The sequence below is a fragment of the Lithobates pipiens genome, unplaced genomic scaffold (assembly GCF_037356315.1).
Source record: "Lithobates pipiens isolate NorthernLeopardFrog02 unplaced genomic scaffold, aLitPip1_a1.2 Scaffold_28, whole genome shotgun sequence".
Classification (NCBI taxonomy): domain Eukaryota; kingdom Metazoa; phylum Chordata; class Amphibia; order Anura; family Ranidae; genus Lithobates; species Lithobates pipiens.
In genome coordinates, this window is record NW_027507789.1 from 155,496,932 (window position 1) to 155,785,289 (window position 288,358).

Consider the following 288,358-nt stretch of genomic DNA (forward strand, 5'->3'; position numbering starts at 1 on the left):
GCATTAAGGTGAGTTGAATGATTTCATTTCATATTACAATGTAATAATAGAAATAATGCGCTTCAATCATCCTGACACCATAACAATCATGGCGCCGGGATGATTGAAGCGCTAACACCAGGTATTTGGAGTATCTTTAGCTGCTGATGGTCAAACTCTGGAAAACACATATTGCTATTGTGGTGTAGGATCGGGGGGCTGCTGTCCCCCCCCTTTCCCTCTCCACCTCGCATTCATCTCAGATGCTAACCACACCCCTTTGAGCCACGCCCCGTGTAAGACACGCCCACTATTTTACACAAACCACGCCCATATTTTGCCGTGGCGGGCGCAGTGCGCCGCATTTTCACCTTTTCCTATGCCACACCTATACCGCATGCCCCGCCCCCTAATTATAACACAACTCCGTCTACTGCCAAAAAAGTGTCCCGAATTTTTTTTTTACAATGTTGGCAACCATGTATATGCAGTGGTTGGGTGGGAATCGGTTTAAAGAATTTAACATTTTTAATGTTTCACTTTAAAATCGCTGCGCCCGACCAGTTTTCATTTTTTGGTTTGGTACATGTTGTTCAGGGCAGTGTCCAGCCCGTGCCATTCATTACCAAACCATTGCCTAAAAAAATTGGCTTTACTAATTTCTAACATTCATCTCTTTTTGACTTCAGTTGGGTTTAGAGTCCCTAAAGTTCGCCCTAATTCTATCCTCTATGTCAGGAATCTTCAAACTACAGCTCTCCAGCTGTTGCGGAACTACACATCCCATGAGGCATTGCAAAGCTCTGACATTCACAGACATGACTAGGCATGATGGGAATTGTAGTTCCTGGACAACTGGAGGGCCGTAGTTTGAAGACCCCTGCTCTATGTAGTGGAGACACAACAACCACAATCTGTTTCACCTCTAGTGACCAAACTACACAGGCGGAGCAAGATTATCCAGATTTTGATTGGCTAGCAGAATGCGTGACTTCCCGCCCCCTTCTTCCTTCTTTTTTAGTTTATCCTGTCACGCCCACACAGCCTTCCGCCAATCAGCTGCTATAACCACATAAATCCTTGTGTTTATGTTACCAGAATTTACTGCAAAATGCTATGGCCAGCAGAGCATTGTAAATCTGGAGGCTTGGCGACTCTAAGCTCTATCCCTCTCCGCTAATTTCCGCAGCTTCGCAGTTTGCTCATCCCAATTCACACCCCTCGCATATGACGTTAAAGAGACCGATTTTGATTGGTTAAAAGTCCTGCCCATCAGAGCATCAGACAGCATCGTTTGCGTGGATTGGTTCAGTAGCACGTCCGTCTTCTTGTATCCTTTTGCTTATTGGTCGGTAGTCACGTCACTCCGCTGAGGGCAGAGGCTGAGTGGTCGGGTCCGGTAAGGCTGGTCTCGTCGAGTTTCGGTAACGGGCCCGTTAGGAATCAATGTCGTCGTAAGCGGGCAGGTGAGTTCTACAGCTTCCGGTACCGGCGGGGGGAGGGTTAACGGGCTGGAGAAGTTGGTGTGGAGCGGAGTTAGGGCGGGGCGGACTTTGGGTGCTTCCGGTGGGGGTGGGCGGGACCGATGTAAACAGGATGTTCCAGGTATTGACACTCCAAGGAGAGCAGGGGCTGCCTGGGACCAAGAGCTGACACTCCACCTGGGGGGCAGCAGGTAACCCCCGCCCCCGAGGGGGGGAGCTCAGGGTATGGAAACTCACTGACCACCTGTGTGGGTGAGGGGAGTCTCCCCCATGGATTGTATATCCCAGAACTTTACACTTCATAGTAATCTTATGTTTTCACATTGACAGGCCCTCCATTTTTATTTTTTGACTGCCCACTGTACATATACTGTGGTAGGATGGTTGCTCTGCGCCAGATCACCCACCTAGTACATGGCCTGACACTTCCGGCTCGGGGGCGCACCACCCAGCAGTCCGCTCCCCCTGTAATCGCACACAGCAGGAGCCCAGCGGCAGGAACCGCAGACTCTGTGTCCACCGATTAGACCGTCAGCAGGCAGAAACAAGTAAAGGGATTCAGCTGGCAACTCTGTAGTCCATATAGTGATTTTTTTTTTTAACCCCTTTGCGCCAATCCTCCGCATTTATGTGGCCTCGGCTTTCGGGGGTTATACCGGGATGATGCCTGCAGCTGCAAGCATCATCCCGGTACTCCTTTTTTTTTTTTTAGAGCGGGTGATTGGCTTTCCAGGGATAACAAATGATGCGGCTAAAAGCTGCTTGATTGTTATCCCGGAAGAGCGGGAGGGGACATCCCTCCGCCCCCCCCCCCCCCCCCCTCCCGCCACTCTGACCGGGCCTCCCGTCCCACCAGGAGACCCGATCCGGCACTTCCGGGATCTAGCCGCAGACTGGAACGAAGCCGTAAATGGCTTCGTTCCAGTCTCCTGAATGTGTACACAGAAGTGATGTTTTACTCAGCTACCAATGGCACCGGATTTAAAAAAATATATATACAGTATTCAGAATCGCCGTTTTTGGCGATCTGAATACTTTGAAGTGCAAAGGAGGGTTTGAAGGTCTTTTAAACCCCCAATCCCTCCATAAAGAGTACCTGTCACTATGAGCTCCACGTGCAGAGCCTGCCAGGAAGTCGGTGCTGCGCTAATCACAGGCAGCGAGACATTGCCCCGATCTCTGCAGCCGCGCATCGGGGCAATGTCTCACTGCCTGTGATTAGTGCAGTGCTGACTTCCTGGCAGGCTCCTCATGTGAACACGCCGGAGCTCTTGCCTACCGATCACCACCTATTACTGTCACAAGGGATGTTTACATTCCTTGTGACAGCAATAAAAGTGATCAATTTTTTTATAATTAAAAAAAAAAACAATTTAATAATATACAAATCAGAATTTTTTCTTTAAAGCGCCCCCGCGACAAAACGCATACGGAAGTCGCGCCCGCATATGTAAACAGTGTTCATATCACAAATGTGAGGTATTGCCGTGATCGTTGGAGTGAGAGCAATAATTCTAACACTAGACCTTCTCTGTAACTCTAATCTGGTAACCGTAAAAAAAAAAATTTAAACGTCAACTATGGAGATTTTTAGGTACCGTAGTTTGTCGCCATTCCACGAGTGCGTGCAATTATAAAGCATGACATGTTTGGTATCTATTTACTCGGCATAACATCATCTTTCACATTATACAAAAAAAATTGGACTACCTTTTACTGTTTCTTTCTTTTTTTTTTTTATTCATGAAAGTGTCCCTTTTCCCAAAAAGTTGTGTTTAAGACACCGCTGCACAAATACCATGTGACATAAAATATTGCAACAATCCCCAATTTATTCTGTAGATTCTCTGCTAAAAAAATATATATAATGTTTGGTGGCTCTAAGTAATTTTCTAGCAAAAAATAAGGTTTTTAACTTGTAAACATCAAATAGGCTTAGTCATGAAAGGGTTAATAGTTTGTTACAAAAAATGACAAGCAAAACAGCTGATGCGCTTTGGCAACCGCGCAAAGCCTCCTACACATAATCAGATTTTCAAAGGACCGTTCATCATTTTTTTTTTTTTGTGCCATGCTAGTCTCATGTCGAAAGTGAAGAGCTAACTCACAATACGAAACTTTTCGTATGACAGAATACAACTTCAGAAGTGACATAATGGGGATTATTTACTAAAGGAAACTCCACTTGGAAGTAAAGTCGCTGTAGATCCGAGGGGGACATGCAAGGAAAATAAAAAAAAAAATAGCATTTTAGCCTGCACATGATTGGATGATAAAATCAGCAGAGCTTGCCCTAATTTATGATCTACCCCTTAGATTTAGAGCCACTGCACTTCCAAGTGCCTTTCGTAAATAAAACCCAATATGTTAAATAGTTTTGTATGTATTTCGTTTCTGAGCATGCGTAGTCTTGCTCTTATGATTTTTTTTTTTTTTTTGGACAAAAACTGTACTAATGAAACGAAAATCGGACATTGTGTTCACATCCGACAAAAATTTTATAGTCTGCACATCCAGCATTTGTCAGACGAAAAAGCAAAATCGGCTGTCGAAAGCACCGTATTAACGGTAATAAGGAAGGATCGCTATGGCATATGAAAGGAAGGATCACTATGGTACATGGAAGGATCGCTATGGCATACGGAAGGCAGGAAGGAAGATTGCTATGGTACACGGCAGGAAGGCAGGATCACTATGGCACATGGAAGGAGGGATCACTATGGCACATGGAAGGAAGTATCCCTATTGCACATGGAGGGCAGGAACCGCACTCCTCCATAGTAAGGATACACTGAGAAGGGGGAAAGCGGATATCTTGTTACACCCGCCAGTGTTTTGCATTCTACACTTATTTTTAACAGTGAACTGAGGCTATATAGTGAAATGCAGTTCTTAGAACTCCAACTGGTTAGATGTTGAATTCTAAAAGCATCTCACAGGTTTGCTAATCTGACAGAAGTTCGCTGCTTTTAAAATTCAACATCTAAACATTCAGACGGAGTTCTAAGTACTGTATTTCACTACATAACCTCAGTTTACTGTTTAAAAATAAATGTAAAATGCAAAACTCCTATGGGTGTAATATGTCCACTTTTCCCCCTTCTTAGTGTATCCTTACTATGGAGGAGTGCAGGATGTAGCAAGATGGCGGCGACTAAACGTCGCTTTACACATTCTGATGGGCTGCCAAATCTGATGAAACGCAGGAAAAGGACAAAAGACATATATTACATGACATGTTTCAAAATATATACAAACGCAGTGAAGTACTATACATGATCATCCTACAGTACACACACATAGTCATTGACAAAAAACATTACTTATGATCAATAATAGAAGACAAAAATCTGTTGCTGGTGCATGTAGCCCATGTGTTATGCTGCGTACACACGACCGGACTTTCTGGCAGATTAAGTCCGACGATCTTTCTGAACGAACGGACTTGGCCACACACAATCGCACCAAAGTAAGATGGATTCGACCATGATGACATACAACCGGACTAGAATAAGGAAGTTTATAGCCAGTAGCCAATAGCTGCCCTAGTGTCGCTTTTCATCCATCGGACTAGCATACAGACAAACTGATTTTTCGACCGGACTCAAGTCCGTCGGAAAAATTTGAAACGTTCTAAATCTAAAGTCCATCTGATTTTTGGACAGCAAAGGTCAGATGAAGCCCACACATGATTGAATTGTCTGCCGGATTTGTTCCGTCGGTCCTTTGCTGTCAAAGTCCGTCCATGTGTACACAGCATAAGGGTCCATATGGCCTCATAGTAGACCACTTTGTTTTAGATGGAAGAGCCCAAAGACCTAAAAAAAAGAAAAAACAGGTTTCAACAAAGGTCAAAAATAATGGGTAGTGAAGACTAAAAATGTAAGTAAGCAGGCAGACCGGCAATCTGCAAACAGTAAACAAGGCGGGTCAACGCTCTGTCAGTAGGGAAGGTGGTGATCCTGTGTCTCCAATGCAGGAACACCGATCCATGCCTTCCCCTGTTAAAAGCACTGACTAGGCACACAGTTAACCCTTTGATCACTCCAGATGTTAACCCCTTCCCAGCCAGTGTCATTAGTACAGTGACCGTGCATATTTTTAGCACTGATCACTTTATTTGTGTCGGTGTCCAATTTTGTCTGCCGTAATATCGCAGTCCCAGTATAAGTCACTGATCGCTGCCATTGGTAGTATAAAAAAATATATATATCTCCCATATTTTGTAGATGCTATAACTTTTGCGCAAAGCAATCAATATACACTTATTGGCATCATGAATGCTGCTGCCAGATTATTACACCTCACTAACCGATCTGTGACTGCTGCTCCTCTTCCAGTCCCTTCACTGGCTTTCCCTACCTCTCCGTATACAATTGAAAATACTAACCACAACATCGCCCCCAGCTACATCACCAACCTCATCTGCAGATATCACCCAAATCGTCCCCTCCGCTCCTCCCATGACCTCCTGGTCTCTAGCTCCCTTGATATTTCCTCCCATGCTCACCTCCCAGGACTTCTCCAGAGCTTCTCCCATCCTCTGGAACTCCCTGCCCTGGTATGCCCGGTCAGCTCTTACCCTATTCGCCTTTAGGTGATCCTTGAAAACAAACTAAGACCCCCTTTCACACAGGCTTTCCAATCATGTCCACCTGTCAGTTTTTCAGGCGGACCTAATCGGATGCTCCATTCATCCCTATGGGGCAGCGGATGTCAGCGGTGACATGTCCGCTGACACCTACCGCTATCCCACCTGCTCCTGTCTGCCGAATCCAGACGGATAGTGGTCCTATTTTCCCTCCGTCTGGAGGATCAGATAGGATGAAAATGGATATGCGTTTTCATCTGATCTCCTCATAAAGGAGAGAGGGGCTCTGACCAGTCCATCTCAGCACAGTGAGCGGAGATAGACCTGTCATCTGCCTGCTCAGCGGGGATCAGCGGATCAATCCCCCGCTAGTTTGTAAGCTCCATGAGCAGGGCCCTCCTATTCCTTATGTATAGTAAATTGTACTGTCAATTGTAAACTGTTGACTAGAGGTCGACCGATCTATCGGCCGGCCGATATTTGGCATTTTTTAATTGGCATCAGCCGATTACATGTTCAGCATGACTTGCAAAAGACTTCTGTAATAGAAGTCAATATAAGTTGCCTGAAGACATCAGTGAAGGACTTTCCTCCTCTCTGGGCAGCCAAGAAAAGATCAAAGTGATACAATGTTTCTTCTTCAATGGGCTGAACTCCCTTCAGTTCTCAGTTTAACCATTTAAAGACTAAATCTCTTCTGACACTTGTTGCTTACAAGTAAAAATCCAGTATTTTCTGCTAGAAAATCACTCAGAAGCCCCAAAAATTATATATATTTTTTTAGCAGAGACCCTAGGAAATAAAATAGCGGTTGTTGCAATATTTTATGTGACGCGGTATTTGCGCAGAGGTCTTTCAAACGCAAGTTAGCCCTTTTTTTTCGTCCAAAAGTTTTGAGTACCTGTTTTTGTGTATTTAATAAATAGTTTTTTTTTTTTTTTAATCTAAATTATACATACAAGTGAACTGATTGGAGGTTTGTTTTGTTTAATAAATGTGTAAGAAATTTTCTGCATCACTTATTAAGGCTGCTTTCACACTGGATCGGGCAGGCATTGACGGTAAAACGCTGCAAGTTTTAGCAGCAATTTACCGTCATTTTAGCCCCGCTATTCGGCTGCTAGTGGGGCAGTGAAGCACTGCTGCAAAATCACATTGCATGTGCTTCAGCAGTGGTAACCATTCATTTCAATGGGCAGGAGTGGTGGAGGAGCGGTTTACACGCTTCAAAGATGCTGCTTGCAGGATTTTTTTTTTTTTTTTAACGTCCTGCCAGTGCATCTCCTCATTGTGAAAGCACTCTGGCTTCCACACAGACTGCAGGGGAGCCGCTTTGAAGGCAATTTACAGGCGCCCGATTTTAGCCCAAAATCGCCTGAAAAACGCCCCAGTGTGAAAGGTGTCCAACTTAGATTTTATGAGATGAAGGGGGGGGGGAAGGAAAGAAATAAATAAATAAAAAATTGGCCTAACATATCGGCCCAAAAAAATCGGCATCATATATCGGCCATCGGCCGCCACGATTTCTAAATATCGGTATCGGCCAGAGAAAAACCCATATCGGTCGACCTCTACTGTTGACGCTATATAAATCCTCTATAATATTTTTCTTTACCAAAAATTTGTAGCAGAATACATATTGGCCTAAATTGATAAAGAAATTAGATTTTTGGATGTGTTTTATAGCAGAAAGTAAAAAATATATTGTTTATTTTTTTTAATTGTCGGTCTTTCTTTATTAGCGCAAAAAAAACACAGAGCTGATCAAGTACCACCAAAAGAAAGCTTTATTTGTGGAAGAGAAAGGACAAAAATGTATTTCTCTTATTCACCAACCGACACAGCTCCTCTCTTAGCCATTGGGTTGTTATGCCCACCTTTTTAGGAGAATACTAAGCATTACTTGTTATGTAACACACAGAACTTTCCAGTTCCGCCCAGGGGGTGGTCCCTCAGGTAACAACCCTCCAGCCTGCCATGTAGTCATCAGTTGTATTTTGCTTAGTGAAGGAGAAGGGCCTAGGAACCCTGACGGGCCCATCGGTCCGTGTTTTATTTATTTATTTTTTTCTGCAGAAGCTTGGCTTTTTATGCAAGATGAATGATCCTGTGATCTGCTATCAACAGCCGGCTGGGTGACAGGCTGGATACCCTTATCCTTGTAGTCTCCCCAGCCTGGCCATCGTGTGCAGGTCGCAGCTCCGCGCTAGGCCAGCCACGACGAAACCTCAGCTCCAGAGGTGGTCGGTGAGCTTTTATGCTCCGGGGCACACATATGACCAAGCTACCAATGTCTGCGTCGCAGTGTGCCGGGCCAGCAGCCACCCTGTACTGTATGAGAGTTCTGTAATGGAATGTCTCTGAGCTCTTTAGGACTGATAAATACAGCTCTCCCTGCCTTGGTGGGGCTGAGCAGCTGGGCATTCCCTGGGAGGTTGATTCGGGGGTCCCTCACCTCCCTCTCTTCTCTCACTTTCCCTTTCTCCCCTCCCTGCAGCATCCCCCCCCAGAGCGGTGTGTGTGTGTGTCTGTGCAGGGGCTCTCCGGGGGGTTTTAACCTGGGGGGGTAGGGGTGCAACGGATCATCCGTGATCTGAACGGGTCAACCCGCTCAGATCGGCACATGCCGTGATCCGCGGTCTCTGCCTTAGGAAAGGTCGCGGCTTCGGCCTAGCTCCGAAGCGGCGGCCATCTTTCTACACCCAGGCCAGCGATCACTTGTAAACAAACCGGCGTCATGTCATGACGCTGGTTCCTCTCTCCCCTCTCTGTACTAACCTGTACAGTGGAGGGGGGAGATCCTGAGATGGAAGCAGCCATCCCTCCATACCCTGCAGTACTACCCAGCAATACCCTGCCAATACTCTAGCAATACCCCAATACTCTAGCAATACCTTGCCAATACTCTGCGATACCCTGCCTGCCAATACTCTGTGATACCCTGCCGTGCCCAGCCATACTCAGCTATGCTCAGCCATACCCAGCCATACTCAGCCAATATTACAGTGGGGACTATATGGTGGTGGAATTTTCACAGGTTTTTGCAAATTAAATTATTATTTGCTGATCTGAAAAATGATTCGATCCGTGACTCTGATCCAAGGAACGACCCAATCCGTGAGTTTTTTTGATCTGTTGCACCCCTTGGGGGGGGGGGGGGTGTCCTGGGTCCTGTTTTTTTCATGTCCTTGGAGGTGCCTGTGAGGCTGTGCTTGTGTCCTGTGCAGCGCTGTGTTCACTGCCTTTGTCTTTTTTTTTTTTTTTTTTTCTCCCTGTACCTCATGGTTCTTGCATTCTGCGGCCATCTTAGTTGTGGGTATGGGAAGGCATACTCTCCTGGGCTTCAGCGGCCATTTTCCCTGTGATTGTTCCTATACTGGACGTCGGCAGCCATTTTCTAGAAGCCTGAACACATTTTTCAGTGTTCTCTATTGGCAGCATGTGCTCTGGCAGGCCATTTTCCCTGTGTTTTATGTCCTCATGCTGGATGCTGGGCGGCCATTTTCTTTGAGCCTGAGCACACTTCAGAGCGGTTTCAACGCCATTAGCAGCTGCTTCCACCGACACAGAGCTGTTTCCTCTGCATTTGGGATCCAACAGAGACTACAGGCACTACCTGCTGGATAGCGCAGAACCCCTCAGGGTGGTGAGTCCTGCGGGAAAGAGCCCCCTCAGCCTGCAGCAGTAAGGAGGGTGGGACTGGTGTTTCTTTCCCCAAAATCCAGGCAATTGCAACCGGGTCGCCTGCGGACTGCGCCGTGCCCTTGGACACCTTGTCGGTGTTCCTCAATTTGTTTGTTGCCAAGATGGAGGCGGTGCGTGGGCGCAGTGGTGCTAAACCTGCTCTGTCGTGTCAGATGACGCTGACCAGGACTGTTCGGAAAAAGGATGGTGATTCCCCATCCGGGTCCGTGCGCGACAAAACGCTTGTTGGAGCACTTATCACAGCTGTGTGTGATACCCTGAAGATTCAGGAGTCAGCAAATTCCTCCGCTGAGGTAGCGGTCCCTTTTGGGTCCCGTAAGCCAGCCCATTCACCTAAGGTGTTCCCGTATCTGACTTATTTTGACAAGTTCTTTCCCAAGGAATGGGGTCAACCGCAATGGACCTTTTCGGTCCCCAAATCCATGGCGGTGCGATACCCCTTTGAGGAGAGCCCCCAGTATCCAGGTTAAACAAAGTAACCACGATCCCGGTAGAGGGGACTCCTGCATTTAAGGATCCCACGGACAGGAAGGCCGAAGCAGTGGTTCGTTCCTTGTTTACGGTTCTGGGGTCAGCTGTGCGACCAATACTTGCATCTGCACTTGTGTCGCAGACACTGAGTGGGCAAAATTGTTGCACCGTGAATTGGGAGAGCAACAGGCTTCTCCTGTCTGCGTGGAACTAGCAGACCAACTAGTGCAAGGCCTTAAGTACGTTTGTGACGAGGCCCTGGATACCCTTCCTCTGCTATCTAGGGCTTCAGTGTCAGAAGTGGTGCTGAGGCTCCTGATTTGGTTGAAACGCTGGTCTGCTGACCAGGCATCTAAAAAAAAAAAGCCCTGACGGATCTTCCCTTCCTTGGCGACCGGCTCTTTGAAGCCTCTTTGGATGACATTATTAAAAATGCCACAGGTGGTAAGAGTACGCTACTCCCACAGGCCAGGAAGGCTAAGGAGCCACGCTGTAGGCAAGGGCCCTCCTTTTTCTGCTCACAAACTGCTTTGTCGTCCACCCGGAGCTTCGGCAAAACACCCCCAACCCAACAGGACGACCATGGAAGGACAAAAACGTCCCTGGAACCACAGGCCTAACAAGCCTGCGAACAAAAGTGCTACCGCATGAAGGTTTGTCCCCACCCATGTCTCAGGTGGGGGGTCGCCTTCGGGAGTTTGCAGCCCGGTGGTCCTCTTGACTATCCGACCAATGGGTCTGTGATCTGGTTTCCTCAGGCTACAAGATTGAGTTTCTCTCTTGGCCACCAAACAGATTCTTCCCCTCCAGCATACCTGTATCCCCAGCTCGCCGGGAGGCCCTCTTGGGGGCAGTAGGGGATCTGTTGAATCGCGGGGTGGTTGTACCGGTTCCGGAATCAGAACGTTTCCATGGATTCTACTCAAATCTGTTTGTAGTTCCCAAGAAGGAAGGGGTATGTCCAATCTTGGACCTAAAAGCCCTCAATCACTTTGTGAAAGTGCAGAGGTTCAGAATGGAATCAGTTCGCTCAGTAGTCGCTGCACTCCATCAAGGGGACTCCCTGGCCTCCTTGGACATCCAGGATGCATACCTGCACATACCCATATGCCTCTGGCATCAAAAGTTTCTGAGATTTGCAGCCGGGGAAGCCCACTATCAGTTTGTGGCTCTCCCTTTTGGTCTGGCATCAGCCCCCCGAGTCTTTACCAAGGTATTGGCTCCCGTTTTGGCATTGCTGCGGCAACGTGGGATTACGATCGTGGGATACCTAGACGATCTCCTGAGAGCATCTTCTGCCGACTTAACGTTTGGAGTACCTTGGCTTGCTGCTGGACTCCAGGGAAGCGAGAGTTTTTCTCCCTTCAGACAAGCTGCAGACTCTTAGAACCACGGTAAAACTGCTGATGAACCACAAGTGGTCATTGCTTCGCTTCTGCATGTGAGTCCTGGGACTCATGGTGGCCTCCTTCAAGGCAATACCGTATGCCCAGGTCCACACCAGAGTTCTGCAGAAGGCGATTTTAACAAAGTTGGACAAATCTCAGTTGTCCCTGGATCGGGAGATCCAGGGGAGCCAGTTAGTCAGAGATTCCCTGATCTGGTGGCTGAGGTCCCTGGTGCTTCAGTCTAGGAAGTCGTTCCTACCTCTGAGATGGACAGTGATCACTACGGATGCCAGCCTATCCAGCTGGGGTAGAATGATGGGGGTTCAGTCGGCTCAGGGCCTCTGGTCGACGGAAGAATCCAAGTTGCCGATCAATCTGCTCGAGCTCAGAGCGATCAGGCTATGCCTCTCCACATGGTCGATGAGACTACAAGGGCATCCAATCAGAATCCAGTCAGACAACGCCACTGCAGTGGCATACGTCAATCGCCAAGGAGGAACAAGAAGCTCAGCCGCCGCATGGGAGGTCGCTCACATACTTCGGTGGGTAGAGCGACATATACTGGCCCTGTCGGCCATTTACATCCCGGGAGTGGAGAACTGGCAGGTGGACTATCTGAGTTGCCAGATGCTGAACCAAGGAGAATGGGCGTTGCATCTGGAGATATTCAGGCTGCTGTGTCTGCGTGGGGCACATCAGACTAGGATCTTCTGGCCTCCCTTCTCAATCGGAAGGTGACAAGATTCATGTCCAGGACAAGAGATCCGTGGGCAAATGCGTCAGATGCACTGGTAGCTCCTTGGGGTCAGTATCAGCTGATTTATGCCTTTCCTCCACTGAAACTGTTACCATGTCTGCTTCGCAGAGTGGAAGTCGCGGGGATCCCAGTAATTCTGTTCGCCCCAGATTGGTCCCAGCGTCCCTGATACGCAGACCTAGTGCGTCTGGTGGCAGACTCTCCCTGGCAACTGCCGTTACGAGAGGACCTGCTGTCTCAGGGTCCAATTCTCCATCCTGCTTTACCATCGCTGGCTTTAACGGCATGGCTATTGGGAGCCAGGTGTTGAGGAACAGGGGTCTGTCGGACTCAGTGATTCCCACTATGTTGAGGGCATAGAAATCTTCTTCCAGGAAGATCTATCATCTTACCTGGAAGGCCTATGTCTCCATGTGTGAGCAGAAAGGATGGTATCCATGTTCCTTTGCTGTTTCTTTAGCAAGGAGTAGACCAGAAGTTGGCGTTAAGCACCATTTAACCACTTGTGGACCGCCTCACGGGGATGTACGTCCTTTTTTTGAAGAGTGATATCTCGGTAACGGCAGCAGCTGCTGCCACAACCGAGATATCCATCTCTTCAGGCGGCGGTCGGCTGTACGATAACGGTGGTCTCCACGGCGGATTCGCCGCGAGATCACCGCTATCGGCGGCGGGAGAGGTGCCACCCCCCCCTCCCGCCGCCCTCCCGCACCTTCCGTCGCTTACCGGAGCCGTCGGTAGCGGCGGAGGCGATCGGGTCCTCTTCCTAGCTGGGCATAGAGACAAGTGAGGCTAAGATGGCCCCCACTCGTCTCTATACCATAGGAGGGCGGAAGCGACGTCAAAACGTCACTTCCGCCCATACCTCTTAAAGGTATATTTTTTTTTTTTTTAAATGTCAGATTTTCTTTTTTTCTTTTTTTTTGCATTTTAGCCCAAATATGAGATCTGAGGACTTTTTGACCCCAGATCTCATATTTAAGAGGACCTGTCATGCTTTTTTCTATTACAAGGGATGTTTACATTCCTTGTAATAGAAATAAAAGTGATCCATTTTTTTTTTTTAAAACAGTGTAAAAATAAATAAAATCAATTAAAATAAATAAGAAATTTTTTTTTATTTTTTTAAAAACACCCCGTCACGACGAGCTTGCGCACAGAAGCGGGCGCATACGTGAGTAGCGCCCGCATATGAAAACGGTGGTCAAACCACACATGTGAGGTATCGCCGCGATCGGTAGAGCGAGAGCAATAATTCTAGCCCTAGACCTCCTCTGTAACGCAAAAAATGCAACCTGTGGAATTTTTTAAATGTCGCTTATGGAGATTTTTGAGGCTAAAAGTTTGACGCCATTCCACGAGCGGGCGCAATTTTGAAGCGTGACATGTTTGGTATCAATTTACTTGGCATACCATTATCTTTCACAATATAAAAAAAATTGGGCTAATTTTACTGTTGTCTTATTTTTTTATTCAAAAAAGTGCATTTTTAAAAAAAAAAGTGCGCTTGTAAGACCACTGCGCAAATACGGTGTAAAAAAAAGTATTTCAATGACCGCCATTTTATTCTCTAGGGTGTTAGGAAAAAAAACAATATAAAATGTTTGGGAGTTCTAAGTAATTTTCTAGCAAAAAAAACAGTTTTAAACATGAAAACACCAAGTCTGAAAAAGAGGCCTGGTCCTTAAGTGGTTAAGGGACAAATATCAGCCTTGGCTGTCTTTTTTTTTTTTTTTTTTTTATTTTTTTTTTTTTTTTCCAATGACCCATGGCATCTCACTCACTGGTGAGTACTTTTTGTCTAAGCGGTGCATCCACCGTTACCTCTGTGGGATCTGAACCTGGTGTTATCAGCGCTTCAAAAACCGCCGTTTGAAAATATCAGAGAGATCCCTTTGACTCTTTCCCAGAAAGTGGTCTTACTAGTGGCCATTACATTGGCCAGGAGGGTTTCAGAACTGGCAGCCTTGTCCTGCAAGTTGCCCTACCTGGTTATCCACAAGGATAAGGTGGTGTTGCGTCCCCAACCGTCCTTCCTGCCGAAGGTGGTTTTGGCATTTCACATCAATGAGGACATTGTGTTACCATCTGTGTCCTAAGCCAACACATCCTAAGGAAATGGCCCTTCACGCTCTGGACGTGGTTCGGGCTCTGAAGGTGTATTTGTCTGCCATGGCTCCCTTTCGGAAGTCAGACTCGCCGGTTTGTTACGGTGGCTGGTCCAAATAAAGGTATGGCGGTCTCGTCGGCCACCATTTCTAGGTGGATTACACAGACTGTAGTGTGAAAGGGGTCTAAGCCCTTGCACACATGATCGGATAATCTATCGGAATGCGTCTTATCGGACCGTGTCGGCAGATAATCCGACTGTGTGTGGTATGCATCGGACTGATTCCGTCCGAATCTCCGTCCGACCCAATTTTCCAACATGTTGGAAATATTTCCCGACCAACTGGGCCAGATGGACCTAATCCGATCATGTGTAGAGCATTTTCATCGGGCCAAGTGCCACGCATGCTCAGATCAAATTCCTACATCAAAGCTATTGGCTACTAGCCTGAATGTAGTCCCATCGTAACGAAATTACGTCATCACGTTCTGAAAGATCGGATTTTTCGCCAACTTGGCCCGACCGTGTGTATGCAACAGTTTCGGACACAATCCGTCGGACTAAATCCGACTGGCAAAATCTGACGGATTTGGTTGGCAAAATCTCCGACCGTGTGTACGTGGGCTAAGGCTCCTGCTGACTGTCAATGTAAGCTGTGTGATCATACCTCATATGGGCAGTCCGTTACTGAATGACAGGAAGCATCAATGAACTACCTAGAGTGCTCATTGAGTTCATTTGAGAACTACAAGTCGTCAGCGGCAATGGATAATGGTAGTTGTAGTTCTCCCATTCAAAGAACTCGGTGCAGGAACTGCTTTTGGGAAACAGTGCGCCACCGCAAAGTCAGCGTCACACCGATTTGGATGGTGGCGTTGCTGGTGATTTGACATGTCATAATGTCCCGATATGAACGTGGGCTTATCCATTTTAAAGTGTTCTGGAATGTAAACAGAGCTGTGCATGCACTCTAACCCAGAGTCCATAGACTACCCAGGAGCATATCATCAGTAAGGCACAATCGCCCTCTCACAGGATGCGGGTTGATAAGCAGGACGTTTCTTGAAGAAGATAAGAGCTGCACTGCACTCATACAGACTTTGAAAAATGAAAGTTTAAAGTTCAACTTCGGGAAAAGAAGCTGTTTTTGATCTGTAAAAATAAATCCCCTGTATTAATGTGTCCCACTTTGGGGATGCTGCCGAGTTATGTAAAGCTTAGTTTAATTCATCCCATCACTTGTGTAAGCTTCAAACCCCTAGCATCGAGACTTGCAGTTCCGTGTCTTATACAGTGATGATAGCAGGTAGCTTACTCTTCACCTCATCCATTCAGAAAGTAATTCTGTGAGAGGATGATCGTGCCACCCATCCATCCATCTCCTCCATATACCTGATCAAAATCAGCCTTGGGAGGGGGGGGGGCATTTTTCGGGTCTATCTGTGGCGCTAGTCCCCGCAGGCAGAAATGGCATCAGTTAGGGGTACTCGGGTGAATATAATTTGCTTCACCGGATAAGAAAAATAATCACAGAGAGAAATGGGTTAGAGAGGAGTGGGATGGAGGAGTCTATGGGTTGGTCCTGTGCTTTGGCAGCGTGTTTATGTATAGTTGAGTATATAACTTTGCAGATTGCTTGTGCCTGGAGATGCTTCTAATGTAGGGTGGATTACATTAAATTTCGAATTTGTAGTTAGTGGTTTTCAGGAAGTTTTATAGCAGGAAAACAAGACCAGTTGGCAAAGCAGCTAACTTTAAAGTGGATGTAAACCCACTCTCATCCTTTCTAAACTACTGCAATATTGGTTATCTAGAAGGATATACATGCCTCCTGCATGTATACTTATCTGTCAAATGTCTCCCCTCCATCTGCTATGAGACCCAAAAAAACTGCAGATTTTGTGGGTGGATCTGTTTTCCAGGGCTCAGTGGGTGGAGTTTTGATGTCAGTACACTCCCCGCCCACCTCTACACTCCCCTTATCAACATGCATTTTCTCCTGGGTATTTCTTACACTGAACTTCTGCTATGATCTCTAACATCCAGTCAAAACCCAAAAAAGTCCCCACATCATGCTGAGGTGTGGATCAGCCAATCCTCGCAGAGCTGCTGAAGAAAGGAGTGGGAATTAAAAAATAATGCATGTCTCTTAGGCCCCTTTAACACTGGGGTGGGAGCGGCGTCGGCGGTAAAGCAGTGCTATTTTTAATACCGCTTTACCGTTGTTTTAGCGGTGGTATTCGGCCACTAGCGGGGTGGGTTTAACCCCCGCTAGTGGCCGAAAAAGGGTTAAAACCGCCTGCAAAACGGCGCTTTGCCGGCGGTATAGCCACGCTGCCCCATTGATTTCAATGGGTAGGCACGGTGAATACACCACTCCAAAGATGCTGCTAGCAGGACTTTTTTTTTACCGTCCTGGTAGCGTACCGTTCCAGCGTGAAAGCAGGCGGTTTTTTTTGTTTTTTTTTCAGGCGCTATTTTTAGCACTGTAGCACCTGAAAACCGCCTCAGTGTGAAAGGGGCCTTAGGCTAGTGCACAAGATATGTAAATCGCCTGTCGCTAACAGCAAGGGGGAGGATTTGACAAAGTTTTTCTCTGTTTGTCAAGATTTATCTCACTGAACAATAAAAGAGGATTGCTCAGAGCTGCATTAACTCTTTGTGGCAAGACTGGGCTCAAATGATAGGAAATCTTATACTGTACAATACATTATGACATAAAAAAAAAAATTCGGATTTATATCCACTTTAACCATAACTAGAGGTCGACCGATAGATCGGCCGATATTTGGCATTTTTTAATTAATCGGCATTGGCCGATTGTGCTGATAAAAAGGCCGATTATATGTTCAGCGCGACTTACAAAAGACTTAGAAGTCAAAGTCGGTGTAAGTTGCCTGGGAGCCGGTTCACACAGGGGCGACTCATCAGGCGACTTAGCCGCCTGACAAGTCGCGTCCCGTTCTGTGCAATGGAACATTTCTAATCGGAGCGACTCAAGTCGCTCCGACTTAGAAAAAGGTTCCTGTACGACTTTTGGGGCAACTTGTATTGACTTCTATACAGAAGTCATTTTGCAAGCCGCTGCTAAAGTCGGATCCCGGTCGCCTGAGGCAGTCGCGCTGCAAGTTGTGCCGCCTCAGTGTGAACCAGGTCTGAAGACAGTGAAGCGACTTTCCTCCTCTCTGGGCAGTCTGCCAAGAAAAGAGCAAAGAGATACAATGTTTCTTCTTCAATGGATTGAACCCCCTTGAGTTCTTAGTTTAACCATTTAAAGCGGTTCTACACCTTTAAAAAAAATATTAAACGCCAGCAGCTACAAATATTGCAGCTGCTGACTTTTAATAAATTCACACTTACCTGTCCCAGGGTCCAGCGATGTCGGTGGCAGATGACGAGCGATTGCTTGTCTCTCTGCTGCCCCCACCGCCATCCTCTGTCAGGGAATCTGGAAGTGAAGCATTACGGCTTCACTGCCCGGTTCCCTACTGCGAATGCGCGAGTCGCGCTGCGCGTCTCTGCTGGTCCCCGCTGTGTCCTGTGAACTGTGTGTTTCCCAGAACACAATGGGGGGGGGGGGGGCATCTGCGGCGGTCTGTCCCGGAAGTGGGTGCAGATACCTGGATTATCCAGGTAACTGCACCCCCCCTCCCCCCTGAAAGGTGCCAATTGTGGCACCAGAGGGGGGGAGGGATCACATGAGCGGAACTTCCACTTTAGGGTGGAGAACCGCTTTAAAGACTAAATCTTTTCTGACACTTTTTGCTAGAAAATCACTTAGAAGCCCCAAAAATTATATATATATTTTTTAGCAGGGACCCTAGGGAATAAAATAGCGGTTGTTGCAATATTTTATGTGACGCGGTATTTGCGCAGAGGTCTTTCAAACGCAATTTTTTTGGAAAAAATACACCGATTTAAAAAAAAAAAAAAACTAAAACAGTAAAGTTAGCCCTTTTTTGAGTACCTGTTTTTGTGTATTTAATAGTTCTTTCTTTTTTTTTTTGTTTATCTAAATTATACATACAAGTGAAGTGATTGGAGGTTTGTTTTGTTTAATAAATGTTTAAATGTAAAAAAAATGTCTGTATCACTTATTACTGAAGGCTGCTTTCACACTGGAGCAGGCAGGCGTTGGCGGTAAAACGCTGCTAGTTTTAGCGGCGCTTTACCGTTATTTTAGCGGTGCTATTCGGCTGCTAGCGGGGCACTTATAACCTAGCTAGTGGCCGAGGAAGGGGTTAAATGCGCTTGTGAAGCGCTGCTGCCAAATCGCATTGCATGTGCTTCAGCAGTGGTGCCCATTCATTTCAATGGGCAGGAGTGGTGGAGGAGCGGTTTACACGCTCCAAAGATGCTTGCAGGATTTAATTTTTTTAACGTCCTGCCAGCGCATCTCCTCATTGTGAAAGCACTCGGGCTTTCACACAGACTGCAGGGGAGCCATTTTGAAGGCAATTTACAGGTGCTATTTTTAGCCCAAAAGCGTCTGAAAAACGCCCCAGTGGGAAAGGTGTCTGTTCGATTTTATGAGATGAAAGGGGGGAAAAAAAGGGGGGGGGGAAAAAATCGTCCCAAAAAAATCAGCATCATATATCGCCCATCGGCCGAAACGATTTCTAAATATCGGCATCGGCCAGAGAAAAACCCATATCGGTTGACCTCTAACCATAACTCCTAGACCAGGGGTCTCCAAACTTTATAAACAAAAGGCCAGTTTACTGTCCTGCAGGCTTTAGGGGGGGCCATATTACAGCTATTGGGAGTAAAAATGCCCTGGCACCAGTGGAAGACAATAACGCCCCATCATTGGTTTAACTGCTTTCTGCCTGCACTAGAGCTGAAAAACTGCTACAGCGCAGCCTTAGTTTGCGGGAAGGGCATTCATGGACGTTCCTGTGATCACGCAGCCTGCACGGTGCACACCACACTCTGTGATCACTGAGTCCTATGGACTTCGCCTGTTTACAGATCGAGGTAAAGGGCCAATCACAGGATGTAAACACAAGCCGTATGTACATTAATCACCCCGATGGCTATTTTTTTTTTTTTCTCAACACAGGTGGAGTTGCGCTTTAAATGTTTACTTGTGGGGAAAAAAAGTCATCCTTTTCATTTCAGCACAAAGTAGCAAGTTGGATTTCATTGGTTGCTTTGGTCAGCTGATGTGTTTGTACAACAATTAAAAAAAAAAAATCTCTGGAATCTAACTTTTTTTTTTCTTCCCCTTAATTGGACTTGCATAGATTCAGTATGTAAGATGACCTTGTGAAGAAGATAATGAGATGAGCTTGCAGAAAGACTGTATTTACTCACCCCTCTCTTGAGAATACAGCAAAGGTAAATATTCAGAGAAAATCTTAACATATATATTTTTATTTTCTAAATACATGTCATTTCGAGTATTACAAAGCTGTATGTCATCTTTGTTTTATTTAGTAAAAGAGCCAGTTCACATTAGATGTGGTCCCAAATTTTCTGCAAATCCGCACCACATCTAAATCGCAACCTGTTCATGCAAACTGATTGCGGAGTGTATGTTATCAACACCTCACAATCAGTTTGCAAAACACAGCACAATTTACAGAATTGGATTGCATGGGTGTGAACACCCATGCTGCGATCCAATTGCGGTGTGGACAGAAAAAAATGGCCCCGCACGAGTTTGGTCTGAATGTGATGCAAATTCAGCCACACAGTTTGTATGGCTGCATTTGCATTGCGTAGACAGGTCTGATTTCAGCCCGAATGTTTGCCTGATTTCCGACCTGAAACGGACCAGAAGACGCACTGGACGCCTGTGCAAATCGCACCGGAGCCACTCCGGAGATGTGTGAACTGGCTCCATAGAGAGCTGGTCACAAGCTGCTGACATGCAGAGAAACCGTCTTCCAATTCTCAATAATGTGAATCCAGCCTAAATGTTTGTTTGCAACAGCACTACATCTATAGACAAACCTATCACTTTTAAGTAGACTGATCCTCTAACTGGCAATATGCATGCTGTTTTAGTGCAGTTGTGTAATCTGCCCAAACGTGGACTCCTTATGAGATTAGTGTTGCTAGCACTTTGAGGTTCTTGCTGCCGCTCCCTATATTTTATAGACCACAATAAAGAGATTAGCCTCTCCTGAACCTACTAATAAATTAAGTCTTGCTTGAGGCTATATTGGTATGGGCGAATTGAGCCGGTGTGAATGACAGTAGCAGGAAACTGATTCCTGCTGCTATTTTTGCCATGTGTGAGTGGCTAGCTGTGGCCGCTGAGCACGTACGCATTACTGACAGGTCGTCAGAGAGCGGTGATTGCTGCTGGGTGTACACAAAGTGTGGAAGTGAAAATTGATTTTTAAGTACTCCTTCGCCATATGTGCTCATTGATGGACACAGCACCTACCCCCTAGGATTGCGTTTTTTTGGTCTATAGTGCTTTATGCAGTAGTCTATACTGTGCAGCCTATAGCAGATACAGTGCCTTGCGAAAGTATTTGGCCCCCTTGAACTTTTCAACCTTTTGCCACATTTCAGGCTTCAAACATAAAGATATAAAATTTTAATTTTTAGTGAAGAATCACCAACAAGTGGGACACAATTGTGAAGTGGAACGAAATCTATTGGATAATTTAAACTTTTTTAGCAAATAAAAAACTGAAAAGTGGTGCGTGCAAAATTATTCGGCCCCTTTACTTTCAGTGCAGCAAACTCACTCCAGAAGTTCAGCGAGGATCTCTGAATGATCCAATGTTGTCCTAAATGACTGATGGTGATAAATAGAATCCACCTGTGTGTAATCGAGTCTCTGTATAAATGCACCTGCTCTGTGATAGTCTCAGGGTTCTGTTGAAAGCGCAGAGAGCATCATGAAGACCAAGGAACACACCAGGCAGGTCTGTAATACTGTCGTGGAGACGTTTAAAGCCGGATTTGGATACAAAAAGATTTCCCAAGCTTTAAACATCCCAAGGAGCACTGTGCAAGCGATCATTTTGAAATGGAAGGAGTATCAGACCACTGCAAATCTACCAAGGCCTGGCCGTCCCTCTAAACTTTCAGCTCAGACAAGGAGAAGACTGATCAGAGATGCAGCCAAGAGGCCCATGATCACTCTGGATGAACTGCAGCTGAGGTGGGAGAGTCTGTCCATAGGACAACAATCAGTCGTACACTGCACAAATCTGGCCTTTATGGAAGAGTGGCAAGAAGAAAGCCATTTCTCAAAGATATCCATAAAAAGTCTCATCTAAAGTTTGCCACAAGCCACCTGGGAGACACCCTAAACATGTGGAAGAAGGAGCTCTGGTCAGATGAAACCAAAATCGAACTTTTTGCCCACAATGCAAAACGATATGTTTGGCGTAAAAGCAACACAGCTCATCACTCTCAACACACCATCCCCACTGTCAAACATGGTGGTGGCAGCATCATGGTTTGGGCCTGCTTTTCTTCAGCAGGGACAGGGAAGATGGTTAAAATTGAGGGGAAGATGGATGCAGCCAAATACAGGACCATTCTGGATGAAAACCTGTTGGAGTCTGCAAAAGACCTGAAACTGGGATGGAGATTTATCTTCCAACAAGACAATGATCCCAAACATACAGCAAAATCTACAAAGGAATGGTTCACAAATAAACGTATCCAGGTGTTAGAATGGCCAAGTCAAAGTCCAGACCTGAATCCAATCGAGAATCTGTGGAAAGAGCTGAAAACTGCTGTTCACAAACGCTCTCCATCCAACCTCACTGAGCTCAAGCTGTTTTGCAAGGAAGAATGGGCAAGAATTTCAGTCTTTCGATGTGCAAAACTGATAGAGACATACCCCAAGCGACTTGCAGCTGTAATCACAGCAAAAGGTGGCTCTACAAAGTATTAACGCAAAGGGGCCGAATAATTTTGCACGCCCCACTTTTCATTTTTTTCTTAGTTAAAAAAGTTTCAAAAATCCAATAGATTTCGTTCCACTTCACAATTGTGTCCCACTTGTTGGTGATTCTTCACAAAAAATAAAAATGTTATATCTTTATGTTTGAAGCCTGAAATGTGGCAAAAGGTTGAAAAGTTCAAGGGGGCCGAATACTTTCGCAAGGCACTGTATGGGGTTTGGCCGTCTCTAGGGGGTTCTTTTGTTTTTGTACTTGGTGTTCTACTCCTGGAAGTAGCAATCTAACCCTACAGTCAAGATTAGGTACCAGGCTGTGTCCTTCAGTGAACACATGGGAAGGAATTTTATGGGGAGTACAAAAAAAAATACTTATTTTTTTTAAAAACCCATCTACTGCAGACACCTTGGTTCCTCTCAAATGCAGAAAGCCTGATGTGTGTCAATAACAGTACTAAGACATTTCTCACTGAACAAGTTGCAGGATGGATATACCCTGTGAGCAATGGGGAAGCTCAGTCCAATAGATTTGCATTGCATAAAAACTTGATTTGGATAAAGTGGGGGAGGGTTAGAACTGCCAGGATTGTATTTCTATGTTCTGTTTGAATTATTATTCATTTTTTCTTTTTTTGTCAGATTTTGTTTGATTTCCCTTCCTGTGACAAATTTTGTTACCTAGACAGGAAGTTAAGAGAATTATGCCATGTGATAACTGCAGTACAATGATGATAAAGCATGTAAACTTTCTTTGCTATACTAAAAAATGTTTTTTTTTTTTTTCCTGCAACCTGTGTCACCAGTAAGGTTTTCTCCCACTTCCATGCTCTGTCTGACACTCCTCACATATACAGAAACTAAGGCAAGATCTGCCAAATGGGTTAATGATGCAGATTTTGGTATCGCTGTGTTTACATGCTTGAAAAATGGAAAAGTTTATTTTTAAACTGATCCTTTTTTATGTGTTTTGAGATATATATATATATATATATATATATATATATATATATATATATATATATATATATATATATATATTTTAGTCTCAATTATAATACCCTCATAAAGACAGTAATTTTTAAATTTTGCTTTCAGGTCAGCATGACGGCAACCGCTGCAGTAAGTCCCAGTGAATACCTACAACCAGCTGCCTCGACTTCCCAGGTTTGTTGATTCTGTAGAAGTGTTGGTCATACAGTGGAAATCAATAGTTTTCTCAGCATATATTGTAAACAGGATTTATTCTGCTGTTTCAAAAACCTATTTGCCTGCTTGATTTTAAAATTTGAGGAATGTATTTAATAAATTAGATTGATGTCTGCTTCAACCAACACTGAGAGTCTTAAGCCTCATACACACAATAGGACTTTGTACAAACTTTCCCTTGGATTTTTGTACAAAGGGCGTCGGCCCTGAACTTGTATTGCATACACACAGCAGGACTTTTTCAGTCAACTTTCACCAAATCACGTGTTTTTCTGCTCTTTACCGCCACCTTTGGTCAACTTCTGTATTGTTGTCTGATCTTTTGCATTGGTTCTGAGCATGCCTGTTTGTACTTTGTACAAAAGTCCTATGGTTTTCTGTACACACGATCAGACTTTGCTCCATCGGACTTTTGTTGCCAGAAAGTTTGTCTGTTCGCAGAGCCAACAAAAGTCAGATGAAAACCAAAAAAGTTTGTCCGATGGAGCGTGTACACGGTCGGATGTTGCTCCAAAACAGCTAATTTGCATGTTTGTTGTCAAAAAGTCTGATCTTGTGTAAGGGCCTTTAAAATGACACTTAAACTGAAAATGCTCACACCAACAGTCATTGGTTCTGGGGTTAGGAGAACCTCTTTGTGCACCTCTGTTGTGGTTGTGATCACAATATTAGCAGGTATATTGTGGGGTACTGGTCACCTCAGTGGTTGAGCTTTCCAGCAGTGGTGATGTTCTGATGTTGACAGTGACATTTACGGTGAAAGGGTTAACGCACATATGCAATACTTGCATGTTTTTCTATGGTTTCTCCCTAAACTGTTATTCAAAATCAGTTGGCCGATGATGGGGGGGGGGGGGGGGCGGCACACCACACCACTGGAACGTAGGACAGGTGAGTGGCTGTTTATTCAAAGTCGGCAGCTACAGTTTTTGTTGCTGCTGACCTTTTCATTTTCACTTAAGCTTGATTCACACCTATGCAGGTAGCAGTTTGCATATTCCAGTTGCATTTTGCAAAACACGTTTTTGATCCATTTGAAATCTATTGAAACAAAAACCCAAAAGAAAAGTCCCCAGCCCTTTCCATAAAATGCACAGATGGATAAATGGACTGTAGTGATTCTGCAAGACTGAAAATTCACTATAAAAATGCATAGGTGTGAACCTGGCCTTAAGAGACACGAGCTCCTCTTTAATTAAATAAGCCGAAGTTAGAAGCTGATTGGTTACCATGCACAGCTGCACCACATTTTCCAGTTCTAGTAAATAAACCCCCTTGTATTTTTAGCTTTGATATCCCAAGCAAGTGGTGTCAGCACTGCCTATTTAATTTCTGCCATATTGCAAAGAACAAAGACCTCTCCTCATCTCCATCTATGCAATTCATGCATATTTCTCCATATTTTATACCGTTAACCAGGCTGCAATTAAGAAGAAGAAAAAAAAGCTGTAGTGTGCTGATAAAAAAAAAAAAAAAAAATGAATAAGCTATTGCACTGACTAGAACCCCCGCTGTCTTTAGCAGGGCACATATAAGGGGGCCAGGATAGGGGTAGGGAACTCCAGTTCCTCTCAGATTAGGTCTAGAGAATCCTAATGCACATATTAAAATATTAAAAACAAAAGCCAGAGAGTGCCTCTATCTAGGTGTAGTTATTAAAAAGAATATAAAAAAAAAACACTCACTAGTTAAGTGTGTGAAAAAAAAAAATATATATATATATATATATATATATATATCTATCTCTGGTGCCACTTTCTTCTTTGGCATGACCACATAATGTATATTTAGCTCCTAAGCATGTGATGCCAACCCTGCCTACTCGCTTTATGATGGATTAAAGAACACAGACCTGTTCATCTCCATAACCTCTCCTTGTGCACAGGCAGAGAGCATATGAAGTTGTCAGCTCACAATATTTTTGGGCATATTCAGGCTTCATGTACACGGGACATTTCGCAGAATTTACATGCTGCGTTTACCGGTGCTTTGCCGTGTTTGTGTTTTTAGAAGCGTTTTTTATTTTTAAAGGTTTTTTTGGGGGGTTTCTTTTTTTCAAAATAGCCAAAAATGAATAACTCCTGTAAACGAAATGCAACTAAATGTGAGTTACCACATTTAGCCATGTTTAGAAGTGTTTAGCCCTTGAAATGCCTCTAAACGCAGCTTCTGAACCCATTTTTTATTTATTTTTATTTTTTTGCATTCCAAAAAAGCCTCTAAACTCAACAGCCTAGAAACAACTGTAAATGACCCTGTGTACATGTACTGATAAGATAACATAGAGGAGAGTTCAGGAGCAGTTGGAAAAATGCCCAACTGCTCCTAAACATCAGTTTTAGTAGCAGGCAGTGAACATGAAGCCTAACCGTGCTTTCTTGCACTTTTAAACAGAGATCAGAAAACTCTTTCAATGGAATTTGTAACTAAAACTATACTATTTTTCTTCCTTTCAGGATACACAGCCTTCTCCCTTGGCTCTCCTTGCAGCCACGTGCAGTAAGATTGGACCCCCTGCAGTTGAATCGGCTGAGACTCCTCCTGTACAATCACGACCAGCCCGAAAAAGACTCATACCTATAAAGCCTGCACCATTGCCAGTGAGTCCAGGGAAAACTGCCATAGGCATTCTGTCTGCTAAAGGAAATGTCATCCAGATTCCACAGCTCAGCTCTACTAATGGACAGCTCTTCTTCACCATCCAGAACCCTGTGAGCAAAACTGGCCGTTACCAAAATGTGCAAACCACCAACCAGGGAATTCCACAGAATATGGGAACTCAGTTCCAGATTGTCAGTTCCACTGATGGTGGGGCAACTCTTCAGCTTGCTCCTGTTTCCAACTCCACCAAGCACGTACCCATAAAACCTGCTCCTCCACAAAAGCCCAACAACATAATGAAAGTGACTGGAACTTCTGGCAACAGCCTGACCCTGGCATTGCCTCTTAATAGTCTACAAGACTGTTCCAATGAAGCAAGCTCTCAGCTTCTCCCAAGCAAACAGTGCAAAAAGGCACGCAAGAAACCATTTCAAACAGCACCAACACCTAGCTCCCCGTCCCAGGAGCAGGTAGAGACTGTTGTGATAGAGACAACAGCAGACAACATCCTGCAAGCAGGTAGCAACTTGGTGATTGTCCAGAGCCCAGGCACAGGGCAGCCGACCGTACTTCAACTGGTACAGCCCAAGACGGACAATCAGATGGTGCAAATACCCCAACAGGCACTGAGGGTGGTTCAAGCAGCATCGGCCACTCTGCCAGCCGTGCCACAAAAAGCAGTACAAAATGTCCATAATACCGAGGTTGTACCCACACAGGTACTATTACATACAAATGATAGCATACTGTATTGAGATTTTGTTCCCCCCAACCCCCCCCCCAATTGCTTGTTCTTGGGACAGAAAAGTATATACTGACCTTTTTGGCAAGTAGTCAGGTGTCCTTTTTTTGCTCTCTTGTCAACCATTTTCTTGCTTGAAAAATATAATTGCTTAATCTGATCCTTTTTCTGTTACAAGTTGAGGCCTCTTAACCCCTAAGAATCATGCAATTTTTTGAATTACGATTTCTAGTTGTAGGAATTGCTGAATAATTTAGCTTGGTTCTCTGCAGATTGGAAGAGTTCAGGAATTTTTTTGGGGGTTTTCATTGACTGCTTTATGCACATATGCTGTGGAGTTATATCCAGCTTGTTTTGCCTTTTTTGTGTTTTGAGTGCTTTTAGCAGTGCATCTGACAACTGGATGCTTTTCGTATGATAGGATTGTGAGAAATGCTCTGCAAACTATTTGTTTTGTGAGGATGGTCTTTGTGTTATGCTGCGTACACACAACCGGACTTTTCGACGGACTAGGTCCGACGGTCTTCCAGACGGACTTTCGGCAGAACGTAATGAACGTACTTGGCCACACACAAGCACACCAAAGTCCGACGGATTCAAACGTGATGACGTACGACCGGATTAGAATAAGGAAGTTCATAGCCAGTAGCCAATAGCTGCCCTAGCATCGGTTTTCATCCGTCGGACTAGCATACAAACAGATTTTTCGACTGGACTTGAGTCCTTCAGAAAGATTTGAAACCTGTTTTAAATCTAAAGTCCGTCCTGATTTTTAGACAGCAAAGGTCTGATGAAGCCCACACACCATCTAAATTGTCCGGCGGAATCGAACCTAGCCCGTCAAAGTCCAGTCGTGTGTGTGCGACATAAGACAAGTGCTTCTATATCTTTCACTTTATTTGTGGCAGTGGCAACATTAGTATTAAACTTCTGTGAGCCCCGTACTTGTTGTTTATAAAAATTAGAACTTAAAGTGGAGTTCCTCTCAAAAGTAGAAGCTCCGCTTATCTGCTTCCTCCAAACATCCCCCCCGGTACTCGCTCCCACAAGCTCCGCGGTGACCTACGTCATTTATGGCCACTCCGGAACCCACTGCCCCCCTCTGGAAACCAACCCTCCCACCCCCGCTGCCTTCTGGGAGACTCGCACATGTCCCAGAAGCGATCAGGACCATTCAGAAAGTGCAGTGCGACTCACGCATGCCCAGTAGGAAACAGGCTGTGAAGCCGCAAGGATTCACTTCCTGTTTAAATAGAAGAAAAGAGGGTGCACTGGCCTAGTACATTGGCCAACAGATTTATAAAAAAAAAAAAAAATGGAATAAAACTATAAAGATGTCTACTCACAAGCAGAAATAAAAACACGCTTGTCGGGCCACATGTGGGGCTGTTTCGCATTGGTATCTGGAATTGCCAAAGTTGACGCGTTTTGAAGGACTGTCTGTTGGATAATGCACTAGGCCAGTGTGCCCCCTTTTCTTCTATTCTCACAGTATTGTTAGGATGTCCTAGAGGGCAGCAAGGCACCCATGAGAACATCCACGATTTGACCAGGCACCTGTGACTATATGGTCAGCTCACTTTAGCGCAGGAGTGTTTGTGGTTTTTCTTTTTTCCTGTTTCCTTTAGTAAGGATGATGGCGCCTGCACCCAGAGCCAATAGACGGGTTGGCTACTGGTGCCGATGTCGCAGGATTCCTGGACAGGTAAGTGTCCTTATATTAAAAAGTCAGCAGCTACAGAGCTACAGTATTTGTAGCTGCTGACAATGAATTCATTTTATTTTATTTTTTTTAATACGGGCTGGAACACTGCTTTTAAAAGTGTAGACTAGTCCGTCGGATTTTGTCCGAAACTGTTGCATACACACGGTCGGACAAAGTTGTCGGAAAATCCGACGTGATGACGTTATTTCGTTACGATGGGACTACGTTCACGCTAGTAGCCAATAGCTTTGGTGTAGGAATTTGATCTGAGCATGCGTGCCACTTTGTCCGATCGGAATTCTCTACACATGATGGGAGTATGTCCGATCGGAGCATTTTGTCTGAAAATTTTACCAACAAGTTGGAAAACTTGGTCCGTCGGATACTCCGACGGAAACAGTCCGATGTTAGACCACACACAGTCGGAATATCCGACAAAACAGTCCGATCGGACACATTCCGTCGGAATCTCCAACCGTGTGGACAAGGGCTTAGAGGACTCTGCTGCTGGACAATGTAGGAAGTATCAATTGCAGCGACTGGGACACCAAGAAGGGACCCTTTTCTGCAGTGAAGTAGATTTGAGACGCCTTGGGGGAGATTTACTAAAACTGGAGCACTCAGAATCTGGTGCAGCTGTGCATGGGAGCCAGTAAGCTTCTAATGCCCCGTACACACGATCCTAAAATCGTACGGAAAATACCGCTTTCGAAGCGATCGTACGATAATCGGATCGTTAGTAGAGAGCTTTCGAGAGCCGATTAGGACAGTTCATCCGATATTATTCTATCGGACATGCACGGAATTTTTTTTCGTATGATGCCAGATCGTACGATTTTAGTTTAATCAGTACAGCTATCGTTCTAAAATGCAATACAAATGCATTACAACACATGACATCACTTCCGAATTTTTTTTTTCTGTCGTGCGGGAATTTTCGTGACTTTAGTAAACTCATCAGATTCGATCTGAGATTAGCATGCAATAAAAACCGGACGATCATTCGTCCGATAATCTCATCGTGTGTATGGGGCATTACTTCAGCTTGTTCAATTAAGCTGTGACAATGCAACCTGGCAGCTGATTGGTTTCTATGCAGAACTGCACCTAATTTTGCACTCTGCGGTTTTAGTAAATCTCCCCCAGTGTCACATGACCACAGATCGAGGAATGTCATTTTTTTTTTTTTTTTAAACCAACTCTGTTATTAGTTGGGTCCCAAAAGGTGTTGCCTGAAGTTCAGCTTTAGATAACCCATAAACCAACCAGTAAGGTTAACATTCTCAAGATGTATAGTATGTAGGAACATTTCCTGCCTTTACAGAAAATAGGTGAAAGTGACAGATTCATATAAATGTTTTTGTATTTATCCAATACATTCCCTAAACACTACTGTACTTAGAAGTCAGTATGGTTTGAATCATGTTTGCATCTTCTGGCTTATTTCATGGGGCTCAAAGGAGAGACATTAACTGACCTAGTTATTGACTATGGTACATGCTCCATTCTCCAAGCAGGGTTCCGGGGGGGGGGGGGGGGGGGGGGCGCGGCGCGCATCTTGTAACAGCTGGTTTGCAGGAGCCAAAAAAATGCTTTATTTGCCCTTAAACTGAGAATACATGAAGCAACATTTTTTCAGCTAGCAGCCAACACTGGGTGGCTGCTAGCTTGCAGACTAGGCAGGGTTCCTAGTGTTGCTCTGTTTGTTTTAATCCTGTGATGATCAGATACAATTATGCCCTGTACACACGGTCGGACTTTCCGACGGAAAATGTGCGATCCGATCGTGTGTGGGCTCCATCTGCTTTCTTTCTTTCTTCCCTTAAAAGCCTCATGTCCTACAAAGAAATGCATTGTAAAACCTAAAATGATGGTAGGTCACGTATACCTAAGTTAACCAATGCATACTCCTGCCATTAAATAGGCTTCAGTGACCTCTGATCCTGAAATCATAAAGGGAGCTTGTGCTGAGATAAATAGAGGTCTGCCATTGCAAGCTTCCTTCTGACTAATTGCCTGGCTTCAAATGGATGTAAGTCTAAATGAATCTAGTGACAGCACTATATAAAGTGTACCTGGAGTAAGGATTTAAGCTTGGTATTGCTCACAGGCCTGTTCCCATTTCACAGTAATCACCCTGTGTCCAGCAACTCCATGACAGTTCTCCCCTTTTCTGGAGGATTGACATTGTGTGTGTGTGTGTGTGTGTGTAGAAGACGCATACAGAAGCATCCCTGTCATAATTTGTAAAAAGGGTGTGTGTCCATTCCCTGCTGTGATCGCTCTCCTTATATCACTCAGTCTGCGGATGAACTGAGTGGTGAATGTCAGCTAGAATCTGTGGGTGTGATGTCACAGCCCTGCCTACAGGCTCCTGAAAGATGGGAAGCACTCGAAAGCAATCGGTGAGGAAACTGGAATTACAGTAAACCCTCATAATGTTTTATTCCTTTTTAATAGCCCAGTGGCAATAATTGGCTTCCTTGTATGACTGTTTACCACTTTCAATATTGGAAGCCACAGACCCAAAAACAAGTGTGCATGAAATGAAAGACATTTTGGACTTTTTTTTTTGGCAAATATCAATCACATGATTACTTGTTTTGCAACGAAGTGCAGTTATAACATGATTTATAATTTTTTTTTTTTAAATCACGGAATGGAGAGAAGACGTTCTACAACCCACAATACAATTTATGTGCAGTACTGTGCTACTGTCCATGATGGAGGTTCTGGGTGGGGAGGTATAAAAGCCCTTAACTTACCACAATAATGTTCTGCAGTAAACTGTGCCTGTAGCTCTAGTGTAATAGTTCAGGGTAACAGGTACTGGGCTACCAATCAGTTGCTGTCCCCGGCAAACTGATTAGGTAATGGTGTTAATATGGTTCTATTGACTTTGCATCCTGCTCCTAAATGAGATCAAACTGAAATGTTAAAGTGGTTCCTAAGGTAGAAGGTGTTTATTTATTTATTTTTAAATATTCATGCATTCTCTACATTAAGATAAAAAAACATTCTGTGGTGTGGTGCAGCGCCCCAATACTTACCTGAGCCCTATCTCGATCCAGCCTCAGCTGTCTGGGACTCTCCCTCCTGACTGGCTGAGATACAGCAGTGGGTACCATTAGCTCCCGCTGCTGTCATTAACCACTGCAATACAGGGCACTTTCGCCCCCTTCCTTCCCAGCCCAATTTTCAGCTTTCATCGCTCTCGCACTTTCGATGACAATTTCGCGGTCATGCTACACTGTACCCAAATGAAATTTTTAACATTTTGTTCGCACAAATAGAGCTTTATTTTGGTGGTATTTATTCACGACTCTGTTTTTTATTTTTTGCGATATAAGCGCAAAAAAAGCGAACATTTTGAAAAAAAAAACTATATTTTCTATTTTAAAAGAAATCCAATAAAATCTAATTTTGTCATACATTTAAGCCAAAATGTAATCTGCTACATGGTTTTTGGTAAAAAAAAATTCCGTTAAGTGTATAATGATTGGTTTGTGTAATCACAGACATATGTACGCAGGTGATCACGTACATATGTGTGCAGATAATCATTGGAACATGTGATTTTAGTGGGACATATGTGGGGGACATGTCTTTTTATTATTTGGGGACATGTGTGGTGACATGTGTGTTTACACTGTGTTTTGACACTAGACTGGTGATCAGTGAGTAAAAAGCTGTAAAAACAGCTCATACTCACTGATCATCAGCCGGCTGCAGCGATCTGCTCTCCTCTCCTCAGCGATGACTTCCGTGTGAGGAGAGCCGATTGCCTAGCAACCGGCTGTTTGTTTACATCACATGACGGCCGTGATTGGACACGGCCATCATGTGATCAGGAGGGCCAATCACAGAGCCCTCCTGCCGATCCGAGATGTGCAGTGTCTGCGTGACACGAGCACATCGGGATCGCGCCGCTGCGCGAGCGATTCCCCTCCTTCTGAAGGACGTTCCTGAATGTCCAGTCAGAAGGAGGCAGCTCCCACCTGGCCGTATATGTACATTGGCCGGGTGGGAAGTGGTTAGATTTAAAAAAAACAAAAAAAAACAAATGGCTTTTAGAACCACTTTAATTGCTTATTTAGGTGTAGGAGAACAAAAAGATTTACTTCCCCCAGCTAGACCCGTCCCCGCTGCTTCTTCTCCCCCAAAGACCAATAGCCATTGCACATGACACTGAGGGACAGGTCACCGCTGCAGCATAAGAAGAGAATTGATCTCTCTTTAAGCTTTGAGCTAAGAGAGCCAAGTGCTGATGTCATCCACTAGGTGAAGCGTCATGCATCCTCCATGTCTTTTGTTTTGTCTTTTTCTTATTTTCCTTTATTCCCCCTCCTGCTTTTCCTAATCCTTGCAGATTTTTTACGATCTGGCCTTGTTGCACTGTCAGTCTGCACTTGGTCACCTCTGGCACCTGTGACTCTCATCAGCCTCAGCTGCTTGAGTTTGATTACATAAAGCCTTGGCTCCCTGTGATGGAGCACTCAGAATCTGGTGCAGCTGTGCATGGTAGTCAGCTTCTAACTTCAGCTTGTTCAGTTTAGCTTTGCCAATAAAACCTGGAAGCTGAATTCTATGCAGAGTTGCACCAGATTTTGCACGCTTATGTTTTAGTAAATCTCTTACTTTGGGCCTAGTTGTTCCCTGCTATGCAGTGAAGCTTGCCTTTTCAGAGATGCACAGAGGAAAGTCCTACTGCTGTGTTCGACCTCAGCTCCATATTGTTAATGGGGTTTATCGGTATTCCATGAAGGGACCTGTTGGGCTTAGTTCTCTGCTATGCAGTGAAGCATGCCCTTTTTCAGAGTTCCTGGGGCTCCTATTACCATCTCGTATTCAGAACTTTCACAGCCTTCTTCTAAAGACTGTTTAAAAAGTCTTAAACCTCCTATTGATGCAGTGCATTCTACCCTGAAACTAGGGGATACGCCTGTTACATAGTAGGCGAGGTTGCAAAAAAGACACAAGTTTATCAAGTCCAACCTATGTGTAATTTTATGTCAGTACCAGGCATTTGGGTCTTATAAAACTGGGACTTCCAAGGCCTACACATTACATTCTGTTTGTAATACCTTCTTTTTACAATGCCTGGAAAAAGCCTGTGGAATCGTGGCTCCCTCCTGACAATATCAAAGAGTTTTTGAGAACGTATTAAGTGGTCTCTGCCCACTGGTGACGCTGCAGTCATCTGCAATAATGAATGAATCACCAAATGGGCTGATGATTTGCTTACCTTTTTAGCCACTTCTGGACCAGATCACGGCGATATACATCGGCATTTTGAAGAGGGATATCATTGCTATGGTAGCAGTTAGCTACCATAACCCCGGTATCCTCTTCTTCAGTGATATAAAAATGTGAATCCAAGCGCTGATACGCTAGAGAATATCAATGCAAAATTGTGTATACATATAAAAAATAGAAAAAAAAACAAATGATCACGCTGCAACCATGTAGTGGTGTTCTGAAACTATCTCTCTCTCTAGATAGATAGATAGATAGATCTATCTCGGGTAATAGTGCGCTGCAATCAACTTTCTATTTATATCAAGTGCAATGTAGAGGTGCTAAGGTGCAGTAAACATATAAAGAGCTTAAAGTGGTTGTAAACCCTTACAACACACTTTGACCTACAGGTAAGCCTAGATTAAGGCTTACCTGTAGGTCCAAGAAATATCTCCTAAACCTATACGGTTTAGGAGATATTTGCCCAAAGACAGACACCGCACATGCGGCACGCAGGCGCACTGAGTGCGGCAATTTTCAACGACCGAGCTGCAGCGCGTGTCGGCTCCCGTGCGCATGCGCGGGAGTGGCGTCATCGCGGCTTCGCCGAATGAGCAGCGCGGAGCTGAGAGATCCCACCGAGAAGATGGATGCGCCGGACTACAGGGGACAGCGGTGACTTCGTACAATGATCACTGAGCAATGATTGCCTGTCTTTGTTTGTTTTGTATGAACTGGATGTAAATTGGAGGAAATCTGGAATTAAAAGGAGAATCTTAGGGAGAGGCGAGCATGAGTGCCTGAAGAGTTTTATGATTAATTTATGATTCCATATGCAAGTGCTTATATGGACTTTTATTTAATGAATGGATTGTGCCATTAACGCTATATTCTCTTATGCGTCTTTGTCTGTGAATGTGCATGAAGTGACATTTGCACATTCATAGTTATTAATTTATTTTCTTCATTGTTTCTTCACTTATTGTTGTTCTTCAGTGAGCGGCCCAGTTTCAGATAAAAGTGGTCTTTGCAGCGGAATCGCCGCAAGATCACTTTTATCAGCGGCAGGAGAGGCTCCCTCCCACCGCTCTCCGGCGCTTACAGGAGTCGTTGGTAGTGGCGGAGGCGATCGGGTCCTCTCCCTGGCTTGGCATGGAGACGGTGAGCAGAAGATGTCTCCATACCATTGCAGTGTGGAAGCGATGTCAAAACATCACTTCTGCCCATAGCTCTTAAAGCAACTTATTTTTTTTTTTTTTTATTGCATTTTAGTGTAAATGAGATCTGAGGTCTTTATGACCCCAGATCTCATATGTAAGAGGTCCTGTCGTAATTTTTTTTTTTTTTTTTTTTTTTTTTTAATTTTTTTTTTTTTTTACAATTTGTTTACATTCCTTTGTAATAGGAATAAATGTGACACACTATGTATTTTTTTATTTTTAAAGAACCGTGTAACAATAAAAAATATAAAAGGCTAAATAAATAAGGGGAAAAAAAAATGTGAACGCGCCTTGTCTCGCTGAACTCGTGTGCAGAAGCATACGTGAGTAGAGCCTGCTTATGAAAACGGTGTTCAAACAACACGTGAGGTTTTGCTGCGATCGTTAGAGAGAGCAATAATTCTAGCCGTAGACCTCTAACTCAAAACATGCAACCTGTAGAATTTTTTTTTTTTATTTTTTTTTTTTTTTTTTTTAAACTTCGCCTATAGAGATTTTTGTGAAGCGTGACATGTTGGGTATCAATTTACTTGGCATAACAATATCTTTCACAATATAAATAAAACTTGAGCTAACTTTTACTGATGTCTTATTTTTTTAATTAAAAAAAAGTGTATTTTTTTATTTATTTATTTTTTCCATAAAAAGGGCACTTTAAAGTGCCCGTTCACACTACCGCGACTTGTCAGGCGACTTAGCCGCCTGAAAAGTCGCGCTCCGTTCTGTACTATGGAACCGTTCTAATAGGAGCGACTCAAGTCGCTCCGACTTAGAAAAAGGTTCCTGTACTATTTTTTGGGGCGACTTCAGGCGACTTGCATTGACTTCTCTACAGAAGTCATTTTGCAAATCGCCGCTGAAGTCGTGTGCAGGTCGCGTCTGTGAGTCGCGCTGCAAGTCGCGTCGCCACCTGTGTGAACGGGCACTAAGACTGCTGCACAAATACAGTGTGACAAAAATATTGTAACAACCGCCATTTTATTCTCTAGGCTGTTGGAACCCCCCAAACATTATAATTTTATATATATATATATATATATATATATATATATGTCCATTTTCTAGCAAAAACTGTATTTAACTTGTAAACCACCAAATCTCAGAGGGTGTTCAAAGATTTCCCTCTCAGTTGGACTTCATTCTGCCAGTTTTGAATTGCTATATGTGATATAGTTGTTCACCTGTTCTTGGCGGTGACTCCATTTTGCATCCATGTTATGTCAGTCTCAAGGTCAAACTCTCATACCCTGGAGCTTTTAGAGCAAATGTCTAATGCATTGCTTTACAGTTGCTGTCTACAACTAGACTTAAGTCTCCTGTGGGCTTTTTGTCTGATCACTCCAAAGAACACTTTGGGTTTTTGCCTGGCACACTAATTATAAACATTTAATTCACACGGCCCTTTAGGAGTAGACACCTCTTTTAGTTCTTTGCTTTGACAAGATCATTTGACACCACTGGTGGTTAAGTGTACACCTACCTACATGCAGAAGGTCTGTAGAGGAGCAGGACCCCCTACTTATCTGCTGCCTATAGCAGTACTTCCTAGACAATCCTGGTCTCATCGCCCACCGAAGAGGCAGATCCAGAAGTAAAAAAAATCGTCTGTCTTATCTGTTCATAGCTATGCTTGAAGACTTACCCCCACTTTTCTAAGTAGCTGGCTTGCTGTTTGACTGAATCATTTATTGACTTGTATCTTAGCACTTTGTTACACTGAACCTTTTCCTTGTAGCTCCACTTTACAATTTTTGATCTAGGTTTATAGGTTACTCCCTTTTCTGGATTTTTTCACAAATTGTTCCAAGTACCTGGGATCTATGATTATCACCCAACCTGGTAGAAATCTATCTGAGTGCATATTTCACACAATCCTTCACTCCTTTCTGCAGTGGAGTTATTTTCCATTAAAGAGATAGTAAAAAACCCTGCAACTCAACTCCATGAAAGCCTGTGTCAATGTACAGACAGGCTTTTTTTTCCAGAGTTTAGGAGCTGTTATGGCAGCTTCAACTTCTCTTTCCTGAGCATGGAAGAATTGTGTTCAGGATAGGAACAATTTCAATTTTTTATTAATTTTTTTGCCATGTTTTCCGATGGTCAAAGTAGGCTGTGTGTACATGAAACCTAACTGATTCTTCCCATTTCCCACTTAAAGCAATCTTTATGATCCTGAATCTCCTCTCCATATAGTTCCTTCTTGTGCCATTTTTCTGTGCCTTGCAACTCTCGAAATATGTTGGACAATTTGCAACTGAAGGCTATTTATCCATCTACATCCCTCCTGGATTTTGGTCAAAGTGGGGGCTATCAATTAATTTATCCTGGGAGCATTCTCCCACTGAATACATCCCATCACACTCTGTGCCTAGCCTGAAAAAACATTTTCATATCTTTTGCGTATGATGATCCCAACCTAAACAGGGATCTTCTTGTAAGTGTACTCCTTCCTCCTCTTAACCACTTGAGACCCGCGCTATAGCCGAATGACGGCTACAGCGCGGATCTCCTTTTCCGGGACTACGTCTGTTGACGTCGTCCCGTGCACGAGCGGCCTGCGCGCCCTGTGATCGGCGAGTCTTTGAGACTCGCCTGATCACCGATCCGAGCAAGGGGTCGATCCCGACCCCTTATCAGGTGATCAGCTGTCAGCCAATGACAGCTGATCATGTGATACAACGGAGCCGGTAATCGGCTATTATTCCTCCTCGCGCTGACAGCGCGAGGAGAAAAAAAAAGAGCCGATCACCGGCGGCCGTGATCGGGACATCAGTCCCGATCACGGCCAGCCCTGCCAGTGCCCACCTGCCCCCTGCTTTGCCACATGAATAAAAAATGTGTCCCCCCCCCCCCTGTCAGTGCCACCCAGCAGTGCCCACAGTGCCACCCAGCAGTGCCCACAATCTGCCTCAACATAGGTGCTGCACCCCAGTGCCACATATCCGTGCCCAGCAGTGCCACCTATCAGTGCCCATCAGTCCCATCTATCAGTGGTACCTATCAGTGCCCCTTAGTGCCACCCATCCGTGCCGCCTTATCTGTGCCCATCAGTGCCGCCTTATCTGTGCCCATCAGTGCCGCCTTATCTGTGCCCATCAGTGCCGCCTTATCTGTGCCCATCAGTGCCGCCTTATCTGTGTCCATCGGTGCCGCCTTATCTGTGCCTATTAGTGCCGCCTTAACTATGCCTATCGGTGCCCACCAGTGCAGCCTATCAGTGCCGCCTCATCAGCGCACTTCAATGAAGGAGAAAAATGACCTGTTTGCAAAATTTTATAACAAACTATTAAACATGATATTTTTTTTTTTTTGTTTGTTTAGCAAAAAAATAAAACCCCCAGCTGTAATTAAATACCACCAAAAGAAAGCTCTATTTGTGGGAAAAAAATGATAAAAATTTCATTTGGGTACAGTGTTGTATGATCGTGCAATTGTCATTCAAAGTGCATCAGCGCTGAAAGCTGAAAATTGGTCTGGGCAGGAGGGGGGTTTAAGTGCCCAGTAAGTAAGTGGTTAAGGAAGCATCCATTACTAATAAAATCTGTATCTCTCTGGAATTTCCACAGACAGATAATTATTTTTTTCTGGCTGTTCATCCTTTCCCTGCTTGGGATATTCTAAGTCTAGGGACCTGCATGGGGTCTGGTTCCTAAAAGATGGTTCCTTTTGGTATTTTTCCCACTTATTCAAGTGCTTGTAGGTGTATTCCTGACCTTTGCTCCTCTACGATGGATTTGGCCCCATACTGATTCTTGGAATAGTTTTACAGTATTTAATGCCTAGTCATTGTGTTAGTTATTTATCACCTCCCCCTAGCCTTCTACAGGATCAGTGTTACTAGCTGATTTTGATCAGAGGGTGCTAGTTATCCATTATCTCTTTTAGAGATTACTTTTTTTCTTACATGGCTTTCTTTTTAAAGTGTAATTCCACCCAAAAATTGTACTTTCGCTTTTAGGATCCCCCCCCCCCCCCCCCCGTGTCACAGTTGGTTCCTTTCAGGGAGGAGGGGGAATACACATCGCTTGTTTATATTCCTGTGTGCATATAAAGGCACATTACAATGAATGGGCTGTATTTTAGCTCGGTGAAAGAAAAAAAAAAAGCTGTACTGAGCCTTTTCAAGCTGCAGTGTGCAAGAGGCCTTAAAGGGGTTTTACAGGTTCGTGTTTTTAAATCATAAACATGTTATACTTTCCTCCTCTGTGCAAGGGTTTTGTACAGAGAACGGCCCGATCCGCCTTCTAGGGTCCCTCAACGGCGCTCCTGGCTGCTCCTCTTCTCGAGAGCCCCCACGGAGAGCTGCATTCCATAGGGGGCATTTGTGCGTGTGCGGCCCCGGCTCCCGTTTCACTGGATTTAATTGACAGCAGTGGGAGCCCTTGGCTCCCGCTGCTGTTAATCTATCCAATGAGGACCTGAGACAGTGTCTGGAGTTGCTGTGCGTCGATGGAACAATCAGGTTCAGGTAAGTAAAAGGGGGGCTGCGGCACTACAGAAGGTTTTTCCCCTAATGCATAGAATGCACTAAGGTGAAAAACCTTGATGGTTTACAACCCCTTTAACTGTGTGCCTAACCAGTGTTTTTACTATATTGTGTTGAGGTGCTTTTACTAGGGGAAGTGATGAAATATATTCCCTGCTTTTGCAGGAACACGGGATCAGTGCCTTCCCTCCTGTCAAAACGGCAATCTGCCTTGTTTTACATAGGCATACTGCCGTTCTGCCTGATGATCGCCGGGTGCCAACGGGAACAGTAAGTCTGCGGTACCAGCTGATCGGTCGCATCTGGAAGAGTCAGCTCACTTGTATGTACGTGATCTGAAGCAGAGGTGCCGCTCTGTAGAAGTAAAACTGCTATATGGCGGAACTTAAGTGATTTAAAAAAAATAAAAAACCCTTTTAGAATCACGTTAATTTTCTCCACTTTTTCATATCTTTTTGAGAGGGTCCTACGTGTTTGTTTTTTTTTTTTTTTTTTGCCCTTTTGTCTTTATCTTGTATATTTCTTGGGTGCCCCCTAGTTTTTGTATTACATTTTTATTACCTCTTCTTCTTTTTTAACAGATATACTTCCGCACATCTACAGGAGAACTACAACCATTGCTAACTCAAGATGTTCCCCCTATGCCTCAGCCCAGAGCTTCAGGGGGGACCAGTACCCTTGCAACACAATCTGGCATACCTGGCAAGAAGAACATCCATCGCAAAGAACGGTCTTTACCCAAACTAGCTCCAGCAGGGAGCGTCATTAATCTGAATACAGCACAGCTGGCAGCCACTGCCCAGGCAATACAAACTATTAGCATCAATGGAGTCTCGATGCAAGGGGTGCCTGTTACCATCACCAATGCTTCAGGTGTATATCCCAGTATGATTATGTAACATCATATAAGAGTTGTACAGTTAGGCAAATAAAGCTAAATTTAAGATTCATTTAATTTGCTTTTCTTCTTTTTTTTTGTTACATAAACCAACCCACTCCTGTGTTTATGTGTCTACTTAGGGCAACCGCAGCTCAGTGTCCAGAATGTATCCAGTAATAACGTGGCCATCAGTGGTCTCAGCCCTACCCAGATACAGCTGCAAATGGAACAGGCCTTGTCTGGGGAAATTCAGCCGGGAGTGAAGAGGAGGAGGGTTGCCTGTACATGTCCGAACTGCAAGGACGGGGAGAAGGGGTGAGAGTGAGCAGGATACAGGGCTGATAAAGTGCTGGGTCTGGGTGGGGGAGGGGTTGGTGAAACAGGGCAGATGTTTTTGGGCTGAGGAGAGACACTGTCACTCTCAGCAGGTGGGGACCTCCTGGCAGGAAGAGGCACGTATGTCACATTCCTGAGTGCGGCAGAACGTTTCGCAAGACATCACTCTTGAGGGCCCATGTCCGTCTACACACAGGGGAGCGGCCATTTGTGTGCAACTGGGGATTCTGTACAAAGAGGTTCACCCGCAGCGACGAGCTGCAGAGGCACGCACGCACGCACACAGGTGTGTGACACATGAACGCACAAAATGCACATGTAAGACAAACTGGCCCACAGGTATGACATGTATTGATTTATTTTTTACTCTGCTGTCCCTGTACAGGTGACAAGCGATTCGAATGTCCTCATTGTCAGAAGAGGTTTACTCGCAGCGACCACGTCAGCAAGCACTTCAAGACACACCTTGTGCCAAAGAAGCTGTGAGGCTTAGTGGAAAACGCACCCTAACTATGTAGGACCCTGAACACCATGCTATTGTGCTCCAGCTGGGAACCCCATCGAGAAATGCGGGGGGCCACAGTATAGTAGCATTGTTTCTTCTGTGGAATACTAGCCTGAAATTCCTGGTAGTAACCAGTACAATTCTATAGCATCCTATGTATTGCTGAAGTGTGCTAGAGTGTTTGACAGTTATATGGAGTTTCCTGCTGAGAACAAAGTGTGGCCATGTGACTATAAAGGCACTTTCTACCTGGTAAAATGTAAGGGTAATGTATTTACCAGCACATCATATGCTGATGAGCTTGAAGGGAGAAGGGTGTGTTTCCCGACACCAGTCTGTTGGCTGGACCAGAACATTCCCACTTTTATACTACCCCACCCCCCTGCAGGAAGGTGCCTTATTACCTCCCCTCTTCCGGTAACCCTGAGCATAAAAGCTTAATTATACTTCCGCTAATATGCTTTTTACACTGTTTTGGGGGTGCGGCTGTGCTGCACGCACAGCCGCTGTGCCAGTTCAGGACTTTTACCCCCCCCCCCCCCCCCCCCCCCCGTAGACTTGTTCCTACTGGGCATCTGCACCAGAAGAGTTCTTGTTCCTTTCTCTCTGTACAGTGTGCACTACACATGTTGTATTTACAATGTTAGCTTTCACAAGGCTTTTAATTTAAATAAAAAAGAAAGGCAATTTACCATTTGTGTCGTGGGATGAAAAGGTGTTTTTTTTTTTCTTTACTAAAATTTAAAGGGTAACTCCACTTTCGTGGCAACAAAAAACAAATAAAATGAATATATAATATAGCATATACAGTTGCAACACAAGTCACATTGTAATTGAATGTTCTTAACAAATTCAGCCCCAGAAGATTTTACCCCCTTCCTGATCAGAGCACTTTTTGCGATACGGCACTGTGTCGCTTTAACTGACAATTGCGCGGTCGGCGATGTTGCACCAAAACAAAATTGACATCCTTTTTTTCCCACAAATAGAGCTTTCTTTTGGTGGTATTTGATGACCTCTGCGTTTTTTATTTTTTGCACTATAAACAAAAAAATTGATAATTTTGGTAAAAACGCAATATTTTGTACTTTTTGCTATAATATCCCCATTTTATTTATTTTTTTAAAAAGCAATTTTTTTTCTCAGTTTAGGCCGATATGTATTCTTCATATTTTTGGTAATAAAAATTGCAATAAGTGTATATTGGTTTGCGCAAAAGTTATTGCGTCTACAAAATAGGGGATAGTTTTATGGTATTTTTATTATTATTATTTTTACTAGTAATGGTGGCGATCTGCGATTTTTTTTTTTTTTTTTTTTTTTTTTTATCGTGACAGCGACATTATGGCGGACACATCGGCCAATTTTGACACATTTTTTGGGACCATTGGCATTTATACAGCGATCGGTGCAATAAAAATGCATTGATTACTGCAAAAATGATACTGGCAGTGAAGGGGGTAACACTAGGGGGCAATCAAGGGGTTAATTATGTTCCCTAGTGTGTCTTCTAACTGAAGGGGGGGATAGGAGTTGCTAGGGTAAGAGATAGATCGGTGTTCATACTTTGTACTTTGTATGAACACCTCCACTGATGCTTTATCATCGAGGCTTATTTCCACAACAACCCAAAAATTTCAAAATACAATTTTCATTGGGGCAAAGTGAGGTGAAATCTTCTGAACAGGGGCACAGACAGCAAAACAAACATTCCAGGGGTACTAACCCTTCCCTATGCTATCTAAAAAGCTTAAACATTGTTTTTTTTGGCTGGGGCTACACTTAAAAAAATTTACCTGTCCCAACTTACAAACAAATTCAACTTCAGAACAAACCTACAGACCCTATCTTGTTTGTAACCCGGGGACTGCCTGTGCTTGGTTTTAAAATCGCAGTTGTACTAGGACGCTGGCTTACAACAAACACCCGGCGTCCTAGTACAACAGCGTGTTGATGTCAACATGTACCCTCCTCCCAGATGTGTTTCGTCATAAGTGACGTCGTCTATGGGTAACGGCCAGTGTATTGACTCACCACCTTATAACAGAGCCAGACCTCATTCCGAGTGTTTGGCAGCCAACACCATATTGACTATGGGCAGCCCTTCCATAAACCAGGAAAGATGGCCCAAGGCAAGATTAGAAATAAACCTTAAAAATATATAAGTAAATAGGTGCATACGGACTATACAGCGGTGCCATTGTGAAAAGGCTGATACAGTCATCTACCCTGTGATAGTCGTTCCTAAGATCATCCGTGCAAGTAAAGGCCTTGGCTGGGCTATAGCCATATGCCCATTTTGCTTGCTATGTGGTAAGCAAGTCTTTCTTAAGGTGACGGTGCACTTTTTTTATGTGAATCAGTGGTGCCATTGAGGAAGGGATTTATCTTACCACTCCAAACATGGATATGTATTGTGTTGATATTCAATCAAGGTTTCTCTTATAATAATTGGGACTATTCATAGCATGGCTTCTCGTATGTTTTAAACTTCATATGATTTTAAGCACTTGCCGACCAGCACTTTAACTTTTACTGCTGGCCGGCAGCTCTGTTTTTCCCCTGTAAAATACCTATACGTCACAGGGGAATTTCCAGGTTCACAGGTGCATGTGTGCCCCCTCAGCTGCTCGTGCTGTGATTTTGTCAGGCTCACAGCCAATGACTTTGGCTGTGAACCTGCTGATGGCTGTGGCCAACCACAGCACAGAGAGAAGTGTGTATAAACACAACACAGATCTGGCTGGTTCTTTCTCCCTGATCTAACTTACCGTTTAGAGCTGAGATCAGAGAGAAAAGCCAGTCATTCTGTGAGTAAAACCAACACATATACACTTGTTAGGCACACAGTTAACCCCTAGATTGCCCTCCTGATCACCCCAGTGTCATTAGTACAGTGACAGTGTTCAGTATTATCACTGTGTTGGTGTGACTATTAACATCAGATATTGGCAGAGTCAGTTAGTGTCCCTCCCAGCCAGTGTCAGCACCAGTCCCTGATTGCCCACTACACTATTACAGGCACACTAAAAATGTGATAGACAGTTAAAGTCAGAGCTGCTTAAAAGCTGCATAATTCCCATTATTTTCTTTTACCATAGTTTGTAGATGCTATAACTTTCACACAAACCAATAATTGTTTTACCAAATGTACCGGTATACATTTTGGCTTAAATTCATGAAGAAATTCGATTTTATTGGATGTTTTATAAAAAGTTGAAAAAAAAATTCTCCCAAATTTCTGGTCTTTTATTGTTTTATATAATAAAGAACCCAGTGGTGATCAAATACCACCAAAAGAAAGCTCTCCTTGTGGGAAAAGATAAAAAATGTATTTGAGTACAGTGTTGCACGACGAGCAATTGGCAGTTAAACAACACGAAATAGGTGCTGTACTGCTCCAAAATATATAGTAAAGTGCTCCACTCTACTTAATTCATAATGTGCTCTGTGACCTTGTGCCAATATGTAACTACTCACACAAATTCATATAAAGGGGATCATATATAAAAACAAATCACATAATTGCGCATATATAAAAGTGCTCCATGCTTGTGAATAAATCCATTTAAATTCAATAAAGTCTATAAATGTGTAAAGTTCATAAGCTTCAAAAATCATACAATTCAGTACTTTGTGTAGAACACTTCAATTTAAATGGGCAAGTCTCCTCTGTAATATTCCATCAGTACTCCATCATACGAGCCGCTCCTGGTGACGTCAGTGTGACGAAACCCATTGGGAGGGGATGCTGGCGTCCTTTCCGTTAGTATGGTTGCAGATTGTGGAACGCAGATTGTTTGCTAAATAGTAAATGTGCATGTAGCTCGTGTAATGCAAGCAATCTTATTGTGAGCAGCATTTTGTATGTTTTTAAATACATTTTAATAAATTTAATTACGCTATGGAATGTTGCCTGGCTTATATTTCCCTATACGTGCATGTATGATGGAATATTACAGAGGAGACTTGCCCATTGAAATAAGTGTGGGGACAGTTAAAGGAGAAACTGTTGCTCTTATACCAAGCGCGGATATTATATTGGTCTGGTGAGTGTGGAAACAAAGGAGGAGGGCAAGGACTGTTGTACACGAAGCACGAAATGTTATGAATTTTGAAGCACTGAGCACTTTTGAAGCATATGGACTTTCTTACATTTATAGACCTTATTGAATATAAATTGATTTATTCACAAGCACTTGGCACTTTTACATATGCATTTATGTGATTTTTTTTATATATATATATATATATATATATATGACCTCCTTTATATGAATTCATGTAAATAGTTACACATACCTCCCAACTGCCCAAGATTCACTGGGACTGTCCTGCTATTTGATCTAAGTGCCGGTGTTCCAGTGAATCAAGGCTTTGCCTCTGAGTGGAGCCAAGTGCTGGAGCTACTTGGCTCCAGTGGCTTGCCCTCAAGCATGCAGTACCGCAGGCACCAGTAACATCTGCCCTGTGCCTTATGCAGCGTGACTTCGGCTCTCTCCACGGACTGCCAATGTCGTGTGGAGAGAGCCGAAGTGTGAGCACCAGAAGGGAGGGGTTCAATGTGTGGCGTGTGCTCACTGTAAGGCCTTCGGTGATCTTCACAGCAACGCCAACCTCTGTCGGCTTGGACTGCCAATGTCGTGTGGAGAGAGCCGAAGTGTGAGCACCAGAAGGGAGGGGTTCAATGACGCTGCCGGTCAGTGTACAGGTGAGGAGCATAGCACTATGTGGGCTGTGATGCAGACCTGAGGGGGGAAGTCGGGAGACTCATGTAATGCCTAGATCAATATATTGTGACCCCACTACATTCCTGATACCCCCTACACTGTGGTCTCTATACATCCCTGATACCTCTAGCACTATAGCCACTGAAGCTACCCCAATGCTTTGCTTCCCCTAGACACCCCAGACCCCTCCTCAGTATTCTTCCCCCCCCCAGCACCATTATTCCATCCATGTAGTACCCCCTTTTCCACTGGAGCTACAGTGCATGTTAACATTTGGCTCTGTACCCACCTCCAGCCCTGGACTCACCTATACCAATCAAGCAGGCAGGAGGAAGGAGCATCCCTCTGGGCATTCCAAGCCCTTCCGTGCAAACAGTGCTGGACAGCTGGGCTCACCATGACACCATCCACAATGGCACTTCTGTAGGTGGGCTGTCAGTGCTGCCGACTCAGCAGCTGCCACTTATGCCGCGTACACACGAGCGGACTTTTCAACATCCAAAGTCCGAAGGACTGAGTCCGTCAGACTATCCGATCGTGTGTGGGCTGCAACGGACTTTTGACTCGCCAAAGTCCGAAGGACTTTAGAATATGGAACATGCTTCAAATTTTTCCGAAGGAACTCCGCCGGACCCGGTCCCCTTAGAAAAATCCGCTCGTGTGTGTGCTAGTCTGACGGACTAAAACCGACGCTAGGGCAGCTATTGGCTACTGGCTATGAACTTCCTTATTCGAGCCGAGTCGTACGTCATCACGTTCGAATCCGTCGGAGTTTAGTGTGATCGTGTGTGGCCAAGTCCGCTCAGCCGAAAAGTCTGTCAGAACTCCGTCGGAATTCCAGCAGAACTCCGACGGAACTCCTTCGGAAGTCTGTCGGACATAAGTCCTCTCGTGTGTATGGGGCTTTAGGGTTGCTACCTCATCCCTTTAAACTCAAACACTTATTAATTACACAGATTCTGTGGCTGATTAAGTTGGTAATTAAACTCATCTGGTGCCTTATCTGCATTAAATTAGCCTCTGAACCTGTGTAATTCATATGTGTTCAGCTTTAAAGGGATGAGGTGGCAACCGTACTTCTACTCCAGCTCCTACGCCACAGCCTTCGAGTTCCGAGTATTAAAGCTGCATGGGGGCGGGGTCAGCGCATCACTCCGGCCCTGCCCCTCCCTGCTGGCTGTGAAAAAATAGGTATCATTCTGCACAGCACAGCCCTGCCTGCCCCCCCTGTGTATCCATCACTGTCAGTGCCATCATGGGGCCCCCAATTTCCAGGCAGCGTGTGCTCAAGGATCACCTGCTTTGGGGAAAGTGCTGGGGCCCCTGGGCAGTGCCCACTCATTAAGACAGCCCTGTACCTGGCCTGCTGCAAGAATTTACAACGGCTGTGCTCTCCCTCTCCTGTCATTCCAGCGATCCTCCATATGACAGATGACAACGGATCCATAGATTGGACTGTACACTGTATTAGTGCCCCCTGTGTCCTTCAAGAGCTGGTCATCTTCCAGCAGCAGGAAATGTGGATGGGGGGGGGGGGGAGTGGTAATCATACAGTGTACAATTTGATCTATGGATCCAACCAGTGTCATGTGCTGAATGGAGGAACTCTGGTATGACATGGGGGGGCAGGGGGGCTATTTGCACAGGGAAGGTTAATTTGAGAAGGGGGTATTCTTGCTAAGTGGAGGAATGGGGGGGATATTTGGTTAAGAGGAAGAATGAGGAGAATTTGACCCCCTGTACCCTTCCCTACTGAAACCTGTCCTCCGTCATGCTGACCCCTGTACCCTGTCCTGCTGAACTCTGCCCTGCTGACCCCTGTACCCTGCCCTACTGATTCCTGTCCTCTGTCCTGCTGACCCCTGTACCCTGCCCTACTGACTCCTGTCATCCGTCCTGCTGATCCCTGTACCCTGCCCTACTGACTCCTGTCCTCCATCCTGCTGAGCTCTGTACAATTCCCTACTGACTCCTGTCCTCCGTCATGCTGACCCCTGTAGCCTTCCCAACTGACCCCTGTACCCTGCCCTACTGACCCCTGTCCTCTGTCCTGCTGACCCCTGTACACTGCCCTACTGTCTCCTGTCCTCTGTCCTGCTTCCCCTGTGACCTATCCTACTGATTCCCATCCTCTGTCCTGCTGCCCCTGTACACTGCCCTACTGTCTCCTGTCCTCTGTCCTGCTTCCCCTGTGACCTATCCTACTGATTCCCATCCTCTGTCCTGCTGCCCCTTTACCCTGCCCTACTGACTCCTGTCCTCCGTCCTGCTGAGCTCTGTACAATTCCCTACTGACTCCTGTCCCCCGTCATGCTGACCCCTGTAGCCTTCCCAACTGACTCCTGTCCTCTGTCCTGCTGACCCCTGTACCCTGTCCTGCTGTACTCTTCCCTACTGACTCCTGTCTTTCGTCCTGTTGACCCCTGCACCCTTCCCTACTGACTCTTGTCCTGCTGAGCCCTGTACCCTTCCCTACTGACTCCTGTCCTCCGTCCTGCTGAGCTATGTACCCTCTCCTACTGATTCCTGTCCTCCGTCCTGCTGAGCTCCGTACCCTTCCCTACTGACTCCTGTCCTCCGCCCTGCTGATCTCTGTACCCTTACCTACTGACTGCTGTCCTCCATCCTGCTGACCCTTGTACCCTTCCTTACTGACTCCTGTCCTCCATCCTGCTGACCCCTGTAGCCTTCCCTACTGACTCCCGTCCTCCGTCCTGCTGACACCTGTACCCTCCCCTAAAGACTCCTCTCCTCCATCCTGCTGACCCCTGTAGCCTTCCCTACTGACTCCTGTCCTCTGTCCTGCTTCCCCTGTGACCTATCCTTCTGATTCCCATCGTCTGTCCTGCTGCCCCTGTACCCTGCCCTACTGACTCCTGTCCTCCGTCATGCTGAGCCCTGTAGCCTTCCCAACTGACTCCTGTCCTCTGTCCTGCTGACCCCTGTAGCCTTACACACTGACTCCTGTCCTCTGTCCTGCTGACCCCTGTACCCTGTCCTGCTGAACTCTGCCCTGCTGACCCCTGTACCCGGCCCTGCTGATTCCTGTCATCCGTCCTGCTGACCCCTGTACCCTGCCCTACTGACTCCTGTCCTCTGTCCTGCTGACCCCTGCCCTACTGACTCCTGTCCTCCGTCCTGCTGACCCCTGTACCCTGCCCTACTGACTCCTGTCCTTCATCCTGTTGACCCCTGCACCCTTCCCTACTGACTCCTGTCCTCTGTCCTGCTGAGCCCTGTACCCTTCCCTACTGACTCCTGTCCTCTGTCCTGCTGAGCCCTGTACCTTTCCCTACTGACTCCTGTCCTCCGTCCTGCTGAGCTCTGTACCCTCTCCTACTGACTCCTGTCCTCCATCCTGCTGAGCTCTGTACCCTTCCCTACTGACACCTGTCCTCCACCCTGCTCACTATCCCCAATTACCGTAGACACCGCAAAAAACATCATTAATAAACTGCGTGACAGTACCTCACCTATTGACATCATTCCCACAAAACTACTGAAAGAATGCTCCAACATTGTGGCTCCAACCATAACCCACCTCATAAACAGATCATTCCATGAAGGGATTGTTCCCAGCATCCTCAAACAAGGCATCGTCAAACCTCTACTCAAGAAACCAAACCTGGACCCTCAGGATCCAAACAACCGTAGGCCAATTACAAGCCTCAACACCATTTCTAAGATCATGGAGAAAGCTGTAGTACATCAGCTACAACTTCACCTGGATACTCACAAACTCCTGGACCGGCTGCAATCAGGCTTCCGCCCGGGTCATGGAACAGAAACAGCTCTCCTCAAGATTTGGGATGACGCCCTCGAAGCAGCAGATGACGGAGTGCCGTGTCTCCTCGTACTGCTAGACCTAAGTGCAGCGTTTGATACAGTAGATCACAATACTCTACTCGTCCACTTCACAGAAGTAGCCGGAGTCCAAGACATAGATCTCCAATGGTTCGCGTCCTTCCTAGGAAATCGGTCACAGACAGTGAAACTAGGAAAATTCCTCTCTGAAACTCGAGCAGTCACCTGCAGAGTCCCTCAAGGCTCTCCTTTGTCACCCGTTCTCTTCAACATTTACATTCGCCCACTCCTTCAAATCATCAGATGCTCAGATCTCTGCTTCCACTCTTACGCTGACGACGCGCAACTTTATTTCCGGATCAATGGAAAAAAGATCACCAACAACAACTTGAAAACTGCCTCAAATCAATAGAGGACTGGATGACCACTAACTCCCTCCAGCTGAACGAATCAAAGACAGAGCTTCTTATCTTACATCCAAATCATAAGCCCGCAACCAAAACCTCCTGGTCTCCACCAACCGTCTTTGGGCAGACTATCTCCCCAAAGACCAAAGCGAAGAGTCTCGGGGTTATTTTAGATGCACAAATGTCAATGGATGCGCAAATAGGATCTGTAGTCAGTGGATCTCACCATCTGCTGTGCATGCTTCGCAGACTCATCCCTTTTATCCCGAAGAATGACAAAGCAGTGGTAGATGGAACAATCATTAATTCACGACTGGACTACGCAAATTCGCTTTACATAGGATTACCACAATATCAACTTGCGCGATTACAACTGATCCAAAACATGGCGGCAAGGCTGATAACAGGAAAAAACCCTGGGAATCCATCTCTCCTTCGCTGAGGAGCTTACATTGGCTAACCGTAAAAAATCGGATCACGTTCAAGACCCTTTGCTTCACCCACAAATGCGTGCATAGAGAAGCTCCGCAATACCTAATGGAGAAAATAAATCATTACACACCAAACCGCAGTCTTCGATCAGCCAACAAAAACCTCCTCCTTGTGCCCAAAGCCCGGTATAAATCCAAGGGGGATCGGAGATTCGCTGTCCAAGGGCCTCGGTTTTGGAATGCTCTACCAATCAACATCCGCCTGGAAGAAAATCATCTGGCTTTTAGGAAAAAACTCAAGACCTTCCTCTTTTAGCAGATGATCAAAGCTCGCCACAGCGCCTAGTATTTCATTCATTCATTCATTCATGCTGAGCTCTGTACCCTTCCCTACTGACTCCTGTCCTCCATCCTGCTGACCCTTGTACCCTTCCTCACTGACACCTGTCCTCCATCCTGCTGACCCCTGTAGCCTTCCCTACTGACTCCTGTCCTCCGTCCTGCTGACACCTGTACCCTTCCCTAAAGACTCCTATCCTCCATCCTGCTGACCCCTGTAGCCTTCCCTACTGACTCCTGTCTTCTTTCCTGCTGACCCCTGTACCCTGTCCTGCTGAACCCTGCCCTGCTGACCCCTGTACCCTGTCCTGCTGACCCCTGTCTTCTGTCCTGCTGACCCTTTTACCCTGCCCTACTAACCCCTGTCCTTTGTCCTACTTACACCTGTCCTGCTGACCCCTGTACCCTGACCTACTGTCTCCTGTCCTCTGTCCTGCTGTCCCTGTGCCCTATCCTACTGATTCCCATCCTCTACCCTGCCCTACCGATTCCTGTCAACTGTCCTGCTGAACCCTGTACCCTGTCCTACTGACTCCTGTCCTCTGTCCTGCAGACCCCTGTACTCTGCCCTACTGACCCATGTTCTCTGTCCTATTGACCCCTGCACTCTTCCCTACTGACTCATGTCCTTCGTCCTGCTGAGCCCTGTACCCTTCTCTACTGACTCCTGTCCTCCATTCCTGCTGACCCCTGTAGCCTTCCCTACTGACTCCTGTCCTCTGTCCTGCAGATCCTGTAGCCTTCCCTACTGACTCATGTCCTGCTGACCCCTGTAGCCTTTACTACTGACTCCTGTCCTCCACCCTTCTGACCCCTGTAGCCTGCCCTACTGACTCCTGTCCTCCATCCAGCTGACGCCTGTAGCCTTTCCTACTGACTCCTGTCCTCCATCCTGCTGACCCCTGTAGCCTTTTCTACTGACTCATGTCCTCCATTCTGTTGACCCCTGTAGCCTTCCCTACTGACTCCTGTCCTCCATCCTGCTGACCCTGTAGCCTTCCCTACTGACTCCTGTCCTGCTGACCCCTTGTAGTCTTCCCTACTGACTCCTGTCCTCCGTCCTGCTGACCCCTGTAGCCTGCCTTACTGACTCATGTCCTCCGTTCTGCTGACCCCTGTAGCCTTCCCTACTGACTCCTGTCCTCTGTCCTGCTGACCCTGTAGCCTTCTCTACTGACTTCTGTCCTGCTGACCCCTGTAGCCTTCCCTACTGACTCCTGTCCTCTGTTCCTGCTGACCCCTGTAGCCTTCCCTACTGACTCCTGTCCTCTGTTCCTGCTGACCTCTGTGGCCTTCCCTAGTGACTCCTGTCCTCTGTGCTGCTGATCCCTGTAGCCTTCCCTACTTACTCCTGTCCTCCGTCCTGCTGACCCATGTAGCCTTCCCTACTGACTCCTGTTCTCCGTCCTGCTGATCCTGTAGCCTTCTCTACTGACTCGTGTTCTGCTGACCCCTGTAGCCTTTACTACCGACTCCTGTCCTCTGCCCTGCTGACCCCTGTAGCCTGCCCTACTAACTCCTGTCTTCCATCCTGCTGACGCCTGTAGCCTTTCCTACTGACTCCTGTCCTGCTGACCCCTGTAGCCTTCCCTACTGACTCCTGTCCTCTGTTCCTGCTGACCCCTGTAGCCTTCCTTACTATCATATAAATGTACTCACTGAGGCCAAGATGCTGAGAGCAATCGCTGTTGCAACTCAGCGCAGACCACCCCTGAAGGTGACACAGAGGGTGGTTGCACCAAGAGGCACAAGCTACCAGTAGGACAGTCACTTGCTAGTAGATCAGCAGGTAGCTTGAGCAGAGTTGAAAGGTGATGTCGCGTGGGAAGGTCCAGAAGCAATGGTAGCAAGTCCGTAAGGCAAAGGCAGAATCCAGGAGGCAGGCCAGGGGTCAAACACAGTCCAGATCAGAAGACAACAAGTACCAGGAACGCTGAGACAGAAGGGTAATCCAAAGACAAGCCTGGGTTCGAAAACAGGAGATAGCAGGTAAGTCCAGATGCAGGCTGAGAGTCAAACACGTTCAGAAAGCGGGAGTCCAAGGTCAAGCCAAAGGTCGGGTCAGGAGAAGATCAGCGAGGTCGATGAGGCAATCTGGGTCACAACGGGTAATACAGATCACAAGAGCAGACGTGGGAATCACAGGAAGCTGAAGACGAACCAGCAGTGTGTTTGCATGACCTCACTTCCTTTATAGGTCAGCGAGGGGTCACACCCTGTGTGTGTGTGTGCTCATGTGCTTTAGCACATTCCTATTGTGCACAACTGTGCGCCAGAGCACTTTACCCGTGCGCATCTTATGACAGTGCCCCCCCCCCCCCCCCCCCCGCCTCCGGACGCCCAAGCTAGCCATCAATTCCGGATGTTGCTGATGGAATGTCTTCATTAATCTGGGAGGATGAAGATTCTTGGATGGTTCCCAGGAGTTATCGTCTGAAGGATACCCCTTCCATTTTACCAGGTATTGTATTTGCCTACCGACTTTCCTGCATCCTAGTAAAGCTTCCACTTCAAATTCATCTTCTCCATTGATCTTGATGGGTGGAGGAGGAGGCACTTCTCTTCCAGGAAAAGGACTAGGGACCAATGGCTTCAAAAGGGAGGCATAGAAAACAGGGTGTATCCTGTACAATCCAGGGAGAGCTAGTTCAAAGGCTACAGGATTTATTACTCTCTTGATTTTGAATGGCCCTATGAATCTGGGACCCAGCTTGTGTGTGGGACAAGGAAGTTTAAGATTAGCGGCAGATAGCCAGACTTCCTCGCCAATTTTAAAGGTAGGGTTCTCCTTCCTTCCCCTATCATGGTATTTCTTGTAATCATCCTGGGCCTTCTGTATGGTCTCCTGGATCCTTTGGAAATTAGATTGGATGGTGGTTATCCGATCTTGGACCGCAGGAACAGTAGATTCTGGGATGGAGTTGGGGAGGAAAGAAGGGTGAAACCCACAGTCGATCCAAAAGGGATTCTGGTTGGTAGTTGTATGAATTGAATTGTTGGCGAATTCTGCATATGGCAACAGGGCTGACCAATCATTTTAAGATCCTGAACAAAAGCAGCGAAGATACTGCTCAAGGGTTTGTTTTGTCCATTCAGTTTGCCCGTTACTTTGGGCATGATATGCCGATGACAAACAGCTCTTGATATCCAGTGTCTTGCAGAGTTCTCTCCAGAATCTAGTGGTGAACTGAGGACCTCTATCTGACATGATACTGCTGGGAACCCCATGGAGCCTGACAACATCCTTAATAAAGCAGTTTCCAGAGCATAGGGGGTACCGACCATAGGTAGGAAATGGGCCATCTTTGAAAGACGGTCGACTATTACCAGGATTGTGGTGAATCCTTCCGAGGGTGGTAGCTCCACAATAAAATCCATTGACACATCTGCCCAAGGCCGGTCAGGAATGGGCAAAGGCCTTAACAGGCCCCAGGGCTTGGTTTTGGCACCCTTGTTACGCTGGCACAGTACACAAGAGGCAATGCAAGTCTGGCAGTCCTGTCTCCAACCTGGCCACCAGAAGGAACGAGAGATCAGTTCCGATGTTTTCTGTGTCCCAAAGTGGCCGGCCAATTTGTGATCATGGCAAGTCCTTAGAACTTGAGTCCTAATCTCAAGGGGAACAAAGACCTTGTTTCAGGCCCAAAACAGATTTTCACGTTTTTCCAAGGTAGATAGGACTGGGTCATTGCAATGGACTGAAGCCGTTTTGATGGCCGTAATTAAGTCAGGCTGTGGGAGTAGAAGGAAGTTTTGAGGCGATAAGATTGTACTAGGCTCCGTTACCTGGGAGGAAACTGAGGGAACATGCGCAAGAGCGCATCCGCTTTGTTGTTCTTGGATCCAGGCGGTATGAGACATGGAACTGAAATCTTGAAAAGAATAGCGCCCAACGGGCTTGACGGGGTCTTAAGCGCTTGGCAGTCCACTGATAGTCAAGATTCTTGTGATCTGTGAATATTGTGATGGGATGAGTGGCTCCTTCCAAGAGGTATCTCCACTCCTCCAGAGCGAACTTGATGGCCAATAGTTCTCGGTCGCCTACGTCATAATTCCTCTCCGGTGGGCTCAGCTTCCGAGATGCGAAAGCCACTGGGTGTAACAAAGCTTTAGGCCCTTGTCATTGTGAGAGGATGGCTCCTGTGGCTGTCTCGGAGGCATCTACTTCCAGTACAAAGGGTAGTACTGGATCGGAATGCCGCAAAATAGGAACTGAGGTGAACAAAGTCTTTAGTTTGGTAAAGGCTTCTTGGGCTTCTTGAGACCACTAAAATCGGATGTGTTGGCGGGTTAGCTGAGTAATGGGGGCGACTATTGAAGAGAACCCGGCGATGAATCTGCAATAGAAATTAGAGAAGCCTATAAACCTTTGCACGGCTTTCTTATCCCTTGGAGCAGGCCATTCCAAGATTGCCTTGATCTTTTGGGGGTCCATGGAGATGCCTTCGGTAGAAATGACGAATCCTAAGAATTGAACGGTAGTTATTTCAAATTCACATTTCTCCGCCTTAAGGTACAGCCGATGTTGTCGGAGGATGGTGAGGACTTTTTCCGCAGGTGGACCCTGTGGAGTTCAAGAGAAGCAGAGAAAATAAGGATATCATCCAAATATACCACTATAAAATGATGATCTCTGAAGATATTTATTAAATGCTGAAAGAGGGCCCGGGGCATTGCACAGGCCAAAAGGCATAACAAGATATTCATAGTGGCTAAATCTCGATCTGAAGGCTGTCTTCCATTTACCCCCAGCACGGATTCTAATGAGATTGTAGGCCCCCCGCAAGTCCAATTTGGAAAATATTTTGGCAGATCGGAAGCGCTGGAATAACTCGGGGATGAGTGGAAGTGGATAGCGATTTTTGGTTGTGACTTTATTAAGTTGAAAGAAGAAAAAAGAGAAAAAGATCGCGCTACAGAGTGGTGTATACAAGTCAAAATAATGCTGCAGTTCTAATATATACCAAAAAATATATGTAAGTAAAAAGAAAACAAAGAGAACCGCGCACTCCCTAAAGTTTAGAATAGGGTGACTGGTCCCTCCAATCGAGAGACAAAACTTAAAAAACACACTGGTGAACAAATGTAATATCCCCTAGTGCAGGGGCCAATATGTAATCGTAAAAACACTATGTATACTGAACTTAATAAACAACAAAAGTTCTATTAAATATACAAAATATACATTTACATAAAAAAGCAAAATTGCAAAGATCATATGTGTGAACAAGTGACCTAAGTGGAAATAATACTCTATAGTGAAATACAAAACGTGAAACAAAATTGGTCAGCAAATAATCATAAATTATAGTCCATAAATAAAACTAAAAAGGAACACCACGTGTATCAAATAGCCTCAGAATTCTGGTTGCCGCTCCAACTTATGGGAAATGCTATAGTGCACCACCACCAAAGGGATAAGATGGCTTCTTACCAGATATCCTGGTAAATCACGCTTTGACAAATCCAACCGAACACCATGGGTGTCTGATTTCCCAACTTTATTGATGCTCGGATGTCCTGGTAGATCACACTTTAACAGATCGAACCGAACCACGTGGCACCAAGTGCCAGTTCAGAGGTATTCCAATGGATTGATGGAAGGTTGACCTTCACACACAGGAGAAAAGGGCGGGCGGCTCATGTCTCGGCCACTCCTTTCTGGATTCGGCATCTGGGCTCCTCATCACTTGATGTGGTGAAGTGATGAGGAGCCCAGATGCCGAATCCAGAAAGGAGTGGCCGAGACATGAGCCGCCCGCCCTTTTCTCCTGTGTGTGAAGGTCAACCTTCCATCAATCCATTGGAATACCTCTGAACTGGCACTTGGTGCCACGTGGTTCGGTTCGATCTGTTAAAGTGTGATCTACCAGGACATCAATAAAGTTGGGAAATCAGACACCCATGGTCAGAGGCGGCTCTAGGCTTTGTGAGGCCTTAGGCAAAACTTAGACATGAGGCCCCACTGATGCCCTTGAACTATGCTGCAGGCCTTCCCAGGTTGAGATGCTTGTGTGGTGGATGGGAAAAGTGACGTGCGTGGACGCAACATCACTCCTCATTGGCTGGCAGGCAGAACATCAGAAATCTTAGGTTACAAGAGAGGTGAGTGTAACAGGGCTCTTAACGTTGCCTGCACACAGTGGCATTAATATGTCCTGTCACCTCTAAAATAAAGTGCTGCAGATCAGATATTTGGCGCACTTAAGTGAGACAGCAGTGTTAAGGTCCCCTGTCAATCAAAACTAGGGTAATGTGTGTTGCACTACCCCTGAAGGAGCAGCTTGGTCATTTTGGGTTCCCTGTTCTGCGCCTCAACTCCAAGAACACCCTCAGCCCCTCTGACACACCTGGTTGATTGAATCACTACAAACACACATAGCATATAGTACCTTTCACCTTACTGTAGGATATAGACAATAAACAATTACACACGTGCTTAGTGGTAGACACTATTTGTCTAGAATTAGGAACTTGCATAAATGACAAAAAGCAGAGTAGAACTGCCCTCAGGTAATAAAGGTAAACAAATATATCTATAAAAGCAGCTCTATATCAATAGCAGAAAAATCAATACGAGAATAGGTAAATCAATATTTAGCAACACAACTGTAACCTAAATGTGTCTAAAGGAATAGCAGTTTCCTAGTGGTTTTCGAGTGCACTCAAAAAAATGAGCCTGCACAGGGCCGCTGCAAGGATTTCTGTTTACTTATCCCTGGTCCAAGAAGTGATATCATACAGGGGAGGGCTGGCAGCCTGTCCAGTCAAGTGGCCCATTGAACCACTGAATCTTCTCATCCATGCCCACCTGGTTTTTCAATACAGCCTCATCAGTGCCCATCAAGGCAGCCTCACCAGTGTCCATAAATGCAGGCTCACCAGAGTGGTAGATTCCTCTGCCCTGCTCAAGAGCTTGAGCGTGGACTACAACTCCTGGAATAAAACAGCGGCCGGCTGGGCCGTGGGCCCAACTTCCTACAGAAGAAAAAAAAGCAGCGGGCAGCGGCTGCCAGTTGTTTTTAACATAGGTTAGAGTGGCCTAGGGGGCAATTGTAACTCTTCCCCCCCCGGCCCAGCCCCTGACATCATACATGACACTTCCCAGTCTGTGTACAGGAGGGTGGCTGAGTGGACGAAGGTCTGCTGAGCTACCGCTGCCCTTCCCAGTGCCACCCAGCATGACAGCACCGAGCCCACAAGTGGGACAGTGGTGCTCGGTAAACGTGATGAAGAGGGTTGCACATCGTGGCAATGGTGGAAGTGATAGGTGGCTTCATAGCTACTTGTAACACTTCCACATGAAAGGTGACAGTCAGCTTTACTAAAGTACACACACTCCCAGCTCCTATAGGGGCTGGGAGTCTGTAAAAAAAAAAACACATTCAGCACTGTAAAAATCAGAATCCCCAGCAAGTAGCTGGGGATTAGGATTTTACTGCCCCCCTATCCTGGCGCCCTGAGGTGGCCGCTTAAGCTGCCATATGGTAGTGCCGGCCATAGCCCTGGGGCCATTACAGTTATAGGGCAGTCTTTAGGCTCGGTTCACACCAGTGTGCTGTGCAACCTCACATGTGATTTGCACCACACTACAGTGCAAATCACATGTGAAGTCTGTGCTATGCGATTTCTGCCATACAGATAGTATGGCTGAATTTGCATCGCATTTGGACCCAGGTAATGCAGGACCCTTTTTTGGTCCGCACCAGAATCGGATCGCATGGGTGTTCACACCCATGCGATCCGATTCATGTCTGAATTTACAGTTTGTACAGCAATATGTGAACTGACCTGGGGGTGTCATTAACTTTGTATTGACACTCCTAGCTTTTTGTATAAGGCAGTGTGAACTGCCTGCGAGTCAGGTGCGTTGTGGGAACCCGCAGTGGATTTGCAGGGTTTTCGCATTGCACCAATGTGAACCAAGCCTAAGTGCACACTGCAGCGATGTGGGAACCCTGCAAATCCACTGCGGGTTCCCGCATCGCATGTCTCCCGGTGGCAGTTCACACTGCCCTATGCGAACTGCTGGGAGTATCAGTTAAAAGTTAATGACACCCCCAGATCAGTTCGCATATCACAGTGCAAACTGCAAATTCGGACAGGAATTGGATCGTATGGGTGTGAACACCCATGCGTTCCTATTCTGCTGCAGACCAAAAAATGGTCCTGTGTGAGTTTGGTCCGAATGCAATGTGAATTCAGCCATACTATCTGTATGGCTGAAATCGCATCGCACAGAGATTGCATGTGAGTTTAGCTGCAGTGTGGTACAAATCACATCTGATGTTGAAAATTGCTGCATGGTGAACCAGCACTAAGTCTTAAATCTTCATCTCTAATTGCTGGTGCACATTGCAGCTGTGAATAGGGCCTGCGGGCCAAAAAATAACAGGGTGGGCAGTTTCTATGGATGGCAGTAGATTATGGCCGACCGGCCTTCTTACCAGACCCAGGGATACAGCAACAATGGTTCCTCCGATCAGAAATGAGCTCATTCTGGGTTGCCTGTGACGACTCTGCTGGATAGTGCCCAGATCTGTATTCTTGAAATAACTGCATGGCTTTCTTCAGAAGGGATGGTGCTGACTGTGCAGCTTTCTCCCTGGTGGTGCAGTGCAGTGGTGATGGAGTCCTGGGTGCACTTCCCCAAAGGCTCTCCGGGGTTCCTGGCTCTCTCTCCCTCCTCTTCAGCTGGGCATGCTGGGGGCTGCAGTTTATCCCCTTAGTACTGCATGTCCAGCCCTCGGGACTACATTTCCCACAATCCTCCTCTCTGCTTCATTTTAGTATTTATTTGTCCAATAAGAAGGAGGAGGGAAGAAAAAACTAGTACAGTGTTGAGAGGAGGAGAGGGGGGGGAGAGAAGAGCCCGCAGCAACTTCTCTCTCTACACAGACAAGATCGCTCCGATCTTCTGCTGCTCTGCTCTCTCCTCTGACAGGAGGAAAGAGGGGAATGGGCAGGGAGCACAGAGAGAGAGACATCCAGTCTTTTAGCGGCGGCTCGAGCAGGGGGCATGAAGCAGGTCTCCTTCTCGGACCCGCTCCTGTCATTTGCCGGCGGCGGCCGGTGGGGAGAGCAAGCGGAATGGGGATCCGTGGCACCCGCTTACACATATCAGGCAAATTCGGCGATTGTGGGGCCCCTGTGATCGCGAGGCCTAAGGCGATCGCCTAATTTGCCTAATTGGAGAGCCGCCTCTGCCCATGGTGTTCGGTTGGATTTGTCAAAGCGTGATTTACCAGGATATCTGGTAAGAAGCCATCTTATCCCTTTGGTGGTGGTGCACTATAGCATTTCCCATAAGTTGGAGCGGCAACCAGAATTCTGAGGCTATTTGATACACGTGGTGTTCCTTTTTAGTTTTATTTATGGACTATAATTTATGATTATTTGCTCACCAATTTTGTTTCACGTTTTGTATTTCACTATAGAGTATTATTTCCACTTAGGTCACTTGTTCACACATATGATCTTTGCAATTTTGCTTTTTTATGTAAATGTATATTTTGTATATTTAATAGAACTTTTGTTGTTTATTAAGTTCAGTATACATAGTGTTTTTACGATCACATATTGGCCCCTGCACTAGGGGATATTACATTTGTTCACCTGTGTGTTTTTTAAGTTTTGTCTCTCGATTGGAGGGACCAGTCACCCTATTCTAAACTTTAGGGAGTGCGCGGTTCTCTTTGTTTTCTTTTTACTGACTTTATTAAGTTCCCTGTAGTCAACACATGGCCTAAGGGATCTGTCCTTTTTTGCCCTGCTGGCGAAGAAGATGGGCGAATGAACCCCTTTTCAAGATTTTCGTTAATGTAGGCTTTGAGAGCCTTTAGTTCAGTCTTGGATAAGGGGAATATTCGTCCAAAAGGGATCTCAGAGCCGGGTAACTGTTCAATGGGGCAGTCATATGGTCGGTGTGGTGGTAGACGGTCAGCCTTCTTTTTATCGAAGACGTCCTTAAACCCAGAATAGGCCTGAGGAATGTGCTGAAGGTGATTAGTGGCGGGGGCCACGGTCATACAAGGAGCTGGAACGGAATCAAAACAGTGCTGAATACAATAGGCACTTCCTTCTTGTTCCAACTGATCTGGGGATTGTGAGCCTGGGAAGTCCCTGGGAAGCCTGGGAAGTCCCAGGATGATAGGGAACATGGGAAATTATATTAGGTCAAAGTGCAGGAGTTCTCTATGGCCGGAGTCTGTAATAGTAAGTAGGGGTAGTGTCTCCTGTGTTACTGGACCTGAGTGTGGCAGAGATCCATCTGCTAAATGGACTAGAAGGTGTGTTCCTTTATTCTGGCATGGAATGAGTAGTTGCTGTGCAAGGGAGATGTCCAGAAAGCAACTACATGCCCCCGAGTCAATCATGGCTGGGAGTGGGATCTTCTCTTCCGCCAGCTGTAGGGAAACAGAGAGAGTCACATAAGTTTGAGTAGGACCAATACTCTGGTAGTTCATTATACACCGTGGGGGCAACTTACAGGGTCTCACGGGGCAGCTGTGAATGAAATGTCCAAGCCTCCCACAGTATAAGCACAGATTGGCTTGGCGTCTCCGTTGTCACTATTCTGGGGTGAGACAAGGACGGACCAAACCCAGCTGCATGGGCTCCCCCTCCGAAGCCGAGGGACCTGAAGGGACCGGGATGGGCGGATACGGGACAGTGGCCTTAGGAAGCATCCAACTAGGCCGAGGGGACTGGAGGCGTTCGGAGCGCCGCTCGCGCATCCGCCATTCCAGTTTTGTGGCCAGCTGGATTAATTCCTCCAGGGAGGCAGGAGTCTCTACTCAGGCCAACTCGTCCTTTAGGTTCTCGGAGAGCCCCAACCGGTATTGATAACGCAGGGCCGCCTCGTTCCAGCCGGTGTCAGCTGACCACTTGCGAAACTCAACGGTGTAATCCTCCACCGGTCTCCTCCCCTGTGAGAGGGCATGCAGGGTAGCCTCTGCCGTGGCAGTACGCTGAGGGTCGTCATATAATTGTCCTCAAAGAAGGTGTCCATGGAGTTTAACAAGGGACTTCTCTGTTCCATAAGGCTATGGGCCCAGGCCTGGGGTTCCTCAGCCAAAAGAGAAATAATAAACCCGACCTTGACGATCTCCGAAGAAAAGGTCCTGGATTGCAAGGCCAAGTACAAGGAACATGCATTTTTAAAGGCTCTGAATTTCTTTCGCCTGAAAACCGCTCAGGCGTGGGTACTCGTGGTTCGGGTACCGATATCATCGTAGTGGGTGGAGGCTGGACTTGAGGTGTGGAGGCACCACTGGCGGAGGCCTGTGTAGGATTTGGGGGTGCCGGAGCTGTGGCTAGTTGCTGAAGCCTGCTGTCGATATGTGCATAGCCATCCTGTAGTTTCTGTACTGCTTCTGTGAGTGCCGAGACTTGCTGGCACAGGACTTCTAATGGAGAACCCACTCTGTTGGCCTCTGTCATAGCTGGTTCGTACTATCATATAAATGTACTCACCGAGGCCAAGATGCCGAGAGCGTTCGCTGTTGCGACTCGGCGCAAACCACCCCTGAAGGTGGCACAGAGGGTGGTTGCACCAAGAGGCACAAGCTACCAGTAGGACAGTCACTTGCTAGTAGATCAGCAGGTAGCTTGAGCAGAGCTGAAAGGTGATGTCCTGTGGGAAGGTTCAGAAGCAATGGTAGCAAGTCCGTAAGGCAAAGGCAGAATCCAGGAGGCAGGCCAGGGGTCAAACACAGTCCAGATCAGAAGACAATTACCAGGAACGCTGAGACAGAAGGGTAATCCAAAGACAAGCCAGGGGTTGAAAACAGGATATAGCAGGTAAGTCCAGATGCAGGCTGAGGCTCAAACACGTTCAGAAAACGGGAGTCCACGGTCAAGCCAGAGGTCGGGTCAGGAGAAGATCAGCGAGGTTGATGAGGCAATCCGGGTCACAACGGATAATACAGATCACAAGAGCAGACGTGGGAATCACCAGAAGCTGAAGACGAACCAGCAGTGTGTTTGGATGACCTCACTTCCTTTATAGGTCAGCGAGAGGTCACACCCTGTGTGTGTGTGTGCTCGTGTGCTTTAGCACATTCCTATTGCGCACAATTGTGCGCCAGAGTGCTTTACCCGTGCGCATCTTATGACACTTACTGACTCCTGTCCTCTGTTCCTGCTGACCCCTGTAGCCTGCCCTACTGACTCCAGTCCTCTGTGCTGTTGACTCCTGTCCTCTGCCTTTGTGACCCTTCTTTCCTGCCATACTGACCCTTGGGCCCTGCCCTGCAGGCTTGTATCCATTGAGTTTACAAAAGTATGAACTGGGCAGATAGTCATAATGTAGGCCTCATCTAAGTGGACTAGTAATGAACAAAAATGTTCAATCAGAATTTCCTAAATTGTGCTTCTGTGTACCACCAATGTGGTTAGGTATTTAATTGATCGATCATATGACATTACCTAGTGATGAAACTTAAATGCATCATGGTATAAAAAGCACTTTTACCTTTAATAATAATATTTTCAGGCATAGGTTTCAGGTATAGTAGGTAACATATCTCACGTCAGAGTCAGTTTTATGTATTTGGTTCTAGCAAGAAATATTAGGGTGACCATAAACCGGAAAATTGTATACACACCTTTCCGTACATTTCCTTTCCTGACGCATCTTCATGGCAGCATACACTCTGGGTTGTGACTCTGCCTCCACAACCTGATAGGACCACATAGGTATAAGAGACGGCCCCGCCCCAGTATTCTCTGTATATATGAATCGCCTCCAATGGGTGGGTCGTTGTATGCTGCCATGAAGATGCAACAAGAAAGGAAAATTACGGAAAGGTGAGTATACAATTTTCTGGTTTCCTGTTGCATCATGGCAGCATACACTCTGGGGAGTAACTTGCAGACTGGGTGGGAATGCAAGAGAAAAACAAATTTATTAACAAGGAATGGAAGAGTTGGCTTGTATAACGGACTTTACGAAATCCACTGTTGATAGGCCTGTGAAATCCATCTTATAATGAGATATGAAGGTGTTTCTGGAGGACCAGGTGGCTGCTCTACATATGATCTCTGCCGAGACCCTACAATAGGCTGCCCATGAAGTTGCGACTGCCCTGGTAGAATGCACCTTCAAGCCCTCAGGAATTTGTAGAGTACTCAACGAATAGGCCTTTTTGATGGTCTTCACCAGCTATGAAGCGATGGTGTGAGCCGAAGCCGCCTGGCCTTTTTTGAAGCCGTACGGAATAATTAAGAGATTTTTCCGTTCTCCTGATAGGCTTGGTTGCCAAAAGGTATTTCAGGATGTTGCCCTTGACATCCAGAGGATTGGCTGACAAGGGTTACCTGACAAGGGCTGGAAGGCTGATCTCTTGGTTAAAGTGAAAAGAGGAGGATACTTTAGGGATAAAGCGGTCTGAAGGCCTTAGTACTATTGTGTCTGGATAGATGACCAGGTATGGTTCTTTAGCCAGCAAAGCTTGCATCTCCGAAACCCTCTTTGCTGATGTTATAGTAATTAAGAATGAGAATTTTAGTGTCAGGTCCCAGAGGGAGATGTTCTCGAGTGGAAAAAAAGGTTCTTTAGACAAGGCCTCCAAGACGACTGAGAGGTCCCAAATCTCTGGCACTTTGAATTTGCTGGTGTTGCAGCTAGATCTATGTCTGATGGGCCCCAGGTCTGAGATATGAGAGTGAAGTCTTGTGCACTCAGAGCTTCTGCTGAGTGAGTCGACCAGGAGATTCTCGACACCCGTAATGTAAGCCGCTCTCAAGTCCAGTAGGTTCAGTTGTGCCCACTCCATTATGGGGCGAACTTCCTGCATCATGGAGGAGCTTCTGGTGCCCCCCTACCTGTTGATGTAAGCAACGGCCACTCTGTTGTCCATTTTTAGGAAGACTTGTTTCCCCCTCAAGTGAGTGCTGAAGGCCAGGAGGGTTTGAAAGGCTGCCTTAATTTCCAGCACATTCGAGACAGAGTCCTGAGCCGCTTCAGGCTGGCATCTGAAGTTATCATTTCTTGCGGAGGGGTGACTGTATGCCTGCATCTTCTCAGGTTGCAGGGTCGAGTCCACCATTGTAATGATTGTTTGACCTCCTCTAAAATGTAGATCGGTTGGGACATGGACGTGCCATCCCATTGGTACAGGAAAGAGGTTTAGAGGGGTCTCGAGTTCCACTGCACCCATTGGACCATCGGGAAGGTCGCTGACGAAGAGCCTAGGAGACTGAGGCATGCTCTGGCTGGTAGGGATGTGACTAAAATCGCTTTCTTCACCCTCTGGATCACAAGGGAAATCTTCTCTGGTGGCAGCTCTACTGTATTCGTCCGGGTATCCAGTTCGGCTCCCAGGAAGACCATCCTCTGGGTGGGCTGAGCATGGCTCTTTTCCCAGTTTATTAGCCACCCCAGTCCTTGCAGCATGGAGACTAGGATTTCTCGGTGCTGAATAAGGGACTCCTGACTGTTTGAGAGGAGGAGGATGTCGTCCATGTAGTGGTGGACTCTCAATCCTTTCTCCCTCAAGGACGCGATCACTGGTAATAGGACCTTCGTGTATGTTCTGGGGGCAGTAGAGATCCCGAACAGAAGGCTTTGGAACTGGAAGTGACCCTGATTTACCGAGAACTGAAGGAACTTCTGGAATGCGGCATGGATCGGGATATGCAGGTAGGCGTCCTGGAGGTCTATGGAAAGCATCCAGTCTCCCAGATTTATAGCTTAGAGAACCGACTGCAGACTTTCCATTTTGAACGACTCTACTTGGATGGAACGGTTGAGATTTTTTAGGTCCAAGACCGGACACAAGTTCCCTGATTTTTTCTTGACCAGGAAAAATGGGGAGTAGAACCCCTGGCCTCTTTGTGATAGAGGTACTTCCACTATCTCCCCCTCTTTTGGAGAAATTCTTGGATGTATCTGGTTAACAACATCGTTTTTTCCCTGGATGGTGGAAGGTTGGTCGGACAAAAATGATCCCCTGAGTGACGTCCCCTGAACGACCATCTGTGCCCGAGGCAGACGGTGGCCACCGTCCATGGATCTTTTATCGCTTCCGCCCCAGGCCAGCTTGAACTTTGAGAGTCTGGCCCCCACTACTGCTGGCTGGGCGGACACACCTTGGGTTTCTGAAACTTCAAGAAGGACGCTTGAGGTTTTTCCAACTCCTTTTATATTATTTTCCAGGCCTGTAGACTTTTGCATCTCTCTATCTGTCTGGGAGATTACGCCTAAAGGGAGGAGGCCTCTGCTGCTTCGGCCTTTTGTCTGAGGGGATAAGCCCCGACTTTCCCCAGTCACCTTTGAGATGGCTGAGTCAAATTTTGCTCCAAAAAGGTTTTCACCATCATATGGGATGCGGCACCAGTTGGACTTGGAGGCAGGGTCCGCTGCCCAGTGCTTTAGCCATAGTACCCCTCTGGCCATTACAGAAGCCAACATGGCCCTTAATGCAGATTTTATTGCATCGACAGAGGCCTCTGCCACAAAGACCCCCGTGGGGCTTAGCTCCTGCAGGGCTTTTACTATCCTTTCCTGGTCTGCACCTTCTGAAACAAGCTTTTCGGTGTTTGCCGACCAGCTGGAGATGGCTCTGCCCACTGCTGCGAACACCACGGCCGGTCTGCAAGTGCCTACTGCCGCTAGGTAGGCCCTTTTAAGATCCGTGTCAATCTTCCTATCAAGGACGTCTCTAAATGTTACAGCGTCCTCGATAGGAAGTGTCACGTGCCTGGCTAGACACATGAGGGATGCTTCTACTATAGGAGGGGAAACCAGAGGGTTTACTTTAGGCTCCTTGAGAGGATACAATTTGGCAAGTCTGTTGTTTAAACTCGACTTTTTCTCGGGTCTCTGCCATTCCTCTTTGATTAGCTCATCCAGTTGCTCAATGAATGGAAAGGCCTTTGGGTCCCTTTTAAGGGTTGGAAAGTATTTCTTCCTTTTTTGCTGGACCTCCTGGGGTTCCTCCCAATTTATCACCTCTTTGACTGACTTAACAAAGGGCTCTATTAGTGAAAAATCAAAGCCAACCGATGCTTCCAAACCCTCATTATCAGACGGGGAATCCTGCTCTCTCGATGTACTTGGAGGATCGGATGAGGCACTCCGAGTTGACAATTCTGTATCTGGAGTTAGGAATTGTGGAGTTGAAACCCCCGCAGGCTCTCTGGGCTCTTGTTCTTTCTCTCTGGTGGCTTCATCTAAGCACCTGCGACAAGCCAGTTTGTCTGGAAGAACTGTGGCCCCGCATAACCAGCAGGTGTTCCCGGAAGGTCGGAAGTGGTGCGCTGGCGACTGATGTCTGTGTGCGCAGGAGATCTTCGGTGATAGGTGTGGCTATGTCTCGAATATGATTTGGAGCGACTTCTCCTGCAACTCCCCCTGTGGCCTGAGCTACTTCTTCCGCGACTTGAGCAGCTCCGTCTGTGGCCAGAACGGCTTCTCCTGTGCGAGGTCTCTCTGCGCCTTGAGTTGGATGACCTTGAGAACCTGATGGGGCTAACCATTTAGGCAGCGTTAGTGGTATTCTGCTCTCTTTTTCAATATTCACTACTTACCAAGGTAAATCCTCCCCTTTTATGAAGGGTGGATGAAGGAACTCTGAATGGAGTAGGAAAAAACAGTCCAAACATATGGGCACAGGTAAAGGCAGTGGAATCAGTCAGTTTTGCTTTTTAAAACTGTCACCGGAGACACGTCCCGCTCGCGTATACGCAGTAGTGCTGCGAGGTGGTCGGCGCCATTTTGGAAGCTGGAAAAGGGCATAGAACGCCCAAAGACTGCACACTGCGCATGCGCGGGGACGCTCGGCACACATCCTTGCTGCTGCTATGGGACTACAGAGCCCAAAAAAACCCTCTGCAAGGAAAAGGTCATAAAAATAGAGAAAAGAAAAAGGAAATACTATGGAGATCACTGCAAGGTAACTAAGCCTGTTTAAGGCTTATACCAGAGGCTGCTGTAACAATGCTCAAGCCTGTTTAAGGCTTATATTAAGGCCGCAGAGACACAATAATACCCCTGAGATCACCAGAGTGGGGTTCCTTCCATTTAGCTTCGTTTAGAGGCTGTACCGGTAAGGACTTCCACCCAGGAGAGGCTAGAACCTGGCTGGGGCGAAACGGTAAGGGGGTGCTGATCCGTGCGGTCCTGACAGGTGAGGAAAAATGAGAGAATACTGGGGCGGGGGCCATCTCGCCATCTTATAGCTATGTGGTCCTATCAGGTTGTAGAGGCGGAGTCACAACCCAGAGTGTATGCTGCCATGACGCGACAGGAAATAATGTTACATCAGGGATCAATTTAGGGGCAGAATGTGTTCAAGGTGAATGTTGGGCTATATTGAGAATCAGTAACAAATGTTCCCATCCATCAGAAGAGCTTATTATCACACAGAGATTGTCCAGCTTCTTGGTAACGTGTACGCATCCTTGTTAATCATCTCTGCGCCTTGAATGACCAACATCACAAGATGCAGCTGCTGACACTACAGAGGGCATAGCTCCCAACTGTCCCTGATTTCGAGGAACTGCCCTGATTTGGAGCAATTTCCCTCTGTGTAACAACTCCCACTTCCAGCATGTTTCCATTTGCTAGTGTCCTAGGGGGGTGGACATATTTTCCCTGTTGGAGAAGTTTTATTCCTATCAATGTTTTTTTCTTCAGGCAAGATATTAACATGCTGCTGGGCTGGGCTCTATATCCAGTTCAGCTAATCCTCAGTGATACCTTGAAGACTGGACTCTGTTGGACCAATAGTTGCAGAGTCTGCTTGGAATGTGTCCTTTTGGGTACTGGGCTTTGCCAGTGGCGCCTCTCGGGTACAGTTGTGTTCAAAGTAATAGCAGTCCAAAATCACTAACCAGATCAATCACTGTTTTCAATATAAATTATAGAAATGTACATATATATAAATTCCTCATGGCAAATAATTTACTAGTAGGTGTAGTAGAGTAAGGCTACTTTCACACTGTCAGCACGAGCTATTAGCACTAAAGAATCTCTTGCTTTTGCAGCATTTTCTGGCCGCTAGCAGGGCAGTTTTTATTGCCCAAAAAATTTAAAAACTCCCATTTTGCGACACGTTCAAAACTATTTTAAGGCGCTTTGGAAGCGCTGCCCATTCTTCACTTCCAGACTTGGATTCCACAGTCCAGGAGCTGTCCAACTCCAGACCTCTACAACTCTGCATTCTGTCTGCAGAATGTGCAATCTCTGAACACATCAATATGCTTAATACTGAAGACCAGCTTATCTCTGGCCTGATTGCCCAGGAATCTAGCTCTGGAGTTAGGAAAATCATTCCTCCCACTATCTTGGAAGACACACACAATGGATACCAGCCTGACCGGCTTAGAGGGAGTCCTACACACCTTATCAGTGCAGGGAGCTGGGTTGTCAGAGGAATCTGAAATGGCAAGAGATTTGGTTGACCCTGCATTGCTGGGTGCAGGCCCGGACTGGGACAAAAAATAGGCCTGGGCATTTAAGACTGAGCAGCCAACCTTTCCAGGGACCGGGGGTGGCTGGTGTTGGTCCTCCACACTGTAATGTGCAGGGACACTGTGATATAAAGGGAACTGCACTAAAAAGGGGCACTGCAATGATTACAGTGCCCTTTTACAGGCAGTCCCCTTTATATTATAGTGTCCCAGTCCTATTGTGGCCATGCAAGTACTGTCTGTCTCCTATTGTGTCCATGGCCCAGTGACACTGACCTGCTCTCTGGCGGTGCGGTAGAGCATGTCTCCCTCTCTATTGTGCAGGTACAGCGTGGCTCTTTCTCTGGTGGTGTGGTACAGGGTGGCTCCCTCTGGTGGTGCGGGTACAGGGTGGCTCTCTCTGGTGGTGCGGGTACAGGGTGGCTCTCTCTGGTGGTGCGGGTACAGGGTAGCTCTCTCTGGTGGTGCGGTGCAGCGTGGCTCTCTCTGGGGGTGCGGTGCAGTGTGGCTCTCTCTGGTGGTGCGGTGCAGCGTGGCTCTCTCTGGTGGTGCGGTGCAGCGTGGCTCTCTCTGGTGGTGCGGTGCAGCGTGGCTCTCTCTGGTGGTGCGGTGCAGCGTGGCTCTCTCTGGTGGTGCGGTGCAGTGTGGCTCTCTCTGGTGGTGCAGTGCAGCGTGGCTCTCTCTGGTGGTGCGGTGCAGCGTGGCTCTCTCTGGTGGTGCGGTGCAGCGTGACTCTATCTAGTGGTGTGGTGCAGCATGGCTCTCTCTGGTGGTGCGGTGCAGCATAGCTCTCTCTCTGGTGGTGCGGTGCAGCATGACTCTATCTGGTGGTGTGGTGCAGCGTGGCTCTCTCTGGTGGTGCGGTGCAGCGTGGCTCTCTGCTGGTGTGGTGCAGCGTGGCTCTCCGGTAGTGCGGTGCAGCGTAGTTCTCTCTCTGGTGGTGCTGGGGCCTATTAGTTCCCCCAGCACAGTCCTCTGTTTCATTTGCCATGTCTCCTGTAGTAGCTGCTACAAGCACTCCTCAGCTTGTTTCTGGGTTTTCTCTTTCACCCCAGCAGAGTGCATGCTGGGGACTGTAGTCTGCTCCCTGCTGAGACCAATGGTGCCATGTATCTCTGGAACTACATTTCCCATGATGCCCCTCTAGTTTCTTCTGATTGGCCCTCTGTTTTGGCCAATGGGGAGGGAAAATGACCATACAGGAATGCCTTTTCTTCCCCTGCTGCCAACATGAGAAGGGGAGGGGGAGCGAGGGGGGAATAGTGACAGCAGCAGCTTTCCCCACCGTGCAGACACCCATAGCTGGAGGAGGAGAGCGGAACTGTCAGCGCGGCACTGAGGCTGAGCTGTGTGTGAGAGAGACACACAGCTCAGCCCATGCAGCCGCATAACACAGGCACGGCGGTAGGCGAGCGGCGACCATAGCCTGTGTTACCCACGATCAGGTCGCGGCCGCCGCTTACCTCCCGCTGTGCTGCCTGATCATCAACAGGCCACGGGTGGCCCCGGCCCACCGGGCAAATGCCCGGTCTGCCTTATGGCCAGTCCGGGCCTGGCTGGGTGACTCAACTAGGTCACCCAGTGAGAATCTATTTGGAAAACACCACAATTGTGGAATACAGTACATCAATCATTAGGGAGAAACCACATTCTTTCCACGACAAGAGAGACGCAGGGAATAGTTCCTTCAACCAGGAGTGTTTCAGGACCTGTGTCACAGGTGGCAGATGCTAGATATGGACCTCCTGGCCTCCAGATCCAACACCAAATTGAGGAAGTTTGTCTCCAGTTGCACAGATTCTCTGCCAGAAGCAATTGTTGCTCTGATGACTCAGAGATCAGAACAACCTGATCTAAACCTTTCCTCTTCTGGAACTCCTGCCTCGTTTACTCCACAGAATCGGGATGGAGGGCATTCCAGTGATTCTTAGAGCTCAGAACTAGACGATTTGGTAATCAGACCTGATTGCACTTCTGGCCAACACTCCAGGGCTTTTTCGGTCCACAAGATCTCCTCTCTCAGGGTCCACTTTACCACTCTGCTTCATAATCGCAGCTTATACCAGCATGGCTGTTGAAGATAAATGGGATCTTTGAGTCTGTAATTACCACACTTTAAAGGATAGGAAATCTCCTTTTAATGAACTTAAAGAAATGGATTTTACAGCAATTACTTTTTTTTCACAATAAATATATAATACGGACTCAACCTAGAATATATCTCAGATCTGTTTGCTTGCTGTCAAGTTGATTGTTGTATAAAGCTGGAATTATAGTGGATAAGATATCCTCATGAGAACTCCCAGTTCTGCCTAATTGCCACAGCCATTGTCAAAATACTAGTGGAGAATATGTAGCGCTAAACCAAACATATAAACAGTGCAAACATGTGAGTGAGATTAATCAGACAAAAAATAAGTAATAAGTGAGAAAAAAGCTCAGCAGCACTTGCATCAGTACACATAAAAAAGAAAAAAAAAAGGGGGGGGGGGCTCTGATATTAAAAGCCGTCTTTTGATCTGCACTATCGGAGCCCCCCTTTTTTTCTTTTTTATGTGTACCGATGCAAGTGCTGCTGAGCTTCACCATTTGGTTCCAGCACACTTATTAGGGTTGGTTTTGGTCATTCATTTGCCATCACTGGAGTTCCTGTCCTGGTACCGCCTGCAGTATCCATTGTATCCATGGTCGATACCGTGTGAAGTTGGAGTAAGGCCAATCCAGGAATTTCAAGACATCGGATATACAGTCATCGTGGACCTGTCCTATGGGTGCATTCATGCTCGATTCACTCGTTGTCTTATGATAGTCGAGTCCAACATCTCTGGTAAGCGTATATGAACCTTGATGTTTAGCTTGAAGACGCCTACAGTTTGATGACTCTCGGGGCTGTGTGACATCCTGTGTATTCACCTACATGTCTAGATGGACATTTGGTGTTTCATTTACCACTATGTGGAATTTTTCTCACTTATTACTTATTTTTTCTCTAATTAATCTGACTCACAAGTTTGCACTGTTTATATGTTTGGCTTAGCGCTACATATTCACCACTATTACTGATTTAAATTTTTGTCACATTCTGTGTAGCTGCTTTTTCCTTGGTTCAATTTATTTTATAGGAAAGGCGCAATAATTGTTTGTATTTCACATTGTCAAAATACTGTTATTAATAATGTCATTCTTCCCTGATGCATATTCTATAACTCATAAGGGCAAGAAACACACCCCCTTGTGAAGCATTGTCACTGAACGATAACTGTCACAGTGGTTTTATGTTCTTGACAGAACTGTCAAGCTATCAAAAGGCTGGTGTCCTAACCGATCACATGTATGGCAACTGCAGATCAACCTGGAGGTTTGCCTTCTTTACATCACCTCTTTCCTTTTTGACCTGTGGTCTTAGTTTCCCTCCCTTTTGGTAACTGGGAGTCTGGCTTGTGGTGGGACAAGCAGGTGGTCCCTAAGGAACTGATGGTCCTTGATATGAACCCTTAGTTTCTCAGGGACTGTGGGGTGATTCCCTCCCAAGTCTATCCTTATGTACAGTTAGGGAATCGAATCTGGAGAAGTTGGTGCCTGCTTTGAGGGGTCCTGCTGTGAATAAAACCCTTGACCTGAGCTCTGTTGGGACATCACTTTGGTGTTAAAAGATCTTCACCTCTGGGAAGGCGTGGAATTTCGCCTTGTGACAAGGCAAGTGACCTGGTCTCTACAATAGAAAAACACATTTACTGTTGAAATGTTTGTTGTTATAAATAAGATATAAGCTGAATAGGTTTCAGACGCACTTAACTTGCACTATAGCACGTAAGCACTTTTTTCACTTTTTTGCACAGCTGTTAGTTTTATTAAGTTTAATTTAGTCATTAGTAATTAATTAATTAATTCTTTGCACTGCCACAATAGAACATATGCAATATCAGTATTTTGAAATGGCAGGAACATTTTCCAACTTATAAATAGTATGCGATTTTTTGCACAGTCATAGGAGAGCGCCACAACTACCTCTTTGATATATACTTTAAAGCATTACACCCACAATCAGAAGATCGTGGGTGTAATGCCATGGTCCTGCAGACTGTTTGTGTATCTGTGACAAAATAATATTATAAAAACCTTTTAGCCAGTGCACCCTGGACCAAAAACATTAAATACAAATTAAATAAATGGTGCAATTACAAATACAAAAGAACAGCCCATAGTGAGACCAAAAGGTCTAATACATATACAGAAAGGAGTATAATATATTTTCCATACAGTGCTCCTAAATATAAACAAACATATGCATTCTACTTGATTTTGTGCTTAAAGCAGAGCTTAACCTTAAAAAATATATTAAAAGCCAGCAGCTACAAATACTGCAGCTGCTGACTTTTAATAAATGGACACTTACCTGTCCAGGGTGCCCGCGATGTTGGCAGCAGATGATGTCTCTCGGCTGCCCCCCGCCGCCATTCTCGGTCATGGAATCAGGAAGTGAAGCGTTGCAGCTAACTGTCCGGTTCCCTACTGTGCATGCGCGAGTCGCGCTGCGCGTCTTCACTGGTCCCCGTTGTGTTCTGGGAACTGTGTGTTTCCCAGAACACAATGGGGGGGGGGGGGTATCTGTGGACTGTGGATATCTATGCCCGGAAGTGGGTGTAGCTACCTGTAGTATACCCCCTGAAAGGTAGCAATTGTGGCACCGGAAGGGGGGGGGGAATCTGAAGAGCGGAACTTCCACTTAAGGGTGGAGCTCCGCTTTAATAACAATATATAAAGTCCATAAAACCACCACCAGATTTCTCCAATTGTGAAGGTGAGATTTCTTCTTGGTAATAGTGAACAGATGTATGATGCCTTCTTCCACCAGATACTAGGCAAACATCCTACTCAACAGACATTACACCCATTACAGGTCATATAAAGCATGGATAAAAAGGGATGTATCTGCCAATGAAAAAATGGCCCAAGATGATATAACCGCCAACGAAGGTTTGTAAATCATGTATGCTAAGGAGAAAAAAGAGAGCTCTTGATAAATACAGACGTTGCTGACGAAACGTGTCGGTTCAGTTAGTGCGTGACACATCACTTCCGCCATCTCTCTGGAATGCAGGTGGAACGCAATCAGGGTTGCCTGCTTGTTTTTAATGGGCATTTCAAGATTCACTGAACTGTAAGTGTATATAATTTTATTGCGAAAATTAAAAGTTTAAGGCTACACTGAGGAGCTCTCTTTTTTCTCCTTGACATACATGATTTACAAACCTTTGCTGACATCCCTTCCGGCTCACAATCCTGCTTGCTGTTCCACTACTTTGATCCCTGACTTCTGGCTTGGTTGACTATTTGTTCTGGTTACTGAGCTCTGGCTATGTTTTGACTACTTTTGTTCTTTTTACTTTTATTATTAAATAGGTGTGATTTAGCTGTTCTTCTGTCTCAGTTTCATGGTTTCTGAAAAATGCATATATTTGTTTATATTTAGGAGCGCGGTATGGAAAATGTATCATATTTTTTTCTTCATATGTCTGTGTATCTGCTCATACCACTGATATGGTCAGGCAGTTACACTTGTGATGGGAAGCTCAATAACCTACCACAGCGCTGTGGTAGTACATTCTCCTGCTAGCTGCAAAGTTGGGGATCGGGGGCAGTGCATATGTTACATATTGTACCCCGAATATGGGTGTAACATGTTACAAAAGGTGAACTTATCATTTGTTTTGTAACCACCTCAAATTAGCATGTTTTTTCATTCCCAAAAAAAGTGGCAATCAATAGATCACCTTGAGGTGTCCACTTTCTAAAAAGGTAAAAAGTGGTGTTTGAACTGTCTTAGCATTTTTTTTCTGTTTGGAAGATACAAAACAAAATTGCAAGAAGGCCAGTTGATTTATAATAGACATGGGCACTGCCGAAAAAATTCCTTTGTTTTCGTTTTATTCAGGGGTTTTTTTTCGTGTCATTCGTTATGAGCGAAATCTGAAAATTCGTAAATTCGAAAATCCAAAAATTCAAAAAAGCGATTCAGGAAATTAGAAATTTAGAAAATCCAGAAATTCGAAGATTCGGAAATTTAAAAATAAGAAAGGAAATTTGAAAATTTGCAATAACTAAACTAATGATAACTAAATATTAAATTATAGGTATTTGAATTTCCTTTTAAATTTGGCTGTTAGTGAATGAATACGAATTTATCTGAAGTTGCAAATTATCCGAAATAAGGAATGCCGCATCGAAACAAATGGAACGGAACTAATTAATAATAATAATAATAAACAGTTTTTATTATTGTTATTTATTATTATTAATTTGTTACATTCCATTCGTTTAAATGCGCCATTCATTAGTTTGGATAATTTGTAACTTAACCACTTAAGGACCGCCGTATTGCCATTGTACGTCATCGCAATGGCACAGGCAGGCACAAGCACGTACATGTACGTGCCTGCCTTCCAGTGGGTGGGGGGTCCGATCAGACCCCCTCCCGCTGGATACGGCGGTCCGGTTCGCTGCAGGAGTGATCCGTGATGAGGGGATGGCCGTTGGTTTCTGGCCACCCCCTCTCGCTCCTGGCCAATGAGAAGCTTCCTCCCACTGTGTATTGTATACACAGGAAGGAGGAAGTGATGTCATTCTCCTCGGGGCGGTCTTTTTGACCGGACTACGAGGAGAAGACAGAAAGTAAGTGTGCACCAATACTACACTGACATATAGGTACACACAGGCACACAAACCCCCCCCCCCCCCGATCCCCCCCCCAGTCACAGTGTCACTGATTGCAGTGATCATTTATTTACTGATCACTGCATTCAGTGTCAGTTGTAAAAGTAAAAACTGTCAGGGCAGTTAGTGTTAGGTTCAGGGTAGCCCCCTATCACCCCCCAATAAAGGTTTAACCCCCTAATTGCCCCTAGAGTTAACCCTTTCACCCCCTTTTGCCAGTGTCACTAAGCGATCATTTTTCTGATCGCTGCATTAGTGTCACTGATGTCGCTAGGTAGCTAGTTATTTTTTTAGGTTCACCGCCAGGTTTTTATAGCGCTAGGTACCCCGATATACTACCCAATAATGGTTTTAACCCCCTGATTGCCTCTAGTTAACCCTTTCACCCCCTTTTGCCAGTGTCACTAAGCGATCATTTTTCTGATCGCTGCATTAGTGTTGCTAGTGTCGCTAGGTAGCTAGTTATTTTTTTAGGTTCACCGCCAGGTTTTTATAGCGCTAGGTACCCCGATATACTACCCAATAATGGTTTTAACCCCCTGATTGCCCCTAGTTAACCCTTTCACCCCCTTTTGCCAGTGTCACTAAGCGATAATTTTTTTGATCGCTGCATTAGTGTCGCTAGTGTCGCTAGGTAGCTAGTTATATTTTTAGGTTCACCGCCAGGTTTTTATAGCACTAGGTACCCCGATATACTACCCAATAATGGTTTTAACCCCCTGATTGCCCCTAGTTAACCCTTTCACCCCCTTTTGCCAGTGTCACTAAGCGATCATTTTTCTGATCCCTGCATTAGTGTCGCTAGGTAGCTAGTTTTTTTTTAGATTCACCGCCAGGTTTTTATAGCGCTAGGTACCCCGATATACTATTTTAAAGACAAAACACTGCGCTATTCTTATATATATAAAGAATATATAAACAGCTGCTAACACAACATCAAGGTATAGAATGTGACGTGATAACTATTATATAAAAGTGTAGCACTTTAAAGACATGGCATATTTACTGCCAATATTGCAAAAATATATATATTCGGCAAATATTCTCAAAGTGAAATAGTGCACACACCAAACAAAATCCCATATAAATGGTATTTGCTATATATAACTATACAGCTAAATAATCTAAAGAATGGGTCAAAAAATAGAAAAATAAAACGTGGAAATAGCAAAAGTCTCTTAAATGTCCGTGTATAATTCACAGATGTGTGAAAAAGGATCCTACACCTCCTTCTTAGAAAAACCGTGCAGTCACCACGTGATATCCCTCCACCAAGCGAAATGGACACTTACCGGATTTAGTGGATCCACTCAAATTTATATTTGGAGGATCATATAAGCTCGTACATATATGTAGACTCCTTCACTGTTGCGTTTTCCAGAGGGATTTCAAATGTGGTTACTCCATTCAAAAAGGTAACTTATCTCCAGCCATATAGGTCCACAGGGATAATAGAGCACATATAAAGAAAAGCAGGGACCACAATAGTGTAATTCCGTTTCGTATAAACAATTTAATAAAAAAAAATTATTAAACTCACATGTATACAGAAGGTTAAGCGCTTTTGAGTATAAAACTTCACTGCAGCCTGATTTTACCCAAGAATGGTTTTAACCCCCTGATTGCCCCTAGTTAACCCTTTCACCAGCGATCACAGTATAAGTGTCACTGGTGACGCTGGTTAGCCAGTTAGTTATTTAGGTTCCCCGTCAGGTTTTTATATAGCGCCAGGGACCCCCATATACTACCTAATAAAAATTTGAACCCCCTGACTGCCCCTAGTTAACCCTTTCACCAGTGATCACCGTATAAGTGCTACGGGTGAGTCTGGTTAGTTTGCTTTTTATAGCATCAGGGCACCCACCATTTATTACCCAATAAAGGTTTAACCCCCTGATCACCCGGCGGGTGATATCAATTAGGTTTTAGGGTCAGGGTCTGCGTCGCCCCAGGCAGCGCTAGGTTAGTGCCAGTACCGCTAACACCCACACGCAAAGCATAAACCTCCCGTAGTGGTATAGAATCTGAACAGATCAATATCTGATCTGATCAAATCTATACTAGCATCCCCAGCAGTTTAGGGTTCCAAAAAAACGCATTGTTAGCGGGATCAGTCCAGATACCTGCTAGCACCTGCGTTTTGCCCCTCTGCCCAGCCCACCCAAGTGCAGTATCGATCGATCACTGTCACTTACAAAACACTAAACACATAACTGCAGCGATCTCAGAGTCAGGCCTGATCCCTGCGATCGCTAACAGTTTTTTGCTAGCATTTTATATTTAAATCCGGAAGGCAGTGCATGGTTTTCGGGGTCCCGTACGTGGCTAGGCTCCCAAAAAGTCCCCCACATGTGGTATCCCCGTACTCGGGAGAAGCAGCAGAATTTATTTTGGGGTAATTTGACTTATGCCCATAGCATGTGTGAGCAATATATCATTAAGTGACAACTTTGTGCAAAAAAAAAAATTGTAAAATTCCTGCAACTTGTGGCAAAATATAAAATATTTCATGGACTCAACATGCCTCTCAGTAAATAGCTTGGGGTGTCTACTTTCCAAAATGGGGTCATTTGGGGGGGGGGGGGGGTTGGCATTTTATGGCCTTCGAAACTGTGATAGGTAGTGAGGAGTGAAATCAAAAATTTGCACCCTTAGAAATCCTGAAGGTGGTGATTGGTTTTCGGGGTGCCGTGCGCGACTAGACTCCCAAAAAGTCCCACATATGTGGTATCCTCGTACTCAGGAGAAGCAGCAGAATATATTTTGGGGTGCAATTCCACATATAACTATGGCATGTGTGAGCAATATATCATTTAGGGACAACTTTTTGTAAACTTTTTTTTTTTTGTGTCATTATTCAATCACTTGGGACAAAAAAAAAAATATTCAATGGGCTCAACATGCCTCTCCACAACTTCCTTGGGGTGTCTACTTTCCAAAATGGGGTCATTTGGGGGGGTTTTGTGTTATTTTGGCATTTTATGGCCTTCGAAACTGTGATAGGTAGTGAGGAGTGAAATCAAAAATTTACACCCTTAGAAATCCTGAAGGCAGTGATTGGTTTTCGGGGTACCGTACGTGGCTAGACTCCCAAAAAGTCCCACATATGTGGTATCCCCATACTCAGGAGAAGCAGCAGAATATATTTTGGGGTGCAATTCCACATATAACTATGGCATGTGTGAGCAATATATCATTTAGTGACAACTTTTTGTAAACTTTTTTTTTTTTGTGTCATTATTCAATCACTTGGGACAAAAAAAAAATATTCAATGGGCTCAACATGCCTCTCCACAACTTCCTTGGGGTGTCTACTTTTCAAAATGGGGTCATTTGGGGGGGTTTGTACTGCCCTGCCATTTTAGCACCTCAAGAAATGAGATAGGCAGTCGTAAATTAAAAGCTGTGTAAATTCCAGAAAATGTACTCTAGTTTGTAGACGCTATAACTTTTGCGCAAACCAATAAATATACGCTTATTGACATTTTTTTTTACTAAAGACATGTGGCTGAATACATTTTGCCCTAAATATTTGACTAAAATTGAGTTTATTCGATTTTTCTTATAACAAAAAGTAGAAAATATCATTTTTTCTCGAAATTTTCGGTCTTTTTCCATTTATATCGCAAAAAATAAAAATCGCAGAGGCAATCAAATACCATCAAAAGAAAGCTCTATTTGTGGGAAGAAAAGGACACAAATTTCGTTTGGGTACAACATTGCATGACCGCGCAATTACCAGTTAAAGCAGTGCAGTGCGAAATTGTAAAAAGACCTCTGGTCCTTAGGGTGTTTATTGGTCCGGGGCTGAAGTGGTTAATTCGTATTCGTTACATTCACTAACAGCCAAATTTAGAAAGAAAATTTCAATACCTATAATTTAATAGTAATAGTTAAATTATTATTTTAGATTTTCGGGGCTTTTGAATTTTCGTTCTTATTTTCGGACATTCATTCTTTGAATTTCAAATTTACAAGTTTTGGGAATTTTCGTTAATTCCGATATTTCTGAATTAACGAATTTGTCGAAATTCATAAAAAAAACGAATTTGGAACTAATCAAATTGCACGTCTACCTTATAACAGAAGAAACTTGCCATGTCTCTTCTACAATAAAATAAACTTGTCTGTCTGCTAGCTGTATTCTTTAGAACAAATCAGAGTTGCGCCATCCTGTTCTGTCCAATTCACGGCGAGCTGGGAGTAAGAGTATGCTGGAGGGGAAAAATCTGTTTGGTGGCCAAGAGAGGAACTCTGTCTTGTAATCAAAGGAAATCAGTTCGCAGACCCATTGGTCGGACAGCTGAGAGACCCACCGGTCTGCAAACTCCCAAAGGTGATCCCCCATCCGAGAGATGGGCGGGGGCAAACCTTCATGTGGTAGCACTTTTGTTTGCAGGCTTGTTTGGCTTGCGGTTCCAGGGACGCTTTTGTCCCTCAGAGGCCGTCCTGTCGGGCTGGGAGCATTTAGCCGAAGCCCCGGGTGGATGAAAAAGCCTCTTTGATCGGAAAATGAAGGCACTTGCCTGCCGCGTGGCTCCTTAGTCTTCCTGGTCTGTGGGAGTAAGGTACTTTTCCCCCGTGGCATTATTAATAATGTCATCCAACGAGGCTCCAAAGAGCCGCTCACCAAGGAAGGGTAGATCCGTCAAGGCTTTTTTAGATGCTTGGTCCGCAGACCAACATTTTAGCCAAATCAGGCGCCTCAGCACCCCTGCTGACACTGAAGCCCTGGATAACAGAGAAAGCGTATCCAGGGCTGCGTCACAAACGTACTTAAGGCCTTGCACTAACTGGTCTGCTAGTTCCACGCAGACAGGGGAGGTCTGTTGCTTCCCCAACTGGCGGTGCAAAAGCTTTCCCACTCAGTAAGTGTCTGCGACACAAGTGCGGATGCCAGTACAGGTCGCACTGCTGGCCCCACAACTGTAAACAAGGAACGGCCACTGCCCCTCTACCGGGATCGTGGTTACTTTATTTAACCTGGATACTGGGGGGTGCACGACCGGAGGAGCCGACCATTTTTTAAGAAGACTCTCCTCAAACGGGTAACACACCGCCATACTTTTTGGGACCGAAAAGGTCCATTGTGGTCTTCCCCATTCCTTATATATGAACTTATCGAAATAAGTAAAATACCGAAACACCTTATGTGCATGGGCTGACTTACGGGACCCAAAAGGGACCACTACTTCAGCAGAAGGATCCGCTGTATCCTGAATCTTAAGGGTATCACGCACAGCTGTGATAAGTGCTCCAACTAGCGCTCTGTCTTGCATGGACCCGGACGGGGACTCATCCTCACTGTCCGATCGGCCCTGGTCAGAGTCATCTGAAACGACAGAGCAGGGGCCGCCAGTCTCAGGGGGGGACCGAGTCTGCGTCAGAGCTCTCCCCGGAGGATGGGGGCACTTTTTACCACCTTTGCGCAACAAACGTATCAAAGACCGCCGACAAAGCGTTCAAAGGCACTGCATTGTTTGCAGACAAGCCGGTTGCAATTGCCGGGAGTTCGGGGGAAGAAACACCAGTTTCTGAAGTTCTGCTGACCCAACCTGTCTGCCACCCTTGGGGACTTAGGACAGGTGCACAGTTCCACCTTCCTAGCTGCTGCAGACTGAGGGGCCCACACCGCAGGACTCACCACGCCGATCGAGTTCTGCGCCTTTCAGCTACAAGTGCCTGTGTCAGCTCCCAGGTGTCCTGAATGAGAAACCGCGCTGTTCTGAGCAGCAGGGACCAGCGATGAGCATAAAAACCACACTGGGCTACAATAAAATGGCCGCCCAGTATAAGGGACATAATCACAGGGAAAATGTACACAGAGAAAAGACAGTGAAAATGGCGGCAGAACAGCGCTATGGTGATCAGCATATGCAGACCTCCAGACACCCAACGGGGAGACCACAGACACTCAGGGACACAGCCACCAAGTGCAGCCCCCCATCCAAGGTGAGAGCCCCCCAGCTAACCCCTGGCTATAGGCACACACACCGCTCAGCAGCCCATCATGCAGCATCCCCCATGGGGGGGGGAATAGGGACAGTGAGAGGAGAGGGAGGAGAGGGACCCCCTAATCGACCTCCCAGGGAATGCCCAGCTGCTCAACCCCGCCAAGGCAGGGAGAGCTGTACTTACCATCTGAACAAGCTGGGGACATCCCATCACAGACCTACTCTCCGATCAGTACGGGGTGGCTGCTGGCCAGGGCACACTGTGACACAGACATCAGTAGCCCAGGCATATGTGTGCCCCGGAGTGCTGCGCTCACCGGCCACCCCTGGAGGCCTGAGGGGCATGTCGGGCCGACCCAGCGCGTAGCTATGGTCTGCACACGCTCGATGGCCAGGCTTGGGAGACTACAAGGATAAGCGTATCCAGCCTGTCACCCAGCCGGCTGTTGATAGTAGATCACAGGATCCAAAAATCTTGCGCAAAAGGCAAACTTCTGCAAAAAATCCCAGGACCGACGGTCCCACAGGGTTCCTAGGTCCATCTCCTTCACTAGGCAGAAAAAAAAACTGAAGCCGCAGGAAGCAGGCTGAGGGGTTGTTACTGAAGGGACTGCCCCCTGGGCGGAACTATAAAGTTCTGTTTTGTTTCACACGTATAACATGTTCTGCCTAGTCCTCTCCTGAAGGGGGCATAACAACCCTCTGGTCAAGAATAATGGAGCGGTGCCAGTCAGTGAACGAAAGAGAAACACATTTTCTAAAGAAAATAAAAAAATTCACCAGAACAAAAACCGGAAAATAAGAACTAAAATTCAAAAGAACGAAAAACATCCAGATAATTTTGTTTTTTGTATTTTCTATTAAAATGTAATTATTATTATTAAATTATTATTATTAACCATTATTATAGTTTTTTTTATTATTTAATAATAATAATAGAAACTTTAATAATAGTTATAAACTATTAAATGATAGGTATTGGAATTTCCTTTCAAATTTCGAATTTCCGAATTATCCGAAATAACATATGTCGCATCTAAATGAATGGCACCGCCCTCCGGTGCTTCTACCGACTCACCGCTTCCATCAGTGAGTCGGATAACGGACCTGCCGGCCCCGGATGTTTACCATAGAGATTTTCGGCGGACCAGATGGTTGCTGGAGTCTCTATGATCGTTCGGAGGCCGGGCATGATGTTATGACGTCACGACAGGCCTCTGAATTCAAACAAATGGTGCACTTTTTATATTTTATTTCAGGCTTCCAAGCCTAGAGGTGAGATGTGGGGTCTCACTGACCCCATATCTCACTGTAAAGGTGACCAATCATGCCATATTCCTATTACAGGGGATGTTTACATTCCTTGTAATAGGAATAAAAGTGATTAAAAAAACATTTTTATTTAAAAAAAAGAAAAGAAAAAAAAAGTTAAACAATAAAAAAAATTGAAAGCGCCCCTGTCCCTGCGTGCTCGCATGCAGAAGCAAACGCATACGTAAGTCCCACCCACATATGCATATGGTATTCAAGCCACACATGTGAAGTATCACCGCAAACATTATAGCAAGAGCAATAATTCTAGCCCTAGACCTCCTCTGTAACTCAAAAAATTTAACCAGTAAAATTTTTTTAAAGCGTCGCCTATGGAGAATTTTAAGTACTGACGTTCGATGCCATTCCACGAGCGTGTGCAATTTTGAAGCGTGACATGTTAGGTTTCTATTTACTCTGCGTAACTTCATCTTTCACATTATGCAAAAAAAAAAAAATAGGCTAACTTTGCTGTTTTTTTTTTCTTTTTTTAAGCACAAAACTGTTTTTTTTCCCCAAAAAAACATGTTTAAATGTTATATTGTATTGTGCCATTGTATTCTCTAGGGTCTTTGCTAATAAAAAAATATATAATTTTTGCGTGTTCCATGTAATTTTCTAGCAAAAAAATGATGATTTTTACATGTAGGAGAGAAGTGCTGGAATTGGCCTGGATGGAGCCACATTTTATTCTGGGGTCAATCTGTCACAGAGGCCTGATAACCAGTAGGCACTAACCTCCTAACATTTTGTTCAGCATTCTGTACTGCTGTTTTTGCTGCTTTTTCTTCTAGACTACTGTACCCCTTAGATTTAGTGCTTGCAGCATAATAATAAGTTACCTCCGCTAGGCAGGCATACTTCAAAAACTGCAACATTTTGCTCAAACTTACAAAAAATATTTTTTATTTGTGATTTTATGTCATTGCCTTTTGTCCTTTTACAGTAACAGTGGTATATTCTGCTTTAAAAATGTCCTTTTCACATCCATACTGCAGTCAAATAGCATTATCCAAATGTCCTAAAATCTTGATTCTGACAAGTTCATGCAGCAGCGATGCTCAGCTGGTTTGTAGCACAGTATGTGAGACTGCTAGATCTGTTCCCTTTGCAGCAGGAAGCGGGGCCTTCTCATTGAGACACTGTAGTCTCTGTGCTGGTGATGTTTCTGGCTTTGGGCAGTGTTTTGCTCCTCCTTCTGTCCAGTCAATGCGAATAGACATCTTTTTCACTGCCCGCCGGGAGGTTCCACATTTACTATTTATGACTGCATTAAAGTTACAACCACGGCCGCAGGCTCTCGTCACATATGCTGGAAAACAGAAAGTTAAGTGGTCAATTCAAAATGAAACATTTTTAGAACAAAACATAAAACCTACATAACTACAGTGACTTGCAAAAGTATTCACCCCCTTGACATTTTTCGTGTTTTGTTGCCTCACAACCTGGAACGAACATGGATTGTTTGAGGATTTGCATCATGTAATTTGCAGAGCATGTCCACAACTTTGAATGTTTTTTTTTCTATTGTGAAGCAAACAACAAATAGGACGAAATAACAGAAAAAGTCAATGTGCATAACTATTCACCCCCCTAAAGTCAATACTTTGTAGAGCCACCTTTTGTGGCTATCACAGCTCCAAGTCCCTTTAGATAAGTCTCTATGAGCTTGCCACATCTTACCACTGGGATTTTTGCCCATTCCTCCTTGCAAAACTGCTCCAGATCCTACAAGTTGGATAGTCTGCGCTTGTGAACAGCAATCTGACCACAGATTTTCTATTGGATTGAGGTCTGTGCTTTGAGTAGGCCATTCCAACACATTTACATGTTTCCCCTTTAAACCACTAAAGTGTTACTTTAGCAGCGTGTTTGGGGTCATTGTCCTGCTGGAAGGTGAAACTCCGTCTTAGCCTCAAATCACACAGCGTGGTATAGGTTTTGCTCAAGAATATCCCTGCATTTAGCACCATCCATCTTTCCCTCAACCCTGACCAGTTTCTCAGTCTTGACTGCTGAAAAACATCCCCACAGCATGATGCTGCCACCACCATGTTTCACTGTGGGGATGGTATTCTTTGAGTGATGTGATGTGTTGGGTTTGCACCAGACATATCGTTTTCTTTGATGGCCAAAAAGTTAAGTCTCATCAGACCAGAGTACCTTCTGCTATACAGTTTGGGAGTCTCCCACATGCCTTTTCGCAAACTCAAAACATGTAATTTTGTTTTTTGCTGAAAGTAATGGCTTTCTTCTGGCCACTCTGCCATAAAGCCCAACTCTATGGAGCGTACGGCTTATTGTCGTCCTATGTACAGATACTCCAGTCTCTGCTGTGAAACGCTGCAGCTCCTCCAGGGTTACCTTAGGTCTCTGTGCTGCCTCTCCCTAGGAGCACCTCTCTGATGGTGCTCCTAGGGATCATCAAACATTTGGATATTTTTTTATAACCTAACCCTGAGTTGTACTTCTCAACAACATTGTCCCTCACTTGTTTGGAGAGTTCCTTGGTCTTCATGGCAGTGTTTGGTTAGTGGTGCATCTTGCTTAGGTGTTGCAGCCTCTGGGGCCTTTCAAAAAGGTGTGTATATGTAATGACAGACCATGTGACACTTAGATTGAACACAGGTGGACATCATTTCACTAATTATGTTACTTCTGAAGGTAATTGGTGGCACCAGAGCTTTTTATAGGCTTCATAACAAAGGGGGAGAATACATATGCACATGCCAATTACCAGTTTTTTATTTCTGAAAAATAGGTTTATGTATATATTTTTCTAATTTTACTTCACCAACTTAGACTATTGTGTTCTGATCCATCACATATAATTCATATTAAAAAAAAACATTGAACTAAAGGCTGTAATGTAACAAAATAAGTAAAAAGCCAAGGGGGGTAAATACTTTTGCAAGGCACTGTACTTGACCTCTGGAAGATTTACACCCCCCTTCATGACCAGGCCATTGTTTTGCTTTTTGGCACTGCGTTACTTTAAATGACAATTGTGTGGTCATGCAATATAAGTTTATATAATTTTTTTCCCTACAAATAGAGCTTTCTTTTGGTAGTATTTGATCACCATTGATCTTTTTATTTTTGTTGCGCTATAAACTATATAAACTATAAACAGGAAATTTTAAAAAACAAACAATATTTTGCACTTTTTGCTATAAAACATATCAAATAAAAAAAATAAAAATTCTAATTTCTTCTTAAATGTATGCCAGTATGTATTCTGCTACATATTTTTGGTAAAAAAATCCCAATAAGCGTATATTGATTGGTTTACGTGACTGTTATAGCATTTACAAAATATAGTATATACAGTGGAACCTTGGATTACGAGTATAATCCGTTCCAGGAGAATGCTTGTAATCCAAAGCACTCGCATATCAAAGCGAGTTTCCCCATAGAAGTCAATGGAAACGAAAATAATATGTTCCACTTCTATTACATGCAATACCGCATGTGGCCAGAGGTGGGGGGGGCACCAGAGAGCCTCGGAAATACTAAGGGACTGCTCGACTAAATAGGTACAACTTATGTAGGAGGGTTTGTTTTATCTCTGTGTATCACCTGAGGCCAGTCACTTCACTGGGAATATGTAAGGGTTTACAGCAATTTAGAACATCTGAGGATGAGGTGAGGATACATATAACTGGGTACCTGTTTTCCATGTCACAGTGTTTCTCTGGCCAACAGCCCCTCCACCTTGGTGAGCTGCGGTCTGGCTCCAAAGTGCTACCCATAACCTTTGTTGAAGCAGTTAGATGCCCCCTCCCCCCAGGCGCGGTGGTGGGCTGTGGGTACTCCCTAGGGTGGTCAGCAAGGTGTCTTCCTCCCCTCCAGGGCAAGGTTGCCTATGCTTAGTCCTCACCCTCCGCCCCTGCCCTTTTACTGGTGTAATGTTCTGGCCCAGGCAATCAGGGCTCCTCCTGGTCCATGGGGGGGCTTGGGGCACTGCTCTACTGATCTCCTAAAGTGTGGGGCTGGTTGGGGGGGTGCAGGGTTCCTGCGTATCTTCGCCTATTTTTGTGTAGTCACAGTAGCCATGTTGGCATGGTCTACATTGATTTGTGGGGTCTTTTTGTCTGTGTCCATTTTGATGTAGCAATGCAACGGCATCCATTTTGCTCCCCTCTACCGCAGGGTCTGTGTGTGTGAGGACAGTGTCTCCCTTTGGCTCAGGTCCTCCATGCAGCTTTCCTTTTCATTGTGGCAGAAGGCTCACAGCTCTGCTCTTAGTGGCCTTGGTTTTGGGTAGCGAGTCCTGCTGGGGTCCCCCTACCTATGCTGCAGCCCATTGGGGGTGTCATTTTCCTACCTCCCTGTGGGCATTGGTTCCCAGCGGTGCCTGGTCTAGGGGTGGGCCCATACATGGAGTCTCAGGAACACGTATCTCCTCCAGACACCCATGTGGAGGTGGCAGAGTCTTCTGTTCCCTTGGATGCACTGTTAGCAGTCCTCAAGTCATTTGTCTCCAGGGTGAAAGTGACCTTCTGGTGCAAGTTAAAGTGAACCCCCCTTCCCCGCCAACCCCTTTCCCTTCAGACTATTCTGGGCCAGATTTCAGCTTGGCCACAGCATGTCCACTTTACCTGTGGATCTGGAAGTGACCCCACTGAGAGCGAGGACGATTCCGCTGTCACCGTTGCTGTGCAAGGAAAGTGTTCTTGCCCATTACCTCTGTGAGGGAAAACCGTAATAAATTGAAGATACTACTGGGGCTGCTAAAGAAGTGACTGTGCCCTTTGATACTCACGAGCAAGGTCTTTCCACTAATGGTTATCTTACTCTGCCTATTTTGTCCTTTAGAGGAGGCCTTTCTGAAGAAGTGGACCTCTCCTGTTGTGGACCCTCTCATTTCTAGGTTGAATAAGGAGGAGAAGTCTCCTTCCTTCAATGTTCCCACAGGACAGGACATGTATGACTGAATGTTTATGGTCACTGGCTCGGCTCTGCGCTCGGTTTTGGCCATGACCCTTGTGTCTCAAAAGCTTACTGGCATGGTTTGCATTGATTTGGCATGGTAAAGTGGTTTGGGATGTTGGGCTCGGTAATTTCCACCATGTTGAAGGCACATAAATCCCCTTCTTGGAAGATTTATCATCGCTCATGGAAGGCTTACATTTTGTGGTACAAGGCTGCTGATTTGTAGAACAAAAGATTACAGCGCACACATACAAAAATGAAATTTCGCATTGTAAGTCTTTGTTTGGCTGCTGGTGTCAAGGATTTTAGCCTTTCTTCAATGGGGCGTTGATCAGAAACTTGCCATAAGCACCATTAAGAACCAGGTTTCTGCCTTTTTCTTTCAACACCCTCTGGCCACGCACTTAATGATTTGTAGCTTCATGCAAGCACTTGGCAGGTACTTCTTCTGGTGCATTCCGCGTTGATGCCGTGGCACCTGAACTTGTCGTCAGTTTTCCAGAAGCCTTCCCTTTAATTAGGAATCTTCCCATACTCTTTCCCAGGAGGTTGCCTTTATGTTTTCTCTCACCCCCGCAAGCCCTGTGTTAGAGCTGGCAGCCTTGTTCTGTAAGTGTCCCTATTTGGATTTACACAGGGATAAGGTGGTTCTGTATGCTGCATTCCTTAGATGTGGTATGGGCACTGCGTGTGTATCTGTCTGCTACGGCCTCTTCACAGCTCAGATTCTCTTTTCATGAACATGGAAAGTCAACAGAAAGGCCTGGTGGCTTTTTCTGCCACCATTTCTCGTTAGATCAGGCAGACGGTTGTCCAGGCCAATGCCATTAATGGTCAGGCTCCTCATTTCCCTTTTACAGCAGCTCCACCAGGGTAATTAGTGCCTCCTGGGCCTTCTGACATCAGCCATTCGTGTCACAAGTTTGCAAGGAGGCCAGCTTGTCGGCTGTGCATATCTTTACCAAGTTTTACAAAGTTGATGCACTAGCAACCTCGGATATGTACTAATCTATGGGCTGCTTAAGATGCCTCTCCCCCTGGATTAAAAATTCTGCTATCTAAAGGTGCCCCTGTGCTCCTTCATCCAGAGTGGAGGCACTCTAAGGCAGGAGGTGTGCTACTGGCTGGAACACCAGGTGAAAACAGACAGAAAAAAGCCTAAAATAAAAAATAAAAAAATGCAGCCACCACATCTAATTACTGGCAATCTGAAATATATTGCATTTTTGGTTTTGGGTTTAATACTGCTTTAAAATTATGGTCATATAATTGTGAAGTGGAAGGAAAATGATAAATGGTTTTCAAAATGTTTTACAAATAAATATGTGAAAAATGTGGGGTGCATTTGTATTCAGCCCCCCTGAGTCAATACTTTGTAGAACCGTCTTTCACTGCAATTACAGCTGCAAGTCTTTTTGGGGATGTCTCTACCAGCTTTGCACATCTAGAGAGGGACATTTTTGCACATTCTTCTTTGCAAAATAGCTCAAGCTCTGTCAGATTGGATGGAGAGCGTCTGTGAACAGCAATTTTCAAGTCTTGCCACAGATTGGATTTAGGTCTGGACTTTGACTGGGCCATTCTAACACATGAATATGTTTTGATCTAAACCATTCCATTGTAGCTCTGGCTGTATGTTTAGGGTCGCTGTCCTGCTGGAAGGTGCTGCCCCAGTCTCAAGTCTTTTGCAAACTCTAATGCCGCGTACACACGACCGGACATTCTGGCAGAATAGGTCCGAAGGGATTAGTCCGTCGGACAATCCGATCGCGTGTGGGCTAGTCCGATTGTTTTTCGTAAAAAAAAAAATCAGACGGACCTAGAAATAGAACATGTTTCAAAACGATCTGACAGACTCAATTCCGACGGACTAAAATCGGGAAAACCGTTCGTCTGTGTGCTGGTCCGACGGACCAAATACGATACAAGGGAAGCTATTGGCTACTGGCTATTGAACTTCCTTGTTTAGTCCTGTTTACGTCATCATGTTAAAAACGAACGGACTTAGTCCGTTCGTGTGTGGCCAAGTCCGTTCGTTCGGAAAGTCCGTTGGAACTCCGCCGAAAGTCCGTTGAAACTCCGCCGAAAGTCCGTTGAAACTCCGCCGAAAGTCCGTTGGACCTAGTCTGCCGGAAAGTCTGGTCGTGTGTACGCAGCATAACAGGTTTTCTTCTAAGATTGACCTGTATTTGGCTCCATCCATCTTCCCATCAACTCTGACCAGCTTCCCTGGCCCTGCTGAAGAAAAGCATACCCACAACATAATGCTGCCACCACCATGTTGGTATGGTGTGTTCAGGGTGATGTGCAGTGTTAGTTTTCTGCCACACATAGTGTTTTGCTTTTAGGCCAAAAAGTTCAATTTTGGTCTCATCTGACCAGAGCACCTTCTTCCACATGTTTGCTGTGTCCCCCACATGGCTTCTTGTAAATGGGACTTCTTATGGCTTTCTTTCAACAATGCCTTTTTTCATGGCACTCTTCCATAAATTATATTCATCATGTGTATTGGCCCTTGTGATTAATGGTACTGCACAATAAGCAAGAGGCTTTGGATATGCTCTACTGCAGCAACTCAGCAACTGTATTGGCAACACTATCTCACCTTTAATTGCAGTTACCACTGCGTCGGGTAATCGCAATGGTTTCTCCATAGTGGTGTTGTTATGTGCTATTCTTTGCCCTGTGGCTGAAGATCGTGCCAAGGTCTCCCGAGAGAAGAAGTAATCAAGCAGGCGTCTGGTCATCAGCTTGGGCTTATCTGGTGGGATGTGGGAAAGATCCTCCAGCTGCTGGTATGTAATATAAACCCCAGAGGCAGGCACCAACTCCAATTTAGGACGTCCATTACTCTAAACACAGAAAATCAAATAATTTAAAAGTGATCAATTTCTCATCTGTAATACACAGATAAACCTAGGGCGCACAATATACTTACCTCTATGGGTGATGCCCACGTGGGGGTACCATCTGGCAATGTTTCTTGTAATGGTTCCTCCCACAGCACACAAGATTCAGGTATTGTGTTCTCACCAACGTCATCCATCTTCATCCAGTACTGGAAGCCACTTGTTACACCACTCACCTGCAGCATTCCTTCTGGAGGGGAGCTGGTTACTGCCGCAGGTGAATTGGGCTGGTCTGGCTCTGATAGAGAAAGTGTAACAGGGGAAGATAGCCTTTCGGTTGATGAGTGTTTGTTTTCATTGGTTGGGATGGGTGTTGATATCAACTGTGGTGTAGAACTCTGCAGAAAAAAGAAGATAATTAGAAAATAATATGCCTTGGAGTCTGCACCTATTAAACCAAGTCAACAATAGAAGCTTCCATATTTGTATCATGATAGAATCTCTTTAAAATTATTCATTTGCAGGCCTGTGACCCAAATACTCAACCCAACTACAGCCAAGCTAACATTTTGGGAAGGCCAGCCACAATAGGAACCTTTGTAATTTGGTACAGGTTCAAACATTTCAAAGCAAGAAACGTAATCTACAGTGCTCAGCATAAATTAGTACACCCCAACAGATTTCTCAGAAAACCTTTACTTTCCTTTTAGAATCAATATTTTATATGGCTCCCTCTTCTACAAGATACTCCCACAAATTCGGCCCATTGATTGCAACCAAGAGTTGTTAATTTGCACGCACAAAACAGTATTTTTCCTAACAAATTCATTGCAAAAATGAATACACCCCAATGAAAGTCTTAAGGGCAAAGCTAAATTTTACACAAAAAAAACCTAATTAACAAAAATGTAACAAAGATGAAACTGCAGCCATCTCAGAGACGTCCAGGTCGTCTACGAAAGTTAACACCTTGACAGGAGCGTCTTCTGATGAGAACGGTTAAAGAAAATTGGCAGTTCACTGCAGTTAGCTAAAGAAGTAGAAAGCCAAACTGGGGCGATTGTTTCCCATGACATAATACGGTGTACACTGCAGAGGAATGGCATGCATGGGTGTTGTCCACCAAGGAAGCCTCTCCTAAAGCCCATGCACAAAAAAACCCACCTAGAATTTGCCAGGGCCCGCGCTAAAAAAGAAGACTACTGGGACTCTGTACTCTGGAGTGATGAGACCAAAATACATTTTTTGGGATTTGATGGCTTTAAAACTTTATGGCGCCACAAAGGTCAGGAGTACAAAAAAAAAAAATTCATGGTGTAAAACATGATGGTGGCAGTATCCTCCTGTGGGGCTACATGGGTGCTGCTGGTGTTCGGGAGCTGCATTTCATTGATGGTATCATGAATTCACAGATGTACTGCTCTATATTGAAAGAGAAGATGCTGCCATCACTCCGTGCTAGTGATGCACCGAAATTTCGGCCGCCGAAACATATCGGCCGAAAATGCCCTTTTCGGAAATTTGCCGAAAGAGAAAAACATCCGATAATGGAGCCGAAAATGGGGCGTGGCCTGGGTGGGGCTCCGCCCCCGCCCCTGGTGACGCCCATCATGGGGGGTGCATAGCGCAGGAGAGCCGCCTCCGCCGCCTGTTTGATTACAGCGCCGGGAACATCACAGCTTTCATTTCAATAGCTGTGTGTTCCCGGCCGTGCGCCGTCACACACAGCCCCTCTCCCTTGTCCGGACACTTAGATAGACAGATCATCCGCAGGATTGGACGGATGATCTGTCTTTCAAAGTGCCCAAACAAGGGGGAGGGGCTGTGTGTGACGGCGCGCGGCCGGGAACACACAGCTATTGAAATGAAAGCTGTGATGTTCCCGGCGCTGTGATCAAACAGGCGACGGAGGCGGCTCTCTTCCCTGCACAGGCTGGCTGCAATGGGACACACTGGCTTCAAAGGGGGACACACTGGCTGCAAAGGGGGACACACTGGCTGCAAAGGGGGACACACTGGCTGCAAAGGGGGACACACTGGCTGCAAAGGGGGACACACTGGCTGCAAAGGGGACACACTGGCTGCAAAATGGCACACTGGCACACTGGCTGCAATGGGGCACAGGCACACTGGCTGCAATGGGGGACACTGGCCTGCACCACGTTCTCTGACCATCTTCTGTACCATGTCCCCAGTCTGACCATCTCCTGTACCGTGTCCCCAGTCTCTGACCATCTCCTGTACCGTGTCCCCAGTCTCTGACCATCTCCTGTACCGTGTCCCCAGTCTCTGACCATCTCCTGTACCGTGTCCCCAGTCTCTGACCACCTCCTGTACCATGCATGCAGTCTCTGACCACCTCCTGTACCATGCATGCAGTCTCTGACCACCTCCTGAACCATGTCCCCAGACTCTGAGCACCTCCTGTACCATGTCCCCAGTCTCTGACCACCTCCTGTACCATGTCCCCAGTCTCTGACCACCTCCTGTACCATGTCCCCAGTCTCTGACCACCTCCTGTACCGTGTCCCCAGTCTCTGACCACCTCCTGTACCGTGTCCCCAGTCTCTGACCACCTCCTGTACCGTGTCCCCAGTCTCTGACCACCTCCTGTACCGTGTCCCCAGTCTCTGACCCCCTCCTGTACCGTGTCCCCAGTCTCTGACCACCTCCTGTACCGTGTCCCCAGTCTCTGACCACCTCCTGTACCGTGTCCCCAGTCTCTGACCACCTCCTGTACCGTGTCCCCAGTCTCTGACCATCTCCTGTACCGTGTCCCCAGTCTCTGACCCCCTCCTGTACCATGCATGCAGTCTCTGACCACCTCCTGTACCATGCATGCAGTCTCTGACCACCTCCTGTACCATGCATGCAGTCTCTGACCACCTCCTGAACCATGCATGCAGTCTCTGACCACCTCCTGAACCATGTCCCCAGTCTCTGACCACCTCCTGTACCATGTCCCCAGTCTCTGATCACCTCCTGTACCATGTCCCCAGTCTCTGACCACCTCCTTTACCATGTCCCCAGTCTCTGACCACCTCCTTTACCATGTCCCCAGTCTCTGACCACCTCCTGTACCATGTCCCCAGTCTCTGACCACCTCCTGTACCATGTCCCCAGTCTCTGACCACCTCCTGTACCATGTCCCCAGTCTCTGACCACCTCCTGTACCATGTCCCCAGTCTCTGACCACCTCCTGTACCATGTCCCCAGTCTCTGACCACCTCCTGTACCATGTCCCCAGTCTCTGACCACCTCCTGTACCATGTCCCCAGTCTCTGACCACCTCCTGTACCATGTCCCCAGTCTCTGACCACCTCCTGTACCATGTCCCCAGTCTCGGACCACCTCCTGTACCATGTCCCCAGTCTCTGACCACCTCCTGTATAAAAATATTTTTTAAAAACAGTCATTTTCGGTATCGGTGCTGTTTCGGTATCGGTTTCGGTTTTCGGCCTAGTGTATTTTTCATTTTCGGTATCGGCACCAAAAACCCCATTCGGTGCATCCCTACTCCGTGCCCTTGGTCATTGTGTAATTTCAAACATGACAATGATCCAAAACCCACATCTAAGGCCACATTTGCATTTCTGAAGAAAAACAGGATGTCCAAGTATATCTCCTGATCTGAAACCAATAGAACAGCTATGGGAAATTCTCAAGAGACAAGTTGAGCATCGCTTTCCATCCAACCTCTAAAAGAGGTCGTTCTTGAAGAATGGGTTCTAAAAAGATAGATGTTGCAATATGTCACCAACTTGTTCATTCCATGCCTAGAAGACTTGGTGCTGTCCTTACAAATCATGGAGGTCATACACAATATTAGATGGAGTACTTTTTGTTGTGGGGTGTATTCATTTTTGCATCAACTAATTTGAGTAAAATTGAAGATTTTGTAATCTGTTATATTATTAACCTTCATGTAATGAGCTAATCAATTGTTCTATAAAACTCAGTTTTGTCAAAATTTTGGAAATTGTTCTTGTGTTCATTGAGATTAAAATCTTACTTTTCAAGAGATGTACTCATGCTGAGCACTGTATATGTTTTGAGGGGTGCCAAGATTTTTTGTGCACTTTTTTATGCAGGCGGGGGATTTGTCAGAAAAGATTTGGCAAAGAACCATGATGTTTCTAGGTACAATTTAGATTGGCGTTAGTAACAAGATATTGTGGAAGGGAATGTGTATGGATGGTTTCATTAGAAGGGATCAATGCCTACTGCACACTTGTTATTGGGAGACCAGTCAAGATGCCCAGTGTACCAAGATGTTTTTTTTTGTTAGGTAGCCAACAAATATTTTATTGCTTACATAAAAAAATAATTAAAGAGGAATCCCGGTAAAATTATTTTATTCATACAGTAGTTATACTGGTCTGGCTTGGACCAATGTACCTATGCATATACTATACATGGCTAATGCCCCTGGAAGCTGGAAATCACTAAAGTAGACATTGCTACTCCAGTGATCTCCACTTGTTGCTGGGTCTCATGCTAAGCGGCTGAGAATACAAAGCATTCTCTGAGCGGACAGGTTGGAGAGATGGGGCGGTAATGTGACGCTCTCCACCTCATCCAACCAGAGAATGCTTTGCATTCATTCACAAAATACGTAGCAGAGGAGTGGTGTCTACTTCAGTGATTCCAGCTTCCAGGGGCATCAGCCAGGTATGGCCTATGCATAATTTACATTGGTCCAAGGTGGACCAGTGTAACTATGTATAAATTACCCATACTTGGAAGTCTTCTCTAAGCTCATCAGGGCTCCACATACATGACAAAAAAAAACACCTCCCTAGGACATACTTAGCCCCCTTATCGCCTCATAGTGTTTAACCCCTTCTCTACCAGTGTAATTTATACAGTAATCCGTGCATTTTTATAGCACTGATTGCTGTATAAATGACAATGGTCCCAAAATGGCATCAAAAGTGTCCTATGTGTTTGCCATAATGTTGCAGTCACAATAAAAAATTAGCAGATTGCCGCCATTACTACAAAAAAAATGCCATAAAGCTATCCCCTATTTTGTCGATGCTAGAACTTTTGTGGAAACCAATCAATATACGCTTATTGCGATTTTTTTACCAAAAATATGTAGAAGAATACATAGGGCAGAGGCGGATCTCTAATTAGGCAAATTAGGCAACTGCCTTAGGCCTTGCAAATCCTAGGGGCCCCACGGCTGCCTAATTTGCCTGTATGTCACCCTTTCCTGGCATGCGTGCAGGCTATTTTCGTTCCCGCCTGCCGCCCGCAAGCTCCACTTTTTACTGCAAAGAGAGCAGAGTCAGCCGACATCTCTCCCCCAGTCTCCGGCTGCCTGACACACACATTGCAGAGTGCCGTGGAGTGAACTGAATCCGCCCCTCCTTCTCCTGCTGTGTGATGTTTCCTGTGCACACAGAGGAGGAGGGGGAGGAGGAGGCTCACCACACTGCCGAGACAAAGCTGCTTGTTTGAGACTGCCTGTGTGCAATGCACGTGTGACCCAGGTGAAATTTCAGCCCAATTATGTCCGCACACTCTCTAACCATCTTCTGTAGTATGTCTGCAGTCTCTGACCATCTTCTGTAGTATGTCTGCAGTCTCTGACCATCTCCTGTAGTATGTCTGCAGTCTCTGACCATCTCCTGTAGTATGTCTGCAGTCTCTGACCATCTCCTGTAGTATGTCTGCAGTCTCTTACCATCTCCTGTATCATTTCTGCAGTCTCTGACCATCTCCTGTATCATGTCTGCAGTATCTTACCATCTCCTGTATCACGTCTGCAGTCTCTGAACATCTCCTGTATCATGTCTGCAGTCTCTAACCATCTCCCGTATCATGTCTGCAGTCTCTGATCATCTCCTGTATCATGTCCACACACTCTCTGACCATCTCTTGTATCATGTATGCAGTCTCTGATCATCTCTTGTATCAGGTATGCAGTCTATGACCATCTCCCGTATCATGTCTGCAGTCTCTGACCATCTCCTGTATCATGTCCACACACTCTCTGACCATCTCTTGTATCATGTATGCAGTCTCTGACCATTTCTTGTATCATATCTGCAGTCTCGGACCATCTCCTGTATATGGTTTTGACTCTTGTTATACCTTAAACATATTGCTAGTAGCAGCTGCACAAATGTTATCTATATTTGTGTCAGTGTAAAATATACAGTTTTGTAATATAATATATATGTAGTATATATATTTGATTAAAGAAGAATTGGTTAGAGAAAGTTCTAGAAACTGTAAATTCATAGTTCAAGGCTCTTTATATATGCAATTTATACCGTTAATTTTTATCACTTGAATTATTTTTCCCATTATGGGCGTTAGTGGGGCCTGATGTCTAAGGTTTGCCTAAGGCCTCACAAAGCCTAGAGCCGCCTCTGCATATTGGCCTAAACTGAGAAAGAAATTTGTTTTTTTTATATATTTTTGGGGGATATTTATTATAGAAAAAAGTTAAAACTATTGCATTTTATTTTTTTAAATTGTCGCTCTTTTTTTGTTTATAGTGAAAAAATAAAAACTGCAGAGGTGATCAAATACCACAAGAAGAAAACTCTATTCGTGGGAAAAAAAGTATGTAAAATTTTGTTTGGGAGCCACGTCGCATTACTGCACAATTGTCAGTTAAAGCGACGCAGTGCCGAATCGCAAAAAGTGCTCTGGTCAGGAAGGGGGTAAATCCTTCCGGGGCTGAAGTGGTTAAGCATTCTCCAGTTGGATGAGGCAGAGAGCATAATGTCACTGCCCCATCTCACCATCCACCCTGTCCACTCAGGGGATATTAACTTTTTATAACCCGGAGCCGGTGAGACGGCCATAGAGATCTTTAACCGCTTGCCAACCAGCCACTGCAGGCAGGTTGGTTCGGCTGCGTGAATTGCCGCGATTGTACGTCGGGCACGTACACAGCGATCTGTGAGCGCGAGCAGATCCCTGTTTTGTTCTCTTCCCTCTTCCTTCTTCTTGTCTGTTCATAGTGATTAGGAACTAGCGATCTCTCTCTACTCCCTGTCAGTTAAACCCCCGCACAGTTAGAAAGCACCTCCCTAGGGAACATTTAACCCTTTGATCGCCCCCTAGTGTTAACCTCTTTCCTGCCAGTGTCATTTATACAGTAATCAGTACATTTTTATAGCACTGATCGCTGCATAAATGTCAATGGTCACAAAAAAGTGTCAAAAGTGTCCGATCTGTCCACCGCAATGTTGCAGTCCCGCTAAAAATCGCAGATCACCACCATTACTAGTAAAAAATAATAATAATCATAAAAATGCCATAAATCTATCCCCTATTTTTTTTAGAAGCTAAAACTTTTGTGCAAACCAATCAATATACACTAATTGGGCTTTTTTTTTTACCAAAAATATGTTGAATAAATATTGGCCTAAACTGATGAAAAAATTATTTTTTTTACATTTTTTTGGGGATATTTATTATAGCAAAAAAGTAAAACAAATATTGTTTTGATGTCCATTACAGAATCATGACTGTTTTTAATGCAGTGCCGCCTGAGATCTTTTGTGATCACAGGCATCCAATATTACCTTTTAGCCTTGTCCCTTGCGCACAGCTTCCTCCAGATTCTCAGAATCTTTTTATGATGTGTACTGTAGATGATGATATATTTAAAGTATTTGCAATTTTACGTTGAGGAGCATCATTCTGAAATTGTTGAACAATTTTAAGATGCAGCTTTTCATATAAAGGCAAATTTCTGCCCATCTTTACTTCTGAGACACTCTGACTCTCGAAGATGCTCTTTGTATACCCAGTCATGTTACATACCTGTTGCCAATTAGCCTATTTAGTTACAAAATGTTTTTTTTCCAGCTCTTTCTTGTTAGTACCACTTCCTTTGCCAGATTTGAGTTGCCCTGTCCCAATATGTTTGAAATATGTTGCTGCCATCAATTTCAAAAATGTTTTTTTCTTAAAATGGTACATTTTCTCAATTTAATCGTTTGATATGTTTTCTATTGTGAATAAAATATTGGTTAGATTTGCAAATCATTACATCCTGTTTTTATGTCGATTTTACAGTGTCCCAAGGTGGGGTTGTATTTTCTTGTATATGGAGGCTGCAAACTATTGTAAGAGATGGATGGATGGATCACATGTGAAACGCACAGGCTTCTCCAGCTCCATGTCTGTACTGAGGACACTGAAAAAAGTGTCAATGCATTTGCCACACTTTTATTCCACTGAAAAGGTGACAGGAGCCACAAGAGAAGAATCCTGCAGTACCCACAATCCTATGGGGGGCTGGTCTGGGGGTGGGTATCTTGGCACCAAGTTATACTCTAAATACGGGTGCAACATGGTAAAAAAGGCAGATTTTGCCTTGATGGTTAAAAGCTAAAAGATTTGCTGAACTTTTTTTTACATTGACTGTATTACCTGTGAGCTGTAACTTGTTTCCAGGAATCCTGCCAGGTTTCTTAGGAAGGATATGTTGTTGTCATTGATAACTGGTAAGACAAAAGAGTCATTAATCCAGGGGTCATAAACAACCCAAATGTATGTGACATGGTGGGATGTATAGGCTACACTCCACTAGGAGTTTTATCACTTACTTTCTATCAAGGTACCAAAAAGCAGTTTGAGAAATATACACAAAGAAAGTAATTGTGCATTACTTGCAGAGAATGGAAAAGGGAACCGACAGTGTTTGTCTACATTTTTTTTACGCTCAGAGCAAAAAAAAAGAAAACGTTATTTTATTTTTAGTCGGCTGTATATGATATATTGCATACAGATATTTCATACTGATAGATGTCAACCAAGCCGTTACCACCATTCCTTAGTGATTCCACAGCAAATCAGGAATCTATTGGTAGATGCATGCCAACAAGTCTGTGCCAAATCGTACCTTCTGGTATTTCACTGACTTTTTTTTAAATTGAGGCTTCTTTGCCAAATTTGCAAATCAATTTGGTCATCATACATTGTCTTCAGATGCATAATGCTAATTCCAGCAATGTAAACAGCTGTGGATTAGTGCATCAGATCAGATCACATGACAAAATGGTGTCCGCTAAAAGTGCTGACGTCAAGAAAACCTTGTGTTGGAAGAATCACAAAAATGGCCAATTCTGACTGACTATCTTGTCAGTTACCCTTCATGCTTACAGTCAGGAATTACACCACTCACCTCAGCACCTTTTGTCTGCCACTTACCTGTGCACCCCTTCTCCACCACTACTCTCCTCTCCCCCCACTTCCACCACTGCTCACCTCTGCACCCCTTCTCCACCACTACTCTCCTCTCCCCCCACTTCCACCACTGCTCACCTCTGCACCCCTTCTCCACCACTACTCTCCTCTCCCCCCACTTCCACCACTGCTCACCTCTGCACCCCTTCTCCACCACTACTCTCCTCTCCCCCCACTTCCACCACTGCTCACCTCTGCACCCCTTCTCCACCACTACTCTCCTCTTCCCTCTCTTCCCCCTCTGCACCCCTTCTCCTCCACTACTCTCCTCTTCCACCACTGCACCCCTTCTCCACCACTACTCTCCTCTTCCCTCTCTTCCACCTCTGCACCCCTTCTCCACCATTACTCTCCTCTTCCTCTACTGCACCCCTTCTCCACCACTACTCTCCTCTTCCACCACTGCACCCCTTCTCCACCACTACTCTCCTCTTCCACCACTGCACCCCTTCTCCACCACTACTCTCCTCTTCCACCACTGCACCCCTTCTCCACCACTACTCTCCTCTTCCACCACTGCACCCCTTCTCCACCACTGCACCCCTTCTCCACCACTACTCTCCTCTTCCTCCACTGCACCCCTTCTCTACCACTACTCTCCTCTTCCCTCTCTTCCACCTCTGCACCCCTTCTCCACCATTACTCTCCTCTTCCTCTACTGCACCCCTTCTCTACCACTACTCTCCTCTTCCACCTTTGCACCCCCTTCTCCACCACTACTCTCCTCTTCCCCCTCTTCCACCTCTGCACCCCTTCTCCACCACTACTCTTCTCTTCCCCCACTTCCACCACTGCTCACCTCTGCACCCCTTCTCCACCACTACTCTCCTCTTCCTCTACTGCACCCCTTCTCTACCACTACTCTCTTCTTCCACCTCTGCACCCCTTCTCTACCACTACTCTCCTCTTCCCTCTCTTCCACCTTTGCACCCCCTTCTCCACCACTACTCTCATCTTCCCCCTCTGCACCCCTTCTCCACCACTACTCTTCTCTTCCACCTCTTTCACCTCTGCACCCCTTCTCCACCACTACTCTCCTCTTCCCCCTCTTCCACCTCTGCACCCCTTCTCCACCACTACTCTCCTCTTCCCTCTCTTACACCTCTGCACCCCTTCTCCACCACTACTCTCCTCTTCCCCCTCTTATACCTTTGCACCCCTTCTCCACCACTACTCTCCTCTTCTCTCTCTGCTCACCTCTGCACCCCTTCTCCTCCACTACTCTCCTCTTCCACCACTGCACCCCTTCTCCACCACTACTCTCCTCTTCCCTCTCTTCCACCTCTGCACCCCTTCTCCACCATTACTCTCCTCTTCCTCTACTGCACCCCTTCTCCACCACTACTCTCCTCTTCCACCACTGCACCCCTTCTCCACCACTACTCTCCTCTTCCACCACTGCACCCCTTCTCCACCACTACTCTCCTCTCCCCCCACTTCCACCACTGCTCACCTCTGCACCCCTTCTCCACCACTACTCTCCTCTTCCCTCTCTTCCCCCTCTGCACCCCTTCTCCTCCACTACTCTCCTCTTCCACCACTGCACCCCTTCTCCACCACTACTCTCCTCTTCCCTCTCTTCCACCTCTGCACCCCTTCTCCACCATTACTCTCCTCTTCCTCTACTGCACCCCTTCTCCACCACTACTCTCCTCTTCCACCACTGCACCCCTTCTCCACCACTACTCTCCTCTTCCACCACTGCACCCCTTCTCCACCACTACTCTCCTCTTCCACCACTGCACCCCTTCTCCACCACTACTCTCCTCTTCCACCACTGCACCCCTTCTCCACCACTGCACCCCTTCTCCACCACTACTCTCCTCTTCCTCCACTGCACCCCTTCTCTACCACTACTCTCCTCTTCCCTCTCTTCCACCTCTGCACCCCTTCTCCACCATTACTCTCCTCTTCCTCTACTGCACCCCTTCTCTACCACTACTCTCCTCTTCCACCTTTGCACCCCCTTCTCCACCACTACTCTCCTCTTCCCCCTCTTCCACCTCTGCACCCCTTCTCCACCACTACTCTTCTCTTCCCCCACTTCCACCACTGCTCACCTCTGCACCCCTTCTCCACCACTACTCTCCTCTTCCTCTACTGCACCCCTTCTCTACCACTACTCTCTTCTTCCACCTCTGCACCCCTTCTCTACCACTACTCTCCTCTTCCCTCTCTTCCACCTTTGCACCCCCTTCTCCACCACTACTCTCATCTTCCCCCTCTGCACCCCTTCTCCACCACTACTCTTCTCTTCCACCTCTTTCACCTCTGCACCCCTTCTCCACCACTACTCTCCTCTTCCCCCTCTTCCACCTCTGCACCCCTTCTCCACCACTACTCTCCTCTTCCCTCTCTTACACCTCTGCACCCCTTCTCCACCACTACTCTCCTCTTCCCCCTCTTATACCTTTGCACCCCTTCTCCACCACTACTCTCCTCTTCTCTCTCTGCTCACCTCTGCGCCCCTTATCCACCACTACTCTCCTCTTCCCCCTCTGCTCACCTCTGCACCCCTTCTCCACCACTACTCTTCTCTTCCCCCTCTGCACCCCTTCTCCACCACTACTCTCCTCTACCCTCTCTTACATCTCTGCACCCCTTCTCCATCACTACCCTCCTCTTCCCCCTCTTCCACCTCTGCACCCCTTCTCCACCACTACTCTCCTCTTCCCCCACTTCCACCACTGCTCACCTCTGCACCCTTCTCCACCACTACTCTCCTCTACCCCTCTTCCACCTCTGCACCCCTTCTCCACCACTACTCTCCTCTTCCCTCTCTTCCACCTCTGCACCCCTTCTCCACCACTACTCTCCTCTTCCCTCTCTTCCACCACTGCTATCCTCTGCATCCCTTCCCCACCACTACTCTCCTCTTCGCTCTCTTCTACCTCTGCACCCCTTCTCCACCACTATTCTCCTCTTCCCTCTCTTCCACCTCTGTAACCCTTCTCCATCACTACTCTCCTCTTCCCCCACTCCCAACACTACTCTCCTCTTCCAGCACTGCTACCCACGCCTGTTTTACCAACACTGCTCACTGCAAGGGTCTAAGATCCCCATATATATACTGTTTTAAAGTGGTTGTAAACCCTTACAACCAACTTTGACCTACAGGTAAGCCTAGATTAAGGCTTACCTGTAGGTCCAAGAAATATCTCCTAAACCTACACGGTTTAGGAGATATTTTCCGAAAGACAGGCTCCGCTGTCTACAGTGCATGTGCCGCAGAGAGCGGCGCGCAGGCACACTGAGCGCGCCGCTGTCAACGGCGATATGCCACGAGTGGCGGCTCCTGTGCGCATGCACGGGAGTGATGTCATCGCGGCTTCACCGAATGGCAGCGGCGGAGCAGCGAGACCCATGGAGACCCTCCGAGAAGATGGATGCTCCGGACTACAGGGGACAGCGGTGACTTCGCTGGCTCCTGTGTCAGGTAAGTGACACATAATGGACTACTATGCGATGCATAGTAGTCCATTATGCTTTACCTTTGCAGGGAATCAAAGAGGAAGTAAACCCATCAGGGTTTACTTCCTCTTTAAATGAAGTAGTTGTCCTATACCCAATTCAGGTGTCAAAATAATCTCCTATTTTAAAAGATACTGGGGTGCATAGTGATCATCAATTATCTACAAATATATCATATATATATATCATATATATATATATATATATATATATATATATCATATATATATATATATATATATATCTCATATATATATATATATATATCTCATATATATATATATATATATATATATATATATATATATATATATATATATATATATATATATAGCATTTGTCAGTTTTAAATAACGTTATACAATTTTTTTTTAAGACAACCAGCAGTGTGTGATACTTTCCTTGTAATGGTACACAACTGTGGGTATGATATTAAAATAAAAAAATGAAAAGCAGGATTCCTCAGCAGAGTCTTAGGTAGCATTGCCAGTGTTTTTATAGTTGTAGGTTCAGAACCTTTGTTATTCACACCTGCGCATTTTGGGATAGTGGCAGAATCACTGCAATTCTGGCAGCGATCACAAAACGCACTACATCCGTAAAATGCAGGTTCAAATGCCAATTTTTAAATGGAACTTAAAACGCAGTGTGGTTTTACTGTGGTTGTGGTGGCACAGCTCGCATCGGGTGCTTTTTTGAGGCGACAACCTTCACGCAATGCGATTTGCCTCGCTATTAGTCGTGGCAAAATCGCACCGTGTTTTAGGTGCTATTGAAAATAATGACACCTAAACCTACATTTTGCGAATGAAGTGCATTCTGAGATTGATTTTGCCATGATCCCAATACGCCCAGGTATGAACATGGCCTTAATATTTTTGAAATATCTTGCAATTTTCGATTTTAAATATAGACTTATAGACTGGTATATACTATACTAGGGTTGCACCGATACCATTTTTTTTTACCTGCGAGTACCGATACTTTTGGTCCTTTGTGGTGCGATTTGAGACAATACAAAGTGAATGGGCTCAAAACACAATGCAAAGATTGTGTGATTTGAACAGGAATGAGGTGCGAAGGTATTGGAGCATTTGCACAAGTACTCATGCAAACGCTTAGTATCGACACCAACACCGGTATTGTTGCGCGTCTATACAATACTTTTTTAGACACCAGGCAGAATATTTTAGCTTTTTTTTACTGGTACACAACTATGGCTATGACATGGGAAAAGTGGATATTTTCCCTTCTTGATGCAATCTTTAGTTCATATAAAGAAATTCACATTACAAACGTACTTTGAGACATCTCACCCACACAATGGTCCTCAGATCCCAAGAGACGGCCACCTTCTTTGGTAGCACTTATTCCACTGTGTGAGAGTGCATCATTCTGTTCCTCCAGTGTTTGAATGTGTCTTCTTAATTCTTGGTTTTCCTTCTCAAGTTCCTGTATCCTCCATTCTCTCACTGCAACTGCCTCATCTCGTGACACCAGAATCTGACGCAGTTCTGTAACTTGTGCCTCCAGCTCCCGAACCAGCTCTGCATAAAGGGAGGTCACCCTACTAGCAGAACGTGTGGCCCAGCAGTGTTCTGTTGGTATGCCTTGACCTTCAGGAGGCACTGTACTTTTGCTAACAAATCGTTCATCAGTTCTCTGACCTTCCTGTTTTGTAACATACGTGTGCTGAGGGATTATGGGAGAAAACAAAGGTCCATTAAAGACTTTTTGACGTTTCCTGGCAGGGGTGTCCTCGTCACAGTTCTGCATGACTGGTGTAGACAGGAATCTGTAACGTGGAGACAAAAATGGGCATTTCAGTATTGTAAAATCATAATCAACTCAGAAAAAAACCATAGCAACCAACAACGACTTTCCTGGGCCCAGGCCCCAGGTTTATTCTTTGATGCGTAGAGTCAACAGTGCTCCACCCCATACTCTACTGCTGGATGTCGTTGTGAAGCTGCTTGATGCATTACTAGCAAATAAAATTATATATACAGTATCTCACAAAAGTGAGTACACCCCTCACATTTTTGTAAATCTTTTCTTCTATCTTTTCATGTGACAACACTGAAGAAATGACACTTTGCTACAATGTAAAGTAGTGAGTGTACAGCTTGTATAACAGTGTCAATTTGCTGTCCCCTCAAAATAATTCAACACACAGCCATTAATGTCTAAACCACTGGCAACACCCAAAATGTCCAAATTGGGCCCAAAGTGTCAATATTTTGTGTGGCCACCATTATTTTCCAGGACTGCCTTAACCCTCTTGGGCATGGAGATCACCAGAGCTTCACAGGTTGCCACTGAAGTCCTCTTCCACTCCTCCATGACGATATCACAGAGCTGGTGGATGTTCGAGACCTTGCGCTCCTCCATCTTCCATTTGAGGATGCCCCATAGATGCTCAATAGGGTTTAGGTCTGGAGACATGCTTGGCCAGATCATCACCTTTACCCTCGGCTTCTTTAGCAAGGCAGTGGTCATCTTGGAGGTGTGTTTGGGGTCGTTGTCATGTTGGAATACTGCCCTGCGGCCCAGTCTCAAAAAGGAGGGGATCATGCTCTGCTTCAGTATGTCACAGTACATATTGGCATTCATGGTTCCCTCAATGAACCGTAGCTCCCCAGTGCCGGCAGCACTCATGCGGCCCCAGACCATGACACTCCCACCACCATACTTGACTGTAGGAAAGACACACTTGTCTTTGTACTCTTCACCTGGATGCCCCCACACACGCTTGACACCATCTGAAACAAATACATTTATCTTGGTCTCATCAGACCACAGGACATGGTTAAAGTAATTCATGTCCTTAGTCTGCTTGTCTTTAACAAACTGTTTGTGGGCTTTCTAGTCCATCATCTTTAGAAGAGGCTTCCTTCTGGGAGGACAGCCATGCAGACCAATTTGATGCAGTGTGCAGCGTATTGTCTGAGCACTGACAGGCTGACCCCCCGCCCCTTCAACCTCTGCAGCAATGCTGGCAGCACTCATATGTCTATTTCTCTGGATATGACACTGTGCACTCAACTTCTTTGGTCGACCATGGCAAGGCCTGTTCTGAGTGGAACCTGTCTTGTTAAACCACTATATGGTCTTGGCCACCATGCTGCAGCTCAATTTCAGGGTCTTGGCAATCTTCTTATAGCCTAGGCCCTCTTTATGTAGCGCAACAATTTTTTTTTTCAGAACCTCAGAGAGTTCTTTGCCATGAGGTGCCATGTTGAACTTCCAGTGACCAGCATGAGAGTGATAACACCAAATTTAACACACCTGTTCCCCATTCACACCTGAGACCTTGTAACACTAACAAGTCACATGACATCAGGGAGGGAAAATGGCTAATTGAGCCCAATTTGGACATTTTCACATAGGGGGTGTACTTACGTTTGTTGCCAGCGATTTAGACATTAAAGTGGTTGTAAACCCTTACAACCAACTTTGACCTACAGGTAAGCCTGGATTAAGGCTTACCTGTAGGTCCAAGAAATATCTCCTAAACCTATACGATTTAGGAGATATTTGCCGAAAGACAGGCACTGCTGTCTATGGCGCATGCGCCGTAGACAGTGGCGCGCAGGCGCACTGAGCGCGCCGCTGTCAACGGCAATATGCCGTGAGTGGTGGCTCCCGTGCGTGGGAGTGATGTCATCGCGGCTTTGCCGAATGACAGCGGCGGAGCAGCGAGACCCACCGAGAAGATGGATGCTCCGGACTACAGGGGACAGCAGTGACTTCGCTGGCTCCTGTGTCAGGTAAGTGACACATAATGGACTACTATGCGATGCATAGTAGTCCATTATGCTTTACCTTTGCAGGGAATCAAAGAGGAAGTAAACCCATCAGGGTTTACTTCTTATTTAATGGCTGTGTGAGTTATTTTGAGGGGACAGCAAATTTACACTGTTATACAAGCTGTACACTCACTACTTTACATTATAGCAAAGTGTAATTTCTTCAGTGTTGTCACATGAAAAGATAGAAGAAAAGATTTACAAAAATGTGAGGGGTGTACTAATTTCTGTGAGATACTGTATTCCTGCACACTTCCATTTCCACACTTTTAGATGAAGTTTCAAAAACACAGCCGTGTCTACACCAAACATCAAGCAAAGGTCTGACCACTTGTATATTTGAGAAGAAACAGAGCTTGTGTATGGCTCAGCAGCCAAATATTCTTGAGAGTTTCTATGCTCCTATGGTAATAGATGTTCAGGCTTATCCTCATTCCCAGAGGCTCAGGTGTAATATACAAAAAAAAGATGCTCCATATTTTGCAGTTCTATAGGAATTTAACTATAAAAATGTTACCTTAAATTTTCCAATGTGCAGCATATTCAGCTCATATCAGCTTTCAACATCTCTGAGACATCCCCTACACGTTTCGGCCAAATGCTCATCAGATGCAGGCTCATGTGGCGTACTAGTATCCCTTTTATACACTACTAAGTACCATATTTCCTCCCTTTTAAAGACTAGGTTCACCTTTAGGAAGCTCTGATGAACTATGAAATATGTGGCGCAACGTGTTAGTAGGGAGTCGGGTGAAGTAGGCACCGAAACCAGAAGTGAGACGGGAGTGTTGCTTACCATGAGCCGAAGGTTATTTCTTTATGCCATGTTATGATTGTCACTATGTGAGTGAAATTCTTTTTTAATAAAACTTGCTGAATTACTTTAAATTACTACATTATTGTGGCATTTGTAGGGTTTTGAGTATTTACAGTGCCCATTTCAATAAGATCAACTATTTAAAGAGACAGCACCATGCTTGGAGTGAAAGTCAAAAGTGTTTGGAGAAGTCCTGGGATATCTGTATAAACCCGAGGTTGGGGAAGACGTGTATTGACCTATACTCACCTATAGGTCCAAATATTAAGGTAAGGGCACATCTTGATCACTGGGGTGTATCACCAGTGAGTGGATTTTGTTGCAGCACCGGTATTGTGGTCACACATTCCACGTTGAAACATATGAGTAATGAAGAATTTGCACTGAATGTTTTTATGAAAATTTTCATCTATTACTTGCTTATTATAATTATATATTTGTGGACTTTTTATGTGTTATATGTGCTCTATTTAGTTTACTCTGATTTCAGATGAATGGTGTATTTTTATTGATACAATACTTAACGCGCTTTTGGGGCATTCAGATAACAGCCCATAAACTCCTCTGCTGATAAACTGCTAAAAACGTCTGGCAGTTAAAAAAAAATGCCCAAACTCACAAAAACTTGAGTTTAACATCAGCAGTGTGCATGAGGCCTTAAACTTATGAGCAGCACTACACTATATTTATTGTTTTTGAGTTGTTATAGGTGTGGGAGCTGCAGCTGCACATTTATATACACTATATTGTCAAAAGTATTGTGACTCCTGCCTTTGCACGCACATGAAATTTAATGGCATCTCAGTCTTAGCCCGTAGGGTTCAATATTGAGTTGGCCGACCCTTTGCAGCTATAACAGCTTCAACTCTTCTGGGAAGGCCGTCCACAAGGTTTAGGACTGTGTCTATGGGAATGTTTGACCATTCTTCCAGAAGCGCATTTGTGAGGTCAGGCACTTATGTTGGACGAGAAGGCTTGGCTCGCAGTCTCTGCTCTAATTCATCAAAAGTGTTTTATCAGGTTGAGGTCAGGACTCTGTGTAGGCCAGTGAAGTTCCTCCACCCCAAACTTGCTCATCCATGTCTTTGTGGACCTTGCTTTGTGCACTGGTCCAAATCATTTGGTGGATGGAGGGGACTATGGTGTGGGGTTGGACTTGTTCCCTTAGTTCCAGTAAAGGGAAGTCTTAAGGCATCAGCGTATCAAGACATTTTGCACAATTTCATGCTCCCAACTTTGTGAGAACAGTTTGGGGATGGCCCCTTCCTATTCCAACATGACTGTGCACCAGTGCACAAAGCAAGGTCCATAAAGACATGGATGAGCGAGTTTGGGGTGGAGGAACTTGACAGGCCTACCTCATCCTGATAGAACACCTGTATTAACAATATTATTTTTGTGGCAGTGCACCAATATTAATTGCATTAATATGTTACACCTGTATTTAGGGTGTCACATGTAACATGTTCCTAAGTATCTACTCCCCACCCCCAGAGCCACTGCATCCTTCATACGGGTGGTCCAATTAGATCTGCCTGTCAGTTTTTCTGGCAGAATTAAATCGGAGCTTCATGTTAGCTGTTCGGTTTGAATTCTGCATGGGATCTGTTCACACGGAAGGGACACAGCCAGTATGAAAGGGTTCTTAGTGTTTTTTGTTCTCTGAACACTTAATGATTTTGCAATTGGGTTATATTGTGTGTTACTGGCTTGGATGCATACAGTTTTTAACACCATTTGTTTTTTAAATATGCCTAAAACTCTTACTGCTGCCCACAGTGAAAACTCTAAAGTAATAGAAAGGCACTTGTTGTCACTTACTTTGGCGTCTGGATTGGCTTACTGGCTCCATCTGGAGAGCAGTGCACCGGAGCACCAACTGCACCCTCATCTGACTTGTCACGCCTTTGTTCAGGTTCTGCAGTCCGATCCATCAACTTGGCTAAGGATGGCGTTATTAAGAAAATACATGAGTGACCTACAAGGGATATTTACAGTTTTATTAGAAAATATACTATATCTTTAATGTCCACCTCCCCTGCTAAGAACGGTCCATATCAACGTCTTTTTGACGGATGCATATATTTATCCCCCCCCCCCCAAAAAAGTGAGTACACCCCTCACATTTTTGTAAATATTTTATTCTATCTTTTCATGTGACAACACTGAAGAAATTACACTTTGCTACAATGTAAAGTAGTGAGTGTACAGCTTGTATAACAGTGTAAATTTGCTGTCCCCTCAAAATAACTCAACAGACAGCCATTAATGTCTAAACTGCTGGCAACAAAAGTGAGTACACCCCTAAGTGAAAATGTCGAAATTGGGCCCCGTTAGCCATTTTCCCTCCCCGATGTTATGTGACTCATTAGTGTTACAAGGTCTCAGGAGTGAATGGGGAGCAGGTGTGTTAAATTTCTCATACTGGTCACTGGAAGTTCAAGTGGAAGCACCTAATGGCAAAGAACTCTGAGGATCTGAAAAAAAGAATTGTTGCTCTACATAAAGATGGCCTAGACTATAAGAAGATTGCCAAGACCCTGAAACTTAGCTGCAGAGCACGGTGGCCAAGACCATACAGCGGTTTAACGGGACAGGTTCCACTCAGAACAGGCCTCGCCATGGTCAACCAAAGAAGTTGAGTGCACGTGCTCAGCGTTATATTCAGAGGTTGTCTTTGGGAAATAGACATATCAGTGCTGCCAGCATTGCTGCAGAGGTTGAAGGGGTGGGTCAGCCTGTCAGTGCTCAGACCAAATGCCGCACACTGCAACAAATTGGTCTGCATGGCCGTTGTCCCAGAATGAAGCTTCTTCTAAAGATGATGCACAAGAAAGCCTGCAAACAGTTTGTTGAAGAAAAGCAGACTAAGGACATGGATTACTGGAACCATGTCCTGTGGTCTGATGAGACCAAGATAAACTTCATTGGTTCAGATGGTGTCAAGCGTGTGTGCCGGCAGCCAGGTGAAGAGTACAAAGACAAGTGTGTCTTGCCTACAGTCAAGCATGGTGGTGGGAGTGTCATGGTCTGGGGCCGCATGAGTGCTGCCGGCACTGAGGAGCTACAGTTCATTGAGGGAACCATGAATGCCAACATGTACTGTGACTAGAGCTGGGCAATTTTCTAGAAAAAAAAATCTTTAAAAAAAAAACTAGATTCAGGGAGGAGCTCAAGGTCTCTGACATCCACCAGCTCTGTGATGTCATCATGGAGGAGTGGAAGAGGACTCCAGTGGCAACATGTGAAGCTCTGGTGAACTCCATGCCCAAGAGGGTTAAGGCAGTGCTGGAAAATAATGGTGGCCACACAAAATATTGACACTTTGGGCCCAATTTGGACATTTTCTTGGCTGAGTGATGAGTTATTTTTAGGGGACAGCAAATTTACACTGTTATACAAGCTGTACATGCACTACTTTACATTGTAGCAAAGTGTCATTTCTTCAGTGCTGTCACATGAAAAGATATAAAAAAGAAAATTATAAAAATGTGAGGGGGCAGCTCGGCTGAACTTGGAAAGCCTCTAAAACACTCGAGAACGGAGTATTTCCGAGTGTTTGAGTATTTGAGTCATTCCGAGTATGTCTTAATGGAAATACTCGGACAGCTCGGCTGAACTCGAAAGGCTTGGAAACACTCAGGAATGGAGTATTTCCGAATGGCTCCGAACTGTTCCGAGTGTCACCGGGGCCCCCGTACCTCTGGCCAAATGCAGTACTGAACACCCCATTAGCTTGAATTGAGACAACACTCACAAACCGAGTCAGAATAAAAAAAAAAGTTGCTTGTCTTTCAAAACGCTTGTTAATCGTGTTACTCGTAAACCAAGGTTCCACTGTACTTTTATATTTTTCAGCTTTTTGCCTTGTACTGTGCCGGGAAAACCTCTCCAGAGCAGTCCAAGCACACCCAGTGTGAATGAACCCTTTATAAATGAAAGTGAAATGTAAGAAGTATATCGAAATCCAAGAACAAAAAAAAAATATACAGTTATGGCCAAAAATATTGGCACCCCTGCATTTCTGTCAGATAACGCACCAATTCACCCAGAAAATTGTTGCAATTACAAATGATTAGGCATTCTCGTGTTTATTTGTTTGTATTGGTATGACACAAAACAACGGAGAAACAGAAAGCCAAATCTGACACATTCCACACAAAACTCCAAAAATGGGCTGGACAAAATGATTGGCACCGTCCCAAAATATTAATTGCGATCCAAAAGTAAAAGTAATAATTGCGATCCAAGTTCGTGAAGCTCCTGTAATTTGTAATTAAACTCAGGGGTGCAACGGATCAAAAAACTCACGGATCGGATCATTCCTCGGATCAGAGTCACAGATCGGATCATTTTTCGGATCAGCAAATAATAATTGAATTTGGAAAAACCTGTGAAAATTCTACCGCCATATAGTCCCCACTGTAATATCCACAATCTCCCCCACTGTAATATTGGCTGACCATGGCTGGGTATGGCTGAGCATGGCTGGGAATTGCAGAGCATGGCTGGGTATGGCAGAGCATGGCTGGGTATGGCAGAGCATGGCTGGGTATGGCAGAGCATGGCTGGGTATGGCAGAGCATGGCTGGGTATGGCAGAGTATGGCAGAGTATTAGAGTATGGCAGGGTATGGCTGGGTATGGCAAAGTATTGGCAGGGTATGGCAGAGTATTGGCAGAGTATGTAAGAGTATTGGCAGGGCACTGCAGAGTAGGCTGTCAAAGAGCAGCGCTGTGGGCACTACAGATGCAGCCCACAGCGCTGCATCCATCCGATCTCTCCCCTCCACTGTACAGATCAGTACAGAGAGGGGAGAGAGAAACCGGCGTCATGACGCCGGTTTGTTTACAAGTGATCGCTCTGTCATTTGACGGAGCGTTCACATTGTAAACGGCCGGTTGTAGAAAGATGGTCGCCACTTCGGAGCTAGGCTGAAGCCACAGCCTTTCCTAAGGCTGTGACCGCGGAGCGCTCCGCGGATCACGGCATGTGCCGATCCAAGCGTGGTGACCCGTTCGGATCACGGATCGGTGACGATCCGTTGCACCCCTACCTGTAACAATTATCAGGTACTAACAATATAGCAATCACACTGGCAACTGTTAGAATGGTGAAAGACTTAGTTAGACTTACTGGTGATGGTATTACTAAGAGCCTTTCCGGACAACCCAGAGGAGAGTGTAGCTCCACCTTCTTCTCAGGAAACACATGCCAGCTAATAAAAACTCCTCCCCTTCCACCATGCCTTCAGTTATTGTGGTCTTCTGACAACTGGAAAACAAAGCACCGAAAACCACACAACCATGATAGATACTTAATACTACTCCTAAGATTAACCTAGGGAGGGAAGTATCGGTTGTCCTGAAAGGCTCTTAGAAATACTGTCACCAGTAAGTCTAAGTCTTTCTCGAATCGCCTTTCAGGACAACCCCCGGAGAGGATAACCGAGAAACTTACCCTAGGATGGGACTACTGCCTGCAGTACCTTCCTGCCGAAGGCCTGATCTGCCGCAGACAGTAAATCCAGACGGTAGTGCCGGGGAAACGTTGAATAACTGGACCAAGTGGCAGCCTTGCAAATCTGTTTAGGCGTCACACCGGCCCTTTCAGCCCAGGAAACTGCCGTAGATCTGGTAGAATGAGCAGCAATACCTGAGGGAGGTATTTATCCTTTTGCTTTATAGGCTTCTGCTATAGCCAACTTAAGCCACCTACCCAGCATACTTTTTGAAGCTTTCTCTCCCTTGCGTGGTCCTGAGAAGACCACAAAAAGGGCGTTTGACCTTCTAAACTCCATGGTCATCTTGAGAAACTGCAGCAAACACCTGCTCACGTCTAATGTGTGGAAAGCCTCTTCCCCTGCATTAGCTGGAGTTGCATAAAAGGTGGGCAACACTATTTCCTGTGACCGATGAAAGGCTGAAGATACTTTGGGTAGAAACGCTGGGTCTGTCTGAAGGACCACTCTGTCCGCAAATACCCTTAAGAAAGGTTCTGTAACCGCCAAATCTTGTAGCTTGCCAATTCTCTTCAACGAGGTGATGGCCACCAGAAAAATCGTTTTGAGAACCACATTCTATAGTGAAGCTTCTCGTAAGGGTTCAAATGGAGCTCCCGAGAGACCCTGCAAAATGGTAGACAAATCCGAACTGGGAAAGTCTTTAAGGGCTACTGGCCTACTTCGAGCAAGAGCCCTAAAAAAATCTAGAAATTAAAGTTTCTTTTGATAATGTCTTTTCAAAGAAAACCTGAGTCTTCAGGGTGCTGGCTGCCAGACCCTTCTCCATTCCCTCATGGAGAAACTCCAGAACAGACACCACCCTCTTGACTTTGAGGTCTCTGGACGCACACCAGGAATTACATTTTTTCCAGACCTTCATATAAATTGCCTGCGTGACTTCTTTGCGCTAGACAGCAGGGTTTTTACCACCTTGTCTGAAAGTCCCTTTGCTTTCAATAGGTCCTCCTCAGAAACCAGGCCGTTAGCTGCAGAAATTCCACTTCCGGATGATTTACTGCCCCCTGGGATAACAAATCCTTCCTGAACAGTAGCTTCCATGGGGGTTTCGTGGCTAGATTTAGAAGCACCGCAAGAACCAAGGTCTTTTTGGTCAAAACTGAGTGATTAGAATCGGATCCGTCTTTTCCTCTCTGAATTTTCTTAGAACCAGCGGAATCAGAGAGAAGGGGGGGGGGGGGGAGCGTAACACAGTTGGTAATGCCAAGGGTGGGCAAACACATCCAAACCTACCGCTTCATCCCCTCGGTGAAGAGAAAAGAATCGGCTTACTTTTGAATTTTGTTGACTGGCAAATAGGTCTATTTGCGGAAGACCCCAAGACTTGGAAATCATCAGAAAGACTTCCTGATTCAGACTCCTCTGAATGTATCAGTTCCTGTAATAGCTTCTGCGATGATGTGCCTTTCTCCTGGTCCCTTGGTAGGGCTGTTACGTAAAACTTTCTCGGGGGTGGCTCTGAAAACTCCAGCTTGTAACCCTGAGCAATAAGGCTTTTCACAAACAGACTTGGCGATATTGAGTCCCACTGCGTGTGAAAAGCTGACAATCTCCCCCCCACTGGGGGGGGGGGGGAGATTGTCACTTACTTTTAGAGGCCTGTTCTAGGGGAGATCTAAAGAGAACTCCGCCCCTACCTCTACCCCTCTGGGAGCCCCACTGGCCCTTATGGTCCTGGTCTTTACTCTTATCTGACTGCTGAAGAGCACAAAAAATTTTCTTGCCGGTTTTCTTAGTCGGAAACGCCTTTTTCTTGTCGGCTGTCTTGTCAAGAACCGACTCCAGGTCAGGCCCAAAGAGAAGATCTCCCGAAAAAGGCAAGCTACATAGCTTAACCTTAGACGCTGTGTCCCCTGACCAGGTTTTCAGCCAGCTTGCCCTCCTGGCTGAATTTACCAGAGCCGATAATCTTGCAGCTAGCTTAAATGACTCAGCTGAAGCATCAGCCATATACTTGACCGCATTCAAGATTAGGGGAAAAGATTCTAAAAGATCTTTGTGAGACGTACCGGCTTCTACATGGCTTTTTAGTTTCTCCATCCAGCACTCCAGGTTCCTGGCCACAACTGTGGTGGCCATAGCCGGCTTAAGACTAACTGATGTTGCATTCCAGGATTTTTTAAGGATAGAGTCGGCTTTTTTGTCCATCGGATCATTTAAGATTCCCATATTCTCAAAGGCTAAATCCGTGCACCTAGAGATATGAGAGAATGCCGCATCAACTTGATGCTTCTTGTTCCATACCTCAGAGTCCTTGTCCTCAAAGGGGAATCTCCTCCTGAGGGACTTGAAAAAAGGGTCTCTTTCTGGATCCTTCCACTCTTTCTTGACTGAATCCAAAAGGACCATATGGACCGAAAAAACTCTACGTTTTGTTTCGTCCATACCCTGATACATTTTGTCGTGAATTGACAACTGTACTTTTTCCTCCTGAATTTCCAGAGTAGTGTAGATTGCTCTCAATATGTCATCTACCTCCTCCAGTGATAGCTTGTACGGAGAGGTCCTGCTATCCTCTTCCTTTGAATCTCTGAGGGAGACAAGAGTGCTCCCCCCTTCATCACCTGAGTCCACGGTCTCTACTGGTTTAGATGAAGATGCCTTAAGACTAGGTGGTAGGTTCTGGGGTTCAACCTGCACTGATGGACTTTGTATTAGGATGGATCTGACGGAACTTAATGAGTTTGTCAGCTCTTTAACCAAGGAAAATCGATCCTTGTACTGCTGGGATGTCTCCTCCTCCACCAGCTCCTTAATACAAACTCTGCACATTGCCTTCTGCCACGAATCTCTAAGGGGGTTCTTGCAAGAAGGACATTTTCTCTGGCTTGGTTTAGGCTTTTCTAATCATTTTTCCTGAAAGGACATACAGTTTACACTCGCCTAGTGTCTAACTGCTAACAACCACCACCAAGTCAGTGCAGAGACCCATCACCACAGGCACATGTGAGACCCCTGAACCATGCTGCAGGGTCCGAGTGAAGTCACCTCTGACCCTGCAGCGACAGGCCCCCAACAGGGAGGTACCAACAAAAAATCCCTACAGAAGCCCATAGGGTAGAGTAGAAAGGCACCACTGCACCCCACCTACCTGGGCTGGACCGGTGCTAGGGGCGCCTGCCTCCACCATTGCTGTCTTCCCCTTGTCCATTCCGCCGAGTAGGACACCGCTGGCCAGAAATGGAAGTGCTGGTCACCTGACCCGCCCCCTGGTCCCTACGTTACAGGCGCTTGGAACCACAGCGCCACGTCCCTTCAAAGTGCCCTGTGTTGCTGGCCGGGACCTGGACCCGCAAACGGGGACATGCCGCTGACCTGCAGCGGCCCCCGCCAGCCACAGAGCCCTCCCTGCGCTAAGCCACGGACCCCAGGCACAAGACGCTGGCCCCCTGAAGGACCTCACTCCCCTGAGACGGCGGGACCTGGGGGGGCTGCTGGCTGGCAATGAAACAAACAACCACCACAGGTAAGCCTGCTCCACCACCCGGAGAGCATGTAGCTTCCCTGGTTCCAGGCACATGCTTCCACCATGGAGGAAATACAATAACTGAAGCCATGGTGGAAGGGGAGGAGTTTTTATTAGGCATACTGGCATGTGTTTCCTGAGAAGAAGGTGGAGCTACACTCTCTCCGGGGTTGTCCTGAAAGGCGATTCCAGAAAAATTAACGCAACCATTCTGTTGTGCATTTCTGTGTGCCACATGGAGCATGGAGAAGACAAAAAGCAGCAAATAATTGTCTGAGGATTTATGAACAAAATTGTGGAAAAGCATGGACAATCTCAAGGTTACAAGTCCATCTCCAGAGATCTTAATGTTCTTATGTCCACTGTGCACAACACTGTCAAGAAGTTTACAGTCCATGGCACTCTAGCTAATCTCCATGGATGTGGGCGAATGGTGGATAAAGAATCTCGATCATCTTCAAGCTGACCTTCAGGCACAGGGTACAACTGTGTCAGCTTGCACTATACATCACCATCTGAATGAAAAGGGATGCTATGGTAGGAGACCCAGGAGGACCCCACTGCTGACACAAAAACATAAAAAAGGCAGATTGGAGTTTTCCAAAATTCACCTGAAGAAGCCAAAATCCTTTTGGGAGAAAGTGCTGTGGACAGACGAAAAACAAAATGATAGCATTTTGATAAAGCCCATCATTATACTGTTTGCAGAAAAAGGAATGAGGCCTTTAAAGAAAAGAATACAGTCCCTATGATCAAACATGGTAGAGGTTCACTGATGTTTTGGGGTTGCTTTACTGTTTCAGGCATTGGATGTGTTGAGCATGTGCATGGCATTATGAAATCCAAAGACTACTAAGGAATTCTGGGGTGCAATGTAGGGCCCAGTGTCAGAAAGTTGAGTCTCCATCAGAGGTCATGGGTCTTACAGCAGAACAATGACCCAAAGCACACATCAAAAAGCACTGAGAAATGGTTTAAGACAAAAGCACTGAAGAGTACTGAACTGGCCAGCAATGAGTCCAAATCTAAATCCCATAGATAACCTGTGGAGAGATCTCAAAAAAGAAGTTGGGAAAAGGGAATCCTTCTAATCTGAAAGACCTGGTTGATGAAAGAAGAATGGTACAAAATTCCAGTAGAGAGATGTAAGAAACTCATTGATGGTTACAGGAAGTGATTGATTTCAGTTACTTTTTCCAATGGGCGTGCTACCATATATTGCATGGAGGGTGGCAATAATTTTTCCCAGTCCATTTTTAGAGTTTTGCATGAAATGTGTCCGATTTGGCTTTTTGTTTCTCCACTTTTGTGTCATACCAATATAAACAAAAGAAATAAACATGAAAATTCATAAACATTTGTAATTGCAACAACTGTCTGGGAGAAGTGGTGCATTATCTGACAGATATATAGGGGTGCCAATACTTTTGGCCATGACTGTATTACAGCTCATCAGTCCATAAATTGTTGCACAAATTTTTCTTTTTTTCAGGCTAAGTGCATTTTCTGTAAGTAAAAATACACACTAATTTTCAGAAACCTTGTGTCCTTATAAGTTCTTATGTACTAAACGGAGCCTCAAGCAATGCTATCAGCCTCACTAGCTATCTTCTGTGAACTACAAAACAACAGTCCTTTATGTAATAGGGAGGAGGAGTGCGGAGGTATTTGTAGCCCGAATCAGGAAAGAAGCCTATGCTGACAGTGCTGCTCCTCCAAAGATACAAGACAGTGAGTGGGCGTTGTCAACATAGGACAGGCAGCATGGTGGTAGCAGGATCACCAGGTGAACATGAAGGAAAAAGGCATAAAAGAATTCAATTAATGATGTTTAGATATAGTCGCACGGCTCTGAAATGATGAAAAATTATATCTGCTTGTTTAAAAAAATATCGAGCCCTAAAAAATAAAAAATAAATCAGTGTAGTTTAACCACTTCAGCCCCAGAAGGTTTTACCCCCTTAATGACAAGGCCATTTTTTGAGATATGGCACTGCATTATTTTAACTGACAATTGCGCAACCATGCGACGTTGTACCCAAACAAAATTGATGTCCTTTTTTCCCCACGAATAGAGCTTTTTTTTGGTGGTATTTTTTTGCGCTATAAACTAAACAAAAACGACAATTTTGAAAAAAAAAAAACAATATTTTTTACTTTCTGCTACGAAACATTTGCAATAAAAACATGTAAAAAAATCTAATTTCTTCATCACTTTACTTTAGGCCAATACGTATTCTGCTACATATTTTTGGTAAAAAAAAATCCCACTTAGCATATATTGATTGGTTTGCATCTACAAACTATGGGATATTTTTATGGAATTTTTATTTGTTGACAAATCGGACACTAAGTGACACTTTTTGGGGACCAGTGACACCAATACTGTGAGCCGGGCCTAAAAATGTCACTGTTACTGTATAAATGGCACTGGCAGGGACGGGGTTAACATCAGGGGCGATCAAAGGGTTGTGTGTGCTCCTAGGGTGTGCTTTCATACCATGTGGAGAGTAAGAGAGACATCTGTGTTCCTGAATAGCAGGAACACAAGATCTCTCTTTTCCTCTTTGACAGAATGACGATCTGCTTTGTTTACATAGGCAGACCGCCGTTCTGCCTCTCCTACGAACGATGGCCGGTGGCCATCACGGCCGCTGAACCCGCTGATTGGCTCCTGCTGTGTCCAATCAGAGCGAAACCGAGTCTCTGCACGCCCCAGATCCAGGAAGAGGAAACAATGTGCAGGTACGTTGTTTTGCACAGCCAGGCCACCCTGCCGCAGTATATGTACGGTGGGCGGTCCGGAAGCGGTTAAATGATAAAACCAGTCATTAATGATGAGTCCATCAAGTAGCTAAATCCATCCATTTAACAGTTTCAAAAAACAGTTACATTCCCAGCATGCTGAAATTGCTCACTGTCACGTTTGCTTGTGTTCTCAACCGAACTGTCAAACCCTCAAATGGCTGGAGTCATAACCACACAATGGCAGTTGCAGATCAAACAGAGGCCAAGATGGCAGCTTCTTTGGCTGAAAAGGATAGGACGGTTTAGTTCTGCGTTAGAAAAAAATAAAACCTTCACTACCGCTATACCTGCCCCAGGTTTGCTGAGAACTCACAGTAAGGTTTTTCAATTAGTATGGAAGGGTTCCCTCAGGGTTTTTTTTTAGCAGCAATATAATAGGGATCAATTTGTTTTTCAATTTAATTTTTTAATTAGTTACATAGTTTCTTCTTAGAAATCCTTACAGTTGGGTCTTGCACCTCCCAAGCATGCCTGCTGAAATTTCCATTCACTCAAATTTACTCTGTGTTCCAGGATTGTAATGTATTTAGCAAATTTAAAGTGAAAGTTCAGTTGGCTTTAAAGTGGAACTAAACTCTCCTATCGTTTTCAGCCAAGGAAGCTGCCATGTTGGCCTCTGTTTAATCTTCAACTGTCATGATGCTGCATATGTGATCAGTTATGACACCAGCCATTGGATGGTTCGACAGTTTGGTGGAAATCGCAACCAATGTGACAGTTACCTTCCCGGCATGTGCCGGAACTGTAACTGTTTTTTAAAAACATTTGAATCTATGGGCTTACTTCCACTTTAAATCTGTTGTAACTGTCAATATGCAGCTAAAGTCCATTTAAAAAGTGGAACTAAATCCATCGATTTAACGGTTTTCCAAAACAGTCACATTCAAGGCATGCCACAAAAAATTATAACTGCTACCGCTACTAGAGTGCTTATCTTACCTCTGAACCAAACTTTCAAGCTGTCAAGTGGCTGATGTCATAGCTGATCAGATGTGCAGCACCATGGTAAATGCAGATCACATGGAGACTAAGATGGCAGCTTCCTTGGCTGTAAAAGAGATCAGGGTTTAGTTCCAATTTAATGGCTTTTTTTTTTTTTTTTAGGTTTGACATTTATAATTCCCCATTCATTATATAAGACCCCTGTAAGAGTAAATGTATTAGATTTAAAAAGTAAACTGAATTATCACTTGTTCTCAGCACTGATGTGGGTAAACTTCTGGTGTAATAAAGTCCTTATTTCTCTCATGAACACTCTGGTGGAGAAATCTATAGACCTAAGTTCTCCAATCCTGAGGCTATCCTGACCATTAGGGCTCATTAACCACTTGACGACCACCCACAGTACATTTACATCATTAATTTGACGCTAAAAATTGTTGTTATGGCAGAACCCAACTGCCATAACTCTGGGATCTTCTTGTTCTGTGGGTGATTGTCTACAAAATAAAATTGGTCTCAGCGGCACATTCACCACGACATCACTTTTAGAGGCGGCGGGAGAGGTGATAATTTCCACGCTTACCAAAGAGATCAGTAAAGGTGGAAACAATCCGATCTGCTGGAGTGATAGGCAGGAAGTCAAGTGAGGGCAAGATAGTGCCCCCCCCCCCACTCGACTCTATGCCCTTGGAGGACCGAAGCAATGTCTAATGTCACTTCCGCCTCACGGTCTTAAATGGGCTGATTATTTTTAATTTTTTGTTAAAGGGAAAATAATTTTTTTTTTTTTTTTCACTTTTAAAAGGTAAATGTGAGATCTGAGGTCTTTTTGACCTCAGATCTCTCAATAAAGAGAACCTGTCATGCATGCCCTATAAAAAATTCTTATTTATTTTACTTTTTATTTTTACACTGCCCCTTTTAATTTTTTATCACTTTTATTCCTATTACAAGGAATGTAAACATTCCTTGTAATAGTAATGCAAGTGATAAAAAATATACAAAGAAATTCAAAGGGACAGTGTAAAAATAAAAACATACGATCAGAGAATCGCACGGGAAAATACCACTTTCGAATCGATCGTATGATAATCAGATCATTAGTACAGAGCTTTTGAGAGCCGATCAGGACAGTTCATCTGATATTATTCTATCGGATATGCACGGAAATCTTTTCCGTATGATGCCAGATCGTACGATTTTCGTTTAATCAGTACAGCTGTCGTTCGAAAATGTAATACAAATGCATTACAGCACATGACATCACTTCCAATTTTTTTTTTTCTGTCGTGCGGGAATTTTGGTGACTTTAGTAAACTCATCAGATTCGATCTGAGATTAGTATACAATAAAAAACAGACGATCATTCGTCTGATAATCTCATCGTGTGTATGGGGCATTAAACTACCCCCTGAAAAGTGATCTGTGGTGGATCGCCCATCAGAGAGCTGTATGCTGTCTCCCCACTGCCTGATTTAACCCCTAAACCCCCTCACTACCACATGCATTTCATGTGCTTATGTGACCCCCCCGCCATTTGAGGGACGTTACTGCTACTATGAGAATCATTTTTGCCGCACCGCCATGCAAAGCATAATGGCTGCAAGCAGCATGTGTACACCCCCATCATATTGTTTTTACCACCCCTCCCCCAACCAAAAGTGTAAACATGACCTTAGGCAGCGTTGTTGATAGGGGGTGGCTTTTGGGGCTATAGCCCTGAATCTGGGGCACATAGCCCCCGAGTCTCTGCAGGGGTCCCCAAGGAAAGGGGGGCTCTCTGGGGACCCTGATGTAAGGAGGGCTCTCTGGGGACCCTGATATAAGCGGGCTCTCTGGGGACCCTGATGTAAGTGGGGGGCTCTCCGGGGAACCTGATGTAAGTGGGGGGCTCTCTGGGGACCCTGATGTAAGGGGGGCTCTCTGGGGACCCTGATGTAAGGGGGGCTCTCTGGGGACCCTGATGTAAGTGGGGGGGCTCTCTGGGGATATATATAAGGGGGGGCTCTCTGGGGACCCTGATGTAAGGGGGGCTCTCTGGGGACCCTGATGTAAGTGGGGGGGCTCTCTGGGGATATATATAAGGGGGGGCTCTCTGGGGACCCTGATTTAAGGGGGGGCTCTGGGGACCCTGATGTAAGGGGGCTCTGGGGACCCTGATGTAAGGGGGCTCTGGGGACCCTGATGTAAGGGGGGGGCTCTCTGGAGATTATATATATTATATATATATATATATATATATATATATATATATATATATATATATACACACACACGTACGTATATTATATACATGTGTATGCCTGCCCAAGCGTATGACTTTCTTTACTTCGCTGCTATGGGCTCTAGCCCCAGATCTTTTGTAGACCTAGCAATGCCCCTGACCCCAGGGATTGATTTCCAGCATGGATCTATACCTGGAGCATTCATCTGATCTATTCTGTGAAGGGCTGGGCAAACTTTTGGCTCTATATCATTTCTTTATAATAATAATAACATTATCTGACACACAGGACCCCCCCAGGAATGCCCCAATCCGCAGACCCCAGGTGTCTCCCCTGTGACAGGACACTGCTGATAAGCTGAGCCCCCCACCCTGATCAGCACCCCCAGTGCACACACAGCCCAGCCACCCCCCCCCGATCACACGATCTCCATTCTCTCATTCACTGCCTTCTCTCACCTCCATGTGTCTGTTTACATTCCGCAGTTTCCGGATGTTAAGCCCCGCCCCCTCTCAATGACAGTTCGCCTGTGATTTGCTACCCCAGTCAGTGCCGCCTACGCTGATTGGCTAATTTCCCTCCAGGTGTACCACCACTTCCTTGTTTGTGACACCACCTACCATCACGTGGCTGTAGCTTCGCTGCAGCTAATTGGTCCTTCGTGTTTCCATGACGCTGGCTCCACCCTCGATCTGTAATGTCAGGTGGTGTTGTTCCATGTGGCGGGGGTTGGTGACGTCTCTGTGGCAGGTAGCTCGGTACTCTGGATCACACTCAGTCCGAGCGGCCAGCTGTACAAGTGGAAGTGACGTCATGGACCTGGGGCACATGCGGAAGAGGTACCGGAATGATGACGAGGTGAGAGGCCTGGTGACGTCACCTGGGGCTCATTCATAATAGAATAGAGCCTGTGCTGGGACTTGTAGTACCACACCACTAATGTGTCCTTCAGTGACTTGGAGGTCAGCAGGAAGAAGCAGTTACAGTAAGGACCCTTCAGCGCTGAGCCTGCAGCAATTCGTAAACGCATGTACTATTGTGACGCGTGTTTTTGCACCAGGCCCATCCAAATAAATGGCGCAAAAATGCGACTAAGTAACTCATGCATAATTCTGGGTGTCGAGCTTTGTGCGTTTTTTTTTTAACCCGTGTGTTTTTGATTTGACAAACGCACATCTTTTCTGCTGCGTTTTGGGGTGTCGTTAACAATGAATGGCAACGAAAGTGTGGCGCGTGTTCTCTACGCATTTACTGAACGCTAAAGCCTGCGCTCACATGTAGCGTTTGGTAAATGTGTGCAAAGTCACAAAGCATGCTCTTGCACTGGACACAAAGGTCAGCTCGTTCACAGAAACCCGGCACAGTAGCTTCATGCGATATTTTGAGCGTTAAGCCTTGTGTGGCTTTTAAAGCGGAGTTCCGCCCACCCCCAAAAAATAAAAATCAACAGCTACAAATACTGCGGCTGCTGACTTTTAATATAAGGACACTTACCTGTCCCGGGAGCCCGCGATGTCGGCATGTCTCCATCAGCTGTCGGTGCTGCCATTGCCTGGTCCCTACTGCACGTGCTCGCTGCACTTTCTGAATGGCCTAGCGGGGGGTGAGAGGAGAGGGGCAGAACTTCCAACCTATCTCACCAGGTCCAACAGAAGTGGGGACGAGGTACCCCCCCCAAAAGCTGGAAAATGTGGCATCAGGGGGGAGAATCAGATCAGTGGAAGTTCCACTTTTTGGGTAGAATTTGCTGTAACCACTTCTTATCCAGGCTAATTCTGACACTTCACTCCTATATGTAAAAATCGACTTTTCTTTGCTAGAAAATGACCCCCAAACATATATATATACCTAACATATCCCACTTTAAAATTGTGTCTGCCCGTGGAATGGGGACAAACTACAATGCTTACCTACTTCCACACCGGACCAATTCAGGCTTTCCTCTCCTACATGTAAAAATCTGTTTCTTTTTTTTGGTAGAAAATTACTTAGAACACCCAAACATTATATATTTTTTTTAGCAGAGACCCTAGGGAATAAAATGCCAGTCGTTAAAATTTTTGTATGTCACACTGTATTTGCGCAGCAGTTTTTTAAAACCCGTTTTTTTTTTTTTTTCGGGGGAAAATGAATAAAAAAAAAAAAAGTTTGCCCAATTTATTTAATTTTTTTTAATGTGAAAGATGTTATGCTGAGTAAATAGATACTTAACGTGTTACGCTTGTGGAATGGCGACTGTACTTAAAAATCTCCATAGGCAACGCTTTAAAAATTTTTACAGTTAGGCCCCTTTCACACTGGGGCAGTGGGTGCGTTGGTGGTAAAGCGCTGTTATCTTTAGCGGCATTTTATCGTAAATTTTTCAGAGCTATTCAGCCGATAGCGGGGTGCTTTACCCCCCCCGCTAATGGCTGAGAAAAGGTTAAACCCACCGGCAAAGCGCTGCTGCAGCAGCACTTTGCTGGTGGTATAGCCGCGCTGCCCATTGATTTCAATGGGCAGGAGCGGTGTGTATACACCACCCCTTCACCGCTCCAAAGATGCTGCTAACGAGACTTTTTTTTTTTACCATCCTGCCAGCGCAGCGTTCCAGTGTGAAAGCCCTCGGAGAGACAGCAGCGTCTCTTTTAGGGCGCTTTGCAGGCACTATTTTTAGCGCTGTAGCACCTGCAAAGTACCCCAATGTGCAAGAGGTGTAAAGCCTCATACACACGATAGGACTTTGTACTAAAATCCAAGGGAAAGTTTGTACAAAGGGTGTTGGCCCTGAACTTGTATTGCATACACACAGCAGGACTTTTTCAGCCAACTTTCACCAAATCATGTGGTTTTTCTGCTCTTTACCGCCACCTTTGGTCAACTTCTGTATTGTTGTCTGATCTTTTACATTGGTTCTGAGCATGCCTGTTTGTACTTTGTACAAAAGTCCTATGGTTTTCTGTACACACAATCAGACTTTGCTCCATCGGACTTTTGTTTGCAGAAAGTTTGTCCGTTCGCACAGCCAACAAAAGCCCGATGAAAACCCAAAAAGTTTGTCCGATGGAGCGTACACACGGACGGATGTTGCTCCAAAACAGCTAATTTGCATGTTTGTTGTCAAAAAGTCCTGTCGTGTGTATGGGCCCTAACAGAGGCGATCTTGTGCTACAATTATTGCTCTCGCCCTAATGATTGCAGCGATACCTCACATGTGTAGTTTGAACACCGTTTACATATGTGGGTGTGACTTACTTATGTTTACATATGTGGGTGCGATGGGGTGCTTTCAAATGGTGAAAAACTTTGGTACCTAAAAATCTCCATAGGCGATGATTTACATTTTTTTACAGGTTACTTGTGTATAGTTACAGAAGAGATCTGGAACTAAAATCATTGGTCTCACTCTAATGATCGCGATGGCTCACATGTGTGGTTTGAACACTGTTTACATATGTGGGCACGACTTGCGTATGCGTTCGCATATTTGCACGAACTTGGAGAGATGAGGTAAATATCCCCCCAAAATATATATAAAAAAAAAAAAGTTTTTCCTCAGTTTAGGCCGATACGTATTCTTCTACATATTTTTGGTAAAAAAAAATTGCAATTAGCGATTGGTTTGCGCAAAAGTTAAAGCATTTACAAAATAGGGGATCGTTTTATAGCATTTTTATAAAATTTTTTTTTTTACTAGTAATGGCGGCGATCAGCGATATATTTTTTTCTTTATTGTGACTGCGACATTATGGCGAACACATTGGACATTTTTTTTTGGGACCATTGTCATTTATACAGCAATCAGTGCTATTTAAATGCACTGATTCCTGTGTAAATGACGTTGGCAGTGAAGGAGTTAACCTCTAGGGGAGGGGTGTTTTTTTTTAACTGTAGGGGGCGTGGCTTGGCGTCTGATGTCGCTGATCGTCTTTCCCTATAACAGGGAACAGACGATCAGTGACAGGCTCAGTAGGAAGCATGGGGAGAGGTTTAAATAAAACCTAAAAAACTGGGGTATCTGGCGCTACCTCTTATTAAAAAACTATTGTAGAATAATTACAAACACCCAAAAAGAGAGTGTATTTTGGTGGGAAACCCTGATAATGCCAACAAGTCCAATAATGCACCAACTTATTCTAAGAACTATCCTGTCTCTCAAATAACAATCTTAAACATCCAGTTGCCACCCCATGGAGATATTGACTCCCTGTCAAAAGAGATACAATACTTTCAAACCCACTAGCTCTAATACTGTACAAAATTAGACAGAATGATAACCTCTGCTGTTAACATCTAAAATCGCATAGATTGACCCTTTGCGATTCGGACAGAAATGTAGTAAGTGTGACCTTATCTATTGTAATATATGTGTATTTTGCATCTGTGTTTAAAAGAATTATAATTTACCAAGAAAATATGTAAATTATGTGAAAGAAATCTAAATAACAACTGTGATACTCAATGCGACCATAACCTTAAAGTCGCATGAGTATTAATAATGTGACTTATCCAACCACTCATCAGATAAATTTGTAAACAAGTCTAATTTGAAAGTGCAGATATATGAAAAAGTGTATGAAGTGCAATTAGATACAAGTAAGACAATTAAAATTCAAATTAAAATTCTAAAGTGCAAATTACTGTAAACATATATCACAAGCAAATATTCCTAAAAAATACCCAACTAAGTGAATCACAATAAAAAATAACTAAAAACCCAGAATGAAAAATTAAAAATAAAAACCCAAGCAAAAAAAACAACAAAGCAAAAAATAAAAACAGCAAAAAAAGGAGTTAATAGTAAAAAGAAAAGAAAAAACCAAACCCCCCCCCCCCCCCCAAAAAAAAAAGACTATAGTGTCCACTGTCAAAAATCTTCAATTGTGCAAATCCAACAGTATATGTCCATAAGGTGACTTTAGTGCTTGTTGTAAATTCTTCAAAGTGACTTCCGTGCTCCCCCACAAGGTACCCCACTCACCAGAAGAATACACCCCTACAGGGGTACTTCGCCTTTAAACCAGCTTTGAGGAAATCCAGCTCCTTGGCCCATATGCTGTGTGGTCATTCGTATCCAGAAGAAAATTCCATTTTGCCCTCATAGGAAAAAAATTATAATCTCCATAGTGTAATATGTATAAAAATTATTTTAAAGGAGATGCTGATAGAATATTTAAAAACCGTTTATTTCCACAAAAAACAAAATTCATATAATCTTGAAAAAGGGTCTATAAAAGAAAATGGTAATCAATATGGAACACAGTCCAAAACTTCCACTTAACATAGACTCCGTGGGTTATTGAACCATTTCTTATATATCAGCCCTAAAAAATAAAATGAAAGAATCAAGATAATGTGTGTAAGAAATATAAAAATAAAAATACAAAAACACAGATAAAATATACGCTAATGGCTATCTGGCCCAAAGGGGACAGGAACAGTCCTGAGTTTTACTTTATAAATTGCTCCAATAAGAGTGAGCAATATTCCCAGATTGGTTCCGTTTGCAAAAAATATATTATTTGTAAATTCCCCTAGGGTAGAGCCCTAATTAGCGAATCTCCTGAACACACTGCGGGGTCCGCTCGGTGGATGTGCAGCGTGCGCTCCAACTGCGTTCCAACCACCGTAGGCGACCCGGAAGTGACGTAGTAAGCGTAACTCTCTGTTGAACGCGTTTCGTCATTGACGTCTTCAGCGGCGGTGTCACGCCACTACACACTATGCATCTACACAGACCTCACACTACACAGACCTCTCCTCGTTCTTCAGCTCTGTGACCCAATCGTGGGACACCAGTAGTGATTGGGTCCACTGGTCCCGGAGCTGGGCACTTAAAGAGCCACGTACAGGTATGTGATTGTGCCCAGCCGTGCCATTCTGCTGACGTATATGTGCAGGAGGCGGTCCTTAAGCGGTTAAGCACTTCCCGCCTGCCGTATGCAGAATGACGGCCGGGCGCGCCCGTCTCCGATCGTGATAAGGAGCCTCTGTCAGGGTCTTCTTACCACGTGATTAGCTGTGACAAATCACAGCTGATCATTGTGTGATCCAGGAAGTGCCAGTAAACAGTATTTCTCGGTTCCTCGCTGACATGATGGAGAGCTGATCAGCGGCTCTCCCTGTTGGGGGGGGGGGGGGGGTGGGTCCTGTGCTGATAATCAGCACATTGATTATCGGCACACCCCCCTCAGGTGTGCAAATCGCATATCAGTGCCTAGCAGTGTCCCAACAATAGTGTGCCAGAGCCCACCACAGTGCCAATCAGTGCCCAGCAGTAACACCTGTCAGTAATCTCTCAGTACCTTATCAGTGCCACCTGTCAGTGCCCTCAGTTCTCCATATCTGTGCCCATCAGTGTCACTTTATCAGTGCCCGTCAGTGAAGGGAAAAACAACATTTAATGACAAAAACTAAGAAATACTTTTTATTTTTTTTCTAAAATTTTGGTCTTTTTTTTTAGTTTGTTTAACAAAAAATAAAAACCCCGGAGGTGATAAAATGCCACCAAAAGAAAGCTCTATTTGTGGGAAAAAATGATAACAATTTAGTTTCAGTACAGTGTTGCATGACCGTGCAATTGTCATTCAAAGTGTGACAGCGCTGAAAGCTGACAATTGTACTGGGCAGGAATGGCCAAAAGGGCCTAGTATTGAAGTGGTTAACCACTATTTGTTTACAAGTTAAAATCTTAATTTTTTGCTAAAAAAAATTGCTTGGAACCCAAAACATTATATTTTTTAGCAGAGACCCTATAAAATAAAATGGCGGTCATTGCAATATTTTGCGTCACACGGTATTTGCACAGCGGTCTTTTAAACGCAATTTATTTTGGAAAAACTACACTCAAAGTGGTGTTCCAGCTGCGTTTTTTTTTTTTTTTTTTTTTTAAGTCAGCAGCTACAAACACTGTAGCTGCTGACTTTTAATAAGGACACTTACCTGTCCAGCGAGCCCGTGATGTCGGCCGCCTGAGGCCGATCCGTCCATCGGATCAGCTGCCCGCGCCTCCATCTTAACGAAGGGAAACAGGCAGTGGAGTCTTGCAGCTTCACTGCCTGTTTCTTACTGCGCATATGTGAGTCGCGCCGTGCTTTGTGAATGGCCCAGTTGTTTTCAGGGACACACACATATGTCCCAGAAGGCAACGGGGCCGCTTGCCGAAGAGCTGGAAGCGCTGCGGAATAGGAAGAGGCAGATTAGGAAAACTGCCTAGCAACAGGGGTTTCAGGTAAGTTAAAAAAAAAGTTTTAATTTTTTTTTAAGAATATTATTGCAATTTTTTTATTTTAGGGTGGCCCTCCACTTTAACTGAATTTAAAAAAACTAAACCGTAAAGTTAGCCCAATTTTTTTGGTATATTGTAAAAGATGGTGTTGCACCGAGTAAATCACACTGTGCAGGGACGGACCAGTCAGAGCGCCGCTCTCCCCTATGGGAGATCAGATGATGACGGACCGCACAGTTCGTCGTCACCCGATCCGACCCACAGATGGATGGAAAAGTAGGTTTTTCCTCCGTCACACTTTTTCGGATCGGAGCGGGTCGGATGTCAGCGGGCACATGGCGCCGCTGACATCGTCCCTCCATAGACCTCTATGGAGCATCCGTTCAGGTCCGCCTGAAAAACTGACAGGCGGACCTGAACGGATCGGCCATGTAAAAGAGCCCTTACAGGGGAGGTTTTGTGCTGAAGACATTGCTCTCGATGCGATACCTCAGGTGTATGGTTTGGACATCATTTACATTTGCAGGCACGACAATGCATTTTTTGTATTAAAGAGACAGTGTATTAAAAAAAAAAAAAAAAAAAAAAGGAAAATTCCACTGTGATAGTAACATGCAGTGACAGGTACTTTTTATGGAGGGACCTGGGGTCTATGTCTATAAGACCCCAAATCCCTCCTCTGCACTTAAAAGTATTCAAAATGCCAAAACTGGTGTTTTGGAATACTAGGGTTTTTTTTTTAAATTGGCGCCATTAGCAGCTGAGTAAACCGGAAGTGACGTCATGACCAGTGAACAGTCACTGGTCGCCACTATTGGTGGAAAAAAATGACAGTATATATCCCATAGATTGCAGATATAAACCAATCAATATGCACTTTTTGGGATTTTTTTTTATCAGACATGTAACAGAATACTTTTTGGACAAAATTTATGAAGAAATTAGATCTTTTTTTTATTATTATTATTATTATTATTAGGTATGTTTTGTGACGGCAAAATATTGGATTGTTTTTTCAAAATGTATATTTTTTTATTTTTTTTGATATCAAAAAATAAAAAAGCCCTTTGGTGATCAAATAACGCCAAAAGAAAGCCCTGTTTGTGTGAAAAAAAAAATGATATCATTTTTATTTGTGTATAGTTTTGCATGACCGCGCAATAACCAGTTAAAATAACACAGTGCCTAAAAGCAAAAAATGGCCTGGTCATGAAGGGGATAAAATCTTCTGGAGGTCAAGTGGTCAGTAACTTTATTGAAATTTCACACAGTGACACTTCATTAATTTCTATGCACTACTGATCTGCCGTGTGGCAGTGGACAGAGACTTAAATTCAGAAATGCTGCTTTTTTTTTAATGTTCTCCTTCTGCTCAGTTGTAACATGAATGGGGCACACTGGGTTGCTCAGGTGTTGAAAAATTCAAGCCTCCGCATGTAGGAGAGTACTGTATTTATTAAGAGTCATAGGGCTATTTGTCCTATGAAACTAAAATGTATATCCATTCTGTGCAAGTGAGGGCAAAATGAACGTTTTTCAGACTATTTTCTCTCCCGGTGGAATGTTCTTAATTTTTAGGAAAATACCATAGTATGACCACTAGATGGAGTAGATGATCAAAGTAAATAAATACTTATTTGACATGATGGTCAGCTCCATCTAGTGGCCATGATGTTGTATTTTTTAAGTTATCTATTTTTTTTTTTTTTTTTATCAAGAATAACACGTAACCTGGAGAAGAAATGGCCTAAATGTTTTTATTTTTTTTATATTTATTTATTACTACAGGTACTTGTATAGCGGCATCGGTTTACACAGCACATATTTTTATACATTCACACCAGTTACTGCCCTTAAAGTGGAGTTGGGCCCCCCCCCCCAAAAAATAAAAATAAATGGCTGTTGCTAGGGGGTCCCTCAGTCTGCCTCCTTTAGTGCCTGGGCTGGTGACATCACTTCCTCTCGGTGCATGAAGGGCTCAGTTCTGCCCCCTCCCTCCTGTCAATCATCTGGGACACATGACAGGTCCCAGATGATTGCACGGCCACTCGCGGTGCACCCACAGTCACAATGCCAAACAAGGGGGAGTCAAGCAGGGCTTTGACCCCCTGCATTGCTGCATCCTGGCACAGGAAAGTGTCCAATTATTAAAAGTCAGCCGCTGCAGTATTTGTAACTGACTTTTTTAATTTTTTTTTTTTTTTTTTTTTTTTTAATGGGCAAACCACTTTAAGGAGCTCAGCATCTAAGGTCCCTAACTTGCATTCATAGATATACGTAATAAGGCCAACTTAGGTTAATTGGTTCCTGTCTATCAGCATGTCTGGTGTGTGGGAGGAAACCCGTACAGGGAGAATATGCAAACTCCAGGCAGGTAGTGCCATGGTTGGGATTATTTTTTGTACTGTATTTTGCGAAAAACTTGCACGGATGTCTCTGTAATTGCGGCCGAAATCGGGACTGACATGCGGGAGTAACATTGTGCTGAATTCGCACGGCTTCATTCCTGCAGCTACCTGTAAACCTGGGCTTAGTGGTTGTAAACCCTTACAAACCACTTTGACCTACAGGTAAGCCTAGATTAAGGCTTACCTGTAGGTCCAAGAAATATCTCCCAAACCTACATGGTTTAGGAGATATTTACTAAAAGACAGTGACAGCCGTCTACAGCGTATGCGCCGTAGACAGCGGCACACAGGCGCACTATCGCCGTTAGCCGCATGCCACCGCTAACGGCGATATGCCGTTTGTGGCGGCTCCCGTGCGCATGCGTGGGAGTGACATCATCGCTGCTCTGGCGCTGTGAGTGGCAGGAGCAGCGATACCCGGAAGAAGATGGATGCTCCGGACTACAGGGGACAGCGGTGACATCGCTGGCTCCTGTGTCAGGTAAGTGACACATAATGGGCGACTATGCGATGCATAGTAGTCCATTATGCTTTACCTTTGCAGGGAGACAAAGAGGAAGTAATCCCATCAGGGTTTACTTCCTCTTTAAGGAGATTAAAAGCTTACCTGCTGGTTTACGAATTCGTGTGCCTGTGCTTTACCATTGTTGCTTGTTTGCTCCTCCCCTTACATGAAGCCCGATTTGTAGGCATTCCTAATGTGCAATTGATTCCTCTAGTCTTTCTTTTTAGATTTTCTATTTTGACCTGGTGTTCTGGCCAGTGTCTGTTTTTCAACAGAACAAGCGTTCCTACAGATTGCATCAGTTACAGGGATTAGACAAATCATTTATCACTGACAGGGGGTGCTTGCAATGATCAGCTTTTATTTATTTATGTAAAACTTTTATCCCAAAAGGAAAGAAAACTTTTTGTAACGGGCTATAAATATTAGCTGGCGTTTAGTATCAATGTGCTAGTGTAATTAAATCTGCTAGTGCATCTAACACTGCGACCCCCCCCCCCATGCTCATACATCCAGTGTGTGGACACTCTCTAATACAGGAGGTTTGTTACCGGCTAGATCAGAGGGAGAAAAGACGGGGAAAAAAAAGAAAACTAATGCAGCCACCACATATGATTGGTAAGCTGCAATGTATTACATTTTCAGTTTTGGGTTTAATAGCTCTTTAAGAATACATACTAGAATAGAATTTTCTTTTTAAATATAATCAGAAAAAAAAGAACTTCTCTTTGGAGGATATACATCAAATATTTTTTAAAGCTATAATTAGTTTAAACCCCATCTTTTGTAAACAATTAGGAAATAATATAGCTATGTGTAGTTAATCACAGCCTTCTTTATTTTTTAATCCAAATGACAGTTAATCTTTAAATACAGTAATGACTAAAGCCTCCAGCAGAGCTGATACCTTGTGTTAAGAATCAATTATGGTGTTAGATAATGGATACCTGCATTAACAGACATCAAATGGGAGGCCTGGGCTTGGAATCCAGAAGATTAGTTGTTACCCAATAGTATGAGATGTTTAATCCTTTCAAAGGGCTCTCTGTTGCGCACTTTGTATAAACATTATTTCCATTACACATGCATTGCGTGTTTCGTGGTTTGTATAGATTGGCCGGTAAGAAAACCAGTCATGAATGGACTGGTTCTGGTTTCTCTATATTTAGTATTAAAGTGGTATTAAACTCAAAACGTAATATGTTGCAGCTTTCCAATCATAGGATGTGGTGGCTGCATTCGTTTTCTTTTATTTTGCCTTTTTCACCCGGTGATCTGGCCAGTAACACACCTTCTGTGTTAAACCCAACTCTGGAGGACTGAGTACAGGGGATCCCCTTTGGACAGCACCATTGTCAGTCTGGGGGGAGGGGAGTGTTAAATCTAATAGCAGATTTAGATATACAGTATGGCTGCTTTCACACTGAGGCACTATAGCGCTAAAAATAGCACCTGTAAAACGCCACTCCAGTGTGAAAGCCCTCGGGCTTTCACACTGGAGCGGTGCGCTGGCAGGACGGCAAAAATAGTCCTGCAAGCCGCATCTTTTCCGCACTGTAGGAGAGGTGTATACTCAGCTCTTAAAGTGCCCCAGCTATTTTTAGCGGCGCATTACCATCGTCTTAGCGACAATATTCGGCTGCTAGCGGGGCGTCATTAACCCTCACTAGCAGCCGAATATTGTCGCTAAAACGATGGTAATGCGCCGCTAAAAATAGCAGCGATTTACCGCGAGGCTCCCAACGCACTCTAAGGGAAAAAGTATAGCATTAACCCCCGAAGGAGCTGCTGGTTAATTTTGGGCTTACCGTTACCTTCCGTTCTCTTTGTTGCACGTCTAGGGGATGTCCCGTGGTAGATGGCCCAGTAACTTGAGACCTGACAATAGATCCACTTGAATGGATTTTATTTGCAAAAACTCAGACAATTGAACAGTCTTTCAACTTGGGATCAGAGGGTTGGAAAAGGAAGTTACTCTCAATGTCAAAGTCCATAAACATTAAGGAACTTGCTTACTTTGACTGCATCCAGAGAATAGCCATTCGCAGCTGGATGAACACTCAGGTTGGACAGTCCCTCTCTCACAAGGCCTAGCAGCCAACAAGGTGCTTACTCAGGAACAAGTCTTTGTTACAGACGTTGTTGCAGAACACGTAGGGAAACTAAGCTGTAGAACACCTGTAGGATACCTAGATCTTTCAGCCAGCTTGGCGATGTCTACAAGACTGGATTCTCTCGGTTACTTCAGCCCTTCTAGGCTCTTGTTAAGAAAACCAACCCGTATGTGGTGTTCTTCTAAAGAGTTCTCCCCTGGAATGCTTGAAGTCACTGGGTGTCTCCTGAACCGGAGACGGCACCCAACCACCTCAGAATCCTCCTTTAGTTTCCTTGCCTTGAGCTAGCCAGCTCCAAGACATTAAAGTTGGGTGGATCCACACACCCCAGGCCATAGCCTTCCTGGGGGCTGGTCAGGAGGATCAGGACCATGTAATCAGCACATCATACTGGACCGGAACCCCGAACCATGTGACATCCACATCTTAAATACCCTCTCCCAGAGGGCACAGCGAGAGGGCCACTCCCACTGACCTGGCTTCGAAAGAGAGTAACTTAAGCACCTAACCAGACTATAGTTCCACGCCTGCCACCAGAGACAGTGCCCCCTGTGGCCAGGCTAAACATCTCACAGTCCAGTCAGACTGATGCAGAGGTCCAATTTAGACAAATATACCCAAACCAAACTGCAGTTTAGGCAACTTTAATTTTAGAAAAACGCATAGCGCGTGCTCTTCAGGAGCTGCCGCTACAAAAACATTTGATCCCCTGCTGATTTTGTACATTTGTCCACTGACAAAGAAATGATCAGTCTATAATTTTAACGGTCGGTGTATATATATACTAGTGAGAGACAGAATAACAGAAATATTCGGAAAAACGCATTTAAAAAAAAGTTATAAATTGATTTGCATTTTATTGAGTGAAATAAGTATTTGATTCCCTATCAATCAGTAAGATTTCTGGCTCCCAGGTGTCTTCTATACAGGTAACAAGCTGAGATTAGGAGCACTCTCTTAGACCCTTTTCACACTGAGGCGTTGTATTGCTAAAAATAGCTCCTGCAGAGCACCTCTCCTTTCACTCCAGTGTGAAAGCCCAAGGGTTTTCACACTGGAGTGGTGCGCCGGCAGGACGATAAAAAAAAAGTCCTGCAAGCAGCATCTTTGAGGAACTGTATACACCGATCCTAAAGCACACCTGCCCATTTAACCCCCACTAGCTGCTGTATTTAGGATTCTTGTACAAACCCTAGCGCAATAGATTTGTGCTTTTTTAGTTTGTATGTTCTACCTGTACTTGTGTGGGTTTCCTCCCACACTCCAAACACATGTTGGTAGGTTATTTGGCTCCTGTCTAAATTGGCTCTACTATATGTACGTATAATTGTGAGTTAGGGACCTTAGAGTGTAAGCAGTAGGGACTGATATAAGTCGGCTGTATGAACTTGTTTGACAGGTACACGGGGACGGGTGCATGGCCCTTGACACACAGGCCCTGTGTCCGGGGGCCGTACCAGTCAAACTAAGCTGTGCGGTTAAAGCGTTTGTTACCCTAACACTTCATATTCCTAATGTGTGATTGCTGTACCATGTACTTGTAGCACTGACCCCCGAAGGAGCGGCTGATTTTATTGGGCTTACCGTTACCTTCTTGACCTTGTGTGCGTCTAGGGGTTTCCCAAGGTAGATGGCCCAAAGAACTGCAGGGACTGACACTGGATCCGCTTTAAGGGCCGGTTCACACTGCGGGCGATGCGAGGCGACACGACTCGCCTCGCCGCAGTGTGACAAGTCACCCCCGTTCTGTACAATGGAACCGTTCTGAGAGGAGCGACTCAAGTCGCTCCGACTCAGAAAAAAGGTTCCTGTACTACTTCTGGGCGACCTCGGGGCGACTTGCATTGACTTCTATACAGAAGTCATCTGCAAGTTGCTGCTGAGGTCGCGGCAGGTCGCGGCGAGGCAAGTCGATGTCGCCTCGCCTGCAGTGTGAACCGGCCCTTAGGCTATTTATTTATCAACAAGTAGACAGAACAATGAAGGGTAGAGGGTTAGGTAGGAAGTTCATGTACTCTTAGAACTGCAAAAAGATAGGAAGTCTCTCACTATAGAAATCCAGAGGATTGCCACTCACAACTGGATTCTCACCGCTATCGGATAAACATCCTCTCAATAGGCCTAGCAGCCGATAGAGTGTTTGAGAAAAGCGAAGCCTCTGCCACAGACTTGAATGTAGAACACTTGTGAATAAAGTCTCTGCCACAGACTTGGATGTAACGGAAGGATTTAGATAAAATTAGAGAGCCATCATACGGTACCAGTATCTCGCAGCCGGTCCGGCGATACCGTATGAGTGTAGATTCACTTGGTGTCTTTCAACTAAGCCTCCAGGCTCTTTCTGAGAAGCCAGCCTTCAGCGCAGACTTCTCCCGAGGAGCCCTCCCCTGGTTGCTTCCTCAGTTGCTGGGCCTCCACAGATGAGATGGCACCGGGACCACCTTTGAATCCTCCTTCCAGTTACTTTGCCTCGGGCTAGCCAGCCCCGAGTCTCTGAATTGGATGGCTCCGCACCCCAGGCCATGAGGGCCATGGGGGGCTGGTCAGGAGGACCAGGACCAAACAAGCAGAAAGATCTTCTGGACACTGCGAGTTTGGGACTCGATGAAATACTCTGCTAGGCTGATTTCTCCCCATCTCCCTCTTTTACGGCTCCTCCATTGCCCGTTATTTCCCCCAGGTCTAGATAACCCCGTGCAATTTACATGGTGGACCACGAATGGCTTCGTCGACATACATTCATTGCTCACCCCCACTAGGATCTCGTCATTAGAGGCTTTGCGCTTGTCGAATGACATACAATTGCGTGAGCATTTTAGATACTTACAAATCCGTCATTTTCTCCAAAGCCTCATTAAACTTCAAGCCATTCCATATACGTTGACGCCATTTGAGAGCCTATGTAGAACCAGGCCCCACTCACCTGGCCTGATATCCCTGATATACTCAGCATTGATTTCCACAAAGAAATCTCCATTGAGGCCCTATCATCTGCAGTGGGAGAAGGAATTGGGGAAGAGGCTGGACCCAGAGGAATGGCAAATAATGACATTAGCCTTATCTAAGTGCTCGCGTAATGTGTTTATATTGGAAAACACTTATAAGGTTCTGTACCGGTGGTATTGCACTCCGATGTGACTGGCCCGCTTCGTCCCAGCCTGTTCTCCACTTTGCTTCAGGGGGTGCTCCCAGGAGGGCATCATGGCCCATATTTGGTGGACGTGTCCGCGGGTATGAAGACTGTGGATCAGAGTATACGCACTACTTCGTAGTCTATTTCAAGTGAGCCTTAAAAGGGATCCGTTTTGAGGCACTCCTTGGCAAACTGATCACTGAATTATTACGCCCGTAATGGCAACTGTCACAACATCCCTTTACTGCAACTAAATTGACAATAGCGAGAGCATGGAAAACCCCAGCCCTGAGCTTTGAGGCAGTCAAAAATCGCCTGAATGATGTTATGGTTAATGAAAAACTGTTCGCTATTCTCTCTGATACCCATAACAAATTTCTCAGGGTTTGGCAACCATCACTCTCCTAGATTCGATGTCGCCTTATTATCGCTATGGATGCGGAAAGGGTGCCTCAGTGGGACTTTAAAGGGGCAGGACAAATATTTAGTAGGCAATATCTTACTTTAAAACAAATATTTTTATTTTACTACAAGTAAAATCAAAGGGGTAGTTGTTATATGGGCAAAACAGAAGCCCAAATGGTAGAAGGAATATGAATAAATGTGTGCATACAAAAAGCAAAAAAACAGGATGCAAAATACAATAAACACAAAGAGCACAATACAGGTGAAAATTCCTATTACGACGCATTTCGAGTGTTTCAAACTCTTCCTCAGGGAAATGGATCAGCAAACATATAATATCAATCTACAAAAAAATAGATAACATAATATGCGTGGCTAATACAAAGGTTATAGTCACTGTAGCATACTAACATTGAATAAAAGCTAGGGTTGTACTGACCCTGTATCAGAAGCTCGATACGTCATAAATGCATCCATAATTATACATAGTTAAAAACAATGATGCACCTCAGGAGAACAAGGGGGGATGTTTTTTGTGCTGCCTTTTATCTCCTCGCATCCGACAAAGGAACCAGGAGGTGGAGAGAGACTGATCCTTGGAAAATTATAACTATACTGGCACATGTTGACCATGGACCCTCTTATTGGTCCTTTTGTGCCAGCCACGACCGTCGTCACATTCAGGAGAGCACGCTCTCTGCGTGACCGGCTTGTATGCAGCGAATACAAGGGCACTAAAACTGATCCTTGCAAATATAAAGGTACATTCACAAGTGGAGGCTGCAATTATTGCAGATACCTCAACACTTCCCGCAATATCACATTACCCAATGGTGACACCTTTACACCTAAGCACTATGCAAATTGCTCCACTAGCGGTGTTGTATACATGCTTACATGTGAATGTAACAGCTTTTACATAGGCAAAACTATCAAGGAATTCTGGAGAAGGGCATACAAACACTTTTTATCAATGAAGACATGCAATCCCAATTTACCCCTTGGCAGACATGTTACCCTAGTACATGAAGGCATTTTCCCCAAATTTTCATTCATAATACTTGACCGGGTACATCAGGGCATCCGAGGGGGAGATCTAAACAAAATATTGCTCCAACTTGAACAAAAATGGATTTTCAATTTAAATGCTACCAAGCCACCCGGACTCAATGGAGCTATCTCCTTTAAACCATTTTTGGAAGGCTTCACGTCCAGGGCCTCTGAATAGGAACCTCCCATGTAAGAACCCCCCCCATAAAATAATTCTCCACTCATTTTAACAAATATGACGTAAAAATAAATTCTATATATAATTATTTATTTATTGTCGGTTCAATCAAATTTGTATGTGTATGGGCTTTTTTTTTTTTTTCTCTCCTCTTTATTGGTTCAATCAAATCCCTATGTGTATGGTCTTTGATTTGTGTTTTTTGTTTGTGTTTATTATTAACACTGTTCTTCTCCCTTCTTTTCTTCCTGACATGTTGTTTTTTTTTTTTTTTTGGTTTAATTGCTGCTGCCTTGCGGGGTTTTTTCCCCCTTTCAAGACCACCTCCGTACCACCCTTCGGGGCAACCACGGCGTGCACTGATCCATGCTCCCGCCCCTCGGCTCCTCCCTCGGGTGCGGGTTCCCCCACTCAGCGCACAAAGGGCCACCACTGCGCTTTTCAGTGCCGGTGGCCCTTTCACATGGGGAGAGGCAGGGACATACGTCTGTCCCCTCCCTCCTCACATTTGTGTGCTGCGAGCCAGTGACACGGGTGCGGGTCCCCGTTGGCGGCTGCCCCAGACGTCACGACAGTGGGCGCATGTACCCGGAAGTGACCTCCCCATATGGAGGCCGACTGCAAGATCCTTTTTGCAGCAGCTTCCTTTGGGGTTTTTTTTTTTTTTTTGCAGCCAATCCCATTGTCAAAGGGGAGCTTCCCCTCCCCATAATCGGCACCGGGATACGCCCCCTCCATCTACCGCACATTACATGCGGAGGGGGCGGGCTCCCGCGCCACCGACTCGGGGGGCGTCACTATCCCTCCCTATCTCCTAGCCACTCCCACCCTCCTCCATTTAAAAGGCTGGCTTTCCACCCTGTCAGTCTGGCTGAGACTTCCGGCTACACTGACACACACACTGCTGCTCTAATCAAGGTAAGCCTCTGGTTTGACTACTCATCCCCATCATATCCTTATTGTACCATACCCCAATTGTATTTTTTTTTTCTCCTTGTTCCCTTCCCCCCAATTCACTATTTACAACAACTATTTCCAGACCCACTGCCTGTTTGAAACACCAGACGTGCTTCGATCTGAGCGCTGTGTCCGTCATTTACCACCACCAGCTTTTTTCCGCAATACAATTCTACAAATTTTTCAGTGGCTTTCCAGGTAATCTTACTCCCTTATTACCACTTCAATTGCTCACGGAGAGGCCATACCCGGTCAATCATTTTGATTTTATGCTGACCTGTTTGAGCTTACCCAGTATATATATATATATATATATATATATATATATACACTACTTACTTTTATCTCAATCTCCTTTCAATCTTATTTACATCCTATGTACCCCTTTTTAGATTACCCCCCGCGGGTTCTGTGAGGGACCTCCATTGACGCCCTCTGTTGGGTGAACCCCCATTTCCTCACTCAAGGTCGTGAGCCTTCCATCCAATGCGGGGGCAATTTTTCAAGGATCAGTCTCTCTCCACCTCCTGGTTCCTTCGTCGGATGCGAGGAGATAAAAGGCAGCACAAAAAACACCCCCCCCCCCTTCTTGTTCTCCTGAGGTCCATCATTGTTTTTAACTACCGTATATACTCGAGTATAGGCCGACCCGAATATAAGCCGAGGCCCCCAATTTACCCCCAAAAAAACTGGCAAACTTATTGACTCGTGTATAAGCCGAGGGTAAGACATGCCTGTCCATCCCTGTGTGTGTGTCCGTCCATCCCTGTGTGTGTGTCCGTCCATCCCTGTGTGTCCGTCCATCCCTGTGTGTCCGTCCATCCCTGTGTGTCCGTCCATCCATCCGTGTGTGTGTGTGTGTGTGTGTGTGTGTGTGTGTGTGTGTGTGTGTGTGTGTGTGTGTGTGTGTCCAGCCTACCTGTGTCCTGAGCCTTTGTCCCGAGCCTCCGTCCCGTGCCGAGCCTCCTTGCCTCCGTGCCTCGCCGCCGTGCCTCGCCGCCATGCCATGCCTTGCCTCCGGTCCCGTCCCGTGCCGTGCCGTCCTGTGCCTTGCCTCCGTCCCGTGCCCTCTTCGTTCGTCGGCGCCTCGGCGGCCATTGTAAAATTCAAAAGCTGCGCCGCCGCCTTCGCCTGTGATAGGCGGAACACTGAATTTCCCAGCAGCCTGTGTTCCGCCTATCACGTACATCGTATCATCCTCGTCCGTAGTACGAGGATGATACGAAGTCCGTGATAGGCGGAACACAGGCTGCTGGGAAATTCAGTGTTCCGCCTATCACAGGCGAAGGGGGAGCCGGAGGCGCGGCTTTTGAATCAGAATGGCCGCTGTCTGTCTGCTCGACACGCTGATCGAGCGGGCAGACAGCGATGACTCGAGTATAAGCCGAGGGGGGCACTTTCAGCCTCAAAAAAGAGGCTGAAAATCTCGGCTTATACTCGAGTATATACGGTATGTATAATTATGGATGCATTTATGACGTATCGAGCTTCTGATACAGGGTCAGTACAACCCTAGCTTTTATTCAATGTTAGTATGCTACAGTGACTATAACCTTTGTATTAGCCACGCATCTTATGTTATCTATTTTTTTTGTAGATTGATATTATATGTTTGCTGATCCATTTCCCTGAGGAAGAGTTTGAAACACTTGAAACGCGTCGTAATAGGAATTTTCACCTGTATTGTGCTCTTTGTGTTTATTGTATTTTGCATCCTGTTTTTTGCTTTTTGTATCCACACATTTATTCATATTCCTTCTTCCATTTGGGCTTCTGTTTTGCCCATATAACAACTACCCCTTTGATTTTACTTGTAGTAAAATAAAAATATTTGTTTTAAAGTAAGATATTGCCTACTAAATATTTGTCCTGCCCCTTTAAAGTCCCACTGAAGACACCCTTTCCGCATCTACCATTAACTGGGATGTGGGTCAGGCCATTTCCAGACCATTTGCAGCACTTGCCCCCTTCTATTATCGCTATAGGACCTTGGCTGGGTGCACCTCGTGAACCCCTTGCCTCCCCCCTTTTTCTTTCCCCGTTCCCCCCTCTCCCTTCTTGCTTCACACTGCCCCCCTCCATTTTCTTCTCTAAAGCTCTTCTACTCACTCCTTAGTCTTCAGTCCACCTCCCTCTTCCCTTTTTCCCTCACCTGTTTTCTGAAGATAACTATAGACTTACTATATGTTGAACGGTACCATTGTTTAACAGTTTTGTAAAGAACCCGGGGTGACCCGGGTCCAGGATTTGTGATTACTACATTGATAATAGCCTGTCCAACTTTGTACTGTAATATGAAACGCCTGTACTGACATTTAAATGTAAACCTGTTATGTTGGTGTACAAGATAATAATAAAACTTTTGTAAAAGAAAGATCTTCTGGACCGGAACTCAAAAGCATGTGATCTCAGTACCTTAAGTACCCTCTCCCAGAATGCACAGCAAGATGACACTCCCACTGGGCTGGTTCCGAGAAAGAATGGCATTCAATGGGCCTAGCTAAACTGCCTTCTCACACTTGATGATGGCGCCACCTGTGGCCAAGCAGAACACAGTGCAATCCAGCTAGACTGGTACTGAAACCATAATTTGGTATAATTGACCCTAAAACCCAACTGTGGCTTTAGGAATTTTAAATAGAGAAAACACATAGCGCGTGCTCTTCAGGATCCGGCACTACATACTTGTATGAGAAAATATCCTGTACTTTATTTTATTTTTTTGCTTCCTTTGTGTGAAATCCCTGGTGTTCCTGACAATCCCTCTGCTTTCCTATTAAAAACTGACCACATTAAGCAGAGTGGCCAGTTCTCTAGCTGTGCTGGGAACTCGGCCTGCTATCCTCCAACGATCAGACTTGTCATGACACCCCCCCGCACAGTCATTCACTGGGATGCTCCGTGTGCTGTTGCTTCTCCTCCCCCCAGCTTTTATGCAGTTGAGAATAGAGGGAATGTGATCACTTGTAATAAAGGGAAAATTTTATTTTTTGTTTGTATGTCTATAAAAAAATGTTTTGGCTTTCATTTCTATTTTAAACTAACAGTGGAAGCAAAGCCTAATACTCAAATTCTCCCCTGCAATCATTAATGTGAGCCAAGTTCAGCCTTATGTCTCAAAATGAAAAAAATCCCAGTTTTCTACCTTTTTTACTTTGCAGAATCAATCCAGTGTTGTCACATGACTTCAATTCTACTTCCTTCTGTGATTAAAATTAGCCAGTGGGTGTGGCTACTAAAAGGTGTATAAAGGATGGGAGGAGCTGATCATAGATTCCAGCCCAGTGTTCTCTCATTGTACATCCCAATTCATGACAAAATGAAATAAAAAAAGTCCCATCCTCACCGGACACGGGGGTTGGGAGGTGCAGTGCACATTTACAGTATAGCTGTGCAGGGCTTTGAATGAAGACTAGCACAAGAGAAGGGAGCTGGACATGGGGGGACTGGAAGTGTAGCTGGAAGTGCTCTGGGGTCTCAGTCTACAGGGATCATAGTACTGGCAACCATACTAAGTCTGTTTCCACTAATGCGACTTTGGACACACAAGGTACCTGCACTACTTTGATGCGACTGATCCAGAGATTGTAAAGTTGGATCAAAGTTGCATCAAAATCACACTCTATATCACACAACTTTGGGGTCACAATAGTGAAAAATGAAGGCTGAGGCTCCATTTACACTAGTGTGACTTGACTTTGGACACCTAAAGTGCATAACAAGTCACAGCCCGTTTGTTTCAATAGCACCCGTTCCCAGCTGTGTGACTTTGAAAATCTGCAACTTTGAAAAGGTGTCTGCACTACTTTGATGGGACTGTGATCCAGAGAGTGTAAAGTCGGATCAAAGCTACATCAAACTTCCACTCTAGCCTTAGTTGCTTCAATGTTGTTGATTTTCAAAGTCGCAAAGATAGGAATGGATGCCATTAAAATCAATGGGCCACTAGTGGAAATTAAACTAATTTGATCTGTATCCTTCCAAACTTTCAAAAATGTTCCTTTTGTACCTTATTTCTTTCATATATATATATATATATATATATATATATATATACATTATACACTATACACACACATTTCTTCCCCAGCTCTCTCCACCGTTTACAGTAGCTGGGCGTGTGCCTCACAGTGCCATATCGGTGCTCATCACAGTGCCATATCGGTGCCCATCTCGGTGTCGTGCACAACCACGTGGTTCTACACTAGAAAATCTGCAGCATGTTGGATTGCAATTTATCTAACAGTTTCTAACAGTTTGTGTGTGTATGTGTATGTTATGTGCTGCTGGTGGCATGAGGAGTGAGCATAACGTACTTCCCTCTCCCTCTTTGGCTGGAATTACCCTTGAATGGATGGGTTGTTTTACAAACCCATACAACCAATGTATATCCATTCACTTTGTATGAGTTGCCTGCATGCAGTTCAGTGCTAGTACAAAAAGGAAATAAATGGCACTGCATGTGGATGAGTGCCCAGGTGACTGACCTCTATGTGAATGCCTCCATAATATATATATATATATATATATATATATATATATATATATATATATATATACAAACACACTTATCTGTAAAGAAAACATCTTCTTTATCTTTTTTTTTATTAAAGGTGAAGATAAGCCTAACACGAACTATTCAGAATAACGTTTCCTCCCCCTCCTCTTACCTATCCTGCATACCCTGTGTTAAAGAAGATCTGGGTATTTACCCATTTTTTTGTCCGCTCCGGTCGTGTGATACTGCAGCTCTGTGTCGGTAAGCTGCTGTAACAGGGGAGAGGACAGAGCTTTGACAACCGCTGGGCCTTGAGAGCCTATGGGTGTCGTCACAGCTCACAGAGATCACACCCATTGTCAATTGCTTCCTTGCACAGAGCTGCAGAATCATGTGCTGGAACCAGTGTTGCCAACCTACCAGATTGAAATTTACTGGCACAGCCAAGTTTTTTTACTGGCATTTCCAAAAGTTACAAAATTAGTTTTACGTACGGATTTGGACTACAAACAAGTACAATATGCAATTAGCAATGCGATTTAGAGCCCTTTTGCACGAGCCGCCCTGGGCGTCGGCGGTAAAGCGATACTATTTCTAGCGCCGCTTTACCATCATTTTAGCGGCACTATTCAGCCGCTTGTGGGGGGGGGGGGGGTTAAATCCACCGGAGTGACGTTTGGCTGGCGGTATCACAGCGCTGCCCCATTGCTTTCAATGGAGAGCAGCGCTGGAGGAGCGGTGAGTTCACAGCTCCAAAAAAGCTGCTGGCAGGACTCTTTCTGATGTCCTGACAGCGCACCGCTCTAGTGTGAAAGCCCTCAGGCTTTCACACTGGAGTGAATGGAGACACTTTTTTCAGGCGCTAATTTTAGCGCTGTAGCGCCTGAAAAACACTGACAGTGTGAAATGGGCCTTAAGGTAGATATTAAGATTAAAAACATTTTATTTTTGATCTAGTAAGTAAGTAGCTCGGGGACGGGACTCCTCGGGAGGGCAAGAAATTAGACTGAAAATGACTCTCACAGTGACACTGACAGCAGTGTGCAGCAGCACAGATGATGATGATGATGGCTAGGGCTGCAACTAACAATTTATTTTCATAACCGATTAGTTGGCCGATTTATTGTATCAATTAATCGGATAATAACCTTAATAGAAAAGTGTGGTGTATAAATTAGTTAATATGTAAAGTAAAAAAAAAAAGGCAATTTATTCATCAATATCTCTATGCATTGGTAAATATAAATAACCAATATATATATAGTTGGGGAGCAAAATCTCTAATCCACTCTGAGAGTAACAGACAGAAAAGATATACTATATATACTATTAGAAGTTGAATCTGGTAAATATCAGACTTGGAGATCACATTTTTTTATTTAACCACTTGCCTCTCTCCTAAGTGTAAATATCATCATTTTTTTTTTGCTAGAAAATTACATAGAACCCCCAAACATATATATATATTTTTTTTTTAGCAAAGACCCTAGAGCAGTGGTCCCCAACCTTTTTGGCACCGGGGACCGGCGTAGTTGAAGAAAATAGTGCCAAGGCCCAGGGGGGCGTATGCAGCTTTTCGCGGGCAATTTATCGGGCGATGGCTGGCGTTGGCACTTCAATCATCCCGGCACCATCATTGATATGATGTCAGGATGATTGAAGCGCATTATTTCTATTATTACATTGTAATATATAATGAAATAGTTCAACTCACCATAACGCAGAATGTGCCAGAGTGTCACTTGCCACGTCGCCTGTCACCAGATGCAGATTGTCACTTTCCACATCGCCTGCCTTCAGATGCAGCTTGTCACGTCGCTTGTCACCAGAAGCATTTTGTCCCTTGCCACGTCGCCTGGCACCAGATGCTTTTTTGTCCCTTGCCATGTCACCTGCCACCAGATGCAGCTTGTCCCTTGTCACGTCACTTGTCACGAGATGCAATTTGTCCCTTGCCACGTCACCTACCACCAAATGCGGATTGTCACTTGCCATGTCGCCTGCCTTTATATGCATCTTGTCACTTGCCATGTCATCTGCCACCAGATGCATTTTGTCCCTTGCTACGTCACCTGCCCCCAGATTTGGATTGTCACTTGCCACGTCCCCTGCCATCAGATGCAGCTTGTCATTTGCGGCATCGCCTGCATCAGATGCAGCTTGTCATTTGCCATGACACCTGCCACCAAATGTGGATTGTCACCTGCCACCACATGACTGTTTTTACTGCAGTGGTGGCAGCACAGGTGTGCACATTAGTTCAGAGGCAAGCCTGCACTAATGGGTAGTAAGGAAGAACAGCAGTGGGGCGCCAGTAGTGAGCAATGTTCTCACCTGCCTCAGCTTCAATAGTGTATCAGTAAAGCGGGCGGGCAGTGAGAGATGAGCTCATCTCTCTGTTCCCCCGCCTCAACTCCAGCGTTATAGCATCCCCGCTGTGAGTGCGGAAGAGCGGCGATGCGGGCGGGCGGAGATGATCTCATCTCACTGCTCGCTCGCCTCCATATAGCGGCCCCGCTCTGAGCGCGGAACAGCGGTAATGCGGGCGGGCGGTGAGAGATGATGTCATCTCTCTGCCTGCTCCGCCGCCGCTCATCAGAGTGCAGCCTTCGCGGCCCGGCTGCAAGCAGGCCACGGCCCGGCAGTGGGCCGCGGCCCGGGGGTTGATGACCCCTGCACTAGAGAATACAATGGCGGTTGTTGCAACTTTATATCTTGCATGGTATTTGGGAAAGAAACTGTTGTGTTTAAAAAAAAAAATTAATAAATACAGTAGTTAGCCCAATGTTTTTGGATATTGTGAAATGTGAAGTTGCGCTGAGTAAATAGATACCTAACACGTCACTCTTCAAAATTGCACACGCTCGTGGAATGGCGCCAAAGTTCAATACTTAAAAATCCCCATAGGCGGCAGTTGAAATTTTTTTTAATGGTTACATGTTTTGAGTTACAGAGGAGGTCTGTCAGGTCACCTTGAGGCGAGGTGAAAGATGCACACCGTAGGGATTAGGAGTGCACCGCAAGGTTGTGGACCCTACGGCTGACTGCTGCAGATGGGAGACAGGTCCCACCGGGGTTAGAGCGTAAGATTCCCTGGGGCGCGGAGTCTAAGAGCCAGCAGGTGTTCACCAGAGCCTCGAGTGGTGAGGATGGACTTGGCTGCAACTGGCTCCAGGTTGTGACCCCCAGGCTCCCCCAGCTCCCACCCACAGTAGGCAACAGGAGGATAGGGATGGTGAGGGACAAAGCCAAGGTCGGGGCCACAAGCAGACAGGAATAGTCAGGGACACGCCAAAAGGTCAGGATCACAGGCAAACAGGGATAGTCAAAGACACGCCAAAGTCGGTAACGGAACAGAAGAGCACACGGCAGGTAACAGGAAGCCAAACACACAATGAATACACAATGGTTGATCAGCACTGTTGGCTTGCAGTGCACAGGTTAATATAGGGTTCCCTGATAGGGCCTGGGGTGGAGCCATGCTTAGAGGAGAGGTTATAAAAACCACCAGGTGGAAGTGGCTAGCCTCTTAGTCTGAACACATGAGGGGAGGTAAGCAACCAGAAAGATCACTGCATAACCATGACAAGGTCTAGGGACAAAATGATTGCTCTCGCTCCAGTGTTAACATCGATACCTCGCGTGTGGTTTGAACACCATTTTCATATGGGGGCGGGGCTTACGTATGCGTTCGCTTCACTGTGTGAGCACATGGGGACAGGGGCTCTTTTAAAAAATAAAATAAAAATTATTGTTAATTATACTTTCTTTTTATTTTGACACTTTTGGAAAAAAAAATTCAATCACTTTTTTTATTCCTATTACAAGGAATGTAAACATCCCTTGTAATAGGAATATGACATGACAAGGCCTCTTTATAGTGAGATATGGGGTCAGTAAGACCCCACATCTCACCTCTAGGCTGGGATACTGAAATATAAAAAAAAAAAATCAATTCCCAGCCGTTTTTTTTTTTTTTAATGCAGAGGCTGGGCCTGACCTCATAACATCGCGCCCGACGTCTGACGATCGTAGAGACTCCAGGAACCATCTGGTCTGCCGGAAATCTCTATGTTGAACATCCGGGGGCCGGTGGATCCTCTGTCTGACTTGCCGATTTGTAGAGGTGAGTAGGTAGAAGCACCGGAGGGTGGCAAGAGGGGGGGGGGGGGGAACGCCCCCTCTCGCCTCCCTTAAGAACGTTCAAGCAGCAGAACAGCCACTATGATCGTTCTTATGGTGTAGGGAATCGCTGACTGAAACCGGCAATATCTGAATGATGGCTGTAGCTACAGGCATCATTCAGATATACCCGCTCAAATTCCGTCACCTCATATGATGGCGGGGGGGGGAGTGAGGCGGTCAAAGAAAAAATAAAATAAAAATGAAAGTCTGTTTTTCAGACAGAATTGTAATTTAACCCTTTCATGTCTAAGCCTATTTTTGACATTGGGTGTTTACAAGTTAAAATCCATATTTTTTGCTAGAAAAGTACTTGGAACCCCCAAACATTATATATATTTTTTAGCAGAGACTCTAGAGAATAAAACGGCAATTGTTGCAATATTTTATGTCACACGGTATTTGCGCAGCGGTGTTTTAAACGCAACTTTTTGGGAAAAGGGACACAATTTAAAAAAAAAGAAACCATAAAATTAGCCCAATTTTTTATTTTTTTTTGCATAATGTGAAAGATAATGTTACGCCGAGTAAATAGATACCAAACATGTCACACTTTAATTGCACACACTCGTGGAATGACGACAAACTACGGTACCTAAAAATCTCAATAGGCGACGTTTTAATTTTTTTTTTTTTTTTACGGTTACCAGGTTAGAGTTACAGAGGAGGTCTAATGCTAGAATTAAAGAGGAAGTAAACCCTGATGAGTTTACTTCCTCTTTCATTCCCTGCAAAGGCAAATCATAATGGACTACTATGCATCGCATAGTAGTCCATTATGTGTCACTTACCTGACACGGGAGCCAGCGAAGTCGCCGCTGTCCCCTGTAGTCCGCCGCATCCATCTTCTTGGTGGGGTCTCGCAGCTCCGCCGCTGTCATTCGCCGAAGCCGCGATGACGTCACTCCCGCGCATGCGCACGGGAGCCGACACGCGTGGCAGCTCCGTCGCTGAGAATGCCGCGCTCAGTGTGCCTGCGCGCCGCTGTCTACGGCGCATGCGCCGTAGACAGCGGTGCCTGTTTTCGGGGAAATATTTCCTAAACTATATAGGTTTAGGAGATATTTCTTGGACCTACAGGTAAGCCTTAATCTAGGCTTACCTGTAGGTCAAAGTGGTTTGTAAGGGTTTACAACCACTTTAATGCTCTCGCTCTGACGATCACGGCGATACCTCACATGTGTGATTTGAACACCATTTTTTCTTATTTATTTTAAAATTAATAAATTGTTTAAAAAAATAAAAATAAAATGTGATCACTTTTATTGCTGTCACAATGAATGTAAACATCCCTTGTAACAGTAATAGGTGGTGACAGGTACTCTTTATGGAGGGATCGGGGGTCTAAAAGACCCCCCACCCCTCCTTTACACTTCAAAGTATTCAGATCGCCGTTTTCGGCGATTCTGAATACTGTATATATTTTTAAATCCGGTGCCATTGGCAGCCGAGTAAATAGGAAGGAACGTCATGATGCTGCTTCTGTGTTTACAATTAGGAGACAGCGGCTTCATTCCAGTCCTTCCCTAGCCACCAGAAGCGGCAGATCGTGCATCGGTGCTCCCGATTGAACGGGAGCCCCAGTAAGAGCGGCGGGGGGGGGGGGTCCCCTCTCGCTCCTCCGGCATAACAGCCGAGTGGCTTTTAGCCTCATTGGTTGTTATAGCTGGAAAGCCATTCGCCCGCTCTGAAAAACGGTACCGGGATGATGCCTGCAGGTGTGGGCATCATCCCGGTATAATCCCCGGAAGTCGAGTACGCACATCTGCGTACACTCGGTGGCAAGGGGATAATATGCATGACAGACTCCCTTTTCATATGCAGGAGATAAAAGCTCCCTCTGCTTGCTGTCACTTATGGCAGCCGTACAAAAACAATGTCTTCTTCCAAAAAAAATACAAATTAAGAACGTTCCTTTGATTTTCTTATTGTTAGTGGGGTCAAATTGGTGTTTTCACCCACAGTGATGGGAAAATTCAAAGGAGCAGAATAGAAAACTTCTTGGTCAAAGGAATTTCCATACAGTGTACAGTACAGTATAGTATAGAGAGCCCCTATAGCAAGGTAGAAAAAAAACAACTTCTGCCTTTACAACTACTCACTTCCTGCCCAGGACTACATGTTCCATGATGCATTGCTCCTCACTCACAAGTTCTCAGGCACTTACTGACATGTATGGACGGTGTACTGAGCTGTATGTGTGCTTCACTGTATTTCCTGATATGTAAACAAATAATGTATTCTGTATGGAGGCCAACTAATCGGCTGACCAACTAATCGATTATGAATATAGTTGACAACTATTTTCATAATCTATTAGTTGTCGATTAATCGACTAGTTGTTTCGGCCCTAATGATGACATCACACCCACACAACTTGTCTCCTCCTGAGTCACAGTGGCAGTCTCTCTCCACTCCAGGTGGTCCCTTCAGCCTAGCTTCACACATGCCGTGGCTCACAGCATGGGGTCTGGTGCGTCCCTGTTCACCGTTTCAGGTGCAGATCGGGTCCAAATTTTTGCCTGAATTTTTATCTGAAATGGAGCCAAAGATGCACAGGACCATTTTTAAATGTGGACCGCGGCTGCCCCAGAGCTGTGTGACCCGGCTCCATTGAGAGCTGGGCACACTCTCTCCTTTCATGCCAATTAGATGCAGGGAAACCCACATCCAATACACATCGGTGTGAACCCAGCCTCCGTCCACTCCAGTCCAAACAGCACTGACGGTTTGCCTTCCTCTCCCCCCCACACAAGGCTCACCATGATATCACCCGAAACGCTCAGACATCAACTCCACCAGACCCGCCCCCCCGCTGCCACCGTCCAAACACAATCTAACAGGCAATCGGATGGTCTCGGCGAGCCAAGCATCACAGCCATGTTTTTTACTTGCAACCTTTCCATGTCACTGGCATTTACTGGCAGGAGCAAAGTGCCCGGTGTTTACTGGCTGCCAATAAAATACTGATAGTTGGCAACACTGGCCGAACCAATGCAGATTAAAAAAAAAAAAAAGGTACAGGCTATGCAGGATAGGTAGGAGGAGGTGGGAGGGGAGGTTTATAAGAATAGTTAGTGCTGGGCAGTTTTTTTTGCATGGAGTGGGTAAAGAGAACATCTGTTTTTCCTCTCTCATTTCCTCACTTCTTCACTTCCATTGATATAAAGACCGAGCTAATGCAAAAGACACATTTAAGCAGATCTTATGTTAAGGCAATGTGTGTATATATTTTTAATTGGAGCAATGCCCCTTTTTTAAATAATTTATTATGTCTTAAGCCGATACAAGAGGTTGGGCTTGACTGCATTTCTTCTACAAGTGACAGTGACTTCGGACAAAACAGACTTTGTACAGAGGTCTATGGAAAACAGAGCAGGCCATAAAACTTTAAAGACCTATAAATTGTCAGCATAATATGAGCTGCAGGCTAAAGATCAGATATCTCTAAAACATCAAAGATTACCAGACGTATTTTTTTTTTGTTTTTTTCCGAAAAAAGGTTTGCTGTCACCTTAATGAAAATGCTAGTTGCCTGGCTGATTCACTGACTTTTAGTACTTTGAGTCGTTGACCTGGAACATTGTCTGAGTCAGTGGCTCAGAAAGTATTGAAAGCAAGAGGATCTGCTTGGCAGTCAAGCAACTAGCATTTTTCAGGAGGTCCTCTATAGAAGCCAACCTATTTCTCTTATGGAAAGTTTAATTTAACCAATCCGGAAGATTTACCCCCCCCCCCCCCTCTTCCTGACCAGGCCATTTTTTTGCTATACAGCACTGCGTTCATTTTACTGACGATTACACGGTTATGTAGTGCCATACCTACTAAACAAAATGTATGTCCTTTTTGTTCCCCCCCACAAATAGAGCTTTCTTTTGGTGGTATTTGATCACACACACACATATATGTATATGTATATGTGTGTGTACGATGCAGGAACCAACGTGATTCCAGTGCGGGTTCCCGCATCGCATGTCGCCTGCCGGCGGTTCACACTGACCTATACAAACTGCTGTAGTTTTCAATACAAAGTTAATGACACCCCCAGATCAGGTCGCAGTGCGAACTGCCAAATGGTGCAGGGATCGAATCGAATAGGTGTGAACACCCATGCAATCCGCTTCCAGCGCACACCAAAAAAGGGTCCTGCACCATTTGTGTGCGAATGCGATGCAAATTCAGCGATGTAATCTGTATTTCTGAATTTGGATCACACAGACATCGCATGTGATCTGCAGAGTAGTGCAGTGCAAATCACTTGAGATATCTAACATTGAACCAGTGTGAACCCAGCCTAAAACATATCCAATGAGAAAAAAGAAAAAAAATCAAATTTCTTCATCTATTTAGGCCTATATGTATTCTGCATATTTACATATTTTTGGTAAAAAAAAAAAAATCCCAATAAGAGAATATTGATTGGTTTGCACATAAATGAATAAAAACATACGATAGTTTGTAGACCCTATAACTTATTTTTACTAGTAATTGCAATTAGCAACTTATAGCGGGACTGCGATATTGCGGCGGACAGTCAGGACCCTGACCCTTTTTGGGGGCCAGTAACATTATTACAGTAAAAATATGCACTGTTACTATACTAATGACACTGGCTGGGAAGGGGTTAACATCAGGGGTCATCAGAAGATTAAATGTGTGCCTGACCGTTGTTTTACTACTGTGGGGGAGGTGCTTGTACTAAGCGAAGGCATGGATCGGTGCCCCTGCTTATCGGAGACACAGGATCCATGCCTTTTGTACTTGCAGAATAGTGACTTGCCCGAAGCATGTGCTGGTGGACATCGAGTCTGCTATACCCAACAATCAGCTTCTGCTGTGTATAAAACCAGCCAGAGTGGGCCGCCGGCGCACATGCGTGTAGACCAGACCTGGATGTACGGTATAACGTACTAGGTACATGATCCAGCGCACGAAAGCCGCCTTGCCGCTGTATGTTTACAGTATATGGTCAGCAAGGGGTTAACCTGTGACCGCCCACGTAACACATGGGTGGCCTGTAATGGCCAAATGCTGCACATAGAGTATGCGTTCGTGGGTGGCTGAGGTTTCTGGACTGAGAGCACGCTCCTAGCACAGTGAGTAAGCTGTCCTAGACCGCTCCTGGTCGAGTCTCTAGTAAACGTCAGGGGGTCGGCAGGACTGGCTCCTGATCATGTGAACTGTCTGACAGCCCCCTGGGTTTAAAGACCTTGTTAACCACTTGCCAACCGCCCACCGAATGGCACTCCTGCACAAATCGCCATACGACGGGCACATGACATAAGAACCAATGCATGTGGCAGATTGCTGCCGGCTACCCACGATTGCTCCTGAGAAGGACAATGTAAACAGACAGATCTCTGTTCTGTCAGGGTTGAGGAGACTGATCTGTTCCTACTGCTTAGGAACAAAGATCGATCTCCTCCCCCAGTCAGTCCCATAACCCCACAGTTAGAAACACCTCCCTAGGACACACATTTAACCCCTTGATTGCCCCCTAGTGTTAACCCCTTCCCTGCCAATGAATTTTTACAGTAATCAGTGGCTATTTTTAGCTCTGAGCTTTGTATAAATGTCAGTGGTCCCAAAATAGTGTCAAAAGTGTCCGATCTGTCCGCCGGACCGCTGCAATGTTGCAGTCCTGATAAAAATCACAGATTGCTGCCATTACTATTAAAAAAATAATAATAAAAATTCTATAAATGTATCCCCTACTTTGTAGATGCTATAACTTTTGCGCAAACCAATCAATATACACTTTTATTGCTATTTTTAACAAAAATACGTATCGGCCTAAACTGAGGAAGAAATTTGTTTTCATATATTTTTGGGGGATATTTATAGCAAAAACTAAAAAAATAGCTTATTTTTTTTTTTTTTGTTTTATAGTGCAAAAAATAAACTGCAGAAGTGCTCAAATACCACCAAAAGAAAGCTCTATTTGTTGGAAAAAAAGGACATATATGTTGTTTGGGTACAGTGTCGCACGACCACGCAGTTGTCAGTTAGAGCGACTCAGTGCCGTATAGCAAAAAAATGGCCTGGTCATTAAGGCGGTAAATCCTTCCGGGGCTAGCTGGGTGGTGCACAGTGGACAGGTGCATTGTGCAGCTGCAAATGTTTTATTTCTCAGAAATGCTCATTTATAATGTACTTCAACACAACAGACCTTTATCACTGATATTAACATATCAATAACGTTAACATTGACTGGCTGTGATTGTCGCATGCATGTCACATGCACGGGAGCAAAGATTACGGTCTTCATGACCAGGCCATTTTTTGCTATGCGGCACTGCGTTACTTTTAACTGACAATTGCACAGTCATGCAACACTGTACAAAATACATTTTATAGAATTCTTTCACACAAATTGAGATTTCATTTTTGGTGATATTTAATCACCACAGTTTTATTTTTTATTATTAAAAACTAAAAAATGACAATTTTGCAAAAAAAAACAATGTTTTTTTACTTAATATTAAGTAAAACATATGCGATTAAAAATGTAAAAAATTTAATTTCTTCATAAATTTAGTATTCTGCTACATATCTTTGGTTAAAAAAAAAGAAATGATTTAGTTTGCATCTACAGACTATGGTGTGTATGTATGTGTTTGTGTAGACTGTAGAGCTGCCACGACTAAGAAAATACGTTGACGTGCATTTTGGGCGTCGATGCGTCAAAGTGGTGGCAGTGCTTGGTATCTAGCGCTGCCCTCCGTGCCGCCGCCTCCCTCTCTTCTCCCCCTCCGTGCCGCCGTCCCTAGGGGTGCAACGGATCGTCACCGATCCGTGAACCGAGCGCACATGCCGCGATCCGCGGAGCGCTCTCGGCCTTAGGAGAGGCCGCTGCTTCGGCCTAGCTCCGAAGCGGCGGCCATCTTTCTACACCCAGGCGTTTACAATGTGATCGCTCCGACGGAGCGATCACTTGTAAACAAACATGACATGACGCCGGTTTCTCTCTCTCCTCTCTGTACTGATCTGTGCAGTGGAGGGGAGAGGTCGGATGGAAGCAGCCATCCCTCCATACCCAGCCGATACTCTACCAGCCTCTGCAATGCAATACAATACTCTGCTGCAATACTCTGCCAGCCAATACAGTACAATACTCTGCCCGCCAATACTCTGCCAGCCAATACAGTACAATACTCTGCCAGCCAATACAATACTCTGCCCGCCAATACTCTGCTCGCCAATACAATACAATACTCTGCCTGCCAATACAATACTCTGCCCGCCAATACTCTGCCCGCCAATGCAATACAATACTCTGCCCGCCAATGCAATACAATACTCTGCCCGCCAATACAATACTCTGCAATACAATACTCTCAAGGTTATCCAAAGGATTAATTAGCTAATCAAAAAAAACACTAGATTCATAAAAAAATAAAAATAATCGGATAGTCGTTGACTAATCGAAAAAACAATCGATAGATTAATCGACAGACAAATTAATCGTTAGTTGCAGCTCTAGTAGACTGGACTACTGTAACGCACTTCTCTTCGGGATTCCTATAAAGAGTCTGCAGAGGCTTCAGTACATCCAAAACTCTGCAGCAAGGATCCTGATCGGAGTGCGGAAACATGAGCACCTTACGCCCATTCTCCACTCACTCCAATGGCTTCTTATCTCTGCCAGGATTGAGTACAAGGTTTCTCTCCTTGCGTACCAATGTATACATGGACATGCCCCTTCTTACTTCAAAGAACTTCTTATACCACAAAACACATCACGTTCCCTCCGCTCCGTGCACTCAAACTTTCTTCAAACACCTAGAACTAGACTTAGGACAATGGGAGACGGGGCTTTTTTGTGAAGCTGCCCCGCGCTTGTGGAATGCCCTACCTGACACTTTGAGCGTCGGCGGTAAAACGCTGCTATTTTTAGCTGCGTTTTACTGTTGGATTTGCAGTGCATTTCGGCCCCATAACTCCCGCTAGCAGCCGAGAAAGGGTTAAAATCAGCCGCAATGCGCTGCAATAGCGGCGTTTCGCTGGCGGTATAGCCGCGCTGCCCCATTGATTTCAATGTACAGGATCGGTAAACACACCGCTCCTTCACCGCTGCAAAGAAGCTGCTGGCAGGACTTTTCCTGACGCCCTGCCAGCGCACCTCACACTGGAGACAATGGAGCAGCTGTTTTAGGGTGGATTGCAGGTAACGATATAGCGCCTGCAAAACGCCCTCAGTGTGAATGGAGTCTAAGTGAGCTTTTTTTTTTTTTTTTTTTTCCCTGCTTATTAGGAACAAAAAACCCACAAGATCGCTTGTCAGTGTAGAGTTCTCTTCCATGAATCATTGAGCTGATCATTGGGTCCCGGCGATCAATTGTTGACACACTGACTGGCCTGTGCTGTAATCAATCACAGCACAGCTGGGGGCAGCAGGTGTGCACGTGCCCTACCCAGGAGCGCTGATCATGGACCAGATATGTGATCCAGTGCAGCACGATTGCCCTGCAGCAGTATCTGCATGGGGCGGTTGGGAAGTGGTTAAGCTTTGATAATAAAACCTTCTTCAAAAGCACAATGTATGTGTGAAACGTCGTCACCCCTTGGTCTGTTGTCTTGGTCCTGGTGGCAGTCTTTCAATAAACCTGTTGGCCGGATGTTGGTGTGCAGCTAATTTTTCTCACTTGGTTTGCGTTAGGTGGCCAAAGTATTTGAGTTTCAGCTTTAGGATTTGTCCTTCCAGTGAATATTCAGGGTTGATTTCCTTCGAGGATTGACTTGTTTGATCTTCTTGCCATCCAAGGGACTTTCAAGAGTCTTCTCTAACACCATAGTTAAAAAGCATCAATTATTTGGCGTTCAGCCTTCCTTATGGTCCAACTTGGTGCATTTACCATCTCACCCATGAAATTGTTCAGCAAGACATTTAGCAAATGGCGAGCTTTAGATGAATGCACGGTTCCTTCCGCCCAGTCTATGTCTGTATAATTAAAATTCCCCATTATAATGACCCTTCCCATCCTTGCCGCTAATCCAGATTGTGATAGTATGCCCGCCTCCTCCCTCTGATTAGGGGACCTATAGCATACTCCCAGTATTACTTTCTCCTTTAGTTTCCTCCTTTTGTAGCTCTACCCATAAGGAGTCCACCTCCTCCCTAGCTCCCTTAGTGATGTCATCTCTCACATTCACTTGTACATCATTTTTGATATACAGACATACCCCTCCCCCTTTTTATCCTCTCTATCCCTGTGATAAAGGGTATATAACCTTGAATGGTTGCCAGCCAATCGTGAGAGCTGTTGAACCAGGTCTCTGAAATTCCTACAAAATCGAAATCCTCTTCCAGGGGTTGACAAATTTGCTTGGAATCTAGGAGCCAGCTAAAAAAGTTAGGAGCCAGGTCGGTGACGGCGATCTGGACCTGTCCCTGGCCTGACATGGAGACGAGTGAGGGGAAGATAGCCCCCAGCCCCCCACATATGAGATCACCTCTCATTGGACACACCGCTCGAGTGCTAAATGGCCGCTGTGATTGGTCATTTAGCATGATCTGTGATTGGCTGTATCCAAGGGACACGGCCAACACAGAACTTCCCCGATGCTCGTCCATGGCGGCGTGCAGAGGGGAAGTAAACAGGAGGATGTCTAGGGACGCCCTCCCGGCAATTGGTGTCCGCGCTGTAGACATCTTTCGTCTATAGCGCGGGCACGAAGTGGTTAACAAAAGAATGTGACTATTATTTCCGACATATTCCCGCTCATTCACTGCCATTTCCCTGCTAAGGGTTCGATCAGGTCCGCCTGAAAAACTGACAGGTGAACCTGATCAGACAGCCCTTGTGAAAGGGGTCAAGCAGGGAGGATTACAAATAATATTTTTTTTTTCCTTAATTAAAATAATTTTTTTTTTACTTTTTACAAAAAAAAAAAAAAAAAAAATTACAAAAAAATATATATACAAGATGGCGCCAGACTACCGAAAGATTTTAGAAGGCCGCAAAGCCGCGGCCTCAATTACTGGCCGGCGCGGCCCGATGGAATTGCGCGGCGGAGTTTGGGGTCCAAATGGAGACAGGATACCCCAGCAGCGTTGCCCCAGTCGCCAGGACACGAAATCTAGGCGCAAATGCGACCTGGCGACCGGGGTTTGTCGAGCCCTGTCCTCTTCATACAACAGGATCTCTAGTTCACCCATCTGGTCCGCCAGACTCCTGGCATTGGTGAACATGTCACATAGTTTAGACCAGTGGCATGCTATCTTTCTGAGGTTGCAAATAGGACTTGTTACTGTACTTACCTCGGGTTTAGGTTTAGTCAACCTACCACTAATGCCCCCAATACTACCCTCTGCAATTTGTTCCGCCACTGACTAACTCTACCTCTGGACCCTCCCCCCTGTTGCCTAGTTTAAGTGCCCCTCTAACTTGTCGGCCGTTTTCACTCCCAGCCAATCGGCACCTTCCCCATTTAGGTGCAGTCCGTCCCTGCTAAGGAGCTGGTAACAGACCATCTTTTTCATCCATCTTGAATTGGTGAAAAAACAGACCCATGTGATGCCTATGTGTAGGCAGACATGGACAGATGTGCATACATTTAGATCAGTGTTTATCTGTCCTGCTTAGGTGCGCAAAACCAGAAAAGGATGCGAACCTCTATTTTTGTGGAACTAAATGGACTTTGATGTGGGTGGATGTAAACAGAGGTACAGCCGTTTACATCCACCTACCAAGGAGTTACATTGTGTTTTTTTTTTTTATCTAGATCCGTATAAGAGATGTACAGACGTGGCACTTGTGTGAAAGGGACCTTATTACATACCAGCCTTGCTGTCTCCTCCATGTTTCTCATTCAGGAAAGTTTTCATGCACAGTTGTGCAGCATTCTTGGCATAGCATAGACGCGGAAATGTGAAGTTCTCCTTCCCCAGCTCTCTCAATGCCTTTCTCTCACTCTCATGTGACTATTTACTCATCCTGTTAAATAAAGAGAACACACAATAAAGAGAGAAGAAAGGATATCTAGTGATCAGCAGAGCAGAACTGACCGTATTTGTTCCTAGAGGAGGAAGAAATCAGCACAAACATGGCAACGCAGTGGGTATGGGGGAGGCACAAAGCCACTAATTATCTGTTTCAAGATTAAACATTTTTTGAGTTTTAGCAATTGATTTTTTATTTTTTGCTTTTTTTTATGCCCATGTTGTTGACCAGAAACCTCTAGCAATCAATCACAAATCATATTGTACTGATATCTATATATGCTTTGATTTATCTGGATCATGTCAAAGCAAAGGGGTCTCCAAACCTTTCAGTGTGAGGGCCACATCGTAACTTTTGCAAACACTTTACAATGTGGCTTGAAAAAAAAAAACTAAAGTAATTCCCCTTTTGTGGGGGGGAAAAAACCCGCCATATTGTAATTTAATGTAATTAAAAATGAAGTTTCTTTGTAAATCCGAGGTGTAATGTTCTGTAAAATTCCGTGCAATGTGGCAGCCTGGAGGCCATCTGTACACAGAACTTCCCCAGAAATATCATTTGCTGCTTGTTTGATTGGCTCCCTGATTTTCTCAGAAGTCTGCACAAAGGTGCAAGTCACATTTTAGGCATCCTCTATAAGAAAGAAAAAAATGTTTTTTGATAAAATACTCACTCAAGTGATAACCGCTTAAGGACCGCCTCCTGCACATTTACGTCTGCAGAATGGCACGGCTGGGCACATCAACGTACAGGTACATTGCTCTTTAAAGAGGAAGTAAACCCTGATGGGTTTACTTCCTCTTTTTTTCCCTGCAAAGGTAAAGCATAATGGACTACTATGCATCGCATAGTAGCTCATTATGTGTCACTTACCTGACACAGGAGCCAGCGAAGTCGCCGCTGTCCCCTGTAGTCCGCCGCATCCATCTTGCTGGTGGCATCTCGCAGCTCCGACGAATGACAGCGGCGAAGCCGCGATGACGTCACTCCCGCGCATGCGCACGGGAGTCGCGTCTCGCAGCTCCGCCGCTGCCATTCGGCGAAGCCGCTGCCATTCGGCGAAGCCGCGATGACGTCACTCCTGCGCATGCGCACGGGAGTCGACAAATTAGGCAGATCCATTCTTGGACTTGCCGCATTTAGTGCATTTCGGGCAAATATCTCCTAAACCATATAGGTTTAGGAGATATTGCTTGGACCTACAGGTAAGCCTTAATCTAGGCTTACCTGTAGGTCAAAGTGGTTTGAAAGGGTTTACTTCCTCTTTAAGTGCCCAGCCGGGGGTCGCACGCGCGTCACCGGTGGCGCGCTCACGACCCAGTCCTGAGCTCTGTGTCTCCGTGATCGGGTCACAGAGCTGAAGAACAAGGAGAGGTAAGTGTAAGCAAACCTCTCCCCGTGCTTCCCTGTGTGGCTGTCACTGATCGTTCCCTGTTATAGGGAAAGACGATCAGTGTCATCACATGCCAAGCCACGCCCCCCAACAGTAAAAAAAAAAAAAACACACACTTAACCCCTCCCCGCCCCCAAGTGGTTAATTCCTTCACTGCCAGTATCATTTACACAGGAAACTGTGCATTTAAATAGCACTGATTGCTGTATAAATGACAATGGTCCCAAAAATGTGTCAAAAATATCCGATGTGTCCGCCATAATGTAGCAGTCGCAATAAAAATCGCTGATCGCTCCGACATTACTAGTAAAAAAAAAAAAAATGAATAAAAATGCTATAAAACTATCCCCTATTTTCTAAACGCTATAACTTTTGCGCAAACCAATCAATAATTGCTAATTGGGATTTTATTTTATTTTTTTATTTTTTTTTACCAAAAATATGTAGAAGAATACGTATCGGCCTAAACTGAGGAACAAAAATGCTTTTTTTATATATTTTTGGGGGGATATTTATTACAGCAAAAAGTAAAAAAATATTGCATTTTTTTCAAAATTGTCGCTTTATTTTTGTTTATAGCGCAAAAAATAAAAACTGCAGGGGTGATCAAATACCACCTAAAGAAAGCTCTATTTGTGGGCAAAAAAGACGCCAAATTTGTTTGGGAGCCACGTTGCACGACCGCGCAATTGTCAGTTAAAGCGACACAGTGCCGAATCGCAAAAAGGGGCTTGGTCCTTTGGCTGCAAATTGGTCCGGGGCTTAAGTGGTTAAAGTACTATGGCCAAAGCTTTTTGGCTATACTTCTATGGATCACAGGGGTGCAGTTCATTCTGCCCTCCCGAGACCCAATTTTTAGCAGACAGCTGGCTAATCCTGCTGTTGGTTGACATCAGCTGGCCCTGGCTGGGGAAAGATCTCGTATAAAGTCGGGATTTACCCAGATGCCTGGACCAGCAGCTGGCTGAGCCTCTCAGGATGCTGCCGGGTTGGCTCAGCCATTGATTGACAGTCTTTAAAGTCTAAAGATTATTTTTTTTTTTTTACCTAATGCATTCCCTGCAATAAGGTAAAAAACATTTCATGTTTTGCTCCAGCCCCCCTTAAAACTTGCCAGAGCCCAATATTGATCCAGCACTGTGCCCAAGAGCAGAAGAGCTGCTCTCTCACTGATTCAGAGACAGCAGCAGGAGCCATTGGCTCCTGCTGCTGCTGTTGATCACAGCATGTGAGCAGAGAGTGGGGGGGGGCGCAGGGATTCGCTGTGTGTGTGAAGCTGCTTCCTATGGTGGCACACCGAGAAGAGGAGGAGCCAAGCACGCCGGGGGAGAAGAGGAGGATTAGGACTGCCGAGAAGAGGAGGGTCGAGGCTGCTCTGTGCAAAATCATTGCATTGTGCAGGTAAGTATAAACCTGTTTCTCCTTCAGGGAAATTGTCATCTTGCCAGCACCAGGATGTAAAAAATCAGATAAGATATATGGACACTGTTTGTTATCTTCACACATAACTTCTCTGTTGATGGATACAAGTAGGACAAATGTGCCTGTAAGCTAAATAAAAAAGTACTGCAGGGTCATTTCCCCATAAAGGGAAAGCCGTGTTGTCAGTGGATTATTTTTGCAGTATTTTACCATTACATAATTACATAGTAGGTGAGGTTGAAAAAAGACAAAGGGGGGGTAATAGATATGGCGCTTATACCTATATGTGGGGACTAGTAGTGTGTTGGTGTATAAAAATGAGTTGTATTGTATAGGTCAATATTTACATGTGTGGAAGTATATAATTCTTGAAGTGCTATCTGATTTTGGGCCTGAGTGTGTGTAGTATATATTTTCCAGCGTGCTGGTTCAAAACCCAAAATTTTAAAAATTACACAAAAATTAAATACAAGTACAATAAACTCAAAGTGCACGCCAATAGCAACAGATCACAATATAGCAAAACATATAACTTAAAATAGCAATATGCAGTTATTAAAATATTAGTCTAAATGGCAATATGCAATTATTAAAGTGCGCGTGCAAAATAAATTCCTACTGGCCTATAGGTAAAGACTAATTGTGATGGCTGGTGGATTAGCCGTGGGAATATTAAAGTATATTACATATACTGTGGTGTCAGACTATAATCAATAAACATATATAAAATAACACGGTGATAGCATAAACTGGTCTGATAGTGTTGCTTTACATAAATTAGTATAAAATTAATATAGAGATTATAAAAATAAAAATAAAAATAAAAATGCCATCTACATGAAGCAAAAATGTGCTAAAATAATAAAACACAGGAAAAATTAAATAAAAGATAAAATATAAAAATATATCCAAACAGCGTGCAAAATTAGTGCAAGAGAATGTGCAAGCAATGCAGGCAAATTATAAACATTGGACGTGATGGAGCAAGTCTCTATTAGGTGGCGGAAAAAACCGCAGGTGCAGAAAAGGAGGGGGGTGATGTTTTCAACTGTGTTCTTCACATTCGGTGGCTTAAAAGGGTATTAAAATTATTATGCTCTCACCAGAAGGGGGACCCCATCCGGGGTGGATCAACATTCACAATATTAGCTATTGTGCGGCTCTCTGGCTTCCTTCCACTTTAAAGATTAGGGATCCCTCGTTCCTCCGTGAGTAGCAATAAGCCCCGTTTATATGAAGTAGAGAAGAGGCACAACCATAGTGTGATACCGTTTATAAACGATTTTATTGCAGAAAATAGTTAAAAAGTTACTCACAAACGAATGTTTTAAAAGTGCGGTGTGTACAGCTTTTAAAATTCCCGCTATTGCAATCTCCGTCAGAGCTCGAGGTGTACGCTGCCTGGCCACGCCCTACGCGTTTCGTCACACGGACGTCATCTGGAGACACAAGTCCATCAAGTCCAAGCTATGTGTGTGATTATATGTCAGTATTACATTGTATATCCCTGTATGTTGCAGTCGTTCGGGTGCTTATCTAATAGTTTCTTGAAACTAACAATGCTCCCCGCTGAGACCACCGCCTGTGGAAGGGAATTCCACATCCTTGCCTTACAGTAAAAAAACCTCTACGTAGTTTAACCGCTTGCTGATCAGCCGCCGTCATTATACTGCAGCAGGTCGGCACGATCTCGCGAGCCGTCGTAGCTATATGTCGGCTCACAGGATCGGGATGGTACACTCCTGCTGCACTGTGGGTGTGCCGATGCTCGTGGCCGACGGTCGTGATGACCACTAGCCACGAGCGAACGCAGGCCTGAGACGCAGAACAGGGACGTGTGTGTGTGTGTGTGTGTGTGTGTGTGTGTGTGTGTGTATAAACACACAAATCCCTGTTCTGTTCGGTGAGGAGTGACAGATCGTGAGTTCCTAATAGCTAGGAACCACGATCTGTCATCCCCTCTAGGTCAGTCCCCTCCCCCTACAGTTAGAAACACACACAGGGAACATTGTTGCCCCCTACTGTTAACCCCTTCCCTGTCGGTGAAATTTTTACAGTAATAAGTGCATTTTTATAGCACTGATCACTGTATAAATGCCAATGGTCCCAAAAATGTGTCAAAAGTGTCTGACATAATGTCGCAGTCACAATAAAAATTGCAGATCGCCACCATTACTAGTAAAAAAAAAATGATAATAAAAATGCTATAAATCCCCTATTTTATTTTGTAGATGCTATAACTTTTGCGCAAACCAATCGATCAACGCTTATTGCGTTTTTTTTTTTTTTGTTTTTTTTTTTCTTTCTACCCAAAATATGTAGAAGAATCGGCCTAAACTGCGAATTTTTGGCAAAAAGTACAAAATATTGTTTTTTTTTTTTTTTTTCAAAATTGTCGCTCTTTTTGTTTATAGCACAAAAAATAAAAGCTGCAGAGGTGATCAAATGCTACCAAAAGAAAGCTCTATTTGTGGGGGGAAAAAAAAGTCAATTTTGTTTGGGTGCAACATCACATGATTGCGCAATTGTCAGTTAAATCGACGCAGTGCCGAATCGCAAAAAATGGCCCGGTCATTCAGCAGCCAAATCTTCCGGGGCTGAAGTGGTTAAGGTTAAACCTCTTTTCTTATTTTAATGAGTGGCTACGTGTCTTGTTAAACTCCCTTCCGCAAAAAAGTTTTACCGTTACAGTAGTGTTTGACATGGCTACCATTTTACAATCTTCCATATTTTTGTGATTACAATAAAGTGGTTGTATACCCACATTTTTAACTTTTACCTACAGGAAAGCCTATAATAAGGCTTACCTGTAGGTAAAAAAAATATCTCCTAAACCTGTACGGTTTAGGAGATATCCCCCTCGGTATGCACCGCTGACTGCAGCGACGCATGCGCACAGGGGGATTCTCGGCCTGAAAATCCGGCAGTGGCCGGCCGGCCGGGAATGAAATCTCCCGCGCGCATGCGTTTCTTCCGGGTATCGCGGCTCCGGCGCTGTGAGTGGCCGGAGCCACGATACCCGGAAGAAACGCAGAGGGAGCATGTCAGCTCCCTTGGCGTGGATCGGGCCAGATGTCGGGGCCTCGTTCTAAGGTAAGTATTTCATAATGAGCTAGTATGCGGTGCATACTAGCTCATTATGCATTTTGCTTTGCAGGTTTAAAAAAAAAAAAAAAATTGCGGGTTTACTACCGCTTTAAAGTAGAACATTAAAAAACATGTGCTTCAGCGCATGCACTACATTACCAAAAGTATTGTAACGCCGGCCTTTACACACACATGAGCTTTAATGGCGTCTTAGGCTGTAGGGTTCAATATTGAGTTGGCCCACGCTTTGCAGCTATAACAGCTTCAACTCTTCTGGGAAAGCTGTCCACAAGGTTTAGGAGGGTTTCTATGGGAATGTTTGACCATTCTTCCAGAAGCACATTTGTGAGGTCAGGCACTGATGTGGATGAGAAGGCCTGGCTCGCAGTCTCCACTCTAATTCATCCCGAAGGTGTTCTATCTGGTTGAGGTCAGGACTCTGTGCAGGACAATCAAGTTCCTCCACCCCAAAATCGCTCATCCATATCTTTATGGACCTTGCTTTGTGCACTGGCCCAAATCATTTGGCGGAGGGGGGGGGGTAATGGAGTGGGGTTGTTTTTCAGGGGTTGGGCTTGGCGCCTTCCAGTGAAGGGAACTCTTAAAGTGAAAGTCCATGCAAAATCTATAATCCCTGCATCTGTAGACACCAGTCATCTAACGCTAACCTCTATGTTCCTGTAAAGAAAAGATGAGTATACATACCTTTTTTAGGAAGCCGCTCTGACCCGCTCCGACCCGATCTCCAGTGCTGGAAGCTCTGCAGAGAACACAGATGACAACGGCTGTGAAATGAATGGGAAGTGATGTCACCCAGAGTACTATGGGGCTTCCACTGTACTCAGTCTCCTCTGCACCCGCCTACACAGAGAAGCTGCGGCTGATGGCTCAGCGGGTCAGATCTGCTTCCAAAAAGGAATGTATACTTGTTTTTTCTTTACAGAGATAGAGGGGTTAGTGTTAGATCCCTGGTGTCTATAGATGCAGGGATTTTAGAATTTGCATGGACTTCCACTTTAAGGCAGACCAAGGATCTGTAGTGCCCACAGCGCTGCTCTGTGACAAGTGCAGTCACAGCCATCCCCCCATACTCTGCCCATACTCTGCCCATACCCAGCCAATACTCTGCTCATACCCAGCCAATACTCTGTAATACTCGGTGATACCCAGCCATACTTTGCAATACTCTGCGATACCCAGCCAATACTCGGTGATACCCAGCCATACTTTGAAATACTCTGCGATACCCAGCCATCCACGGCCATTATTACAGTGGGGGAGATTGTGGATATTACAGTGGGGACTATATGGTGGTGGAATTTTCACAGGTTTTTGCAAACTCAATTATTATTTGCTGATCCGAAAAACTATCCAATCCATGACTGATCCGAGGAACGATCCGATCTGTGGGTTTTTTGATCTGTTGCACTCCTACTATTTAGTCTACCAGTAAAGTCCACCTAATGTAGCTTGCTGGTATGCTGTGGCATCGAGGCCAGGGTAAAAAAAAAAAAATTTCTTCACTGTGTTTTTTCTGGGGGGAAAAAATGAAATTTTCTGAAAATTAAAAAAAAAAAAATCAATGTGGAGTAGGTTTTTGCAAATTGAAAGTCATTTTGCTTCACTGGGAAGGTGAAATGCAGTGTACATAAGTATTATGCTTAAAATAAAAGTACAGCTTATTCAGTAAGGTCCCTTTCACACGGCAGAGTCGCTAAAGTGCCAGTCCTTTTTCACTGTGCTTTAGCAGCGCTTTTTGGGCGCTAGCGGGGTGGATTTTTTTAAGGTCATGTGACCTTAAAAAAAAAAAAAAAAAAAAAAAAGTCTAGTTTTGCAGAGCTTTCAAAGCGATTTGAAAGTGCTGCCTATTAATTTCAATGGGCAGGGGCATTTTTTAGCTCCCCCATGCCTGACGAAGGGGTCCTGTGTGACTCCGAAACGTTGCACTCTCCTTGTGTTGTGATCATGCAATAAATTACCCGTTTGGACGCTATTTATGTCGTTCCATGGTGTGCTGGCAAATATCTTCACTGTGTATTTTTTTTTTATTACTAATGAAATAACAAGGACTGTGCTGTATATGATAAGAACATTTTACCTATACATGAGAACCCCTTGTTCCCTCATGGGGGTCAATTCACTAACGTTTACCTCATGCGATAATGCAGTCATGTGATCCATTTGCATAAATTATTGCATGCGGTAAATTAAGTCCAATTCACAAAAGAAGAAAAAAGATTATGTGGTATTTAATGTGAAATGAAAAATGTGCAGTCAATATTGTTTAAAACCATGCAATAAGCATCCATAAAAAATCCAATTCACAACCAGAACGGAAAGTAAAAAAGTGCAATGTTTATCACCAGGGTTTTGCTGGCGTTATCACATGCTATATTTGTCAAAAAACAGTGGGCCCCCCCCCCCCTCAAATAGCTGGTTGTTAAGGAGTCGGCCTTAGCAACGGACGACTCATCAGCAGTCAGTGGGTTCTCCACTGACAGCTGATTGTAAAAAAATAAAAATGGTCTAATGAAGAAGCTGTAGCTTCGAAATGCATTACCATTCCTTGCCACTGTGAATAATCACATTTCCTGTTCCTGTGAAGTCACAACCAGCTGCTTCTTGTTTCCTGCCTCCTGGTTCCCAGCATTTTCTGGATCCCTGTAAGATCACACCAGTGCCCCACGCTGCAAAGGGAAGACATTTATGAGACTCCAGGACTGGCGATTTTCACCACATACTGAACTCATCTAATTTAACCTGTGAGTTACTACTTGTTTTTATTAAATATATGATTTATACTGCACTCAGTCTGGCGCCCCTCTGTTCCCATAAAAAAAAAAAAAAAAAAATGCTGGTAATAAAAAAAAAAAAAAAAAAAAGCAAGGCCCCCCCCATGCATACCAGGCCGTTCGGGTGTGGTATGAATGTTAAGGGGAACCCCACGCCAAAATGTACCTGACTCCTATCCGAGCATGCAGTCCGGCAGGTCAGGAAAGCGGGGGGGGAGCAAAACCCCCACCCCCGAACCATACCAGGCCACATGCCCTCAACAGGAAGGGATGTTAATATGGGGACAAGGGTCTCTTCCCCACAACCCTTTGGCTGTGGGGGTCTGCGGGCAGGGAGCTTATCCAGCCCTATATGAATAAGTATGGAGTACATTGTACCCCTACCCATTGTCCAAAGAAGTTTTAAAAGTAAATAACTTCCTTTATTAAAAAAAAACTTTCCCCCAATGTAGATTCATCTTCAATCCCGCTTCACACGAAAAAAGTTAAACAAAAGGCTCTGCTCGTGACAAACACTCCTGTGGTGTGCCTGCTTGAAAGTTCTTAAATAGGTAAGGGGTGGGGCCGTCTGACGGCATGCCCCCTTTGTGACATCACTGAATGGAGCCTTTTTCTTCTCCTTTTTTTTTCCAGGTTTGGCGGCGGGTGTTGTGGTTGACAATGGATCTACATCGGGACGATTTGTACTGTTATTCACGTTTACACTTTTTTGGTGAATAGGCATGGGTACAATATAGATTCTGATAAGCCCTCCGCCTGCAGACCCCCACAACCACACCCCAGTGTTGTGGGGAAGAAGCCCTCGTCCCCATTAATATGAGGACAAGGTGCTATGGGGTGGGTGGGCATGTTGTCTGTTATTTGGCGCGGGGGCACTCCCCATCCCCCCCTTTCCTGACCTGCTGGGCTGCATGCTCAAATAAGGGTATGGTATAGATTTTGGGGGGAACCCACTCTGTTTTATTTTTTTCATAATTTTTAATTGCCAAATAAGCTGATGACTTATCCATTGTTAAAGAGGAAGTAAACCCTGATGAGTTTACTTCCTCTTTGATTCCCTGCAAAGGTAAAGCATAATGGACTACTATGCATCGCATAGTAGTCCATTATGTGTCACTTACCTGACACAGGAGCCAGCGAAGTCACAGTTGTCTCCTGTAGCTCAGAGCGTCCATCTTCTTGGTGGGTCTCGCTGCTTCGGCGCTGTGATTCGCCGGAGCAGCGATGACGTCACTCCCGTGCATGCGCATGGGAGCAGTCACTCGCAGCATATCACCGCGATCTGTGGCTTGCCCTGCGCGCCGCTGTCTACGGTGCATGCGCCGTAGACAGCAGTGGCTGTCTTCAGGTAAATATCTCCTAAACCGTATAGGTTTAGGAGATATATCTTGGACCTACAGGTAAGCCTTAATCTAGTGGTTTGTAAGGGTTTACAACCACCTTAACTTGGTGACCAGCTTCCCAGCCTGCTCCTTAGCAACCAGCTCAATGCGGTGAATTACCGCATGAAAAAATGCGGTAATTACCGCATAATCGAAAACAATACTGCCTTCCTTATTTACTGTACAATTCTTAGTGAATTGACTGTTTGCACAATTGTTTCCACATGCATTATTTTACCGCATTTTTTTTCAGCGTTATTTAACTGTTAGTGAATTCACCCCATAATAATGTAAAATCTTCCTGCTAATATGCATTTTTCGTTCTTGACAATGCTGATCCAGAAGAATATATTGTCAGCTTGATCAATGTTTTACTGATTTTCAGGTGTCATTTTATCTATAAATTAAGGGACTGTGTATATTTTGGAGGCGGTAGCTTGTAACACTTCCTTACTTGAAGATGCTGCTGGTGAAGAAACACTTTGTGGTGATCCAGAAGCAGCAAAAAAAATTATTTCTGCAATGAGAACTCTGGAGGGAAAAGATACTCGCACTTTCATTCTGGTCCTCCTCATTTCATTCTATAAATTATTTTTAATGTCTTTAGGGCACCTCTGGCATACCAGGATGGGTTTTGTAATACTTGTAGCATTTGCATTTTCTTCTCTCAATATTTGCAAATTGCAGCTTTGTGCTCAGTAGAAATTGTGTTATGGAAAGGGTTTTAACCACTTCAGCCCGGAAGATTTGGCTGCTCAATGACCAGACCATTTTTGCGATTCTGTACTGCGTCACTTTAACTGACAATTGCGCGGTCATGCGACATTGTACCCAAACTAAATAGATTGATTTTTTTCCCCACAAATAGAGCTTTTTGGTGGTATTTGATCACCTCTGGGGTTTTATATTTTGCGCTATAAACAAAAGAGCGACAATTTTGAAAAAAACACAATATTCTTAATTTTTGCTATAATATAGCCCCAAATTTTTTTTTACAATTTTTTTTTTCTCATTTTAGGCCAATATGTATTCTTCTACATATTTTTGGTAAAAAAAAATCGCAATAAGCGTATATTGATCGGTATGCGCAAAAGTTATAGCATCTACAAAATAGGGGATAGATTTATGACATTATTATTATTATTTATTATTATTATAATTTTTTTTTTTTTTACTAGTAATGGCGGTGATCAGCGGGGGTTTTTTTTATTTATTTTTTATGGGACTGCGATTATTGCGGTGGACAAATTGGGCACTTTTGATACATTTTTGAGACCATTGGCAACTATACAACAATCAGTGCTATAAAAATGCACTGATTTAGTGTATAAATGTCACTGGCAGTGAAAAGGTTAACTGTGTTCCCTAAATTTAGAGGGGATGGGACTGACTAGCGGAGGAGAGAGATCAGTGTTCATACTTAGTATGAACACACAATCTCTCTCCTCTCCCCTGAGAGACCTGGGATTTGTGTGTTTACACACACAGATCCTGGTTATCATTCTGTCACGGGTGCCTAGTGGTCATCGCACTCGCATTACACATGCCTCCTACAGCGTCTGAATGGGCCGACATACATGTACGGCGGTTCAGCCAGGGGAGCCAACCTGCCACAGTGCAACTGTGGAGGCTGGTCTGGAACTGGTTAAACTCTTGCTATGATGGTGGAGAACATTAAAAGAGCTACAAATACTGTAGCTGCTGACTTTTAATATTAGGAAACTCACTTGTCCAGGAATTCAACGGTGTCTTTACCCGAGCCAATTTCTCCACTAGGGGGAAACCAGCACTGAAGCCTCTGTGCTTGCCAAAAGGGTTTCTCCACTAAGTACTAATACCGCGTACACACGACCGGACTTTGAGGGACTAGGTCCGACGGTCTTTCCGATGGACTTTCGGCGGAGTTCTGACGGACTTTCCGAATGAACGGACTTGGCCACACACAATCACACCAAAGTCTGACGGATTCGAACGTGATGACGTACGACCGGACTAGAATAAGGAAGTGCATAGCCAATAGCTGCCCTGGCGTCGGTTTTTGTCCGTCGGACTAGCATACACCCGAACGGATTTCTTGGTCTGGCGGAGTTCTGGTGGAAAAATTTAAAACATGTTCTATTTCTGTCCGCTGGATTTTTGGCAAGCAAAGGTCCGATGGAGCCCACACACGATTGAATTGTCCGACAGACTCATACATTCTTTGTACATTCGCTGAATGAAAGAATTTTGTTTGAAAATTTCACTTCTTTTTAACATTCTGTTTTTAAAATGAATGCAATTTCTGAACGAAAAACCACATACATTGCCTGAAAATTCCTTTGACTAAGAAGTTTTCTATTATTTCCAAATTTTCCCGTCACTGTGGTTGAAAATGAACGTCAATTCGACCCACTTTTTTTTTTTTTTTTAAGGTTATTAACCAATTAATCGAAACAATAATCGGCCAACTAATCGATTATGAAAATAATCGTTAGTTGCATCCTTATTTCAAATCTTTCCTACGGACTCGAGCCCGGTCAAAAAATCCATTCATCTGTATGCTAGTCCAACGGACGAAAACCGACACTAGGACAGCTATTGGCTATGAACTTCCTTATTCTAGTCCAATCGTACGTCATCACGCTCAAATCCATTGGACTTTGATGTGATTGTGTGGGGCCAAGTCCGTTCGTTGTAAAGTCCCTCGGAAGTCCGTCGAGAAGACCGTTGGACCTAGTCTGTTGGAAAGTCCGGTCGTTTGTACATGGCATTAGAGCACAGAATTCACTTAGTATTGTTTAGTGAACATGAACACACAGTATTCTTGGTAGAAAAGTGATCACTGATGACTGATAAAATTAGGATTTCCGTCAGAAAGATAATTTCTTTATCATCTACTGAGGGATATCTCAATCACAGCTGAGTTATACTGTTTCCTGAAGAAGGTGGGAACACTGCCGAAAAAAAAAAACTGGACTTTTCATTGTGGTGCTTTCCAGACCTGAGTTACTTTGTTAGCTAACCTCGGAGTGCTTTTTATTTCCAGAGCCGTGCCACGGCCCTAGGTGTTATTGAATCTTCAGATACAAGGTAAAGTAAGGTTGGGCTGAAGCACTGGGAACTACCTCGCTGCTGCACCACAAGAAATTGCCATCCAGCCTTGAGGAGAATCCTTCTACCACTGCTCCTGCTCCAAATGTCAGAATAGATAGACACCTCGAAGGGGACCATCCATCCCTAGAGAAGGCCCTCATGCACTTGAGTGATTGGAGAAAATATCTGGAACCTTGTGTTTCAGCTGTGATGGATTTTCACAAGCATTAAAACTTGTCTCGCATGGGGCTGATGTCCATAGAATTGTGTAGGACACTCTGGCTATGTGCTTGGAACTTGGGCATCTGACTGTGGCCCTTTTAGGGACTTTGTCTCTAGACCTGCTGTTGACATTGTGGTTGGCAATGCCATCGCTGGCCTGAGCATGCTTCTATGCAGGAGGTCTATGGAAGGGTTGGAAGTACTCAACCCTACTGCATCTTTTACCACAGTCATTGCCCATAGGATTCCTAGCCTGTTTACAGCCAGAGGTCTTCCAAACCCTCTAGTAACCCTTCTGCATGGAAGCATGCCCCCAAGTTCATTCAGCTATGTCCCTGGGCAGTGTCCCTCCTCAGTTTTTGGGTGCCCAGGTCACCCCCTGTAGCTATCAGGCTTAACCCTTGAATTTGATCTCTTCAGTTGTCCCTCATCACTCTCCTTATAGGGTTGTTCCAAGGGTATATCTGCCCAGTCCTGTATGACCATGCTCTTGAGTTCACACCCCTCCTTTATAGGATGTTTTCTATCAGTCATATCCCTCTCCTGAGGGATCTCCTGAATTACAAGATCAACAAAAATCTTCTCCAGCTGGTTCTTTAGCTCATAAGGTTCTGTGCATTCAGTATTCCACAGAAGTACCCCCTGTAAGTAGTGGACGTTTATATCCACCCTAGTGACTTCTCCTGGCATCCCCATTACAGAACACTCAAGAGACCCTCGCTTAAGGGTGTCTGTTTTCTGGGCTCTCACAGTCCGAGCTGTGAAGACTTCTCCTGGGTCTACCCCTGGTACTGGTTTTGCAGCCTTCTGAGTAAGTGCTTTCTGCTTTATTCCTCATTCCTGGGGCAAGGTGACTGGCTCCTAGAATCGTGTCATACAGGTGTGCAGTTTTATCTGTCACTCCTTGGGTACACAGTAAATGTTGGTTGCATTTCTGCTTGTCCTTAAAACTGTATTAAACCAAAAAGCACACATTTTATTATATTGCAGCTTACCAGGCGTGGTGGCTGCAATAGTTAGCTTTTTAAAATTTCCTTTCCTTTTTTCAAATAGTGATCCTGCCAGTAAGCCTGTTTTTTTTTTTTGTTTTGTTTTTTTAACCACTTTTTTTTGCAGTTGTAGCAGTTAAAGGGGTAAGACCAAACAATTTACCACTAACAGGTGCTTGCAATGATCAGCTTTTATTCATTTATAATAAAACCTTTGTCCAAAAAGGTAAAAAGAGAACTGTTGCTGTAGCTGCTATTGCCTAGTGTATCTAAATCTGTTAGCACATCTAACACTCCCCTTCCCCCAGATTAAAAATACTGCTGTCCAAAGGTGCCCCTGTGCTCCTTCATTTAAAATGGAGGCACTGTAATAGAGGAGGTGTTACTGGCCAAATCACCAGGTGAAAACAGAGAGAAAAGATGAAGAAAAGAACTGATACTGCCGCCAATCTAATGATTGGTAAGCTGCAATATATCAAATTTTTGGTTTTGGGTTTAAAACCGCTTTCAGATAGACTGTTTAGTGCACCAGTTGGGTTTTGAGGTACCATCGATCCTGCCAATTCCCTCTTTTTTGCAAGGTTCCACCTGCTTGCTATATTCCCCTTGAGGATGACTTTGGTGCAGTTCTCCTAGGGATCTCCCTGTCTTAGGGGATTTCTTTTGTTTATCCATTGTAATGTTCATCGTGTTTTGGTAGTGTGTCATTTCCATCTGTTATTTGGGAGCTTGCTCCAGTTCTTACTGGCAGAGCCATAGCTCCTTTGGTCGGGAGTTTTCCACTTGGTGGTGGTCTTATTGTTTTGTCGTACTTTTAGAAAATCTGGTTGATCCTCAGTCCATATAATAGTGCTCTGAATGTTATTGCTCATACCAGTGGCTGTTGCCTACCCCTCAGTTGAAATGCTTTTGGGCATCCCGACTGTAATAGAATTCCTCTTTCTCTCAATAGATGATGAAGAAAGGATTTTTGTGCTTCCATTGAGGAACACAGGTCCCAGTCCTGAGTGTTTTCTTTTCTTTCCTGTGTATTGCTTTCTCACAAAGCCATGTATGCTGAGTGGAGGATGGTTTATACAGAAGCTGTCCCCCCACCCCCCCCCAAAAAAAATATTAAGTCAGCAGCTACAAATACAGGCTGGTCCCTCAGTCTTCTGGGACCTGTGATGTGTCCTAGAAGGCTGTGGTATGGTGGAGGAGAGGCCAAGCTTCTGCTCGGATCTCTGCAGCAATCGGACTGGAAGTGGGAGTGTGGGTATCTGTCAAAACCTCCGCTACCATATTTGACACTTTATTTTTTTTATTTTTTTTTTTTTTTGGTGGTGGGGGATGCAAACAAGTGGAACTTTCCTTTTGCGTAAAGTTCCACGTTAAGTAAGAGAAATTGACAGTGAAGCCTTTAAGCTTCACTGCCGCTTTCCTACTGCACATGTGCAAAACTGCACTGTGCTTTGTAAATGGTCCTACAGTCTTCTGGGACCTGTGATGAGTCCCTGAAGGAAGCGGGGGAAGGAGGGCAGACTAGACTTTTGGATCGCCGCAGCGATTTGATCGTAAGTGGGAGTGGGTAGCTGTCAAAACCAGGTACCCTCCCCCCCCCCAAAAAAAGTGCCAATTTAAGGGGGGGGGGGCAGTGATGCAAACCAGCAGAACTTCCCCTTTACGTTGAAATCTTTTTCTGTTTGCCAGTGTCCCAGCCTTCTGTAGGTGGAAGTATAACAGAAAAATCCAGGCACAAAGCTGGGACCAGATGGATGTTAAATATTGGTGGATACAACAGTTACTGCTGCTCCAGCAACTCATGGGAACAATGGGAGAATCGCTAACCAATTGCCAAAAGAGGAGCTCTAACGGAACTAGGTGAAAACTAGACCTAGAACTTTGACATGCTGAGATGGACAGTACAGAGCTCATTGTAAAACACTTTCGGACTTGCAGTACCAATGGAGGTTGCATAAGATGTGGCTCTGGGTGGTTAGTTAAATAAGCAGCAGCTGATAGATCACAATATTTGAAGCCAACAATAAAACAAAAAGATAATTCTCAACCATGGAGATCAATGATGGAGCCTGGGTGACCCAAGGCACGATGGAACAAGCCAAATGTATCGGCTTGTTCCATCATGTTCCAACATCGCTAGTATCACAAGTGGGTGGGTTCGGGGACAACCTTTTACAACCCAATTAGAGCCACAGGCTCTAATCATGTGCTTGTAAAAAAAAATAAAAAAAGACAGACCTCACAAAAAACATTAGTCCGGTGCCCCGCATGCAAGCTAGGGGGACTGCGCCCTTTATGGACCGGCCGCCACTGAACCAGACTGTCATAAAAATTCCTGTGTTCTTCAATCAACTACCAGATTCTATGGTGATTAAAAAAAAAAAAAGTCTTGTTTTCCTCCGGAAGAGACCAGTGTTTAACATACTGTACATACATTAACCTTATTAGGTTGTTGCTAATTGCCGTAGAACTGTGTAATTCTCACAACCAGGAGCAATGGAAATGCGGGTAACATAGCTACCATATGCCATGATGTTTTTTTAATTCTGTTTTTAGCTTTTTACCTTGAGTTCATGTTTACTGAAAATGATTGCATTTCAATTTTGCTACTTTTTCTCCTTGTTTTTTTTTTTTTAATTATTAGGCTTTTGAAGAAAGTCACTTGGCCTCTCTCGATCCAGTTGCTCAGTTCAGCGCTTGGTTCCAGGAAGTCTTAGAATGCCCAGCCATTGATGAACCAAATGCCATGTGTCTGGCTACCGCAACAAGGTACTGATTTCCCTGGGTCTTCTAACTGCACAGCTCCCTACTATACCTTTCACTTTGTCCTTTGCTTTTATGCACCTTTTTATTACCTTCCTGCACCTCACCTTTCCCCATGTTTTCCTGTGTAGGGACGGGAAACCCTCTGCCCGTATGGTTCTCCTGAAAGGGTTTGGCTCGGATGGGTTCCGATTCTACACTAACCGGGAGAGCAGAAAAGGGAAAGAGCTGGTGAGGGTTTTGTCTTATAGGAATCGACTGTTTACAATTCTTAACTAGTTCAATACTTGACACATTCACCCCCTTCCTGCCCAGGTCAATTAGCAGCTTTCCGCGGTTTGTATGACAGTTGCACGGTCGTGCAACGTTGTACCTATATTACATTTTTATAATTTGTGTTTATTTCACACAAATAGGGTTTTATTTTGGTGGGATTTAATCCCCACTGGGTTTTTAATTAAACTTTTGAAAAAAAAAAACATTTTCTGTGTTTCTGTTATAACATTTTACAAATAAAGAATCTGATGAAAATAACCCAAATCAGTTTATATTATTAAGTATGTAGAAAAGTTCTATAGAGTCCACAAACTATGGTGTGTGTGTGTGTGTGTGTGTGTGTGTGTGTGCGTGTGCTAAAGTGGATCTAAAAGTTCAAAGTTTTTTTTACCTTCATGCAGTTTCGTGAAGGTAAAAAAAACCTTCACTGTGCAACAGCCCCCTCTAATACTTACCTGAACCCTATCATGATCCAGCAATGTGCACAAGAGCCTTGGCTCTCTGAGGACTTACTCCTCAGGGGGGCAGGACCGAGCCATGGCTCTGTGTGTGAATGAACACTCAGAGCAGCAGATCGGGAGCAAGCCTAATTGGATGCCCCCCATGGAAAGCTTCTTGCTGTGGGGGCATGCGACAGGAGGGAGGGGCCAGGAGCTCTGGCATGGGACATGAGAAGAGGAAAATCCGGGCTGCTCTACTGCACAGAGCAGGCGAATATGATATGTTTGTTTTTGTTTATTTAAAACAAGCCTTTAATATCACTTTTTAAATATGGGTGTAACACGTAATATGTTCCAAATTTGAACTTACCCTTTAAAGTCATTGTAGTCTCGTTTTTGTAATTTAAAAAAACAAAACAAAACACCTGTTCTACTTGCCTCCTCCGTGCATAGAGCAGCCAAGATCCTCCTCTTCTCGGGTCCCTCTTTGTTGCTCCTGGCCCCTCCCTCCTATCAAGTGCCTCCACAGTCAGCAGCTTCCTATGGGGGCACCCGAGCCGAGTCACCGCTCCGTGTGCATTCAGACATGGATCCCCGGCCCCGCCCCTTTTATACCCTGATTGACTGACTGATTTTGATTGCTGTGTGAGCCAATGACACCGCTGCTGTGTCTGTCAATCAGGAGGAGTGTCCCGTATGGCTTAGACCAGTGATGGTGAAACTTGGCACCCCAGATTCCCATGATGCTCAACTACATTGCAGAGTGCAGGAGCATCATAGGAAATGTAGTTCCAATACATCCGGGGTGCCAAGGTTCGCCATCACTGGTGTAGACACTCATTGACATCGCTGGAGAGAGGTGGGACTCGGGTAAGTAATTGGGGGAGTGCTGCTGCATACAGAAGGTATTTTAACTTAATGCATAGAATGCATTAATAAAAAAACTTATGCTTTTACAACTCGGTAGGAGATGCTGTTGCATCTCATTGTGGGACAACTGCTCTATACTAGAAAATTTCCTGCAAGTGAACAAAACTTTACGTTATGTTATTGTGCCCTATTTTTTCTTTGAAAGCTAATGTAAAATCTACACACCTAGAGATCCTATTACCAACATGAAAATTGCAGGTGTAAGCTACAGAAAAATCTATTATTTTAAATGTGTACTTGTAGTTTTTAAAATAAAAGTAGACTGCTCTATGTAGAATCATTTTCCTATCACAGCCCCCTTCCTTCCTTGCATGTCGCAGCCTATCCTTTTCTGGGTGTGTCTAAACACACCGTCTGCTAGACTAGATTCTTCGCTCCTCTATAACCGCCCTGCATTGCCTTTTTATGTAGCTGCCAGTAAGGATGGAAGGGGAATACTATGGTGTCACTTGAGTGACAGCTCTACATGTCAGAACATCTGATATATGCACCCACTAATGCATGCACTATAATGTGAATGATCTCTATGGGATGGGGGGAAAAAACCTTAACAAAGTAGTGTACCTTCCTCATACTTCTCTTTACAGCTTATAGTACTCGTTAAAGTGGAACTGCAGCCAAATTGCATTGTTTTGGATAGAACAGGGAAGAGTCAAAGCTCTCTGTTAGATTTTCAATTCTGTCCCTGTTGGGGAAGGGTTCTCCCACCTCCTTTTCAAAAGTAATCAGACGCAATTGAAACACACTTTTTAGAGGGTTGGGTGCCCTGTCGAGCTTTTATCATGTCTGTGTCTTCACTTGAGAGATTCCCTTAACTTCCTGTTGTGGTATTTCTTACCCTTCCAACTCTGTCCAAAACCTTTAGAATAAAATATTTTGCTGATGTTACACTTAAAGAAAGTGTGTATTTGTTGGGTATCCTAAAATCTTAATTTGTTTCTATAGGAGGCCAATCCAGTTGCTTCTCTCCTGTTTTTCTGGGAGCCTTTCAATCGTCAGGTAAGACATACACATGTGGGTGAAACCTTAAACATTATCCAAGCCCTCACCAGCAATCCAGCTACCAAGTGACACAAGTTAAGCTGGCCATAGACAGATCAATATTCAGCTGGGTCTAGAAGGATCTGTGTGTTCTGGTGTATCATAGACTTAAAGTGGTTCTACAGGCTAAAGGTTTTTTACCTTTATGCTATCTATGCATGAAGGTAAAAATCGATCTGTGTGCAGCACCCCCAATCCTTACCTGAGCTCCCTCCGATCCAGCGATGTTCACGATAGCCTCGCCTGTTCAAGGACTCTCCCTCCTCATTGGCTGAGACAGCAATCACAGCCAGTGAGCCAATGAGGAGAGAGTGGGGCCAAGCCACGGCTCTGTGTGTTTTATGGACACATAGGGCAGCAGCATGGGAGTGAGCACTCATTGGTGCCCCCAGGGCAAGCAGCTTTCTCTGGGGGCACTGCTCAACTGGGAGGAGCCAGGATCACCTGCAGAGGACCCAAAAAAAAGGACGGAGCTGCTCTGTGGAAAACCACTGCACAGAACAGGTAACTATAATATGTTTTTTTTATTTTAACCACTTGATAACTGGGCACTTAAACCCCCTTCCTAACCAGACCGATTTTCAGATTTCAGCGCTCTCACACTTTGAATGACGATTACTCAGTCATGTAACACTGTACCCATATGAAATGTTTGTCCTTTTTTTCACACAATTAGAGCTTTCTTTTGGTGGCATTTAATCACCACTGGGTTTTTATTTTTTTGCGCTATAAATGAAAAAAGACCTAAAATTCTGTAAAAATAAATAAATAAAAAATACATTTTTCTTTGTTTCTGTTATAAAATTTTGCAAATTAAGAATTTTTCCTTATAAATTTTGGCCAAATTTTATACTGCTATATATCTTTGGTAAAAAATAATCCAAATCCATGCATATTATTTGGTCTTTGTGAAAGTTATAGAGTCTACAAGCTATGGTGCCAATCACTGAAAATATATCAAACCTGAAGTACTGAAGGCCTATCTAATTTCTTGAGACCCTAACAAGCCAGGACAGTACAAATACCCCCCAAAATTACCCCTTTTTGGAAATTAGACATTCCAAGGTATTTAGAAAGAGGCATGGTAAGTTTTTTGAAGTTTGTAATTTTTTCCCACAATTCTTTGCAAAATCAAGATTTTTATTTTTATTTTTTTCACAAGTGTCATATTATCAGGTTATTTCTCACACACAGCATATGCATACCACAAGTTACACCCCAAAATACATTCAGCTACTCCTCCTGAGTATGGCGATACCACAGTGTGAGACTTTAACACAGCGTGACCACATACAGAGGCCCAACATGCACGGAGTGCCATCAGGCGTTCTAGGGGTATAAAGTACACATCTCATTTCTTGACTACCTATTGCGCTTTTGAAGGTCCTGGAGCACCAGAACAATGGAAATACCCCAAAAATGACCCTTTCTTTGGAAAGAAAACAACCCAATGTATAATCTGAGGCATATCGAGTCTTTTGAATATGTCTTTTTTTTTTTTTTTTTTTTTTCTACAAGTTTTTAGAAAATGTGGAAAGAAAATGAAAACGCATTTTTTTTTTTGTTTTTTTTTGTTTTTGTTTTTTTTACACTAAGTTGTCAATTTTTATACAATATTTCTAACACATAGCATGTACATGGCAAAAATTACACCCCAAAATAGATTCTCCTACTCCTCCTGAGTACGGCAATACCACACGTGTGAAACTTTTACACAGCCTGGCCACATAGAGAAGCCCAACGTGCAGGGAGCACCATCAGGTGTTCTAGGAGCATAAATGTCAAATCTAATTTGACTACCTATACTTTGAGGCACTGTAGTGGCATGTATGTGAACTGATGTGGCATGGATAAGCTGTGGATGGGGATGGCAAAGTATGGTTGATCCATGAATGTAGATGGCTGGTTATGGCTCAGTATGGATGGGATGGCTGTGTATGGCTGAGGATGGATGGATGAGTATTGCTGAGTATAGGTGGCTGAGCATGGATGGATGGATGGATGAGTATTGCAGAGGATGGATGGATGAGTATTGCAGAGCATGGATGGGATGGATGGATGAGTATTTCTGAGCATGGATGAGTATAGTTGAGATGGATGGATGAGTACTTCTGAGCATGGATGGATGAGTACTTCTGAGAGCCTGGATGGGATGGATGGATGAGTACTTCTGTGAGCATGGATGGGATGGATGAGTACTTCTGTGAGCATGGATGGATGGCTGGATTGGGCATAGAGAAGCGCTGTGGGCACTACACATCCAGCCCACAGCGCTGTAGCACTTGATCTCTCTACTCTCCCCTCGCACTGTACCAATAGGTACAGGGAGGGGAGAGAGAAACCGGACGTGACACCGGTTTGTTTAGAAGTGATCACTCCGTCATTTGACGGAGCGATCACGTGGTAAACGGCCGCTGTCAGCGGTCACGTATGTTCCCGGATGCACGCCCCGGAGGGTGCGCAGGAGCAAGATTCTAGGAGGACGTCCATGGACTCCTAACCAGAATAAGCCGACCGCAATGCAGCCGTCTTTCGGCTATTGCCCGGTCGGCATGTGGTTAAAAAACCAAGCTTTAATACCACTTTAGGCCTCGTGCACACTGCTGCTATTAAACTCCCGTTTTTTTAAGTTTAGAAGTTTAACTTCCCTTAACCTCTTCAATACCAAAATGCAGTTTATCAGCAGGGGAGTTTATGGGCTGTTTTCTGAACGCCCTGAGGCCTGGTTCACACCTATGCAGGTTGCAGTTTGCATATTGCAGGTGTAGTTTGCATTTTTCAATACAAGTTTTTGATCCATTGAAGTCTATGGAACCAAAAACCATAAAGTTCCTGGCCCTTTCCATAAAATTCACAGATGTGAACTGCATCCATAAGAAACCATGTTAAATGGACTGCAGTGTGTTTCTGCAAAACTAATAATGTACAAAAAAAAAATGCATAGGTGCGAACCAGGCCTGAAACCGCATTCAGGAGCAGTTCTGACCACAAAAAAAAGCTTAAAGCAGAGGTCCACCCTAAAGTGGACCTTCCGCTCATCGGAACCCTCCCCCCCTCCGGCGCCACAATTGGCACCTTTCAGGGGGGAGTGGGGTACAGATACCTGTACAGTACAGGTATCTGCACCCACTTCCGGGATAGCTCTCTGCGGAAAGGGGCGTATATTACGCCCCTTTCCGCAAGTGCCCGCCCCTTTCCGCAAGTGCCCCGCTGCCTGCTGGGAAAACACACAGATCCCAGAGGCAGCGGGGACCGTCCTTATTGCGCAGCGCGGCTCGCGCATGCGCAGTAGGGAATCGGGAAATGAAGCCGAAAGGCTCCATTTCCTGATTCCCATACCCAAGATGGCGGCGGCAGCACCCGAGAAACGATCTACAGATCGGCTTCGGGTGCCGACATCGCGGGCGCGCTGGACAGGTAAGTGTCACTATTTTAAAAGTCAGCAGCTGCAGTATTTGTAGCTGCTGGCTTTAAAAAAAAAAACAAACGCGGAGTCCCGGCGGACTCCCGCTTTAATCCTGTAAAACGCGCATAAACACACTTTTAACAGTGTTTAGCACTTTTACATTCTTGGTGTAATTTTACAAAAACGCATGCCTTAATAATAGCATGCAATACCAAGCTGTAGTTACTAAGGCTAGCAAAAGAGTTTCTTGTATTGAGAGGTTTTGCCCCTGTACAAATCATTAGTAAGGCCTCATCTGGAATATTCAGTTCAGTTTTGGGTACCAGTTCTCAAAAAGGATCTTTGGGAACTGGAGACAGTGCAGAGAAGGGCAACCAAACTGCTTATACTGGAGTGAGAGTCTCGAATGAGGGTTCTTTGCCAACTAAAACAGTGGGTGTCTCCCGCTGTATTATGCAGTCTGTTCAGCCATCCATTGTAACAAAGCCCCGCCTCCTCCTTATCCGTGGTAGACGGAACACTGATGCAGTTTCCCAGCATTGTATTAGTGTTCCGTCTATCACGGATGAGAAGCAGGCGGGCTTTGTTATAATGGACGTCCGAACAGACTGTATAACACAGCGGGAGACGGCCGCTGTTTTAGTTATCAAAGGTGAGGCTGCAAATAGGCACAGTGGGGCTGTAGAGGGGCATTGTTTACCCAGTAGCTGCTGCATTTTCCCACCCTAGGCTCATACTTGAGTCGATATGTTTTCCCAGTTTTTTGTGGTAAAATTAGGTGCCTCGGCTTATATTCGGGTTGGCCTATACTCTAGTATATACGGTATTATTATTATAATAATACATGATTTATATAGCACCAACAGTTTACGCAGCGCTTTACAATGTATAGGGGGAACAACACAATTACAGTACAGTTCAGTACAAAAGGTACAGGAGGGCCCTGCTCGTAGACCTTACATTTTAAAGGGAGGGGGTGGTACAAAAGGTAATAGCTGCAGAGAATGATTTGATGGGGGGTGGCTCGTGGACAGTAGTTGGGGGGGTGTGGGATAGGCTTCCCTGAATAAGTGAGTTTTCAGGGATCTCCTAAAGGTGGGCAGGGTAGGGGCTGATCGGATATACTGGGGCAGGGAGTTCCAGAGGATGAGAGAGGCTCTGGAGAAGTCCTGAAGGTGAGCATGAGAGGAGGCAACAAGGGAGCTAGAGAGCAGGAGGTCCTGGGAGGAGCAGAGGGGACAATTTGGGTGATATCTGCAGATGAGGTTGGTGATGTAGATGGGGCAATGTTGTGAATGGCCTTGTGTGTTGTGGTTAGTATTTCGAATTTTACACGGTGGGGTAGGGGAAGCCAGTGAAGGGATTGGCAGAGAGGGGCAGCAGTCACGGAACGATTAGTGAGGTGTATTAATCTAGCAGCAGCACTCATAATAGACTGAAGGGGGGATAGCCTGCATAAGGGTAGGCCAATAAGGAGAGAGTTGCAGTAGTCAAGGCGGCCAATATTGAAGGAGTGAATAAGTTGCTTTGTGGTGTAAATAGTCAGGAGGGGTATTCTCTCTACCCTCGTTTATTTTTTAATAAAAATCACAAAGATACCTATACTTACCTGCTCTGTGTAAAAAAAAAAAAAAAATTATTTAGAAAACCACCAATGAATGAAAGCGCATCAATATACAAAAGAACAAATGTGCCACAAATTAATTAATCAAGTTAATCAAATTAAAGTCCACCACGTAACTAAGAGTGTCTCCGTAATAATCCAGAATAAAGTCTAATGTTCAATAACCGTGTTCCACCAACAAAGAAAGTGAAAGTTGAAGACTGTGCAACAAAACTGTCTTCAGTACCCCTAAAGGGGACTCCTCTGCCTTGATAATTCTCACTGGCACTATATAATGCTGAACCTAGGCCATGTGTTCATTGTTATGACTCTTTACACATCACATGTTATCAGCTGTGTACTGTTGGTTTTATTCTGTAATTTGTTTGTCTTGTTTTTTCTTTTTTTTTTCTTTTGTACTGTTCAAACTTTTATGAAAGAGATTGGAAACAAAAACTCTCTTCAGTAAACCACCACTGTGCACCAGCCACCCGATATCCACCCGATAACCTCACTACCTAGGACAGTGATGGTGAACCTTGGCACCCCAGATGTTTTGGAACTACATTTCCCATGATGCTCATGCACTCTGCAGTGTAGTTGAGCATCATGGGAAATGTAGTTCCAAAACATCTGGGGTGCCAAGGTTCGCCATCACTGACCTAGGAGGTCTAACAGCGCATTAACTTGCTCATGTCCAGTTAGGTCACACATGCCAAAAAAAAGAGGAAGAAGAAATGCCTATAGTATAGTAACATATACTACCTTTCATTAAAACCAGGCAACCACTCGCATATTAAAAGCAATGTAAAGCATTTCGCAAAGCCTTCATCAGCCACTCTGGTGGGCGTGCTAATGTCACCGCAGTAGCTCCGCCTTGCGCTTTTCGTCCGAAAGGACATCGTCACAGGGACTCATGGAGGTTTTTTTTTTTTTTTGCCTTTCTCTGGATCAGCTAGGACAGGCATGTCCAAAGTCCGGCCCGCGGGCCAATTGCGGCCCGCGGTCCGGTTTTGAACGGCCCGCCTGGTTGTTTAAACATATCTATCTTTTGTGGCCCCCGGCGATCTCCCAGCGCCGGGGCCACAAAAGATGTTTAGTCCGGCTGCCTCGGAGGGAGGAGGCGGGACGAGTGCCGTGCACACAGGAGGAGAATTTCCTGTTTACACGGCAGCTGTAATAGGAAGTCCCGTCTCTGCCATTGGACGACTGTGCTGTCCATCAATGGAGGCGGGACTTTCTCTTAAAGAGGCCGTTGTGTAAACAGGAGATTCTCCTGTAAGATGTCTTTGGCACTCGTCCTGCCCTCCATGGCTGCACTGGTGGTAATGGTGGCTGCATTCCTGGCAATTGCAATTGTGGAGCTGCATTCCTGGCAATGGTGAGTGAATTGCTAGCAATGGTGGCTGCATTCCTGGCAATGGTGGGTGAAATTCCTGGCAACGGTGGGTGAAATTCCTGGCAATGGTGGCTGCATTAGTGGCAATGGTGGCTGCATTCCTGGCAATGGTGGCAGCATTCCCGGCAATGGCGGAAGCATTCCCGGCAATGGCGAGTGAATTCCTGGCATTGGCGGGTGAATTCCTGGCATTGGCGGGTGAATCCCTGGCAATGGTGGGTGCATTCCTATCAATGGTGCCTGCGTTCCTGGCAATGGTGGCTGCGTTCCTGGCAATGGTGGCTGCGTTCCCGGCAATGGTGGCTGCGTTCCCGGCAATGGTGGCTGCGTTCCCGGCAATGGTGGCTGCGTTCCCGGCAATGGTGGCTGCGTTCCCGGCAATGGTGGCTGCGTTCCCGGCAATGGTGGCTGCGTTCCCGGCAATGGTGGCTGCGTTCCCGGCAATGGTGGCTGCGTTCCCGGCAATGGTGGCTGCGTTCCCGGCAATGGTGGCTGCGTTCCCGGCAATGGTGGCTGCATTCCCGGCAATGGTGGCTGCATTCCCGGCAATGGTGGCTGCATTCCCGGCAATGGCGGGTGAATCCCCGGCAATGGTGGCTGCATTCCCGGCAATGGTGGCTGCATTCCCGGCAATGGTGGCTGCATTCCCGGCAATGGTGGGTGCATCCCTGGCAATGGTGGCCGCTGCATTCCTAGCAATTGTGGGTCTGCAGTTTTTTTTTCCTGAAGCTTCCCTCTTAAAGTGAAGGTGCGTGTTATACGTCAATAAATATGGTGTATCCAAATAATACACTTGAGCTCATCTATTCACCACACACAGCACAAAGGCAAGAGAATTCTTGTGGGGAAGTGTATTAGTGCTCGGATGGACACACTTAGACCGAATTTTAATGGTTCAAAGAATGTCAGGCAAAATGGTCGGCCCTCACGCATGTTCAGTTCATCAAATCTGGCCCTCTTTGAAAAAAGTTTGGACATCCCTGAGCTAGGACTAAAGGATTGTGTATATGGAGGTTTTCTGTTTTATTTATTCTGTTAATTTTCTATTTATTGAACTAGATGGACTTTATCAGAATAAAATGTCCTGGGGGTTGGAGAATCCCTCCATCCACCTGGCTTGTGTGGATGAAAAAATCTGTTAGCTTAGTTTATATTCTTCCTTTTTTTTTTTTTTTTTTTTTTTAACATACTGGCTGAACAAAAAAAAGACTCGTCTATGCCGAACTTTAGGAGTAGCAGAGTTAGTTTTGTTTTTACCTTTGCTTTAGGAAATCATTGTATATCTTTAAAACTGCATTCCATTATAGCTGACAATGGATACCTTGTAAATTCTAGCTTTGCATTTCAAACTGATTACCCTGTAGCTACAAGGAATCACGTGGCTGTGACATATTTCTCTATCAATACTGCTTTTTTTTTTTTTTTTTTTATGGAATTGAGACCCCAGTGCAACATAAGAAGCTGCAATAAGAATTAAGGTATTTTTGGACCTTATTTGTTGACCAATTTAGAAGGATTTAAAGTGGAACTTTAGACAGAAAATGAAGTCCTGCTCAATCACTTCAGGCTGGCCCCTTTGGCAAGTATTGCTATGTAAAACATTACAAATAGGTGCCTATACTGTTTAACTACTTCATTACAGGGCACTCTCCTCCCTTCCTGCCCAGGACACTTTTCAGCTTTCAGCGCTGTCACAATTTGAATGACAATTGCGCGGTCATACAACACTGCACCCAAACTACATTTTTATAATTTTATTCCCACAAATAGAGCTTTCTTTTGGTGGTATTTGATCAGCACTGGATTTATTTTTATTTTTTTCTAAACCAAATAAAAAAGACCGAAAATTTTCGGGGGGGAGGGGGGGATTTTTTTTATTTGTTTCTGTTATAAAATCTTGTTTTCTCCTTCACTGATGGGCACTGAGGAGGTGGCACTGATAAAGAGGCACTAATATTTAGAATTGATGGGCACTAATATGCAGCACTGATGAGGTACTGATCGGCATCTGAAGGGCACTGACGGGCGTTACTGATGGGGTACGGATTGCCACTTTGGGCACTGGCACTTTTATGGGCAATGATTGGCAATTTGGATGGACACTGACTGGCAGCTGATGTGCACTGATTTGCAGCTGTGTTGGGCATCTCTGATGGGGGCTGCGCTGATAATCATTGGGATGATTATCGACACCCCCCCCCCCCCTCCTTTAACAGGAGAGCCACCGATTGGCTCTCCCTGTCTGCACAGACCGAGAAAAAGCCGATTACCAGCACTTCATGGTTACACACTGTGATTGGTCACAGCTGATCATGTGGTAAAGGGCCTCCGACAGAGGCTCCTTACCACGATCAGAGATGCGATGTGTTAGAGTGACCCCCTGCGTGCGCACACTGGCTTGTTATCCTAAAATACATCATATGACATCCAGTCAGGATAATGGAACCACAGTCCGGTCATCACTATGCTATAGGCTGGAGGTCAAGTGGTTAATATCCAGTAATACACTCTCACCCTGCTCTACCCTGCTCTACACGTGCTCAGTTGCTCTCCTTTTTCAGATGGTCGTGTTTGTAGAGGCCGATCTGATGTCAGCCTTAAAGCAGAATTAAGCCCGGCTATACTTTACAGCAAAGGAAGCTGCTTCTGTTTGATCTGCAATTGCCATGGTGCTGCACAATGTGATCAGATATGGCACCATTTATTTGATGGTTTTGAGAGTTTGGTTGAGGAATGTGATGGTTGGCAATCCCCGGCATACCAGGAATGTTATTGTTTTTTGAAACTGTTAAATCAATGGGTTTTGTTCCACTTTATGATTTACTGCTGGGGCTCTGGGCTTCAGCAAAATGGCAGCCTCCAGCAACAAGAAACGGGAATAACGCTAGAGGCAATTTACAGCAGACACTAATTTTTGGTAGTATTCTTATTTATGTGGAATGTATGTTCCTTGCTAAAGAACATTATTTTTTATCAAATTGTTAAGGGTAAAGTTCCTCTTTAATAATTCTTTGATGTGTAGGTCAGTACAGTTGATCTGGCCAGTAAGTCTGTTATTTTTCAACTTCCTCTTCCAAGTTCTGCTTTAGTTTATTATTGTTCTCTACTAGCATTTTATTTATGGCTTGGCTTTTAAGTTCAACACTAGGACTTCATTGACATTTGTGCAAATCCAAAATCGCACCAAAAGTTGCATCAATGTAGTGCAGGCACCTTTTCAAAGTCGCACCGATTGAACGCATGCCATTTAAAAAAGAATGGCCTGTGACTTTGATGTCTAAAGTCTCATGACAAGGTGCATAGGTGTGAATGGAGTATAATGTGAATGGAACAATGTTCTGCCACATGTGGCATGTTCTGGTCCACGTAGATGACCCTTTTGTGGGATTTTTCACTTTGCCGTGCCCTTCTGACCCCTCTTCTTCTTTTTTTTTTCTTTTTTTTTTTTTCATTGAATTTGCTGATTGTCATTGTCATCTGTATACAAAATGGTAGTGGTGTACATGATGCTTTTAGGCTTCTTTTAAAGATATGCATCAGAGCTCTTGGCCCCTAGATCTATAACCCTTCCACCACACCTAACCTCCGCAAGCTACTATTGAATTGAGCTCCGAATGACCAGTCTGCACCTAACCCTGCCCCCATTGTATAACCTATAGAAGTGATGGTGAACCTTGGCACCCCAGATGTTTTGAAACTACATTTCCCATTATGCTCCGCTACACTGCAGAGTGCATGAGCATCATGGGAAATGTAGTTCCAAAACATCTGGGGTGCCAAGGTTCACCATCACTGATATAGTCTATTATAAGAAACAAATTGGTAAGAGATCAGAAACTGGAGAGGGATTGGGAGAATGGTACCAGCCAGGCCTCTGAATGCATATCAACAATAGGTCCTAATCACGATCAAAGGGAAAAAGCTGGTTGGCAGAGCTGCTGCCAAAGCATGTGTAGCGCTGGCTCCTGAAGAGCATGCTCTATGTGCTTTTCAAAATTAAGGTTACACCTGAACTGCAGTTTGGTTTGGGTACAGTTGTCTAAATTTGGACCTCAGCATCACTCTGACTGGACTGTGAGATGTTCAGCCTGGCCACAGTGGGCACTGTCTCTTCTGGCAGTCATGGAACTATGGTCTGGTTGGGTGCTTAAGTTACTCTCTCTCGGAGCCTGCCCAGTGGGAGTGGCGCTCTTGCTGTGCTTTCTGGGAGAGGGTACTTAAGATGTGGATGTCACGGGGTTCTGGGTTCCGGTCCAGAAGGATGTACTGACTTCATGGTCCTGGTCCTCCTGACCAGCCCCCAGGAAGGCTATGGCCTGGGGTGTGGATCCACCCGATCTTGTTGTCTCGGGGCTGGCTAGCCCGAGGCAAGGAAACTAAAGGAGGATTCTGAGGTGTTTGGGTGCCGTCTCCGGTTTGGGAGAGACCCATTAACTTCATAGCATTCCAGGGGAGGACTCTTCAGAAGAAGACCACGTACGGGCTGGTTTCTTAGCAAGAGCCTGGATGGGCTGAAGTACCCAAGAGAATCCGGTCTCGTGGATATCGCCAAGCTGGCTGAAAGATCCAGGTATCACACGAGTGTTGTACAAGTTTAGTTTTCCTACGTGTTCTACAACAACGTCTGTGGTAGAGACTTATCTTTATATGTTCTATGACAACGTCTGTGGCAGAGACTTGTTCCTGAGTAAGCACCTTGTTGGCTGCTAGACCTTGTGAGAGAGGGACTGTCCAACCTGAGTGTTCATCCAGTTGTGAATGGCTATTCTCTGGATGTAAGCAAGTTCTTCAATATTGACTTTGACACTAAGAGTACCTGAACTTCCTTTCCAACCCTCTGATCCCATTTTAAGAGACTGTTCATTGTCTACGTTTTTTTCAAATAAAATCCCTTTAAGTGGATCTGTCGTCAGTCTCTCAAGTTACTGGGCCATCTACCACGGGACACCCCTAGACGTGAAGTGAGGAGAAAGGAGGTAACGGTAAGCCCAATCTAACCAGCAGCTCCTTCGGGGGTAAGTGCTACACATACATCTGATGCCCGTGATATGCAAGCATAACAAAGCCTTTGGAGGAGACAATTGTCAAAAATAAAAAAAGACCTACAGGTCGCACATGTCATTGAAAGAAAAAAGCCTGTTATAATTCATGCATCTAAATGGAAATATTTGAGTACATGGGGAAAACAGGTTTTAAGTATGAAGATGGAATGCATTTGTCAATACTTTAAGCTTTCATATGCAAATATAGATATTTCCTAGTACAAAACATATAATCAAATTAATATTATTGTTTTTATTGACTGAATAGTCAGGGAGTGTATTTTGTCTATTAAAACAGGAAACCTATATGACAACGTGCAACAAAAACTGGGCCACGTGCACTAAAGTCATCTCTCGGGAACGCTTACAATTCCCAAGCTGGCCCATACTATCTATTCTTTCAGTGATTGGAATCTCAACGTGGAAACAATGCTACACAGTGCACACACAGGAACTGGAAAAGTTGCTCTTGCGGCAGAAAGCCTCTCCCAGTGATTCATACCAATTGTCCACGACAGTTATTATGGGGTAAGAGGTTGCTGTGGCAACACTAGATTCTTGCAAACTGCTGCATAAACCTTATGGGTGTGCTTTTACTGAGTTTGCAACTTTATATTGCTTTTAGGCTTGGCAGAAAGCATTTTTTTTTGTAGTAAAGGTTAAGTTACCATGAAAGCACAGCACAAGTAACCTTTATTCAAGGGCCCTCCTTTAACCACTTCAATACCTGCCACTTTCACCCCCTTCCTGCCCAGGCAGTTTTTAGTTTTCAGCGCTGTCGCATTTTCAATGACAATTGTGCGGTCATGCAACACTGTACCCAAATAACATTTTTATAACTTTGTTCCCACAAATAGAGCTTTCTTTTGGTGGTATTTGATCATTGCTGAGGTTTTTATTTTTTGCAGAAAAAACAAAAAATGTAGAAAAAATAGTTTTTCTTTTTTGTTTCTGTTATAAAATTTTGTAAAAAATGTTTTTCACTCGTAGGCAGCACTGATGGGCACTGGTAGGCTCCACTGATGGGCTCCACTTATGGCCACTGATGGGCGCCACTGATGGGCTCCACTGATGGGCAGACATCTGGCAGGCATTTGTAGTGGGAACTGACTGGGAACTGATTGGCATCAGTGGTCCTGGAGGTATCCCCGATGGTCCGCGGGGGGGGCGGGGGCTGTGCTGATAAACAATCAGCACAGACCCCCCTCTGTCAGCGCGAGTGAGGAAAAGCCGATAAACAGCTCATCCTGTTTACATCGTGATCAGCCGTGATTGGGCACAGCTGATCACGTGGTAAAGAGCCTACGTCAAAGGCTCTTTACCGAGATTGGTGTTGCAGTGTGTCAGGCTGTGCACCGGCAGTAATCCTGAAAGACGTCCAGTCAGGATAACTGAACCACGGCCCGGCCATCATTTTGCTATAAGCCGGGCGGGCAGTGGTTAAAAAAAAAAAAAATGACCCGGTAACACAACTGACTCTTTTTTTTATACACTCACCGGCCACTTTATTAGGTACACCTTGCTAGTATCAGGTTGGAAGCCCTTTTGCCTTCAGAACTGCCTTTAATTCTTCATGGCATAGATTCAACAAGGTGTTGGAAACATTTTTTGAGATTTTGGTCCATAGTGCCATGATAGCATCATGCAGTTGCTGCAGATTTGTTGGCTGCACATCCATGATGTGAACCTCCCATTCCACCACATCCCAAAGGTGCTCTATTGGATGAGATCTGGTGTCTGTGGAGGCCATTGGAGTACAGTGACCTCATTGTCATGTTCAAGAAACCAGTGGTGATATGATCTGAGCTTTGGGACATGGTGCATTATCCTGCTGGAAGGACAATCAGTAGAAGGGTACACTGTAGTCATAAAGGGATGGACATGGTCAGCAACAATACTCAGGTAAGCCGTGATGTTTAAACACTTGCCGACCGCTTCACACCAATATACGTCAGCACAATGGCAGTGGTGGGCAAATGGGTGTACCTGTACGTCCCCTTTAATTGGCGGTGGGCTAGCGGGCGCACGTGCCTGCCGCGTACATCCTGACCGTGGACTCTGTCCGCCAGTGTCCCGGCGATTGTCATGGAGCCGCAGAACAAGGCATTTAACCTGTTCAGCCTAGTGACATGACAGAGATCCCCGCTCCCTGTTATCGGGAGCAGTTCTCTCTGTCATGTGAGTTGACGCCCCTCCCCCCAACCGTTAGAATCACTCCCTAGGACCCACTTAACCCCTTGATCGCCCCCTAGTGTTTAACCCCCTCCCTGCCAGTGTCATTTACACAGTAATCAATGCATTTTTATATTACTGATCGCTGTATAAATGACTGGTCCCAAAATAGTGTCAAAAGTGTCTGATGTGTCCGCCATAATGTTGCAGTCATAAGAATCGCAGATCGCCACCATTACTGATAAAAAAAAAATGCCATGAAACTATCCCCTATTTTGTAGACTATATAACTTTTGCGCAAACCAATCAATATACGCTCATTGCGATTACATTTTTTTTCTTTTACCAAAAATATGTAGAAGAATGCATATCGGCATAAACTGAGGAAAAATTCAGTTTTTTTATATATATATATTTTTTTGGGGAATATTTATTATAGCAAAAAGTAATAAAATATAGCTTTTCTTCAAAATTGTCGCTCTTTTTTTGTTTAAAGCACAAAATTAAAAACCGCAGAGGTGATCAAATACCACCAAAAGAAAGCTCTATTTGTGGGAAAAAAAGGCATCAACTTTGTTTGTTTGGGAGCAGTGCCAAATCGCAAAAAGTGCTCTGGTCAGGAAGGGGGTAAAATCTTCTGGGGCTGAAGCGGTTAAACGATGCTCAATTGGTACTAATGGGCCCAAAGTGTGCCAAGAAAATATCCCCCACACCATTACACCACCACCAGTCTGAACCATTGATACAAGGCAGGATGAATCGATGCTTTCATGTTGTTTACACCAAATTCTGACCCTCCATCTGAATGTCGCAGCTGAAATTGAGACTCCTCAGACCAGGCAACGTTTTTCCAATCTTCTGTTGTCTAATTTTGGTGAGCCTGTGCGAATTGTAGCCTCGGTTTTCTGTTCTTAGCTGACAGGAGTGGCACCCGTGTGGTCTTCTGCTGCTGTAGCCCATCTGCTTCAAGGTTGGATGTGTTGTGTATTCGGAGATGGTATTCTGCATGTCTTGGTTGTAACAAGTGGTTATTTGAGTTACTGTTGCCTTTCTGTCATCTCGAACCAGTCTGCCCAAGCGCTTTTAGGCTGGGTTCGCACTATTGCGAATTGGATGTGGGTTTTACCGCATCCAATTCGCATGTCAGGAGATTGTGACTGGCTCTCTATGGAGGCGGTTCACACGGCTCTGGAGTGGCTCCGATGCACATGAGTCCTGTGCGTCTTCTGGTCCATTTCAAGGCAAAAATTCCAGCTGAAATTGGACATGAAACAGTGAAGGTGACGCACGGGACCCCCGCTGTAATCGCTCCATGCTGCGGTGTGGACCCAGCCTAAAGCGGTCTTAAACTCAAAAGCAAACCTTTTTATAATATTGCAGCTTATCATGTTTTCAATGTGATGGCTGCATTTGTTCTCCAGCATGAATGTATTGGTTTACATGGATGAGACAAACCATTTAACACTGGCAGGTGTGCTAAAAATGATCAGCTTTATTTATTCATGTAAAACCTTTTGTCCAAAAAGGGAAAAAAAACTGCTGTAACTGAATATAAAAAGTGTGCTGGAGTTTGGCTTCAATTTGTTTGTTTATTTAAATCAGCTAATCACTATCTGATTTAAATAAACATCACTACCTCCCCTCCAAATGGACCATGCTGCTATCTGCTGTGCTTCCTGTGCTCGTTTATCCAGAGTACTCTCTCCCTAATACAAGAGGTGTTACTGGCTAGACCACCAGATGAAAACCAAGGGAAAAAAGCCAAAGAGAAAAAATAAATAAAAAATGAATGCAGCCACCAGGTCTAATGATTGGTTTGCTGCAATATATTCAATTTTTGGTTTTGGGTTTCATATGACTTGAAGGAACAAAGCCTTTTCTACTTGTGACATTTGTGTTTTATTCTGGCATTGTGTGCTTTGCTTTGTGGAATATGATCACAGGTAGCCTGGTCTTGGTTTAGAACCATTTTGCAGGCCAAAGATTCCCTTTGAAGTATTGCATAACACTCATAGAAGTAATTCATGCCCGTACCGCACCTCTACAAAACAACTGCATGTATTGTGTATCCATTACCACATTGTAACCAGTATTGCAACAGATTTAACGAGTACATGCACTATACAGGCAATTGTAGTATAGAAAGAAAAGGAACATTCGGAGTCCATTAGGAATGGTAATGACTTCAGTTATACAGTGCCTTGCAAAAGTATTCACCCCCTTGGCTTTTTACCTATTTTGTTACATTACAGCCTTTAGTTAATTTTTTTTTAATCTGAATTATATGTGATGGATCAGTACCCAATAGTCTAAGTTGGTGAAGTAAAATTAGAAAAATATATACATAAAACTGTTTTTCAGAAATAAAAAAACTGATAATTGGCATGTGTGTATGTATTCACCCCCTTTGCTATGAAGCCCATAAAAAGCTCTGGTGCAACCAATTACCTTCAGAAGTCACATAATTAGTGAAATGATGTCCACCTGTGTGCAATCTAAGTGTCACATCATCTGTCATTACATATACACACCTTTTTGAAAGGCCCCAGAGGCTGCAACACCTAAGCAAGAGGTACCACTAATTAAACACTGCCATGAAGACCAAGGAACTCTCCAAACAAGTATGGGACAATGTTGTTGAGAAGTACAAGTTAGGGTATTAAAAAAAAATCTCCCTCTCCCTCTCCCTCTCCCTCTCCCTCTCTCCCCCCCTACCCTGGACCTAACACTAACTGCCCTGACAGTTTTTACTTTTACAACTGACACTGAATGCAGTGATCAGAAAATAAATGATCACTGCAGTCAGTGACACTGGGAGGGGGGGGGGGTTTGTGTGCCTACATTTTAGTGTAGTGTTGGTGCACACTTACTTTCACTCTTCTCGTAGTCCGGTCAAAAAGACTGCCCAGAGGAGAATGACATCACTTCCTCCCTGCCTGTGTTTACTATACACAGCGGGAGGAAGCTTCTCATTCGCCAGGAGCGATCGCCAAAAACCAACGGTCATCCCGAATCGCTCCTGAAGCTAAACGGACCACCGCAGCCAGCGGGAGGCAGTCCGATCGGACCCCCCCACGCGCTGGAAGGCAAGCACGTACATGTACGTGCTTGTGCCTGTACATGCCATTGTGATGACGTACATTGGCATGCGGTGGTCCTTAAGTGGTTAAGAACGCGGTGACGTACAGCACTTACGACAGGATTAGAAAAAGGAAGTTCAATAGCCTCCGTCTCATAATTGCTTCAGAGCATGCGCCGTTTATGGTCCGTCGGAACAGCATACAGACGAGCGGTTTTCCCGATAGGAATTGATTCTTTCGGAAAGATTTAAAGCATGTTCTATTTCTAGGTCTGTCAGAATTTTTGTAAAAAAAAAAAAAGTCAGATGAGGCATACACCCGATCGGAATATACGATGAAAAGATTCCAAACACAGTGCTAAAGCAACACTTGAGTGGTTTAAGGGGAAACATGTAAGTGTGTTGGAATGGCCGGGTTAAAGCCCAGACCTCAATCCAATAGAAAATCTGTGGTCAGACTTAGATTGCTGTTCACAAGCGCAAACCATCCAGCTTGAAGGAGCTGGAGCAGTTTTGCAAGGAGGAATGGGCAAAAATCCCAGTGGTAAGATGTGGCAAGCTCATAGAGACTTATCCAAAGCGACTTGGAGCTGTGATAGCCGCAAAAGGGGGCTCTACAAATTATTGACTTTAGGGGGGTGAATAGTTATGCACATTGACTTTTTCTGTTATTTTGTCCTATTTGTTGTTTGCTTCACAATAAAAAAACATCTTCAAAGTTGTGGACATGCTCTGCAAATTAAATGATGCAAATCCTCAAACAATCCATGTTAATTCCAGGTTGTGAGGCAACAAAACACGAAAAATGCCAAGGGGGGGGAATACTTTTGCAAGATGCTGTATGTCTGCATGAAGAGGATGATCTGATCTTTGAATGCAGAAAATGAAAGTGCTAGCTGTCTGTCTCCACCTTAAATACTGCTCATTTTTATGTGAACCAGCGTTTTAATATTAAATATAGCCTTAACAAAAGCTTCCTACTGGTACATGTAGCTGGAAACTCTCTGGCTAATCAGTTTGGTTATTAGGCACCAAACTTGTCCTGCTGCTGATGGGCACCAGCTAATGCTGTTCAGGGCAGGTCTTTTGATCCTAAAAAGTGTTAATTACAGTGTGATGTGCTCATGACTCTCCAAAAATGTTCTTAAAGTGATAATTAAAGTGGTCCTAAAGGCAGAAGGTTTTTATCTTAATGCATTCTATGCATTAAGATAATAAAACCTTCATTGTGCAGCATCCCCTCTAATACTCACCTGAGCCCCATCTTGATCCAGCGATGTTGCACAAGAGACTCGTCTGTCCAGGACTCTCCCTCCTGATTGGCTGAGATGCACAGCAGGTGCTATTGGCACTATGGACAATGAAGAAAGAGGGGGTGAGCAGAGCCATGGCTCCATGTCTATATGAACACACAGAGCAGCGGCTTGGCTAAGGTGCCCCCATAGCGGCCCTGATCTTCCGCTTCTTGGGCTCTCCACTGCCACTCCTGGTCCTCCTTCTTTGTCTAATGGCTTCCAATGGGGGCACTTGTGCGCGCTCGCTCCTGAGCCCTGCTGCTGCATCTATTGACACAGTGAGCGGGAGTCGCCCAAGCCTTCCCACCTCACTGAATTTAATTGACAGCGGGGGGGGGGGGGGGGGCAATGGCAAAGCCAGTGAATGAAGAGCACATCACTGGATCGAATGAGGGCTCAGGTAAGTAAAGGGTAAGGGGGAGGGCGGGTGGTGAGGGGCTAAAAACAATGCCTAAACTAGGAATGCATTAAGGTAAAAAATGTTGAAGCTTTAGAATCACTTTAAAGATTAACTATATTTCTCCCCTATCATGACAGCGAACCTGTGCTTTGCTTATGCTGGGGGAATAAACGGTTCACCTAATACCTTCCTATCCTTTTAGTAGATGCTCTTTGCTCCCCTACTGCATTTTTCTGCCTGCAGGAGCAAAGGAAGAAAGAGACCTGGAACTTATGCAGGGCTAAAGACTGGCTCCCCCACCATATTTTGACATTACTGGCAGGTGAACATGGCAGCGAGGGAATGAAGGAAAGGTGAATGTGTTTCCAGGGAGGGAAGAAATTAGATGAACCTGTTAATTTCCCCTGCATAGGCAAAGCACAGGTTCATTTTTACCAATAACATGAACCCACTACGATATCCTGACTAAAGGGGGAGCCATGTGAACTGCATCAGACAGTGAGGTTTTCCAACGCTTTTCTATCCTGGGAGATTTGGGTGTTCCCAGGCTTTCTTCAGCTCTTCCTACTTCATTCTCATCTTATACAATAAATGAACCCTTCTTTGTCGATGGGCATCGCTGGATCATACACAACCTAGACCTAGGAGCTCAGAAGGCTACAACCTTTCATGTCCCTGCCTTAAACTAAAAGGATTGTCACTTTGGGGTTTATTTACTAAAGCTAGTGAGGGAAAAATTTGTCACAATTCTGCAGTGAAACCAATCAGCTTCTAACCTCAGCTTGTTTAAGCTTTAGCAACAAAACTTGGAAGCCGATTGGTTTCTTTGCAGAATTGTGACAAATTTTGCCCTCTCTAGCTTTAGTAAATAAACCACAACTAGTCAAAGCTGTGGCACCTGCCTATCACTTCACAATGAACTTGTATTTAAAGTGGAGTTCCAATTAAAAGTCAGCAGCTACAAATACTGCAGCTGCTGACTTTTTTAATTACCTGTCCCAGGGTCAAACGAAGCCTCCACAGCTGGGCACGCACTGCGCATTTGCGAGGCTCGCTGTGACTAGCCGGGCAATCATCTGGGACCTGTAACGTGTCCCAGAAGATTGCCTAGAGGAAGGGGGGAAGAGGGGCTCTCCCTTCCAGCGCCGCGGGTGTGCAAGGAAGAAGTGGGAGCTGGAACCCTCTAAAAAGAGGGTATCCGCCGCCTCCCCCCCAAAAAAAGAGATGCCAAATGTGGCATGTCAGGGGGTCACCTTCCCTTAAAGCGGAAGTTCCATTTTTGGGTGGAAATCCGCTTTAATCTGATGGGGCTATGCCAGTACAGACAACGGGAGTTGGGTGGCTTCTCTGTGCTTATTGCATTCCTTAACAATGTCAATGAAAAGGAAGAGGGACTTTGCCTAGGGTCCCATTTTGCCATAATCCAATTCTGTGCAGCGATAATAAAAATCTTTGTGACTAGGCCAGATTTTAATGTCTTGGCATGCACTGCTTCAGTCAATATTAACTTTTTACCACTTTGTATACAAATCTAATCTTTACACTTTTTTTGTTTTGTTTTTTATCACATAAGAGGCATTTAGTGACTTGTTCTCTAACCACTTGCCTACTGGGCACTTTTACCCCCTTCCTGCCCAGGCCAATTTTTAGCTTTCAGTACTGTCACAATTTGACTGACAATTGCGCGGTTATGCAACACTGTACCCAAATAAAAAATTTTTTGACGCAGAGCTTTCTTTTGGTGGTATTCATTCACCACTGGAGTTATTGTTTTGTTTTTGCAAAACAAACAAAAAAAACTTTTTCTTTTGGAAATAAGTGATTTATTTTTTTTGTCCTTTTTTTTTCTGATGTGCGCTCATGAGGCGGCACTGACGAGACTGCATTGATGTGGATGCACTAATACACAGCACTGATGGGCACTGACAGGCATGTCTGTGCAGATCTCCCCTGTGAAGAAATGCTATTGATCAGCTCTCTTCTCCTCACACTCATGTCAGCATGTTATTGGCATTTCCTTGTTTACATGTGATCAGCTGTGATTTGACTCTGTGAGCTGATTACATGGATAAAGAGCTTCATCATCGGCTCTTTACCGGGATCTGTGATGTGTCCCAGGGGCCAAGCGCACCACTGATCGCCACAGGCGTGCAACAGTGGGAATGTGTTATATGATGTCGTCCCAGAACGAGACTGATGCCCCTGTTCTGCCTAATAGTGTCCGCCTATCAAATGCTGTCCGCTCCGTACTGCGCATGCGCAGTACGGAGCAGACGAGGCTTCGGAAAAACTCTGAAGCTGAACGGCGCCTGCGCCGTGAGTGGAGGGGGTAGCCCCACTATCCAAGCGGACATAGGGTTAAGAATTTTAGAGGGCCCCTCGCGGGCAAGCTTCGCTCGCCACGCTTCGGGCTCGGCCTCGCTACGCTCGGCTCTTTTTTATTCTAACTCTATGTCCACTTGGATAGTGGGGATGGAACCTGGACTCACGGCGCAGGCGCCGTTCATCCTCGGCAATTTTCGGAATCTGTGTTCCTGTGTACTGCGCATGCGCAGTACGCAGGGGACACCATCTGATGGAGGACACTATTTTACAAGACACCGCCCGTGATTTGACAATACAGTGGTTAGGAAGCAGTTAAAGGGGAACTTCACCAAGAATGGGATGTTCTGCTTTTCCTCATCCTCTAGTATCTATGTTTTGTTTGTTTTTTCCAGAGAATTGTTGTCTAGTTTTGACAGGTACCCTCTTCTGACCAGATCACTTAGGTCAATATTTCTCAACTCCAGTCCTCAAGTCCCTACAGGTCATGTTTTTAGGCTTGCCATTATTTTGCACAGGTGATTTGATCAGTTTCATTGCCTTAGTAATTACCACAGCCCTTTCTTTTGAGGTAAATCCTAAAAACATGACCTGTTGGGGGTACTTGAGGCCTGGAGTTGAGAAAAATTGACCTAGGTGATCTGAGCAAAATTTCGGCCCTTTCCCTGTCCACATCACAGCTCCCAGAAGGCTGCCAGTCCATCGGAAGGGAAGCACGTCTCACATATACTCAGTGGGGAAGTCGCAGCCAGCTTCAAACATCCAAGATGGTGACGCTGTTTACCTGAAGACCGGCGACCTAGGCTTGTGAGTACCTGTTTCTTAAAAGTCAGCAGCTACAGTATTTGTAGCTGCTGACTTGTAATTTTTCTGCAGCCAGCTGGAGTTCCTCTTTAACCACTTGCCGCCCACCTTATAGCAAAATGACATCGGCAAAGTGGCTGTGTTATCCTGACCGGACGCCATATGATGTGGTCAGAATGATAAGTCGATGCACGCCTCTGGGGGGCGCAGATCGCAGCGATAGTTGTTGCAGCGTGTCAATCTAACACACCACAAATCCAATCTAGGTAGAGAGTCCTTGAGCAATGTCCAATCACGGCTGATCATGATGTAAACAGGAAGAGCCATTGAGCGGCTTTTCCTCACTCGTGTTTAACAGACGCGAGTAGATTAGAGGTGATCGGCTGCTCTCCTGACGGTGGGTTCGGGGCTGATTGTTTTATCAGCGTGGCACCCCCTGGATGCCTACCCAGGACCACCAGGATGCCACCAGAACCACCTGGGATGGCCATCACACTGGACCACCAGGTACGCCACCCTTGACCACCAGGGAAATGCCAATGAAAAATGCCTGCCAGTGATGCCTATCGGTGAAATCTATCAGTGCCCACCAGTGCTACCCATAAGTACCCATCAGTGCGATCTCATTGGTGCCACCTCATCAGTGCAGCTCATTAGTGAAGGAGAAAACGTACTTATTTACAAAATTCTATAACAAAAACAAAGAAACTTTTTCTTTTTCTTTTTTTTTTATTTTTTCAATATTTTTGGCTTCATTTTTTTTTTTTTCTCAATTTTCAGATTTTTTTTTTTATTCATTCAGCACAAAAATAAATACCCCAGTGGTGATCAAATACCACTAAAAGAAATCTCTCTATTTATAATCTCTAAATACCACCAAAAGAAATCTCTATGACCGCGCAATTGTTATTTAAAAAGTGACCGCGCTGAAAGCTGAAAATTGGCCTGGGCAGGGAGGGGGTGAAAATGCTCTGTATTGAAGTGGTTAAAAGGCCTAAGTATACTTTTGTTTTTATAATAAAATGTGTATTTTGTGTTTTTATTAAAGATTTACAAGGTACTGACTGACTAAAGGAAACGCATGACACATTTCACTCCTAGGATGTTCACTGACTATTACAGAAAAGTATATAATTAAATAAGGCACTTAACACATAGTTGTCTAGAGAAACAATGCAGATAGAACAGTGCCTAAGGCATTTATAATGCATTTCAGTCTGGATGACACAATCACCACCTCTGAGACTCCACTGCATTTGTAGTGAGGAAATAAATGAATCAGTCACTACTGCCTGAGGTGCATAAAATTTTTACCACATTTATTCCTATATTCATAAATCGCACAAAGTATGCAGTCTCCGTTGTGAGTGTAGGATTGGTCAAGCAATTTATACAGGTCTGCGTGTTTTTGGGTTGGAAGTGTAAAGGTGTCAATTAAGTGTTTATGGGAAATGTTTAAGGTATAATATATTAAGTCATGGTTTGTGATTGTTCTTTCTTAAAGAAAGAATAAAAGGGGATTTTGGGACTTTAGATGAAGCACATGGTGTGTGTCTCCATCCCTGGTTCAGACAAAAAAGGGAATTTTGGGACTTTAAATGAGGCTGTTGACTTGTGGAGGTTGAATGATATGTAAGCATGTTTAATTGGCATAAACGTTGGAATACATAATAATGATATAAAACATGTAAAGAAGTAATTTTCATATACAAATGTATATACATACACATGCACACATGGCATCAACATCATATATACTCATATATACATATCGGCTTGGCAGTACATGATAATATTGAACAAAGAGGGATGAATAAAACTTTATAAATTAATTTATATACACACGTCGTGTAGACGGCATATCACAAGATGTTTATAAATCGGGTATAAAATGTGTGAACATGATTGATTAAAAATAGTAGCTCTGAATTGATTCCTATAGGCAGACACGACTGCATCCTATTTGACGCGTTTTGTGCAAGAACACTTTAGGGGCGGATGCTAAAGGATATCTACAAAAAACAGAATATAATTAATCTAATATGGTATTAAACGTAACCGGAAAGGACTAGATTGCCAATCCTGAGTGCTTGCATAAAATGGAGTACTTGTGGGGCAAGGGCTGAACCTTTCCAGCGCTGGCCCTACCTGTACCCTATACCATTGTACTCTATTTTATGTAAGTACTCAGGATTGGCAATCTAGTCATTGCCTGTTACGGTTAATGCCATATTAGATAAATTATATTGAGTTTTTTGTAGATATCCTGTAGCATCCACCCCTGAGGCAGTGTTCTTGCACGAAACGCGATGTGAAAATTAGTATGCAGTCATATGTCTGCCTATAGGAATCAATTCAGATCTACTATCTTTAATCAATCATGTTCACACATTTTATACCCGATTTATAACACCTTGTGATATGCCATCTATACGACGTGTGTATATAAATTATTTTATACAGTTTTATTCATCCCTCCCTCCTTGTTCTATATTGTCATGTACTGCCAAGCCGATATGTATATAACTATGTATCCATGATGTTGATGCCGTGTGTGTGTGTGTGTGTATGTGTATATATATATCTCCACCCTCTCCCCCTCCCATCAATTAACTTCAACCCCCTTTTAAATGTTCCAGTTGCCATCCTTACTGTAGCTTTGACAAAGTGCAGGCATGCAAAACATGTCAGCTATGGCAACTTTCTAGCTTGCAGTCTACCACTATTCACAGGGTTCCAGCTTCCGGAGTATCGCTGACATCACCGCGCATGCCTGGTTCCATCAGTCATACTCGGCATTCCCAACCTCGTTCCCCAGTGGTGAGAGACATCTCACGCTCCCCACAGCTTGACGCTGTGTATGTTGATCAATTAGGCAAAACCCAAAACATCACCACGGGGGGCGGGGGCCCTCCCTACTTCCCTTCAGATCTGCAGTGTCTGATAGTTCATCTGCAGGAAGAGGCTTCACCATTCGACTCCCTCCAATCGGCCCCTGAACACCTTCCATACATCCCAGGATGGCCGTGGTCCACAATTACCCGGCTAAACCTCCCGAGAGCAGTTACCCCCTTCTTATCAAGACTTCCTCATGGTGGTACTATTTTTAAATCATTTTATTAATATATAGCTATATGCTTCTTATCTTTTTACTGCAGTCTGCACCAGCATCTAATAGTTCTGTGTATATTGCTTGATAACAGTTCAAGTATAATAAAAAACAATTTGAATCCAATCCAAGGTGCATATGTTTTCATGCATACATACTTTTTATATATATATATATATATATATATGACTTTTACCCATAGAGCGCTGCTTTTTTTTTTTTTTTTTTTTTTTTTTTTTTTTTTTGCATTTTGCTTCCCATCTGTCCAGTAGTTGGCAGGTGCGCTGGGGGTCAGCCGTACTCTCAATACACCCTCATTTGACTGCCTGTTTTCACCACTTCAGTGCATCTTCAAGCGCACACTAGTTAGTGGGCAACTGTCTCCCCACCTAGCAAGCGTCCTCCAAGGTCATGATATAAGGTGACCTGCACCCCTTTCCAGAGGCGTAACTAGAACCTTCAGGGCCCTGATGCAAGAAATCATGAAGGGCCCCCGACCTCCAATCTGAGCCATTCCCTCTGAGCCCAAAGCCCTTCCAACGATCCAATGACCTTTTACGGCCCACAGCAGATCCCTTTCACATGTTATGCAGTCCTTCAGTCTTGGGCTTCACCATAGTGGCAGAAGGCCAGGGCCCAGTCACAAGTGCAACCTTTGCAACCCTAGTTCGGCCAGTGGTGTCAGTGTGGACTGGGAATGATGTGTGTATATATAAATAAATTAATATAATAATTATTATTATTATTATTTTTTTCAGTTTTTGATTGGAAGGAGGCAGTTGGAGGGCAGTGTGGGGGGACAGCAGTATTGGAGGGAGCAGAGTGATAGTCAGCAGAACACCTGGAACACTATACTCATTGGGCAGTGTATTATTTTACTCTCTGCTGTGACAGAGTCTGTGGCTTACCAGGAGTGGCCTCCGGCAGGGAGCTTTTTTCCTACCATTCCGGAAGCAGGAACAGCATTGAGCCAGGGGTGGGGGGCCGGAGTTGGGAGGGGAAGCTGGTGATCTTGGGTACGGATGACTGCTTGCCTCTTGGCTGGATAGGAGGGGCAGCATATAGGAGAACCGATCCTGCTTTTGCAGCAGTTGAAAGACCAGGAGGAGATCAGTTCTCCTATATGCCGGCCCTCCTATCCAGCCTGGTGCTAGGTGCATCCAGAGTGTAAAGTCAAGAGGCAAGCAGTCTTCTGTGCCTAGGACCGCCAGCTCCGACTCCGGCTCACACAAGTGTAGACAAAACTGACAGGGGAGCCGCACGGACCCCTCTCAGCCTGGGGCCGAGTCGCGATCGCGACTCTTGCACCCTCTATAGCTATAGCTATGACCCTTTCATAGTCCAGTGTTCCTCTTTTCCTTCCTTTTGGCCATGATCCCCTCCTTCTGCTTAACAAAGTGGACACTGCAAAGAAAACCCTGGGGTGTGATAGAAGCCCAAGTTCTAAGTTCTACTTTGATAGCCTCAGTTACAGTCCTACCAAGGAGGATGTTGAAAATCCTCTGAACTGTCGGATGAAGGTCATCCTGACCCGTCCCCTCAGGTATGTCCCAGATGCAGATATTATGGCTTTTATACCATCTCCTGCAGCTCTCCTATGAATTTGCGTGAAGGCTTCATTTGTTTTCCATTGTCTCTCCCAACAGTGTTGGGGAAGATGCGTCATAGTCTCCTAAACCATATTGGGAGGATTATGCAAGGCCAGGTGTTCTCAGTGTCCTGCTTTGGGAATAATGATTCCACTAGGCTAGTGCTCAGTGCTGTCCTCTTGCAGTTGCACCCCATAAGAGCAGTAAAGGTAGCTGAAGAAGGTGATCCTCAGGGCAAATACAGAGGCCAAAGCTCTTAAAAACCATGTCCGCTCACAGACTTATGAAAACCACACCCCAATATGTATAAGTTTAGATACATAGCTCTATGATGGAACATAACGTTCACTCTTTTCTGAGGTTTTTGTCTCGTCTAATAAGATTTGTTACTCATCTGTACAAATATTAACCAGCTTGCATAATTGCCAATCAGTTTTGTATACTATCCAGACTGTTTGCCTGATTGCAAACTGCAGTTATATATTTAGAGGATGCTGCCTAGCAACTCCTCTACTGTTGCTGTAACTCAGTGGTTGGGATTTACTAAATCTCGAGATTGCAAAATGTGGTGCAGCTCTGCATAGAAACCAATCAGTTTCCAGGTTTTATTGTCAAAGCTTAACTGAACACACTGAAGTTAGAAGCTGATTGACTACCAAGCACAGCTGCACCGGATTCTGAGTGCTCTGGTTTTTGTAAATCTCCCCCAGTTTGTCACCACAAAGCATGCACTGCTTTTATGCTATAGAGCTCCCAATCCCTGGGCCAAACATTGAACTAGCTGAAACCAACATAAAGTGAGCATAACCAGGCAAGGAGTTTGCTAAAACAAGTTGCATATCGATGGGCTTACATAGGTCAGTCTACACAGTCCCAGGAAGAGGATCTGTGCATATTTCTAATTCCTATATAACCATATTGCAATGTATCCTCCTTGAACAAGGCATAATATGTTTGTTGTATTTAGGTGGTAAAGTGCTTACAAAATTTTATTTTATTTTAGGTTCGCATAGAGGGATCAGTTGAAAAGCTTTCAGATGAAGAATCTGACAAGTACTTCCACTCTCGTCCAAAGAGTAGCCAGATTGGTGCTGTTGTTAGCAGCCAGAGTCAAGTTATCCCAGACCGAGAGGTGAGTAAGGGCCTGATGAATTCTATTAAGGGTAAATGGCAATTGTCTGATCCTGACCACATAACACAATGATCCTTCGGCGGCGAGATTGATACGTCGCTGGCCCCATCACCTGGTATGGACTTAAAGGGGAAGCCCTACGCCGAAAAAACGGCGTGGGGGTTCCCCCCAAAGTCCATATAAGACGTTATCCGAGCACACAACCCTGCCGGTCAGGAAAGGGGGTGGGGACGTGCGAGCGCCACTCCTGAGCCGTACCAGGCTGGGGGCCCTCAACATAGGGGAGTGCATTGGGGAAGGGGGGCCCTGTGGCCCCAAAGCACTTTGTCCCCATGTTGATGAGGACAAGGACCTCTTCCCGACAACCCTGGCCATTGGTTGTCTGGGTCTCCGGGCGGGGGGCTTATCGGAATCCGGGAGCCCCCTTTAATAAGGGGGCCCCCAGATACCGGCCCCCCACCCTTTGTGAATGAGTATGGCGTACAATGTACCCCTACCCATTCACCTGGTGAAAAAAATGTAAAATACAAGGTTTTAAAATAATTTATTGCACAGCTCCAGAGGTCTTCTTCAGTCTTGGCGGGTCTTCTCTCCGGACTCCTCCGCTATCTTCTGCTCTTTTGCTAGCTCTTTTACTAGTGGAGGAGCCCGGATTTCTTTTTCGTCGCCGTCCGGGGGTCTTCTTCTGACTTCGGGGGTCTTGTCCCCCTCTTCGGGGGTCTTGTCCCTCTCTTTGGTTCTTCTCGATGGGCCTCCGCTTTCTTCCTATAGCTCTTTTACTAGCGGTGGCCCGGTCTTCTGTCACCGCTGCCTCGTCTTCTGACTTCGGGGGTCTTGTCCCCCTTTTCGGTTCTTCTTGCCAGGCCTCCGCTCCTTCTTCCAGCTCTTTTACTAGCGGTGGCCCGGTCTTCTGTCGTCACCGCTGCCTTCTCTTTTCTTCCTCTTCTTCCTTGAGATGTTGACTCGACGCTGTCTCTGGCCGTGATGACAGGGACACGTTGTGCGGCGACTTATATAGGCACAATGGGCGGGGTCATGGGTGATGTCCCCGCCCCTTATGATGTCAAAGTCCCAGCATCCTGAGCCCAGTACGGCTCAGGAGGTGGGGGGCCGCTCGCTCGTCCCCACCCCCTTTCCTGACCGGCCAGGTTGCAGGCCCGGATAAGGGTCTTATAAGGACTTTGGGGGGGACCCCCAAGCCGTTTTTTCGGTGTAGGGCTTCTCCTTTAAGTCCATACCAGGTGACGGGGCCAGCGACGTGTCAATCTCGCCGCCGACTTCCTTCGCTAATCCCGTCTACCTGGAGCAGCGTTCAAAATGAACGGACTTTCCTCCGTGTTTGGGCAAGTCCGTTCATTTCAAAAGTACGGCGGACTCCCGCCACGGTTGTGTGTGGGCAGGTCCGCTCGTTTGGAAAGTCCGGTGGTTTGTCCGCCAGACTAAGTCCGCGGTATAAGACTGTTTTGGCTTTATTCCTGGGTTTAATCAGACAGAGCCAATCTGAAAGGAGAAAAGTATTGCTGTGCTCTCTTAAAAAAAAAAAAAAAAACACAACCATAGTGCTTTAGAAGGCCTCTGTGTTACATTAAATGTTGTTGTTGTTTTTTTCGCTTTTGTTTTTTGTAGTAAATCGATATGTAAAACATCAGTTTAAAGTGGAGTTCTGGCCACATTGCTAATAACGATTTGGCTATATATATATATATATATATATATATATATATATATATATATATATATATATATATATATTGTAATGTTCGGGGGACCAGGTAGATCGCAGGACACAGGCTTTGCACACAACAAAGGGTTTATTAAACTTAAATCGCTTTACAGCAGCCAAAAACAAAAGGAAAAAGGTTTGTAGTCTCACCGACTTGCAAAGTCCAGAACAGCAGTCTTTATCAGAAACAGAGCTTGATCTTGATGGCAGGTAGCTTCCCCTGCCAGGAGCCTTCCAAACAGGACACTGCTGTCCACTTCAGCTGCTGCAACCCAAACAAACACCATCCACCATGTGTTCTCCACTCCTCCACACCCACCTACCACTTCCTGTCTTGTTTTTTAAAGGCACTCCCTTAACAGGTGGGTTAATCAATTTTATTCATTTAAAAAGAGCACAACCCAAACAGAGGGGAAATATAGCGTCCTTCCAGGACCCAGCCACGGCGTCCTGTACATATCCCCCCCCCTGTGCCCCAACGCCAAGGAGGTGGAGGCAACAGTGGAGCTCAAACAATGGACTCGGGAGAGGGCATCTGCATTTTGATGCAGTCTCCCGGGCCTATGCTCCACTACAAATTTAAATTCCTGGAGTGCCAGGAACCACCGGGTAACCCTGGCATTAGTCCCTTTTCCCTGTCTCAGCCATGTTAAAGGGGCATGGTCAGAAATCAACCTAAACTTCCTTCCCAAAAGGTAATATCTGAGGGATTCCAGAGCCCACTTAATGGCCAGACACTCTCGTTCAATTATGGCATAGTTTTTCTCCGCTGGTGTTAACTTCCTGCTGAGGAAGACTATCGGGTGTTCCTCGCCATTAATAACCTGTGACAACACCGCTCCCAATCCTACATCGGAAGCATCAGTCTGGACAATAAATTCTTTTGAAAAATTGGGTGCTACAAGGACAGGGTGTTGGCACAGCGCCGACTTGAGCTCCAAAAAAGCCTTCTCAGCTTCTGCATTCCACTCCACCATGACCGATTTCCGACCCTTAGTCAGATCGGTCAACGGAGCCGCCAACGTGGCAAAGTTGGGTACAAACCTCCTGTAGTATCCCACCATGCCCAGGAATGCACGTACCTGCTTTTTTGTGAGGGGGTGGGGCCAATTCTGTATAGCCTCTATCTTGTTGACCTGAGGTTTCACTACCCCTCTACCCACGATATAACCCAGGTATTTCACCTCCTCCATTCCCAAAGCACATTTTTCAGGGTTTATTGTAAACCCCTCCTTCCAAAGAGAGTCCAGCACTGCCTGCACTTTGGGCAAATGTGATTCCCAGTCTTTGCTAAAAATGACTATATCGTCCAAGTATACTGAGGCATACTTCCGGTGAGGTCGTAAAATCCTATCCATTGCTCTCTGGAACGTGGCTGGAGCAGTTTGCAATCCAAAAGGCATCCTTTTGTACTGAAAACTCCCCTCTGGGGTAGAAAAAGCTGTTTTCTCTCTAGCGGCCTTAGTCAACGGTATTTGCCAATACCCCTTGGTAAGGTCTAACGTAGTGATATACCTGGCTGGACCTAGTCTCTCGATAAGCTCATCTACCCGGGGCATGGGGTAGGCATCAAACCGGGAAACTTCATTAAGTTTCCGGAAATCATTGCAAAATCGCAGAGTCCCGTTGGGCTTCGGTACCAACACAATCGGGCTCGACCACTCACTCTGCGATTCCTCAATAATCCCTAGGTCTAACATCTTTTTTACTTCCTCTGAGACGGCCTTCCTTTGAGCCTCTGGGATGCGGTAGGGCCAGACAAAAACTTTGACTCCTGGTTCTGTGACAATATCATGCTCTATGACACTAGTGAGCCCTGGCAAGTCTGAAAATTTTTCTTTATTTCTCTGCAAGAACTCCTTTGCCTGCTGACTTTGGGTTTTAGACAGGGTATTTGCTACTTGGACACTCTCCACCCCAACCCGAGGCTCAAGTTTTGTACTAGCCAGGGAGGTCACTGGTTCCCTGTCTGTCCAGGGCTTTAACAAGTTTACATGATATATCTGGTAGGGTTTCCTCTTGCCTGGCTGGTGGACTCTATAATTTACCTCTCCCACTTTTTCTACAACCTCGAAAGGGCCTTGCCATCTGGCCAAGAACTTACTTTCCACAGTGGGAATCAACACTGCTACTCGATCCCCCACTTGGAAGTTCCTAATTTTGGCTGCCCTATTATAGACCCGTCGTTGAGCCTCCTGGGCTTTTTGTAAGTGTTCCTTAACTAGCGGCATCACCGTTCGGATCCTCTCCTGCATTTGAGAGACATATTCAAGAACACTTTTATGCTGAATTGGTTCACTTTCCCATTCTTCTTTAACAAAGTCCAGTAATCCACGAGGTCTCCGCCCATATACCAATTCAAAGGGCGAAAACCCAGTGGAGGCCTGGGGCACTTCTCGGGTAGCAAATAGGAGAGCTGGTAACAGGCAGTCCCAGTCTTTCCCATCCCTTTGTACCACTCTCTTGAGCATAGACTTAAGGGTCTTATTAAAACGTTCTACCAATCCATCTGTTTGGGGATGGTAGACCGATGTGCGCAGCTGTTTAATCCGGAACAGTTTGCATACATCAGCCATAACCTTCGACATAAACGGGGTGCCCTGGTCTGTGAGAATTTCCTTGGGAAAACCTGTCCGTGTAAACAACTGGAATAACTCCCGTGCAATAGCCTTAGAGGAGGTATTCCGTAGGGGTAGCGCCTCAGGATATCGAGTGGCATAGTCGAGGATCACCAGTATGTAAGAATGACCTCGAGCCGACTTTACCAAGGGACCCACTATATCCATGGCTATCCTCTCGAATGGGACCTCAATTATGGGCAGAGGGACCAACGGGCTCCGGAAATGGGTCGCTGGAGCGGTCAACTGACAGGTGGGACAAGAGGTACAGTATCTCCTTACCTCTGCTTTCAAGCCTGGCCAGTGAAACCGGTCTGCGATCCGTGCCTCCGTCTTTTCAACTCCCAGGTGTCCCCCTAACACATCATCATGGGCCAGGTCCAGGACCTTGCGTCTATACTGTTGGGGTACCAATAATTGTTCTACCACATTTTCTCTCACTTTAGTAACCCGATAAAGCAATTCATTACATATTGAAAAATGTGGCCACCGCTCATTAGCACCTGGCTCTTGGGGCTCCCCATTTATTACTACAACCTGTTCCCGTGCCCTGGCCAAAGTGGGGTCCTGCATCTGGGCAGTACCAAATGCCCCCTGGGGAACACCCAAATCTGGCAAGTCAGGGGTAGAGGCCATTTCCTCATCCTCTTCCCCCAGCATTACCTGGAGCGGGGAAGGTTCCCCCCCCCTCAGTGTTCAGGTAGGTCTGAGACCCCCACATATTGACATCCTTAACAGTATCAGCACTATTTTCATCATTATTAACCAAAGTCTTGGCGTTTTTATCAACTGGGTCCATATTACGAACATGTGGCATCTCAGGGTTATTACCCTCAACAACAGGAACAGAGAGACTAGTTTCTTCCCAGTCTCTGGACCTTTCAGATAGTTCTCCTTGTCTCCAAAGTTTTGCAAATAACGGACAGTCACGTCCTATGATAACGTCATGTACCAAGTTTTTTACCACCCCCACCTCTTGAGTACTAGTGCCACATGCTGTGGAGATGGACACCGAGATGAGAGGGTACTCTCTAGTGTCCCCATGAATGCACACAACCCGCAAAATTTTGCTTACCGGACCAATCTTCCCAATTACTCTAGGGTGAATCAGGGTTACCATGCTTCCAGAGTCCAGCAAAGCCTGTGCAGGGTGGTGGTTCACTTGGACTTCACACTCAAACTTCCCCTCTCCAAGGTCAAGATGTGTTGTACACGCTTTATGGGCATAAAAAGACTCCCTCCGAAGAACCCCGCATTCCATGGGTTCTTCCTGCAATGGGCAGTGGGCCCGGGTATGGCCCCAGGCATGACATCGCCAACATTGTACATTCCCTCCTCTCCGATCAGGAACAGGTCGCTGAGGGGGTAACGGGTGTGACTCTTGGCCTTCCGGGGTGTTGGTTCCAGGGCTCCTGGGGACATCCTTTCGAAGGGCGGCAGTTGGTCGGAAGGGCCGTGGCAGACTGGGCCCTTGACGCTTGGTGGGGCCAAGCAGACCCTCCACCACCGTATATCGTTCCACCATCTCAACAAGGCAGTTCGCGGTTTTGGGGTCTCCATGGCTGACCCACCGTTGAGGGTCATCTGGCAGTGACCTTAAGTATCGGTCCAGCACGACCCGCTCCACAATTTGGGGGCCAGACAACACTTCGGGCTGCAGCCATTTTTTTACTAGTTGCACCAGGTCATGCATTTGAGATCGCGGTTTGAACGATACTTCCATTGGTGCACTCGTTGGGCCCGAACGGCCGTAGTCACCCCCAACCGAGCCAGTATTTCTGCCTTTAGTTTTTGATAATTTTTAGCATCTTCTGGTGGTAGGTCAAAATAGGCTTTTTGAGAATCTCCGGTGAGGAAAGGAGCAATTAAGCCGGCCCACTGGTCCTGGGGCCACCCTTCTCTCTCTGCCGTCCTCTCAAATGTTGCCAGAAACGCCTCTACGTCATCACTCAGGGACAAGTTCTGCAAAAAATGGCTTGCCCTTATGGTCACCTGGTTGCCAGGGGCAACGGCCACTTGTTCACGGCCCTGAGAAAGCTGCTGCACTGCTTCTTTTAAGGCCGCCATCTGAGCCTGCATAACCTCTTGTTGGGTCGCTAGCTGGGCTGCTAACTGGGCCACCAACTCGTTGTGGTGCGTTTTTTGTACCTCCAGCTGGGTTGCTAAGCGCTGATTAGCTTCCTCATGGCGAGTCTGCGCTTGTATATTAGCTAAGGACAGCTGTTTAATTAGCTCCTCCATTGTTTCAGCTTTCAACAGCTGTGCAGCTTTAACCCAGGACATAAATTCACTGTACTGTCCCTTTAAATGTCAGTTCAAATCCCATGCAAAAAAAAAATAGCAAGAAAAAACGCCTGTTACTTTGTCCTGCCCGCATTCTCCACCACTTGTAATGTTCGGGGGACCAGGTAGATCGCAGGACACAGGCTTTGCACACAACAAAGGGTTTATTAAACTTAAATCGCTTTATAGCAGCCAAAAACAAAAGGAAAAAGGTTTGTAGTCTCACCGACTTGCAAAGTCCAGAACAGCAGTCTTTATCAGAAACAGAGCTTGATCTTGATGGCAGGTAGCTTCCCCTGCCAGGAGCCTTCCAAACAGGACACTGCTGTCCACTTCAGCTGCTGCAACCCAAACAAACACCATCCACCATGTGTTCTCCACTCCTCCACACCCACCTACCACTTCCTGTCTTGTTTTTTAAAGGCACTCCCTTAACAGGTGGGTTAATCAATTTTATTCATTTAAAAAGACCACAACCCAAACAGAGGGGAAATATAGCGTCCTTCCAGGACCCAGCCACAGCGTCCTGTACAATATATATATATGTATATCCTGTATATATATATATATATGTATATGTATGTATGTATGTGTGTGTGTGTGTGTGTGTGTGTGTGTACATTTTTTATTTTATTTATTTCGGTTCCTTTACCTTATTCTGAAAAATTCCCTTCTTTCCTCCTTTATTGCACCACAGCCGCCTACATCATTTCCTCCTTGACATCCTCTCCTGGGCGTTGAGTGTCATCAATCCAGGGAGTCAATGCGCAGCGCCAGCTCCTTGCAAGCATGGCGTTATTTCCAAACAGAAAATGTTGTGATGCGGCGCTATGCGCCATTTTTAAAAAGGGTAACCAGGCCGCTGTTGCCATAGTTACCCTAGTGTCGGAGTGATTAGTGGTGTCTGAGGCAGCTGGATATTTTAATATTCTTTTTAAATCTCAGGCGGGAAGCATCACATTTCAACTTACAGATCCCTGGAAGACAGCACATCATGTAAGATGGAATTTAAATTAGTTCTGTGAAGGGGCATTTCATTTCTGTGGGACTCGCGACACAGTGTGCAGGCGTGAGAACGGGAGGTGCATGCTGAGTAGCCAGCATGCACAGAATCCCTGGAGAAGAAGAGTGCGGCCTCAGATGCCAAGACTGAATATGGCCGCTCTGTACAGGAGAATAATAAAGTAACTGAAACATGCTGCACAAAAACTAAACAGGACAGTTCACTGGATAACATAGAGCAAATACACAAGCCCTAACGATAGTAGGGGTGTTTTAAAAAATATGTCCGAAACTCTGTTTTAAAGCTTAAAGGGTAACTCCACTTTCATGGGAAAAAAATAGCAAATAACAATAAAAAAATATATAGCATATACATATGTGACACAAGTCATATTGTAATTGAATGATATTAAAAATGACCTTTCCTCTTCAATCTGTAGCTGCTGTAATTTTCTGCAAATGTGTGCCGAACATACCCCACCCCAGAAACATAATTACCACTTGTGTGATTGGCTCACTGATTTTCACATAAGTCTACACTAAGATACAAGTCCAAAATTTTTGGCATTCCCTGCAACAAAAATTTAATTTTTGGTAAGATACTCCCAATAGGAAATCACATCTAAAGGGGTGCAGACCCTTCAGGTTTCCTCATTAGAACCCTGCAGGTGCAACAGCTGGTTGATAATTATGAAACCACTCCAATTGGACTCAGCACAGAGGAACATATTTCTTCAGAATAACAAAAGGTAGGGATCTGCAACAAAGTTTGTTATACTCCTTGCAATGTACATAGATCACCCAGAGGGAAGGGTTTTTTTCTCCACAAAGGTGGAGTTGCGTAGAGAATAAATCTATTAAAACTGACCCAAGCCATTAAAGTTTCAATTTAAGTAGTACACAACCAATTATAATACATCTATTATTCTCATTCACAGTACCTTCGTAAGAAAAATGCTGAACTTCAGGAGGAGTACAAGGACAAGGAGGTTCCCCGGCCATATGAATGGTAAGTATTTTTAAGGTACTTGCTGGGTGTATAACACATGCCAACTTTTTTTTCACGCTAAAACCATTTACTAATACTTTTACAGGGGAGGATACATCATCCGTCCTTCTGTCATGGAGTTCTGGCAGGGACAGACTAATCGCCTGCATGACCGCATTGTATTTCGACGGAAAGAAGGAGAGGAGACTGACACAAGCCCCTGGACACACCCTGCAGAGGGTGGGTGGGTGTACGAGCGCCTTGCACCATAATTGTTGGTACACATTATGGAGTATTGTAGTTCTGTGATCTTGGAGAATCAAAACACCAACTGCCCTGATATAAAAAGGCTTGAATGGGAGATGTGAAGAATTGCCAATAGCAACCAGATTCTTTCAGCTGGTCTGATCATATCAAAAGATAAAATCCAATTATTTTTTCCTCTTATTAAGGGAAGCAAGTCTTTACCTTCGTGTTATTCTCCCCTCTACAGGAGAATTAAACACTGGCAAACTAAAAAACAAAACTGTAGTCCAGCCCTGGATAACCCCCCCCAATACCAGCTCTACGGCTGCTGGCAGTGCATCTACAGAGGTCACAAACCTGATCCCGCGCCCACTGCTGCAAATTCCATTTCTGATTTGCCTGCGGACTTAGGCCCAGCCATCAGCCATAGAATTGCAAATTCTTAGATTGACCATAGATGGTTCATTTATTTTCAATCAGCCAAAGGGTTTATTGATTTGCAGTGCTGCCCACCCCTAAATTAACTGCTTTTGGATCTTCTGAAAGTTAAAGAGTCTTGTGTCCCTCAGTGGATGAGAGTTAATCAAGTCCCCTTATTCCCTGCTTTCATACTGATCTACCTCCAGGTTGGCCAATGTATTGTTCTGTACTGTTCCAACACACACTTTTCTGAACGTAACACATTAGTGACATACATTAACGTGTCTGTCCGTCCTCCTACCAAAACAACTATATTTGTGACATTTATTCTTAATTATTATGTTGTGTAATTCTTAGTGTATGTGATGTGCATGATGGGTAAACCACCCTTAATAAATGGTGTTGCAACAACTGGAAGTTATAGTATTATTTTAAGTATGGAGGTCTCTAGGACATATAATAATACAGTGGAACCTTGGTTTATGAATAATGCAGTTAACGATTGTTTTGAATGACAAGCAACTTTAAAAAAAAAAATTCTGACTCGGTTTGCAAGTATTGTCTCGTAAAATGAGCAGAAATCAAGCTAATGGGGTGTGCAGTACAGCATTTGGCCAGAGGTCCAGGGGCGCTGATGACACTCGGAATGGTTTGGAGCCATTCGGAAATACTCTGAAACACTCGGAAATACTGTGTTCCTGAGTGTTTCCAAGGCTTTCCGAGTTCAGCCGAGCTGTCTCAGAGTATTTCCGAGGCTCTCCAGCGCCCCCCACCTCTGGCCACATGCGGTGTTGCACGCAATAGAAGTCAATGCGGAACGAATTATCTTTGTTTCCATTGACTTCTATGGGGAAACTCACTTTGATATGCGAGTGCTTTGGATTACAAGCATTCTCCTGGAACGGATTATGCTCGTAATCCAAGATTCCTCTGTAATATTATTATTGTTATTATTATACAGGATTTATATAGCGCCAACAGTTTGCACAGCATTTTACAACATAGACATATATACTATATTGTAGGTGGAGATATATATATATATATATATATATATATATATATATATATATATATATATATATATATATATATATATATATATATATATATATATATATATATTTATTATATAAAATTTTATGCAGTTGTTACACGTAGCAACCAGTTGCTAGATTGTTATGGTCACAAGTTTAGTTTATCAGTCCTTATCTAAAAATGATCTCTGGTGTTGGCATACCAGTGGGACAGAGGGTGACTAGAAATGATATATGCCAGTAACAGCCTACCTTTACATACAAGTAAACGTGAGAGACATGGATAGACTGAAAATGTCACTCACGTGTCTAGAGCTGAGTCACAAGGAACACCTTGTACAAATATTGAGGAGATAGAATATGACACCAATAAAGGAGGAGTGACTGTACCATTGACCTACAGACAAATGTAGAGATCTGATAAACAGAATCTACTCTGTATAATGTATAATGGTTGGCTGGAATACAATTTAAAAAAATGCATGTAATATGTATTGCAGTAAGGACACAATTATTATTATTATGCATGTATTATATCTTGCAGTAAGGGCACATTTATTATTATTATTACTAATAGTAGTACTAGTAGTACTAATAGTAGTATATTTTAGTACTAGTATAGTATAGTAGTAGTACTAATAGTAGTATATCTTGCAGTAAGGACACATTCATTATTATTATTATTATGCATGTAGTATATCTTGCAGTAAGGGCACATTTATTATTATTATTACTAAGACCCCTTTCACACTGGGGCATTTTTAAGGCGTTTTTCTGGCGCTTTAGCGTTAAAAAAAGCGCTTGAAAGAAGCCGCAACTGCAATCCCAATGTAAAAGCCAGAGTGCTTTCACACTGAGATCCCTTTCACACTGCGTGCATTTTTCAGGCGCTTTAGCTTTAAAAAAAAGCGCATGTAAAGCACCTGAAAGAAGCCGCAACTGCAATCCCAATGTAAAAGCCCAAGTGCTTTCACACTGAGGCGCTGCGCTGGCAGGGCGTCAAAAAAAGTCCTGCAAGCAGCTTCTTTGCAGCGCTTTTGGAGAAGTAAATACAACGCTCCTAAAGTGCCCCTTCCCATTGAAATCAACGGGAAGCGCCTGCAAAATGCCTGAAAAGCGCTTTTGGCAGCAGCGTTTTGTGGGCGCTTTTAACCCTTTATTTGGCCACTAGCAGGGGTTAAAAGCGCCCCAATAGCGCTTGAAAAATGCTGGTAAAGCGCTGCTAGTTTAAGCTGCGCTTTACGAGCGTTTTTTGGGCGCTGACATTGTGAAAGGGCTCTTAAAGCACTTGGGCTTTCACATTGGGACTGCAGATGAGGCTTCTTTCAAGTGCTTCACATGTGCTTTTTTTTAACGCTAAAGCGCCTGAAAAACGCCCCAGTGTGAAAGGGGTCCAATAGTAATAATAATTTGCCCTTACTGCAAGATATACTACATGCAATTCTTTTATTTGTATTCCAGTCAACCATTATACAGTAATTTACTATAGAGGATTTATATAGCACTAACAGTTTGCACAGCGCCTTACAATAAATTAATGTAGGTCAGTGCCACTTAAAGTAATTTAACTGTGTTTTAAATATGTTAGCATGCATCATTTTTAAAGGACAGTAGCGCACAGGTAAGATGGCACTTTAATTCTTTTGAGAGAACGAAGAACACTGAAATCTGATAAGTGGGACATGAATAAGTCAGTTGAACTATATACAGCCACGTAGTTGCATCACTAAATGCCTCAGAGACTTGTGGCTAAATTTAGCGCCTTTGCATTTTTGAAAATGATCTATTAGGCTTCATTTACATGGGTGTACCAATCTGTATACCCATATGAGGGGGTTGCCATATCCCATGTGGGAATGCACATGTGTTCTATGCAAATCCATGCAGGCAGCCTGTTTACATCAATGACCGGCATCCAGCTGCATGGACTCGCGCAGATCTCCATGCGTATCCCAGACATCTGTACGGGTCTGGTGCACGGGTCAGGACCCAGACGGCTTGTATTCTGATCTATGTGTCAGACCGACATAGATGCATGTGGAGGTCCATGCAGCTGGCTGTCCTTTAATTTGTGCATGTGAAGATGGCGCCTATGCTCTTGTGTACAGTACATATCTGTACACCCTGTGAGCGAGGCCTCTTGTTTCATCTTCTATTTGTTTATCAATGCTAGTGGTGGTTCACCAAAACTACTAAATGGAAGACAACACAAAAAAAAAGGGGGGGAACCTATATCCTACTTTAGGATATAGGTAGCGTAATGCCACCAACCCCATTCTCATTCCCTAACTTATTTTCTAGCCCCCAGTAGGGGAGGCTGCAAACCTTTTCGTTTTGGCCCAAGCGTGGATTTATATATAAGAAAAAGAAAAAAATCCTACAGACATACATGGCCTTAGGCCCCTTTCACACTGGGGCGGTGCGGCCGTCGGCGGTAAAGTGCCACTATTTTTAGCGGCGCTTTACCGTCGTTTTAGCGGCGGTCTGCAGGCGCTAGCGGGGTGGTTTTAACCCCCGCTAGCGGCCGAAAAAGGGTTAAAACCGCCCGCATAGCCGGCGGTATTGCCGCGCTGTCCCATTGATTTCAATGGGTAGGAGCGGTTTAGGAGCGGTGAATACACCGCTCCTTCACCACTCCAAAGATGCGGCTAGCAGGACTTTTTTCACTGTCCTGCCAGCGCACCGCTCCAGTGTGAAAGCCCTCCGGCTTTCACACTGGAGTGAAAGGGGCCGGTTTTTTTCAGGCGCTACACAGGCGCTATTTTTAGCGCTGTAACGCCTGAATACCGCCCCAGTGTGAAAGCAGCCTTATTGGCCCATTCTTTTCTGAAGAAGCAAAGCTCCAACATTTTCGGATACAGTCAGAGCTCAGGGACGCTGGCAGTGAGATCTTTCCAAAGTTTTTATGGATCTGCTCTGCACCGATCAAGAAGCACATTTTGTTGTATTAGCAAAAATGTAATACACATGCAGGAAAAACTCTATAGGGAGAACCTTCAAAGTGGTTTTATCAGGTGAGTGCATTTGGGGAATTTAAGGTGGAAATCTACATCTGGAATATGAGCTATACTGTATAAGTAACTAATAACATGATTCAACTGAAATGATCGTTTTGTGCTTACTGACCCTTTTATTAGAAAACGTTAAGTAACATTAGTGCAAATAATAAATTATTGAATCTAAACCTATATACGCTATATTGTCAAAAGTATTGGGACTCCTGTCTTTACACGCACATGAACTTTAACCACTTCAGCCCCGGAAGGATTTGCCCCCTTAATTACCAGGCCATTTTTTTGCGATACGGCACTGTGTCGCTTTAAAAATTGAGCCGTTGTACCCAAACAAAATGAATGTCCTTTTTTTTCCCTCAAAAATAGAGCTATATTTCTGGTGGTATTTGATCACACCTGCGTTTTTTATTTTTTGCGCTATAAACAAAAAAAAAAAAAGACTGCCCATTTTGAAAAAAAAACAATGTTTTACTTTCTGCTATAATACATATCCCCAAAAAATAAAAAATGATAAAAAAAAATTTTTAGGCCGATATGTATTCTTCTATACTGGCAAAAAAATTGCAATAAGCGTATATTGATTGGTTTGCACAAAAGTTCTAACGTCTACCAATTATGTGATTTATGGACTTTTATATATATTTTTTTAATTGGTTTTACTGGTACTGTCAGCAATATGCGATTTTTAGCAGGACTGCAACATTGCGGCAGAGAAATCTGACCCCAAGTGACACTTTTTGGGGACCAATGACACCAATACAGTGATCAGTGCTTAAAAAAATGCACTGATCAATGTATAAATGTCACTGGCACGGAAGGGGTTAACACTAGGGGAAATCAAGGCCTTAACTGTGTTCCCTGGGTGTGTTCTAACTGTGTAGGGGATGGGCTTACTGGGACAACACAGAGATTGCTGTTCCTGATCACTAGGAACAGCAGATCTCAGTATTGTCCCCTGTCAGAATGGGGGTCAGCCTTGTTTACATAGGCAGAGCTCTGTTCTGCCTCTCTGTACCGCGTACATCAACTCCGCTGGACCCGCGGCCGCTCTCCCGCGTGCCTACAATATCACTTGCACGGACTGACGTACAGGTATGTCAGTTTTCTGAGCCACCTTGCCACAGTATGTATATGCAGAAGGCAGTCTGCAAGTGGTTAATGGCATCCCAGTATTAGTCCGTAGGGTTCAGTATTGAGTTGGCCCATCCTTTGCAGCTTTAACCACTTCAATTCTTCTGGGAAGGCTGTCCACAAGGTTTAGGAGTGTGTCCATGGGAATTTTTGACCATTCTTCCAGAAGAGCATTTGTGAGGTCAGGCAATGATGTTGGACGAGAAGGTCTGGCTCGCAGTCTTCACTCTAATTCATCCTAAAGGTGTTCTATCAGGTTGAGGTCAGGACTCCGTGCAGGCTAGCCAAGTTCCCCTATCCCAAACTCGCTCATCTTTGTCTTTATGGACCTTGCTTTGTGCACTGGTCCAAATAATTTGGTGGAGGGGGGATAATGTTGTGGGGTTTTTTTTTTCCAGGGGATAGGCTTGACCCCTTAGTTCCAGTGAAGGGAACTCTTAAGGCATCGGCATACCAAGACATTTTGGACAGTTTTATGCTCCCAACTTTGTGGGAACAGTTTGGGGATGGCCCCTTCCTGTTCCAACAGAGTCCTGACCTCAACCCGATAGTCAGATTCAACCTTTGAAATGAATTAGGAGCGGAGACTCTGAGCCAGACCTTCTCGTCCACATAAGTGTCTGACCTCACAAATGCGCTTCTGGAAGAATGGTCAAACATTCCCATAGACAGGCTCCTAAACCTTGTGGACAGACTTCCCAGAAGAGGTGAAGCTGTTATAGCTGCACAAAAACTCAATTTTGAACCCTACAGACTAAAACTGGGATGTCATTAGAGTTCATGTGCTTGTAAAGACAGGCATCCCATTACTTTTGACAATATAGTGTATGTGCAGACAATGTTTGCGCCTAGGTTCACATATGTGCAATCTGCATGTGATTTGCACCCACACCGCAGGTGCCGATCACATGTGCAGTGCGAGTTCAGCCATACAGTTGTATTGGATTCACACAGAAATAGTACAGGGACTTTTTTTTCCCCGCACTAGAATCGGATGGCATGGGTGTTCTCACCTATGCAATCTGATTTATGTGCGAGTTCACAGTTCACACACTGATCTGGGGGTGTCATAAACAATGTATTGACACCCACATTGGTTTGCAGAGGGCAGTGTGAACTGCCTGCGGGAGAGATTGCCATGTGGGAACTGCCGCTTTAATCGCACTGGTTCCCGCATTGCAAATATGTGAACTTAGGCTAACACAAAACCCCATCTTTTTGTTAAAGTTTAAAGTGTGTGTCAGGGCAAAATTAAATATATACAGTACGTATCCACCATGCATGCAGATTGCCACATCCTTTGGCCTGTGTCTCTCTGGTGCCCACTTCCACTGCTGCACTGAAACCCCAAGCAGTGTTATCGGCCCTGCCCAGTGTTCTTCTGAAGGCCTACAGAACACTGGGTGCTATGTTTTGGAGACAGGCAGAACCTACAGAAAGTTTGTAGCTCTCTGGATTTCTGAAAGCTTGTCATGCTTTGTTGAAGTTAGGGCCGGTTCACACAGCGGGCGATGCGAGGCGACACGACTCGCCTCGCTCCCGCAAGTCGCCCCCGTTCTGTACAATGGAACCGTTCTGAGAGGAGCGACTCGAGTAGCTCCGACTCAGAAAAAAGGTTCCTGTACTACTTCTGGGCGACTTCGGGGGCGACTTGCATTGACTTCTATACAGAAGTCCTCTGCAAGTCGCCGCTGAGGTCGCCGCAGGTCGCGGCGAGGCAAGTCGGAGACGCCTCGCCGCGCCTGCAGTGTGAACCGGCCCTTAGTCTTTTTAGAGCAGCTTTGTCGATGTTTGGTGAATAAGAATATAACGTGCTTTAACCTCTTCTGGACCGCCCCACGCATATATACTGTGTCAGGATGGCCCTCCTGGGTGATTTCTAGTTCCGGGTCTGGGGCGGCGACCCGCTTCTGCTGTGATTGGACCCCCCGCGATCATTCCCAAGAGAGGCGGAACGGCGTTCTGTGAGAAGGGAAGATGGAGATCTTGTGTTTCTTCTAAGCAGGAACACATATCTCTGTCTTCCCCCAGTCAAAGCTATCCCAGGGAACACATTTAACGCCTTGATCATCCCTGATGTTAACCCCTTCCCTGCCAGTGTCAGTACAGTGACACTGTATTGGTGTCACTGGTCCCCCAAAAAGTGTCACGGAGTGTCAGATTTGTCCGCTCCAATGTCGCAGTCCCACTAAAAATCACTGATCACCACCATTACTTGTAAAAAAAAAAAAAAATTAAATTACACATATCTATCCTATAGATTGTAGACGCTATAACGTTGACGCAAACCAATCAATATAAGCTTATTGGGATTTTTTTTTTTTTTACCAAAAATATGTAGCAGAATATATATTGGCCTAAATTGATGAAGAAATTAGATTTAAAAAAAAAAAGATGAAAAATGTATTGGATATGTTTTATATCAGAAAGTAAAATATGTTTTTTTTTTGTTTTTTCGAAATTGTCGGTCTTTTTTGATTTATAGCGCAAAAAATAAAACCCGCAGAGGTGATCAAATACCACAAAAAAAGCTCTACGGTATTTGTGGGGGGGGGGGGGGGGGGAGGACATCAATTTTATTTGGGTACATATCGCACAATTGTCAGTTAAAATAAAGCAGTGCTGTATCGCAAAAAATGGTCGTGTCAGGAATGGGCTGAAGAAGTTGAGCAGCATTTGTGAAGCCATGAAGGTACCCTCCAGCCTGGGAGTGCCGGCTCTAGAATTAGCAGCTCTGAAAGCTTGCTACAGCCTTTTTAAAGCTTAAACTATTTAAAGACATTTGGTGCATTTTATACACCAAAAATTCTAATATACTACCTTAGTTGTACTTCATACAGCCAGGGCTTCCTAATTTTAACAACTGAGTTCCAGTAATTTCAGGCTTTGTAAATACATTGTAACAATATTTTATTTACAATGTATTTTGCTTAATTTGTTTATCTGATGATCAATATTGCCAAAAGAAAGCATTGTTTGTGCCTAAAACTAATGGTACATGCATTATTTTATTTAGTACATGTATTATTTTATTATAACTAAGGCTAAAGTTATTGCCAAATCAATAGGCCCTTAACTGAAATGTAAAAATTGATCTAGTCCATAAGAGGCTGTAAACAGGCGGATAAAGCTAGAGCCAGTTCTCCCATTAAAAGAAAAAATGTATTCAACACTTCAGCTAGGAGCTTAATGTGCTTTTGAGGGCTTTGTGAAAGCCGGCCAAGGCTTGGTTAATGATTGCTAAATATGTTCTTCAGTCTAAGGTTTACACGCTAAGATTAATGGCTGTGTGGGAGACCGTTCATAAGGAATGTTTAGGAAAGGCTCAAGTGGGCAGGTATACTTGGATATTAACGTAAAATACATAATCGGGTGCTACAGGTAATACAATTGTAATATCAGATTTAATAAATAGTATATTGGTGATACAGCTGATTGATATAGGTGACAGCTCTGATCTTTCTTCTATGGATTGTGCTCAGCATTTCAAAGTTAGACTGCAGAGTAAATGATAGACAAATGGAAACATCCAGGTACACTAATCCTATGAGGGCTAAAATGGAAAAAGTGTTGGTGTATACTCCTTTTCAAGCAAGGTAACTGTGTTCCTTTGTCTGAACTGCATATGATCAGGACAAAGTTAAGCACAACTGAATTAGGCTGGTGAATGGACTGAATATATGCTGCCATTTGCACTCTTTCCACCAGACATGGAACACAGGGACACCTTTTAAGTGGAACTTAGTTGCTGGTAAATACCACAACGTTATCAAAACTCCTTATCTGCTCAAGCTTGGATACCCTGAGAAACTGCAACAGGGAAATACAGTGAAAACTTGTATTGCGAGCATAATTCATTCCAGAAGCATGCTTGCAGTCCAAAGAACTTGTATATCAAAGCGAATTTCCCCATAAGAAATAATGGAAACTCAAATGATTTGTTCCACAACTGTTTATTCATAAGTCCTTCAGTTTATAGTCCATATAAAAAGATTATAGCAATGTGATAGGTTGTGTAACCATAAAATGTCCATCCACAAATGGCAGCCTCCACAAGGGGATTAGAAGCAAAATCCAGCAGGAGCTACAGAGTATAAAAGAAGAGCGGCGCCAAGTGTAGCAATATGGTTATATTTAATGAAGGTACAGAATTTAGCAACTCACACGGTTGATGATTAAAAGAGACACATCTAAGTATGCAGGCGTCTGGGGTAAAGCTGTCCACATAGACCGTCCTCCACACTGCCGGCTCTCATTGCTGTCCATCTGCAATTGTGACCGGGAAGACTACCCTGCAGGAGAGCGATCTGAAAGCGAGGCTTGAACCACTCCTGGAGCTCAGCGTGGAAGGGACGACATCAATGGTGGTGTGGATGATGGTCTATGTGGACCGCTTTACCCCGGATGCCTGCATACTTAGATGTGCCTGTTTTAATCATCAACCATGTGAGTTGCTAAATGTTGTACCGTCATTAAACTTAACCATTTTTCTACACTTAGAGGCACCTTTTTTTCTCTTTTATACTCAGTTGTGACATGACACAACTTGTATATCAAGACATCACTTGTATATCAAGTCAAAATTGATTTAAAAAATGTGCTTGTCTTGTAAAATGCTCTCAAACCAAGTTACTCTCAAACCAAGGTTTTATTGTACAGTGTTAGCTGCAAGTCTTAGATCCTGTATGCGCTTTTCACTTTTTTACTCTATGTATTTGTGGGATGCAAGGGGTGTGTGCATAATCTCTGACCTAAAGCACAAACAATATTTGAATACTGTGTATGTCCAAACCTGGGACAACAGACGAGCAACTTTGCGGCAATGTGACCCAGCCATCCATTGCCATCTAACACAGTTTAATATTTTGCTGTTTCACTTTTCCTTTGCTCATAGAAGCCAAATTCTATCATAGTAATAAATAACTAAAAAGTCGTGGCAATGGACAACATTACTACTTTTTCCTTGCAGTATGCTACTGTGTGAAAATAGGAAGCGCAATCATATAAAGGTTTATTTGTCAGGCCTCTTTTACAGGTGCAACTGTTTTAATACCCCCTCTGGATGCCTGTTTTTAACCAGAGTCCTTAGCACTATGCCACAATTGCTTGCATTGCAGTCCTGTTGACCTAAATGTGTTGTATTTAGCAGTGGTTTTGCTTGCCAAAACGCAGCAGGCTATCATTTTTCCCATGGTGATGTGTTCCAATATTGCTGTCTGCCATGTTAACTTGCAGTGCAGTGGTCAGGGGAGGCAAAAACAAGGTTCAACCGGCTGTTGATACCACTTCTTGGCCACCCATGAAAAAGAAACCTGAAAGATACCTTCCACCTGGCCTTCACGTGCAGAAACAATTTCCTGAAACAAATCACTACCACCTTATAGGTCTCACATGGAGATCTGTGCAAATAATATCTTGTAAAGGGGCACTTGTATAAGGGATTATTAGAGGCTGCCATTACTGAACTTTATTTTGAGGATGCTAGTTCTTTAGCTGTTATTCTGATGCTTTCACTTCAGTGCTGTCTGAGTCGCTGACCCAACACAAGAGTCATTTCAACACTTTTCTGACATTTTATTTACAGCTTGCTTTTTTTAACGAGAATGAAACCTACTGAAGACAGACACAACTTGTCATTTTCAGAAAAAGGCTTTCAATGGCAGCCTCCTTGATGCTCTCATAAGTTGCGTCTTTAAGGCCCCTTTCACACTGGGACGGTGCGGGTGTCGGCGGTAAAGCGCAGCTATTTTTAGCGACGCTTTACCGTCGATGTAGCGGCGGTCTGCGCCCGCTAGCGGGGTGGTTTTAACCCCCGCTAGCGGCTGAAAAGGGTTAAAACCACCCGCAAAGCGCCGCTGCAGCGGCACTTTGCCAGCGGTATAGCCGCGCTGTCACATTGATTTCAATGGGTAGGAGCGGTGAATACACCACTCCTTTTACCGCTACAAAGATGCTGTTAGCAGGACTTTTTTCACCGTTCTGCTAGCGCACCACTCCAATGTGAAAGCCCAAGTGCTTTCACACTGGAGTGAAAGGGGGCGTTTTTGTTCAGGCCTAAAAACCGCCCCAGTGTGAAAGGGGCCTAAGTGCAAAGTTTTTGTAAAGAGACATCCCTGGCGCTCTCTAAATCTTGTTTAAAGTAAAAATAATTTGTCATTAGCCCCAGAAGAGTCTGTATGCCACCCTGAACAAGCAGCAATTGCGTTTTCTTAGAAACAGAAGTGCCAACATATCCCAAATTTGTCGCCTATGCCTCATGACCCCATTGGCTATAATTGGTCCTCGTCTCCATGCGAGTGTTTGGGTAGGTTGAAATAATTCTAGCAAAACTTAAAGTGGTTGTAAACCCTTACAACCAACTTTGACCTAAAGGTAAGCCTAGATTAAGGCTTACCTGTAGGTCCAAGAAATATCTCCTAAACCTACACAGTTTAGGAGATATTTGCCGAAAGACAGGCACCGTTGCCTACGGCGCATGCGCCGTAGACAGTGGCGCGCAGGCGCACTGAGCGCGCTGCTGTCAACAGCGATATGCTGCGCGTGGCGGCTCCCATTAGCATGCGCGGGAGTGACGTCATTGCGGCTTCGCCGAATGACAGCAGCGGAGCAGCGAGACCCACCGAGAAGATTGGATGCTCCGGACTACAGGGGACAGCGGTGACTTCGCTGGCTCCTGTGTCAGGTAAGTGAAACATAATGGGCTACTATGCGATGCATAGTAGTCCATTATGCTTTACCTTTGCAGGGAATCAAAGAGGAAGTAAACTCATCAGGGTTTACTTCCTCTTTAAAGGTTCAGCACTTGGAACCAACCGGGCTATGCTTCATTACAGAATATTAAAAGACTTGCTCACACTATGTGCAGAGAGACCTATGTCACTTTTTTTTACACTACAAACCCAGGCCTCAGCAAGGGCACACAGAAAACAATCATTTCATATGTGCTCTGTTCACACCAAATTGCTGGTGTCATGTGTGGTGCATATGCAGCATATGTGCTTTGTAATGCAATGCACATAAAAGCACTTAAACCATCTATAAACACGCAACCTACAAAAAGGAAAAGTAATGACAGAATATTGGGTAATAAATGCATAAAAAACATCAACAAATGTCAAGGAGCATACCAAGTCTCCAAGTTTTTTTTTTGTTTTTTTTTGTGCTTATTGTGTGAACAAGTCCTAGCCGAAAGGAGGACCTTGACAAATTATCAATTATTCTTAGCCCTTGTACACGGTTGGAGATTCTGTCGGAATGTGTCCTATCGGACCGCTTTGTCGGATATTCCGACTGTGTGTGGTATGCATCGGACTGTTTCCGTCGGAATATCCGTCAGACCAAATTTTCCAACTTGCTGGAAATATTTTCCGACAAACTGCTCCGATCGGACATACTCCGATCATGTGTAGAGAATCCCGATCGGACCAAGTGCCACGCATGTTCAGATCAAATTCCTACATCAAAGCTATTGGCTACTAGCCTGAACGTAGTCCCATCGTAACGAAATTACGTCATCACATTCTGAAAGATCGGATTTTCCAACAACTTTGTCCGACCGTGTGTATGCAACAGTTTCGGACAAGATCCGTCGGACAAAATCCGACGGATTTGGTTGTCGGAATCTCCGACCGTGTGTACAAGGGCTAAGTGTTCTGCTTCTTCGTTGTTCAAAACAGCAAGAAGGTGATGTGTCCTAAATCAGGTTTTACTTTTACCTCCAATAGATGTCAACTTTTGTCACAAGATCAGATTAACGGAATTGTTATTTTGGCATGTAAGAAAGCTCACGTGAATTTGTTTTAGTTATTTATTAAGCTCTCCGCCTTGGATTCATGTTCTATATCTAGATAGATAGATATATATAATTTTATTTTTTTGCATTCTTCCTTGGATGGTGTGATCTTTTGCTAGCAATTACCACCCTTCCCCCATGTTCAAGGTGGTACTGGGGGGCTTGGTTAGCATTTTGTGAGAGCCTGCATCCTAATAAATCACAATATACTCATTGATTGGGAAATGAAGTGGAAGAATGAAAGTTTTACTTCAATAAAGCAATATATTCATAAAAGACTTATCCAGAATTTCAATAGGTGCTTTTCACCTTTCTATTGCTCAGCACAAGCCCACATTCCATTTTTTAGTACAGGGATTTCCAATATTTTCAGCAGGAGGACAACATATATTTTTGCGGGCTGAAAAAAAATGAGTCCCCTCCCTTTCATATCAGATATCCTCATTATAGCCACATTTCACATCAGATCTCTTATAGTGGGCCGGTGTGGTCCTCTGGACTTAGTTTGGAGTCTCTTGTTTTCATAGAAATTTTTTCATAGCTAGTTTCAGATGTTGCAGATCTCCTATGGAGTCTGAATTGCTCTACAAATGAATTACTAGTCTCGGTAACTAATCAAACTCATGAGTAAGGAAGGACTCATCATTACTGGAGACACAGAACTCATGAACACATTTGTCATCTGGCACAACATTGTGTTAAAAAACACATACAGTATATACATTTATTGTGTTGAAATTAGGATGCTGTAAGCGGGTGATATTAGAGTCCGAACAGCAAATTTTACTGTATATTTCTCAATTTAGAATGTTTTAAATCTGATCATATGTATATATTACACTGGTTGTGTACAGAATACATACCAATTATCTATGCAGAATATGTTACAATACATCCCAATTATTTATAGATACATTTACAGTGAATTAAGCTAGTACCTGTATAAAAATAAATCTTTGAAGGACACATATTGCACACAATATGCAATTTCAAGCATGTATATGTGGCATGTTCTAATACATACATACATGTGCCACTTCACTTCCTGAGATTTTATTGTGCCTTGTATTGTTGGTGAAACCAAAGCACCAGTTAGAAACATACCACCCAGAGAAGTACATGTCCAAGTATGTAAGTGTCTTGTTTACACATGATTGGTAAGGTCAAGAACCTTACGCTTCTATGTGTCTGTAAACATAGGATAGAGCCAAGTGGTTCTTTGCCCCTTAAAGCCTTCATAACAGAAACCGTGGCAATGCTTAGGTTGGAGGCATTATGCATTCCATAGGGATACAGAGTTCAAAATGACCAGAAAACCATTGGGATGGGTCATTGTACACTGTTGCCCAATTGTTTTTCATGGAACGTTGTCCAAGATCCAACAGTGCAGCAGCTTCATTGTCCTTGTGGTGGTTCGGGACACAGTCCAGGGGTCTCATTGAGCGAAGGACGGACTTTTTTCCGTTCCTTAAAACGTCCAGAGTTGGACACCTTGACATGTTTGCCCTTTGTGGTTTTATCTACTATTTTCTCCAGGCGCGCTGTGTAGTTGCTGTCTTCTGTATTCTCCTCTGGTCCTTTGTCCGTGCCCGCATGCTCTATGACTGATTCATACACGGTCTTTGGAGTGGATTTCTTCTTCCGGAGAAATGTCAGCTTCCACCAACTAGTAGAAGCGTCAGCCATGGAACTGGGCAACAACTGAAAAGAAAAGGGTTGTGATTAATGTAAAAAAAAAAATCACCCACATCATACAAAAGCCTGTTTATATTTATTAAATTGAATAAATTATGTCACATTTATAGTCTTTGCTGCAGTGGAGGTCATTTTTTTAAGCAAACACATCATGTGGTCAGATCAAGATATCAACCTGTATGTGTTAAGTTTCTCAAAGTAGTGAGGTACCCAGTAATACAACTTACATATTGTAAAATCAAGTAATTTTAATATCACAATTGAACATGATTAAAACATTATTGCTCTCAAATGTCATATTTTTTTTATGATTGTAGACTCTAAGGGGCATAGAAAAGTATATCATGAATACAGGGGCATAGAGAGGAACGATAAGAGGCCAAAACCAGCCATGGACCAATGTAACACTACTCATCATGGTATCCAGTCACATACCCAAACCGTCCCTTATTCTTGTGTTATATTACAGTCCAGCATCCTATGGTTGGGGTTTCCAAACTATGGCCCAGAGGCCAAATATGGCCTGCTGATGGGGACCCTGATGTAATAGGGGACTCTGATTGGGTCTCTCAGATGGGCATTTGGAATTTCTTCTGAAGTTGTTTCTCTGTTTTTCTAAATCGTATGGTGATCAGAAAAACTCCAAGTAAAATGTATTCATTTAAATGTGATATGTTCATTATAAAACGTATACAATTTTGGTCCTTGAACTAAAAAGTTTGGAGACCAGTGCTCTGTGGGTCTGCATCACTCCTCTCTTCCCATGTGGTCATGTAGGGTAGTTGATCTTAAGTAGAATTTCACCCTCCATTTCCATCCGACCACCCATAGGGGAAAGCAGGTTGTGTCCATTCTACATAAATGCTGCGAACACTGGCCTGCCACCTGCCTGCTCAGGGGCAATTAAGAGCTATGAGGAAAGAAGAAAGCACAGTGCTCCAATCTCCTCAGTGGTACTTGATTACCAAATGCTCCTTTCCATCCATATGGGGTCTATATCCCCCATAGACTTCCACCTCATCACATATGAGTGGTATAGGAGAAGGGGGACACCACACTTTCTGTTTGCAGTCCCTGGAAGGGGATGTTTGAGGATGTGACTGTATACCCTAAAAAAGTAGAGAGTTGTATGAATCCAAGGCCAGCATTGGCCTTTTGAGTTTTTGTCTCTGTCCTTGTTTTCACTCTTATGCCTATCTAGCCAATACGAAACCTTGCTGATACTTTTTAAAAAGTATTTTTGATTGTATAGGAACATGATGTGTAATACAAACTTGACAACAAAGTGCTACGGAGTTAGTGAGAACAAGATAAGCCTTAATATGGGGACATTGTGATGTCCATTCCTATCTCCACCTGTTATGTTTCGCAAATGCTGCCCTCTTCAAATAGGGGAATCTTGATAATAAACAATGACAAGAGAGTGCAAAAGCCTAGTGCATTTCCCAGTATAAAATGTATTCAAAGAGAAGTATGGGTTGTTTTTTTTTTTTTATATTTATACTTGCCTAGGTGGATGCAGCATCAGACTGATGCTACCCCCGGCGTCTGAACTGAGCCACTGAACATCGCCAATGGCTCGGTATCTCACCTCCCCGAGTGGAAAGCTGCTGCCTGTCAGTCAGCATCTCTCCTGCTGTGCTTTTCCACGCTCATTGGAGCGCTGAGCTGTGGAGGGGCAGGGAGTGGCCATCCCAGTGGCTAGCTGAGACTGCGATCAGTCAAGGCAGCTGGTGGATCCAGACTTCGGCAGTAGGGATGACACAGTGCCTCGACTGATGGCAGTGATGTCAGCAGGGAGGGGACTTTAGACTGCTCTCTGCTGAAAATTATCACAAAATGAATTGCACTCCTGTGTCCCATAGGAGAAGCCTAACCTAAAAAGCTCAGGTTGGACTTCTCCTTTAAGATAAAAGAAGGTACTAAATACATACTCACAAATAGCTACAGGCAACATAATGTGTAACATTAGAAACATAATAATGTGTGACACAAATGGCTAATAGGTCTTGGATGGGCATCAGTAACTATATGAGAAATTAGAATTAAATGTGTTTGGGAGCAATAATTATTGAATTGTGTTTTATTATGACATTATTAACATTACTTTGATTTTATACTAGGTAAGTTGTATTGTTATTTGGTTCAATACTTAAAGGAGTTGTAAAGGCAGAAGGTTTTTTTTTATCTTCATGCATTCCAATACACTCCTTCTGGTTGGCTGAGACAGAGCAGCTGTGCCATTGGCTCCCGCGGCTGTCAATTAAAGTCAGCCAGCTAATCAGGGGAGAGAGGGGGTGGGTCCAGGTTGGGGCTCCATGTCTGAATGGATACACGGAGCTGACTCTGCTTGGGTGCCCCCTGTAGCAAGCTGCTGGCTGAGGGGCACTCAAAGGAGGGAGGGGCCAGGAGCAGCAAAGGGGGACCCAAGAATACGAGGATCTGGACTGCTCTGTGCAAAACCAACTGCACAGAGGAGGTAAGTATAACATGTTTTTTATTTAAAAAAAAAAAAAATTAGCCTTTCCAATCACTTTAATTAGAAAATGGATGAGGTATCCCTTAGCAGCCCATTACTAATATTTTCACCAAATAACGTTTGATGCTGGAGTTTGTGGCTGACCCATTATGGACAAGTGGCTACAATCTCCCTATGTTTGCATTTTGGCAGGCTTTTTCCATTACCATTTAAGATAGTGACTCTGCAAGTAGCGTTGGGCGGCTGTCAAGTGGAAAATTTGTAGGCGGTATTTGATTTTTTTATTTGCTTTATCTGTTGACCTTGTTGCTCATGGTATGTAGCTAAGTATTTGTTTTGTGTTTTTTTTTTTTTTTTTCTGTTGAGCTGGTCACCAAAAGATCAATCGGGATAATCTGCTGGTAGGCAGAGGTATGAGAATCTGGTGACAATAAATCATGACTGCAGTTATCTTTTGGTGATTCTGTGGATCAGTATTTCTCCATAATTGTTGTGATCTGATACGTGGACTCAGGGCTGGCCTTAGGTCTCTGAAAACCTTTAGTGTGGTATCTTTCTTTCCCCAGCTGGCAAGGAAACCTAAATCGTGCTCGCGTTGTAACTATTGTTACTGTTTCCAAGATAACTGTATGCATGCTAAGTAATGAAAATGCCCTCATCTGATTTTCTTCTCAGCAGGCTAGAGCTGTCGTTGTTCTGCATCTACCTCCAGAATTTAGATGTGGCTAAGAGATGGTAAAATTACATAAATCCTGGTGCTTGTGCAGATCACAAACCAGATGTCAAGGATGACTTACCACAAATTTGTGGCAGTGTTGAATCGTAAGTCTTTTTAACTTGCTGCACATTTTCACTGGCAAGTTGTACACCTGCAGAGCACTTGAAGTTCTAGCTGACACCTTTCCAAATTCCAAAGTCACAGTGACCCCTGTGGTGGGATGACTATTACACAATGTAACTGAACCAGAACTTGCAGACTTGCAGAATGTTTGCACAGAAAGTTGATCTGAAGTCACGCAATGCGGACTTGTTGCAATTGTGCAACAAACTTGTGAAGCCTGGCAAGTCTAGCAATAGCTTAGCAAGTTATTTTCAAACTTGCAGCACAATTGCTTCCTATCTGGGGTATTGACATAGCCTCAAAAGAACCCCAAGGGCTCAAAATTGATATGGTCCAGAAACATTTAGACATAGTAAAGGTGAATAAAGTGCCTGTACCAGATGGCTTACACCCTTGTGTTCTAAAAGACTTAAAGTGGTTGTAAACCCTTACAAACCACTTTGACCTACAGGTAAGCCTAGATTAAGGCTTACCTGTAGGTCCAAGAAATATCTCCCAAACCTATACAGTTTAGGAGATATTTGCCCGAAGACGGGCACCGCTGTCTACGGTGCATGCACCGTAGACAGCGGCGCGCAGGCGCACTGAGTGTGGCATCCTCGATAACGAAGATGCCGCGCGTCTCGGCTCCCGTCCGCATGCGCGGGAGTGACATCATCGCGACTTCGCCGAATGACAGCGGCGGAGCTGCGAGACCCACCGAGAAGATGGATGCGGCGGACTACAGGGGACAGCGGTGACTTTGCTGGCTTCTGTGTCAGATAAGTGACACATAATGGGCTACTATGAGATGCATAGTAGTCCATTATGCTTTGCCTTTGCAGGGAATGAAAGAGGAAGTAAACTCATCAGGGTTTACTTCCTCTTTAAGCTCTGTTATTGCAAGTTATTTTTTAGAGACCCTTTAATGACTGTCTCATTATCACTAGACTGGCATAAGGCCAATGCGATGTCTATATTTAAAAGGGGATCAAAGTCTTAACCAAGCAACTAGACTGGTTAGCTTAACTTCTACAGTTAGAAGTTTTATAGACGAGCGTGAGGGTAGTGAGCCAGACTTGATATTTCCACAGTTTCTTCTCTGCTTTATAGATGGAGATTGAAAGATAAGGGGAAGGAGGGGACCTCGTCTGGAATAAGCCGTTCAGTTTTGGGCACCAGTTCTCAAAAAGGATATGGGGGAACTGGAGAAAGTGCTGAGAAACTGATAAAAGGCATGAAGGAGCTCAGCTATAGAGAAAGATTAGCTGAACTGAATCTATTTACTTTTGAGAAGAGGTGATTACGGGGTGATATGATCAACATGTATACTGTAAATACATAAGTGTTCCATCTAGTGAACTTGGTGTAGGGTTATTCACTTCAGGTCATGACAGGACAAGGGGGCACACTTTTACGTCTGAAGGAAAAGAGATATAACCTTTGCGTAAAGAAAGGCTTCTTCACAGTAAGAGCTGTGAGCATGTGGAATAGACTCCCTCAGTAACTAGTTCTGACCAGCTCAGCAGATTGTTTTTTAAAAAAAAGAGCTGGATACATTCCTAAATACACACAATATAACTGGATATTAATATTTCTAGGTAATAACACCTTAGATTCTTGATCTGGGGAATATCCAATTGCTTTCTGGGGACCAGGAAGGAATTTTGTTTTACCCCACTGGAGAAAATTGGACAATGGTTTTGCCTTCCTCTGGATTACCTGACTATGTAACTTTGGATCTGGTGCCACAGTGCAAAATCTGCTCATATGATGCATAAAGCAAAACTCCAGGAAAGCACTCAAGTTCACAGTTAAATACATATTTGAGAACTTTTTTTATCTGCTAAAGGATTTGCAATTTTTGGAGTCCATTTTGTTATCTAGACACCCCTGACATACAGAACTGTTTGGCCTTCATCCTTCACATCACATCACACTGCTAGGTTAACCTGGCTCATCCTCATGCCTGATATTATAGGATGCTGATATCAAGAAAAATTCAAGAACATACACGTTCTCTTAATCATTTTTATGATTACATTTGCATTAATGCTGTTTTTTTTTTTTTTTTACATTTGGCCGGAGTTAATCTTTGTGCGTGCTCTATCCCTTGCAGCCAAACAACTGCTATTTTATGTCCATGTACAGTACATCCTAGGCATAAATCTCAAGGTAACATTTTTGACATCCATGTAACCATATTGGAACAAGTAGGTATTCTTGCATGCCTCCTGCTATTTCCAGGTACAATGCCTTCTAATAAATAACCAACGTATTAGCCAAATAAAGTGATTTGACATTGAAAAATGCATGCTCTTGCAGCGATACCTGCAACCACCTGCAGTCAAAACATGCTGTTGTTTAAAAAACATGTGGGGCTGCCATTCATTCTTAATGGCGCCCCCAGGCATCTCAAACCACAGTGCATTTGTGGGTGTGAGAACTGCAGGGAAATCCCATGGTGTAAAATCACCATGCAGTTTCCCAGCCACTACATTTCCAAAATGGTGCATGCACCTTTTTTCTGCAGGAAACACAGGCATGGCAGCCCATTCAAATGAATGGGCTGCCATGCCCATGCAAACAGGGGCCACAGGCCCTCAAGACGGTGTGTCAGGCCTGAAATTCTATTTGCCACTGAACAAAAAAAGGATTTACAGAGTATTATTATTTTTTATTATTATCGATTTATATAGCACCAACAGTTTACGCAGAGTAATTAAAAGTCAAGCGCATAAAGCAACTCGGTAGAATTTATTATGCAATTCAAGGAAGATGATGTACATTTTCTGCTCCGCTTCAATACTGTGTGGAAAATCACCTGGTCACTTTAGGGCCCATCCATAACCATGTATTCAACACACTCCTTGTACGGTTTACTTATTGAAGAACACGTATAACCAAAACTTTTTTTTTTCTATAGTTTTACATAGAGCAGAGAATTATTAGAGCCTTGGTCATGTTTTTATTTCTGCCCGTGACCCGCAAGGATGTTTACCCTCTCTGTTTGGACTGGTAACATGATTATCTAATGGTAAGCAATGAGCCATAAACATTTTCACTGTTTATTACAGACCTTTATATAGCGCAGACAATATAGGCACCAATTTACATACTGTACATCAGTCCCTTCTTTCACAGGGCTTCCACGGAAGGCCTCTATCTCACATGCATACGCACATACACGAAAGCCAATTTAGACAGGAAAAATTAACTTACCAGCATGTCTTTGGATTGTGGGAGACAACCTTTCAAATACAGAGAGAACATGCAAACTCAAGGCAGATCATGTCGTGGCCAGGATTGGAACTCAGTGCTTAAAGGCAATCACTATGCCACCGCCATTATCACCAGAACAAGAGGTGAGGTACCTCTACTGATGGGGACACCTGTGCCAGTGACGGAGACAGTATCTCACAAAAGTGAGTAAACCCCTCACAGTTTTGTAAATATTTTATTATATTTTTTCATGTGACAACACTGAAGAAATGACACTTTGCTACAATGTAAAGTAGTGAGTGTACAGCTTGTATAACAGTGTAAATTTGCTGTCCCCTCAAAATAACTCAACACACAGCCATTCATGTCTAAACCGCTGCTGTCATGTGACCTGTTAGTATTACAAGGTCTCAGGTGTGAATGGGGAGCAGGTGTGTTAAATTTGGTATTATCTGGAAGTTCAACATGGCACCTCATGGCAAAGAACTGTCTGAGGATCTGAAAAAAAAGAATTGTTTCTCTACATTAGGATGGCCTAGACTATAAGAAGATTGTCAAGGCCCTGAAACTGAGCTGCAGCATGGTGGCCAAGACCATACAGCGGTTTAACAGGACAGGTTTCACTCAGCACAAGCCTCGCCATAGTCGACCAAAGAAGTTGAGTGCATATGCTCTGTGTCATATCCAGAGGTTGTCTTTGGGAAATAGATGTATGAGTGCTGCCAGCATTGCTTCTGAGGTTGATGGGGTGGGGGGGGGGGGGGGGGTCAGCCTGTCAGTGTTCAGGCCATATGCCACACACTGCATCAAATTGGTCTGCATGGCTGTCATCCCAGAAGGAAGCCTCTTCTAAAGATGAGAAAGCTCGCAAACAGTTTGCTGAAGACAAGCAGGCTAAGGACATGGATTACTGGAACCATGTCCTGTGGTCTGATGAGGCCAAGATAAACTTATTTGGTATAGATGGTGTCAAGTGTGGCAGTAACCAGATGAGGAATACAAAGACAAGTGTGTCTTGCCTACAGTCAAGCATGGTGGTGGGAGCGTCATGGTCTGAGACTGCATGAGTGCTGCCAGCACTGGGAGCTACAGTTCATTGAGGGAACCATGAATGCCAACATGTACTGTGACATACTGAAGCAGAGCATGATCCCCTCCCTTTGGAGACTGGGCTGCAGGGCAGTATTCCAACATGATAACGACCCCACACACACCTCCAAGATGACCACTGCCTTGCTAAAGATGCTGCGGGTAAAGGTAATGGACTGGCCAAGCATGTCTCCAGACCTAAACCCTATTGAGCATCTGTTGGCATCCTCAAACGGCATATGGAGGTGCGCAAGGTCTCTAACATCCGTCAGCTTCGTGATGTCATCATGGAGGAGTGGAAGAGGACTGCAGTGGAAACCTGTGAAGCTCTGGTGAACTTCATGCCCAAGAGGGTTAAGGCAGTGCTGGAAAATAATGGTGGCCACACTAAATATTGACACTTTGGGCCCAATTTGGACATTTTCACTTAGGGGTGTACTCACTTTTGTTGCCAGTGGTTTAGACATTTATGGCTGTGTGTTGAGTTATTTTGAGGGGACAGCAAATTTACACTGTTATACAAGCTGTACACTCACTACTTTACATTGTAGCAAAGTGTCATTTCTTCAGTGTTGTCACATGAAAAGATATAATGAAATATTTACAAAAAAGGGGTGTACTCACTTTTGTGAGATACGGTATCTATGAGAATTATTCCTTTAACTTTGTGGAAATTTCCTTCCATTGTCTGTTGTGTCTCTGGGACAGTAAGTGAATGGAAAAAAAGTTTTGAGAATGACACAGGTCTGCTGCCTCAGTTTTTATGATGGCAATGTGCATATACTCCAGAATGTTATGAAGAGTGATCAGATGAATTGCAATTAACTGCAAAGTCCCTCTTTGCCAAGAAAATTGACTTAATCCCATAAAACACATTTCCACTGCATTTGTGAGGAAGGCTTCAGGGCACCCAAGACAATCCAGCAAGGGCCAGGACCGTCTCCTACAGTTGATTCAGCTGTGGGATCAGGGCTCCACCAGTGCAGAGCTTGCTGAGGAATGGCACCAGGCAGGTGAGTGTATCTGCACACACAGTGAGGTAAAGACTTTTGAAGGATGACCTGGTGTCAAGAAGGGCAGCAAAGAAGCCACTCCTCTCCAGAAAAAAACATCAGGGACGGACTGATATTCTGCAAAAAGTACAGGGATTGGACTTCTGAGGACTGGGGTAAAGTAATTTTTCCTGATGAATCCCCTTTCCATTTGTATGGGCAAACCAAAAAAAAACTTGTCCTCAGAAGAAAAGGTGAGCGCTACCATCAGTCCTGTGTCATGCCAACAGTAAAGCATCCTGAGACCATTCATGTGTGGGGTTTCTTCTCAGCCAAGGGAGTGAGCTCACTCACAATTTTGCCTAAGAACACAGCCATGGTACAAAAACATCCTCAGAGTGCAACTTCTCCCAAACATCCAAGAACAGTTTGGCGAGGAACAATGCCTTTTCCAGCAAGATTAACTAAGTGGCTTGGGGAACAAAGCATCAAAATTTTGGGTCCATGGCCAGGAAACTCCCCAGACCTTAAAGTGACACTAAAGGGTAGAATATTTTTTTTTTTTTAAATAACAAACACGTCATACTTACCTCCGCTGTGCAGCTCGTTTTGCATAGAGTGGCCCCAGTCCTCATCTTCTGGGGTTCCTCGGCGACTGTCTCAGCTCCTCCTCGCTTCTGATAACCCCCTCTGGGAACCGCTCTCCCAAGGGGGTTACCTTGCGTGCTCGCTCCCGAGTCCTGTAGTCGGCGGCCATAATTGTGACAAACTCCAAGCATTGATTATGTGAGAATGGGCTGCCATCATTCAAGATGTGACCCAGAAGTTGATTGACAGTATGCCAGGGCGAATTGCAGAGGTCTTGAAAAGCAGGGTCAACACTGCAAATATTGACGCTTTGCATAAACTTAATGTAATTGTCAATATAAGCCTTTAACACTTATGAAATGCTTGTAATTATATTTCAGAATACCATAGTAACATCTGGCAAAAACATCTAAAAACACTGAAGCAGCAGACTTTGCGAAAGTTTATATTTGTGTCATTCTCCAAACTTTTGGCCACGGCTGTACAGTATGTGAGCATGTCCAAGAAAAAGCTAATTCTGGCGAGAGTCAAAAAGGATGAAGTTGAACCGAAAAATCAGCCAAGCTTCCCAAAGGATTTGCTGAACTCTGTTTGTATTGCCTCTTCAGCGTCATACCTGAATGCAAAATGACTTTGATATACAATATGTAAATATGCTGCCAGATTCTACCTACATGAGCCCATTGCTCTGTATTATCAGGATTATTCAAAACAACCAGGCATATACCTCTGTGCGGCTCAGGTTTCTTACAGGAAATGTAGTTCTTTGTGGTTGGTTAGATGTATTTCAAATACTTGGATTTGATTATTAGATGAATTATCCTTTATTGACTCACTTGAGTCATTAATGATGCAAGTTTTCAGAATAACTCAGATCTCTTTGTCAGGCTTTGACATTTATGACATATAAAGCCTGATAAAGGGATCTAAGATATCCTGAAACAATTAAAGTTAGTCAATAATGGGTAATACTTAAATGGGAAGCATAGCCAAAGCTAGTTTGTCTGTACTTCTCCTGTGGATCACATGAGTGCAGTTGATTCTGCACTTCTGTGACCTGTTTTCAGCAGACAACGTGCTGAAGCCTGCTGTCTGCTGACATCACAGAGTCGGTCCAGGCTGGTGCATATCACGACAATGCATTGGGGATCCACCCACATGCCTGGACATGCACCCGGCTCAGCCTCTCAGCGAGCCTCTGAGAGCCTGAGCCAGCCGCTCCAGCCCGCTCCAGAGCTCAGCGCTCCAGTGAGCACGCGGGGGGGTGCAGAGCAGAGAGCTGTGACTGACTCACCAGCTCTCTGCTCATAGAGCTGTGAGAACCGAGCAATCAGCGGTGTTTGATCCCTTGATTCGCAGTTTTAGAGCCGGCAGGGGATCGATGCTGCATCCAGCTAGGTAAGTATAATTCCAAACTCCAAGTTTTCTGCATTAATGAATGGCTAAAATGGTGCAGCACTCTATTAGTAATAGATGAATTACCAAATTATACGGGATTCAGTGATGACAGGCAGCCTATAACTGAATTAGTATATGTTACAGTCTAACAAAAAAATTCTTTGTTTCCTGTGATTACTTTTGTTTGAAGGTAACAACTTACATTATACCTCTGCTGGTTTGACTTTAAAGCTGAAGTTTATATATGGCAATTTTTGCAAAGTTACATTGGTCCAGCTTGGACAATGTATGTGCCATACCTGTGGGATCCTTGTGGAAGCTTGTCCCATGTCGAGTGGGTGTCCTTCTGCATTGTGAATACAGGAGGTCGTTCGTTCAGCACCGGTGTCATTTGGGAAACACTGCATTTTCTCAATGAAGGTAAAACCTTCTGATTGGAAAAAGGTGAAAACAGGTAGGGTGGTGTTGTCACACTCTCCACCTTGTCCAATCAGAGAAAAGTTTGCATTGATTGAGAAAATGCAAAGCTTTCTGTGAATGGTACCCAAGACAAGTGAGCAGCCTTCTGTGTTCGGTAAGAAGCATGGCAGCCGTTTGGCAAAGGACAGGGATCTCAAACTGGTGGCCCTCCAGCTGTTGCAAAACTACAAGTCCCATCATGCCTCTGCCTGTGGGAGTCATGCTTATAACTGTCAGCCTTGTAATGCCTCGTGGGACTTGTAGTTCTGTAACAGCTGGAGGGCTGCCAGTTTGAGACCCCTGACCTAGAAGATAGCGGTGATCACTGTAGTAATGATGCCTACTATACTGATTTCCAGCTTCCCCAAGTATACCACAGGTATGGTACATAGATTGCAAAACTTACATTGCATTCCCTAACCTTCAGTTTAAACTTTACAACTGATGACCATATTTTTACCCATGCCAAAGAACAAGAAGGGCACACCAGCCTTGATAATGACATTACTTAAGACACAATTTATTAAAGTAATACACAAATGGTTCTACTCACAAATCAACTGCAGAAGCGGGTATATCCCTCGAAACGTGTTAGCCCTTGCTTCTGCCGTGCAGTGTTGCCTGGGTCTCGACCATCTTTTTTTACTGTTCTGCAACAAGGCTGATTTCCCAGCAATTATATGTACTTGTGATTCAAGTGGCTTGTGAGTATAACCATTTGTGTATTCTTTTAATGGTATCTTAGTTAATGCACAAGACTGGTGTACCCTTCTTGATCTTTGTCATTTAGTTCCAAGGATCCACTCAGTCTGAAGAGGGCAGCAATGCCTTGCATCCACCTGATTACCTGTGACAGTATGAAGCCAGCAAGATGGACTACTATATGGCTTATATGCATATATGAATGATTGCTACTGTTGTAGCATTAAATTAATAATTTAATTAAGTGCTTTAGTGCACCCAGGAGGCACAGATGCCTTATTTAGCCCTGCTGTCTGCAGCCTATCCAAGTTTAGTCTAAGGCAGGTTGAAATATGCTTTGGCTGGACAGGGCTGAACACTGTACCGAGTGGTTGGCTGTGTATGAAATCAGGGACAGTCTGAAACGCAAGTATTCTTCTTTCCGGGCATACATCCCTGGACACATAGTGTGCAAGTTGCCTTAAATAAAGCTAAAGGCAATTTATTTATTTTTTTTGGATAGAAAAGGGAGGGTTGTAACCCTATTATTTTTTATTTTTTTTTGGTATCTGTGTCCCAATAAGGAGATTTACCTTCACTTCCTGTCCAGCAGACAAAACAGGAAGTGATAGGCAATCCACCAAAAGTGAGGGAATCCCTTGTACTCACCAGAACTAGTGTCCCTATTGGAAGATTTTCCCCTCTATTCTTGTTTCGAGTGACAACTAAAAAATGTGAGATTTATTACTTTCACTTTCAGTGATACCACGACAAATAGAAAGGGTGGCTTTCCCTAACAAAGTCACAAGTAACAATAAAAATCTCACAGATGTTCTAATCAATGGTCTAATAAGCCTGTCGGACTGATTTTTTTAAAAGTTGAATTCTACTAAAGGCCCCTGTCATACGGTCACCTCCATTTGCCGGACTCTACTTGCTCAGCGGAGATCGTTCCAAGCAGATGGATGACAGGTCCGTCTCCACTTACTGAGCAAAGCGGGACGTCTCCAGTCCCGTTCTCCTCAATGTGGAGATCGGATGAAAACAGACTGTTTTCATCCGATCTGCCAGTCAGATGGAAAAAAGTACCACCATCAGTCTGGATTTTTTGGACCGGATCGGATAACGGCAGATGTCAGACGACATCTCACTGATGGCATCCGCTGCCCCATAGGAGTGAATAAAGCGTCTGATCAGGTCTGCCTGAAAAACAGACAGGCGGACCTGATTGGACAGCCTGTGTGAAAGGGCCCTTAAGGCCCCATTCACATCAACAGGTAGAATTCCATTCATGTCAATAGCCCTGTTTTTCGCAAAGCTCTGTCACTGGTCATCTTTCACTGGAATAGTACAGAGCCTTATTTGGAGCACAGTCACACATTTTTGGTCCCTATAAACTTCAAAAGGAGCACCTGACAATCACTTAAAGCATTTTTTTGCATCTTCTTCTCCTAGTAACTAGTATTTTGTTGACTAGAACAAATATACGTAAGTCTGAAACATATCTGTGCTACAAATACACATAGAAAAGCCTCAAAAACACTGGAAGGAGTTTAAGCGTAATTGTGAAACTAGGCCAAAAGTTATTTTAAACTCATTACTGGTCAAACAGGAAAGAAAGTGTAATTTCTGTAGCCGTTGTTACTGAGGCCATTGAACATTCAGATGTGCAAGCTCTATCCTTCTCAGCTGGGGATAAGGGGTGGAAGTAAGGATGGGATGTGGCATCCTTACATGTGGGTGCCATAGGACCACAGTTGCAGACAATGTTGGGTCAAGACTGTTTTGTGTAAGTCTTATTTGAGTGCTACAATCAATGCTATCATGCTTCATCCAAACAGCTACCTGACACCTATTTACTGAAGATCATTAAGGAAAAATTCACTAATCATCTTCACATTACCGTATAAAAGATAACTACTTATACGTGCTTGCTGTGGTACACAAGACCGTGTTTTACAAGCTAATTTAAAAGATGAGCACCTTCCATTAAAGTGATATCATTTCCTGACCCACTGATACTCTAATGCCGCGTATACACGACCAGTTTTACCATTGGAATAAACTTTTTCCGACGGAGTTCTAACAGAATTCGGCTAAAACTGTCTTGCGTACACACAATCCCACAAAAGACTGACCGTCAAATACGCGGTGACGTACAACATGTACAACGGGACTAGAAAAAGGAAGTTCAATAGCCAGTGGCCAATAGCCTCCGTCTCCTACTTGCATCAGAGTATGTGCTGTTTTGGTACGTCAGAACAGCATACAGACGAGTGGTTTTCCCGATAGGAATTGGTTCCGTCGGACATATTTAGAACACGTTTTTAGGTCCATCAGAATTTTCGACGTAAAAAGTCAGATGGGGAATACACACGATCGGAATATACGATGAAAAGCTCTTGTCGGACGTTTTCTGTCGGACATTCCGCTCGTGTGTACACAGCATTAGAAGCTCCCATTCTCTTTTGGACCTTTTCACACAGACTTTCTAATCAGGTCCACTTACAAGTTTTTCAGATCAGAAGCTCCATGCAAGTTCATAGACATTCATATGTAAGTGGACACATGTAAAACAGTGTCCTTCCAGCCCTTTTTCCATTTTTCTTGACCTATGTGTGTCAGATCCAAGGTAGCTTGATGTAAGTCTGTTTTTATCTGGCCACACATAGAACCAACACTGGTCCACTGTCAAAATGCAGACAAAATCTAAACAGGCTTGGATGTCGCAAAAGTCACATCCATCCCGTTCTGCTCTGAGATCCTGTTCTTGCTTGAGCGTAAATCGTAACTAAGAATTTACGTTCGAATTTCACACCATTAGTGGCCCACAGCAATGGCCGATTTTTGTGCGGACATCATATTTAAGTAATTGGGCATGTTGCAAATTTTTTGTAAAAGCAAACAATTTTCTAATCAATGATGGGAGAATCATGCGAGAAATATAATCAAAAAAAAAATACGCATGAGCACAAGAAAAGAAAATTCCCGGCCACGAAAGTTATTTTCTTTAGCAACATAAGGTGATATTGAAGGCTTGATTGGTCGAAATTCTAAATCAAAGGTGGCACCAACGGATCACAAAAAGTACAAAATTTCTGATTTTCTACAAAAAAAATTGTTTGGAATTCGACCCATGTATGGCCTGCATAAGCATGATGTTCATGTTATCCTGATGAACGAAGCAGACAAAGCTCATGTAAAATTTGTGTTTTTCCAGTGTTTACAAGCTCCTACAGGATGGATCTGGTGGCTGCCTAGGAGTAGTATCTCCAACTGGATCTCCATGTTGCTCCTGACTACTTAATAATAAAAAAATCCAACATTGATATACATCTTAATTAAAAACCCGTAATAAACACCAGCAAACAGGCAGTCATTTCATAGACGAGCTACAACTCTGGTGGCCTTGTGCCAGCTATGAGTAATTATAATACTTCCACAACAGGACACCTGCTGTAATACACAACACCTGCATTATTCAAATGGGAGTAAGAGACTTTGTTTTGGAGAAGCTACTACAAACCAAAAGTGGAACAGATGCATTATATAAGAAAATAATACAATTATTTTTTTTAAATGCATAATAATAATGGCAGCATGAGAAAACTATTATTTGAGCTTGGCTCCTATGCCAAGTCATGGGAGAGATCGCTGAACTGAGACAAGAAATGGACACTCTGACACTTACGCGTTCTCAATGTTCCGTTGCCCTAGAACCAAGGTTTTTGTTTCCCTCCCTTGGCTACAGGTGTGCGATTATCTCCCAGCCTTGTCTTAGATCCGACTGCAGTATGACGTGTCGTTTGGCTTAAGAAGAGATGTAGAAGAAGTGATATCAATGCAAATGTTCAATTTCCAGAATTATTTCTGTCTAATTTGCTTTCCTTTAAGCAACCAGATATTTTGGTGTCAACCAAGCATCAAGATCTTCAGTAGATTCAGATTTTCTGGTGTCCTTATGAGAAAAGCCTCAAGGTACAATGGTGTTTTTATCGTTCTCCCAGGTACAAGAGTCTCGATTAGCCTGGTACAGGTGTCTCGGTTTCTTTCCGTCTCTGTGAAGGTTAAACCTGACCCTCCCAGCTCAACAAACAGGAGTGAACAGGAACTGGAACATGAATATTTATAGGGAGGACACACCTGTCACATTGTAACAGAGTTCAGCAGGTGAATGTCACAGTAGTGTGTAACAATAGAAATCAGGACTGTTTCTTTGCACAACCCACACGCGTACTGTATATAAAGGTGAAAGTCAACATCCTATAGGTTTGTTTCATTTTTCTTAAAGAGTAAGGTTGTATGGTCCAAGAGAACAGGTTACACAGGGAGATGACAATACTCCATCTGCTCAGTAACTAGATATCCCAATATTCAGTGGTAGCCACCTACTGGAAATGCATTCTTGCGATTTACAATGCCCCAACAGCTGGGGAGTAGTGCGTTGCCCTGCTATGGACCATCACACTGGTATACAGTATGCAAGCTGGAGCAAAAGATAAAGTATAACTAAAGGCAAAACTTTTTTTTTCTTAGCTTTTGATATAGTAGAGAGGGATTAGAACTAGGTTTGCCACCTGTACGGGATTCACCCAGACAGTTCGGGTTTGGAATCATGCGTCCGGGTTTCAGACTGGACTTAAAACCTGGGTTTGAAACCCGGACACATTATTCAGACTGGACTATGGCCCAGCAGGTTTGCTGGCTGCAGTTGGCTAAGCTGAGAGTGTCTGTTAATGCCGCGTACACATGACCGGACTTTCCGGCAGAAAAGGTCAGATGGAATCATTCCGTCGGATATTACGGTCATGTGTGGGCTTCATCTGACTTTTTTCTTCAAAAATTCAGATGGACCTAGCAATAGAACATGTTTCAAATCTGTTGGACGGAATCAATTTCTATCGGGAAAACCGTTCCCCTGTATGCTGGTCCGACGGACCAAAAACAACGCATGCTCTGAAGCAAGTACGAGACAGAAGCTACGTTCTAAACAATTGGACTTTGGAGTAATCGTGTGTGGGCAAGTCCGTTTCAGTTAAACTCCGTCGGAAAGACCGTCTGACCTTTTCTGCTGAAAAGTCCAGTTGTGTGTGCACGGCATCACACTCTTTTTTTACACTGCCCAAAGCCAACACTAACAAAACAAACAATTCCCCCACTCCCCACAACGACGGGGGAGGAGAGAGGGCTCAATATGCACCTCTTTCTCCCACCCCTACCCCTCTGTGTCTGCCCACACTCAAATCCCCGGCACTGTGCCTCAGAAAAGTATAGTGGGGGCCAGAAATTGGAAGTCTAGCAGCCTTAGATACATCTGAATGAGAGGTGCTGACTGCCAAGGGGTGAGTGAGCTCACCATCCATCCCTATCTGTGACTGAAGTCCCCCCCCTACTCTCTCCTGCCTGTACACTAAGATAAATCAGGGTTCTCAGAGCACCCCTTTCATCAAAGTTTCCCTTTACACCAGAGGCCACAGTGTTCCCACTTACAGCAGAGTCCTCTCCGTACATCAGAGTTCTCAGTGTTCCCCCTAAATCAGGGGTTTCAGCACATTCCGTAGAGTCCACCCTTACATCAGAGTCTGCAGAGTCCCCCCTTACAGTGAAAGGGAACTCTGTGAGTTCAGATGTAAAAGGGGGAACTCTCTGGACTCTGATGTAAAGGAGGACTCTTGTTATTAACTTCATATGATTAGAAATGTTATTTAATAGCAAAATATATGTATAGTTTATACTATTTAAAAAACAAAAAAGTGCGCCACTAAAGCGTTCGGGTTTGATTTGAAGAAAAGGTGGGAACCCCAATTAGAACACCTGTCAGGTTTTTACTGCTGTCTGTGCCCCCGCTACAGAGATTAACCTCTCTATTTGCCATATTTACCATTATCACCAGATTTCAGAGTGAAAGCGAAAGAAAAATCACAAATGTTGGGTGGTCACAAGAACAGGAACAGAGAGGAAATCTTCCAATGTGAACACTAGTTCTGTTGACACCCAGGGATTCCCTCACTTTGGATGGATTTCCCCATACTTCCTGCTTGTCTATTGGACAAGAAGTGAAGGAAAATCTCCCCAATGGAATTCAGATGACAAAAAAAAACAAGGGTTACTTAAAGTACTTGTAAAGCCTGAAGGTTTTTTGCCTTCATTCATTCTATGCATGAAGGTAAAAAGCCTTCAGTGTGAAGTTGCCCCCTCATTATACTTACCTGAGCCCGAGCCCAATCCAGCGATGTGCATGAGACCCAGGGTTCTCTCGGGTCTCTCCCTCCTGATTGGCTGAGATGCAGTAGCAGCAGCCATTGGCTCCCGCTGCTGTCAATCACAGCCAGTGAGGTGGGAGCAGAGGGAGGGGCTGAGCCGTGCTCTCAGTTTCTTATTGACACAGAGAGCCAGCTCGGGAGCGAGCATGCATGAGTGCCCCCACAGCAAGCAGCTTGCTATGGGGGTACTCAGTAAGGGGCCCAGAGCACTGGTGGGGGACCGGGGTTTCTCTATGCAAAACCACTGCACAGAGCAGGTAATTAAGACATTTTTTTTTGTTTTTTTATTTTAAAAAAATCCTTTACAATCATCGATTGTAAACCATAGATGGCCAATTGATGGGGGAATCCATCTTTCAAAAGCTATTGTGTTCTCCTGGAGGGGGAAACCATCTTTGCCAGGAGAACAGAGAGAATAGTGCTAGCGGCTCTAATAGCTGCTAGCAATAATCGCATTTACAATCTGACAGGCTGGTTGTGCCCAAGTTGATTCATCAACTTGGGTACAACCAGCCTGTCAGATTGTACATGAGATTGTCCATCAGACAATTGTCAGATTTTCCGTGGACAAATGTTGGATGGCAGGTTTTAAAATTTTCCACCGACAAATATGTGCTGTTGGATTTTCCAAGCGTGTGTACACAAGTCCGTCGGACAAAAGTCCAAAGTACAAACACGCTTGCTCGGAAACAAGGACAAGACAGAAGCGGTCGGTCTTGTAAACTAGCATTCGTAATGGAGAATTAACATTCGTGACGTGACAAATTATGAAATCTCCAAATGCAGCACACAATACTCTTCTTCTTTAATGGGATAATAATGAAGCTTCTTTGCTGGTTATACTGATGGAGTTATGTCCACATGTCCAAAGGCTTTTTTTTCCTAGTGATATCAAGAATAATATTATTATGCTTTTTTTTGTTTGTTTTTTGTTTTTTGGGGCATGTTACCACAGCACCATTATCCCCTAGTTTTTAAGATCAAAGATACAACTATGTTGGTGTCCCTTGTCAATTTTGCATTGTATTTTTTTTTTTATGTAACTGCCTACACCCAAACTGTCATTTGAAGTAAAACACATAGCCAAGTATTATTTCACACTTTTTTTATTGTGCATTAAAAAAGAAAACAAATAAAATTAGACATGCCATCTGCCAATAGAACTATAACCAAAAAGTGCATTCTATGCATCCAAAAATATAGAAAATATACCAAATAAAATCATTATTATTCAACCAAAAAATAAAATAAAAGCCTCATGCATATGTCCTGCTTCTTAATATAGGGGGTCAACAATGCCAGGAGTAGGGATGAGCTTCGAGTTCGAGTCGAACTCATGTTCTACTCGAACATTGCCTGTTCGCCTGTTCAGCGAACAGTGAACAATTTGGGCTGTTCGCAGCAAATTCGAAAAGCCGGAACACCCTATACAAGTCTATGGGAGAAATCTAAAGTGCTCATTTTAAAGGGTAATATTCAGATTACTGTCCTAAAAAGTGTTTGGGCACCCGGGTCCTGCCCCAGGGCACATGGATCAATGCAAAAAAAAGTTTTAAAAATGGCCGTTTTTTCAGGAGCAGTGATTTTAATAATGATTAAAGTGAAACAATAAAAGTGTAATATTCCTTAAAATTTCGTAGCTGGGGGGTATCTATAGTATGCCTGTGAAGGGGCGCATGTTTCTGGTTCTTAGAACTGTCCCTGCACAAAGTGTCATTTGTGCAGGAAAAAAAGTCTTTTAAAATCACTTGCGGCTAAATTGTCGGCTCCCCGTAATACAGAGAACACTCAATGAGTGTTCTCTGTATTAGCCGACAATTCATTCATTCATTGATAAAAAAAAAAAGCGTGGGGGTTCCCCTAAATTCAAATACCAGGCCCTTCAGGTCTGACATGGATATTAAGGCGAACCCCGTGTCAAATTTAAAAAAAAAATTGACGTGGGGGTCCCCCTAAAAATCCATACCAGACCCTTTATCCGAGCACGCAACCTGGCAGGCCGCAGGAAAAGAGGGGGGGACGAGAGAGCGGCCCCCCCTCCCTCCTGAACCATACTAGGCCACATACCCTCAACATTGGGAGAGTGCTTTGGGGGTCTGGGAGCCCTCAAAGCACCTTGTCCCCATGTTGATGAGGACAAGGGCCTCATCCTCACAACCCTGGCCGGTGGTTGTGAGGGTCTGCAGGCGGGGGGCTTATCAGAATCTGGAAGCCCCCTTTAACAAGGGGACCCCCAGATCCCGGCCCCCCCCTGTTTGAAATGGTAAGGGTGTACAAAAGTACCCCTACCATTTCACAAAGAAAGTGTAAAAATGGTTAAATAAGACAAACACACTTTTGAAAAATTCCTTTATTAAAAATAAAAAAATAAAAAAAAGATTCCAGCGGTGCTAATCCACTCTTGCTATCCAGCGACGAATCTCCAGGGCCCAGCGATGGATGATCATATCCAGCGACGGGGGATCTCTCAGTCCAGCGCTGTCCATACATCCGTCTTCTGTCTCCAGTGCGGAGACACTGCGGAGATCCCAGAGCTGACGTTTCTTATATTAGGAGGGCGGGGCCACCCGTCACCTGACCCCGCCCCCTCTGACGCTGGTGAAGGGAGCCAGGGGTTCCCCAGTGACGTATGGGTGACCCCGCCCCCTCTGATGTAACGGAAACCTGCGTTACATCAGAGGGGATGGGGTCACCCACACGTCACTGGGGAACCCCTGGCTTCCCTCTCCAGCGTCAGAGGGGTGGGGTCAGGTGACGGGTGGCCCCGCCCTCCTAATATAAGAAACGTCAGTGGTCGGATCTCCGCAGTGTCTCTGCACTGGAGACAGAAGACGGATGTATGGACAGCGGTGGACTGAGAGATCCCCCGTCACTGGATATGATCATCCATCGCTGGACCCCGGAGATCCGCCGCTGGATAGCAAGAGTGGATTAGCACCGCTGGAATCTTTTTTTTATTTTTTTTATTTTTAATAAAGGAATTTTTCAAAAGTGTGTTTGTCTTATTTAACCATTTTTACACTTTCTTTGTGAAATGGTGGGGGTACTTTTGTACCCCCTTACCATTTCAAACAGGGGGGGGCGGGATCTGGGGGTCCCCTTGTTAAAGGGGGCTTCCAGATTCTGATAAGCCCCCCGCCCGCAGACCCTCACAACCACCGGCCAGGGTTGTGAGGATGAGGCCCTTGTCCTCATCAACATGGGGACAAGGTGCATTGAGGGGTCACAGACCCCCAAAGCATCCTCCCAATGTTGAGGTTATGTGGCCTGGTACGGTTCAGGAGGGGGGGGCGCTCTCTCGTCCCCCCCTCTTTTCCTGCGGCCTGCCAGATTGCATGCTCGGATAAAGGGTCTGGTATGGATTTTTAGGGGGACCCCCACGTCAATTTTTTTTTTAATTTGACGCGGGGTTCCCCTTAATATCCATATCAGACCTTAAGGGTCTGGTATGGATATTTAGGGGGACCCCCACGTCAATTTTTTTTAAAAATTTGACACGGGGTTCCCCTTAATATCCATGTCAGACCTGAAGGGCCTGGTAATTGAATTTAGAGGAACCCCACGCTTTTTTTTTTTTTTTTTATCAATGAATGAATGAATTGTCGGCTAATACAGAGAACACTCATTGAGTGTTCTCTGTATTACGGGGAGCCGACAATTTAGCCGCAAGTGATTTTAAAAGACTTTTTTCCTGCACAAATGACACTTTGTGCAGGGACAGTTCTAAGAACCAGAAACATGCGCCCCTTCACAGGCATACTATAGATACCCCCCAGCTACGAAATTTAAAGGAATATTACACTTTTATTGTTTCACTTTAATCATTATTAAAATCACTGCTCCTGAAAAAACGGCCGTTTTTAAAACTTTTTTTTGCATTGATCCATGTCCCCTGGGGCAGGACCCAGGTCCCCAAACACTTTTTAGGACAGTAACTTGCATATTACCCTTTAAAATTAGCACTTTAGATTATGAACGTTCGAGTCCCATAGACTTTAATAGGGTTCTAAAGTTCACACGAAGTTTAGGTCTGTTCGCAGGTTCTGGTGCGAACCGAACAGGGGGGTGTTCGGCTCATCCCTAGCCAGGAGTTGTTGAAAGCAGGCGTCCGTTATCCGGAGATAATTTTGAAAAACATCTGGATTATTCTCCTGGAGTTCCTGCAGCAAAGGCATAAGACATAATTGGTCACAATTAATAAAGCAACCAATGTTTGGTCCAAGAACTCCTCCTCCTCCTGTTCCTGGACTGGACTTGGGTCAAAGCAATAACTCCAAGGCCAATAATAAAGAACACCTTATCTCCTCTGATTCCACAGCATGTCTAATTGACGAATGGCTGCTCAGAAACTAACTGAAAATCACGAAATGAAAAGCGCGAACTGAAAATCACAAAATGAAAAGCGCGAACTAAAAAGCGCAAATCAACACTCACCAAACTTCTACTAACCTGAAATTAGCAGAAGGAGCCCAAAGGGTGACTCTAAAGAGCTGAAAAACCACGTAGTACGTCACTACATTCGTGTTTGTAGGCTGACAATTCCTTGCCATTTGTATGCAAAACAAAATCCAGGCATACGCCTTTGGACAAAAGTTTGAGGTTTTGTCTGCGGAAAATCCGATCATGTGTACGAGGCTTAAGAGTCATCATGGAAAAAAGGTGTCTCCACTGAAGAAGCATCATCACCAATCCTTGTTTCCACAATAACCCAAAATGTTCAAAATCCAATTGTCACAGGGACAGAAAGTGAGGTGAAATCTTCTGAACATGAGCACAGACAGTGTTATCCAAAAACTTAAAAATTACTTTTTTGGCTACACTTTATAAATTTACTTTTCCAACTCACATAGGGACTGTAACACAGGGACTGCCTTTAGTTAATCAGATTCTACTGTATAGTTTTATACAGATTTTTTACAAAAAGACCAATAAAATCTGACCTCTTGCTGGCAACAGATAAGCGCTGTCCGTTCAGTACTGGATGCAAAGTTCAGATTAGCCAAATGCAATGCCTGAGAAATGTCAAGGTGCCAAAATGCTGAACCCAGGCCAGTTAGCTCAGTACATCGCTTCTTACCCAGTTTGTGGGGTTTGCACTGAAACTGTTTGCTAACACAACTTTTTAGTGCCCATGTGAAAATTGCCAAAGCCTAGGGCAGAGGTGATCAACTTAATAGGTAAAAAGATGTATCATCAAGGGGCCACACATAATATTCAGCTCATAGTGCTGTAGAAGACTTTTAGAGACTGTGGACATCCTTGCAGAGGAACTTTATTTATATTTTTAATCCCCTTTTACCCTGTTTGCTGGGTTATTCTGAACATACATATTAACACACCCAGCAAATTCAGGGTTGTCCTGCTGCAATGTGCAGATCTGCAACCATGCACCTAGTCCTGCACCTCCATCTTGTCCAAGTGATATTTAACCCTCACAATTAAAATGTCTATAGCAGGGATATGCAATTAACAGACCTCCAGCTGTTGCAGAGCTACAAGTCCCATGAGGCATAGCAAGACTCTGACAGCCACAAGCATGACACCCAGAGGTAGAGGCATGATGGGATTTGTAGTTTTGCAACAGCTGGAGGTCCCTGATCTATAGTACTGCAAACTTTGGGACTTTCCATCATTGCTGTGTGACTCTTTCCAGTACTGTGGTTGCTTTTTTTCCCCATTTGAAATTGCTCTCTCCCTGGTGTGGATTTTCAGGTGTCTCCTTCCCCATACAGTAAAAATTATGGATGAACCCCCTGCACACTGCTATTCACCCATTCTAGCAAATGTTGCACAAAAACAGGAATTTTTAGTTCAACTGCGCTAAAGTAATCCCTCTCTGATCAGTCCCCACTCTGCTCTACAAAATGAAAATGCTTCAGTGCATACTTGCCAATAGTCCCAGGTTTGCTGGGACAGTCACTTTTTCAGACAACTGTTCTATGACTCTTTTGTCCCAAGATCTCAGCCATGGGGACAGCTGCAGTAAGTGTCCCTATCATTGCAGCTGTGTGGGGAGGGTCAATATAGAGACATATAAAACATTAAAGTGGATGTAAACCCTCACATATACCCAGTAAAGTAAACAGCCTCAGATGATACACAAAGATTAAACAAATCTCCCTAAATAAGTTTTACATAGCGGTATATGTATGTATATTCAGGGGCTCTTCTAATCTATTTATGAATTCTTTTTTTATTTCGTTTTATACAATAAATGTTATAACAAGCCACACATTGTGGGCAACAACCGGTCACAAACTTACCAGTACAGAAAACAGTACAACATAAAAGGTAGTGATGGACGAACTTCCGACGGGACGTTTCGCGAACGCGAAACGCGAACGGACACAAACGTTCGCGAAAACGACCGTTCGCCGCGGGCTCCATTGACTTCAATGGGAGGCGAATTTCGCAAACCTTTAGGTCGAATTTGCGGCCACGGGGTAATTATTAGGGGGTAGCACGTAGTCCCACCACCTGGACAATAGCATAATACATGTATGAGGTGAATTTGGGATCGATAACTACAAGCATTTTTTTTTTATTTGGGAAATTGTTCTGACAATTCAGGACTATGGAGCTAATGAAGGCAATGGAGGAGAGGGAAGGTCAGGGACCAGGGTAGGCAAACAAGAGGGTGCAGGAGATACAGAGCACTGACAGCAGCACCGTAATACAGAGCACTGACATCAGCACCGTGACATACAGCGCTGACAGCAGCTCCGTGACATACAGCGCTGACAGCAGCTCCGTGACATACAGCGCTGACAGCAGCTCCGTGACATACAGCGCTGACAGCAGCTCCGTGACATACAGCGCTGACAGCAGCTCCGTGACATACAGCGCTGACAGCAGCACCGTGACATACAGCGCTGACAGCAGCTCCGTGACATACAGCGCTGACAGCAGCTCCGTGACATACAGCGCTGACAGCAGCTCCGTGACATACAGCACTGACAGCAGCTCCGTGACATACAGCGCTGACAGCAGCTCCGTGACATACAGCGCTGACAGCAGCACCGTGACATACAGCGCTGACAGCAGCTCCGTGACATACAGCGCTGACAGCAGCTCCGTGACATACAGCGCTGACAGCAGCTCCGTGACATACAGCGCTGACAGCAGCTCCGTGACATACAGCGCTGACAGCAGCTCCGTGACATACAGCGCTGACAGCAGCACCGTGACATACAGCGCTGACAGCAGCTCCGTGACATACAGCGCTGACAGCAGCTCCGTGACATACAGCGCTGACAGCAGCTCCGTGACATACAGCACTGACAGCAGCTCCGTGACATACAGCGCTGACAGCAGCTCCGTGACATACAGCGCTGACAGCAGCACCGTGACATACAGCGCTGACAGCAGCTCCGTGACATACAGCGCTGACAGCAGCTCCGTGACATACAGCGCTGACAGCAGCTCCGTGACATACAGCGCTGACAGCAGCTCCGTGACATACAGCGCTGACAGCAGCTCCGTGACATACAGCGCTGACAGCAGCTCCGTGACATACAGCGCTGACAGCAGCTCCGTGACATACAGCGCTGACAGCAGCTCCGTGACATACAGCGCTGACAGCAGCTCCGTGACATACAGCGCTGACAGCAGCTCCGTGACATACAGCGCTGACAGCAGCTCCGTGACATACAGCGCTGACAGCAGCTCCGTGACATACAGCGCTGACAGCAGCACCGTAAGCAGCCCCAGGAGGAAGTCAGCACAGCACAGGGATGGTGTGATCCCCTCATAATAAGAACCCCCAGGAGGAAGTCAGCACAGCACAGGGATGGTGGGAGCCCCTCATAATAAGAACACCCAGGAGGAAGTCAGCACAGCACAGGGATGGTGGGAACCCCTCATAATAAGCAGCCCCAGTAGAAATATGACACCGCTCAACCTCTTCAAAGAGGAGGGTAGGGGCATATAGTACGGTGTGCTTTTTTGGGTCAGGGAAGTGAGCCAAATGAATTAAGAAGGTCTGTGTGCTTGATTCCAAAAATTGTTTATAGACATATACATGGTCTACTGATCACATGTGTTGAATTCCTCCGAGATCCATGCCTCATTCATTTTTAGAAATGTGAGGTAGTTAACACTGTGGTGAGCTAGGCGAGTACGCTTATCGGTCACAATCCCCCCTGCTGCGCTGAACGTCCTTTCGGACAGGACACTGGATGAGGGGCAAGCCAACAGTTCGATTGCAAATTGGGCAAGCTCTGGCCAGAGGTCAAGCCTGCCCACCCAGTAGTCTAGGGGTTCATCACTCCTCAGAGCGTCCACATCGGCCGTTAACCCAATGTAGTCGGACACCTGACGGTCTAGGCGTTCCCTGATGCTGGATCCGGATGACACCTGTCGATGGGTCGGCTGAAAGAATGACCTCATATCCGAAGTCACCAACACATCTTCAAACCGGCCTCTTCTTGCAGGCGCTGTTGGATTGGTACCCGCAAATCCTTCTCTGGGAGTGGGAATTGCTCCTCTGCCAGCGCACGCAAAAGCAGAATGCAGCATTTCTCGAAGCAAGGCCTGGAAGTGCTGCATTCTGACAGCCCTCTGCGACGGCGGTAACATTTCCGCCATTTTGTGTTTGTACCGGGGGTCTAAGTACGTTGCCACCCAGTACTGGTCCTTGACCCTCATGCTTTTTATACGGGGGTCCCTATTAAAACACTGGAGCATGAAGGCCCCCATTTGCACTAAAGTGGAAGCGGTGTGGTGGCCTGGCTCCTGCTCATCATCCAGGATAATGTCGTCCTCTTCATTCTCCTCTCCCCATCCTCGCACAACAGGGATCCCAGAAAGGTTTAAAGCATGCTCTTCTTGCTCCTGCTCATCCGCCCCGGCACCATCCTCCTCTGACTCCTCATCAGACTCCTGTTGTTGACTTGTCTCAGATAGAGTAGCCCCCCCTGGGAATTCATCCAGCATTGCGACTTCCTCATCTTCCCGCTCCTGCTCCTCCACAGCCTGATCAATGACACGACGCAATGCACGCTCCAGAAAGAAGGCATAAGGTACCATGTCACTGATGGCGCCATGGCTGCGACTGACCAGTTTGGTGATCTCCTCAAATGGCCGCAGAAGTCTGCATGTGTCGCGCATGAGCAGCCACTGGCGCGGTGAAAAAAAACCCAGCTCCCCAGAACCGTTTCTTTCGCAGAGTTCATACAGGTAGACGTTAACTGCACGTTTCTGCTGGAGCAGCCTATCAAGCATATAGAAGGTTGAGTTCCATCGCGTCGGGCAATCGCAAATAAGACGTCTGACCGGCAGATGGTGTCGCCGCTGAATGTCAGCAAGGCGAGCCATGGCCGTGTAAGATCTTCTGAAATGGGCCGAGATTTTCCTTGCCTGCCGCAAGATGTCCTGGACCCCAGGGTATTTGACAAGGAATCGCTGCACGACCAAGTTTAAGACGTGTGCCATGCACGGCACGTGCGTGATTTTGCCCTGTTTCAATGCGCTAAGCAGATTGGCACCGTTGTCACACACCACTTTACCAACTGTCAAATTGAGCGGTGTTAGCCACTCATCTGCCTGTGAACGCAAAGCTGAAAGGAGTGCCGGGCCAGTGTGGCTCTTTGCTTCCAGGCACAACAGACGCAGCACGGCATGGCAACGTCTCACCTGGCATGTGGAATAGGTTCTGGGGAGCTTGGGCGGTGCAGTGGAAGAGACGCTAGCAGCGGAAAAGGAGGAGGCAGCTGAGGAGGAGAGGGAGGAGGATGGAGTAGGAGGAGGAGAAGAAGAGTCAGGCCTGCATGCAATCCGTGGCGGTAAAACCAAATCTACACGGGTGCCACGGGTTACATGCTTGACGGCCGTCAGAAGGTTCACCCAGTGGGCAGTAAAACTGATATACCTTCCCTGCCCGTGTTTGCTAGACCACGTGTCTGTGGTCAGATGTATCTTGGCACCGACACTGTGTGCCAGAGATACATTCACTTGCCGCTGAACATGGCCATATAGCTCTGGGATGCCCTTCTCTGAGAAATACTTCCTTCCTGGGACCTTCCATTGTGGTGTTCCAATGGCCACAAATTTGCGAAAGGCCTCCGAGTCCACCAGTTTATATGGCAGTAGTTGGCGGGCTATGAGTTCTGACAAGCCAGCCGCCAACCGTTGGGCAAGAGGGTTATCCGGCGTCATCATTTTTTTACGCTCAAACATTAGGCCCACGGAAGCCTGCCTTTTTGCAGAAAAATGTGAGCTTGGCGTGATGGAAGGTGGAGTGGAGGACAATTGTGAGGAGAGAGGAGAAGGAGAAGTAGAAGACGAGGCTGGACGGTGAGAGCCTGCAGTGTGGCTTTGTGTGTTCCGTTGCTCCCACTGGGCTCGGTGATGGCTGCTCATGTGCCTTCTTAAGGCGGTCGTCCCTAGGTGAGTATTGGGCTTACCGCGACTAACGCGTTGACTGCAAAGATTGCAGATGGCAACGCTATTGTCAGCAGCGGACACGTTAAAAAAAGCCCACACTGCGGAGCCATGTGCCGGTGTCCTGGGAGCGCCAGATGTGACCGTACATGGTCGATGACTCGCTCCTGATACATTTGCAGTCTGCTTTGTCCCTGCTGTGCAATGTAAGTCATTGCTGCTTCTCCTCCCTATCTGCTGGTCCATATCTCCCTCTGAACTCCCCTCCTCTTCCTCTCTTGTGGGCACCCACGTGACATCACTAGACACGTCATCATCAACGTCACCTTCCCCACCGCTATAAGTAGAGTAGGCAGCAACACCGGGGACCAACCTCCTCCTTGGGCTGATCTGGGTACTGGCGTCAGACTGCTGAGTAGCGCTTGTTGCTACCTCCTCTTCCTGATCCAATACCAAGAGTGGCTGCGCATCAGAAATGTCCTCTTGATATGGATCGGAAAATAATTCCAGTGACTCAAGCGGAAGGTATGTGGTGGTGGTGGTGGTGGTCGTGTTGTTGGTGGTAGTGTCTTTGGGGGTGCACATAGCAGAGAGTGAAGAAGAGGGTGCAGATCGAGAGGATGAGGAGGGTGCAGAAGAGTAAGGCTGAGCGAGCCACTCAACCAAGTCTGGTGCATCCTTTAAAGTAATTGAACGCACCTTCTGCAACTTCCCACTTTGGCTCAAGCCTGTTGCTCCTGCCCTACCCCTACCACCCCTGCGGAAGGGCCTGCCTCTTCCTCTGCATGTCATTTTTTAAATGACCCTGTGACAAAACTCTTAGTCCCTATACCGCTGAAGGACTGCTGCAGTATAGGTGAGCGGTCAGCAGTGGTGCACGTCAACCCTATCTATTGTGGACCTATAGCGGTCCTTACAGAACAGCAGACTGTACCGCACTCAAGCCTATGTACCGTAGCACCCTATACCAAGTTACCAGTCCTTATAAGAACTTTTGTGGACCAAGCAGGTTGTGTATTAGTGTTTAGCAGACTGTACGTCAGTCCCTATACCGCTGAAGGACTGCTGCAGTATAGGGCAGCGGTCAGCAGTGGTGCACGTCAACCCTATCTATTGTGGACCGATAGCGGTCCTTACAGAACAGCAGACTGTACCGCACTCAAGCCTATGTACCGTAGCACCCTATACCAAGTTACCAGTCCTTATAAGAACTTTTGTGGACCAAGCAGGTTGTGTATTAGTGTTTAGCAGACTGTACGTCAGTCCCTATACCGCTGAAGGACTGCTGCAGTATAGGGCAGCGGTCAGCAGTGGTGCACGTCAACCCTATCTATTGTGGACCGATAGCAGTCCTTACAGAACAGCAGACTGTACCGCACTCAAGCCTATGTACCGTAGCACCCTATACCAAGTTACCAGTCCTTATAAGAACTTTTGTGGAACAAGCAGGTTGTGTGTTAGTGATTAGCAGACTGTACGTCAGTCCCTATACCAATGAAGGACTGCTGCAGTATAGGGCAGCGGTCAGCAGTAGTGCACGGCAACCCTATGTATTGTGGACCGATAGCGGTCCTTACAGAACAGCAGACTGTACCGCACTCAAGCCTATGTACCGTAGCACCCTATACCAAGTTACCAGTCCTTATAAGAACTTTTGTGGACCAAGCAGGTTGTGTATTAGTGTTTAGCAGACTGTACGTCAGTCCCTATACCGCTGAAGGACTGCTGCAGTATAGGGCAGCGGTCAGCAGTGGTGCACGTCAACCCTATCTATTGTGGACCGATAGCGGTCCTTACAGAACAGCAGACTGTACCGCACTCAAGCCTATGTACCGTAGCACCCTATACCAAGTTACCAGTCCTTATAAGAACTTTTGTGGACCAAGCAGGTTGTGTATTAGTGTTTAGCAGACTGTACGTCAGTCCCTATACCGCTGAAGGACTGCTGCAGTATAGGGCAGCGGTCAGCAGTGGTGCACGTCAACCCTATCTATTGTGGACCGATAGCGGTCCTTACAGAACAGCAGACTGTACCGCACTCAAGCCTATGTACCGTAGCACCCTATACCAAGTTACCAGTCCTTATAAGAACTTTTGTGGAACAAGCAGGTTGTGTGTTAGTGATTAGCAGACTGTACGTCAGTCCCTATACCAATGAAGGACTGCTGCAGTATAGGGCAGCGGTCAGCAGTAGTGCACGGCAACCCTATGTATTGTGGACCGATAGCGGTCCTTACAGAACAGCAGACTGTACCGCACTCAAGCCTATGTACCGTAGCACCCTATACCAAGTTACCAGTCCTTATAAGAACTTTTGTGGACCAAGCAGGTTGTGTATTAGTGTTTAGCAGACTGTACGTCAGTCCCTATACCGCTGAAGGACTGCTGCAGTATAGGGCAGCGGTCAGCAGTGGTGCACGTCAACCCTATCTATTGTGGACCGATAGCGGTCCTTACAGAACAGCAGACTGTACCGCACTCAAGCCTATGTACCGTAGCACCCTATACCAAGTTACCAGTCCTTATAAGAACTTTTGTGGACCAAGCAGGTTGTGTATTAGTGTTTAGCAGACTGTACGTCAGTCCCTATACCGCTGAAGGACTGCTGCAGTATAGGGCAGCGGTCAGCAGTGGTGCACGTCAACCCTATCTATTGTGGACCGATAGCGGTCCTTACAGAACAGCAGACTGTACCGCACTCAAGCCTATGTACCGTAGCACCCTATACCAAGTTACCAGTCCTTATAAGAACTTTTGTGGAACAAGCAGGTTGTGTGTTAGTGATTAGCAGACTGTACGTCAGTCCCTATACCAATGAAGGACTGCTGCAGTATAGGGCAGCGGTCAGCAGTAGTGCACGGCAACCCTATGTATTGTGGACCGATAGCGGTCCTTACAGAACAGCAGACTGTACCGCACTCAAGCCTATGTACCGTAGCACCCTATACCAAGTTACCAGTCCTTATAAGAACTTTTGTGGACCAAGCAGGTTGTGTATTAGTGTTTAGCAGACTGTACGTCAGTCCCTATACCGCTGAAGGACTGCTGCAGTATAGGGCAGCGGTCAGCAGTGGTGCACGTCAACCCTATGTATTGTGGACCGATAGCGGTCCTTACAGAACAGCAGACTGTAACGCACTCAGGCCTATGTACCGTAGCACCCTATACCAAGTTACCAGTCCTTATAAGAACTTTTGTGGACCAAGCAGGTTGTGTGTTAGTGATTAGCAGACTGTACGTCAGTCCCTATACCAATGAAGGACTGCTGCAGTATAGGGCAGCGGTCAGCAGTAGTGCACGGCAACCCTATGTATTGTGGACCGATAGCGGTCCTTACAGAACAGCAGACTGTAACGCACTCAGGCCTATGTACCGTAGCACCCTATACCAAGTTACCAGTCCTTATAAAAACTTTTGTGGACCAAGCAGGTTGTGTGTTAGTGTTTAGCAGACTGTGCGTCAGTCCCTATACCGCTGAAGGACTGCTGCAGTATAGGGCAGCGGTCAGCAGTGGTGCACGTCAACCCTATCTATTGTGGACCGATAGCGGTCCTTACAGAACAGCAGACTGTACCGCACTCAAGCCTATGTACCGTAGCACCCTATACCAAGTTACCAGTCCTTATAAGAACTTTTGTGGACCAAGCAGGTTGTGTATTAGTGTTTAGCAGACTGTACGTCAGTCCCTATACCGCTGAAGGACTGCTGCAGTATAGGGCAGCGGTCAGCAGTGGTGCACGTCAACCCTATGTATTGTGGACCGATAGCGGTCCTTACAGAACAGCAGACTGTAACGCACTCAGGCCTATGTACCGTAGCACCCTATACCAAGTTACCAGTCCTTATAAGAACTTTTGTGGACCAAGCAGGTTGTGTGTTAGTGATTAGCAGACTGTACGTCAGTCCCTATACCAATGAAGGACTGCTGCAGTATAGGGCAGCGGTCAGCAGTAGTGCACGGCAACCCTATGTATTGTGGACCGATAGCGGTCCTTACAGAACAGCAGACTGTACTGCACTCAGGCCTATGTACCGTAGCACCCTATACCAAGTTACCAGTCCTTATAAAAACTTTTGTGGACCAAGCAGGTTGTGTGTTAGTGTTTAGCAGACTGTGCGTCAGTCCCTATACCGCTGAAGGACTGCTGCAGTATAGGGCAGCGGTCAGCAGTAGTGCACGGCAACCCTATGTATTGTGGACCGATAGCGGTCCTTACAGAACAGCAGACTGTAACGCACTCAGGCCTATGTACCGTAGCACCCTATACCAAGTTACCAGTCCTTATAAGAACTTTTGTGGACCAAGCAGGTTGTGTGTTAGTGATTAGCAGACTGTACGTCAGTCCCTATACCAATGAAGGACTGCTGCAGTATAGGGCAGCGGTCAGCAGTAGTGCACGGCAACCCTATGTATTGTGGACCGATAGCGGTCCTTACAGAACAGCAGACTGTACCGCACCCAAGCCTATGTACCGTAGCACCCTAGACAGACCAAGTTACCAGTCCTGATAAAGAGCTTTGTGGAACAAGTGAGTTGTGAATGATTAGCAGACTGCAGCAGAAGGGCAGCAGTCAAGTATAATATTCTTTCTATATTTGGAAGAAAGAATATTATACGTGTACAAGCCTATTACCGTACCACTGATACCAGTCCTGAAAAGAACCTTTGTGGAACTAATAGTAACAGCAAGTCTTTAAAATTATCCTCACTGCCTGACACACTGCTTCCTGCCTGTCCCTATACAAATTGGCAAAAAAGAGTAGGCTGGAACGATTAGCTGGAACAGCTCTTTTGTGGACCTGATAGTAACAGCTAATGATGATGATGATGATGATGATGAAGAAAGACTAATCTGGCTGAGCTGTCCCTAAAATAGCAGCATACAGCGCTCTGTCCCTTTATCTAAACTGACAAAAGAAACTCAGGCTGCTGACCTAACACCTATACCAGTCCTGAAAAGAACTTTTGTGTACCAAATAGCTAGCGTTTTCTCTGTCCCTACTCCACACAGGATCCTTTCCCTACAGTGACAGAAGAAAGAATGTAAAATGGCCACCGGATCGGGTGTATTTATAGGTTAGGGGGAATGTCCAAGTGTCCATGAGCTGTCATGTCTCAATTGGTTGTCCTGTAACACATGATAAACGTGTCACGAAAGGTTAAAGTTCTTGTATACATTAAACACGTAAGTCCGCCGGGGCGAACGACGGAAAAAGGCGTTCGAACCCGCGGACGGCGAAAGTCGGAAATTCGCCGCGAAACGACCGCCGGGCGAACCGTTCGGCCATCACTAATAAAAGGTATCACATAAACTTGTGATGTATCCCCATCTTTGCCCAGATAGGTACACGAACATTCCTACCTCCAGCCGGAGGCAGTTTACCATAACACAAGGATACAGCTCCACAACTTCTCATATGATCTAGCAAATATCCTCCATGGAGTGGTGACGTTCTCTTCCCTCCCCCCGCCCCTTAGTGACATGGTTCAATTAAGGAGAGTTACCCATCCCCAAATATGCAGTATCCAGTTCTTCGACCACTCACTAATTTCTAGCCCTTCAAGACAATCTCCTCTCTGAGTTATTTTGCCTATCAAGGATCCTGGGCTAGTGTTCTAGTGTGAGTAATCTGATGCCGTGACCATGGAAGCCATCCACAAACCCCCCCCCCCCCCCCCCAAAAACCTTCTCAAATTTTTCAGAGCCCCTCTGCTCAAGTATGCAGCCTTGTAAAAGGGTACTGCCTTGTTGACCAATGTTTTCCAAGACTCCAAAGTCGGTGACAGAGCTCTTCCATGAAAGGATAATGTGCTTTTTAGCATAAAACAGTAACGGTATGAAGGGTCCGAATGGCCCTGGTAGTGGTCAGAGGCTCCACTAAGTATAGAAGACACACCTCAATGGACACAGGGATGGAGACTGAAGTGACCGACCTTATACACGAGGCAAAGGCTTTTCAATAAGCTTTAATTGATGGGCATTCCCAGAAAATATGCATAAAATTAGCTAAGGGTGCAGCACATCTCCAGCACAGGGAGTGCTGGGTTCCAAGCATCCTTGCCAGTCTAGCCGGGGTGAGGTAAATTCTGTGTAGAAACTTGTAGTGGATCAATCTATCTCCGCTAGATACTAAATACTGGAATACAGTCCCCCACATATCGTCCCAATCGTCTCTGTCCAATCCCGGAGCCATGGCCTCCCAAGCTCTCCTGCAAGGCCCCAACAGGAGGGTTGTTTCATGGAATAAAGCTTTATATAAGCAGAAAACTGTTTTTTGCAGTGATTCACTGCGGGTCAGTAGCTCTAGGTCCCTGGGCTCAAGGTCAAGGGGCTCCCTACCAAATTGTGAGCAAAAAGCATGCCGCAATTGAATGTACCTAAAGAAATGTGAGTTTAGCAAATCATATTTTAGTTTTAATTCATTGAATGACAATAAAGTACTGTTTGATACAATGTGGAGCAAGATTTTAATACCATATTTGTTCCATACCACTAAATCCGGGTAACCGAAGAAGTGGGTTAACTTGGGGTTCCTCTACAGTGGGCTATTAGGAGAAAGTCTGGTTGGGCTAAGCATTCGCCCTCCCTGGGCCATGGCCTATACCTTACTGGGTGCATGGAGGATGTCAGTATATTTTAGGCTTTTAGACCTCTGTATACCAAATGAGACGGCTCCTTGTAGGAGCCCACACAGGCGGCCTCCAGGGATATAGAGGCATCATCAGGAGGAGTAGTCAGCCAGTGGTGGGCCACGGTCAACTGTCTAGCCAGGAAGTATTTGTGGAAGTTAGGAACAGCGAGGCCCCCTCACCCCAAGGCTGTTGTAGTATTGCTAATTTGCCACAAAAAGGAGGAGATCATGGCATCTATTGATTTAAAGATGGACTTGGTGATCCAAACTGGGGAATTCTTAAAGTTGTACAATAGAAGGGGTAGAATTTTCATATTTATCAAGTTTATCTTCACAATGAGAGACAGAGGGAGGTTTTTCCCATGCATTGCAGTATCTGAGTCATATAGCATCAGTCAATAGAATCAATGGGCCTTTTCCAGGTCAAAAAACACCAGTGCCCTCCAGAGGACGACTCCGCCCCCAGTTGTGTATGGGTATATACTCTCCATATGTTCATATCTGTGGCTTTTTTGGGCATAAGTCCTGTCTGGTCAGGTGATACTAAGTGGTGTATAATCTTCATCAGTCTGTTGGCAAGCATTTTGGTGAGTATTTTTAAGTCCATGTTCAGCAGGGCGATGGGTCTGCATGAAGAATAGCAGAGCAGGCCTTTGTCAGGTTTGGGTAATAACACTACATATGCCTCGTAAAAGGAAGTTAGTAAACCCCCTTGTTCAAAACAGTCCATGTAAAGTCGTAGAAGTCTAGGCGACAAGACATCTAAGTATTGCTTGTACCATTCCGCTGGGAGCCCATCCGGTCACGGCGATTTCCCGTTGGGAAGGGATGCAATAGCTATCACCAATTCTTTGTCTGTGAAGGGGACCTCAAGACTGGCTCTGCTAATCTATTTATAGCATCCTCCCCAACACAAAACTCAGTCTGCAATGGAGAATTTGTCCGAAGTTATCAGGCTGATAATCGGAAGAACAGAGCAGGAGACAGCTACGGTACATAGTGCTTTGAAGAGAGATAAGAAAACACTGCAGATATATGTGCCCAGCTCAAATTTCATGAATTGAATTTACATCCACCACTTCAGAGACTGCTTGACAGTCGTCATCTCCTGTTTCATGGAGGCAATATTCTGTGCGAACTGCTATATTGGCCCTTAGGGTTAACCTTAACCCTCAGAAACACCGGCTTATGTTTTTTTAGTCACCGTTACAGTTGCCTCTGTGTCCTCCACTTCTCATGCCACTGCTTCCACCACCACATTAATAAAGGTGTCAGGGCTGGCTTAGCCCTTCCTTCTCTGGGCGGGCTGCTCAGCTGCCGGCTAATTGCCAGCTCTCATCTCTCTCCACAGTTACCAGCTGTTCCTGATCATGCTCGTCTGACCTGCCTATTTAACCACTTAAGGACCGCCGTATGCCAATGTACGTCATCAGAATGGCATGTACAGGCACAAGCACGTACATGTACGTGCTTGCCTTCCAGCGGGTGGGCGATCGGACCCCCTCCCGCTGGATGTGGCGGTCCGTTTCGCTTCAGGAGCGATCCGGGATGAGGGGATGGCCGTTGGTTTCTGGCCATTCCCTCTCGATCGCTCCTGGTGAATGAGAAGCTTCCGCCGCTGTGTATAGTAAACACAGGCAGGAAGTGATGTCATTCTCCTCGGGGCGGTCTTTTTGACCGGGCTGCGAGGAGAAGAGAGAAAGTAAGTGTGTACCAACACTACACTGACATGTAGGCACACATAGGCACACAAACCCCCCCCATCACTGCCAGGTTTTTATAGCGCTAGGTACCCCGATATACTACCCAATAATGGTTTTAACCTCCTGATTGCCCCTAGTTAACCCTTTCACCCCCTTTTGCCAGTGTCACTAAGCGATCATTTTTCTGATCGCTGCATTAGTGTCACTAGTGCCGCTAGGTAGCTAGCTATTTTTTTAGGTTCCCCGCCAGGTTTTTATAGCGCTAGGTACCCCCATATACTACCCAATAATGGTTTTAACTCCCCGATTGCCCCTAGTTAACCCTTTCACCAGTGATCACTGTATAAGTGCCACTGGTGACGCTGGTTAGCCAGTTAGTTATTTAGGTTCCCCGTCAGGTTTTTATATAGCGCCAGGGACCCCCATATACTACCTAATAAAGATTTTAACCCCCTGATTGCCCCTAGTTAACCCTTTCACCAGTGATCACCGTATAAGTGTTACGGGTGACTCTGGTTAGTTAGTTTGCTTTTTATAGCATCAGGGCACCTACCATGTATTACCCAATAAAGGTTTAACCCCCTGATCACCCGGCAGGTGATATCAATTAGGTTTTAGGGTCAGGGTCTGCGTCGCCCCAGGCAGCGCTAGATTAGTGCCAGTACCGCTAACACCCACGCGCAAAGCATACACCTCCCGTAGTGGTATAGAATCTGAACAGATCAATATCTGATCTGATCAGGTCTATACTAGCGTCCCCAGCAGTTTAGGGTTCCAAAAAGACCAAGTTAGACTTACCGGTAACTTGTTTTCCAGAAGTCTTTCAGGACAGCACCTGAGAGATAGCGACTCCACCCTCCTCGTTAGGAAACACCTTCTTCCTCCAGACTTTAAAGGGAGGCGCCTCCCTACCACACATCAGTTGTAGAAGAGAACCTCCGGCCCCGGCTGGAACACATAAACACATACGTTAGTCACAGCGTAGCATAATATAATACCATAGGGCGGGATGCTTGCTGTCCTGAAAGACTTCTGGAAAACAAGTTACCGGTAAGTCTAACTTGGTCTTTCCCAAGGCGTCTTTCAGGACAGCACCTGAGAGGATAACAGAGACTTACCCCTTAGGGCGGGACAACAGCTTGCAGGACCTTTCTGCCAAACGCCTGATCGCTGGCAGAAGTGAGATCCAGTCTATAATGTTTCACAAATGTGTGAAAACTCGACCACGTCGCCGCCTTGCAGATCTGCTCAGGGGTGGCACCAGCTCTCTCTGCCCACGTAGACGCCAGAGCTCTGGTTGAGTGTGCACAAATTCCTGCTGGAGGAGATAACCCTGCCTGGGAATATGCCTCTGAGATAGCTAATTTCAGCCATCTAGCTAAAGTAACTTTAGAAGCCTGAAAACCCTTTTTTCTTCCTGAGAAAAGTACAAACAGTGAATCTGAACGCCTGAAGGACTCCGTCCTTTCTAAATAACTCAGCAGAGTCCTTCTGACGTCCAAAGTATGGAAAGAAGTCTCCTTATTTCCTTTGGGGTTAACACAAAACGTTGGCAGTACTATGTCCTGTATACGGTTCTGAACTGAAGCTACCTTCGGTAAGAATTTTGCATCTGTTCTAAGAATAACTCTGTCAGGAAAAATGGAAAGATATGGTTCTTTAATTGACAGAGCATTTAGCTCACTGATCCTGCGTGCAGAGACAATGGCAATCAGAAACACGGTTTTTAATGTGAGAAACCTAAGGGAAGCCTCCACAAGAGGCTCAAAAGGCCCTTTTGTTAGAGACTGTAGGACTACCGACAAATCCCATCTAGGAAAAACCTTAACAGGAGCTGGCCTAGATCTTTTAAGAGCTCTAAAGAACCTGATCACCAGCGGATCTGAGGCCACAGATTTTTCTAAGAACACCGTCAGGGCTGCTACTTGCACCTTCAGGGTACTAACTGCCAGTCCCTTGTCTGCACCATCTTGTAAAAACTCCAAGATGGAGACAAGGCTCCCTGTCACCTGGGCGGCTGACAAACACCAAGTTTCATAACGCTTCCAGACCTTAGAATAAATGGCCCTCGTAACCCTTTTCCTACTTGCTAAAAGGGTCGAGATCAAACGGTTGGAAAACCCCTTGCTCCTAAGGAGCTGCCTTTCAGAAACCAGGCCGTGAGAGCCAGGCTGGCCACTCCTGGATGGTTCACTGGGCCCTGCAACAACAGATCGTGTCTGAGGGGCAGACGCCAACAAGGCTTGATTGCCAGGCCTAGAACTGTCGAAAACCAAGCCCTTTTTGGCCAAAAGGGCGTGATTAGAATAACTGGTACCTTCTCCCTCTGAATTTTTCTTAAAATTAACGGGATTAACTGAAATGGGGGGAAAGCATAGCAAAGACGAAATTCCCATGGATAAGCTAGCGCATCTGTGCCCAGCGAGCCATCGCGACTGTCCAGGGAAAAGAACTGGGGAACCTGGGCGTTCACCCTTGAGGCGAACAGGTCTACTTCTGGTAAACCCCATTTTCCGGCAATCATTGTGAATACCTCCGGATTTAGAGACCATTCTGCTTCCCGAATAGCGTTTCTGCTTAGGAAGTCCGCTACCCTGTTTAGATCCCCTTTTAGGTGGACTGCTGATAGGGATAACAAATGTTTTTCCGCCCACCGAAGAATCTCCATGGCCAGTACCTGAAGCGACCTGCTTCTTGTACCCCCCTGTCTGTTTAAATAAGCCACTGCCGTGGCATTGTCTGTTAGGACCTGGACGTGATGGGACTGCAGTTCCTGAACAAACAACTCCAGAGCTAAGGCAATCGCCTTGAGTTCCCTCCAGTTTGAGGACCTTATTGTCTCCTCTTTGGCCCAGGACCCCTGAGTGAAACGTGTTCCTAGATGGGCTCCCCACCCCCAGGAACTGGCGTCGGTTGTTAGTCTTTTCCCGACTGGAAAAGCCCAGACTAACCCTTCCGATAAGACCTCCTGTCTTTTCCACCACCATAGGGACCTTTTTACCTGGGTTGACATTCTCACCTCTGCCTCTAGGGATGCCACTGTGTGATCCCAAGATTTTAGAAGGAAAGCCTGCAGACACCTGAAATGCATTCTTGCCCACTGGACTGCTGGCATTGCTGAAGTCAGAACTCCCAAAGCTGACATAACCTGTCTTACTGTCAGATTTTGGCTGGTCTGTAATAAAGACACTGCACCGGAAATCCTGTCCTTTTTGTCTAAGGGAAGGAAGATTTTTTGCTCCACCGAATTTATTAGAAACCCTAAAAACCGAATCTCCTGAGATGGGTTTAGGGACGACTTTTGGAGGTTCAAAATCCAACCCAACGCCTCCAGATGGCTGCGAGCTTTGCCTAGATTGGTCTGCAATTCCTCGCTGGATGGGGCGAAAAACAGCAGATCGTCTAAATAAGGAATAACTGCGATTCCCTGAAGACGCAGTGGCGCTAAAGCTTCTGCCATTATTTTGGTAAAAATTCGGGGAGATGATGACAGGCCGAAGGGTAGGGCCCTGAACTGGAGATGATGAACCATACCCCCCAACCTCACCGCCAGCCTGAGAAACTTCTGAGACTGGGGAGAGATCGGAACATGTAGGTATGCGTCTTTTAAATCTACTGACGCCATAAAACATCCTGGCGTCAACAGGTTTCTGACCGAAAAAATTGAGTCCATTTTGAACTTCCTGTACCTTATGGACTCGTTTAAAGGTTTTAGGTTGAGAATCAACCAAAACTTCCCTGTCGGTTTCTTTACTAGGAAAACATGGGAATAAAACCCCTCCTGCTGTTCTTGCAGGGGTACCTGTACTACTACGCCCTGTTGCATCAGTTCCTCTAGAGAGGACTTCATGGCCAGGGCCCTTACTGGATCCCGCGGGGTGTTGGTAATCAGGAACCTTTTTGGGGGGTCGTTGACAAACTCGAGTGAGTAACCCTGCGCGAGAGTGGTCAGGATAAACTGATTTGAAGTTATCCCTGACCACTGCGGAAGAAATTCTTGTAGTCTTCCGCCCACCCGCAGAGACGAGTCATTGCGATTTTTCGGCCTGTGTAGGAGGACGGAAGAGAATTCCGCCTCTACCCTTCGGCTTCGGGGCGGACCAACTTTTCCTTCTCCCTTGCAACTTGCTGTCCTGATCCTGAGTTTTTTGAGGTCGAAAAAGACGCTTTGGTACCTGCTTTTTCTTTTTGACCGGAAAGGATCTCTTTTTATCGGCTGTCCTGTCAAGAATATTATCGAGGTCAGAGCCGAAGAGCAAGTCTCCTGAAAAGGGTAACCCACACAGCTTATTCTTTGAAGCCGAGTCACCCGGCCAGGTTTTAAGCCATAAGGCTCTTCTTGCAGCATTAGTTAGAGCTGCTGACCTGGCCGATATCTTAATTGCCTCAGCTGAGGCATCTGCAACATAGGCCACTGCCGTAATCAGGGTAGGAAAAGAATCTAAGATTTCCTGTTTAGGGGAATCTGCAGCTATATGTGACTTTAACTGGTTAATCCAGTATTCTAAATTTCTGGCTACACACGTTGTGGCCATTGCTGGTTTTAAATTGCTCATAACTGATTGCCATGATCTCTTGAGCAAAAGATCCATGCGTTTGTCCATCGGATCTTTCAAAACTCCCATATCCTCAAAGGACAGATCTGTGGACCTTGAAACCTGGGAAAAGGCGGCATCCAGTCTGGGCACCTTGTTCCATACTGCTGCAGGGTCCTCCTCGAAAGGAAAACGCCTTTTGTGGGCTTTGGAGAAAAAGGGCTTTTTCTCTGGATCCTGCCATTCTTTCCTAATGGCCTCAGAGATGACCGGATGAACTGGGAATGTTCGGCCCTTAGGCTCATCCAACCCAGCATACATGCGGTCATGGAGTGATAATTCCTTTTTCTCCTCACTTAAACCAAGCGTAGCATGAATGGCTTTAAGGAGCCCATCGACCTCTTCAAAGGACAGTTTGAATTTAGAGGGGGCTACCTCAGAATCCTCCAACTCCTCTTCCGAATCTTTAACGGAAAGAGCAGTGGACTGCTTTTCCCTATCTGAAGGGTCTTCAGGCAGAGATTCTAACACCGGGATTGAGAGAGACCCCTGGGAAGACTCTGAAGTGGAAGGCTGACTAGCAGCCGGGTTTGCTAGTGAGTCACGAAAATTCTGGATCGTGGCGTACAGCTCCTTCTTTACAGAGGCCACCAGATCCTCACATACAGAGGCAGATTCCTCTTTAACTAAAGAAGTAATGCAGGGACTGCATAAGGTTTTCTTCCAATTTTCTCCCAGCTTGGCCCTGCAAGAAGGACATCTTTTCTTTGGGTCAGAGCTCTTAGCCTATGAAGAAAAAGACAAAAAAGGGAAAAAAACCAGGGAACCCTTAGTGAGACCCAGTCTCAGCTTTGATAGGGATCACCACACAGGTGCACTAAGAAGAAACCAGTCAGCTTCTAGTGCCCAGACAGGCCCCTTGCCACCAGGGGGGAAAAAAGAAAGGAGAGAGCGAGACCAAACGCCAGGAAATAGAAAAAGAAAGGCAGACTTTAACTGCTGCCTCTTACCTGGGCCTTGCTGGTGCCTGTGCCTGTCCCCACCGCTGCAGACGCTGAATCTTCCATAATCAGCTGTGCAGAGATCCACTTGTGGCTAAACGCCGCCTCCGGAGTCACGCCGTGCAGCTGCAGCGGACCGGAAGCGGAAATAGGCACCAGCACCTGTCCTCCCTCCTCCCCCCTGCGTCCACGCCGGAAACGACGTTTCAGCTGACCCGATGACCCGCTCTGTCACTTCCGGCGCGACCGCCGAAAACAAACATGGCGGCGGCACACGCGCGCCGCCGCGCCTACGAACGTGCGGGCCACCGAGTCTTCGGCTCTCTCCGAGCACAAGAGGGGAAGAGGAGCCCGCTTGCTACCGCTGACGAGGCGTGGGTAGGTCGGGAGGACAGCGGGTCTCTAAAGGAGGAAAAAAAGGGAAAGAAGCCTAGTCCCTCAGGAACACCTAAGAGAAACAGACTCCTTCCCAAAAGGTGTTCCCTCCGGGCCGGAGGAAACACAAAAACTGATGTGTGGTAGGGAGGCGCCTCCCTTTAAAGTCTGGAGGAAGAAGGTGTTTCCTAACGAGGAGGGTGGAGTCGCTATCTCTCAGGTGCTGTCCTGAAAGACGCCTTGGGAAAAACGCATTGTTAGCGGGATCAGCCCAGATACCTGCTGGTACCTGCGTTTTGCCCCTCCGCCCAGCCTACCCAAGTGCAGTATCGATCGATCACTGTCACTTACAATACACTAAACACATAACTGCAGCGTTCGCAGAGTCAGGCCTGATCCCTGCGATCGCTAACAGTTTTTTTTGTAGCGTTTTATATTTAAATCCTGAAGGCGGTGCTTGGTTTTCGGGGTCCCGTACGTGGCTAGACTCCCAAAAAGTCCCCCACATGTGGTATCCCCATACTCGGGAGAAGCAGCAGAATTTATTTTGGGGTGTAATTTCACTTATGCCCATAGCATGTGTGAGCAATATATCATTTAGTGACAACTTTGTGCAAAAAATTTTTTTTCATATTCCTGCAACTTGTGGCAAAATATAAAATATTTCATGGACTCAACATGCCTCTCAGTAAATAGCTTACTTTCCAAAATGGGGTCATTTGGAAGGGTTTTGTGTTATTTTGGCATTTTATGGCCTTCAAAACTGTGATAGGTAGTGAGGAGTGAAATCAAAAATTTGCACCCTTAGAAATCCCGAAGGCAGTGATTGGTTTTCGGGGTGCCGTACGCGGCTAGACTCCCAAAAAGTCCCACATATGTGGTATCCCCGTACTCAGGAGAAGCAGCAGAATATATTTTGGGGTGCAATTCCACATATAACTATGGCATGTGTGAGCAATATATCATTTAGTGACAACTTTTTGTAAACTTTTTTTTTTTTTTGTGTCATTATTCAATCCCTTGGGACAAAAAAAAATATTCAATGGGCTCAACATGCCCCTCAGCAATTTCTTTGGGGTGTCTACTTTCCAAAATGGGGTCATTTGGGGGAGGGTTTGTACTGCCCTGCCATTTTAGCACCTCAAGAAATGAGATAGGCAGTCAAATTAAAAGCTGTGTAAATTCCAGAAAATGTACTCTAGTTTGTAGACGCTATACCTTTTGCGCAAACCAATAAATATACGCTTATTGACCTTTTTTTTACTAAAGACATGTGGCTGAATAAATTTTGCCCTAAATGTATGACTAAAATTTAGTTTATTCGATTTTTCTTATAACAAAAAGTAGAAAATATCTTTTTTTCTCGAAATTTTCGGTCTTTTTCCATTTATATTGCAAAAAGTAAAAATCGCAGAGGCAATCAAATACCATCAAAAGAAAGCTCTATTTGTGGGAAGAAAAGGACGCAAATTTCGTTTGGATACAACATTGCATGACCGCGCAATTACCAGTTAAAGCAGTGCAGTGCGAAATTGTAAAAAGACCTCTGGTCCTTAGGCTGACAATTGGTCCGGGGATGAAGTGGTTAAAGCTGTCCAGCCCACGTCACCTCTGCCCTCGCTTTGGTCACATCACAAGAAACCATCTCCTGCGGTTCTGTTTAAGGACTGGCTTGCTGACATCCCTTCTGGCTCCTTATGCTGCTTGCTGTTGCTCTACTTGGATCCCTGACTTCTGGCCTGGCTGATTACCAGATCTGGTTATTGAACTCTGGCCTGGCTGACTACTCGATCCGGTTACTGGACTCTGGCTATGCTTTGACTACGCTTTTTCTATTTACCTTTTTATTTAATAAAGAAGTGTGATTTAATTGTACTTCTGTCCCGGTCTGATTCATGGTTTCTGACAAAAGGTGAGAGAAGGTCTACACTCACCCTGCCAATGAACTGGTCCACAAAAACTTGTCCGGAGCGCCTATGTCAGCACACTACTGGTGATCCTTCTTTTCCAGCCCTTTCCACAATTTCTGTAGGGATACTGCAAAGTGGGTAAGACTTTCGCCCTCTTGCTGTCTGCAAATGAAGAACCAGCACTTCAGCTACGTCAGAGTGACATTCTTCCCAAAAAGACCTTCCAGCCATGCCACTCTAGCTTCAAGGTAGTGCGTTCTAACTTTGGCAGTGCCATATTAGCTTGGTATGTCAATTCAAGGAATTAAGGGGCATCTCTTTCTTCCCACTCTGTCAAAGAGATGTTAGAATCATTAAATTTAGGAATCAACGCCAGGGCCGTGCCTAGAGGTGTAATGGTAGTCCCTAGGCCCCCGCCTGTGCCAACCGATGTGTTATGCATATCCTGCCAACTACACAAAGTTTGGGGCAGGGCAAGGTGGTTGGTAACCCAGTGGGAGGAATGGCACACAAGTCCAATGGAGGATTGTACATTTATTATTTGGGTTAAGTGGACAGTAACAGATAACGATGGGAGCAACCTTTGAAAACACCCGTCTTTGGTATAATGTCTATGATATCAGCACCAGCTACTTGCTGAAGAATTCCAGATAGTATGGTAACAGCAGCATTAGAGCCTAGGCAACACAGGCGTGAAAGGTTTATACAGGTGTAGCACTAACCCCCCAAGGAGCTGCTGGTTATTTTTAGGCTTGCCGTTACCTTCCGTTCTTCTTGTTTCACGTCTAGGGGATGTTCCGTGGTAGATGGCCCAGTAACTTGAGACTGACAATAGAGCCACTTGAATGGACTTTATTTGCAACTTAACCCATTGAACAGTCTTTCAACTTGGGGTCAGAGGGTTGGAAAGGAGTTCAGGTATTCTTAATGTCAAAGTCTATAAACGTTAGAGAACTTGCTTACTTTGACTGCATCCAGAGAATAGCCATTTGCAGCTGGATGAGCACGCAGTTTGGACAGTCCCTCTCTCGCAAGGCCTAGCAGCCAACAGGGTGCTCACTCAAGACAAAGTCTGTATCACCGACGTTGCAGAACATGTAGAGAAACTAAATTGTAGAACACTTGTAGGATACCTGGATCTTTCAGCCCACTTGGCGATATCCACAAGTCCGGATTCTCTCGGTTACTTCAGCCCTTCCAGGCTCTTGTTAAGAAAACCAACCCGTACGTGGTGTTTTTCTAAAGAATCCTCTCCTGGAATGCTCGAAGTTCAATGGGTCTTTCCCGAACCAGAGACAGCGCCCATCCACCTGGAATCCTCCTTTAGTTCCCTTGCCTTGGGCTAGCCAGCCCCGAAGCATTAAAGTCAGGTGGATCCGCACCCCAGGCCATAGCCTTTCTGGGGGCTGGTCAGAAGGACAAGGACCATGTACTCAGCACTTCATACTGGACCGGAACCCCGAACCACGTGACTTCCGCATCTTAAATACCCTCTCCCAGAGGGCACAGTGAGAGGGCCACTCCCACTGACCTGACTCCGAGTGAGAGCAATTTAAGTGCCTGACCTGACCAAAGTTCCACGCCTGCCACCAGAGACAGTGCCCCCCGGTGGTCAGGCTGAACATCTCAAAGTCCAGTCAGACTGACACAGAAGTCAAATTTAGGCAAATAGACCCAAACCAAACTGTAGTTTGGGTAAAGTAAAATTTTAAAAAACACATAGCGTGGGCTCTTCAGGAGCCCACCGCTACACAGGCTTGATACATAATGAAAGTTTCCAGCAGAAACATCACAGATGAAGTAGCTGCTCTCCAAAAGAACATTGCTGGGCGCCTGAAGTTTGCCAAAGAGGAAACCTGCAGCGCTACTTGGAAAATGTTTTGTGGACTGATAAAACGAAAGTTGAAGTGTTCAGGAAGAATACTTAGCACTGTGTATGGTGCACAAAGGGTACAGCTTACCAACATTATAACATCATCCCAATGGGTGAAGTATGTTGGAGGGAACATCATGATTTGGGCTTGCTTCACTGCAGGGCCTGGACCACTTGCTATCATTAAGGAAAAAATTACTTCCCAGGTTAACCCAAAAAATATTTGAGTGATGCAGCAGGACAATGACTCTAAGGCCGCGTACACACGCGGGGACTGTTCGCCCAACTTTGTCCGTCAAACAGTTTCAGCAAACAGTCCGCTCAAAATTAGCATGGACGGACATGGCCACACACGACGAACGAACAGTTTGCTGAAACCGTGCGCGATGACGTGAACGGCACGTACGACGGGACTAGAAAACGACGTCCTATACACTGCAATGCAAACTTCGGCGTGTAAATCCTTTCTGAGCATGCGCGGAACTTAGTTTGACGAACAAGCCTACACACGAGGGGACTGTTCGCTGAAACAAAGTTTCAGCGGACAGTTTTTCGGAATTTCCGAAAAACCTTGTTCAGCGGACTGTTTGCTGAAACTGTCCGCTGAAAGCCCACACACGAGCGGACTGTCCGCCGAAACACTGTTCAGCGGACAAAGTTGGGCGAACAGTCCCCACGTGTGTACACGGCCTAAGCGTTGAAGTAAACCTACCGCAGACTAGCTTCAGGATTAGAAAATGTGCATTTTGGAATGGAGTAGAGTTCAGACTTTACCCCAAAAGAGGAATGACCTCAAGAGAGCCATTTACACACCAGACATCCTAAAAATCTCCATAATGGAGGCATAGAAAGCAAAGTTGATGAAGGTGTTCTAATCCCTCTACACTTTAAAACTAAAAAAACAAAGTTTTGCCTTTAGTTACACTTTAATTCACTCTGATTTACGTGGTCCTGTGAAAGCTCAGATTCCAGGAAAGAAAAGGTATTTTCTCACATTCATTGGATGACTCATGGTATACTGTACTCCTCTTGTAACACAGCAAAGATGAACTTCCAAATAAACTTGAACAATATCTTGCCCAGATAAGGAACACATTTGGCAAAATTCCTAAAATATTCACACAGATAACAGCACAGAGTACACAAGTGTCATGAGAAGAAATTCAAACATTGTGAAGCAAGTATGGAGTAAAGCCTCAGATGAAGAGATGACATCTCCCAACCAGAATAGAAAAAGTGTAGGCACTCCAATAGAAACAGAGTATATAAAGTTGGAAGGAGATCTTCTACCCAACAATGGACATATTGGAGCTGCCACGTTACTTCTCTGCAGGTAGACAGTAGTAAACCACTAACAAATCCAAAGTTTGAAAAACTCAGAACGTAGGTAGGACTCCTTTCCTGGTGCCAATCCAAGGCACCAGGATGTGTGGTGGCATGAGTGGCATCAGGTGATCAATGGTTAGACTCTAGTTTATTACCTTACTACTTGTACTTTTTAATAGGGCTTTACTAGAGCTGGCCATAGATTTATAGAGTTTCAAAATTAACTGTTTAGGAAAAGTCTTAGGAAAAGTTGTAGAAAATTCTCAGAACATTTGCTTGTTCAAAAGATTTAATTTGCTTTTAACATTTGATTTTGGAATGAATGAAGTTTACTGAACAAAAACACTTTTAGAAATTTGTTTCTTCGAGAATAATTTTCCATTCTGCTCCTTCGAATTTTCGTGTCACTGCGGTCAAAAATGGTCATCGATTTAACCCACTAACGGTTAGAAAAACGAGTAAACTTTCTTAGAACCTTCTTTTCCCAAGAATTTTCATTCTTAGGTTAGGTTAGCGCCTTTAAACAAAAAAAAAAAAATACTGAACTGCATTGCTTTTTAATGCTACGCTGTTCCAGTGAGTTCCTACTACACTGTAGAAACGGAAGTGTTACATTTATAACACTCATTATTAGGAATGCACTGAATGGGTTTTTTGGTACCGAAAATGAAAAATATACTAGGCCAAAAACGGAAACCGATATCGAAAATTACTGATACTGAAACGTATTTAAAAAAAAATATTTTTATACAGGAGATCGTCAGAGACTGGGGCATGGTACAGGAGATGGTCAGAGAGTCAGAGACTAGGGACATGGTACAGGAGATGGTCAGAGACTGGGGACATGGTACAGGAAATGGTCAGAGACTGGGGACATGGTACAGGAGATGGTCAGAGACTGCAGATATGGTACAGGAGATGGTCAGAGACTGGGAAAATGGTACAGGAGATGGTCAGAGACTGGGGACATGGTACAGGAGATGGTCAGAGAGTCAGAGACTGGGGACGTGGTACAGGAGATGGTCAGAGACTGGGGGCATGGTACAGGAGATGGTAAGAGACTGGGGACATGGTACAGGAGATGGTCAGAGACTGCAGACATGGTACAGGAGATGGTCAGAGACTGCGGACATGATACAAGATACATCCTCACCAGTGCCCGTCAGATGCAGCCTGCCTGTGTCCCCATTGCAGCCAGCCAGTGGATCCCTGCCCACGCCTGGGCCCCGTTCCATTTTCGGCTCCATTATCGGACGTTTTTCTCTTTCGGCAAATTGCCGTAAAGGCAATTTTCGGCCTATATGTTTCAGCGGCCGAAATTTTGGTGCATCCCTACTCATTATCCCAAACTGCTTTGGGAATGGGGAGTATAGGGGCCCAGACAGGCTAAGCAAAAGTTCCATAATGCTGGATTAGAGCTCATTACATGTGCGTTTTATGGGATTATTTTAACCACTTGCTGCCAAATCACGAACCGGGTACATCATGTGACTTCAAGTGGTTGTACCGGGATGATGTCTTTTAGAGCCAACAGTCAGCACTCTTGTAATAGCAATCGAAGTTGCTGACTAGCCACTTGATTGCTATTACAAGCAGCGGTAGGGGATGCCCCCCCAAGGCTCTGCCATCCCACCGAAATCGGCTTTGATCGGGTTTCTGCTATGGTAACCTGGAAGTGATGACATGCTAACTGTTGGGGTTATATAAACCCTGTATAATAATAATAATTACATCACTTCCGGTTTACCAAGGATGCCAACTAGGGGTGCAACGGATCAAAAAACTCACGGCTCGGATCGTTCCTCGGATCAGAGTCACCGATTGGATCATTTTTCGGAGCAGCAAATAATAATTGAATTTGCAAAAACCTGTGAAAATCCCACCACCATATAGTCCCCACTGTAATATACATCTCCCCCACTGTAATATCCACGTCATCTCCCCCACTGTAATATTGGCTGAGTATGGCTGGGTACGGCTGAGCATGGCTAGGTATGGCTGGGTATTGCCGAGTATGGCTGGGTATTACCGAGTATTGCAGAGTATGGCTGTGTATTGGCAGAGTGTTGGCTGGGTATTGCAGAGTATTGGCTGGGTATTGCAGAGTATTGGCAGGGTATGGCAGAGTATGGCTGGGTATTGAAGATTATTGGCAGGGTATTGCAGAGTATTGACAGAGTATGGAGGGATGGCTGTGACTGCAATTGTAACAGAGCAGCGCTGTGGGCACTACAAATCCAGCCCACAGCACTGCTGCCACCCGATCACCCCCTCCACTGTACAGATCTGTACACAGAGGGGAGAGAGGACGCCGGTTTGTTTACAAGTGATCGCTCCGTCATTTGACAGAGCGATCACATTGTAAACAGCTGACGCACCAAGATGGCCACCAATCCGAAGCTATGCCGAAGCCGCGGCCTTTCCTAAGGCTAAGGCTGCGGAGCGCTTTGTGGATCGCGGCGTGTGCCGATCCGAACAGGGTGACCCGTTCGGATCACGGATCGGTAACGATCCGTTGCACCCCTAATGTCAACTGCACCATTTTTTGAAAATGTAAAGAATTTAAAAAAGTGCAAAGGAGGGATTTGGGTTCTTATTATTAGACATTAGATTCCTCCATAAACAGTACCTGTCATGTGCCTATTGCTGTCACAAGGATGTTTAAATTCCTTTTGACTGCAATAAAAGTGATCAATATGTTTATTTTTAAAGCAACAGTGTAAAAAGAAATAAAATAAAATACATTTTAAATGTTTAAAATTTTTTAAAGTGCCATCTCCACGTGCTAGTGCGCAAAAGCAAACATGTGCTTTGGTCCCACATGCACGCAAACTCCGATCATCCCACGCATGTGAGGTATCGTCGTGAACGTCAGATCATGGGCAGTAATTCTAGCACCAGACCTTCTCCGTAGAGATAAAGTGGTAACCTGGAAAGGCTTTTAAATGTTGCCCATGGAAAGTAAAATGTATGAGGTTTGTCGCTGCTGCATGGATGTGTGCAATTTTTAAGCGTGACATGTTTGGTACTTATTGACTCAGGGTGTCATCATCTTTTAGATTTTACAAAAAAATTGGGTTATGTGTTGTGTTGTTTTTTTTTTAAGTGTATTTTTTATCAAAAAATGTGTTTGAAAAAAACACTGCACAAAGACTGTGTGATATATAAAATTGCAAAACCCACCCATTTAATCTCTAGGGGCCTCTGCTTTAAAATAAATGTAATATTTCGGTGGTTCTAAGTACCGTATTTTTCGGACTATAAGGCGCACCTAAAAGCCTTACATTTTCTCACAAATCGACTGTGCGCCTTATAATGCGGTGCGCCTAATGTATGGCAAAAATCTGTCAAAATGTTTTAGCACGGCCAGCATGTTGTACTGCTTGACATAGCCTTGAGTTTGAAATCCGCTTCGTAAGCATGTCTCTTAACAGGAGCCATTTTTTGGGCAGCGAGTATAGAAAATGAAAGAATGAATGCGCACACCTCCTGACTACGATGGCCGTAATGCCCAATCCAAGCAGTGCAGCTTCCTAGCTTTGGTAATCCTACGAAGCTGCACTGCTTGGATTGGGCATTGCGGCCATCGTAGTCAGGAGGTGTGCGCATTCATTCTTTCATTTTCTATACTCGCTGCCCAAAAAATGGCTCCTGTTAAGAGACATGCTTACGAAGCGGATTTCAAACTCAAGGGTATCAGTCACGCAGTACAACATGGAAATAGAGCAGCTGCGAGAGAATTCAACATTAATGAGTTTTGTTTCATTTAATGCGCCTTATAACCCGGTGCGCCTTATATATGAAAATAAACCCCGTTAGTAGCCGATCATTGCTAGTGCGCCTTATAACCCGGTGCGCCCTATGGTCCGAAAAATACTGTAATTTTCTAACAAAAACTGATTGTTACATAAGAACAAAGGGTGCCAGAAAAAGCCTGGTCTTCACATGGTTAATAAAGATTGCTTGGTGCTATGAAAGTCTCCCTCTTCTATATTGTAATCATTTACCGTATGTACCTTGCTGGAGCTTACATATTTTGGAGAGAGAAGTGGGCAACGTGAAGTACAATCTACTGTGGAAAAATCCATACACTTGTTCTGACCTGCTAATTGATCTAGGGGGAGGGGATTGGTTCTTGGAGAGTTCACCCCTAAAAAGGGTAAAGTGTGCAGGTGGAGCTCACCATTTTTGGAGCACAAATGAAGTAAAGAAGAGATTTGTGTGTAGACACAGTATTCCTCTGTTCAACTTTATACTGTATGTACTTGGCACAATAAAATATGTTGTACAAATTACTTTTTTTTTTATTATTCTATTTTTTTTTTTTGTGTTAGCGATCGTTTCATGTTAGCGATTGGATGATTTATGGCACTTTTAGGATTTTTGCACTTTATATAAAAAAAATATTACGTGGATAAACAAGATTTTTGGGTTTATAAAAGTTACACACAGTATCTCACAAAAGTGAGTACACTCCTCACATTTTTGTAAATATTTTCTTCTATCTTTTCATGTGACAACACTGAAGAAATGATACTTTGCTACAATGTAAAGTAGTGAGTGTACAGCTTGTATAACAGTGTCAATTTTCGGTCCCATCAAAATAACTCAACACACAGCCATTAATTTCTAAACCGGTGGCAATAAAAGTGAGTACACCCCTAAGGGAAAATGTCCAAATTGGGCCCAAAGTGTCACAATTTTGTGTGGCCCTTAACCCTCTTGAGCATGGAGTTCACCAGAGCTTCACAGGTTGGCACTGGAGTCCTCTTATAATCCTCCATGATGACATCACAGAGCTGGTGGATGTTAGAGACCTTGCGCTCCTCTGCCTTCCATTTGAGGATACCCCAGAGATGCTCAATAGGGTTTAGGTCTGGAGACGACATGCTTGGCCAGTTCATCACCTTTGCCCTCGGCTTCTAAATCAAGGCATTGGTCATCTTGGAGGTGTGTTTGGGGTCATTATCATGATGGAATACTGCCCTGTGGCCCAGTCTCCAAAGGGAGGGGATCATGCTCTGCTTCACTATGTCTCAGTAAATGTTAACAGTCATGGTTCCCTCAATGAACTGTAGCTCCCCAGTGCCGGCAGCACTCATGCAGCCCCAGACCATGACACTCCCACCACCATGCTTGACTGTAGGCAAGACACACTTGTCTTTGTACTCCTCACCTGGTTGCCGCCACACACGCTTGACACCATCTGAACCAAATAAGTTTATCTTGGTCTCATCAGACCACAGGACATGGTTCCAGTAATCCATATCCTTAGTCTGCTTGTCTTCAGAAAACTGTGGGCTTTCTTATGCATCATCTTTAGTGGAGGCTTCCTTCTGGGATGACAGCTATGCAGACCAATTTAATGCAGTGTGTGGCGTATGGTCTGAGCACTGACAGGCTGATCCCCCACCCCTTCAACCTCTGCAGCAATGGTGGCAGCACTAATACGTCTATTTCCCAAAGACAACCTCTGGATATTACGCTGAGCACGTACACTCAACTGCTGTATGGTCTTGGCCACCGTGCTGCAGCTCAGTTTCAGGATCTTGGCAATCTTCTTATAGTCTAGGCCATCTTTATGTAGAGCAACAATTATTTTTTAAGATCCTCAGAGAGTTCTTTGCCATGAGGTGCCATGTTGAACTTCCAGTGACCAGTATGAGAGAGTGAGAGCGATAACACCAAATTTAACACGCCTCCTCCCCATTCACACCTGAGACCTTGTAACGCTAATAAGTCACATGGCAGTGGGGAGGGAAAATGGCTAATTGGGCCCAATTTGGACATTTTCACTTAGGGGTGTACTCACTTTTGTTGCCAGCGGTTTAGACATTAATGGCTGTGTGTTGAGTTATATTGAGGGGACAGCAAATTTACACTGTTATACAAGCTGTACACTCACTACTTTACATTGTAGCAAAGTGTCATTTCTTCAGTGTTGTCACCTGAAAAATATAATAAAATATTTACAAAAATGTGAGGGGTGTACTCACTTTTGTGAGATACTGTATGTACTTTTTATATGATGTATGCATTTACAATGGAACTTTATTCAGAAAACTAGGAAAGCTAAAATTTCTGGGGAAATTGTGTGAAGTGTTCTTGCCTCCACCTACAACTGGAGTGGGCAGAGTAACTGGGTGGAGCGGCTTGAGTAACTGTGAAAAGTGTTAAAAAGCTTAATATTTTAAAAAGCATAAATAGTAGTAAAAAAAAAGTTGAAGAAGTCCCATCATTAGCTGAAAGAGCTAAACATTTTTGTGAAAAAAATTTTTTTTTTCAAAAAGGATTTTCTTAAAAATTATTTTTTCCAAAGATTTATTTTTTTCAAAAATTATTTCATTATTATTATATTTCATGGGGTGGTCATAATATTTTGGCTGATCATGTTGTGGTCATAATTTTTTGGCTGCTAATGGGGTACATCGCACACTCGCATTGGTCCCTGCCCTCAAGAAGCCCACATTCCAAGGTCCCCATTCATATACTGGGGCCAATCGGTCCTTGGGGTGTAGGAGGAAGCCAGGGTACCCGGAGGAAGCCCACGCAGGCACAGGGAGAGCATGCAAATTCTAGGCAGGTGGTGTTGTGGTTGGGATTTGAACAAGCGACCCATTTTGCTGCTAGGTGAGAGTGCTACCCACTACACCACTGTGCCGCCACCTCCCACTCTTTGAACATTTCGCCATTCATTCCTATGGGGCAAATTTTTCCGCAAAAACTATGATATTTCGCAAACCATCCAGCGAAACGTTCCACAAAGTAATAGCACACCAATTGGGAACAATCCGCACGTTTCGGTATATTACTGTCTATGTAGTGTAAACGCTCTGGGAGGAGTTAGGGTGGTAAATTTGGCTATAATAATAATAATAATAATAATTAGAAAAGTGTTCTTGCCTCCACCTACTGGAGTGGGCGGAGTAACTGGGGGGGTCATAATGTTTTGGCTGGTCATAATATTTTGGCTGTTCATGGGGTTGTCAGCTTTTGTCACCTCCCACTCTAGTTTTGAACATTTCGCCATTCATTCGTATGGGACAAATTTTGCCGCAAAAACGCCGAAATATTTAGTGGACCATTTGGCGAAACGTTCCACAAAGTAATAGCACACCAATCGGGAACAATCCACACGTTTTGGTATATTACTGTCTGTCTATGTAGTGTAAAAGCTCTGGGAGGAGTTAGGGTGGTAAATTTGGCTATAATAATAATATTATATATGTGAGATAACAGTAAGTGCTCTTGCTATGCAAGAAAAAAAATGCAAGAAAAAAAAATCATTAAAAAAAATTTTTGAAAAAAAAAACATTTTGAAAAATTCTTTAATTAAAAAAAAAATCTTTTGGAAAAAAAATTTTTGAAAAAAAATCATTTAAAAAAAATTTTAGAAAAAAATTTTTTTTAGAAAAATAAAATCATTTAAAAAAATTTTTTTTTGAAAACATAATTATTCAAACAAAATTATTTAAAAAAATTTTGAAAAAAAAAATTTTTTTTTGAAAAATTCTTTAAATTAAAAAAAATCATTTAAAAATTTTTTTTTTTAGAAACAAAAATTTTTTTTTCTAACATGTAGGTGGAGGCAAGAACACCTCACACAATTTCCCCAGAAATTGTAGCTTTTCTAGTTATTATTATTAAGTGTTCTTGCATAGCAAGAGCACTTACTGTTATCTCACAAATTAAAAATTATTTTAGAAAAAAAATCTTTAGAAAAATTAAAATTTTTGAAAAAAAAATCGTTTTGGAAAAAAAATCATTCAAAATCATTAAAATAATTAAAAATTGTTTTAGAAAAAAAATCATTAAAAAAAATAATTTTTGAAAAAAAAAATTTAAAAAGATTTTTGAAAAAAAAATCATTTTAGAAAAAAATCTTTAGGAAAAAAATTAATCTTTTTGAAAAAAATTCATTTTGGAAAAAATAAAATCAATGAAAAAAATAATTTTTGAAAAAAAAAATCATTTAAAAACGATTTTCTTTCAAAAATTTTAATTTTTCTAAAGATTTTTTTTCTAAAATAATTTTTAATTTGTGAGATAACAGTAAGTGCTCTTGCTATGCAAGAACACTTAATAATAATAACTAGAAAAGCTACAATTTCTGGGGAAATTGTGTGAAGTGTTCTTGCCTCCACCTACATGTTAGAAAAAAATATTTTTGTTTCTAAAAAAAAAAAAAATGTTAAATGATTTTTTTTAATTTAAAGAATTTTTCAAAAAAAAATTTTTTTTCAAATTTTTTTTTAAATAATTTTGTTTAACCACTTCAGGACCGCCGTATTGCCAGTGTACGTCAACACAATGGCACAGGCAGGCACAATCACGTAAATGTACGTGAATGCCTTCTAGCGGGTGGGGGGTCCGATCGGACCCCCTCCCGCTAGATACGGCGGTCCCTTTCGGTGCCGGAGCGATCGGCGATGAGGGGATGGCTGTTGGTTTCCGCCCATCCCCTCTCGATCGCTCCTGGCCAGTGACGAACT

General features: G+C 44.8%; 3 protein-coding genes across 11 annotated transcripts; 2 read left to right on the forward strand and 1 right to left on the reverse strand.

Moving 5' to 3' along the window:
* Positions 1–1,299: 1,299 nt before the first annotated feature.
* SP2 (Sp2 transcription factor) lies at positions 1,300–41,971 on the forward strand. 5 transcript variants are annotated; one of them, XM_077459735.1, is made up of 8 exons: positions 1,300–1,445; positions 19,732–19,825; positions 23,457–23,525; positions 26,024–26,887; positions 40,141–40,432; positions 40,580–40,754; positions 40,865–41,061; positions 41,161–41,971. In XM_077459735.1, exons 3-8 carry the CDS (start codon positions 23,463–23,465, stop codon positions 41,259–41,261), a joined length of 1,692 nt encoding a protein of 563 aa, XP_077315861.1. In that variant the 5' UTR covers positions 1,300–1,445; positions 19,732–19,825; positions 23,457–23,462; the 3' UTR covers positions 41,262–41,971. The 5 variants fall into 5 exon arrangements, with proteins under 5 accessions (XP_077315861.1, XP_077315864.1, XP_077315865.1 ...); XM_077459738.1 differs by having other exon boundaries at positions 40,868–41,061; XM_077459736.1 differs by lacking the exon at positions 1,300–1,445 and adding an exon at positions 1,557–1,686.
* Positions 41,972–84,276: 42,305 nt separating this feature from the next.
* LOC143935690 (uncharacterized) lies at positions 84,277–160,889 on the reverse strand. Of its 5 annotated transcripts, none has more exons than XM_077459741.1 (8): positions 160,869–160,889; positions 121,222–121,330; positions 110,309–110,465; positions 105,163–105,656; positions 99,575–99,645; positions 91,261–91,569; positions 90,928–91,174; positions 84,277–84,699 (listed from the first exon to the last, which is right to left on the reverse strand). In XM_077459741.1, exons 3-8 carry the CDS (start codon positions 110,419–110,421, stop codon positions 84,449–84,451), a joined length of 1,485 nt encoding a protein of 494 aa, XP_077315867.1. In that variant the 5' UTR covers positions 110,422–110,465; positions 121,222–121,330; positions 160,869–160,889; the 3' UTR covers positions 84,277–84,448. The 5 variants fall into 5 exon arrangements, with proteins under 5 accessions (XP_077315867.1, XP_077315869.1, XP_077315871.1 ...); XM_077459743.1 differs by lacking the exon at positions 160,869–160,889 and adding an exon at positions 123,908–124,058 and having other exon boundaries at positions 110,309–110,429; XM_077459745.1 differs by lacking the exon at positions 160,869–160,889 and adding an exon at positions 123,908–124,058 and having other exon boundaries at positions 105,178–105,656.
* PNPO (pyridoxamine 5'-phosphate oxidase) lies at positions 124,104–217,881 on the forward strand. The gene is made up of 7 exons (XM_077459746.1): positions 124,104–124,307; positions 178,033–178,157; positions 178,283–178,382; positions 180,743–180,796; positions 208,062–208,190; positions 216,755–216,825; positions 216,911–217,881. Exons 1-7 carry the CDS (start codon positions 124,119–124,121, stop codon positions 217,074–217,076), a joined length of 834 nt encoding a protein of 277 aa, XP_077315872.1. The 5' UTR covers positions 124,104–124,118; the 3' UTR covers positions 217,077–217,881.
* The last annotated feature ends 70,477 nt before the right edge of the window (positions 217,882–288,358 follow it).

Excerpts from the sequence above, each read along its gene's own strand:
- SP2 (XM_077459735.1), top strand. The coding sequence starts at position 23,463 with ATGACGGCAACCGCTGCAGTAAGTCCCAGTGAATACCTACAACCAGCT. Across the intron at positions 40,433-40,579 it reads TACCATCACCAATGCTTCAG|GGCAACCGCAGCTCAGTGTC; the intron begins GTGTATATCCCA and ends GTGTCTACTTAG. Across the intron at positions 40,755-40,864 it reads TGCAAGGACGGGGAGAAGGG|CAGGTGGGGACCTCCTGGCA; the intron begins GTGAGAGTGAGC and ends TGTCACTCTCAG.
- LOC143935690 (XM_077459741.1), bottom strand. The coding sequence starts at position 110,421 with ATGGATCGGACTGCAGAACCTGAACAAAGGCGTGACAAGTCAGATGAG. Across the intron at positions 91,175-91,260 it reads CGTGGGCATCACCCATAGAG|AGTAATGGACGTCCTAAATT; the intron begins GTAAGTATATTG and ends TTCTGTGTTTAG. Across the intron at positions 84,700-90,927 it reads AGTGGTAACTGCAATTAAAG|CATATGTGACGAGAGCCTGC; the intron begins GTGAGATAGTGT and ends TCTGTTTTCCAG.
- PNPO (XM_077459746.1), top strand. The coding sequence starts at position 124,119 with ATGACGCTGGCTCCACCCTCGATCTGTAATGTCAGGTGGTGTTGTTCC. Across the intron at positions 208,191-216,754 it reads AAGTTATCCCAGACCGAGAG|TACCTTCGTAAGAAAAATGC; the intron begins GTGAGTAAGGGC and ends TCTCATTCACAG. Across the intron at positions 216,826-216,910 it reads GTTCCCCGGCCATATGAATG|GGGAGGATACATCATCCGTC; the intron begins GTAAGTATTTTT and ends ATACTTTTACAG.